The 288,358-nt window shown below is 46.1% G+C and overlaps 1 protein-coding gene and 1 pseudogene across 1 annotated transcript; both read right to left on the bottom strand.

Annotated features, from left to right (window-relative positions):
- Positions 1 to 6,967: 6,967 nt before the first annotated feature.
- Positions 6,968 to 7,086, bottom strand: LOC139275457 (5S ribosomal RNA; annotated as a pseudogene).
- A 153,915-nt stretch (positions 7,087 to 161,001) lies between these two features.
- ccdc82 (coiled-coil domain containing 82) lies at positions 161,002 to 283,700 on the bottom strand. Its single transcript, XM_070891942.1, has 8 exons — positions 283,592 to 283,700; positions 256,777 to 257,336; positions 237,895 to 238,072; positions 224,317 to 224,409; positions 220,518 to 220,642; positions 201,080 to 201,250; positions 187,391 to 187,576; positions 161,002 to 161,605 (listed from the first exon to the last, which is right to left on the bottom strand). The coding sequence occupies exons 2-8, from the start codon at positions 257,329 to 257,331 to the stop codon at positions 161,537 to 161,539; spliced, it is 1,377 nt and encodes a 458-aa protein (XP_070748043.1). The 5' UTR covers positions 257,332 to 257,336; positions 283,592 to 283,700; the 3' UTR covers positions 161,002 to 161,536.
- Between the last annotated feature and the right edge of the window lie 4,658 nt (positions 283,701 to 288,358).

Genomic DNA, 288,358 nt, shown 5'->3' with positions numbered 1-288,358 from the left:
GGGAGCTAGTCAATCTCTCATGAGCGTCCAACAATTTGAACAGCTGTGGCTGCACAAAAGCAACAGACCAAAACTCACAAGGATCGACACCAAACTAAGGACCTATACCAAAGAAATCATCCCAGTCCTTGGCAGCGCCATGCTCTCAGTCACACACAAAGGGACGGTGAACCGACTTCCCCTGTGGATTGTCCCCGGAGATCTCCCAGAAATATTGGGGAGAAGCTGGCTTGCAAAATTAAATTGGAAATGGGATGATGTTCACGCCATGTTGTCAGAGGAACGGACCTCCTGCTCAACAGTTCTAAGTCGTTTTGAACATCTCTTTCAGCCAGGTGTGGGCACATTCAAAGGGGCTAAAGTTAAAATCTACATCACACAGGATGCTAGACCGGTCCATCAAAAGGCTAGAGCTGTGCCTCATGTGATGAGGGAAAAGATTGAACACCAACTGGTCCGTCTTCTGTGGGAAGGCATTATCTCACCAGTGTAATTTAGCGACTGGGCAAGTCCCATCGTCCCCGTCATGAAGCCTGATGGATCCGTACGAATCTGTGGGGATTACAAGTCTACCATAAACAGAGTCTCCCTACAGGACCAATACCCGCAAGAACTGACCGAAGAGTCTAAGCTACTCACCACCATCAACACACATCGAGGCCTTTTTATGTACAATCGATGTCCATTCGGCATCAGGTCAGCAGCTGCTATATTCCAGCGCAACATGGAGAGTCTGCTCAAGTCCATCCCAGGGACGCTTGTGTTTCAAGATGACATACTCATCATGAGCAGGGACACCGACTCCCATCTCCGCAATTTGGAGGAAGTACTAAGTCGATTGGATCGGGTAGGCCTAAGAGTTAAGAAATCCAAGTGTCTGTTTCTCGCACCCAAGGTTGAATTTTTGGGCAGAAGGATTGCCGCTGATGGAATCTGCCCAACAGAATCCAAAACCAAAGCAATTCGTCTGGCACTCAGGCTCCGGAATATTTCGGAACTGCACGCCTTTCTCGGGCTACTCAATTACTTTGGAAACTTTATGCAGAACTTGAGCATGCTGCTGGAGCCTCTCCACGTGCTACTCAGAAAGGGGTGCGATTGGTTTTGGGGGGACGCCCAAGAACACGCCTTCAATAAGGCCGCAACCTTCTATGTTCCAACAGTGTTTTAGCTTTTTTTGACCCAGGTAAAAAGCTAGTTCTTACATGTGATACGTCAGCGTACGGGGTCGGGTGCATTTTACAGCATGTCAAATATGCAGGTAAATTACAACCCATTGCTTATGCCTCCAGGTCACTTTCGCGGGCGGAGCGCGGGTACGGTATGGTTGAGAAGGAGGTGCTCGCGTGCGTGTACGGTGTCAAAAAGATGCACCAATACCTTTTCGGGGTCAAGTTTGCATTAGAAACCGACCACACACCCTTCACGTCCCTGCTATCTGAGTGCAAGGCAATAAACGGCAATGCCTCGGCGGGTATTCAGCGGTGGGCACTCATGCTGGCGTCTTACGACTGCACAATAAGGCACAGACCAGGCACAGACAACTGTGCCGACGCGCTTAGCAGGCTACCCCTGGCGACCACGGAAGGGTCCGACGAACAGGACTGTGAGATGGTCATGGCAATCAATGCCTTTGAATCCACAGGTTCATCCATGATGGCTCGCCAAATCAGAGCCTGGACGACCAGCGACCCCACGTTTTCCTTGGTCAATAGATGTGTTTTAACTGGTGACTGGGCAGAGGCTCGCGATGCCTGCCCCAAGGAGATCAAACCTTTCCATAGGCGCATGCATGAACTATCACTACAGGCAGACTGCCTGATGTGGGGCAGCCAAGTAGTTATGCCCTTGCGAGGCAGAGAGGCGTTTGTCCGGGAGCTCCACCGCGAGCACCCAGGGATCGTCCTTATGAAGGCCATAGCCAGATCTCATGTCTGGTGGCCTGGTATTGACGCGGACTTGGAGCTCTGCGTCCGGCGATGCACCATTTGTGCCCAACTCAGTAATGCCCCCAGGGAGGCTCCGCTAAGCCCCTGGCCCTGGCCCACCAAACCGTGATCGCGGGTGCATGTAGACTATGCGGGCCCATTCATGGGCAAAGTGTGCCTCGTAGTCGTTGATGCATTTTCAAAGTGGATCGAGTGCACTATTTTAAACTCAAGCACCACCTCCACCACTGCGGAGAGCCTTAGAACCATGTTTGCAACGCACAGAATTCCTGACATATTGGTCAGTGATAATGGTCCGTGCTTCACCAGCGCAGAATTTCAAGATTTTGTAGTTGACCACGGCATAAATCACTTTAAGACGGCACCGTTCAAGCTGGCCTCCAATGGCTAGGCAGAGCGAGCAGTGCAAATCGTTAAACAAGGCATGCTAAAAATCCAAGGTCCCGTGCTGCAGAGCTGCCTGTCGCGACTGCTGCTAGCATACAGATCTCATCCGCATTCGTTGCCTGGGGTTCCCCCCGCGCAACTATTGATGAAACGGACCTTAAAGACTAGGCTCTCGTTAATCCTCCCAGACATGCATGAAATTGTTGAGGCAAAACGCTGGAAGCTAACTGAGTACTATGACCGAAATTCGAGGGGTAGGTAGAATGAGATAGGGGTCAAAGTGTTTGTGCTAAACTATGGCAGGGGTCCCAAATGGCTTTCAGAGACAGTAACAGGCAAGGAAGGAAACAGGCTACTGGTTGTACAAATGGACAATGGTCAAACCTGCCGGAGGCACGTAGACCAAGTAAAATGTAGATTCACCAACAACATTGCAGAACCAGAGGCAGACTACAATGTGGAACTCACACCACACCTGGTGGACAGACAGAGGGAACAACCTGAGGAAAGGGCAGTCTCAACAGACAGTCCAGGCGAGATACCAGCAATCATACTGAACGAAACAGACAGCCCAGGCGAGATACCTGCAATCACACCGAAAGAAAAACAGGCATCAAGGCAAACAACTGAACCACAACTAAGACGCTCCACGTGAGAGCGTAGACCACCTGAGAGACTGAATCTATAAAGACAATAAGACCTTGGGGGAGGGTGATGTCATGTATCTCACACTACTGTATATAACTGTATCTTACCATGCTATACATGACTGTTACTAGATATGACCTGTAACCACAAGCATACTTTACCACCAGGGGTGTACTTGCAGGAGACACTGCATACCTGTTCCACACAGGTATATAAAGGCAGGTCTCAGGCAAGTGTGGCACTCAAGAGCTGTGAAATAAAGGTGCAGGTCCAGAGTGACCTTGACTTCAGCATGTGCCTCGTGTAAGTCTGTACTGCAGGGTCAGGACTTTACAATGGAAGTACGCATTCCTGAGCAGCGGCTCCTGCAGGACAGTCGCCACTCCAGACGGTGGAGAGCTGCGCTTGACGGTGACTTTGTTCCAGACCCTGATGAGTTCCTGGTAAAAGACAGGCAGCTTCCACACGGCGGTCCTGATGCCCCCCAGGCTCACAATTAGGAGCTGCGTGTCATAATTGAGGCTGTACTGCTGGCGGAAGAAATACATTACCAGCGCATGCCACCAACAGCTCTACAACTCTTTTAGTTGGTTGCAGTCAAATGAACAAATTAAATCAAGAGCCCCGCTGATTAAAGGGGGAGCACACTACAAACATTTCTCAGCTGCTCTTTTTTTGTTTATTTCCTTTTTTTGTTTTTTGTGGGGTTGTTTTTTTTTAGGGCACTGAGAGGCAACTTATACTTGTGCCCCCTGACTCGGGGGACACTAAAACCGGCAATAAAAACAAATTAAACTTTAAAACATATAACATCAAATTAAAATTTGGTTGCCGGGGGTGACAATGCACTCCAGTCCCTCCTGCGCCCACATCTCACAGAAGGCCGCGAGCGTACCGGTGGACACCGCGTGCTCCATCTCCAGGGACACCCTGGCTCGGATGTACGCGTGGAAGAGAGGCAGGCAGTCGGGCTGAATGACCCCCTCGACCGTCCGCTGCCTTGACTGGCTGATGGCACCCTTGGCCGTGCCCAGGAGCAGTCCTATGAGGAGGCCCTCGGACCTACCCGCTCCCCTCCGCACAGGGTGCCCAAAGACCAGGAGTGTGGGACTGAAGTGCAACCAGAAATTGAGGAGCAGCCCCTTTAAATAATGGAATAGGGGCTGCAACCTCGTACATTCAATAAAAACGTGGAACATGGACTCTTCCAGACCACAGAAATTGCAGGCAGCGTGGGAGCCCGTGAACCAGCTTAAAAATTTATTGCACGGGACTGCTCCGTGCACCACCCTCCAGGCCAAGTCACCGATAAATAGTGGGAGGACTCCCGTGTAGAGTGCCCTCCATCGGGAACCCCCGCCACTCCAGACGGCAAGATGGTGCGCCATGGCTGTCCGGACGGCAGACGAGGATGGCAAAGTTGAGAGTGTGCAGGAACAGCCCGTACAGGAAACCCCTCCGCGCAGAACTGAAAGGCACGGAGGGGATTTCCCCGAGGCGGCTCAAGTTATGAGGCACCGGCTCCTGAGGGAGGTTTCGGTGCTTGGCGCCGATGAGGAATTCCGTCCGGACGGGGGTCAGTTCGGATGGCATCTCCCCACGTGCTTGAGCCTCCTCGACACACCTAACCAAGTCAGGGCCCAGAGCTCCAACAGCTCTACAACTCTTTTGGAGAAACCATAATTAATTAAATCAAGTGCCCCCCGATCTGGGGGACACTCCAAACACTTTTCACATGCCTTATTTTTTGATTTATTTGGGGGGTTTTTTGTGATTTTTGTGGGGGTTTTTTTTGGGCATTAAAACCATAATTTACAAGTGCCCCCTGTAAATGGGGAGGGGGACACTAAAACCCGGCAATTAAAACAAATTAAACTTTAAAATATATCAAATCAAATTGAAATTTGGTTGCCGGGGGTGATAATTCACTCCAGTCCCTCCGGCGCCCACCTCTCGCGGAAGGCCACGAGCGTACTGGTGGACACCGCGTGCTCCATCTCTAAGGACACCCTGGCCTGGATGTAGGCACGGAAGAGAGGCAGGCAGTCAGGCTGAACAACCCCCTCGACCGCCCGCTGCCTGGACTGGCTGATGGCACCCTTGGCCGTGCCCAGGAGCAGTCCTACGAGGAGGCCCTCGGACCTACCCGCACCCCTCCGCACAGGGTGCCCAAAAATCAGGAGTGTGGGACTAAAATGCAGCCAGAAATTGAGGAACAGCCCCTTTAAATAATGGAACAGGGGCTGCAACCTCGTGCATTCAATAAAAACATGGAACACGGACTCTTCCAGACCGCAGAAATTGCAGGCGGCCTGGGAGCCCGTGAAACGGCTTAAAAATTTATTGCACGGGACTGCTCCATGCACCACCCTCCAGGCCAAGTCCCTGATAAATAGTGGGAGGACTCCTGCGTAGAGTGCACTCCATCGGGGACCCCTGCCTCCTCCGGACAGCAAGATGGTACGCCATGGCGTGTCCGGACGGCAGACAAGGATGGCAAATTTGAGGGTGTGCAGGAGCAGCCCGTACAGGAAACCCCTCCGCGCAGAACTGAAAGGCACGGAGGGGATTTCCCCGAGTGGCTCAAGTTGTGAGGCGCCGGCTCCCGAGAGAGGTTTCGGGGCTTGGCGCCGATGAGGAATTCCGTCCGGACAGGGGGCAGTTCGGACGGGATCTCCCCACGTGCTTGAGTCTCCTCGACGCACCAAACCGAGTCAGGGCCCAGAGCTCCAACAGCTCTACAACTCTTTTGGGGGGAGCAAAATAAACGTTAGATCAAGTGCCCCCCGATCTGGGGGACACCCCAAACATTTCCCAAGGCCCTTTTTAAAAAAAAAAATTTCTGTAGTTTTTTTTAATGTTTTTTTTTGGCTCTAAAACCATCATTTACACGTGCCCCCTATAAAAGGGGAGGGGGACACAAAAAAAAAACCCGGCAATTAAAACAAATTAAACTTTAAAACATATAAAATCAAATTAAAATTTGGTTGCCAGGGGTGATAATGCACTCCAGTCCCTCTGGCGCCCACCTCACACGGAAGGCCACGAGCGTACCGGTGGACACCGCGTGCTCCATCTCTAGGGATGCGCTGGCCTGGATGTAAGCACAGAAGAGAGGCAGTCAGGCTGAACGACCCCCTCGACCGCTTGCTGCCTGGACTGGCTGATGGCACCCTTGGCCGTGCCCAGGAGCAGTCCTACGAGGAGGCCCTCGGACCTACCCGCTCCCCTCCGCACAGGGTGCCCAAAGATCAGGAGTGTGGGACTGAAGTGCAGTAAAAAATCGAGGAGCAGCCCCTTTAAATAATGGAACAGGAGCTGCAACCTCGTGCATTCGATAAAAACATGGAACATGGACTCTTCCAGACCGCAGAAATTGCAGGCGGCGTGGGAGCCTGTGAACCGGCTTAAAAATTTATTGCACGGGACTGCTCCATGCACCATCCTCCAGGCCAAGTCCCCGCTAAATAGTGGGAGGACTCCCGTGTAGAGTGCACTCCATTGGGGCTCCCCGCCTCCTGATGGTACGCCATGGCGTGTCCGGACGGCAGACGAGGATGGCAAGGTTGAGAGTGTGCAGGAGCAGCCCGTACAGGAAACCCCTCCACGCAGAACTGAAAGGCATGGAGGAGATTTCCCCGTGGCGGCTGAAGTTGTGAGGCGCCGGCTCCCGAGGAAGGTTCCGGGGTTTGGCGCCGATGAGGAATTCCGTCCGGACGGGGGTCAGTTCAGATGGGATCTCCCCACGTGCTTGAGCTTCCTCGACGCACCTAACGGAGTCAGGGCCCAGAGCTCTAACAACTCTACAACTCTTTTGGAGTAAACAAATAAACATTAGATCGAGTGCGCCCCGATCTGGGGGAAAAAGCCTACTGCACCTGGTATTCCTAGGCAGTCTCCCATCCAAGTACTAACCAGGCCTGAATCTGCTTAGTTTCCAAGATCAGACGAGATCGGATGTTTTCAGGCTAGTGTAACCGAAGGCCCTACTGCACCTGGTATTCACAGGCAGTCTCCCACCCAAGTACTAACCAGGACAGAATCTGCTTAGTTTCTGAGATCAGACGAGATCAGGTGTTTTCACACTTGTGTGGCCGTAGGCCGATTTAAAGTCCAGAGGGCTCACCATTACACCATTGAACCAACGATCAAATACTAACCAGGCCTGACTCAACTTAGCTTTCGAGATCAGACGAGATCGGATGTTTTCAGACTAGTGTGGCCGTAGACAATCCAACAGCTCTACAAACCTGTGAGCATACTCACAGGTGCATACATTAAGAGTGGATATTTCCGTTGTCTTTCTGCTTGAATGGCCTGTGTCATATATGTATGCTTGGTTTTACTAGCCACCAGGTGGCGCCACTGTCGGAGGTCATTGGACTGTGCGTACGTGTGTGCGGCCCAGATATAAAAGACCAGCCATCTTGTAATGTAATCACTTTGGGCCCTAATAAAGTAGAGCCAGGTTTGTACCTATTTGGAGTTTACAGTATTCAGTCTATTGAGTTATTGCATACACAACACTTGGCGATGAGGTAACAAGAACCTTTGCATGCAAAAATGAGCACAATTGAAATTCTGGAATGGAGAAGATTGGGCAGACTTTGTAGCCTGCTTGAACCAGTACTTCGTGGCCAACAAAATGGAGAAATAGGCAGACGCAGTTCGGCACCAGGTGGTCCTCCTCACGGTTTGCAGTCCGAAAATCTATGGACTCATAAAGAATCTCCTCTTGCCCTTAAGTCCAACGGACAAGGACTATGAAATATTGTGTGCTCTGGTACGTGACCATCTCAAACCAGATGAAGGCATCATCATCTCAAGATATCGATTCTATACTCACGTTCATTCTGAGGGCCAGGATGTATCCAAATTCGTTGCCGACCTAAGACGTCTAGCTGGACCGCGTAAGTTCGAAACTGCATTGGCAGACATGCTGCGGGACTTCTTTGCAATCGGCATCAACCATGAAGTGATCCCTGTGTAAGCTACTGGCGGCGGAGACGCTGGATTTGAGCAAGGCCATCACGATTGCCCAATCATGCATGACGACAGACAAAAGCTTAAAGCAGATATAATTGAAAAATCGGAACTCGGCAAGTACTGTAAACAAGATAGTATCATCGTTTGGCAGAGCTGCATATGGCAAGGCCTACCCAACTGTGAATGCAAAACCTGTGGCTGCTCAAAGTCCGCCAACGGGAATGAATCAGATATCACCGTGTTGGCATTGTGGGGGGAATCATCGGCATCATCAGTATCGGTTTAAACAGTATATTTGTAAAAGCTGTTCGAGAGTGGGGCATCTCCAGCGCAAGTGACCGCAACTGAGCAAGCATGCTGCGACACACCACGTGGAGGATGATAACCAGTCTAACGCGGATCCGGATGTGCAATCTGAGATACCGGGGGAGGAAGTGTATGGACTGTATTCATTCCTAACAAAGAGCCAACCAATAATGATTAATGTAAAACTTAATGGTGTGATGGTATCGATGGAATTGGACATGGGTGTGAGTCAATCAATAATGAGCCAGAGGACATTTGACAGGCTGTGGGATACTAAGGCTGTGAGGCCTAAGCTGAGTCCAGTCAATGCCAAGTTGCGTACGTACACTAAAGAACTCATAATGGTGAATGGCAGTGCAGTAATCAAGGTGTCGTATGATGGTGCGGTTCACGATTTACCATTATGGATTGTTCCAGGCAATGGTCCAACGCTGTTCGGCAGGAACTGGTCAGAAAAAATCAAATGGAATTAGAACGAGATCAAAGCATTTTCATCGGAGGAGGATACTGCATGTGCTCAAGTGCTGAGCAAGTTCCCCTCGCTGTTTGAACCAGGCATTGGTAATTTCACGGGAGCCAAGGCGCAGATCCACATGGATTCGGATGCAAGACCCATCCATCATAAAGCTCGGGCAGTTCCGTACATGATGAGGGAGAAGGTCAAAATCGAACTGGACAGACTCCAGTGTGAAGGGATCATATCACCGGTCGAATTTAACGAATGGGCCAGCCCCATTGTTCCTGTGTTGAAAAATGATGGCACTGTCAGAATTTGTGGAGACTACAAGGTTACGCTCAACCGAGTTTCGAAACAGGATCAATACCCGTTACCGAAGGCTGATAACCTGTTTGCAACGCTAGCCGGGGGGAAGTCATTCACAAAACTGGATCTGACATCGGCCTACATGACATAGGAGTTGGTCGACACATCGAAGAAACTTAGGTGCATCAACACTCATAAAGGACTGTTTATCTACAACAGGTGTCCTTTTGGAATTCGCTCGGCTGCAGCCATATTTCAGAGGAACATGGAGAGTCTACTAAAGTCCATACCCAGAACCGTTATGTTCCAAGATGACGTACTGGTCACAGGTTGTGACTCCACCGAACATCTGAACAACCTGGAAGAGGTTTTACATCGTCTGGACAAAGTGGGACTCAGACTGAAACGCTCAAAGTGCGTCTTCATGGCACCGGAAGTCGAATTCCTGGGAAAGAAAATTGCTGCTGACGGGATCAAGCCTATGGACTCGAAAACCAAGGCCATCAAAAGTGCACCCAAGCCTCAAAATGTGACGGAGCTGCATTCATTCCTTAGTCTACTCAACTACTTCGGTAATTTCTTACCTAGATTGAGCACCTTATTAGAGCCACTGCACATGCTGCTAAGAAAAGACGACAACTGGGTTTGGGGTGCGTCTCAAGATAGAGCTTTTGAGAAAGCTACTGATCTGCTTTGCTCTAATGAACTGCTGGTACATTATGATCCATGTAAGCATCTAGTATTGGTCTGTGATGCTTCATCATATGGAGTTGGTTGCTCCAACAAGCTAATGAGTCGGGCAAATTACAACTTGTTGCATATGCTTCAAAAAGTTTGTCAAAGGCGGAAAGAGCCTACAGAATGGTAGAGAAAGAAGTACTGTGTGTATGGGGTTAAAAAGATGCATCAGTACCTGTTTGGTCTTCGGTTTGAACTGGAAACAGAGCACAAGCCACTTATTTCATTGTTTTCAGAAAACAAAGGTATCAATACCAATGTATCATCCCACATTCAGAGGTGGGCGCTGACATTATCTGCCGATGATTATGTCATTCACCATAGACCTGGCACTGAGAATTGTGCCGATGCATTGAGCCGTCTGCCTTTGCCCACACCAGAGGTGGAAACGCCACAACCGGCAGACCTACTGTTAGTCATGTATGTTTTTGAAAGTGAAGGAACCCCTGCCACGGCCCAACAAGTTAAGACCTGGGTCAGCCAGGACCCGATATTATCGGTTGTGAAACGTTGTATCCTTAGTGGTGATTGGTCTGCCATACCCAAGCAAATGTGTGAGGAGACCAAACCTTACATCCGTCGCAAAGATGAATTATCCATTCAATCAGATTGCATACTGTGGGGTAATCGTGTTGTTATGCCCAAGAAAGGCACAGAGAAATTTGTGCATGATCTACATAGCACGCATCCTGGTATTGTCATGATGAAAGCCATTGCCAGGTTTCATGTATGGTGGCCTGGAATTGACTCTGATCGAGAATCATATGTGCATCAGCTTAGTAAAGCACCAGCGGGATCGCCGCTGAGTCTGTGGTTGTGGTCACCTAAACCATGATCCAGGATCCACATCGACTTTGCAGGTCCCTTCCGAAAGATGTTCTTAGTTGTGATGGATGCTTATTCCAAGTGGATAGAGTGTACAATCATGTCATCCAGTACATCCACAGCTACCATTGAGAGCCTTTGTGACATCGTTGTAAGCGACAATGAATCTTGCTTCACCAGTATGGAGTTTCAAGAGTTCATGAAACTCAATGGTATCAAACATGTGAGGTCAGCATCATTCAAACCCGCATCCAATGGACAAGCAGAGCGGCGGTCCAAACCATCAAGCAGAGTATGAAACGTGTAACTCAAGGTTCACTGCAAACTCACTTGTCACGCATATTGCTTAGTTACAGGATAAGACTCCATACGCTTACCGGGGTCTCCCCTCTGAACAATTGATGAAGAGAGGTCTCAAGACTAGGCTCTCTCTTGTCCACCCTGACTTGAATAATCATGTTGAATACTGATGTCAAAGTCAGCAAGGGTATCATGATCGTGTTACTGTGTCACGCGAAATTTCTATCAATAATCCCGTGTATGTACTGAATTATGGTCAAGGTCCCAAATGGATTGCCGGTACTGTTATGGACAAGGAGGGTAACAGAGTGTTTATCGTTAAGCTCAAGAATGGGCAGACATGCAGGAAACATGTCGATCAGATAAAGCTGCGGCACACGGATGAACCAGAACAGTCTGAGGAAGACACAATCAGTGACCAACCAACCTACCCTCAGTCATCAGAGGACTCCGCTGTCATCAATGAATCTGGACTTTCAATCTCTGACATGGTCAATGAATCTGGACTTTCAATCTCTGACACTGAGATGTTCAACTCGGGAGTGGAAAGCCCTGGACCGTTACTAATATCTTAAAGGGGGATATTGTCATGTATATATGCTTGGGTTTACTAGCTACCAGGTGGTGCCACTGTTGGAGATCATTGGGCTGTGCGCACGTGTGTGCGGCCCAGATATAAAAGGCCAGCCATCTTGTAATGTAATCACTTTGGGCCCTAATAAAATAGAGCCAGGATTGTACCTGTTCGGAGTTCACAGTATTCAGTCTATTGCGTTATTGTACACACAACAGCCTGCAACTGTTGAATACCTGGGTCTGCACTTACTAAGCTGCATCTTTCACAGTCCTAGTGAATTTGCTATCTTACAACTAGTGCTGCACAAGTTCCATGGCCTGCAAAAGATGGAAGTGATAAAGATCAGAGCCATGGCACTCAGAGCCATTCCATCTCCATCCGCATCACTTGAGAGACATTTTTTGAGAACAATTAGAACCCAGCTCTCCATGCTGGCATTTCATCTATAAGGTCTTCAGGTCAGTCCTTATTTTTTTCTACTTCCTTGCAGGAGATTGTTCCCTCCTTTGGGTCCCTCTGGCTGCTCCAACAGTTGAAGCCATTCTGAGAAAAAAATAGGAGTTCTCTGACTTCTGTCCACATTTCTGACATACAATCGAGCTGTTGGCACTATCAGTATTTACCTGCTGTTCCCTCTGTGTAACACTGCACTCGTCAGTCACTGAATGCTTTTAAAAACAACAGTAACAAACTTCCACTCTCTTCCTCCCCAGCACATTACACCAATTTTACACAGGAGTTGCTCTGCCTCAACATCAGTCACTATGCAAATGAGTTAACCATATGAATTGCAGCAGGGTCAACACTGCTAATTTCCCGAACCTCCCACCACCTACCTCCGTCATACAATTTTCAGGGAGGGGCAAAAAAAAAAGCAGGAAAAAAATTCTGGGATTTTCTTCTCCAAACTCTAAAGCAATCAAACACGCTCTAAGAGACTGCAGTAACTGAAATCAATGGGCCAGAATTTACTGTCAAAATAACGGTGAGGCTGATGGTGTTCGCTGTTATTTATATGTAAATGGTACAGCAACTTCAGGCGAGAAGCAGATGTGCAATCAAATGTGAATAATCAAAAGTTGCTGTCCGAGCTGTGCCGCTCCTACAATAGCTTCGCAAAATCAGCATCTCTATGTCTGCCTCACCATTGCTTTGCGTGGCAGATACAAACTAAACTTGCCATATATATTTATGGCTAGTAAGTAATAGCGTCAGTTCCCTTTTAATGGTGTGATAATTGTTAATTATAGACAATCAACCTCTCTGCCACTGAAGATTAATGATTACAAGTGTGGCGCGTCATTCCTTGAAGTTTTGAATTTTTCGGCAAGGATTTAAAAGGTTTCAACTTTTAACTTTTTCGGACTTTTTTTTTCTCTTAATCCAATGTTTCTTTCTTTCTACTTCTCTTTTGGTATCTGATTTAATATTGAATTCACCCCCTTTGATTCACTTTCCATCTCAGTCCGTACACAGTTTATTTCCCAATCCTTAAATCTCAATTGTTAAGGAGATACCCTGTTGCTCTGTTCACTCGTGTCCCAGATGCCCTGTTTCCATCGCTGTGCCGTTATCAGCTTTCACTTTCAGCAACTTTGTGGGCAACATTTTTGAGTTGAAGGGTGAGGGGGTATGTCTCACTAATGGCAGATGCCGCTAGATGCCCTGCTGCAGCAAATTCTGGTCCAATATCAACGGCTACCCCTCACCTACCTTCAATAACTGAAGGTGCCCTCGACTATCAGTAACTTATCTAGCTCCTTATTGAAGAATTTCAGTGAAACCACACTTATTGCAAGTTTTTATAAACTATTCCAGAGATTAATGATGCTCTGTGAAAAGAAAATCTTCCTGCCATCTAACCTGACCATATTTTGAGCTTTTACCCTGATCCACCGAGTTCTCCCAACATTATCGAGCTCAAATAACCTATGCACCTGAACAGAATCTATTCTCTTTATCATTTTAAAAACTTCAATCATATCACCTCAGACTACACTTCTCCAATGAAAAAAGCCCCAGTTCCTTGAGCTCATCCTGATAGCTAAGAGCCCTCAGTCCAGGAATCATTCTACTGGCTCTCATCTGGACTTGCTCAAGGGCCTCAATAACCCCCTCATGTAAAGGGACTATTTAGGTGCAACTATACTATGGCCTTGTATAAGATAAGTATAGTATTTCTAGTTATATATTGAACTTTCGTGACTATATACCATATCACTCTATTTGCTTTCCCTAAAGCCTGACAACACATTGTGTGAACCATCATTGTTTCGTCAACTACAACCTGCAGGCTTTCTCCTGTTCTGCAACCTTATCCTCCTGGGTAAGCCTACATAGTATACACATGCCTAGAATTACCCTTACCAAATGTATCACACTGGATTATCTACATTGAAGGCCATCTACTATACACAGAGCTATTCCTCAATGTACTGAGATCAGCCGGCAGTCTATTAATTTCACCTGCATGCCTAACCCCTGTATATATATTTGTGTCATCAACAAACTTAAGAATTGCTTCCTTGATGCCTTCAAACAAATCATTGATAAAGATGGTGAGGAGCGACTGTGGGATTCTGCTGGAGACTTGACCCCATACAGAACTGATTCCATTAATTACTACCCCCTTCCTCCATGAATGAAACCAATTCACTGTGCAGCATTTAATCTGCTCATCGATCCCATAGGATGATAATTTACTTGCCAGCTTTTGTGCCTCATTTTATCAAAAGATTTTTGGAAATCAGCAACAATCCTTCCAAGCCACTATCTCTCTGTGATACCATCAGCATTAATTCTGTAAGTAAAAACATCTTCCTGCTCCCCGTTCTCTGCCAGTGCCACTCTGAAATTTATTAGCAATTCTCCTCCTATTTGTCATCTGGTTTGCCACATTTCCACAGTGGCATTACTGCAATTGAGAACTCAACATGCACAAAACGACATCCTGCCACTTAGTGGTACCTCATTATAATTCATAGAAATATGCCATACATTTTTAAGATCAGAGCATTGGCAACTAAAGCATTGCATTTCTTCTGTAACATATAATTTATATCATATCAATATGGTGTTGCCTCCAGCAAATATTTTTCATCACCAAATTTCATTCTATTGATAGATTTTTAACTTTCCTTTGAAAATGAATTTGAAGACACTGTCCAATGTAATGCACATCACACTAACTAGACTAATTAACAGTTGCACTGCCTCCAACTACACTGGAATCAACCACATGGGAAAATAGAATTCCATTAAACCCAACATTTTTACCTGATTCTTTACCATATTAATTTTTAACATATGATAGTGTGTCACTCATGAATTATTCCGTCAGAAACTTCTGAGATATAAATCATATCCCTGAGTCTTTATAATGAATCCTATGTGTATGCTCAGTGTGTGTACATGTATATATAATGAGGCTATCCCGGGGCAGTAGACAATGAGGATTTTAAAGGAGATGTGAGAGGGGTGGAACAAGGTGAGGTGCTCAGAGGAAGAGTAACTACCAGATGGGGAGACTAAGATGTGATTTGATGATCACAGCAACACCAGCTTAATCCTTTGTATGATAGTATTGTGAATAGTAATTTCCAAGCTCCAATTGTTGGGTGCAATTAGAGGCACATCGATTGGTCTATGGCTTAGACTTCTCTATAAGCATTGCTAACATCATTATAATTGACATAAAGTAGGCACAATATGACCAGAGTATGGTACTAACAATTTTTAAAAAGCGTTTCAACAGTACAAGATATTAATCTGCAGAAATATTGAAAAGGTATCTGGTTTCAGGGAGGTGCCAATGAGTTGGAGCTAATGGTAAGATTCATTATACAGCTCGTAACCGGTTACAGCTATGCCATCATGGGAAGGTGCGAAGCAGAGACTGAAAGATCACCCCCAGAAGGGAAATGAAAACCATTTATCTCAGTCCCACTGCAGTGCACCTCCCAGTGCGAGATTCAGTATAGCATTTATCTCAATCCCACTGCAGTGCACCTCCCAGTGCGAGATTCAGTATAGCATTGCCAGAGATTCGAGAGCACATCTTGAGTGTATCCTTTTGGAAATGGACAGTAACATTTCAGAGAAAGAGGACACAGAAACACTTAAAACAACTTGTTGATACTATCAAGGTGCATGCATGGATAGTAGCCATTTGAAAAAAGGTACAAAAGAGCAACTAAAACCCATTGAACTATATCAATAAGGACAGAGTACCATCATGAGAAAAAGGGGAGAAAATTGGTGAGGGAAAGAAACTGAAGTGCTCTGGTGTGTTTTGTGAGGCCCTGGGTTCGGTTTCAAAAAATCTTGTTCCAGTATGTGTTCTGGATAGTGGTTATGAAACTCTTTAATTTCCTCCTGATTTGTTTTTGATATTTTAAAAACATACGAACAGGAATGACCTATTCTGCCATTCATGGCTGATCTGTATCTTAACTCCATCTACTCACCTTGATTCCGTAAGCCTTAATGCCCTTGCCTAACAAAAATCTATGGGCTAGAAATTCAGCAGGTTTGTGCCCGTTTTACCACCGTGGCAAGGCGGAAAAAGTGATTTTTTTTTTGGGAGCTAGACACGGCGCACAAAATTTAGCGTCCGGGTGGAAAATTCGACAGTGGTTTTGCGCCAGCAGTAAAAATGATCACCCGCCCGTTTTTTAAATCATTTTTATGATGTCAATCAGCGTGCAATGCTCCGCTATCGCCGTGGGCAGGAAATTCACCGATATCGCCATTTTTACCAAAACACGCCAGAAAAAAATCAAGTTCTACCTTCTCGGACCCACGATGCACCCAGCGCCAATGATGCCATCTTGAAAAACAGGCCAGAAGTTCAATGCATAAAAGGATTTGAAGGGAAGGCTGCGTTTTAAACATTGAGGTTTTTCTGAATTTATATTTTGTTTTTTAGTCTATTTAACGACTTTTCGGACATTTGAGGACATTTAAAAGAATGGGGGCTATAATATCTCAAATCTTATTATCTGAATGGTGGCAGATTAGGAAAAGGGGAGGTACAACGAGATCTGGGTGTCATGGTTCATCAGTCATTGGAAGTTGGCATGCAGGTACAGCAGGCAGTGAAGAAGGCAAATAGTATGTTGGCCTTCATAGCTAAGGGATTTGAGTATAGGAGCAGGGAGGTTTTACTAGCAGTTGTTCAGGGCCTTGGCGAGGCTTCACCTGGAATATTGTGTTCAGTTTTGGTCTCCTAATCTGAGGAAGGACATTCTTGCTATTGAGGGAGTGCAGCGAAGGTTCACAAGATTGATTCCCGGGATGGCTAGACTGACATATGAGAAGAGATTGGATCAACTGGGCCTTTATACATTGGAGTTTAAAAGAATGAGAGGGGATCTCATAGAAACATACAAGATTCTGACGGGACGGGACAGGTTAGATGCGGGTAGATTGTTCCCGATGTTGGGGAAGTCCAGAACCAGGGGACACAGTCTTAGGATCAGGGGTAGGCCATTTAGGACTGCGATGAGGAGAAACTTCTTCACTCAGAGAGTTGTTAGCCTGTGGAATTCCCTACCACAGAGAGTTGTTGATGCCAGTTCATTGGATATATTCAAGAGGGAGTTAGATATGGCCCTTACGGCTAAGGGAATCAAGGTGTATGGAGAGAAAGCAGGAAAGGGGTACTGAGGGAATGATCAGCCATGATCTTATTGAATGGTGGTGCAGGCTCGAAGGGTCGAATGGCCTACTCCTGCACCTTTCTATGTTTCTATGTTTCTCTGCCATTATTGCTGGCTGCTTTTTCTATGCAGCATCGAACTGGAGGAAGGCTTATTAAAGAGCATTTTGAGCGTAATCAAAGAGCTCGCAGACATATGGGGAGGAGGCCTTACCCTCCACGAGTTTACAGGGAACAGTGCTCATATGTGCAGCTGTCTGAGACACAGTGTGTTTGAAGGCTTTGCTTCCGAAAAGAGATGGTCACAGAGATATGCCAGCTGATAAAGGCAGACCTACAACCTACCAGCAGCATCAGGACTGTACTGTCCGTCGAGGTGAAGGTGACTGTGGCACTTGCCTTCTATGCCTCCAGCTCCTTTCAGGCATCAGCAGGGGACATATGCTGCATCTCGCAGTTCGTTACACATCGCTGCATTCACCAGGTGACTACTGCAATGTATGCACGCAGGATGGACTTTAGAAAGTTCCCAATGACCAGGGAGGCACAGAATGAGAGGGCTGTGGATTTTGCACAAATTGCTGATTTTCGCAAGTCAGGCTGCCATTGACTGTATGCACATCGCCCTGTGTGCACCTTTAGAGGAGCCAGAGGTTTACCGAAACCGAAAGGGATTCCACTCCCTGAATGTACCGATCATTTGCGACCATACTCAGTGCATCGTGGCAGTAAATGCCCAGTTTCCAGGAAGCATCCATGATGCTTTCATTTTCCATAAGAGCAGTGTCTCATACCTGTTTGAGCATCAGCCACAAGGCCAGAGCTGGATGTTGGGGGACAACGGTTACGGCCTCGCCACCTGGCTCATGACCTCCCTCCGGAACCCTCAGACTCAAGCCGAGCATCGCTATAATGACAGCCATATAGCCACATGTAATATCGTTGAAAAGACAATTCAATTGCTCAAGCAGTGGTTCCGATGCCTGGACCATTCTGGAGGCTCCCTACAATACTCCCCTCAGCAGGTCGCTGAGTTCACTGTGGTGTGCTGCATTCTACACAACTTAGCCATTATGAGGGGACAGGATTTGCCACTGGGGACTGCAGGACTACCTCAGGAGAGAGTGGAGGAGGAGGAGGACCATAAGGAGGATGAGGAGCCTGGTGATGTACCCATGCCACCACCCTCACCACAACCACACGGGAGGCCTTGTGGAGCTTTCGCCACTACAAAAGTCCTAAGTTAGCAGCTCATAAATCAATGCTTTGCTTGAACAGTGAAAGGCACATTTCACCATTGCCTGCCCACTCTATCCCACCATGTTGACTATTCCTATTCTTATTCTACAAATGAGACACTGCACAAGAATGGTTAAGGTGAACAATATTATTTATAAAACATTTGTAACTTTATGAAACATTTGTACATTCTTGAAACTTTGTAAACTTTAATTTTGAAACTTAAATACATTCTTAACTTTAACACAATTTGTAAAACTTTAAAAACTTTTATAAAATAATGAGAACAGAACAACTACAGCAAAACAGCAACAAAACAACAACAACCCCTGTACCGAACATCTTTTAACAGCGGTCACCTTTCATCCCTTGATCTTAACCATCCCCCTCGTTTCTTGCCCCTAACCCTACCCGGGTTGGGACCAAGATGGTGTGCAGCAAGGCGTGCAGAGCGCTGCTGTTGTTGGGGGAGAGACAATGGAGATGCCATTGGACCCCCTGGAGAAGCTCACGGTATGGAAGGCCCAGCTTCTGAGTCTGAAGGCTCTTGTTCAGCCTCACCACTCACAGGTGCTGTCAGTCTGGGTGGTATAATACTGGGGACTGCAGTGCCAAAAGTCGAGATCATCAATTGCCGCTGGGTATTGACAGCCTCGGTGTTTTCCCGGATCGCAGCAGCAATCTGCGACACTGCGGCGATGTTGCCAGAAATGTCACCCAGGGCCTGGAGGAGCTCTCGACCGAGTTCGACGCTCTTCCTTGACAGTCCCACCATGTCCAGGTGTGTGTCTGCCTGTCTTTCAGTAGACCAGCTTTGCCGACTCAACCTCTGAAGAGACGGCATACAGGGTTCAACCCTGGGGATGTGTTGGTGCACACGACTTGATCCTGCTGCCTCGGATGGGACAAAGTCTGTGAATGTGGCTTCCTCCGAGGAACTTGTGGCCTCAGCTAAAAGACATGCTGACTGCATCACCCTCCACCCCCAGCACCCCGTCCACCCTACCACCCTCTCCACCCTCTCCACCCCCACCACCCCCAGCATCCCCAGCACACCCTCCACACCCTCCACCCCCAGCACCCCCTCCACACCCTCCACCCCCAGCACCCCCTCCACACCCTCCACCCCCAGCACCGCCTCTACACCCTCCAATCCCTCCACCCCCAGCACCCCCTCCACCCACACTACCACCACCCACACCCCCGCAACAGCTTCATAATGGTGTTCCTCCCATGGGGGGGTCCTCAGAGCACCCCTCATCATCCACCTCGGCTGAGGTGGAGGCTTGCATAGGACGATCTGGCGCCTTAGAATCCTCATCTGAAAAATAGAAAACAAAATAGAAAATAGCAGTGGGAGGGGGGGGGGGGTGGTGGGCAGGGTGACATGAGTAAGGTCACATAGTGCAGGCTTATTTGAAGGACTACCACTACAGAATTATATGTCATCCACAGACACTACATCACATTACCCCAACCCTAGTCCACAGACACTGCATCACATTGCCCCAACCCAGCCCGGGGATGTTGCAGAACTTACCATCAGTTCGGAACATGGGCTCAGCATCCACATGGATAGTTGACCTCCCAGAGGCACCAATTAAACCAGCCACTCTCCCCTCCAGGTCTGTTAAGGGATGTGTTTGGGGCGAACCGTCGCTTGTGCGTCGCTGCCCGCGGTGATTGTGAGACAATTTTTCCTGCAAAAATGACAATAGGAATGGTTACCAGAGTACCCCTCTGCTCTTGTGGCACACACACATAGCCATCAAAGCACTTATACCATACGGTATGCATTTAATACAGCCGTCTGTTTAATGTCGTCAAGAGACGTAGTTGCACGTCGTTCATGAGGAAGACATCGACGTGCAGAAACAACTTTTAAGATGTCAAAAAGCAGTCTTAATAATGTGTAACGATTGTTCATGGCAAATAAAGTGCAACACTAAGCCTACCTATACCAACATGTGTCAGATTTACAATTTAAGTAATCAAAGAGTGTATGAATAAAAATATTATTTACTCTCACGACTCTGCAATGGTCATTCCACCTTTTCCTGCATTGTTGGTGGTCCCTGGGAATGTCATCAACTGAGTGGACCTCCTCAGCAACACAAGTCCAAAATCTCCTTACAACGGCGGGAGGCCCAGGGGGGGGGGGGGGGGGGGGTTGGGGGAGGGGGGGAGTTTACTTTGACCCCTCCTATTAAACTCCACCCATCTACTCTCAATTGCTGTTATCAGAGCCTCATTGGCATCAGAGCTAAATTTCCTGGCCCTCTGCCTACTATGATCACCCTGCTGCATCTTCACTTGTCTCTGAAAAATGGCAGATCGAGACCTGGGTGTACTGCGCATGTGCGGGCGCATCCAGATACCTGACCAGAATTGCGGGGGTAAAAATCAGAAGAAAAAATTGGCGGAAAAAAAATTGCGCATGCGCAGAAGGTTCGTTTTTTTTTTCAGATTGCTGAATTTAGCTCCAACACACAAATGTAGTTGTACAAGGTCAGATTTTACCATTACGGCTATCGCTGGTCACCATTTGCCGAATTTTGCAGCCACCAGCTATTGCGGTATTCCAGTGCTTAAAAAAAAAATCAAGAGCCGTGATTATTGCCTAAAAACCGGTCATATGCTAATTATGGAATTTCTAGCCCTATCTATTTTTAAATTTTCAATTGGCCTAGCCTCAACAACTTTTTGGGGGAGAGACTGAGAAAGCAGAAAGAAAGAAAGAAATCCTTGCATTTATATAGTGTGTTTCACGAACTCAGGACGTTCCAAAGTGCTTTACAGCCAATGAAGTATTTCTGAAATGTAGTAACTGTTGTAATATAGGAGACTAGCTATTGATTTATGAAACAAACTCAAATGTGTAAAGGTTATGAACCTTTGGTAAACAATTTTTGGCTTCATATAAACTCTGTGTGAATCTAACAACCATTTTCTTTTATAGATGAATTATTGTAGCATAGGTTAAAAGTTAAATCTAAGGAACAATCCATGATTAGTCCTTGGAGAGGTCGACAGATAAAACAATAGAATGAGGTTGAATGCTCCAGCTCAGTAGGAAGCAGAGGCAAAATCACATCAATTTTCAGAAGTCCATTAACTGTCAGCCAATCACAGAATGGCTGCTGTGACGATGTCATGACTCAAATGAGATGGTGGAAGGCAGCGGTACGGAATTTAAAACAGGAAAAGAACAAGAATAGGAACTAAGGAATAGGTCCTGGAAAATGAAATCTAATCCAAGCAGTCAAACATGCAAGTTACAAAAATACACTAGCCACAGGAAATAGTCTCAATCTGTAATAACAGTCAGCACATAATTAGTGTGCTTTGTACAGTAAACATGGTATTTTAGTATTATAAATACATTCACAATTGTGCTGACTGTAATCACAATATATTTTACTAATATTTGTTATTGCAATAATAGAGCAAAAGACCATAAATTTATAGTACGGTTGGAAATATGAGCCATTTAGTTGGAACGATGTGAAAAATATTTTAATTTGAAGAATTGAGTAGTCCAATGGTATAACATTCAGTAGAATGGAAAGGTACAGAAAAAGCATTTCTTTGTATGTGTGTATATGTGATATTCAATTCAAAGTGGTTAAAAAGGGCAAGTTGCCATCGGGAATACATTTTTGGGTGAATTTTTTGTGCTTTTTGAGGTGAAAAATATAATTGACACAAATGGAACAGCTTTCCACTCTGGATATCCCATGTCAGTCTTAGCACTCCCACATTAGATTAAAGGAGAATGTCCATCTAATAATTGTCTGTGAAAATCACCAAAGTGTCAGCCTTGACTCAGTGGGAGCACTTTTGCTTTTGAGTCAGAGGTTATGGATTTAAGCCTCAATTGAGCACATAATTTTGGGATAACATTTTGGAAATGCTGCATTATTAGAGGTGCCATCTTTCAGATAAGACATGGAACCAATGTCTTGTTCGGCCTCCTAGGTGAACATAAAAGACATTATTCAAAGAAGAGCAGTTCCTAACCAATATTTATCCATTACCTAATATAATGAAAAACAGATGAAGTGATCCTTTATCTCATTACTATTTATGGTACCTTACTTTGCGCAACTTGGCTGCCATGCTTATCTACAAAATAACACTTCAAAAATAATTCATTGGGTGTAAAGCACTTTACAACGCCCTAAAAGCAGGATCTTTCTATCACTCTCAGCAGAGTAACTCTTGCTATAGCAACATGAAAGTTCCATTTCCTCAAATGAAATGGTACTGTTTACTTACTGTATCATTAGGCCCCTGGTCAGTACTCCTTTCAAAAAACAAATGGTTATACAAGAAATTATGAATATTGCTATTTTTTAATTGTTCCTATTGCTGTTGTTTAATCAATGAGTTCTGATGACATCATCAGGGGATTGAATAGGAAGTGCCAGTGAGACCAGTAGTGTGAGAGAGCATAGGGGGTGATGCAGTTATTAACATAAATTGCTTCAGCAAGCTTGTCATTTAAATTGTTATGAAACAAATGAAAGACTTGCATTTATATAATGGCTTTCACATCCACCGGACGTTTGAAAGCGCTTTACAGCCAATGAAGTACTTTTTGAAGAGTAGTCACTGTTGTAATCGTCTTCTCGTCTTAAACGATAAGGGAATAAGGGATTATGGAGAGCAGGCAGGGAAGTGGACCTGAGTCCATGATTGGATCAGCCATGACCGTATTAAATGGCAGAGCAGGCTTGAGGGGCAGTATGGCCTACTCCTGGTATTATTTCTTATGTTCTTATGTAATGTAGGAAATGCAGCAGCCAATTTGCGCACAGCAAGCTCCCACAAACAGCAATGTGATAATGACCAGATAATCTGTTTTTGTTATGTTCATTGAGGAATAAATATTGGCTAAGACACTGGGCATAACTCCCCTGCCTTTGCCTTATGAACATATGAACACACAAAAGTGACAGAAAGGAAAAGACCCATTGGTCCCATATGGTTGTGGTGCATAGCGCACCAAAATACAAGTACATCCCATCTGCCTGGAGCCATTTATATAATTGAAGCCACTCAAAATATTAGACTAACTCTTTCAAGCACCTAATGATGTCATCAACACTCAATCTTAATGGTGCTTTTACATTATAAAACTGCAGCTAATGGAAAACACATGACACTCTTGCCATCAGCAGCACTTACAAATATATGGGGGCAATATTGTGCCTTTTAAAGCCCCATTAGCATCTCTGGCAGTGTGGCAATGGGACGGAATGAAATTTTTACCCGGGGAGGGGGAAGCTAACGCCTCCCGAGAAATTGCCTTGGAGGTTTGGAAGGCGCTGCGCCGAGCCCTGTGCTCAGTGTTCCATGCCGGCAGGCAACCGGCAATTACATCATCGCCGTGCACGCAGACCCCTTACTATCCTGTGTGGGAAATTGCCCCGCAGGCCGTGAGGTTGGCATGTTTAAAGGGGAGGCCTGCAGTGCCCTGGGTCGGCCCGACCATGATGTCCCTAGCATGGACCGGGCCGTCATTGCACAGCTCGGCACTCCATTTTGGGTGCTGGGTCGCGGCCCTCCCTTTTAATGGAAGAGAAGGGGCGTTGTAGTGAGGTAGCGCTACGCTGAGCTTCCACATAGCGCTCGACTCAGCGCCGTGCTATCGCCCTGGGAGCGCCCCTCAAAGGAAGTGGCGCACCGGAGACAGCAAGGTCCAATTCTGTGTTGGGGGCGGGACTTCCGGGCCAAACGATAAAAGTTCCGGCCCCGGAAGATTACCAGCCCCCAATCGGAACACAGGACAATTTCGCCCCCATAACCTTCTGGCTTAACTTGTTCTGGACAGACAACATTTCTGTCTTTGCCTGATATCTGACAAAGAATGGTGTCACTGGAAATGTAAATGGGGGAGAGCAGTGCTGGAAGGTCAGTGTAACACTGCTCTCCCAATACTCGAACAGCAAAGTAAAAGCGCCTACAAACAAATAGCATTTGAGGTGCCACAATGGCTCAGTGGATAAATGCACTGCAAAGTATGGGACTGAGCCCCCCAGTCAGTATCTTCAGGAGAGATGCGGGAATTGGACACTTCAAAAGTATATCATTGGCTGTCTTCTCCTTTCGTATGGTAGTAGCAAAATAAATCAAATCTCAATATCTAAGTTGGATATCCAGACCAAAGCTTCAGGTGTAACAGTATGATTACCTTGTAGGCTGCCTGCAAATTTCCTCGGAGGTTAGAGATTGCTGAAGGGCTTTGGCGACAGTCCAAAATGCCCTTCTAGATTTGAGACGAGTTAGTGGTAGGTTGTTCAAGACGGCCTGGATCGGCATGTCTTTGCTGGTGCAGTGGCTGTTTACTCTGAAGACTGCATAGTCACGGCATAGGTGTGGTGGTGGTGCGATGTTTGCACGCAATGGGCAGCCAAGGTGTTGGTGTCGATAAAAGGGTACCGATGATAATTCTCATGGTAGAATTCAGCTGGACATCAATGGATTTTGTTATGTATGTAAGCCTGTAAATACCATGTCTAACCACCAGAGGGCTTATCAACAGAAATCCCAAGGGATCCCACAAACCCTTGGGAGCACCTGTACAAAAGAAGGCCTCACGGGCTGAAGAGGCACTCTGAGATCTGTAATAAAGGACTACGGTCACACCTTACTTTGAGCTTGCAGTATCTGGTCTGACTCTTTATTCAAGACTTAACAACTGGCGACGAGATACAAATGACGAACCCCACTGCAACAATGCACAGAACCATGGGCATCCGGGAGAAATTTTCAGAGGGAGATGATTGAGAAACCTTCGTGGATCGACTCAACCAATACTTCGTGGCCAATGAGCTGGAAGGAGAAGTGAACGCTGCCAAACGAAGGGCGATCCTCCTCACCGTTTGCGGGGCACCAACCTATGGACTCATGAAAAATCTGCTCGCTCCAGTGAAACCCACAGACTAGTCGTACGATGAGTTGTGCACACTGGCCCGGGAGCATCTAAACCCAAAGGAAAGTGTTCTGATGGCGAGGTATCGGTTCTACGCATACAAGAGGTCTGAAGGCCAGGAAGTGGTGAGCTACGTCGCCAAGCTAAGGCGCCTTGCAGGACATTGCGAATTTGAAGGACACTTGGAGCACATGCTCAGGGATTTCTTTGTACTTGGCATTGGCCATGAAGTAATATTTCGCAAACTTTTGACTGTAGAGACCCCAACCTTGAGTAAAGCCATAGCAATAGCCCAAGCATTTAGCGCCACCAGTAACAATACCAAACAAATTTCTCAGTACACGAGTGCTGCTGCAAGTACTGTGAACAAAGTAACGTTGTTTTCGAATCGAAATGTACAGGGCAGGACTTACATGAAGATGACTCAGAGTCCACCATTAAGGGTGGTGAATACAAGGCCATTAACACCTTATTTGTGCTCCAGGGGTGATCATTGGTTCTATTCATGCCGCTTCAAAGGGTACGTTTACAAGGGCTGTGGAACAATTGGACACCTCCAACGTATGTGAAAGTGAGCTGCAAACCCTGCTAGTCCTGCAAACCACCATGTTGCAGAGGAGGACAGATCCACGGTGGATCACGACGAACCAGAGCCTCAGACCGAGGAGGCAGAGGTACATGGGGTGCACACATTTATCACAAAGTGTCCCCTGATAATGCTGAAGGTTGAATTAAATGAACTCCCGGTGTCCATGGAGTTGGAAACGGGCGCAAGACGGTCCATAATGACCAATAAGACTTTTGATAAATTGTGGTGCAGCAAGGCCTCAAGGCCAGTCCTCACTCCCATTCGTACTAAAGTGAGAACGTACACAAAGGAACTGATTCCCGTAATCGGCAGTGCTACCATAAAGGTCTACAATGGAGCAGTGCACGAGTTACCACTCTGGGTGGTACCGGATGATGGCCCCACGCTGTTCGGCAGGAACTGGCTGGGAAAGATATGCTGGAACTGGAATGACGTCCGAGTGTTTTCGTCCGTCGACGACACTGTTATGTATGGAGAAAGAGTCAGACTGAACACTGTGAGCTTAAAATAAAGTGTGACCTTAGTCTTTTATTGCAGGTCTTCAGAGTGCCTCTCCAAGCTGTGAGGCCTCCTTCAATACCTGTGCTTCCAAGGGATTATGGGATCCCCTGGGACTCCAGGGGATGAGCCCTCTGGTGGCTATACTGAGTAAATAAAAGTTTACATCTGTAACAACACTCCCCCACAAAGTCAAAAGTGTAACTATTTACACTGTGAGTTGATCTGGGGTTCTTCTTGCCCTGGTTGATTGTTTCGGTGTGAAAACTGGTGTTGTTGAATCATTTATTGGGCCCTCGCTGGGCTGCTGTGCAGCTGGCCTTGCTGGACTAACCTGGTCCTGCTAGGTTGCTGTGGATGATGGGTTCTGCTTCGTGGTCAACCGTGGTGCTGGTTGCCACTGGTGTGTATGTTGGGGGATCAAAAAAGTTAGGGTCAAGGTGGGTTGCTCAGGATAGTCGTTGAATCTGAGTTTGATTTGGTCCAAGTGTTTCCGGTGAATGAGTCCATTTGAAAGTTCGACCTGAAACAGCCTGCTCCCTTCTTTGGCCACGACAGTGCCAGGAAGCCACTTGGGACCTTGTCCATAATTTAATACAAATACAGAATCATTGATTTCAATCTCACGTGACACATTTGCGCTATCATGGTATGCACTTTGTTGAAGCCACCTGCTCTCTACCTGTTCATGTAGATCAGGGTGAACTAACGAGAACCTTGTCTTAAATGCTCTTTTCATGAGCAGTTCAGCAGGTGGGATCCCAGTGAGTGAGTGGGATCTCATGTGGTAGCTAAGCAGGACTCGAGATAGGCGAGTCTGCAGTGAACCTTCAGTTATCATCTTCAAGCCTTGCTTTGTGGTTTGCACTGCTCTCTCTGCCTGACCATTGGACGCTGGTTTAAACGGGGCAGATGTGACAAGTTTGATCCCGTTGCGGGTCATGAATTCTTTGAACTCAGCACTGGTAAAACATGGCCCATTGTCGCTCACCGGGACATCGGATAAATCGTGGGTGGCAAACATGACCCGCAGCTTTCAGTAGTGGCAGCGGACGTGTTAGCCGACATTATCTCACATTCAACCACTTGGAATACACATCTACAAACACAAGGAACATTTTGCCCAAGAACGGGCTTGCATAGTCGATGTGTACCCTAGACCACGGTTTGGAGGGCTAAGACCATAAACTTAGCGGCGCCTCCCTGGGTACATTGCTTAACCGCGATCATGTATTACATCTGTGAACGCAGGACTCTAAGTCCTCATCGATACCGGGCCACCACACGTGGGACTTGGCTATCGCTTTCATCATCACGATGCCTGGGTGGGTACTGTGGAGGTCACTGATGAAGGTGTCTTTGCCCTTCTTGGGGACCACTACTCAATTGCCCCACAGAAGGCAGTCTGCTTGTATAGACATTTCATCTTTGCACCGCTGGAACGGCTTTATCTCTTCCTGCATTTCCATTGGGACACTGGACCAGCTCCCATAGAGCATATAGCTTTTGACTGGAGATAATAAGGGGTCCTGGCTTGTCCAGGTGTTGATCTGCCAGGCAGTGACAGGTGATTGCTCACTCTCAAATGCTTCCATAACCATGGCTAGATCTACGGGCTGCACCATTTCCACCCCCGAGGTGGGCAATGGCAGCCTACTGAGAGCATCGGTGCAGTTTTCTGTGCCTGGCCTGTAGCGGATGGCATAGTTGTATGCAGACAACATGCACACCCATCTCTGGATGCGGGCTGATGCGTTGGTATTTATCCCTTTACTCTCGGAAAACTGGAATATAAGTGGCTTATGGTCGGTTTTTAATTCAAATTTTAGCCCAAATAGGTATTGATGCATTTTCTTTACCCCATCGACACACGCTAACGCTTCTTTCTCAATCATGCTGTAGGCTCTCTCAGCCTTAGACAGACTCCTGGATGCATAAGCAACCGGTTGCAGTTTCCCGAAATCATTAGCTTGTTGCAATACACACCCGGCACCATATGACGACGCATCACATGTTCGTACCAAACGCTTACATGGATCATACAACACAAGCAATTTGTTTGAGCATAACAATTTTCTCGCTTTTGCAAAGGCATTTTCTTGGCTTTTGCCCCAAACCCATTCGTCCCCTTTTCGTAGTAAGAAATGTAGTGGTTCTAACAGTGTGCTAAGACCCGGTAAGAAGTTACCAAAGTAGTTCAGGAGTCCCAGAAATGACCGCAGCTCCGTCATGTTCCGTGGCCTCGGTGCATTCTCGATTGCCTCCGTCTTCGTATTGCTGGGCCTGATGCCGTCCGCCGCAATCCTCCTTCCCAAGAACTCCGCTTCAGGCGCCAGGAAAATCAAACTTCGAGCATTTTAACCTGAGCCCCACGCGGTTGAGCCGACTAAGAATCTCCTCCAGATGCTGCAGATGCTCGACTGTGTTCCGACCTGTGACCAAGTTGTTGTCCTGGAAGACCACGGTGTGCGGGACCTACTTCAGTAGGCTTTCCATGTTTCTCTGGAATATCGCCACCACTGATCGGATTCCAAAGAGGCATCTGTTATAAACAAAAAGACCTTTGTGCGTGTTGATGCAGGTGAGGGCCTTCGATGATTCCTCCAGTTCCTGCGTCATGTAGGCTGAAGTCAGATCCAGCTTTGTCTTTCCTTCTGCCAACGTTGCAAAGAGGTCATCAGCCTTTGGCAGTTGGTATTGGTCCTGCAGGGAGAAACTATTGATAGTTACTTTGTAATCGTCACAGATTCTGATGGTACCGTCTCCCTTGAGGACTGGGATGATAGGATTGGCCCACTCGTTGAACTCGATCGGTGAAATGATGCCCTCTCGTTGCAGCCGGTCTAGCTCAATCTCTACACTTTCTCTCATTATGTACGGTACTGCTCTTGCCTTGTGATGGATGGATCGCGACCCCAGAGTTAGGTGGATCTGCACTTTTGCTCCTTGGAATTTCCCGATGACTGGTTCGAACAGCGAAGGAAATTTGTTTAAGACATGGGCACACAAAGTGTTGTCAGCGGGCGATAGCGCTTGGACGTCGTCCCAGTTCCAGCGTATCTTTCCCAGCCAGCTCCTGCCGAACAGCGTGGGACCATCATCCGGTACCACCCAGAGTGGTAGCTTGTGCACCGCTCCATCGTACGAGAGCTTTACGGTAACACTGCCGATTACAGGAATCGGTTATTTTGTTTAAGTTCTGAGTTTCTTGCGAACTGGAGTTAAGACTGGCCTTGAGGCCTTGTTGCACCACAGTCTTTCGAAAGTCTTTTTGCCCATGATGGACTGGCTCGCACCCGTGTCCAGCTCCATTGACACCGGGAGTCCATTTAGTTCAACATTCAACATTATTGGGGGACAATTCGTGGTGAATGTGTGCACCTCATGTACCTCTGCCTCCTCGGTCTGAGGCTCTGGTTCATCATGATCCTCCGTGGATCTGTCCTCCTCTACAACATGGTGGTTTGCAGGTTAAACAGGATTTGCAGCTCGCCTGCACACTTGTTGGAGGTGTCTCATTGTTCCACAGCCCTTGCAAACATACTCTTTGAATCGGCATGAATGGAAACGATTATCACCCCCACAGTGCCAACAAGGTGTTAATGGCCTTGCATTCATCACCCTTCATGGTGGACTCTGAGGCATCTGCGGACCTGCAGTTGCAGGTATGTGTGACCTGCCCTGTACGTTACGATTCGAAAACAACATCACTTTGTTCACAGTACTTGTAGCAGCACTTGTGTGCTGAGAGATTTGCTTCGTATTGTCACTGGTGGCAATAAACGCCTGGGCTATCGCTATGGCCTTACTCAAGGTTGTGGTCTCTAAAGTCAAAAGTTTGCGAAGTATGGTTTCGTGGCCAATGCCAAGTACGAAAAAGTCTCTTAGCATGTGCTCCAAATGTCCTTCAAATTCGCAATGTCCTGCAAGGCGTCTTAGCTCGGTGACATAACTCGTCATTTCCTGGCCTTCAGACCTTTTGTAGGCGTAGAACCAGTACCTCACCATCAGAACGCTTTCCTTCGGGTTCAAATGCTCTCGGACCAGTGTGCTCAAATCATCGTATGATTTCTCCGTGGGTTTCGCTGGAGTGAGCAGATTCTTCATGAGGCCATACGTTGGTGCCCCACAGACGGTGAGGAGGATCGGCCATCGTTTGGCAGCATTCTCTTCCTCATCTAGCTCGTTGGCCACAAAGTATTGGTCGAATCGCTCCACAAAAGTTTCCCAATTATCTCCCTCCGAGAATTTCTCCAGGATGCCCACTGTTCTCTGCATCTTTGGGTTCGCTATCTGTATCTCATCACCAGTTGTAGTGTATAGAGAAAGAGTCAGACTGAACACTGTGAGACTAAAGTAAAGTATGTCCTTAGTCTTTTATTGCATGTCTCCAGAGTGCCTCTCCACCCTGTGAAGCCTCCTTAAATACCTCTGCTCCCAAGGGATTATAATCCCTTGGGACTCCAGGGATAAGCCATATGGTGGCTGTACAGAGTAAATACAAGTTTATATATATAACAGACATCTCATGTGCCCAGGTCCTAAATAAGTTCCCCTCGCTGTTCGAAACAGGCGTCGGGAAGTTCCAAGGAGAAAAAGTGCAGATCCATTTGATTCCGGGGGCGTGACCCATCCATCACAAGGCAAGAGCGGTACCTTACATGATGAGAGAGAGGGTGGAGATCGAACTGGACAGGCTGCAATGAGAAGGCATCCTTTCAATCGAATTCAATGAGTGGGCCAGTCCGATTGTTCCAGTCCTCAAGGAAGACAGCACCGTCAGCATCTGTGGTGATTATAAAGTAACTATCAATCGTTTCTCACTGCAGGATCAATATCCGCTACCGAAGGCAGATGACCTATTTGCGACGCTGGTGGGAGGGAAAACGTTCACGAAGCTGGACTTGACCTCGGCCTACATGACGCAGGAGCTGGAGGAATCATCGGAAGGCCTCACCTGCATCAACACGCACAATGGTCTCTTCATTTACAACAGATGCCTGTTTGGGATTCGATCAGCCGTGGCAATATTCCAGAGGAACATAGAAAGCTTGCTGAAGTCGGTCCCGTGCACTGTGGTCTTCCAGGACGATATCTTGGTTACAGGTCGGGACACAGTCGAGCACCTGCAGAACCTGGAGGAGGGTTCTTAGTCGGCTCAATCGTGTGGGGTTCCGGCAAAAACACTCGAAGTGCATTTTCCTGGCGCCTGAAGTGGGGTTCCTGGGAAGAAGACTCACGGTGGACGGCATCTGGCCCACTGATTCGAAGACAGAGGCAATCAAGAACGCACCAAGACCACAGAACGTGACGGAGCTGCGGTCATTTCTAGGACTCCTGAACTATTTTTTCAACTTCTTACCGGGTCTTAGCACATTGTTAGAACCCCTGCACTCTTTACTGCGTAAAGGAAATGAATGGATATGGGATAAAAGCCAAGAAAATGTCTTTGAGAAAGCTAGGAAGCTGTTATGTTCAAACAAATTGCTTGTGCTGTACGATCCATGTAAACGTTTGGTACTAGCATGTGATGCGTCGTCATACAGGGTCGGGTGTGTATTGCAACAAGCTAATGAATTGGGAAATTGCAACCGGTTGCTTATGCATCCAGAAGTCTGTCTAAGGCTGAGAGGTCCTACAGTATGATCGAAAAAGAAGCGTAGTGTGTGTTTACGGGGTAAAGAAAATGCATCAATATCTGTTCGGACTCAAATCTGAATTGGAAACCAACCATAAGCCGCTTATATCCCTCTTTTCGAAAAGCAAGGGAATAAATACGAATGCATCGGCCCGCATCCAGAGATGGGTGCTCACGTTGTCACCTTGTATAACTGCGCCATCCGCCACAGGCCGGGCACAAAAAACTGTGACGATGCTCTCAGTAGGCTGCCATTGCCCACTACAGGGGTGGAGAAGGCACAGTCTGCAGATTTAATCATGGTAATGGAAGCATTCGAGAGTGAGCAATCACCTGTTACCGCCCAACAGATTAGAACCTGGACGAGCTAGGATCCCTTACTGTCCTTAGTAAAAAACTTTGTGCTCCACGGGAGTTGGTCTAGTGTCCCGTTAGAGATGCAGGAGGAAATAAAGTCGTACCAGCGGCGCCGAGATGAAATGTCTCTTCAGGCAGACTGCCTCCTATGGGGTAATCGGGTAGTGGTGCCAAAGAAGAGCAGGGACACTTCCATCAGTGATCTCCACAGCACCCACCCAGGCATCGTAATGATGAAAGCGATAGCCAGATCCCACGTGTGGTGGCCCGGTAGCGATGCAGACTTAGCGATGTCCACAAATGTAATACATGTTCACAGTTAAGCAATGAACCCAGGGAGGCGCCACTAGGTTTATGGTCCTGGCCCTCCAAACTGTGGTCCAGGGTCCATGTCGACTATGCAGTCCCATTCTTGGGAAAAATGTTCTTAGTGGTTGTAGATGCGTACTCCAAATGGATTGAATGTGTGATAATGTCGGCAAGCACGTCCGCTACCACCATTGAAAGCCTACGGGCCATGTTTTCCACACACGGCTTGCCTGATGCCCTTGTAAGTGACAATAGGCCGAGCTTTACCAGTGCCACGTTCAAGGAGTTCATGACCCGCAATGGAATCAAACATGTCACATCTGCCCCGTTTAAACCAGCGTCCAACGGTCAGGCAGAATGAGCAGTTCAAACAATCAAGCAGAGCTTGAAAAGGGTAACTGAAGGCTCACTGCAGACTCGCTTATCCCAAGTCCTGCTTAGTTACCGCACAAGACCCCACTCGCTCACTGGGGTCCCTCCCGCTGAACTGCTCATGAAAAGGGCACTTAAGACAAGGCTCTCGTTAGTCCACGCTGATCTACATGAACAGGTAGAGAGCAGGCGGCTTCAGCAGAATACATATCATGATCGCGCAAATGTTTCACGCGAAATTGAGAAAATTATCCTGTATTTGTGTTGAGCTATGGACAAGGTCCCAAGTGGCTTCCTGGCACTGTTTTGGCCAAAGAGGGGAGTAGGGTGTTTGTGGTCAAACGCTCAAATGGACTCACCTGCAGGAAACACATGGACCAAACCAAACTCAGATATACGGACTGTCCAGAGCAACCCACAATAGCCTCCACCTTTTTCGACCCTCCAACACACACACAAGTGGCAACTGACCCAGCAGTTGACCATGAAACAGAACCCATCACCTGCAGCCGCCCAGCAGGACTCACCACCCCCAGCAGCCCAGCAAGGCCAGCTGCGCAGCAGCCCAGCGAGGGCCCAACAAATGACTCACCAAAACCAGCATTTACACCAAGACAACCAATCAGGGAAAGGAAGGCCCCAGATTGACTTACACTATTGACTTTGGCGGAGGTGGGGGGAGTGTTGTTATGTATGTAAGCCTGTAAATACTATGTCTAACCACAAGAGGGCTTATCCCTGGGGGTCCCAAGGGATCCCACAATCCCTTGGGAGCACGTGTATATCAGAAGGCCTCATAGGCTGGAGAGGCACTCGGAGATCTGTATTAAAGGACTACGGTCACATCTTACTTTGAGCTTGCAGTATCTGATCTGACTCTTTATTCAAGACATAACAGATTTGACATGCGGACTTGATAGGCATGCCAGAGAACAGTATTCCGCTGTGGAGTATACCAGGGCAAGTGCTGCCATACTGAGGGTTTAAGCATCTGCTCCCCATGTGGATCCGGCAAGTTTCTGGATCAAGTTGACCCTATTCCTTAGTTTCTTCCCAAGGTTCTGGAGATATTGTCTATATGTCAGGCTGAGATCAAGCCAACTGCTAAATGGGAGTTTTTTTTGTTGGATGGTTTACCTCTGCACCGCAAAAGGAGACATTCAAAGTTTGGTTTGCTTAATTGGAGTTGAGGTGGAATGTCGAGGTGACGGTCTTTTGCAGGTTTGGCCGAAGTCGCCATTGGCGTAAGTAGGTTTCCATCCTCTGTAAATGACATAAGAACATAAGAAATAGGAGCCGGCGTAGGCCATTTAGCCCTTCGAGCCTGCTCCACCATTCACTTTGGAGGCAGTTCAGAGCAGGTTCACTAGGTTGATTCCGGCGATGAGGGGGTTGACTTATGAGGAAAGGTTGAGTAGGTTGGGTCTCTACTCATTGGAATTCAGAAGAATGAGAGGTGATCTTATCGAAACGTATAAGATTATGAGGAGGCTTGACAAGGTGGATGCAGAGAGGATGTTTCCACTGATGGGGGAGACGAGAACTAGAGGGGATAATCTTAGAATAAGGGCCCGCCCATTTAAAACTGAGGCGAGGAGAAATTTCTTCTCTCAGAGGGTTGTGGATCTGTGGAATTCTCTGCCTCAGAGAGCTGTGGAAGCCTGGACATTGAATAAATTTAAGACAGAAATAGACAGTCTCTTATACGATAAGGGAATAAGGGGTTATGGAGAGCGGGCAGGAAGTGGACCTGAGTCCATGATCGGATCAGCCATGATCGTATTAAATGGCAGAGCAGGCTCGAGGGGCCGTATGGCCTACTCCTGCTCTTATTTCCTATGTTCTTATGTTAATAAGATCATGGCTGATCTGATCATGGACTCAGCTCCACTTCCCTGCCCGCTTCCCATAACCCTTTATTCCCTTATCACTCAAAAATCTGTCTATCTCCACCTTAAATATATTCAATAACCCAGCCTCCACAGCTCTCTGGAGCAGAGAATTCCATAGATTTACAACCCTCTGAGAGAAGAAATTCCTCCTCATCTCAGTTTTGAATGGACGGCCCCTTATTCTGAGACTATGTCCCCTAGTTTTAATTTCCCCTATGAGTGGAAATATTCTCTCCGCATCCACCTTGTCGAGCCCCTTCATTATCTTATGTTTTGCTAAGATCACCTCTCGTTCTTCTGAATTCCAATGAGTACAGGCCCAATCTACTCAACTTATCTTCATAAGTCAACCCCATCATCTCAGGAATCAACCAAGTGAACCTTCTCTGAACAGTCTCCAATGCAAGTATATTCTTCCTTAAATACGGAAACCAAACTGTACACAGTACTCTAGGCTTGGCCTCACCAATACCATCTACATTTGTAGCAGGACTTCTCTGCTTTTATACTCTATCTCCCTGGCAATAAAGGCCAAAATTCCATTTGCCCTCCTGATTACTTGCTGTACCTGCATATTCACTTTTTGTGTTTCATGCACAAGGACCCCCAGGTCCCTCTGTATTGCATCACTTTGCAATTTTTCTCCATTTAAATTGTAATTTGCTTCTTTATTTTTTCTGTCAAAGTGCATAAACTCACATTTTCCCACATTATACTCCATCTGCCAAATTTTTGCCCACTCCTTTGCCTGTCTATATTCCTTTGCAGATTATTTGTGTCCTCCTCACAATTTGCTTTCCCACCCATCTTTGTACCATCAGCAAACTTGGCTGCATTACACTCAGCCCCTTCATCCAAGTCATTAATATGGATTGTAAATAGATCGGGCCCCAGCACTGATTCCTGCGGCACCCCACTAGTTACTGTTTCCCATCAGAAAATGACCTATTTATCCCAACTCTCTGTTTTCTGTTAGTTAGCCAATCCTCTATCCATGCTAATATATTACCCCCAACACCGTGAACATTTATCTTGTGCAGTAATCTTTTATGTGGCACCTATCGAATGCCTTCTGGAAATCCAAATACACCACATCCACTGGTTCCCCCGATCCACCCTGCTCGTTACATACTCAAAGAACTCCAACAAATTTGTCAAACAATATTTCCCTTTCATAAAATCATGCTGACTCTGCTTGATTAAATTATGCTTTTCCAAATGTCCTGCTACTGCTTCCTTAAAAATGGACTCCAGCATTTTCCCAACGACAGATGTTAGGCTAACTGGTCTGTAGTTTGTACGCTTTTGGTCCCAGTGCTTCTAAGAATTCTGGGTAAACACCATCTGGCCAGCAGCTTTTCCAGTTTTGGTTGTTGACAGGGCTGCGTTTAGTTCGTCCAAGGTGAATGGATCAGACATAGTTGACAATCTTGGTGCCACCATCAAGTTTTTTGGAAGTTGCCGCTTTACCTGGCGTTGAAATTCTTTGTCCTCCGGAGCATTTGATGTTTGTGTCAAATGGGATGCAATGGTGTCCGCTCTGATGGTCGTCCTGTGTTTATAGGCAGGGTTTGCATCGGCAATTTGACGGAGCAGGGCCCATGCTTTCCTGCTGGAGGAAGTGAAGTTAGTCTTCTCCACAAGGCTCCACCGCCTTTCACGTCTTGCTGACTCCAGCATTGCGGTAGCTGTGGCTGGGTTCTTGTTCAGCGAATACCCCTGGTAGAGAGCCTCACTTTCTTCTGTCCAACAAGGAATATATGTCTTTCTAAACCCACAATGTATACTGCATTTTGCGGCAGCTTTAATAATTCCTAAAAGTCTGTTGAAGGCTTTGGTAGTTGGTGGAATCCACCTGATGTCAACTGTTGGTGTCAACTGACCTTTGGAAGGTTTCCCAGTCTGCTTTTTTGAAGTTCCATCATGGTTCCGGTGTTAATGTAATGATGGGAATTCTCTGCCCAAGGAAGCAGTTGAGGCTAGCTCATTGAATGTATTCAAATCACAGATAGATAGATTTTTAACGAATAAGGGCGGGTAAGTGGAGCTGAGTCCACGGCCAGATCAGCTATGATCTTTTTGAATGGCGGAGCAGGCTCGAGGGGCTAGATGGCCTACTCCTGTTCCTAATTCTTATGTTCTTATGTTCTTATGTTCAATGCCAAAAAGGAGGAATTTAAGGGCCGAAATTGCCCCTTCCCTTACCACCTGTTACCACCGGAAATCAGCGGCCATGCTGCAGAGTGGAATGGCTGCCGATTTTTTATGGAATGGCTGCCATTTTGAAAATTCTGCTCCTGCGGTATCCTGGCAGTGACTCGCTCCCCCCACTACCGCTCCGCTGCTGCTGCTCCATCCTAAGTGCATTATCAGAGCATGCACCACCAATGTGCCCCTTCAAACGCGAAAGTCCACGCAGAAAATCTTGCTCCCGCCGCTCAGTGCCACCGACAGCTTTTTCTGCCGGTGCACTGTGCTAGAAGTGCTTGTAAAATGGTTGTGCGGCTGCCATTAAAGGGGAGAACCTACTGCCGCGGCCGTCATCTTATTTATTTTTGTCGGACGACTGCCATGTCGGGCCGACAATTATGCCCCCGGGTTCGGCCAGACCGCCAACAGGCAGCCTGGCACTCTGTTTTGGGTGCCAGGCCGCTGGCCCGGCCGAAACCCTCCCTGATGGCCCAGTGGACCTAACTTAAAGAATCACAGAGGCTCTCCCCTTTAAGTGAAGGCGAGAGACATGGTGACACGCCAGCATCATGACATCATCAGTGCTATGCTGATGAGTGACAGTGGCAGACACTCCGCCCCCCCACATCCACCCCTCTACTTACCGAACTTCTGCTCACTGCCACACTTCTGCTCCCATTATGACCGACTTATGGGCCGCTTGAAAAAAAAGCCAAAGTGCGGAATTTCGATCAAGAGGCCACCACATTTACCGCTGAGGTAAAAACAGTTTGGCAGGGGGCAATCTTGACGCCTTAGTCTCTAGTGAAGCCCACTGTATAATTACTTCTTCATTATAGTTGGCGTCTACATAGTCCCACATTGTGTGGTGGCTATTAAAATCTCCGAGATGGATGGATGGATGTTGACTAGGAAGGAGTAGTGGGTCAGGTCACTGTCCGAGTGGTGATTTGCAGACATTGGCAATTGTTAGCTTTCCTATGCAAATTGCTGTAATGAAAATTTCGGCAATACTGGTATGCTCAAGTTCAGTGAAGCTTTCAATGCCTTGTTTAACATAGCACGCCAGGCCATATTTGGGATGGCTATTGAAAGTGATTAGGTCAAAATATGTGATCCATCCTCTTGTGTCAAACTGGTGGATGTGTTCGATGTGTGTTGCTTGAATCACCAGAACATCGACGCTGTGTTTCTTCAGTAACCTTTCGAGGTATTCTCATTTTGAATGAGAGATGCTTTTGATGTTAAGTTGGCATGTTCAGATGGTTGGGCCTACTTCTTTGAAGAGGACCATTCGATTTGCTTAGTTTGCTGCGAGGTCAATTTAACAACAAGTTCGGTGTCTTGTGAGACGACATTAGTTGTGATCGAAGAGCTAAGATCATGTAACAGGATGGGCCGTGTGAAGGTTGTCATCATCCACCAAGTCATTGGTTGTAAAGTGCTTTGGGGCATCTTGATGTTGTGAAGGGCATTATATAAATCCAAACTCCTTGTTTCTCTTTTCTATGATAAATGAGGATTTCATTCATTTTTCTCCTGAAGGACCTCTTTATAGCATAGTAGGGTGAGTTAAAATTGTCATATCTTATATTTAACAGTACAGGAGCCAAGGCTGCTCTATAACTGGCCACTAGCAGGTGCAGCACAGCAGTGTCGGGTGACTCTGCTCTTTTAGTTTATTAATCTCTATTTAATTCTTTCCACTTTTATAACTTATAATCAATATGGGTGATAAATGGTATTCTGTTGTTTCACATGGACCATTTTTACCAATTCGTCAAAAACGTGAAATGCAATATGGGAAAACTTTTGCCTGGTGAATTTACTTTCTAATTTGCTAAGTTTCACCAATTAAACTCTGAAGTTTGAAAGTGATGTAAAGCATGCTGTTATTATTATAAATGTTTCCCTATTTTAAAATGTATTTTATTTCCCTTCTTTTCTGTCTTCCAGGAACTAGGAGGTGTGCAATAATGGCTTACAGTGACTTCCTCAATTAATTTTCCCCTCCTTTCTCACTGTGCAGAAATACCTAGCCTCTATTTTCTACTTTGCCAGATGGCACATCAGAATCTGCAACTTGCAATTTGGGGAATAACGAACAAAAAGCCACATCCTACCACTCTGCAATATTTGTTGAAAAAGAAAAGCAGTAAACCACCACATTATCTATGATTGGCAATGTTATACTCATAACAAATGGTCAGATTGAGTATTGTGTGTAATGAGCAAGTGTGACCTTAGCTCCTTTATTAAGGTTCCAGAGTGCAGGTACCTCATGGGTGGCCTGCTTATATACAGGTAGGCCATCTGGTGGACAGGTGTGATGCAAGTTACTTGGGGTTAAATACATAACATCACTCCCCCGTGAAGTCAACAATACACTTATTTACAAGCTGAGACGATCTGGGGCTTTGCGCTCCCTTGTCGATCGTTTTGGTACAAATGCTGGTGTGGATGGGTTGGTCAGTTCTTCACTGGGCTATTGGGCAGCCGGCCTAGCCGTGCTGCTGGGGATAATGAGTTCGGTTTCATGGTCAACTGTGATGTCAGTTGCCACTTGTGTGTGTTGGAGGGTCAAAGTTGGTGGTGTCCTCTTGAGGTTATTCGTAGCTGTTGGTGAACCGCAATTTGATTTGGTCCAAGTGTTTTCTGTGCATTTGTCTATTGGTCAGTTTGACCAGAAATACCCTACTCCTCTCTTTGGCTGTGACCATGCCAGCGAGCCATTTGGGACCATGTCCATAATTGAGCACAAACACAGGATTATTGATCTCAATATCGCTTGACAAATTTGCGTGGTCATGATACACTTTGTTGATGTTGTTTGTCCTCCACGTGATCATGTAGATCAGGGTGAACAAGAGAGAGCCTTGTTTTAAGCGCCCTTTTCATGAGCAGCTCAGCTGGGGGAATCCCGGTGAGTGAGTGGGGTTTGGTGCGGTAGCTGAGCAGTACACGGGACAACCAGATCTGCAGGAAGCCTTCTGACAGGAAGTTAGATATGGCCCTTACGGCTAAAGGGATCAAGGGGTATGGAGAGAAAGCAGGAAAGGGGTACTGAGGGAATGATCAGCCATGATCTTATCGAATGGTGGTGCAGGCTCGAAAGGCCAAATGGCCTACTCCTGCACCTATTTTCTATGTTTATATGTTTCTATGACATGCATTTCAAGCTTTGCTTGATGGTCTTAACTGCCCGTTCTGCCTGGCCATTGGATGCAGGCTTGAACGAGGCAGGTGTGACATGTTTGATCCCGTTGCAGGTCATGAATTCTTTGAATTCAGCACTGGTGAAGCACAGCCCACTGTCGCTGACTAGGACATCAAGCAAGCCGTGTGTGGCAAACATGTCTCGTAGGCTTTCAATGGTGGCCGTGCTTGTGCTTACAGACATTATTGCACATTCAATCCATTTTGAGTATGTATCTGCGACAACCAAAAATATTTTGTTTAGGAATGGGCCCACATAGTCTACATGGATCCTCGACTAAGGTTTGGATGGCCATGAGCACAAACTTAGCAGTGCCTCTCTGGGTGCATTGCTCAACTGAGAGCAAGTGTTGCAGTGGCGCACACATGACTCTAAATCTGAGTTGATGCCAAGCCACCACACATGGGATCTGGCTATGGCTTTCATCATTACGATGCCTGGGTGGGTGTTGTGCAGTTTGCAAATAAATGTGTCTCTGTCTTTCTTGGGCAAGACTACGCGATTGCCCCACAAATAACAGTCCGCCTGAAGGGACAGCTCATCTTTGCGTCTGTGGAACGGCTTAATCACTTCCTGCATCTCCACTGGGACACTGGACCAGCTCCCATGGAGGACACAGTTTTTAACCAAGGACAGTAAAGGATCCTGGCTGGTCCAGGTCCTGATCTGGTGGGCCATAACGGGGGATTTCTCGTTCTCAAACGCCTCCATGACCATGAGCAAGTCCACTAGATGTGCCATTTCCAACCCGGTGGTGGGCAATGGTAGCCGACTACGAGCATCAACCCGGTCTGTGGCGGATTACATAGTTGTATGCCGACAGCATGAGCGCCCATCTTTGGATGTGGGCAGAGGCATTGGTGTTAATCCTTTTGCTCTCCGAGAATAATGGTATGAGCGGCTTGTGATCAGTTTCAAGCTCGAACTTGAGGCCAAATAAGTACTGGTGCATTTTTTTTACAGTGTAAACACACGCCAGAGCCTCTTTTTCAACCATGCTGTAGGCTTTTTCGGCTTTGGACAAACTCCTGGATGCATATGCAACTGGTTGCAAAATTCCCGATTCATTCGCCTATTGTAACACACACACGACCTCGTATGATGACGCATCGCAAGCTAACACCAATTGTTTACATGGGTTATACAGAACAAGCAGTTTGTTAGAACACAATAAGTTTCTGGCTTTCTTAAAGGCAGCCTCTTGTGAATTCCCACATACCCAGTCGTCTCCCTCGCGCAGTAGCGCATGTAGGGGTTCTAACCCAGGGTAGGAAATTAACGAACTAGTTAAGGAGTCCCAGGAACGACCGCAGCTCCGTCACGTTCTGTGGTCTCAGCGCATTCTTGATGGCCTCTGTCTTGGCGTCAGTGGGTCTGATGCCATCTGCTGCGATTCTCCTTCCTAAGAATTCAACGTCCTGTGCCAGGAAAACACACTTCGAGCGATTCAACCTGAGCCCCACGCGATCCAACCGACTAAGAATCTCCTCCAGATTCTTCAAGTGCTCCAAGATGTCCCGACCTGTAACCAATATGTCGTCCTGGAAGACCACTGTGCAAGGAACCGACTTTAGCAGGCTCTCCATGTTCCGCTGGAAGATTGGATGCGACCGACCGAATCCCGAACGGGCACCGGTTGTAGATAAACAGACCTTTGTGCGTGTTGATGCAGGTGAGGCCTTTCGAAGACTCTTCCAGCTCCTGAGTCATGTAGGCCGAGGTCAGGTCCAGCTTGGTGAATGTCTTCCCTCTAGCCAGGGTCGCAAATAGGTCGTTAATCTTGGGTAGCGGGTATTGGTCCTGCAGTGAAAAACGGTTAATCGTTACTTTATAGTCCCCGCAAATTCTAACAGTACCATCCTCCTTGAATACCGGGACAATCGGACTGGCCCAGTCATTGAATTCCACCGGCGCGATGATGCCTTCACGTTGCAGCCTGTCCAGCTCGATTTCCACTTTTTCACGCATCATGTACAGTACCGCCCTTGCCTTGTGGTGGATGGGTCATGTACCGGGAACCAAATGGATCTGCACTTTTGCCCCCGAGAAGCTTCTAATGCCTGACTCGAATAACGAAGTGAACTTGCTTAGAACCTGGGTACATGCGGTATCATCGACGGACTAAAGAGCTCAGATGTTGTCCCAGTTCCAGCGGATTTTTCCCAGCCAGCTTCTGCCAAACAACATGGGGCCATCTCCTGGCACCATCCACAGTGGGAGTTTGTGTACTGCTCCATCACAGGAGACTTTGACTTCAGCATTGCCAATTACAGGGATTAGTTCCTTGGTGTAAGTCCTTAGTTTGGTGTGAATGGGGCTGAGCTTGGGCCTGTGTGCCTTTTTCCCCCACAGCCTGTCGAAGGCTGTTTTATTCATTATGGACTGAATTGTCCTCGTGTCCAGCTCCATAGACACTGGAGTACTGTTCAGTTCAACTTTCAACATTATTGGTGGGCATTTCGTCATGAACGTGTGTTCCCCATACACCTCTGCCTCCTCAGTATGAGTTTCCAATTCCGTCTGATCCACTGTGGATCGATCTTCCTCTGCACGTGGTGGTTTGCAGGATTTGCAGCTCGCCTGCACATTCGTTGGAGGTGTCCCATTGTTCTGCAGCCATTGCCCGCATAGTGCTTAAAGCGGCATTGCTGGGACTGATGATCACCCCCCAGCACCAACAGGGTGTTAACTGCCTTGCATTAACAGATGATGGCGGACTGTGGGTCAATTGAGGTCAGGCCACAGCAGCCGGCGTGTATGTTCTGCCTTGTACATTTCTACTCAAAACCGACGTTACTTTATGCACTGTACTGGCTGAAACTTCTTTGCTCTGCGAAATCTGCTTGGTGTTGTCGCTGGTGGACATAAATGCCTAGGCTATCGTTATGGCTTTATTCAGTTTCGGAGTTTCTACAGTCAACAGTTTGCGAAGGATTGTCTCATGTCCGATGCCCAGTACAAAAAAAGTCTCTGAGCATTTGTTCTAGGAATCCCTCAAACTTACAATGTCCTGCAAGGTACCTTAGTTTGGCGACGTAGCTCGCCACTTCCTGGTCCTCCAATCGTTGATACGTGTATGACCGATATCTCGCCATCAAGACAATTCCCTTAGGATTTAGGTTCTCCCGGACCAGCTTACACAGTTCTTCGTAGGATTTCTCTGTTGGTTTTGCCGGGGCCAGGAGATTCTTCATGAGGCCATAGGTTGTTGCCCCACAGACAGTTAGGAGGATCGCCCTTCATTTGGTTGTGTTCTCATCCCCTTCCAGCTCGTTGGCCACGAAGTATTGGTCGAGTCTCTCCACAATCGTCCCCCTCTGAGAACTTCTCCAGGATGCCGACTGTTCCTTGCATTTTCGCGCGTTTGTTTGTTACCTTGTCGCCAATTGTTACACTCATAATAAATGGTCAGACTGAGTACTGTGTGTAATGAGCAAGTGCGACCTTAGCTCCTTTATTAAGGTTGCAGAGTGCAGTTACCTCATGGGTGGCCTCCTTATATACTGTGCTCCCAAGAGATGCTGAGATCCCTTGGGACTTCAACAGGTATGTCCTCTGGTGGACAGGTGTGATGCAGGTTACAAGGGGTTAAATACATAACAGGCATATTAGCTGAATTAAACTGCATTGCATTATTAATTCACTGAATGAAAGATTGAACCACTCTGTACTCATAAGCAGTGGGGTGGTGCTGCGTATTGGATCACTAATACACAGTGCCACACAGTGGAAAGATTTGGGTTGAATTTCCCCACCAGTTCCTGCACACATACCATGCTGGAACAGTGTAAGAAAGCTTTTGTGTGGGGAAGGTTGGGTGGGATCTGTTTCTGCCTAAATTCCGCATTTAATCAGCTTCACTCGAGTTTTCTAACAATTCTGCCCGCATATGTTAAAGTGACAGCCAGTGGTGATGTACCTCTGAGTTTCCTGAAGCTGGACGACTGCTCTTCCTGGGGTAAGCTACACAAAGTTAAGTGAAGAACAACAGCAGTCAGGATCAGCTGTTCAAGGTGGAAGTGAGAAGTTCCTGAAATAGAGTGGAGTGGCTGGAGATCTTTAAATTCAGATTTCTACGGAGAGGAAATTATTTTTAAAGCAGTTTTTTTGTTGCCATTTTGCCTACAGACACCTGCAGTTACTTCGACTGCTTTTCACAAGCTCGGACCACTGGCAGATTTTCATGACCACCTAAAGCCCTTACCCACCATCTCGGGAGCAGGTATGGTATTCCCGATGGACACCTAACCTCGTGCTTCTTCTAGCTGCATTCTGAGGGCCAGGATCCCAAGAGGTGGTTGGCTGCTCCTGGTCCACAGGAGGCCCATAATGTTATGTATGTAAACCTATAAATACCATGTCTAACCACCAGAAGACTCATCCCCTGGAGTCCCAAGGGATCCCACAATCCCTTGGGAGCACCTGTATATAAGGAGGCCTCACAGGCTGGAGAGGCACTCTGAGATCTGTAATAAAGGACTACGGTCACACTTACTTTGAGCTCGTAGTATCTAGTCTGACTCTTTATTCAACACATAACAACTGGCGATGAGATACAAATGACGAACTCCACCGCAACAATGCAGAGAACCGTGAGCATCCTGGAGAAATTTTCGGAGGGAAATGATTGGGAAACCTTCGTGGAGCGACTCGACCAATACGAGCTGGAAGGAGAAGCGAATGCTGCCAAACAAAGGGCAGCAACATATGGCCTCATGAAAAATCTGCTAGTTCCAGCGAAACCCACAGACAAATCGTACAATGAGTTGTGCACACTGGTCCAGGAGCATCTAAACCCGAAGGAAAGCATTCTGACGGCGAGGTATCGGTTCTACACGTTCAAGAGGTCTGAAGGCCAGGAAGTGGTGAGCTACGTCGCCGAGCTAAGGCGCCTTACAGGACATTGCGAATTTGAAGGACACTTGGAGCACATGCTCAGGGACTTCTTTGTACTTGGTATTGGCCATTAAGTAATATTTTGCAAACTTTTGACTGTAGTGACCCCAACCTTGAGTAAAGCCATAGCAATAGCCCAGGCGCTTATCGCCACCAGTGACAATACCAAACAAAATTTTCAGTACACGAGTACTGCTGCAAGTACTGTGAACAAAGTTTTCGAATGGAAATGTACAGGGCAGGACTTACATGCCTGCACATCCGCAGATGACTCAGAGTCCATCATCAAGGATGGTGAATGCAAGGCCATTAACACCTTGTTGGCGCTGCGGGTTGATCATTGTTTCCATTCATGCCACTTCAAAGGATACGTTTGCAAGGGCTGTGGAACAATGGGACACTTCCAACGTATGTGCAGGCGAGCTGCAAACCATGCTAATCCTGCAAACTACCATGTTGCAGAGGAGGACAGATCCACGGTGGATCATGACGAACCAGAGCCTCAGACCGAGGAGGCAGAGGTATATGGGGTGCACACATTTACCACAAAGTGTCCCCCGATAATGCTGAAGGTTGAATTAAATGGACTCCCGGTATCCATGAAGCTAGACACGGGAGCAAGCCAGTCCATAATGAGCAAAAAGACTTTTGACAAGTTGTGGTGCAGCAAGGCCTCAAGGCCAGTCTTGACTCCCATTCGTACTAAACTGAGAAAGATAGAAATGAACTGATTCCCGTAATCGGCAGTGCTACCGTAAAGGTCTCCAACGATGGAGCGCTGCACGAGTTACCACTCTTTGGTGGTACCGGGCGATGGCCCTACACTGTTCGTTAGGAGCTGGCTGAGAAAGATATGCTGGAACTGGGACGGCATCCGAGCGCTTTCGTCCATCGACGACACCTCATGTGCCCAGGTCCTAAACAAGTTCCCCTCGCTGTTTGAACCAGGCATCGGGAAGTCCCAAGGAGCAAAAGTGCAGATCCATTTGATTCCGGGGGCGCGACCTATCCATCACAAGACTAGAGCGGTACCTTACATGATGAGAGAGAGGGTGGAGATTGAGCTGGACAGGCTGCAACAAGAGGGCATCATTTCACCAATCGAATTCAATGAGTGGGCCAGTCTGATTGTTCCAGTCCTCATGGGAGATGACACAGTCAGAATCTGTGATGATTACAAAGTAACTATCAATCGTTTCTCACTGCAGGATCAATATCCACTACTGAAGGCAGTTGACCTATTTGCGACGCTGGCTGGAAGGAAAACGTTCACAAATCTGGACTTGACCTTGGCCTACATGACACAGGAGCTGGAGGAATCATCGAAAGGCCTCACCTGCATCAATATGCACAAAGGTCTCTTCATTTACAACAGATGCCCGTTTGGGATTCGATCGGCCGCGGCGATATTTCAGAGTAACATGGAAAGCTTGCTGAAGTCAGTCCCACGCACCGAGGTCTTCCAGGACGACATCTTGGTTATAGGTCGGGGCACCGTCGAGCACCTGCAGAACCTGGAGGAGGTTCTTAGTCGACTTAATCATGTGGGGCTCAGGCTGGTGCCTGAAGTAGAGTTCCTGGGGAGAAGAATTGCGGCGGATGGCATCAGGCCCACCGATTCGAAGACAGTGGCAATCAAGAATGCATCGAGACCACAGAACGTGATGGAACTGCGGTCGTTTCTAGGACTCCTGAACCATTTTGGTAACGTCTTAGCACATTGTTAGAACCTCTGCACTCTTTACTACATAAAGGAGATGAATGGGTATGGGGTAAAAGCCAAGAAAATGCCTTTGAGAAAGCTAGGAAGCTATTATGTTCAAACAAATTGCTTGTGTTGTACGATCCATGTAAGCTTTTGGTACTAGCATGTGATGCATCGTCGTACGGGGTCGGGTGTGCATTGCAACAAGCTAATGAATTTGGGAAATTGCAACCGGTTGCTTATGCATCCAGAATTCGGTCTAAGGCCGAGAGGTCCTACAGTATGATTGAAAAAGAAGCGTTAGCATGTGTTTAAGGGTAAAGAAAATGCATCGATATCTGTTCGGGTGCAAATTTGAAGCCGCTTAAATCCCTCTTTTCGGAAAGCAAGGGGATAAATACGAATGCATCGGCCCGCATCCAGAGATGGGCGCTCACGTTGTCCGCATACAACTACGCCATCCGCCACAGGCCAGACACAGAAAACTGTGCCAATGCTCTCAGCAGGCTGCCATTGCCCACCACAGGGGTGGAGATGGCACAGCCTGCAGATTTAGTTATGGTAATGGAAGCATTCGAGAGTGAGCCATCACCTGCTACCGCCCGACAGATTAGAACCTGGACGAGCCAGGATCCCTTACTGTCCTTAGTAAAAAAAACTGTGTGCTGCATGGGAGTTGGTCTAGTGTCCCGTTAGAGATGCAGGATGAAATAAAGCCATACCAGTGGCGCAAAGATGAAATGTCTATACAGGCAAACTGTCTCCTATGGAGTAATCGGGTAGTGATGCCAAATAAGGGCAGGGACACTTTCAATAGTGATCTCCACAGCACCCACCCAGGCATTGTAATGATGAAAGCGATAGCCAGATCCCACGTGTGGTGGCCCGGTATCGATGCAGACTTAGAGTCCTGTGTGCACAAATGTAATACATGTTCACAGTTAAGCAATGCACCCAGGGAGGCGCCACTAGGTTTATGGTCCTGGCCCTCCAAACCGTCGGCAAGCACATCCACTGCCACTATTGAAAGCCTACGGTCCATGTTTGCCACGCGCGGCCTGCCTGATTGTCCTTGTAAGTGACAATGGGCCGTGCTTTACCAGTGCCGAGTTAAAGGAGTTCATAATCCGCAATGGGATCAAACATGTCACATCTGCCCTGTTTAAACCAGCGTCTAACGGTCAGGCAGAACGAGCAGTTCAAACAATCAAGCAGAGCTTGAAAAGGGTGACTGAAGGCTCACTGCAGACTCGCTTATCCCGAGTCCTGCTCAGTTACCGCACTCGCTCACTGGGATCCTTCCCGCTGAACTGCTCATGAAAAGGGCACTTAAGACAAGGCTCTCATTAGTCCACCCTGATCTAAATGAACAGGTAGAGAGCAGGCGGCTTCAACAGAATACATATCATGATCGCGCAAATGTTTCACGTGATACTTGAGATAAATACTCCTGTATTTGTGTTGAACTATGGACAAGGTCCCAAGTGGCTTCCTGGCACTGTTTTGGACAAAGACGGGAGTAGGGTGTTTGTGGTAAAACTCTCAAATGGATTCATCTGCAGAAAACACTTGGATCAAACCAAACTCAGATTTACGGACTATCCAGAACGACCCACAATAGATCCATCTTTTTTGACACTCCAACACACACACAAGTGGCAACCAACCCAGCAGTTGACTACGAAGCAGAACCCATCACCTGTCGCAGCCTAGCAGGACTCACCACCCCCAGCAGCCCAGCAAGGCCAGCTGCACAGCAGCCCAGCGAGGGCCCAACAAACGACTCACCAAAACCAGCATTTGCACCGAGACAATCAACCAGGGAAAGGAATGCCCCAGATCGACTCACATTGTAAATAGTTACCTATTGACTTTTGGGGGCGGGGGGGTGTTGTTATGTATGTAAACCTGTAAATACCATGTCTAACCATCAAAGGCTTATCCCCTGGAGTCCCAAGGAATCCCACAATCCCTTGGGAGCACATGTATGTAAGGAGTCCTCACGGGCTGGAGAGGCACTCTGAGACTTGTAATAAAGGACTACGCTCACACCTTACTTTGAGCTTGCAATATCTAGTCTAACTCTTTATTCAAGACATAACACATAACCTTTGTCTCATGTTAGCTTGCTCGTTGGCAACGGTGTTGATTCCCACATTCCACAGGTGCACTGCTGTGAGGGGCATGGCTTGAGACCTTGCATGTGCTTCTGTCCTGAGAGACGGCAGTAGCATGCAACTGCAACAGCAGGGTGGCTTGTCCTCATCATCCTCTTCATCATTGTCATCATCTTCCACCTTCTGTGTTGCCTGCAGATAAGATGGATCTCAGGAAAAGAGGGTATAAGCTAAGAATGGATGAGCATCAACCCCTTGGGATTGAGGAGACAGAGAAGAGGGAGGAAAGTTGTGTATGTGTGGTGCTTCACAGGGATGCCAGGGCGACAGTGTAGATATTGAGTCAGTAAGCTGGCAAAATTTGAGTGCCAATTTATCCTGCAATAAGATAGAGTAAATAAGGGTAAGGCTAGCAGCTGAGGAGTGTGTGCCAAATGGCATGGGGGAGATGAAGTAAGAGATGTAGGGGTAGGAGCTTGTTAAAGTTACAGCCACACGATATTCGAGTAGGATATTGAATGGGGTATGGTAACATAGTGGTTATGTTATGGGAATATTAATCTGAGGTCTGGACTATTGATCCAGAGGCATGAATTCAAATCCCACCATGGCAGCTGGGAAATTTAAAGTCAGCCAATTAAATAAATCTGGAATAAAAAGCTAGTATCAGAAATGGTGACCATGAAACTGCTGGATTGTCGTAAAAACCTGGTTCACTAACATCCAGTCTGGCCTATATGTGACTCCAGAAACACTACAATGTGGTACACACTTGATCAGCTCCGCTGGGCAGGCCACATTGTCCGCATGCCAGACACGAAACTCCCAAAGCAAGCGCTCTACTCGGAACTCCTTCGTGGCAAATGAGCCAAAGGTGGGCAGAGGAAACATTACAAGGACACCTTCAAAGCCTCCCTGATAAAGTGCAACACCCCCACCGACACTTGGGAGTCACTGGCCAAAGACCATCTTAAGTGGAGGAAGTGCATCCGGGAGGGCGCTGAGCACCTCGAGTCTCATTGCCGAGAGCATGCAGAAATCAAGCGCAGGCAGCAGAAAGAGCGAGCGGCAAACCTGTCCCTTACCCTCAACGACTATCTGTCCCACCTGTGACATGGACTGTGGCTCTCATATTGGACTTTTAAGCCACCTAAGGATTCATTTTAAAAGTGGAAGCAAGTCTTCCTCGATTCCAAGGTACTGCCTATGATGATGATGAATGTGATCTCACCACCACCTTCTCAAGGGCAATTAGGGATGGGCAATAAATGCTGCCTTGCCAGCGATGCCCACATCCTGTGAATGAATAAAAGGATCTGAGATGGACATTTGAAGCTCCAGGTAGGAACAGGTGGGAGTTTCATTATCATATTGAAAAGCCTTTGTGCTATTTTTGGCCCCAGTGCTGTGCTGGATGCGAAGTCTCCAGCACACCAGTGAAATCTGGTAGGGAACAATAACTTGGGCAGATCTGCTTGGGGAGGGAATTTAAAAGGCCCACACCATTTCAAAGTAAGTGCATTAGGCCTTTTATAATCCTTCTTGTAATATTTTTTGTTCCCAGGCTTTCATGAGGCTTAGTGTCAAGTGCAGTTATTTAGTTATTATTCCTGGAGCTCCCTTTATTGGCATCTATAATGTCTGTAAGCTTGTAATATTTGTAGCTCCACACTGTGGATGTCGACGTGTTGTGTACTGCAAGTGCAGGTTTAATAATAAACAGAACCGGCAGATTTCCAGAGACTTCTGAGAGAGCTGCCTGCCATGTTAGGAAGCTGTGTGTGCTGTGCTCTGTGAATATATCACATTTGGCGACGGAAGATAGGATTTTTCGGATGATTTAAAGCTAAAATTTTGTTGGTGAAGGATTCAGCCAGCCGACAGAGAGACTTTGGAAGTTTCTGTCTTTGGAAAAAGCTACAAAATCCGAGGTAAAATACAGCACATGGTGTGAACAGCTAGAGATTAAAATGGCAGGTGTATTGGGATATTTGGGAGAATATAGACACGACCGGGAACGTTTCAAAGCATATGTGGATCGGCTAGAAATGTATTTCATTGCAAATAACATAATTAAAGTTCCAGACTATGCATTCCAGAACCAGGCTGTGTTGGAACGTAAGAAAGCGATTTTCTTATCGGAGGCAGGTCCGGCATTATATGACACCCTTGTAAATCTGCTTGTGCCTGACAAGCCAAAGGACACAACACTTACAGAGATTTTAAGGAAGCTGGAGCAGCATTATAACCCCAAACCATTAGAAATTGCTGAAAGCTATCGTTTCGGGATTCGAAATCAAAAGGCTGATGAAAGTATCAGTGAGTACATCATGGCATTAAAAAAAGCTATCGATGCACTGTAATTTTGGAAACTTTCAAAACCGAACATTACGGGACTGTTTTGTTTGTGGGATGAAAAATGATGCGATCAGAAGGAAGTTACTGACGATGGATGACTTGACTTTTGAGATTGCTTGTCAGACAGCGAGGTCGATGGGCATGGCCGAACAATATTCCCGAGAATTAAATAATGATTACGGTCATGAGTCAACTGAGGTAAATCACCTGCAGGTTCAACGTAAAAGACGGTGGGGGCCCAAAGTCTCAGAAACTAGAAATTCTAGCAGAGTGTCGAAGTCGTGCGATAGGTACCTGGGACAACACATTGCTCAAAGTTGTCCACACGTGAAGGCAGAATGTTTCTTCTGCAGGAAGACTGGGCATCTTGCGAAGGCATGCCGACTGAAGGGTAAACCAGTTTTCAAAGCTATGAGTCCAGCATTCAAAGCTATGAGTAGAAATCCAAAGAGATTACATAGCATGGAAGAACAACAGGACGAGGAGATGTTAGAGTTACACATCATCAGGAGCACGCGGTTAACGGACAGCGATTCGGAAAGCATCAAAATCCACATAGATGTTGCGGGATTCAAGATACCAATGGAAATTGACACGGGTGAATCCGTGAGTGTAGTGCCGGAGTCACTATACTGCGACAAATTGCGTGATTTTCAACTGGAGAAATCCAAGATAGAGCTGCGAGGCTACTCGGGAGAGAAAATTCCTGTGGTAGGTCGTATCACCGTACCGGTGAAATATAAAGATCAATTTCAGAACTTGCCTCTAATAGTAGTGAAACGAGACAAGCCTGCCTTACCAGGAAGAAATTGGTTGAGTTCACTGAAGCTGGATTGGAGTAAGATTTTCTGTGTGGAAGTGAGATTTTCATCAATGGATGAGGTTATCAAGAAGTATCTGAAGGTGTTCTGTGAAATGGGCAGTCCGATCCAAGGCTTCAAGGCGAGTGTCAGGGTAGAGAAGGACGCTAGATCGGTTTACTACAAGCCACGTTCTGTACCATATGCAATCAAGGAGAAAGTTGAGCAAGAACTCAAAAGACTAGAGACTGAGAACATTATTTATAAGATAGATCGATGTAATTGGGCTACACCCATTGTTGTTGTACCTAAGTCCGATAGTAAGGTAAGATCATGTGGTGATTATAAAGTAACCGTAAACCAGGTTCTAGAGGGTAATGTCCCCAATACATTGCCGGATATAGAAGATTTGTTCACAACACTGACAGGTGGTCAGATCTTCTCAAAACTGGATCTTACGAATACCTACTTACAGCTTGAACTAGATGAGGAGTCCAAGTCATGTTTGACTATAAAAACTCATCTAGGCCTATATCAATTTAATAGGCTACCGTTTGGAGTGTCTTCCGCCCCTTCCAAATTCCAAGGGGTGATGAACCAGATTTTGCAAAATATTGAAAAGGTAGTATGTTATTTGGATGACATACTAATTTCAGCACCAAATAGGCAAATTCATAATAATATATTGAATGAAGTCCTCAAACGGCTAGAGAAGCACAGAGTACGAATGTCTGCTCATAAGTGTGAGTTATTTGAAAAGTCAGTCGAGTACTTAGGGTACAGAGTGGACAAAGATGGTTTACATCCAACCATGGAAAAATTGGATGCAATTAGAAATGCACCCACTCCCAGGAATGTCACTGAACTTAATTCATTCTTGGGTCTTTTGAACTATTATGGGAAGTTCCTACCAAATTTGGCTACAGTATTACATCCACTGAATGAACTTTTGAAAAAACAGGTCCATTGGAAGTGGTCAAAAGAATGCGATACAGCATTCAAGGAGTGTAAAAGCAAACTGGTAGAGAGCACCATGTTAGTTCACTATGACATATCTAAGGAGATTAAGCCAGCATGTAATGCCTCTCCATATGGAGTTGGTGCAGTAATCTTTCATGTATTAAGTAGTGGGGAGGAGAGACCAATTGCTTTTGCTTCACGCACTCTCAGTGCCAGTGAGAGTAATTATGCGCAAATTGAAAGGGAAGCTTTGGCATTAATTTTTGGGGTCAAGAAGTTTCACAAATACTTGTATGGTTGTAAGTTTACCATCGTTATGGACCATAAGCCCTTAACAGCAATCCTCCATCCAAAGTCTCCAGTTCCAACAATAGCTGCAGCCCGAATGCAGAGATGGGCTTTGATTTTGTCAGCATACACATATGATATTGAATACAGACGATCAGCTGATCACAGTAATGCTGATGCAATGTCTAGATTGCCTTCCCCATCACAAGTTACACCCGATAGGGAAGAAGTGTTTTATTTTTCATACATTGATGAACTGCCAGTCACAGCTGAAGAGATTGGTAGAGCAACCAAACATGACCCAGTGATGTCAAAGGTGTATGAGTATATTGCAAATGGATGGCCAAACCAGGTAAAAAACAAAGATACACATCCATTCTTCATTCGTTAGAATGAATTATCAGTCGATAAAGATTGCATGTGCGGTGCAAGAGTGGTTATACCAAATAAATTCAGGCCCAAATTATTAGGAGACCTTCATTACCTTCATTACCAGCACCTGGGAATGTGCTTGACCAAGAGTTTTGCATGCAGTTTTTTATGGTGGCCAGGTCTTGATAAAGATATAGAGTACATCGTGAGTCAGTGTACGACATGTCAATCGGTAAGCAAGCAACCACCATCAGTACCATTACAGCCATGGAAATGATCTCCCAGGGTGTGGCAAAGGTTACATATTGATTTTGCTGAGTTAGAAGGACAACAATTGTCCATTGTGATTGATAGCCATTCGAAGTGGGTTGAGGTGTTCCCAATGTGGAAAATAATAAGTAAAACATTGGACATTTTACGAAAATTATTTTCTTCATTTGGCCTCCCTGACGAAATTGTTTTGGATAATGGACCACAATTTCATTCAGAAGAATTTGCACAATTCACGAGTAAAAATGGTGTGAAACATACCAAGGTTCCACCATACCACCCTGCTTCGAATGGTGCAGCAGAGCGCACTGTACAAATTGTAAAACATGCCCTCGTAAAACAAATGTTAGATCCAAATCCAAGGAAATGACAGTTGTCATTGGATCACAAATTGGCTAATTTTTTGATTACATATCGAAATACTCCTCATATAACTACTGGTAGAACACCAGCAGAGTGTTTCTCAAACGACAGCCACGAACCAGATTCTCATTGTTAAAGCCAAATTTGGCACAGTCCGTAGAAGAGACACAATTAAGACAGAAAGAGAATCATGATAAAGATAGAGTAAAAGAGAGAAGTGTGAAATTAAATCAGAAGGTGAGAGTGAAGAACCATCACCATAAATGGGTAAAGTGGTTACCAGGAAGAGTGGTGAAGATATGTGGTCTTCGCACATATTTGGTAAAGATGTTTGATAATGGACAGGTTAGGTTTGTTCATATTGATCATATTTTACCGACAGACATGGAAGGAGCTGAAGGTGGGAATGATTCAATTATTTCTGACTCATCAGATAGTTTTGATATACCAGTAGCAAATCCTAAATCCAATGTACTGGAAACAAATCCAGGAGAGAATCAGAATGAAAGTCTGAGTCCGAGTCAGAAAAACAAAGAGCCTGAAGTTAGAGTGAGTTCAAATGAAAATTAAGGAAATTCTGTGGAGGGAAATGTTCCTCAGGATGAGCCTCAAATGAGTGTGAAATCGACACGATGTTTGGAAGGTTCTGTTCAAGAGCGAAGGTATCCCCTTCGAAACAAAAAACAAGTGGTAAAGTTAAATTTGTACATATGGAAAAAAATAAGTTTATATCCTGTGTTATATATAAACATAAAGGTTATGTATGATGGTTGTTATGATGGCTTCTTCATTAAGGAGGGAGAAGTGTAATATCTGTAAGCTTGTAATGTTTGTAGCTCCACACTGTCGATGTGGACGTATTGTGTACTGCAAGTGCAGGGTTAATAATAAACAGAACCGACAGATTTCTGGAGTCTTCCGAGAGAGCTGCCTGCCATGTTAGGAAGCTGTGTGTGCTCTGCTCTGTGAATATATCACAGCATCAGAGGATTTGCCACCAAGAATCCTTCAAGGTGATGTATTCAGAGCAAAAGAGGATCAGTGGAAGGTACCAGACAGGCCATACCTCCCAAGGAGTGCTCTGGGCTCTCCTTTCTATACCTGCACCTGCACTCCAACATCTACATGGAGAGGTAGGGAACACTACTTTGCTAGACCTTGGTGGATTCTCATCTTCCCAATGTTGGCTGCACCAGCAGACTCCCCAGTGGTATCAGAATGAGATGTGAATGCCTGTCTCACCCTTACACTGGTAGATTCTTCAGAAACATCCAAATCACCAGTGTGTCAAGTGCTTTGTATGGTGTTGCAGGAAAGGTCAGCTGTGGCCTGAAAAGTGCCTGCACCATCGAGGTGGGAGCACAGAGGAAAACCCTATTTGCAAGCATCTTGTGCAACACCACCTCAACATCAACAGCCATCAAAGGGGTTGTCAAATGCTGGACTTTATGCTCATTTGGCTGCAGGCTCGTGCCTACGCCAAAGGATGCTGTTCCTTTCATCCTGGCCTTCCATTTCTCAATCCCCAGCCCCATCAGCCTTAGGAAAGGTTACTGGTGGGATGAGACACATTTTAATGTTCTCCAGAAGTGATCTAATTTTTTATCCCCCTCTTGTAACAATATGCTTTAATTGTCCTCAACCTTTAAAATGTTCATCTTCTACCAGTGTAGAGCCAGCAGAATTTGCATGTCAAATTTTGATCATTATGCAAATAAGGTTAGACACAGCAATTACATGTTATTAGCACTTGTGATTCTGGTATGCCTTAAAGTAGTGCAAACTCGAACAGAACTGTTTTATACATAAAAGACAAAAATAGACCCCAGTGGCTCTTTGTGGGAAAAGGGAACTCAAAGGGTGTGCAAGGCAATAATTGGGGACAATTTTCACTTTTCGGCAGAGTACGGCGGCTGACTACCTGTCAAGTGAAAGAGGAGATTGCCCTATGAGCAGAGATTAAGTAGACTAGGTCTATATTCTCTAGAGTTGAGAAGAATGAAAGGTGATCTCATTGAAACACATAAAATTCTTAAGGGACTTAACAGGGTAGATGTTGGGAGGATGTTTTCTCTGTCTGGTGAATCAAGAACTCGGGGTCACAGTCGCAGAATAAGGGGTCAGCTATTTAGGACGGAGATGAGGAGCAATTTTTTCATTCAAAGTGTTGTGAATCTTTGGAATTCTCTACCTTAGAGAGCTGTGCTTCCTCAGTTGTTGATGTCCAGTTCTGGGCCCAGAAGAGGCAAGGGCCCAGGGGCAGCACAGGCCAGCCCACACTGCAATATGTGTGCGCACTAGCTCTGTGCAGCAGAGCTGGTCTCCAGTCATCCTTGCCACTGGACCAAGACCTAGCTCTGTCAAGCCTGTGTGGTGGCTGGTGTGCAACGGTCACCACATGTTAAAAAGATCCATGCACAGGCATCTTCCACTCTTCAACATGTAGTTCGGGATCTGGAATATTAGGTCCTTCATTGAAACACCTGTGAACTCATCCCTTTTTGGCATGGAAGCAAATCATCTTCGATATGAGGAACTTCCTATGATGATGTTTGATGAGGTCGATAGATTATTGGATACCAGGGGAATCAGGGGCTATGGGGATAGTGCGGGAAATTGGAGTTGAGGTAGAAGATCAGCCATGATTTTATTGAATGGCAGAGCAGTGTTGAAGGGCTGAATGGCCGACTCCTGCTCCTATTTCTTATATTCTTATGCATTCCAAGCCATTTTGGGTCTCATTTTTGCCGGCAAGCTGTATTTTCCAAATGGATATCCCAGTGCAGCTGTCCGCCTCTGGGCCGCCACAATAACAGGCAGCTTAGAGGCTGCGCCACTTTGCAAGTAGGTCCTGTGGTGGGGTAGGCAAATGTGGAATAGGATGAGCTCATGCCGGTGCCAACCTGTCGTATATCTGTGGAGCCAGGAGTAGTTCTTCTGTTCCTCTAGCTCCACAAAAGTATCACCGAGAAACTTTTATGGACTGTTTTTTGAGTGGCTGGCAGCAGTCCCTTTAAGCACCACTTGTTAGGCCCCTCAATGCCAAGACACATGGGCAGAGTGCATGTGGTCTATGTGTCCCTGAAAATTGATTTTGGGGTCCTAACTATGCCGTAGGACCTCGATTTTCATATCAGGAGGCCTACTGCCTGAAAGAGGTGGCTGCAAGCCACCTAAGGGAAAAACCCTTTAGAAAGGGTTTAACACTGCGACAAATGCAGCTGCAGTGTCGGAGATCATGGGATGATAAGTCTACCAACCCCATTTTAAGGCCATTTGCACAGAGTTATTACTAATTTGGCCAGTTGAAAACTGGCCTCTATGTTATTATTGCACAGGCTCTGGGTTCTCGTTGTGGAGAACCTTGGCGGTCTACTTACTAACTTTGGTAGCCATGGTGGAAGACCCAGAAACTCTGGGAGAAGAAGCTGACGCTGCATGTTCTTCATCAAAATGTAAAAAAAATTCATCAGCTATCATATCTCCTTGAACATCACTTCATGAGTAATTAGCGGCCGTGTCACACAGGAAGAGGCCGTTCAGACCCTTGAGTCTGTTCTGCCACTCAATTAGATCATGGCTGATCTGTATCTCAACTCCAGTTACCTACCTCGATACCTGTACCCAACATAAATATATTGATCATAGTCTTTGATAATTTCAATTGACCCAGCATCCACAGTCTCTTGGGAGAGTGAGTTCCAGATTAGGGAAGGCACTTAATGCATCGTGTGGGATTCGGTAGTTCAACTTCAGCCCACTGCACAATAGGATTCTTTTGTTGGGAACACTTAATTCATATTTGCTGTTCCAGTCTGCATCAGCTTACATTTACCCAAATTAAAATCAATCTGCCATTACCCAGCCCATTCAATTATTTCATCCAGATCTTTTCGAATGCTATCAATCTCTCTGAAAATAGAAGTAAATTATATCCAGTGCAGAGCCTTGTCCATTAATTTAGGTGTCTCAGAGGATAAAGGATCTCCAGAGAAGCACAGTAAACATTTACATGAGCTGCCAGGGTCATCTGTAAGCCATATGCAACTGTACATCTGTGATCAAACTATTGCAAATATAATGTTTAAAACCAGTAGAAAAGTGAATACAATGTACCACAGCACACTAATTATAAAATCCTTGCAAAATAAAAGGTTTAGTTTCTTATATTTGGGTCAGAAGTAAGGGATCTCACGATTGTTAAAGCAATTAATCGCAAGCAAGGGGGAAATATCCACTTCAAAACTTTGTTTTACTTTGTATGCATGTGAATGATAATAAATTAATGTTAGGAATTAGGGGCCCGAATTTGGTCAAACTCAAGTTCCGCCCGTTTTTCGGCGGTCTCTGGGTGATGCGTGATCTTTTATCACCCGGTACTGCTGGAGCCGAGTGGACAGGAGATTCATCCTGCTTTTCTCAGCGGTAGCAGGAGTGAAATGCAGTGGGCGGTGGCGGGCGGAGGAGGCCTTCTGACTCGGGAATCATTGGCCCCCCGAGAAGCACCGACAAGAAGTGTGGCGGGGCGGGGCGGTGGGGGGGAGTGAGAGAGAGACTGGGGGGGTGAGAGAGACTAATAAAATGTTTATTATAGTTCATTAATTATTAGACCATTTATTCGACCATTTATAAAATAAAATCACTCTAGTGAACACACACAATTTCCAGACTCAGTGGATATATTGCTATTCAAACTGCATTATTGGCTAACACTAGAAAATACTCCAATCCATTTAAAATACATCAAACTATGGAGAACTATAAAGAGCTGTGTAATATCAAACAAACCTGTCAGCTCTGTGTACATACCACCCACTTAAGATCCACTTAAAAGCACCTTCTCCAGGATGGTATGCATTACGGTGGTATGTCGGCAGTATGTCATGAAACTTTCACTTTTGGGCGGTATGCGGGTGCTTCTACATGGGCGGATGGTGTGCATACTGCCCGGCGTTCTGTCACTTATGAATCTTCCGCCGGGGGGGTTTGTCGGCAGAATGTACCTGTTTTTTGACGAAAGTTGTATTTTTCGGTGGTAAGCGGGCGGTATGTCGATGAATTTCAAGCCCTAGGTATTAGTGCTCTCGGTTTATAAGCAACATGTTCAATATAAGATTCATCCTTTAAGAGCTAGGCTAAGTTATTCATAATACAGTGCATGTTAGTCATTAGGTTAGATTTATTTGTGCAAAGTTCATTTTCATTTTCACAGTCTTTATAAGAGAGAAGCCCTTTAAGGTCTGTGATCACATAAAATAATCCGGTCTGTGAATGTAATTACTGGTTCATGTAATGAAAACTTCCCATATTTTGTTACTACATAAACATGAAGTTACATTAAGGCTGCCACTTTCTGCACCTAGAAAGCAATGCCCCACCAAAATCACTGAGTTGGCAATAAATCCAAACTGATTTCAGACAAATGTGCAGACTCCCAGCTCCTTTAAGCCGGCTGCCGGCTGCCAGAGAATGCAGAGAATGTGTGCTTGCACGCGCCCAGCAACATTCTCTAAACATCCCATCATAAAAATGTTTTAACAGTTTACAAATTAAAAATCCACTCATATAAAGTGTATTAAAGATCAGAGACCAGTGTGGGAGTCTTAACCTTTGCTTATATACTCTCAATGTTTTTGCTGAGTTGTTCGATGTGGTTTGGACATAAATTTCTATATCAGTCAATAAACTACTGTAGATGACAGTTTGTTTGAAAACTACCTACAAGTAAATTTTTTCCATTCTTAAAGTGCATAAGACTAATTCATTTTAGTTAGGATTTTCCTAGTAAACCGGGCTATAAATTACTATTATATAAATATATAAGTCCCAGTTTTAACTCGGGGTCGTAATCGGGCAGGTGGGGGCTGAACAGGCTGGGCACAAACCTTGGCAATGAGAGGCCTGGAAAGCGGCAGCTGACCAGCAGGCAGGAGTACAACATCGGGCAGTCGGGGACTGAAAGAAGAGTTCCTGGCATTTGAGTAATTAAATCGGGGTGGGGAGGGGAAGCCTGAGGCAGGGGAGGGTTAAACTTTCCTTTGTGTATCCTGCAAATTTTTCTTTTTTTTAAACTCTAACAACCTGAAGGAATATTTGTAATAGTTAATTGTCAGTGCCATAGGGGCTGATTGGCAGTAATTAACATTATCGAAAACACAGTGTCAGTTTCCACATGTACGCTGACGATACCCAGCACTATATCACTACCACGTCTCTCGACCCCTCCACCGTCTCTAAATTGTCAGACGGTTTGTCTGAGTTCTGGATGAGCAGAAATTTTCTCCAATTGAATATTGGGAAGACCGAAGCCATTGTTTTCGGTCCCCGCCACAAACTCCGTTCCCAGCCACTGACTCCATCCCTCTCCACAACTTCTATCTGAGGCTGAACCACACTATTCACAACCTTGGTGTCATATTTGACCCTGGCTTTCAACCACATATTCACAGCATAACTAAGCCTGCTTATTTCCACCTCCGTAACATTGCCCATCTCCGCCCTAGGCTCAGCTCATCCACTGCTGAAGCCCTCATCCATGCCTTTGTTACTGCTAGACTTGACTATTCCAACGCACTCCTGGCTGGCCTCCCTCATTCTACCTTACGTAAACTAGAGATGATCCAAAACTCGGCTACCCGGGTCCTAACTCGCACCAAGTCCCACTCACTGATCACCCCTGGGCTCGCTGCTCTACCTTGGCTCCCTGTTAAGAAACGCCTCAATTTCAAAATTCTCATCCTTGTTTTAAAATCCCTCCATGGCCGTGCCCCTCCCTATTTCTGTAATCTCCTTCAGCCCCACAACACTCCGAGATACCTGCGCTCCTCTAATTCTGCCTTATTGCGCTTTCCCTGATTATAATTGCTCAACCATTGGTGGCCTTGCCTTCTGTTGCCTAGGCCCTAAGCTCTGGAATTCCCTGCCTACACCTCTCTGCTTCTCTACCACTCTTTCCTTCTTCAAGATGCTTCTTAAAATCTACCTCTTTGACCAAGCTTTTGGTCACCAGCACTAATTTCTCCTTATGTGGCTTGGTGTCAAATTTTTTGTCTCAAATTACTCCTGTGAAGCACCTTGGGACGTTTCACTATGTTAAAGGTGCTATATATGTACAAATTGTTGTTGTTGTTCTTATCACATTGTTAAAGAGGTAATTAGACCTGCAATGACTTATCTTACCTTTCTGTGACGTGTTTACTTCGTACCTACAGTGCAAGTACAGGAGCCCTATGCTGCTCAATGCATTTAAGTGGGCAGTCAGACAACAAGATGCCGTTTTCGCAGAGTTAACGATAGAGTAGCACATCCCCGACAGCACCTTCTAGATTTCTATGTTTAAATGCGCATCTGCCCTCAACTGAAGTTGCTGTGGCATTTGTACTTTACTAACAGCAGGAGCTATTAGCCTCACTGTTATTTTGACAGCAATATTGCGGCCAATAATTCCACATAGGATCCTTAAATGTAATGTAGAAAGGAGGACTCTCTTTATGTTGTCCCAACAATGGGGTACGAACTCTTAGACTGCCAAGTTCTTCAGAACATGTTTATGTTTTTGGTAGATATTACAAATGGAGGAAATATTCACAAATGTACTCGTGATGATGCTAAACATAGCACCCAAAGGAATTCTTACCCCGATGTTCCCTAACTCAAACCTCAGAAGAGCATCCTTACTTATTTTTTGTTTCCTATACCAGGTATCCTATGACCTCTCTGGATGAGAGTATTAATTGGTTCCAAATTATGGGTAGTTTTGAGTTGTGAACTAACATTGAGATTGGGTACTCTCTGTACTCTCTGATTATGAGGAGGTTAAGGGTGATCTGATGGAGGTACTCCAAATAGTGAAGGGAATTAAAAAGTTAGATAGGAAATGAATACTCCATCTTACAGGGGAATTCAGAACAAGGGAACCTAATTTTAAAAAGAGAACTAAGCAAGTGAAAAGTTATTCCAGGGAGAAAACATACACAAAGGACTGTGCGTGACAGATTCTCACAGCAATTTGTGCAAAGAGATATTGCAGTACATCTGAAAAACATCTCAAAGATCACTGTAGTCTGTGATCCAGTATATAATCTCACCAAGCCAGAAGATATGCCTGCTGAATACAAGTTGCAGAAAGGAAGAGTCCAGGGTGGGGTCAAATCACTAAGATCTTTTCATACATGCCTATGCCACCCAATGTACAAATAGTCATATCCATGTGTGCTCAATAAAGTGGATTAATACTTTATCCCTATCATTGTCTTCTGCCCTGAAGCAACTTGCATGGATATTAATCCATTCTACATCTCCTATCTTACTCTGCTCAACCCAAGTGAACTCTCAGGACATAATTCAAATAAAATCCATCCATTTATTCTTCCAAATAACACAAGGTTTTTTGAATCTTATCACAATGCTTTTCCTTGTTGGGTGTCAGCGTGTTTCATGTTTTTCCTGGAATGGAGATAGTCCTGTACCTCATCATCATCATAGACGGTCCCTCAAAACGAGGATGACTTGCTTCCACGACAAAAAAGGATGAGTTCACAGGTGTTTCAATGAAGGACCTAATACTCCAGGTCCCGAACTACATACTGAAGGATGGAAGATGCCTGTGCGTGGATTTATTTAATGTGTGGTGGCCATTGCACACCAGAAACCACATGGGCTTGACAGAGCTGGGTCTTGGTCAAGTGGCAAGGGTTATCCAAGACGACTGGAGACCAGCTCTGCTGCACGGACCTAGTGCGCACACATATCGCAGTGTGGGCTGGCCCGTGCTGCCCCTGGGACCCTGGCCCTGAACTCACATCTCTCCTGGGCCCAGATCACATCCCTCCACAGTCTCTCACTGCTCCTGCTGTATCTGCCCACGCTCCAATGACCTACCTGGACCTGGACGTCACTCTTCACTGCAGTCGCCCTCCTGCACCAGCTCACGCTGCTCCTGAAGTGGCATGCCTCCACACTGCTCCCGAGCCGCCACACCTCCGCTCCTTTTATGGCCTCGACCTGCTGCAGTTGTTCTCACGCAGGTCGGGGCCTCCACGCTGCTCCCGGGTCGCCACACCTCCCCTCCTTTTATGGTCCCGACCTTTATATTGACAGAAGCAAACCTGGGAACTGCAACAAAGCCAGTGTCTTCTAATATTCCCTACATTACAACAGCGACTACACTTCAAAAAGAACCTCATTGGCTGTAAAGCACTTTGGGACTCCCGGTGGTCGTGAAAGGCGCCACAGAAATGCAAGTCCTTCCCTGTCCAACAGCACGAATACCCTTCCAGTGGCCTGTACCTACCTGTGCTGTGTCAGTGGTTGGCCCTGAAAATGCAAATACCACATGTAGTGTGACTGCCTGATCTTGCTCAGTATCTGGTACATCACAAGTCATTTGAGTGGTAGCTGCATGGGACAGTTCTGGCATTGAGTTGAGAGACAGATCCATCATTCGTACCATCTCCTGCCAGTCCCCACTGTTAGGAACTGATGCAGCTTGTTCAATGAGCTGTGTGGATGCAGACCATTGAACAGCAACAAAGTCGTCGAAGCCTTGTGTTATGCTTCTCTCAATCCAATTTTGCCGCATGTTAGAACAGCTGTATTTTGGTAATTGCTTATAGGCTGAGACATGGACATTCATTAGAGAAATGAGTTGAAGACCTCTGTCACAGGGAAGCTACTGCAGATGCTCCTCACGTGAGTACTCTCTTCGTAGTTTTCTGCAGTTAAATTGGGTGGTCAAGCATTACAATACAGATGTGACTAGTGGATTCCTCCATAGTCAGCCCAAGATTTGTAGGGTATTCGACACACACTCAAATAGAAATGCTCATGCTCAGGTGTGAGACCTTGTTTGTAGACAGGCCCCATGAGGTCCAACCACTGGGCTCAGCAGCTGAAAAGATGGCCCCGTGGCTCGTAGTTGTTTTATTCCACAGCTGTCACCTCTATCCTACTCACTCATGCTCTGTGGTTCAGCTACTGCTCCCTCCTGTAACTCATTAGTAGAAGCCCTGGAGTGAATATACCTGTGGTGGTGATTACCACTGTTCCAATGAGTGACACAGGGTGCTGTTAGGTTCTGGGGATAGGGTGAACATTAGATTCTATGGTAACCTCTTCACGGGCACCTCTTGGATTTGAAGAAAATATGAACGAATACTGACAGTGAGACAATACTGGAAAGAGAGTTTAAATGGCAAGATATTGTGTGTTGTACTGCTGTGGGGAGTCTATGCTTGTGTATTACTGAATCATTGAGTGAGTAAAGCCAGGGAAAAATAAGCAAATAGTTCTACTAGCTCTAAGCTGCATGGAAACCAAAAACCTTCCCTCCCCCACGCTCCATAGCCTCCAGCCTCAGAACTTATAGGACCTTTTCTCATAGTTGCAAGGTCCCCCTCTGTTCCAAAATTGTTCCCACCTGTTATGTGCAGCCCTTTCCTGTAAGCAGATACAAAATATACATTTGTTAGAATTTTGAAAAGCAAAGACCGTGTTATCTGAGTGTCTAACCTCACATGCCACCTTGTGTAAGCTCATGAATGTGCAGCATGCAAGTAGCTCGTAAGGGCAGGGTTCGAGTGTTTCTAACTTGCAATATTTCTGTGCAACTGTACAATCATTTTTCTTGCCAGTAACAAAGTGACCCTTGCAGCAACATGGGTTGTATGTTTACATGCCAAATAGCTGAAATGTTGCTTGAACGCCTTGCGTGCTGCCTCAGTGATGCAGAACCAAGGTGACAGTGAACTCCTGTTAGCATTCATCATAAGGCTATATACTAAAAGGTACTCTTACTGTGTCAATTTCCATGAATCCAGAAAATTCTTTCACATCTACACCCTCAACCTATTGACGTAGTGCTGACATACTAAGGTGCTACCTGGAAAACTTTAACATTTTCAAAGTGCAGCCCAGTTTTAATTGTGAACAGCAAGCCTTTAAGAAGTACCGACTGAGTGGATGTTTCTCCATCGCAAACAGTACACCAATCCATGCTAGGAGCATGCGATAATTATTAAAATGAGCTTACCTTGCAAAATGACTTGAGGTCAGCTGTATACGCTGCTTACATATCTTTTGCACTGCAACAGGACTGTATAATTGATCACATGGAGAAAGGGAAGGAAATTAGAATTAAAGATAGAGACCACAATTTGGATAACAACATAGAAAACAAGTAATATAGGGCACTTGGCTGTTCCTATGTTTTCTGTTCCTATGTTTTAAGTGTCAGCCATGGCTCAGTGTGTAGCACTCTTGCCTCTGTGTCAGAAGGTCATGGGTTCAAGTCTACTAGAGGGATCTGAGTACATAAATCTAGGCTGACACTCCAGTGCAGTGCTGAGGGAGCGCTGCACTGTTGGAGGTGCCATCTTTCGGATGAGACATTAAACTAAGGCCCCATCTACTCTCTCAGGTGATCGTGAAAGATCCCATGGCACTACTTCAAAGAAGAGCAGGGGAGTTATCCTGGCCAATATTTATCCCTCAATCAACATAACAAAAACAGATTATTTGGTCATCACAGCTTGCTGTGTCATGTTTCCTACATTACAGTAGTAACTACAGTTCAAAAAGTACTAAATTGGCCGTAAAATGCTTTGGGACATCCTGAGGTCGTGAAAGTCGCTATATAAATGCAAGTCTTTCTTTGGAAGCTAGATGAGACTTCCAGACTTATTTTATGTAGCATCTATACAGCTGATGCAAGGAGGGAAATTTTCATCCCACCAATGCAGGTTAGATTCATTGGGCCGGGTTTCGTGGTAAAAATAATGCTGAAGTTATCAGCGTTCACCATTATTATGGAGTAAATCGGACTGCAACCTACGCGACCGCACATGCGCAGTTTAACGAGGAGATCTGGAAGTTGCAGTCCGAGTTACGCTGCTCCTCCAGAAGCTGAACTATACCAGTATCTCGCCAAGAGATTCACCATTGAAACACATGGAATGGCGTAAAGTCGCGATACTTATTTGCTCGATACCCAATAAACGTACCAGAAAAATTTAGGGCTTGTCCATTCCAATGTGAGTACATTTTAACGGAGTCTCATTTCTTCAGTGTTTATTTATTGTTGGGGATTTAAAAAACATAAAAAATATAAATAAAATAATGTTTTGCTTTTTTCTTTCTGTCTCTTTTATCTCTTTCTCGTAATCTCATCTTTCTTTCCTTCATTTATTTTGCTTTCTGTACATGATTTTATATTCAATGAACTATTCTAACATACGCTTCCTGTCGCAGTAAGGATTCTTCAATTTGATTGGTTAAGGAGATACACAGTTTCTTGCCCCGTTCACACATGCCACGGATCCCCCATAGAGGGCGCCGTGCTTGATTTCTGATCACGGCAAGTTGCAGTGCCCATAGAGTCTGTGGGCAAGTGCAAGTGTAATGAATGGCTATCGTTCAACGCCAACCGTAAAATCCGGGCCTATTATTAGAAGTGAAACGAAAGTCACATAGAAATTGGACTTCGAATATTAGTTTACCGTGTGCATGTGATATTCTCTTGTCTGCTATTTTAATGACTGTGTTAACCCATTCAAAATTATCGGGGTCAGTCTGCAATCTGGGACCTCCAGAAGGAAGTGGTGCTCACAGGAATGGCTCTTTCCATCGATTATTATCTGTGTGCCCACGACTTCAGAAAATGCGCTCCATGCGAACACCTGGGAGCACTTAATTTTCAAAGAGAACTGTAAGATTGCACCAGATTTCTATATTTCTGATCTTATGATACCATCCACAAATTTTTAACTTATTCATATATCTTGTTTAAATTATGACTTCTGAGTTTGTCCAATTGCTGTTGTCATTGTTCTGGGCTCTTTCCTTGTTCCTCTTTTATTTGTGTTGTACATTATCAATCAGGGAAAGATATATGGGAACTGTCGGTGTTGTCCAACAATGCAGACAACATCGTAAGTATTATGCATCAGGTGATACTCTATGGGCCCAAAATTCATCAACATACCACCTACTACTGCCCGCTTAATGCCCGCTTACCGCCTAAAAATAAAAGTTTGGTCAAAAAACATGTACATACCGCCGACACACTGCTTGGTGGAAGATTCATCATTGACATACCGCCGAGCGGTATGCACAATGTCCGCCATGCAGAACCGCCCGCATACCACCCAAAAAGTGCATGTTTCATGACATACCGCCAGCATACCACCGGAGCTGCATACCATCTGGAAAAGGTGGTTTTACTCGATATTAAGTGGGGGGAATGAGCGCTAGTGCTCGGTGCTGCCATTTTGAAATCGGGAACAGTCAGTAAAAGCAAAAGCTCAGTATTTCTGAGGTGAACAGTGACTTTACAGTGCGATTTACAGTGAGAAAAATATTTTTATTGGTACTGAGTATATTATTAAGATAGAAGGCATTTGAGTTAATATTTTTTTCATTGAAAAATCATTTGAGTTTATCTCAGGCTATTTGAGGAGATTCTGGAGATTGAAATAGAATGGGGCCTGTACTATCTCAGCCTGTATTGCTGACTACCTGTCTAACGCAGGATCCAGATGGGAGAAGGTTTATTGAGCAGAATTATCAGGGTAATGGAGGAGGTCACAGACTCATGAGGAGGAGACCTTACCCCCAAAGGATTTTCAGTGAGAAGCGTTCATACTTGGACCTGACCAATCGACAGTGCGTTCGAAGGCTGGGCTTCCAAAAAGAGGTGATCAATGAGATTTTCCAGCTTATTAAGGCAGATCTGCAGCCCAGTACTACCAAAATTACTGCACTCTCTATCGAGATGAAGATGACTGCGGCACTTTCCTTTTATGCATGTGGCTCTTTTCAGGCATCAGCTGGGGACATATGCTGCATTTCTCAGTACGCTACTCATCAGTGCATTCGACAAGTAACTGAAGCACTGTATGCATGCCAGATGGAATTTATAAACTTCACAATGACCAGAGAGGCATAAAGTGAGAGGGTTTTGGAATTTGCACGCATTGCCAGTTTCCCCAAGCTGCAGGGTGCTGTTGACTGTACCCATATTGCCATGCAAGCACCATTACAGGAGGCAGAAGTGTACCAAAACTGTAAGGGATTCCACTCCCTCAATGTGCAGCTCGTCTGCGACCATACGCAGCGCATAATGGCAGTGAATGTCAACTTTCCAGGGAGCATCTATGATGTGCACATCTTGTGTGGGAGCACTAGTTTGACCTGTTCAAGTCTGAGTCACAAGGTAAATGCTGGATGCTGGGGGACAAAGGGTACAGCCTCGCCACCTGGCTCTTAACCCACCCCGCCCCTGCCGCAGAACCCTCAGACAGAAGCCGAGCAATGATATAAGAGCCATATAGTCACGTGTAATATTATCGAAAAGACAATTGGAGTGCTGAAGCAGCACTTTCGATGCTTGGACCACTCGGGAGGCAGGCTGCAATAACACCGTGAGCAAGTTGCTCAGTTCACAGTGGTGTGCTGCATGTTGCATAATTTAGCAATTATGCAGGGACAGGAATTGCCACAGGAGACTGTGGGATCACCTGAGGAGAGAGTGCAGGAGACGGAGCAGGAAGAAGAGGAAAGTGAGGGGGAGGAGGATGAGGAGGAGCTTCCAGATGAACCCATGGCACCCCCACCCACCGCCCAACACCATAGTGGAGGGCACGCCACTGGAAGGTATACCACTGCAAAATTGTTACATCAGCAGCTCATAAATGAACACTTTACTGGAATGTGGAGAGCTGCGTTTTGGGACCCTGATGACTGTTAATCCAAACGTTTGACACTGTACAAGAGTACTTAAATTCAATTGAAACGTTTATGTAAAAATGTAAAAAATATACAATTGTAAAACTTTGTAAAACTTATAACTATAACTTTGAGCAACTGTAACAACTTTATCAACTTGAAATAAACTTTAAAAAATCAAACTTCAACTATTTTAAATGAACAATGAACATTTGACTACAACAAAACACCCTTTATTGTCCTTTGACCTCGACCTTGACCGCGTGCTCCACCACCCTCGGGACTATTCCCCCCTTTCTTACTCTCACCCTTCCCTTTCCCACTGCCCCTGAGCCCGGACCTCTCCGTGGTGGTACCAAGCTGGCGTGCAGCACTGCACCCAGAGTGCTGTTGCTGTCGTTGGGAGTCAGACATTGCAGGCGCGATGAATGGGGCCTCAGGAGAAGCTCGTGATCCGGAAGACATGGTTTCAGAGCTGGAAGCTGCTGGCAGCTCTCCACCCTCAGGTGCTGTCGACCCGACTACTATAGCATGGGGAGATTCCGCACCATGTCCCGATCCCGTCGATTGCCGCATAGCATTGACAGAGTCGGCGGTTTGCTCCATCATGGTGATCAGATGTGACATATCCTCCGACTATCGTTCTGATAGTGCCGCGATGTTTGCGGCTATTGTAGCCATGGCCTTGAGCAGCTCTCGACCTATGTCAATGCTGGGCTGTGACAGATGCACCATGTCCTGATACGCGCCTATCTGTCTCGCAGCAACAGACCTTTTCTGCACCAACCTCTGTCACTGCGGCAAAGGTGCTGCAACACTGGGGATGCTTTGCTGCACACCGCTTGGTCCCGCAGAAGCAGAGGAGGTATGGGGGAATCCCAGGAATATAGAGTCGGTGGTGGAGGATGTTCCAGCTGGCCCATATGGAACTGGTGTATTCTCCTCCATCTCCAACCCCACCTCCACTTCCACTGGCTCCAGGATCAGCTGCTCTTCCTCTTTCTCTTCATTATCTCTGGCAGGGGTGAAGTCGGGAAAGGGCTGGGTGACGCCAGAGGTGGAGGCAGTGGGTCTCTCGTCTGATCTCTCTGTGGAGATCTGGTCTGAATCCTCCAAGTCTGGAAGTACAAAACCACATTTTAAAATGCTTTGCATCGGGGTGGGTCAGGGTTACATGAGTACATGAGCACAGTGACGTAGCGCAGTCTTACTTAAATGTCCACCACTGCCTCATTATTGTATTAGATGGACAATACATATAAATATGCATTGCGTTACATGCCCCCAGCATTGCTGTACATCACATGAGCCCAACAGTAAACTTATATTATATTACATGAGGCCAAGATTACATTTACAGTTTCATTACATGACATTACAGGACCGCAACACAGTCCAGAGATTGTATTGAACGGACTATCCTTCGTGGGTGGGTCAGCTCCAATGCCAGTGGTGGTACGGTTGCTATCCCCGACCAGCGACAGGGCACAGATCTCAATCTCCATCAATGGTTCTTGCGTTGGGGGCCTTCCCCCCGTACGTCGCTGAACCACTGCTATTGCAGATGTCTTCTTCTGCAGCAAGTAAAGTAAATGAAAGTAAAAATCTTCAATCCATTTAACATCTCAAATACACAGGGTTCACACACACACACACACACACACACAGACACACATCAAAGCACTGCGTTGATCCTCTTGTCATTGCCTGAAAGCACAAATACATCGCCGTAACCTTGGGATAATTAACATCATCCGTGTGACACGGAACCTACATTTACATGGCACATGGCACATGGCGAGGTGCATAAATAAAATCATTACTTACTCTTGCTACCCTCACCAGGTCGTTCCAGCTCTTACGACACCTTTCCCCGGTGCATACCATTGTACTTGTGGAGGACTCAGCCTCCCCGATCTCATCCTATATTCTGTTGTACTCCTTTGGGGGGAGCTTTCCACAACCACCCTTAGTTAAGTCGGAGTATCTCTCCCTAATATTCTCCAGCAGGGCAAGTAGCTTCGTCTCATCGAAGGCAGGCGCCCTTAACCTCCTGTCCTTTGCAATGTTCCTGCGCTTCGACTTCTTTTTCAGCATTTCCATTATATTTATATTTATTATATTTGTTATATGATTTTTGATTTATAAAATATGTATTATTATTGCTATTGTATAATTATTATTTGTTATTAATATTTTTTGACTGGAAGCTCTGATTAAACCAACAGACCGTCGAATATCTTGCTGCTCTTTCTCATTCTCTCTCCCTCGATGTCAACTCTCTGCGCATGCGTAGGTGACTCCTGACCTCCGAAATCGCAGGGAAAAAGCATCTGTGAAAAAAAAGCAAAAAAAAATTGCGCATGCGCAGTGCAGTGCCACACCATCCATCAACAAGAAAGTCGATCTTAATCAACTATAATACCGCCCACTGCACACTGTTCGCATATCGCTCGCATACTGCCGAAAGGAATTCCACCAAAGTAGCGCTCTTCGGTCTCGGCGGTTTTAAACGATGCACCACTGGAATACCACCGAGAAATGGGCGGACCTTACGTCGTGATGAATTTCAGGCCCTATGTATTACATACAGCCTGTCCCAAAAAAACTTGCTAAGATGCACTGTCATAGTTAATCCTCACATTCTTATGTTCACCTCACATGGTTGCCTACAATTAGTCAGACATCATTTTAAATTGTTTGATAAATTTTAAAGACTACGGGGCCGAAAATCTGCACGGCTTTGATCCTTCGCTACTGACACTGTAAGACTTCCCTTACTTAAAGGACCATCATTATCGCCAATCCTCGGATGATACAAAATGTGGCAGAGGCTAGTTGCTTTGGGTTAGGATGGCTGCCAGGCCATTCCTCCCCTTGAAAGAGAGTCCTCATATACCCCAGTAGCCCCTGTGAAATTCAAATTGTTATTTTTTCTCATGAGGCTCATCCCATGATTCAGGCCTTGTCCCCACTTGAGCCCATCGACTGGTTAAACCTCCTTTCACCTAGTGTACTAGCTGTTACTTATCCATCAGGCCAGGAATGACAAAGCTCCCAGTCTGGGAATCCCCTCCATCCACCGTCCACACCCCATCCGATGTGGATGACCTAGTTTTGGGAAAATAGAGGTTCTTCCCCAAACAAGGCCTTATGGAAAGTGACACAGATGGCCAGGAGCCTTGCACTCCTGCCAGACATAGGGAAAATGTGCACCAGAATAGAATCATAGGATGATACAGTACAGGAAGGCCACTTGACCCATCATGCCTGTGCCAGTTCTTTGAAAGAGCTATTCCATTAGTCCCACTCCCCCTGCTCTTTCCCCATAGCCCTGAAAATGTTTCCCCTTCAAGTATTTATCCAATTCCCTTTTGAAAGTTATTATTGAATCTGCTCCATCAACCTTTCAAACAATGCATTCCAGATCATAACACCTCACTGTGTAATAAAAATGTCTCCACAAACCTGGCGCACCTACGGTCTTTTTTGTGCGATTACCGCCGCTATTTTTGCGGTGGCCAGTCGAGCGATTTTCAGCGCTTTTTAAAAAATGGCATCCATCGGGAATGACCGGCAGGAATCAGGCGTTTGCAGCGGTGTGGGTGTGTTGATTATAGCGGAGTAACCACGGGGAAGTTCAGCCTTCTAATCATGTGCAACTAACGAGCCAGCTGCTCCCTGGCCTTCTTAAAGGGTTTGCAGCTCGGCCCAGAGGAACGAAGGAGTTGTGTTGAAGGATGGTTGGTGCTGCTGGACCAAGAGGGCAATGCGATTTTCCGATGCCGAGCTGGAGACCCTGATGCAGGCTGTCGAGGGAAGGAAGCAAGTCCTTTACCCAGATGCGGGGAGGTGTTTACCAATGCTTGGAGGAAGATTGGTGTGGAGGTCTCTGGGGCCTCCATTCATAACCACACTGCCATGCAGTGCAGAAAACAGCTAATGACATCATCCATCTGATGAAAGTGAGTACCTGCTCCACCAATTGCTGACCTTGCATCTGGGAGCCTCTTCTTCATCCTTCTCTTATTTCCCACCTTCACTGTAGTCACTGAAACAGCATTTCATTGTTGACGCCTCTGTACATATACGTGTGTGTTTTCGCAATGGAGGCTCCCTTTCATCTCACACTTACAGCTGCATGTCAGGGACACACACTTGTGCACTCATTTATGATGCGTCTTCACAGTGGTACTTACCAACCATTCTTTGTTTTGCCAAACTGTCTCACAATAGAATGCAGCAAAGGAGGACTGGTGGTGGCGAGCCCGATATCCAAATCCTCACACCCTTGGAGGCGAGGGTGGAGGCGCTCATCGCGAGACATGGTGCTTTCCCTGTGGCCACCGGCACTGCCGATGCCGATGTGGGTAAGTGAGGGCCCTCCTTTAATGCTATCTCTCCCTGAATGCTCCAGTGCCTACTGTGCCTTTCCCTCTGAAAGTCTGCTAGTTGCAGCCTCCATGCGGCAATCCCCCACTTCCCCCTCATGGCAGCCCTTGTGCCATTTATGCTTGTAGATCAGATGGCCCTTGTGGCCTGCGGTACTGGCAACGTTGATGTGGGCAGCATGGATAAGTGAGGCCGTCCTTGAATGTGCTCTCTACCTGAATGCCCCAGCGCCTACTGCGCCTTTCCTTCCAAAAGTGTGCTAGTTGCAGCCTCCATGCATCAATCCCCTACCTCCCGCTCATGGCAGCCCTTCTCCCATTAATGCTTGCAGATGAGAGACTGAGTGGCAGCACAGGACAGAGAGAGCCAGCACCTATCAGCCCAGTGCCAGGCCTCAATGACACTCTTGAGAACATACGCCCATTGACAGAATAGAGGACATTGAGGGTTCCAGCTTTGCTGATACCCTGGAATACAATCCATCTTTTGGGGACCTCAGTGATGAGGAAGAGGACACTGCTGGCACCCACACGTCACTGCTTCCACCCACACATGCAGTTCAGATACTGGGAGTGCACAGTCCAATCTAGTTCAGATAGTACAGGGGTCTGCACTGGGTGTTGCACCGGCAGGGGGGCTGCAGCTTGGTGACGGGGCTAGGAAAACTCAGGTGCCATATCTCCGGGGAGTGGTGGGGGGGGGGGTGGTGGGGGGGGGAGTGCGCACCGGTGGAGGAGGACTCAGTGGCTTATGAGAGAAGGGTGGAGGCCATGCATTCCCAGGTGGTGGGGGCACTGACAAGGGTGCCAGAGAGCCTGTCGGAAGTGATGAGGAGTGTGGAGGAGTTTGCCTCGTGCATAGTCGACAGCTCTGCGCACTCCATGGAGCCCATCATTACCCATCATCATCATTATCAAAGGCAGTCCCTCGGAATCGAGGAAGACTTGCTTTCACTCCTAAAGTGAGTCTTTTGGTGGCTGAACAGTCCAATACGAGATCCACAGACCCTGTCACAGGTGGGACAGACATTCGTCGGGGGAAGGCGAAGGGGTGGGACTGATTAGTCACACACTCCTTCCGCTGCCTGCACCTGACTTCTTCATGCTCGCGGCGTTGAGATTCGAAGAGCTCAGCGCCCTCGCAGATGCACTTTCTCCACCTAGGGCGGTCTTTGGTCAGGGACTCCCAGGTGTCAGTGGTGATAGAAACATAGAAACATAGAAAATAGGTGCAGGAGTAGGCCATTCGGCCCTTCTAGCCTGCACCGCCATTCAATGAGTTCATGGCTGAACATTCAACTTCAGTACCCCATTCCTGCTTTCTCGCCATACCCCTTGATCCCCCTAGTAGTAAGGACCTCATCTAACTCCTTTTTGAATATATTTAGTGAATTGGCCTCAACAACTTTCTGTGGTAGAGAATTCCACAGGTTCACCACTCTCTGGGTGAAGAAGTTCCTCCGCATCTCGGTCCTAAATGGCTTACCCCTTATCCTTAGACTGTGACCTCTGGTTCTGGACTTCCCCAACATTGGGAACATTCTTCCTGCATCTAACCTGTCTAAACCCGTCAGAATTTTAAACGTTTCCATGAGGTCCCCTCTCATTCTTCTGAACTCCAGTGAATACAAGCCCAGTTGATCCAATCTTTCTTGATAGGTCAGTCCCGCCATCCCGGGAATCAGTCTGGTGAACCTTCGCTGCACTCCCTCAATAGCAAGAATGTCCTTCCTCAGGTTAGGAGACCAAAACTGTACACAATACTCCAGGTGTGGCCTCACCAATGCCCTGTACAACTGTAGTAACACCTCCCTGTACTCAAATCCTCTTGCTATGAAGGCCAACATGTCGCACTTTACCAGGGAGGCTTTGAGGGTGTCCTTGTAACGTTTCCGCTGCCCACCTTTGGCTCGTTTGCCGTGAAGGAGCTCTGCATAGAGCAATTGCTTAGGGAGTCTCGTGTCTGGCATGCGAACTATGTGGCCTGCCCAGCGAAGTTGATCGAGTGTGGTCAATGCTTCAATGCTGGGGATGTTAGTCTGGGCAAGGACACTGATGTTGGTGCGCCTGTCCTCCCAGGGGATTTGCAGGATCTTGCGGAGACATCGTTGGTGGTATACCAGGTGTCTTCTGTACATCGTCCATGCCTCTGATCCATACAGGAGGGCGGATATTACTACAGCCCTGTACACCATGAGCTTGGTAGTAGATTTGAGGGCCTGGTCTTCGAAAACTCTTTTCCTCAGGCAGCCAAAGGCTGCACTGGTGCACTGAAGGTGACGTTGAATCTCCGCATCAATGTCTACCTTTGTTGATAAGAGGCTCCCGAGGTATGGGAAGTGGTCCACGTTGTCGAGGGCCGCGCCGTGAATCTTGATGACTGGGGGGCAGTGCTGTGCGGCGAGGACAGGCTGGTGGAGGACATTTGTCTTACGGATGTTAAGCGTAAGGCCCATGCTTTCACATGCCTCGGTGAATACATTGACTATATCCTGGAGTTCAGCCTCAGAATGTGCGCAGACGCAGGTGTCATCAGCGTACTGCAGCTTAACGACAGAGGTTTGGGTGATCTTGGACCTGGCCTGGAGGCGGCGTAGGTTAAACAGCTTCCCACTGGTTCTGTAGTTTAGTTCCACTCCAGCGGGGAGCTTGTTGACTGTGAGGTGGAGCATGGCAACGAGGAAGATTGAGAAGAGAGTTGGAGCGATGGTGCAGCCCTGTTTGACCCTGTTCCGGACGTGGATTGGGTCTGTAATGGAACCGCTGGTAAGAATCACGGCCTGCATGTCATCGTGGAGCAGACGAAGGATGTTGACAAACTTTTGGAGGCATCCAAAATGGAGGAGGACGCTCCATAGGCCCTCACGGTTGACAGTGTCAAAGGCCTTTGTAAGATCGAAAAAGGCCATGTATAAGGGCTGGCGCTGCTCCCTGCATTTTTCCTGCAGCTGTTGCGCTGCAAAGATCATGTCCGTTGTGCCCCGTAGGTGACGAAATCCGCACTGTGATTCCGGGAGACGCTCCTCAGCCACAGGGAGAAGACGGTTGAGGAGAACTCTAGCGACAACTTTCCCAGTGGCTGATAGCAGGGAGATTCCCCTGTAGTTGCCGCAGTCAGATTTGTCCCCTTTTTAAAGATGGTCACGATCACTGCATCTCTGATTATCTCCCGGCATGCTCTCCTCACTCCAAATGAGAGAGATGAGGTCATGTATCCGCGCCAACAGCGCCTCTCCGCCATACTTTAGCGCCTCAGCAGGAATTCCATCCACACCCGTAGCCTTGTTATTCTTGAGCTGTTTTATGGCTTTGCCTACCTCATGCAGCATTGGGGTTTCACTGAGGTGGTGGCAGGTCGCATGCTGCGGGATGGAGTTGAGAACACTCGAGTCAAAGGCAGAGTCTCGATTGAGGAGATCTTCAAAGTGCTCCTTCCAGCGGGCCCTGACAGCCTCGGTGTCCTTAATGAGTGTTTCCCCGTTCTTGGCCAGGAGTGGGGTGGGGCCTTGGGAGTTTGGACCATAGGTGGCCTTGACTGCAGTGAAGAATCCTCGCATATTGTGGCTGTCGGCCAGTTGTTGTATCTCCTGTGCTTTCTCCATCCACCACCTGTTCTTTAGGTCCCGAGTTTTTTGTTGGACCTCAGCCTTGAGCCGTCTGTAACGTTGCTTTACAGCTCCGAGTTGGATTGTTGCTTGAGGCTCAGAAATGCTCTGCGCTTACGATCTATTAGTTCTTGAATCTCCTGATCATTTTCATCAAACTAGCCCTAGTGTTTTCTGGTTGAGTAACCAAGTGTCTCTTCACAGACACTGGTTATGGAGACCTGGAGGGCAGACCAAGCGCTGTGGGCATTCAGCATCTCAGGGTCATCAAGGCAAGTCAGGTTAGCTGTGAGGCGCTGGCTGTATAGGGCTCTCTTAGCTGAATCTTTAAGTGCCCCTGCATTAACTTTTTTGCGGCATTGCTTCTGCTGTCCCCTCTGCTTTGGGGCTATGTTTATATCAATGATGGATCGGATTAGGCGTTGGTCCGTCCAGCAGTCGTCAGCTCTCCTTGCGATCCCTGGCTCGGATGATGACATAGTCGAGCATGTGCGAGTGTTTGGAGCAAGGGTGTTGCCACGATGCCTTGTATTTGTCCCTCTGGTGGAACAGGGTGTTGGTGATGAGGAATTCGTCATCATTACCAGTGTGCAGGCGATGGTGGACTCCCAGATTGTCCGTGCGGATCCAGCTGTAATGCTGCAACCTGCAGGTGATACGGCAGCTGAAACAGGCGTGAGGGAATGAGCGCATCGGTGCTGGTTTGGAGAAGGTGGCGGTGGCCCCGGAACCGCAGAATACTCTTATGCACTCTGGGCAACAGGCGACGGAGCATCAAACTGCTGCCATGTCGGGTGGCATTGAGACTCTGGCTGCTCTCATGCAGTCTCAGCTCGATGCTATTCGCCACCTCAGTGTTGCCTTCGTGGCTGGATCCACTATGGGGGACCTTCCGGTCTTGTGCCACAGCACCGACCTGACCTCCTTCAGATTGATGGTGATGGAAATGTGCTGCCTCTGGTGTGTGACTCAGGCTCCTCGGATCAGGATACGGATGATGTGCTCTCTCAGGATCGCAGCATTCCCGGCCCCAGACCTGTTACTCCGACAGTGCCTCCACGCATCGCCTCGCTTGAGCCAAGTCAGACTAAACCCTCCCAGGAGGGTGTGGCCAGCCTGCAGCCGGCCCTTCCAGGCCCAAAGCTGTTCAATGGCATCCTTGAAGGACATCTGCAACTTCCATACAGGAAGCACAGTAGCCTTTCCAGATCCATGAGGCAGCCACAGCGGAGACACTTAGGCACAGTAGTAGATTAGAGAGGTTATAAAGAAATGCACAAGGGTGAGAAATGATGTTGTTGTGTAAGATTTTTGGACTTATTTTTGTTCTATTGGCCTTTTGCACTGATTTGGATTACATGATAAATCGTTATTTTTTCCACCTATCTCTGGGCATTTGAGAGTGGGCATTTATGTCTGAAGGCACTTATTGTGATGGCCATGGAAAATAGAAGCTGGAGGGTCATGTGGGGATGAAATTATCTGAATCAAGCAGCAATCAGACGTCTCTGCACCTCCCTTGCAGGGTTGCGATGGCAACGACGTCTCCTGAGTGGGTGGTGACAGGGATCCTGGCCCTCCTCCTCCTCCTCCTGCGCCTCCTCAACAGGTGGTACTGCTGGCTCGACCTCCAGCGGTTGGCCCCTCATGAGAGCCAGGTTGTGCAGCATGCAGCATGCAACATGAATATGGAGACCCGATCAGGAAAGTACTGCAAAGCGTCACCAGAGCGGTCCAGGCAACGGAACGTCTGTTTGATTATCCCGATGCAGTGCTCGATGATGCACCTGGTGCCAGAATGAGTGTCGTAGGCATGCTCGGCAGCAATCCTGGGTACCTGGCATCAACTGCCAGGATCCTACACTGGTGGTTGCACACCAGCTGCACATTCAGGGAGTGAAATCCCTTTCTGTTCATTAAGAGTTTGGGATGGTTCAGTGGCGCCCTCAGGCCAATGTGTGTGCAGTCGATGGCACCCTGCACCCTGGGGAACCCTGCAATCCTGACACATCCGGCCTGCTGCTCCACCTGCTCATCGGAAAGGAGATCTATTGGACTCTTCTCCTATACAGAGCATCAGTCACCTGCCGGATGGAGCGATAGGTGGAGAATTCGGAAATGTTGGATATGTCTGCAGTGGCAGACTAAAACGAGCCCGTTGCATAACAGTTCAGAGTTATGGTGACCTTGGTCTCAATGGTGAGAGCTGTCCTCAGCCGCGTGTGAGGCTGCAAATCTGACTTCAGGACGTTGCACAGCTCCTTCACTTTGTCCTTTCTAAATCGCTGCCTTCGCAAACATTGCTCATCACTGAGCTCCAGGAATGAAAACTGACGTCGATACATCCTTTGATGGTAGGGCCTCCTTCCCCCAGGTCTGTGCTGGGCCCCTGCAATGGCACCTATTCCTGGTGATGTTCGAGAGCCTCTGTCGGCTGCTGCTGGCAAGACTCCTGGCCCAGTATATGGTGCGGGGGGTCAGCGTACCTTACCCTCCTCCTCACACCATCTCCTTCCTGGCCACCCTTTATAGGTGGAGGTCTGCGGCCTTCTGCAGGCCCACCTCCGTTGGGCAGCCATGGCTGCTGCTTCTGTACCCATTGTTGATGATGCCGCCTTCTTGTGCGTGCTGCCCTTCCTCTCGCAATGTGCAGAAGGTGTTGCCTTGCCAACACTGAGCCCATTCTGTCTGCAGCCTCGACCCTTACAAGCAGGCCTCTGTGTAGTAGAGAATGAGGCCCATAGGTCACGGCTATTCAATGAGAGTGAAAAAAACTGTTGTCAACTCTCAAAAAGTTCTCAAAAGCCCACTGCAGGTTTTCCAAATACCAATAAAGTTTGCTCACAAAATACCTGATCGCACCAAACGTCCTTTCTCCTCCTATGGCACTCTCGAGCAGCCTGGCAAAATGTACCGATCCAAAAAGCTGGTGGGGGCACTGTCACAAAAAAAGTTTTTTTTATACTGAATATAGGTAGCGTGGCCGTGCAGCAGCGGTGCACACTTTAAAGACATCATCATGGCCGCAAGACCAATACCGCAACGGAAGTCAGTGGTTTGGGGTGGAAGTGTACACTGCCTCCCTAATTCCCACACTTAATATGGGTCGCAGCGGCCAATCTACTGGAATGCCACTCGATTTCGCCGTATGGCCGCCGCAAATTCGTGGTAATGGCCCTTATACGGACCATGAATTTCGGCCCCACAGTACCTAGGCTGACACTCCAGTGCACTGCTGAGGGAGTGCTGCACTGTTGGAGGTGCCGTCTTTCAGATGAGACCTTAAACCAAGCTCTTTCAGGTGGACGTAAAAGATCCCATGGCACTATTTCGAAGATGAGCAGGGGAGTTATCCCTGGTGTCCTGGCCAATATTTATCCCTCAATCAACATAACAAAAAGTTTATCTGGTCGTTGTCACATTGCTGTTTGTGAGAGCTTGCTGTGCACAAACTGGCTGCTGCATTTCCACATGACAAAAGTGACTATACTTCAAATGTACTTCATTGGCTGCAAAGCATTTTGAGATGTCCCGTAGTTGTAAAAGGCGCTATATAAATGAAAGTCTTTTTTTAGTGATAGAGTTGGCCAAGGCCATTGAGCGATTACAGAAAAGGACATGGATTTTGAATTTAATGTGCTAGGAAACTAGAAGCCAGTATAAATCGGTGAGGACAGGGGGTGTTGGGTGAATGGAACATAATCCAGAGTAGGGCAGGTGTGACAGAATTTGTAGTTTGTGGACAGTGGAATTTTCAAGACCATCAAGGAAGTATTGGTGCAATCAGTCCTGGAAGTGATGAAGGGATATATAAAGTCTTTGACATTGGAGGGGAACAATTAGTGGCAGAGGTGAGCATGTTGTGGAATAAGTAATCTTGGTGATGGATAGGATGTGGGTTTTAAAGCTCAGTTCAAGATCAAACGGAATTCCAAGATCATGATTGGCCTGGTTCAAACTAAGAGTGTGACTGGAAGAGAGGATAAGGAATAGAATCAATGGCAAGGGAGCAGATTTCCTGCTGAGCACTGAAGACAATGGCACAGGAAATCCAATAGAGCCAGTCAAGGGAGGTGGTGGAGAGGTAGAGTTAGGTGTCATCAGCATACATTTAAAAGCTGACCCCGTGCCTACAAATGATGTCACTGCAGGGCAGCATGGAAAGAAGAAAGAGGAGAGAGCTGAGAATAGATATTTGCAAACCCCAGAGGTGACAGTGCAGGAGGGGTAGTGGGAGTGGGGAGTGGGGAGGGGGGCGGGGGAATCTATTGCTGCAGATACATTCAGATAGAATGGATCCATGCAACAAATCTATCCATGGAGATGGACAACAGAGCGAGGCATAGAAGGACGATAATGTAGTTAACTACAGCGAAAGCTGGAGAAAACTTTAGTGGAAATAAATCATGATGGTAACAGTCAAAGAGGATGATATTCATGACTTTCATCAGAACTATTTTGCTGCTGTGAGAAGGGTGAAAGCCAGACTGGAGGGATTCAAACATGGAATTATGGAAGAGATGGGCTTGGAGATGGAATGTAATAATATGTTCGATGATGTTAGAGATGAAAGTTGAGGTCTAGTGCAAAAGGTACACAAAAAAAATGAGAAGAAATTACATATAAATGTGACAAAAATCAGAAATTACACATTAAATGTAAGAGGCAATAACATTCAGTGCAATTAACAGGGTGACAATCTTAACTATGAACCATCTTTGACCTCAATATCATGATTGTAATTCAGGTTTGGAAGCTGTCAGACCTGTCAGCAGAGACTCCACCAAGGTAGGCGCCACTGTGTTGTTAATGGAACGAATCAATCTGTCCATGTTGGACAGAATGGTCTCCATGCTCTAAGCAAAGCTTTGACACAAGTTGGAGCTTGATTCCTTCATGCACTGTTCTATTGTGCACAAGCTCACTGGTAGACTGCCCAGCGCACCTAGCATTTCCTGGTGTAGGCCCATCAGCCTTCTTCGGTAGCCTAGGCCCTTGAAATCAACATCGATGTCATCTGCTGTAGAGCGAGTATGTGAGCTCGCCTTTCGGGCATTTCGGGTTACCAACATGGCTGTGTGAGGTGATTGATGTCAGAAGACTGAATTCTTCTAATACATGTGTCACTCAGATTGGTCAATAGAAGTGAAGAGTTTTCTTTGCTAATTAATGAACTATAAGATTGTGTTTTTGACAATAAAGTTCAGTATTCAGTCCTATCTTTACTTAGTTTAATTTTAATTATTTTAATATTATTCTAGTAGCCCTTAGAGTAGGTGCAGGAACTCTTTTTCTCGGAAATGTAGATGGGTTTCTCTGTAAAATCAGAAAGTGCATCTCCGTCAGGGAGAGCGAGAAAGGTTCCAGAAGTTAACAATGTCAAGCTATACTAGCCAAATATAGACAGATCACCGAAATGCACAAGTTTCACCAATATCAAGGGAGGTATGATTTCAGCCAACTGGTCCAAATATAGTTACCAGCATACAAACATAGAAAATATGTGCAGGAGTAGGCCATTCGGCCCTTCGAGCCTGCAGCGCCATTCAATATGATCATGGCTGATCATTCCCTCAGTACCCCTTTTCTCTCCATACCCCTTGATCTCTTTAGCCGTAAGGGCCATATCTAACTCCTTCTTGAATATATCCAATGAACTGGCATCAACAACTCTCTGCGGCAGGGAATTTCACAGGTTAACAACTCTCTGAGTGAAGAAGTTTCTCCTCATCTCAGTCCTAAATGGCCTACCTCTTATCCGAAGACTATGTGCTCTGGTTCTGGACTTCCCCAACATCGGGAACATTCTTCCCGCATCTAACCTGTCCAGTCCCGTCAGAATCTTATACATTTCTATGAGATCCCTTCTCATCCTTCTAAACTCCTGTGAATAAAGGCCCAGTTGATCCAGTCTCTCCTCATATGACAGTCCAGTCATCCCTGGAACCAGTCTGGTGAACCTTCGCTGCACTCCCTCAATAGCAAGAACGTCCTTCCTCAGATTAGGAGATGAAAACTGAACACAATATTCCAGGTGAGGCCTCACTAAGGCCCTGTACAACTGCAGTACAAATCCCCTAGCTATGAAGGCCAACATACCATTTGCCTTCTTCACCGCCTGCTGTACCTGCATGCCAGCTTTCAATGACTGATGAAACATGACACCCAGGTCTCGATGCCCCTCCCCTTTTCCTAATCTGCCGCCATTCAGATAATATTCTGCCTTCGTGTTTTTGTCCCCAAAATGGATAACCTCACATTTATCCACGTTATACCGCATCTGCCATGCATTTGCCCACTCACCTAACCTATCCAAGTCAACCTGCAGCCTCTTAGCGTCGTCCTCACAGCTCACACCGCCACCCAGTTTAGTGTCATCTGCAAACTTGGAGATATTACACTCAATTCCTTCATCTAAATCGTTAATGTATATTGTAAAGAGCTGGGATCCCAGCACTGAGCCCTGCGGCACTCCACTAGTCACTGCCTGCCATTCTAAAAAGGACCCGTTTATCTGACTCTCTGCTTCCTGTCTGCCAACCAGTTCTCTATCCACGTCAGTACATTACCCCGAATACCATGCGCATTGATTTTGCACATCAATCTCTTGTGCGGGACCTTGTCAAAAGCCTTTTGAAAGTCCAAATACACCACATCCACTGGTTCTCCCTTGTCCACTCTGCTAGTTACATCCTCAAAAAATTCCAGAAGATTCATCAAGCATGATTTCCCTTTCATAAATCCATGCTGACTTGGACCAATCCTGTCACTGCTTTCCAAATGCATTGCTATTTCATACTTAATGATTGAGTCCAATATTTTCCCCACTACTGATGTCAGGCTAACCGGTCTATAATTACCCGTTTTCTCTCTCCCTCCCTTTTTTAAAAGTGGTGTTACATTAGCTACTCTCCAGTCCATAGGAATTGATCCAGAATTGATCGACTGTTGGAAAATGATCACCAATGCATCCACTATTTCGAGGGCCACTTCCTTAAGTACTCTGGGATGCAGATTATCAAGCCCCAGGGATTTATCGGCATTCAATTCCATCAATTTCCCTAACACAATTTCCTGCCTAATAAGGATATCCTTCAGTTCCTCCTTCTCACTAGACCCACTGTCCCCTAGTATATTCGGAAGTTATTTGTGTCTTCATTCGTGAAGACAAAACCAAAGTATTTGTTCAATTGTTCTGCCATTTCTGTGTTTCCCATTATAAATTCACCTTATTCCGACTGCAAGGGACCGATGTTTGTCTTCACTAATCTTTTTCTCTTTACATATTTATAGAAACTTTTGCAGTCACTTTTTATATTCCCTGCAAGCTTACTCTCATACTCTATTTTCCCCCTCTGAATTAAACCCTTAGTCCTCCTCTGTTGAATTCTAAATTTCTCCCAGTCCTCAGGTTTGTTGCTTTTTCTAGTCAATTTATGTGCCTCTTCCTTGGATTTAAAACTATCCTTAATTTCCCTTGTTAGCCACGGTTGAGCCACCTTCCCCGTTTTATTTTTACTCCAGACAGGGATGTACAATTGCTGAAGTTCATCCATGTGATCTTTAAATGTTTGCCATTGCTTATCCACCGTCAACCCTTTAAGTATCCTTTGCCAGTCTATTCTAACCAATTCACGCCTCATACCGTCGAAGTTACCTTTCCTTAAGTTCAGGACCCTAGTTTCCGAATTAACTTTGTCACTCTCCATCTTAATAAGAAATTCTACCATATTATGGTCACTCTTCCCCAAGGGGCCTCGCAAAACAAGATTGCTAATTAGTCCCTTCTCATTACACATCACCCAGTCTAGGATGACCAGCTCTCTGGTTGGTTCCTCGACATATTGGTCGAGAAAACCATCCCTAATACACTCCAGGAAATCTTCCTCCACCGCATTGCTACCAGTTTGGTTAGCCTAATCAATATGTAGATTAAAGTCGCCCATGATAACTGCTGTACCTTTATTGCACACATCCCTTATTTTTTGCTTGACGCTGTCCCTAACCTCACGACTACTGTTTGGTGGTCTGTACACAAAGCGTTTTCTGCCCTTTGGTATTCTGCAGCTCCACCCATACCGATTCCACATCATCCAGGCTAATGTCCCTCCTCACTATTGCATTAATTTCCTCTTTAACCAGCAACGCCACCGCGCCTCCTTTTCCTCTCTGCGTATCCTTCCTAAATGTTGAATACCCCTGGATGTTGAGCTCCCAGCCTTGGTCACCCTGGAGCCATGTCTCCGTGATGCCAATTACGTCATACCCGTTAACTGCTGTCTGCGCAGTTAATTCATGCACCTTATTCCGAATACTCCTCGCATTGAGGCACAGAACCTTCAGACTTGTCTTTTTAGAATTTTGCTGTAATGTAGCCTTTTTTGTTTTTTTCCTTGGGTTTCTCTGCCCTCCACTTTTACTATTCTCCTTTCTATCTTTTGCTTCTGCCTCCATTTTATTTCCCTCTGTCTCCCTGCATAGGTTCCCATCCGCCTGCCATGTTAGTTAGAAACATAGAAACATAGAAAATAGATGCAGGAGTAGGCCATTCGGCCCTTCTAGCCTGCACCGCCATTCAATGAGTTCATGGCTGAACATGCAACTTCAGTACCCCATTCCTGCTTTCTCGCCATACCCCTTGATCCCCCGAGTAGTAAGGACTTCATCTAACTCCCTTTTGAATATATTTAGTGAATTGGCCTCAACTACTTTCTGTGGTAGAGAATTCCACAGGTTCACCACTCTCTGGGTGAAGAAGTTTCTCCTCATCTCGGTCCTAAATGGCTTACCCCTTATCCTTAGACTGTGACCCCTGGTTCTGGACTTCCCCAACATTGGGAACATTCTTCCTGCATCTAACCTGTCTGAACCCATCAGAATTTTAAATGTTTCTATGAGGTCCCCTCTCATTCTTCTGAACTCCAGTGAATACAAGCCCAGTTGATCCAGTCTGTCTTGATAGGTCAGTCCCGCCATCCCGGGAATCAGTCTGGTGAACCTTCGCTGCACTCCCTCAATAGCAAAAATGTCCTTCCTCAAGTTAGGAGACCAAAACTGGACACAATACTCCACGTGTGGCCTCACCAATGCCCTGTACAACTGTAGCAACACCTCCCTGCCCCTGTACTCAAATCCCCTTGCTATGAAGGCCAACATGCCATTTGCTTTCTTAACCGCCTGCTGTACCTGCATGCCAACCTTCAATGACTGATGTACCATGACACCCAGGTCTCGTTGCACCTCCCCTTTTCCTAATTTGTCACCATTCAGATAATAGTCTGTCTCTCTGTTTTTACCACCAAAGTGGATAACCTCACATTTATCCACATTATACTTCATCTGCCATGCATTTGCCCACTCACCTAACCTATCCAAGTCACTCTGCAGCCTCAGAGCATTCTCCTCGCAGCTCACACTGCCACCCAACTTAGTGTCATCTGCAAATTTGGAGATACTACATTTAATCCCCTCGTCTAAATCATTAATGTACAGTGTAAACAATCCCATGTGCTTTAACTTTGCACATTAATCTCTTGTGTGGGACCTTGTCGAAAGCCTTCTGAATATCCAAATATACCACATCAACTGGTTCTCCCTTGTCCACTCTACTGGAAAGATCCTCAAAAAATTCCAGAAGATTTGTCAAGCATGATTTCCCTTTCACAAATCCATGCTGACTTGGACCTATCATGTCACCTCTTTCCAAATGCGCTGCTATGACATCCTTAATAATTGATTCCATCATTTTACCCACTACTGAGGTCAGGCTGACCGGTCTATAATTCCCTGTTTTCTCTCTCCCTCCTTTTTTTAAAAGTGGGGTTACATTGGCTACCCTCCACTCGATAGGAACTGATCTAGAGTCAATGGAATGTTGGAAAATGACTGTCAATGCATCCGCTATTTCCAAGGCCACCTCCTTAAGTACTCTGGGATGCAGTCCATCAGGCCCTGGGGATTTATCGGCCTTCAATCCCATCAATTTCCCCAACACAATTTTCCGACTAATAAGGATTTCCTTCAGTTCCTCCTCCTTACTAGACCCTCTGACCCCTTTTATATCCGGAAGGTTGTTTGTGTCCTCCTTAGTGAATACCGAATCAAAGTACCTGTTCAATTGGTCTGCCATTTCTTTGTTCCCCGTTATGACTTCCCCTGATTCTGACTGCAGGGGACCTACGTTTGTCTTTACTAACCTTTTTCTCTTTACATATCTATAGAAACTTTTGCAATCCGTCTTAATGTTCCCTGCAAGCTTCTTCTCGTACTCCATTTTCCCTGCCCTAATCAAACCCTTTGTCCTCCTCTGCTGAGTTCTAAATTTCTCCCAGTCCCGGGTTCGCTGCTATTTCTGGCCAATTTGTATGCCACTTCCTTGGCTTCAATACTATCCCTGATTTCCCTTGATAGCCACGGTTGAGCCACCTTCCCTTTTTTATTTTTACGCCAGACAGGAATGTACAATTGTTGTAGTTCATCCATGCGGTCTCTAAATGCCTGCCATTGCCCATCCACAGTCAACCCCTTAAGTATCATTCGCCAATCAATCCTAGCCGATTCACGCCTCATACCTTCAAAGTTACCCTTCTTTAAGTTCTGGACCATGGTCTCTGAATTAACTGTTTCATTCTCCATCCTAATGCAGAATTCCACCATATTATGGTCACTCTTCCCCAAGGGGCCTCACACAACGAGATTGCTAATTAATCCTCTCTCATTACACAACACCCAGTCTAAGATGGCCTCCCCCCTAGTTGGTTCCTCGACATATTGGTCTAGAAAACCATCCCTTATGCACTCCAGGAAATCCTCCTCCACCGTATTGCTTCCAGTTTAACTCCTCCCCAACAGCATTAGCAAACACTCCCTCTAGGACATCAGTTCCGGTCCTGCCCAGGTGCAGACCGTCCGGTTTGTACTGGTCCCACCTCCCCCAGAACCGGTTCCAATGTCCCAGGAATTTGAATCCCTCCCTTTTGCACCACTCCTCACGCCACATTTTCATCTGAGCTATCCTGTGATTCCTACTCTGACGAGCACGTGGCACTGGTAGCAATCCTGAGATTACTACTTTTGAGGTCCTATTTTTTAATTTAGCTCCTAGCTCCCTAAATTCGTCTCATAGGACTTCATCCTGTTTTTTTACCTATATCGTTGGTACCTATATGCACCACAACAACTGGCTGTTCACCCTCCCTTTTCAGAATGTCCTGTACCTACTCCGAGACATCCTTGACCCTTGCACCAGAGAGGCAACATGCCAGCCTGGAGTCTCGGTTGCGGCCGCAGAAACACCTATCTATTCCCATTACAATAGAATCCCCTATCACTATAGCTCTCCCACTCTTTTTCCTGCCCTCCTGTGCAGCAGAGCCACCCACGGTGCCATGAACTTGGCTGCTGCTGCTCCCCGCTGCTGAGTCATCCCCTTCAACAGTACCCAAAGCGGTGTATCTGGTTTGCAGGGGGATGACCGCAGGGGACCCCTGCATTACCTTCCTTGCACTGCTCTTCCTTTAGTCACCCATTTACTATTTGGCTGTGTACCCTTTACCTGCGGTAAGACCAACTCGCTAAACGTGCTATTCACGTCATCCTCAGCATCCTAGATGCTCCAGAGTTCATCCACCTGCAGCTCCAGTGCCACAATGCGGCCCGTCAGGAGCTGCAGGCGGATACACTTCCCGCACATATTGTCGTCAGGGACACCAGAAGCATCCCTGACTTCCCACATAATACAGGAAGAGCATAACATGTGTCCGAGCTGTCCTGCCATGACTTAACCCCTAGATAAACTTAATTTGGCAACAATAATGCTAAATGTTACTTACTGATAAAGAAAAGCTACTCACCAATCACCAGCCAATCACTTACCCCCTTGGCTGTGACATCACCTTTCGATTTCTTTCTTCTTCTTTTTTGCCTTCTCTCCCTGCTGCAGCTGCACCGGCTGGGCCTTTTGTAGGCCGCTCGCCTCACGAACTCCCGCCTCCCGATTGCCGCCACTCTCCTCGAACTGTTGGGCCTTTTGTAGGCCGCTCGCCTCACGAACTCCCGTCTCCCGCCACTCTCCTCGAACTGTTGGGCCTTTTGTAGGCTGCTCGCCTCACGAACTCCCGCCTCCCGCCACTCTCCTCGAACTGTTGGGCCTGTTGTAGGCCGCTCGCCTCCTGACTGCTGCCGCTCTCCTCGAACTGTTGGGCTTTTTGTAGGCCGCTCGCCTCCCGACTGCTGCCGCTCTCCTCGAACTGTTGGGCCTGTTGTAGGCCGCTTGCCTCACTAACTCCCGCCTCCCGACTGCTGCCGCTCTCCTCGAACTGTTGGGCCTTTTGTAAGCCGCTCGCCTCATGAGCTCCCATCTCCCGACTGCCGACATTCACAGTATGCCCATAAGATCTAGGAAGAACAGATATCTGATCTACAAATGAAGGTTCATCAGTCTTCATCTCAGAAAGCTAACACCATCCTCCCAGAGGATAGCAAGGCAACCAGTTCATCCATGTCAGCTCATAAGGATGTGGTCATACAAGTTCTGGAAATATAGTTCGCTACAAGCAGATAGTCTTTAATCTATTTAATAGACTGGCTTTCCAATGCAGGCAATTTGTCAGCTATCAAAAGAAGTCAAATTCTAAAGTAACCTCACCAATTTATATCAATCTCAGACACTGATCGCAACTGTAAATTTATAATCAGCAACCAGTTATTGCTGAATTACTCTTTGTAATCTTTATTATTTAGTTTGTCAATTAAGCCTATCTACTAATTATTTGCATTCTCAATGTTTACAGTTATGTGCTACTAACTGTGGGCCCAAGTTTCAGGCTGTGCCTAAAACGACGCAGCCCCGACCTGGACGCCCGTTTATCGCGCCACAAAGTGCGCCTAAAAAATACTTACCTATTCTCTGGCTCCCTGCAGGTCCACTGGAGCTGGGCGCGGCGCAGCACGAGCTGAGGGGGGCGGAGCCAGGTCCCTGCACTGAAAACAGTGCCAGGACCTCTGCACAGGCGCGCTACAGTGGGCGCGCACGTGCAGTAGCTCCAGGCGCCCAAAACTGTGTGGGAGGGGCCTGAAGCACGCAGCCCCTGGCTGAATGGCCTCACTGGGACTGCGTGGATCAGGCTGCACCTCCCATGCCCAGCTCCTGCTTGCTCCCAACTGGTCCCGACCCAACTCCACCCCCCCCCGCCCCCGGACACAACCCCCGCTCCCCCCACCACCACCTCCACGCCCCCGGACCCGACCCGACCCGACCCGACCCCGGACCACCCCCCTCCCCCCCCCCTGGACCCGACCCGACCCGAACAGACTCCCACTTCCGCCCCCCGCCCCCGGATCCGACCCCCCCCCGGACCCGACCCGACTCGATCCCCGCTCCCCCACCAGCCCCCCTCCCGCCCCCGGACCCGACCCGACTCGACTCCCGCTCCCTCCCCCCTGCCCCCGGATCCGACTCGACCCCGGACCCGACCCGCCCCCGACCCGCGCACCCACCCCCCCACCCCCGGACCGGACCCGACCAGACCCGACTCGACCCCTGCTCCCCCCCCCCCGCCCCCGGACCCGACCCGACTCAACTCCCGCTCCCTCCCCCCTGCCCCCGGATCCGACTCGACCCCGGACCCGACCCGCCCCCGACCTGTGCTGCCTCCCCCCCACCCCCGGACCGGACCCGACCAGACCCGACTCGACCCCCACTCTCCCACCTCCCCCCCTGCCCCCGGACCCGACCCGACTCGACTCCCGCTCCCTCCCCCCCCACCCCCGGATCTGATCCGCCCCCGACCCGCACTCTCCCACCTCACCCCCGGACCGGACCCGACCCGACTCGACCCCCACTCCCCCACCTCCCCCCCGCCCCGCCCCCGGACCCGACCCGACTCGACTCCTGCTCCCTTCCCTCCGCCCCCGGATCCGACTCGACCCCGGACCCGACCCGGCCCCGACCCGCGCTCCCCCCCCCCATCCCCGGACCCGACCCGACTTGACCCCCGCTCCCCCCACCTGACCCGAACAGACTGCCACTTCCCCCAACCCCGCCCCCAGACCTGACCCGACCCGCGCTCTCCCCACCCCGGACCCGACCCGCGCTCCCCCACCCCCCCGGACCCGACCCGCGCTCCCCCCGGACCCGACCCGAACAGACTCCCACTCCTGCTCCTCGCCCCCGGATCTGACCCCCCTGCCCCCAGACCGGACATGACCCGCGCTCCCCCACTGCCCCCGGACCGGACCCGACCCGAACAGACTCCCACTCTCGCCCGCCCCTGGACCCGACCCGACCCCCAGCCACCTACCTTTAAATCAAGTCTTGGGCCTCCCTCTCCTCTCTCCCCTCCCTCACTCCCTCCTCCTCCTCCTCCCCTCCACTCCCTTCTCTCCCTCCTCTCCCTTCCTTCTCCCCCTCCCTCTCTCCTCCTCCTCCCTTCTCTCCCTCCCCTCTCTCCCTTCTCCCCCGCCCTCCCTTCGCTCCCTCCCCTCCCTCCCTTCTCCCCCGCCCTCCCTTCGCCCCCTCCTTTCCTTCTCTCCCTTCTTCCCTCCCCCCTCCCTTCTCCCCCTCCTCTCCTTCTCCCCTTCCTCTCCCGCCCCCCTCCTCCCCTCCCCTCTTCCCCTCCACTCTCCACCCACCTCCTCCCTCTCCCCCCCTCCCCCCCGCCCCCACCTCGCTGTCAGAAACACAGACACCGACAGACAGAGAGTGAGAGAGACACACACAGACAGACAGAGGGATAGAGACACTGACAGAGACACACTGGGAGGGGGGGCCCGTCCCAGCACGCTGTTGGAGGACTCCCGGTGCTGCAGTCGGTAAGTAGAAAATGTTTTATTTTTTTATATTTAATTTTTTTCATTTTTTATTCATTTTTTTGATTGATTTATTGATGATGGCTCTTTATTTGTAAAACTGAAGTGTTTCATGTTTGTAAACTTCCCTTTAAACCCGCCCCCCCCCCCCCATTCCCTACGCCTGATTTGTAACCTGCGCCTGATTTTCTAAGTGTAGGCAAGGTTTTTCTGAGCATACAAAAATCTACACTTACTCCATTCTAAGTTAGTTTGGAGTAAGTTTTCACTGCCTAAACTTTCAAAACGGGTGTAAGTGGCCGGACACACCCCCTTTAAAAAAAAAATCTGTTCCAAACTGAAACTGTTCTAACTGACTAGCACTGGAGCAAACTAAATGCCGAGAATTGCAATTTCTAAGATACTCCATTCTAAATCAGCTGCTCCAAAAAAACAGGAGCAACTCAGGCCGAAACTTGGCCCCAGAGATTCTAAGTTGGATAAACAATTGTTAGTTCATGACTTTCCGTCTGACTTCTTTGATAATTGGCAAGTAAGTGTTCACTTGTTCACTCATTATCTTGTGCATATCCTGAGGGGAAGTTGGTAGTGTAAATCCTAATATAATCTAAACAGGTTGGCATAAACCAGTTTGGCGAGCAGAATGGGCGAATTCAACGTCCATAATATTGCCAAGTGTTACTTTCTGCACAGATTTAACGCTGAGATTCAATATTAACACCCGCCCACTTTTTTTTGTCGTAAAGAGCATATTTACCGAAACTATCGGCCATGAGATCGCCCAGCGTCAATTTCACCACCTCGCACACATATCGCCCACAATATTGCTCGCCCAAAAATCCGCCCACAAAAAGTGGAACTAACTGGAACTAATCACATGTCGCATACTTTAAAAGGCTGCTGTGCTTCAACCTCGGCGGAGTTCGGATGTACTCTGCAGGTCGTTGGTGTTGATGTGAACATCTGTAAAAACATCTTGACCATACAGTGACCAATTGGAATTGAAGAGGTGTGTTTGTCAGGATATTCCTTGTTTGTGACCAATCGGTGGAAAACAGAGAGCTACTGCAATGGGCCAGTCCTTTCTCACCCTCTCTTGGTGACCAAATACTTGCAGCAGACTCGACATCGCCGAAGGAATGCTCCACTGCATTATGTGCCCAATGAACGAAGTGACAGACAGATGAGGAGGACCAGATGTTACAACCCCGCAAGTACAAGGAGAAGCATTCTTACCTCGACTTGCCCGATACCACCTGCCTTCGGAGACTATGCTTCCACACAATGGTTATCACTGAGGTATGCCAGCTGATAAGTGCAGATTTGCAGCCTGCCAGCACCATCAGTATTACACTGTCCGTCGAGGTCAAAGTCACCGCGGCACTGTCATTCTACACTTTGGGTTCTTTCAGGTTACAGCTGGAGACATTTGCGGTCTGTCTCAGCATGCCACACATTGCTGCATTAGACAGGTCACTGAAGCCCTGTACGCACGTAGAGGGGACTTGATCGTCTTCCCTATGACCAGGGAGGCACAGCCTGAGAGTGTTATACCTTTAGATGCTCTGCTAATGACTCCACGAGGCAACGTGTTGTACTTGAACTGTAGTGACTTGATAACTCCAGAGTGAGGATCACACCTGGTGGCTTGCCTTTTATACTAGGCCTGGCACACCTGTACAGGTAACCTACAAGTCTCCCACTGAGGTGCCTTCTGGTGGCATACCTCGTAATAGTAACCATGTAGGATACATAATATCACTCTCCCCCAAGCCTTTAGTGCAAATCCCCTTCATGCATTGACTGTACTCTGGGCTTAGCTCTATCTGGTTGACCCTTGGAGGGTCATTTCCATCTTGGGTGAGTAGGTGGTGTTTCATTGGCAGTAGAGGTGCTGGTGGTTTCTGTTTGTGCGTCCATGACCACGCCATTCTCTCCTCCCCTCTCAAATATAGATTATGCCGTTGGCTCATTACATTTATATGCATTCAAGTCCAGAAAAAAAATTTGCATTTACATTACCTTAGTGGTACAGTTGTGAGGCAAGTACATTTGACTGGTGAGGTACATACTTGATATATGCTTTGAATCAGTACTGGTGTGTGAGGACAAACTAGTTCCAGAACTGATGGGTGGTGTCCAGGTGGTCTGGAGGTGGCGCGGTGCGGTGCCCAGTACTGGCGTTGGGAACCCGGTTGGCTCAAGTTGCCTGCACTCGAGGCCTTTGCCCTTGCTCCTAGCGTCGAGCAGGTTCACAGATGCCTGTGACCTCCCTGTCCTTTTCTTGCGCTCCGGGTCGCTGTTGCTCCCTGAGGAGCAGTCGTCTGGCAGTGTACAGGGAACTGCTGACTCGCTTGCCTGGGCGTTATTTGGTTTGGGATCCTGGCTGGTCCCGGTCCCATTTGGGAGAACCATTGCGGGTGACCCTTCATTCCCGGGTGTAGCCTTGGTGGCGATGGGGTCTGGGGGCTGCGCCTCCGCGGTTTGCTCTTTCAGGCTCGTGGCGGTTGGTGCCATCGGGTGCCTGAAAGGTGGAGCCGATCAGGGGCAGGGTATTGATACCGGTGCCGTTGCCCTCCTGAGATCACTTGCTCTTCGGCTTGTATGTATGGGTTGCTTGTGGGCACACTCCATGGTACATAACTCTGGTCCTAGGGATGCAGGCTACTACATTGGGTAGCTCGCTGGACCTGTGTGCTCTCGATGGGTGTCTGCCCGCTGCATTGACTGTATGCAGTTGAAATCCTACATCGCACAACGTTTCATTACTCATAGTAAATAACCTATAGCTCCGATTGCAATTGCGCGACTTTTCTTTGCTTATTGCATGTACACAGCTCTGATCATCAATTGCACATTTTACATCTAACACAGTTGCTCTTACATTGATTGAGAGTGTGGAACTGTCCCTTTGAGTGTGCTGAGTTATAGGCCTCCTTTAAGAGAGCCTTGCTAACTTTATCCCAATCCTCTTCTCCGTTGGTACCACGTGTTGCTCCATCAGCGCTGCACCTCGTGGTCTGGCCGCCGCCATCTTTTTCTTCAGCGCCTCACCTTGTGGCGCCATCTTTCCTCCATCCACAATGTTGACTGCTGTGATCCTCTTCTCCCCGGGTTCTGCCACTGAAGCTGGGAAGTCGCCTTTGGATCTGATTTTCTTCCTCTGGAGTCCTGCCACTGAAGCCTGGAAGGTGCGTTCGGGTCGTCTCAGCTGGGCCATCTCCACGCAGTCGTGTTGAGCGGTCTGTGCCTCGGGTGCTGTGCTGGTCTGCTCTCTGGTGCCGGATCCAACCTCAGGTGAGGGCTTGCTTTGCCTCTGAGCGCGGAGGATGTCGATCGCTGGAGGGATGAAATCTTCCCAACTCCAATGGATCTTCTCCATCCACCTTCTTCCGAGTAGCGTTGGTCCATCACCTGCACAGGGGTAACCTGTGCATCATGCCATCATGGAGTACCTTTACATCCGCGCTACCAATAACTGGGATAAGTTCATCGGTGTAGGTGCGCAGCTTTGCCTGAACTGGGACCAACTTGGGTCATTCAGCTTGATTGTCCCATAGCCTCTCAAAGGCTTCTTGATTCATTACTGACTGCTCGCCCCCGTGTCCACTTCCATGAAGACTGGATAGCCATTTATCTCGACTTCCATCCTCAACGGGGAACACTCAGTGGTGCAGGTAAACATGCTATATACCTCATCGTGGGGCTGAGCTGCCTCTCTGACTATCATTTCATAATCCGCGCTGGATTCATGGCCATCTGCAGACTCTTCATCAATATAGTGAGTCATATTTCTTTTACACATTCGCTGGAGGTGGCCCTTTGTGCTGCAGCCTTTACACACAGTCTTTAAAGTGTCACTGGTGAGCCCTGTGATTCCCTCCGCAACGCCAGCATGGAGCTACTTGGTTAGCCCCCCCTCAGCGGACTCTGAGTTAAGGGACTCGGGGGGCCTGTTCTGTCTTCCCTGAGAAGGCTCATGTTCTGCAGTCCAGCCTTAAAAGGCGCCACTCTGTGCACAGTACTTGCCAGGTTTGAGTCCTGAGGATGAGTCATCTGCCTAGTGCCACAGGTCGAGGTACTGAATGCCTGGCTCACGGAGATGGCCTTCTGAGTGTGACTGTAGTATCCACAGACAGTAGCTTATGAAGAATGCCCTCATGGCCAATTCCAATGACAAAAATATCCCGCAGCGCTTCGGTGAGGTGGTTGCCGAAATCACACGGTGCTGCCAGCCTCCTGAGGTCTGCAGCATATTTCGCGATTTCCTGGTCTTCGGGCCGTCGGTGGGTGTAAAACCGGTGTCTGGCTGTGAGGATGCTCTCCTTGGGCTTGAGTTGTTCTTGGATCAGCGTTACAAGCTCCTCCTATGTCTTGGTTGTTGTCTTTGCTGGTGCCAGCAAGTCCTTAACGAGGCCATAGACAGTGGGCCCACAACTGGTTAGCAGGATAGCTCTGCGTTTATCAGCCAGGGTGGCCGGATTGCCGCCTGCCAGGTCGTTTGCTGTGAAGAAATGGTCGAGCCTCTCCACAAAGACATCCCAATCATCACCTTTGGCGAACTGCTGCAATGTACCAAGAGTAGCCATTTTTGCATGAAGGTCCGTAATCTTGTCGCCAATTGTTATGTCTTTAGATGCTCTGATAATGACTCCTCGAGGCAACGTGTTGTACTTGAACTGTAATGACCTTAGTCCTTTATTGATAACTCCAGAGTGAGGATCACACCTGATGGCCTGCCTTTTATACTAGGCCTGGCACACCTGTACAGATAACCTACAAGTCTCCCACTGAGGTGCCCCTTGGTGGCACACCTAGTAATAGTACAAGCAATAACCATGTAGGATACATGACAGAGAGGGCTCTAGGATTCTTCAGAATTGCAAACTTCCCCAAGATGCAGGGAGCAATAGACTGTACGCACATCGCGATGCGGGCACCTTTTCAGGATGCAGAGATTTTCAGGAACCGCAAAGGATTCCACTCCCTGAATGTCCAACTGGTTGTCGACCACCAGCAAATTATACTGGCAGTGAATGCTCAATTTCCAGACAGCATTGATGATGCTCACATCCTGCGTGAGAGCACTGTATCTGACTTTTTAACAATGAGCCACAAGGTCAATGCTGGATGCTTGGTGACAAAGGATATGGCCTCGCCACCTGGCTGATGACCCCCCTTGCATGACACCCACAATGAGGCCGAGAGGCGATACAACGAGAGCTACAGAGCCACTCGCAATATTGTGGAGAAAGCCATTGGAGTGCTTAAATAGCGCTTTTGATGCCTGGACCACTCAGGAGGTGAGCTCCAACACCACCCTGAGCAGGTAGCTTAATTAATGGTACACAACTTGGCTATCAGGAGGGGACAAGAATTGCCGGATGCGTCTGACAGTCCACCTCACCAGAGAGAGGAAGAGGAGGACAAGGAGGCGGATGCTGACATTGGCCCAGACAATCAGGCTGACGCTGAAGCCATGCCCCCGCCCCCCTGTAGACCGCATGAAAGGGTCCGTGGTGGCATGATAGCTGCAAGAGCCTTACATCAGGTGCTCATCAATGATTGCTTTGCCTGAAAGAACGTTGGTGTTATTTACAAGGCTGACACACTGCTGTGTGTGCAGATGATACATCAACGGTGGGCATCACCTTGGTGACAGTTAAAGTTTACGTTGATTGAAGTTAAGTGTAATTATACCCTTTGATGTTAAGGAATCACCAGTGAGTAATGGTGCAGCTATCTGAGCCAATGTGCTACAAGGTTTTGTTCAATAAAACACATTTAAGCCGAACATTGGTCTGAAATCATCAGTATTTCTGTAAAAAACAACCTTCCCCCCCGCCCCCCACACTCCCGCTTCTCCTCCCCACTTTAACTTTTCCCCTCCTGACTCCAAGCCACCTGGCCGAGGAGGTCCTCAGGCAATGCTTCATTGGGGCCCGGGGGGTGCGGTGGTGACAGCCGAAGCGTTGCTTGGATGGATATGGGAGAGGACGGTCCCGAGATGGGAAAGTGCTCTGAGCCAGAAGCAAGATGTTCCGCTGGCCCTCATGTGTGCTTGGCAAAGGGGGTGCGGCACCTTGGGGTGCAGTGCCACGCTCCGGGACCACTGGGAGCCCTCTGCCGTCAGTGTTCCTGGCTACCAGCTTCAGGGCCTTCTCCATCCTTCCATGTTATATCTTATTTGTTGGACAAAAACTCGATGCCAACTATGTTCTTGGTGCTTAGTTGGCTTTTTGCTGCTGGTGAATCTCCATCGTGCCTCCCACAACAGCCAAACAAGCACACACCACAGCCACACACGTTTTCAGTGCCTCTGAGTTCCCTTTCTCTCTGTCTCCTCTTCCGCGCATGTCATGATGACCCTTGACCTCCTGAAATGTGGGAATCGAGCGTTGCCATGCCGTTGCTAAGGATGGCCACACTTTACGACAGAAGGCCAAAAGAATTTAACGCTACCGCCCATTTGATATCCCTCGCGGTAACGGCCATTTTCAAAAATGTAAACTAGGTGTTTTGAGAATGGGCGAGAAGCTGGCGATCTGAAAACCCTTTTTAACGCCCACGCCAGAAATAACGCCCATTTTTTGGCAATAAGCACAAAAGTAGAGGTTCTAGCCCTGGGTGATTAACTCCTATAGGATACCCCGATAGTGCAAGCACCATCGGAGCAGGCCGGGGAGCGGAAGGAGCAACGTGATGGCCTGGCTCAGCCGTCCGAGTGGCCCCCGGCCTGCGAGCACCATTGGAGCAGGCTAGGGAGCAGAAGGACCACTCCAGGGAGCAGCACGTGCTGGAGCAGGAGAACAACGGCAGTGAAGAGGGACGTCAACAAGATCCAGGTCAGTGATTGGAGCGTGGGCAGGTACAGGAGGAGCGGCGAGGTCAGGGTGAAGGAGCGGCGACAGATTGCAGAGGGATGTGATCGGGGCCCAGGAGAGGCACGAGTTCGGGGCCCAGAAGAGGCGAGGGGCCAGGGGCAGCACAGACCTGCCCACACTGTGATATGTCTGTGCACTAGGTCCGTGCAGCAGAGCTGGTCTCCAGTCATCTTGGTTAATCCTTGCTATTGGACCAAGACCTAGCTCTGTCAAGCCCATGTGGTGGCTGGTGTGCAACGGCCACCCACGTTAAAAAAATCCACGCACAGGCATCTTCCACCCTTCAACATTTAGTTCTGGACCTGGAATTTTAGGTCCTTCATTGAAACACCTGTGAACTTTTTGACGTGGAAACAAGTCATCCTCGATTCAAGGGACTGCCTATGATGATGACGAACCCCAGACAGTTTCTTGACAAGGAGTTAAGGTGAAGAAGTTAAGTATTTGTTTGGTGCCCTTGATGCATACTCTTGTCAGGTTATCAAAATCGGTAATCATCTGGAGTGCAAAGATAACAACTCCCTGCATCTCTGGTCCACTACCAACTGTCTTCTTCAACCCCCTCTCCCAGTACCCTCCACCTTCAACTCCAACAACAGGTGCGAGGAGCTCATGGACTACTTTATCTCTAAGATGGGACCATCCATTCAGCTGCCTGTGCCACATCCTTCCCTTCCCCTAGCTCACTGGGCTAAACTTCACCCAAAGTTCCCAAATGCCCGAGCCCTGAACTTGTTACTTTCTCTAGTTTCACTCCGATCTCCCCCTCATGGCCTCTCTGAGCTCATCTTGTCCATGAGACCAACCTCTTGCTCTCTCAACTCTATTCCTACTAAACTGCTGATCATCCAACTTTCCTTCCCAGATCCCATGCTAGCTGATATTTTTAACAGATACCTCTCTGGTACTGTCCCCTTCCCTTTCAAATTTGCTGTCATCACCCCCTCCTCATAAACCTAACTTGACCCTTTTCCTTGCAAACTCTCCTGCAGCTCCATGTTTGAACATCTCCAATCAGGTTTCCGCCCCTGCCACAGCATTGAAATGACATAGAAACATAGAAAAATAGGTGCAGGAGTAGGCCATTTGGCACTTTGAGCCTGCACCGCCATTCAATAAGATCAAGGCTGATCATTCCTTCAGTATCTCTTTCCTGCTTTCTCTCCATATCCTTTGATCCCCTGAACCGTAAGAGCCATATCTAACTCCCTCTTGAATGCATCCAGTGAACTGGCATCAACAACTCTCTGCGGCAGGGAATTCCACAGGTTAACAACTCTCTGAGTGAAGAAGTTTCTCCTCATCTCATTCCTAAATGGCCTACTCCTTAGCCTAAGACTATGTCCCCTGGTTCTGGACTTCCCCAACATCGGGAACATTCCACCAGCATCTAACCTGTCCAGAATCTTATAAGTTTCTATGAGGTCCCCTCTCATCCTTCTAAACTCCAGTGAATAAAGGCCCAGTTGATCCAGTCTCTCCTCATATGACAGCCCAGCCATCCCTGGAATCAGTCTGGTGAACCTTCGCTGCACTCCCTCAATAGCAAGAATGCCCTTCCTCAGACTAGGAGACAAAAATTGAACACAATATTCCAGGTGAGGCCTCACTAAGGCCCTGTACAACTGCAGTAAGACCTCACTGCTTCTATATTCAAATCCCCTAGCTATGAAGGCCAACATATCATTTGCCTTCTTCACCGCCTGCTATACCTGCATGGCCACTTTCAGTGACTGATGAACCATGACACCCAGGTCTTGTTGCACCTCCCCTTTTCCTAGTCTGCCGCCATTCAGATAATATTCTGCCTTCGTGTTTCTGCCCTCAAAAAGGATAACCTCACATTTATCCACATTATACTGCATCTGCCATGCATTTGCCCACTCACTTAACCTGTCCAAGTCACCCTGCAGCCTCTTAGCGTCCTCCTCACAGCTCACACAGCCACCCAGTTTAGTGTCATCTGCAAACTTGGAGATATTACACTCTATTCCTTCATCCAAATCGTTAATGTATATTGTAAATAACTGGGGTCCTAGCACTGAGCCCTGCGGCACTCCACTAGTCACTGCCTGCCATTCTGAAAAGGACCCATTTATCCTGACTCGCTGCTTCCTGTCTGCCAACCAGTTCCCTATCCACGTCAGTATATTACCCCCAATACATGTGCTTTGACTTTGCACACCAATCTCTTGTGCGGGACCTTGTCAAAAGCCTTCTGAAAGTCCAAATACACCACATCCGCTGGTTCTCCCTTGTCCACTCTGCTAGTTACATCCTCAAAAAATTCCAGAGATTCGTCAAGCATGATTTCCCTTTCATAAATCCATGCTGACATGATCCGATCCTGTCACCGCTTTCCAAATGCGCTGCTATTTCGTCCTTCATGATCGATTCCAACATTTTCCCCACTACTGATGTCAAGCTAACCGGTTTCTCTCTTAATTACCCGCTTTCTCTTTCACTCCTTTTTTAAAAAGTGGTGTTACATTAGCTACCCTCCAGTCCATGGGAACTAATCCAGAGTCGATAGACTCTTGGAAATGACCATCAATGCATCCACTATTTCTAGGGCCATTTCCTTGAGCACTCTGGGATGCAGACTATCAGGCCCCGGGGATTTATCAGCCTTCAATCCCATCAATTTCCCTAACACAATTTCCCGCCTAATAAGGATATCCTTCAGTTCCTCCTTCTCACTAGACCCACTGTCCCCTAGTAGCTTCGGAAGGTTATTTGTATCTTTCTTCGTGAAGACAGAACCGAAGTATTGGTTCAATTGGTCTGCCATTTCTTTGTTGCCCATTATAATTTCACCTGAATCCGACTGCAAGAGACCTACGTTTGTCTTTACTAATATTTTTCTCTTCACATATTTATAGAAGCTTTTGCAGTCAGTTTTTATGTTCCCTGCAAGCTTCCGCTCGTACTCTATTTTCCCCCTCTTAATTAAACCCTTAGTCCTCATCTGTTGAATTCTAAATTTCTCCCAGTCCTCAGGTTTGTTGCTTTTTCTAGCCAAATTATATGTCTCTTCCTTGGCTTTAACACTATCCTTAATTTCCTTTGTTAGCCGTGGTTGAGCCACCTTCCCATTTTTATTTTTACTCCAGACAGGGATGTACATTTGCTGAAGTTCATCCATGTGATCTTTAAATATTTGCCATTGCTTATCCAACGTAAACCCTTTTTGTAATCTTTGCCAGTCTATTCTAACCAATTCACGCCTCATACCATCGAAGTTACCTTTCCTTAAGTTCAGGACCCTAGTTTCCAAATTAACTTTGTCACTCTCCACCTTAATAAGGAATTCTACCATATTATGGTCACTTTTCCCCAAGGGGCCTCGCACAACAAGATTGCTAATTAGTCCCTTCTCATTACACAATACCCAGTCTAGGATGGCCAGCTCCCATGTTGGTTCCTCGACATATTGGTCTCGAAAACCATCCCTAATACACTCCAGGAAATCCTCCTCCACTGCATTTCTACCAGTTAGGTTTGCCCAATCAATGTGTAGATTAAAGTCGCCCATGATTACCGTTGTACCTTTATTGCACACATCCCTTATTTCTTGCTTGATGCTGTCCCCAACCTCACTACTACTATTTGGTGGTCTATACATAACACCCACTAGCGTTTTCAGCCCTTTGGTATTCCGCAGCTCCACCCATACCGATTCCACATCATCCAGGCTAATGTCCTTCCTTACAATTGCATTGATTTCCTCTTTAACCAGCAACGCCACCCCGCCTCCTTTTCCTTTCTGTCTATCCTTCCTAAATGCTGAATACCCTTGGATGTTGAGTTCCCAGCCTTGGTCACCCTGGAGCCATGTCTCCGTGATGCCAATCACATCATATCGTTAACTGCTATCTGCGCAGTTAATTCATCCACCTTATTCCGAATACTCCTCGCATTGAGACACAGAGCCTTCAGGCTTGTTTTTTTTAACACACTTTGCCCCTTTAGAATTTTGCTGTAATGTGGCCCTTTTTGTTTTTTGCTTTGGGTTTCTCTGCCCTCCACTTTTACTATTCTCCTTTCTATATTTTGCTTCTGCCTCCTTTTTATTTCCCTCTGTCTCCCTGCATAGGTTCCCATCCCCCTGCCAGATTAGTTTAACTCCTCCCCAACAGCAGTAGCAAACACTCCCCCTAGGATATTGGTTCCGGTCCTGCCCAGGTGCAGACCGTCCGGTTTGTACTGGTCCCACATCCCCCAGAACCGGTTCCAATGTCCCAGGAATTTGAATCGCTTCCTTCTGCACCACTCCTCAAGCCACGTATTCAGCTGAGCTATCCTGCGATTCCTACTCTGGTTAGCACATGGCACTGGTAGCAATCCTCAGATTACTACTTTTGAGGTCCTACTTTTTCATTTAGCTTCTAGCTCCCTAAATTCGCCTTGTAGGACCTCGTCCCGTTTTTTATCTATGTCATTGGTACCTATATGCACCACGACAACTGGCTGCTCACCCTCTCTTTTCAGAATGTCCTGCACCCGCTCCGGGACATCCTTAACCCTTGCACCAGGGAGGCAACATACCATCCTGGAGTCTCAGTTGCGGCCGCAGAAACGCCTATCTATTCCCCTTACAATTGAATCTCCTATCACTATCGCTCTCCCACTCTTTTTCCTGCCCTCCTGTGCAGCAGAGCCACCCTTTTTGAAGTATCAAATGATATCCTATATGACTGTGATTGTGCACTCACTCTCCTCATCCTTAACCTATCTGCAGCCTTTGACACGGTTGACCATACTATCCTCCTCCAACACCTCTCCTCCTCCAACGCCTCTCCTCCATCGTCCAGCGGAATGGGACTGCTGCCATTCTGGTTCCATTCTTATTTATCCAGTCATAGCCAGAGTATCTCCTGCTGTGGCTTCTCTTCCCACTCCCACACTGTTATCTCTGGAGCCCCTCAAGGATCTACCCTTGTCCCCTTCTATTTTTTATCTACATGCTGCCTCTCAGTAACGTCATCTGAAAGCACAACATCAGACTCCACACGCATGCTACTGACACCCAACTCTACCACCTCTCTCGATCCCTCCACTGCATCTGATTTGTCACACTACTTGTCCAACATCCAGTATTGGATGGGACAAAATTTCCTCCAATTAAATATTGGGAAGACCGAGGCCATTGTCTTCCGCCCACGCCACAAACTCAGTTTCCTAGCCACTGATTGCATCCACCTCCCTGGCCACTGCCTTGAGGCTGAACCAGACCATTTGCAACTGTGGCATCCTATTTGACCCTGAGCTGAGCTTCTGACCCCATAACTTCTCCATCACAAAGACTGCCTACTTCCGTAATTATGCCATTATCCTCCCCTGCCTCAACACATCTGCTGCTGAAACCATTATCCGTGCTTTCATTCCCTCCAGACTTGACTATTCTAATGCTCTCCTGGCCTAGTTCCCATCTTCTACCCTCCATAAACTTGAGCTCATCCTAAACTCTGCTGGCTATATCCTAATTCGCACCAAGTCCTGGTCACACATCGTCATCATCATCATTATCATAGGCAGCCCCTTGGAATCGAGGAAGACTTGCTTCCACTCCTGAAGTGAGTTCTTTGGTGGCTGAACAGTCCAATATGAGAAGCACAGTCCCTGTCACAGGTGGGACAGATAGTTATTGAGGGAAGTGGTGGGTGGGACTAGTTTGTCGCACGCTCTTTCCGCTGTCTGCGATTGATTTCTGCATGCTCTCGGCGATGAGACGTGAGGTGTTCAGCGCCCTCTCGGATGCACTTCCTCCACTTAGGGCGGTCTTGGGCCAGGGACTCCCAGGTGTCAGTGGGGATGTCGCAGTTTATCAGGGAGGCTTTGAGGGTGTCCTTGTAACGTTTCCTCTGTCCACCTTTGGCTCGTTTGCCGTGAAGGAGCTCCGAGTAGAGCACTTGCTTTGGGAGTCTCATGTCTGGCATGCAGACTATGTGGCCTGCCCAGCAGAGCTGATCGAGTGTGGTCAGCGTTTCAATGCTGGGGATGTTAGCCTGAATGAGGATGCTAATGTTGGGGCACCTGTCCTCCCAGGGGATGCTCACTAACCTACACTGGCTCCCAGTCCAGAAACATCTCAATTTTAAAATTTTCATCCTTTTGTTCAAATTCCTCCATGGCCTCGCCCTTCCTAACTCTGCAATCCTCCAATTCTGGCCTCTTGTGCATCCCCAAATTCCTTCACCCCTCCATTGGTGTCTGTGCCTGGAATTCTAGATTCCAAAGCTCTAATTCCCTCACTAAACCTCTCAACATCTCTACCTCTCTCTCCTCCTTTAAGATGTTCCTTGAAACCTACCTCTTTGTCCAAGTTTTTGGTCACTTGTCCTAATATGTCCTTCTGTGGCTCAGTATCAAATTTTGTCTGATAAAGCTCCTGTGCCTTGGGGCATTTTATTACATTAAAGGTACTATATAAATGCTAGTTGTTGCTGTTGTTATTGTTCTTACAAGTAACAGGAGTATAACGTTTTTATATCCCTTTTACATTACTAAGGTACTTCTAATGGAAGTGGCTCAACAATTGTACCAGTTTCTGTTGTGCTGAATCCACAGTATTTGTACTGTGGAGCAGAGTTAGTAACAAAGGGAATGTAAATGGTGAGAAAGCTGCTATTGTGATAATGGAAGTGTGGAATTAATTTTCTCCAAGGTACAGGCTAGTAATGCTGAAAGTTATGTGCCACAGACATGCTATTTATGTCTGCCACAAGCAACACTTTTGGTCAAAGGTAGTGAATGAAAACCTTGTTCAACAAGTATGCTGCTGTTTTCAGGAGCAAGATATGTCAGATCATGTATACTGTTGATTTACTAACAACAGCATTCCGAAGGATGGAAAAAACCCTACACTATACAGTCAGCATTACAAGGCTTATTTTAAAAAGATATTCAGTGCTCAGTGAAAGGACATTATAAAAACACAAGGAAATCCAATGAGATAAGGCCATTAAGTCCACACCATCTAGAAACCACGTATGATTATTCTGCTATGGAATTCCCTTCCACACTACCTCAGATCCTCTGCTTCATGGAGCACTAATTTCCTTGGAAAGCAAAAAAGTCATGTACTCTATTTTAAATATTTCTATGATCCTTATTCCACTTCTCAATAGATATCGATCTAGCACCTTTTAATGGTGCCAATTGACTCCAGATCAAGTATCTTCTCTAGGAGTTGTGCCTAGAAGGACTTTGGAGATTAGGAATGGAATCGTTAAAAAACCAAGAATAGCTGAAGATTGCAACAGCAGGCTGGGGGAGCAGCAGATAAATAGAAAAGTGTTTGCCTCAGTGAGTTGTTTATCAGGTAGCTGTAATTGATTGATTATGTGTGATTTTATGGCACTTTTATGGGACCTCGCTGTCAAACTGCTGCCACGTGCCTTTCCCAATGTCGGGTCTTCCAACCCTGAGCAGAGATTACACGCAGCGGTGGGGGACGCAATTCAGGTCATTATGACTTTGTTAACAGACCATTATGAACTATTTTGAGCTCACCTTCAGAGTTTACCAGGTTGCCCACGGGATCTACGCTGCTCGGGGATTACGTCAGGTAAGCAGGTCGGGAGTTGAATAGCCAAGAATCATCTCATTACTTGACAGCTGAAAATGTGTTATAAAAGCTCCCATCTCACAACTGTTCACTTTCCAAACTCAGGAGCTGTTGCTTACTGCACTTGGAAGACAGATAGAACTTTATGCAGGTTGCAGGTGTTTGGAGTAAAAACTCGATCCCATGTCACCTCATTGGAAGAACTCTCTCACCATTGACAGAATGCTTGTCAACTGTACTTCACCTGCCATCTATTCCATCAACATGGGTTTCCTTTATGCAGTCTCACCTTGGTCCTCAGAATCCGATCACGATCAGCCCCAGCAGCACCAGGAACACCAACAGCACCAACAATACTAACCGTCTCCGCAATCATTTTATGCTGCACAGGACAGAGGGTATTGTTAGTTGGTATGATTGCACCAGGATGAGGGTAAGTGTGAGGGGTGGGTAGTGAGATGGGGTAGTGATAATGTAGATAGTGAGGGATGGGTGAAGGTACAAGGTAAGTTGGTGTGCATAAGAATGTGCAAGAGTAGGGTAGGGAAGGCAGAGTGATGGAGATGTGATGAGTGGCAGAGCAGGATGATGTTGAGTATGGTTTTGCAGTAACATTTCATGAACTACTGAGATCATTGAAAGGTTTGCTCCACTGCAGCCTGGTCCTCCTGACAACATCCCTGCTTGTATCCTCCTGTACAATGTGCAACCAGGCTGCATTGGTCTCCTGGGGAGGTCTCTTCCGCCCATTGAAAGGGAAGAGGACCTTTCTGCGAGCTATGACTCCCTCCATAAGCATATGGAAGGAGTCATGGGAGAGCCTGGGTGCAGCCGTGCACCTCTGTGCAGTGCTCGTCAGTTTTGCAGCACCTCAATGCTGTAGAACACTGACAGCACAATTGCAAAACTAATTTGCGCATGATCCCTTTAAGGAAACTGGCTGATGATGCATAATCAAATGATGTCATCAGACCCGCTGCCTTCAATTGACCGGCAAACGCGCTGGGCGGGCTTAACAAGCCCAATCAGGGGAAAATCATTTTGGACAGCGGGCTGGAGCCAGCAGCGAGGCCGGGACCCACCACCCACCTCACATGCCATGAACCCGCTGAGGTTGGTAAAATTCAGCCCTATGTCTTCAAGTGGAAGACTTGGCAGAGGCAGCCAAAGAAAGGAGCAGTGAAATGCAAGGAGGCAGAAAAGAATCTGTTCATTCACAGGATGGGGGCATCGCTGGCAAGGCCAGCATTTATTGCCCATCCCTAATTGCCCTTGAGATGGCAGTGGTGAGCCTCCTTCTTGAACCACTGCAATCCTTGTGGTGATGGTATTCCCACAGTACTGTTAAGGAGGGAGTTCCAGGATTTTGACCCAACAACGATGAAGGAACGGTGATATATTCCCCAGTCAGGATGGTGTTTGACTTGGAGGTGATGGTGTTCCCATGCCCCTGCTGCCCTTATCCTTCTAGGTGGTAGTGGCTGCGGGTTTGGGAAGTTCTGTCGAAGAAGCCTTGGCGAGTTGCAGCAGTGCATCATGTAGAGGTACAGTAGCATAGTGATTATGTTACTGGACTAGTAATCCAGAGGCCTGGATGAATAATTCGGATACGTGGGTTCAAATCCCACAAGGGTAGCCGGAGAATTTAAATTCAGTTAATTAAATAAATCTGGAATAATAAAGCTAGTATCAGTAATAGTGACCATGAAACTACTGGATTGTTGTAAAAACCCATCTGGTTCACTAATGTCTTTTAGGGAAGGAGATCTGCTGCCCTTACCTGGTCTGGCCGATATGTGGCACCAGACCCACAGCAATGTGGTTGACTCTTAACTGCCCTCTGAAATGGCCTAGCAAGCCACTCAGTTGTCACCACCACCTTCTCGAGGCAATGAGGGACGGGCAATAAATATTGGCCTTATCAGCGTCGCCCACAACCCAGGAACATCAAAAAAAAGATGGTTGCACACTGCAGTCACAGTGCTCCAATGGTGGAGAGAGTGACTGTTTAAGGCGGTAGATGGGGTGTCAATCAAGCGGGCTGCTTTAGAGAGTGGTTTCAATGAGACCAACCTTCAGACACTCCTGGCTGAAATATATCAGAGAAGTGTCTAGTATGCCACATGGAGGGAGGTGGCATTTGCACTGAGAGTCACCTCTCTCAACCCAGGACTGTTAAGGACTTGGGAAATCCAATGCTATCCTCCCTACTCTCAAGGAACATAGAAAGTAGGTGCAGGAGTAGGCCATTCGGCCCTTCGAGCCTGCACCACCATTCAATATGATCATGGCTGATCATGCAACTTCAGTACCCCATTCCTGCTTTCTCTCCATAGCCCTTGATCCCTTTAGCCATAAGGGCCACATCTAACTCCCTTTTGAATATATCTATCGATAACTTTCTGTGGTAGAGAATTCCACAGGTTCACAATTCTCTGAGTGAAGAAGTTTCTCCTCATCTCGGTCCGAAATGGCTTACCCCTTATCCTTAGACTGTGACCCCTGGTTCTAGACTTCCCCAACATCGGGAACATTCTTGCTGTATTTAACCTGTCCAATCCCATCAGAATTTTATATGTTTCTATGAGATCCCCTCTCATTCTTCTAATTTCCAGTGATTATAAGCCTAGTCGATCCAGTCTTTCTTCAAATGTCAGTCCTGCCATCCCGGGAATCAGTCGGATGAACCTTCGCTGCACTCCCTCAATAGCAAGAATGTCCTTCCGCAGATTAGGAGACCAAAACTGTACACAATATTCCAGGTGAGGCTTCACCAAGGCCCTGTACAACTGCAGTAAGACCTCCCTGCTCCTATACTCAATTCCTCTCGCTATGAAGGCCAACATGCCATTTGCCTTCTTCACCGCCTGCTGTACCTGCATGCCAACTTTCAATGACTGATGTACCATGACACCCACGTCCCCTTTTCCTAATCTATCACCATTCAGATAATATTCTGCCTTCTTGTTTTTTCCACCGAAGTAGATAACCTCACATTTATCTACATTATACTGCATCTGCCATGCATTTGCCCACTCACCTAACCTGTCCAAGTCACCCTGCAGCCTCTTAGCTTCCTCCTCACAGCTTACACTGCCACCCAGCTTAGTGTCATCATAAACGCTAATGAGCTTCCAGCAGTATCAATAACGACACATGGAAGATCCCAGGCTGTGATAGAAACTAAAGCACAGGCATTACAGGGTGGAAACTTGGTGGAAACTGGGCCTGTCCCAGAATCCTCCTCCAATAATGCTGGTATGTTCATCATCAGCCACAAGCTTGGCAAAAATGGTGAGTAAATTCAGAGTTGTATTATCTAAACATGTACTTTTCCTGTACATTACAGATTTGTTTCCAGCATTTATTTGGTAATTTTCTTAAAAACCTTGGACCAAAGTGTCTGAACAGCTCAATATTTTTGTCGTACCTTTCTGATGCTTACCACCTGTGTGTATAAAGAAAATAAACAGGAAAAGTCAACTATCCTGATTTGGACAAACTGGTACCAGTATCCTGCTGTCAAACACCTTTCACTTTTACATCACTGACAGCTTTATAACCTCAGCAAGTTGAGCCACCTCTATTGCAAGAGTCACATCATGGAAAGAAAAGTAAAAATAGACATCATTAAAAAAAAAACCTACACCGTATGTTAGCAGTCAGTGATTTAGCATGTTTGAAACAATAATTCAATTTTGCGACTCTGCTAGTTCTCAGGCTTTGCTTTCACAGATTGAGATTGTCAGAAATATTCAGTTACAATCTTAGAGGTCATTGCCAGCTATCTAGCATTCTATACAAATTATATTATATTATATTGCATAAACTGCAGTGAGCTTTCCTTTATCGCTGACAGAGAAAGCTTTGGTTTTCAAATTTTTCATTTCTGACAAAATATATTTATGAATTCAATATTACTGGCATTAATTATAAACCAGAATCACTCTGATGATTATGTGGGGAATACAGAGTAGCTCTTAAATTTAGCAATTAGGGATATTATTCCATTTTCCCTTGCTGCCAAACATCATTTTGCTTGAAAGAATTAGGTGTACAGTATAAAAACATAGCACAACTCTTTCACCAATGAGACCTTGTAGGGAAAATGCCCATAAAACCCCTGAAATTTTTTCTCAAAATGGAGTTTTAACTTAAACATGTTCAAAATTGAGTCCCGAGTTACAGTGACTGCAGGGAAATAGCTGGGAAATTAAAACCATGTAAGTTTCTAAAGCAAGTGTATATAAACAACACATTCCTTCCTAGAGATAGATGCATTTTGAAGGCCCAGGCCCAGAGATAGTTTGTCAGTGGGTTATAAATATGTCATGCCTTATCTGGTCTTTTGTAGGATTTTTTGTGATAGAAAAGATTGAGGAGCTAGGGAGTAAACCACCCTGATCGGTCAATTGAATAGAGTAGGGATTTTCTTTGAATTTAAGGGTATAAGAGGGTGCTTGGTACACCTCTCAGCAAATTCTCTTTCTTTAGAAAAGATTATTTCTGTTTTGTGAGATTTAAATGCTCTTTGACCTCTCTAGTCTTCTCCTGTAGTACTCTTTACCTAACAGATGTAAAAGGGTACCATTACAAGTACAAAATATATCCAGGACAGGGAGCAAGAACTTATAGAATTCAAATTATACGGCTATAGAAATAAGGGTGTCACTTAATTCTACAAGTGGTAATGAAGGTGAGAGTTAGGCCAGCTAGCTCAGATACAGTCACTTGTGTATAAAGTGAATTAAGTCGGACCAGAGGATCCATCTGGAATACATCACCCTGCCACCAAAGAGGGCTCATCACCTCAATGTTCCAGAAGCTCATAAGGATGAGGTTATATAAGCTCTGGAAACAATGCTAACCAACAGCACATAGGGACTAGATCTTCCATTATTGTGCAGATCGCCCAAAAATGGGCGTTATTTCCAGCATTGGCGTTTATTATGGGATTTGAGATCGCCGGATTATCGCACATTTTCAAACCCCCTAGTTTCCACTTTATAAAATGGGCGTTAGCGGTATTTTTTTTTCTTCTCTTGTAAAATGTCGGCGTCCATAGCAACGCCATAGCAACGGTCTTTTCCCACGTTTTAGGTGGTGAGGGGTCATCAATACATGCGCAGAAGAGAGAGAGAGAAAGAGAGAGAGAGCAGAGAGGAAGATAAAGCTTGTGTGGGTTGCGTAGGTGTTTGTGGTTTGTTTGGCTGTTGTGGGAGTTTGGAATGATTTTTATGAGCAGTAATCATAAAAATAGCACTATTTAATTTTGTGAGACAGAAATATTTGTCACAAGAAAAAATAAAATGGAAGGCATGGAGGAGGCGAGAGAGCATGATGTGGAGGTGGAGGAGGCTGGTGAGGGTAGTGAGGTTGGAGAGGAATTGGAGATAGGAGGACGAAAAAGAGCGAGGAGATTCTCGGACGAGGCAAATGCTGCCCTCCTGCAGGAGGTGGAGTCACGTTGGGGTCAATTGATCCGGGGTGGGGTTAGGGTGTTTTTTTAGAGTTATACTTATGAATGAATACAAATGTTATCACTACATTTTTTTAATTTAACATAACATTGTTGCGCATTTTCTCAGATAGCTGTAATGCTAAACACTGGTGATTCCTTAACATGAAAGGTGATAATTCAATGTCACTTGAATCAACTTTAACGTTAACTGTCACCAAGGTAATGCACACCATTCATGTATGAGCTGCAGACACAGCAATCTTGCAGCTTTGTAAATACCACCGTTATTTCAAGCAAAGCACGCATTTATGAGCTGCTGACGTAAGAGTCTTGCAGCTATGTTGCCACCGTGGGCCCTTTCTTGCAGTCTACAGGGAAGTGGGGTTTTGTCTTCACCATCAGCCTGATTGTCTGCCCTGAGGTCATCATCCATCTCCTTGTCCTCCTCTTCCTCTCTCTCCTGAGGTGGACCGGCAGTCTCTTCTGGCAATTCTTGTCCCCTCCTGATAGCCAAGTTGTTCAGCATGCAGCACACCACCACAAATTGAGCTACCTGCTCAGGGTGGTATTGTAACTCGCCTCCTGAGTGGTCCAGGCATCTAAAGCACTGCTTAAGCACTCCAATGGTCTTCTCGACGATATTGCGTGTGGCTATATGGCTCTCGTATTGCTTCTTGGTTTCTGTCTGGGTGTTACGCAGGGGGGCCATCAGCCAGGTGGCGAGGCCATATCCTTTGTCACCAAACATCCAACATTGGCCTTGTGGCTAACTGGTAAACAGGTCAGAGACAGTGCTCTCATGCAGGATGTGAGCATCATGGATGCTGCCTGGAAATTTGGCAGTTACTGACATTATAATTTGCTTGTGGTCAACAATGAGTTGCACATTCAGGGAGTGGAATCCCTTTCGGTTCCGAAAAACCTCTGCATCCTGAAAAGGTGCCCACATGGCGATGTGCATACAGTCTATTGCTCCCTGCAACATGGGGAAGTTTGCTATTCTGGAGAATCCCAGAGCCCTCTCAGTCTGTGCCTTCCTGGTCATAGGGAAGCTGATAAAGTCCCTCCCCTGTACATAAAGGGCTGCAGTCATCTGTCGAATGCAGCAATGTGTGGCATGCTGAGATATAGTACAAATGTCACCAGCTGAGGCCTGAAAGGAACCCGATGCATAGAAGGAAAGTGCCGCAGTTACTTTGACCTCAACGGACAGTGCGGTCCTGATGGTGCTGGTAGGCTGCAGATCTCTCCTAATGAGCTGGCATATCTCACTGATGACCTCTTTCCGGAAGCGCAGTCTCCTAAGGCACGTGTTATCGGACAAGTTCAGGTAAGACCGCTTCTCTCTGTAAGTGCGTCAGGTGTAAGTTCTCGTCCTCCTCAGTCTGCCACCTCTTTAATTGGGCACATAATGCTCCTCAATATACCTTCTGCCATCTCTAGTCTGCAGCATGTACGTAGTCATCAAGACAGGCTGAGAAATTACAGTCCCCATTACAATAACAATCAGTATTATACCTATTGTTCACAAACAATAAATTTACCTACTAAAACACCTAAAATAAATTCAATTTGTCCACAGTATGATAAGATGTTTGTTCAGATTTTCAAATCACTTTAAAATAACTCCAGATTACATCAAAACTCCCCAGAAGTTAAAGCAGCCTTTTATATGAAAAATCCTCCGATTTACAAAATGGCACCCATACCGCTGGGTTAAGATCAGGTGAGAGCAACTTTTTTTCAGCGTTTTTTTCAGCGAGCGCTATTTTCGGTGATATGTGGGCGAGATGCCGAAAGTAAAGCTCGGCAATATTATGGGTGTTAGTTTCGGCTATTTTGACCTTTACGGCAAAAAAATAATGGGTGGGCAGTATTATTAATTCTCGGCGTTAACTAAATGTCAAAATTAATGCTGGGCGATGAGTGAGCGATAAATGGGCGTTAGTTTCCATTTTTTTGTGAAATGGGCGATATCTGGCCGTTATAACTCATCTCAGCGTTAAAATGGAAGTTAAGTGGGCAGTAGCGATGCAAAACTAATGTTAAGTCTAGCCTGTAGACTTTAATCTATCCAATGGTCTGGCAATCTAATGCTGCTAACTTGTTAGTGATCTATGGAGTTTAATCCTAGATTAATCTCAGGCATAATTTCAAACTATAATGTAATGGTCAGCAAGCCAATGAATGCTGAATTATGGTGATGCACTAACAGGAGGTGCAAATGCATTAAATTTTGCCCCATTAGTGTTTAAGTTTAAGAAAGAAAGGAATTGCATTTATATAGCACCTTTCACAACCTTAGGACGTCCCAAAGCACTTTACAGCCAATAAAGTAATTTTGAAGTGTAATGACTGTTATAATGTAGAAACCGCAACAGCCAATTTGCACACAGCAAGTTCTCACAAACAGCAATGAAATAAGATGTTGGTTTAGGGTTATATGTTGCCCATGACACCAGGGGAACTCCCTTGCTACTCTTCGAATAGTGTTGTGGGAACTTTTACGTCCACTTGAGAGGGCAGGTGGAGCCTCAGTTTCATGTTCCATCAGGAAATTTACACCTCCGACAGTGCAATGCCCCCTCAGGACGGCACTGAAGTGCTAGCCTAGATTATGTGCTCGAGTCTGTGGTGTGGGACTTGAACACACATACTTCTGTCGCAAGGCAAGAGTGATACCAAACTGACACCTTAAGTTTAAATAGTGATAATTATGATTTTAAAGTCAATTGTAATTATTACCGCATAATTTTACTGCATGATTTGCTGTCTGGCCTCTTCTTTGATGATTTGGTAAGAAAGGGTTAATTCATTCACTCAGCGGCGTATTCTAATTAGAGTTGGTAAGGTAAACTCAAATTCAATCTGAACTGCGTGATGCAAGACATTTCCATGAGCCAAATTTAGGCATCATTCACTCCGAGACTAAAGCTGACCAGTAAAACCCAGATAATTCCGTAGTAAGGAATTAAGGTGAATGGGTTAGGAATTCATCTGGTTCCTCAACATATATTTGTCGGGATACCAAAACCCAGTGTTCTTACAAGCGAAGTTCATCATTGGGTCAGGCTGTTAAGATGAAAATCTCTTCTCTGGTGGCTATGGGGTTCTCCCGTGAAAGTAGTTTGAATAGTCTTTCCAGTGGACACAAAATCCATAACATAAAATTGTCTAAACTCAGCATTAATTGGCATTAAGTTATCAATCTCATTTAGAAACCATAGGATGGCTAATGTAGAGGCACAGTTCTGAGGTTGGGTTCATGGCACAGTGTGGGGGCAGATTACAGCTTTATGCTACCTCTAGAAATTTCTAGAACTGCCTTGAGAGCGCTTGATGCTAAACCTACATACAAAAAGTAGGAAAGTGTTTAATTCATCTGAAATGATAGCCTACACCTCAAGGGTATCAAGGGTCATGGAGCAAAGATGGGTAAATAGAGTTGAGGTACAGATCATCCATAATCTAATTGAATGGCAAATCGGGGTACGGTAGCATAGTGGTTATGTTACTGGACTAGTAATCCCAAGATCTCTGGACTAATGATCTGGGGACATGAATTCAAATCCCACCACAGCAGATTGGGAATTTAAGTTCAATTAATTAAATAAACCTGGAATAAAAAGTTAGTATCAGTAATGGTGACCATGAAACTACCAGATTGTTGTAAAATCCCATCTGGTTCACTAATGTTCTTTAGGGAAGGAAATCTTCTGTCCTTAAAACAATTCCAGACCCACAGCAATGTTTTTGACTCTTAACTGGACTCTGAAATGGCCTAGCAAGCCACTCAGTTGTACCAAACCGCTACAAAGAAGTATACAAAGTGTGATATTTCCAGAGAGCACACAGCACTCACAGCTTTTAAGATGGCAGAAACTTCCAGAAGTCTCCTTCTTGTCAGGTAACCTGGTTTCTTTATTATAAACAGCACTGGCTGCAATAACACAGGAGTCCACAGTGTGGAGCTAGACATTACACTTCTCCCTCCCTAATGAAGAAATTATTATAACAAATAATCATCATACATAACTTGCATGATTTTATATATAACAAAAGATATGGACTTATTTTGCCATATTTACAAATCAAGCTTAACCACTCGTTTTCTGTTTCGAAGAGGATACCTTCACTCTCAAACAGAACCTTCCAAACATGGTGTTGAATTTAAACTCATTCGAGGCTGATCCTAAGGAAAGTTTTCCTCCAAGGGATGCCCTTGATTTCCATTTGAACTCTCTCGAACTTCAGACTGTTTGTTTTCCTGACTCGGACTCAGACTTAAATTCTGACTTTCTTTTTGATTTCTTTCCAGTACATTGGATGTAGGATATGCTACTGGTGTATCAAAACTCTCTGATGAGACAGAAATAATTGAATCACTCCCACCTTCAACTACTTCCACGTACAGTAGGTAAAACATGATCAATGTGAACAAACCTAACCTGTCCATGATCAAACATCTTGACCAAATATGTGCGAGGACCACATATCTTCACCACTCTTCCTAGTAACCACTTTACCCATTTATGGTGATGGTTCTTCACTCTCACCTTCTGATTTAATTTCCCACTTCTCTCTTTTACTCTACCTCTATCATGATTCTCTTTCTGTTTTAATTGTGTCTCTTCTACAGACTGTGCCAAGTTTGGTTTTAACAACGAGAATCTGGTTCGTGGCTGTCGTTTGAGAAACAACTCTGCTGGTGTTCTACCAGTAGTTGTGTGAGGAGTATTACGATACGTAATTAGGAAATTAGCCAATTTGTGGTCCAATGACAACTGTTGTTTCTTTGGATTTGAATCCAACATCTGTTTGATGAGGGCGCGCTTTACAATTTGTACAGTGCGCTCTGCTGCACCATTTGAAGCAGGGTGGTATGGTGGAACCTTGGTATGTTTCACACCATTTTTGCTCATGAACTGTGCAAATTCTTCTGAATGAAATTGTGGTCTGTAAGGGATAAATTGTAAGGTTGCAAATAGGGGGTCAGAATTATGCTGAAGGTAGCGAACTTATAAAGTGTCTATGTATGTAACACTTGCTTGTATAGGTATAGCACACTTATATACATTAAACTATAGCTTAACCTTAGTAACACTTAAACAGCCAAAGTCAGCAGTTTGTTTAAAAGCCCCTGAGGAAGAGATAAAGAAGCCAGTACAAACCACCCTAGGCGTCGGATAGACTGGGATAGAGGGCAAAAATGGAACAAAACAATGATGAGAGATGGACAGTTGCATGTACCACTCAGAGCCGGTCGGATAAGAGTCGACAAATTAATGTAACTTTGCTGATAACAATAGACCTATCGATGATCTTATAGGAGGATAGCTCCTCTCCGAAACCTGTATAAATTATGCTTGAAAACTCTTGTATTTTGGAGGTTCCACAACCGAACTTTCCCTTGCAATTGCTCGTACTAAAAGCCGGTTGAACCTGGGATTTTGTGTGCTCACTTCCGTGGTCATTATACAACAGGAGAAGGATGAGGTGTCGATTAACTATATCAGTTAGTCCACCTTGAGGGAGAGAAGCCTTATTTTACCCCAACAGACAGGCAGGTGTTGATTAACTATATCAATTAGTCCACCTTGAAGGAGAGAAGCCTCCTTTTTACCCCTACATTTGGCATCACGAACAGGATGCAGACCCTCTGACCTGGATGATAAGACAGCTGAACCGCAGTGAGTATGTTTTGTACCACCTGCAGCTGCAGCATTGACGGGGAAGGAGGTAATCTGTATAAAGAATTAGAAGGGATAATCTGTAGAACAAGTTATAGCGAACTACGGAAGGACAAAAACCAAGGGTGAGATAGTGTGTTGCCTGAAAAGGAAGGAACACAACCGAAGGGGGAGAGGACCCCAGCGATCGTTAGAGGAAAAAGAAATGTGACACGGTAATAACACGGAGAAGCTGGTATTGATCGTGTGCAGCGCAAACAAGAAGGAATACAACCTAAAAAGTGGGGTGGGACCTCAGGATCCTAGGAAAACTGGCCAGTGGGATAAAATGCTAGCTGAGAATAATGGAAAATGAATACAAAGAAAAATGCCAGAAAAACACATTGAATTTACAAAGGACGGCGTGTTTTTATCAAAAGATAAAAATGCGACCTTGAAAAAAGCTGCAGCTCCTAGAAAGAGAAACAAAGATGTTTAGGAAAATGGACTGGAGATTCATCAAAATACAAAACCTAATTTGAAGAAAGGAGATTTAAATTGGCTGTGAAAAAGATATTGGTTTGAATATAAAAACTTATGAGTTAAACCCGACACAGAAGTTTTGTGCTGAGAAAGAGAAACAAAGATGTTTAACTATGGACTAGAGGAAGGTCATAAAAAAAAAAATTAAGTTCGGATTCAAAAGGGGAAACAAAAATCTAAGTTATGCGAACTCAGCAAAGGAAGGAAAAAAACTAGGAATTAGAGAATTCTTTAAAAAGTTGGAACCGGCACGTAAGTTTAGATTTTGTGCCGAGAGAAATAAAACACAAGATTTGCTCAGTAAACGGGACCGTAAAAATGAAATGCTGGAATGTATATAGCTTGTGAGAAAATTGGATTTCAGTAAACAAAATAGCTATTAAAAATGTATGGTCTTGTTTTAAATCAATGAAAAAAATCTTTGGCAAGTATTTGAATTGGAAGTTTAGAGAAATTGGAGTTTAATCTAAAATGCTGTCTTTCCCGATGAGAAGGTTTTATTACGACAACTTTACTAATGATTTCTGCTGTTTTAACGGATTCCTAATTTCTAAGCAAGTTTTGAAAGCACAAAGACTTGGGAAAGAAATTTTCGGATGATTACGCGAAATCACGTAATGACGTCAGGCCTTCTTACAAACCTGTAAAGGAGTTAACCCTTTCCATTGACAGCTGTTTTATACTGGACATTATTAATTTGGATTTCTTAATAAAAGAAAGAAGACTCACCTGATAGACAGACGAAATGGTGGGATAGTCAGAATAAAAATAAAATGAAGAAAGCCTCTGTAATAATACTCGCCTGCTACAGAGGACAGATAGATACTCAAACAAAACAAATTCAAGAGTTAGAAGCTAAGATAAATAAGCTGGAAGAGATAAAGACAGGACCAGACGGATAGTACAGTGCACAGCCATAGCACCATCACCTACGGTAATAGAGCCAATGTACCCCACGGTGGGTAAGTTTAGTCTACAAACCCAACCTAACAGTCAACCAGACAGGGATAACAAGTGCGGAGTAGAGTGGCCCCCGGCACATGATAATGGCTATTTATCAGCGGCACCAATAGGCACTACCACCATTCCCACCAACGGACGTAGAGCAGCCCAAATTACCATACAGGAGGTACCCCTCAGCCCACAGGAGGTACCCCTCAGCCCACAGGAGAAACAAATTCTATTGAATGAGTTACCAACCCCTAAAGCAAATAGTAGGAATATAGAATTCTGGCAAAAGGTGCAAGAACTGCTAGATGCCCATAACCTAACCTGAGCAGAAATTGATAATCTGGTAAAAGGCAAAACGGTTCTGATAAATTGGCACAAAGCAACACCAGAGGTACAAGATGGCAAAATAAGGGGAGAGCGGATCTAGCAAAAATGCAAAGATTGGAATTCCTCAAATACGGGATGGAAGTATGCTGGGGACCAATTAGAACCAATTGGAATAGAATACTGAAAGTGACTGAAAAGGCAGGCAAAAGGGAAGGGGAGTACGGGAAACGAAAGTGGATTGAATACAAAGTCCACTCTGGGGCTGATGACCCCGACAAAAATGATGCAGCATTCTTGAAAATGTTTAAAGATGAACTAGCAGAGGCACATCAAAAGATAATTAAGTTAGGATTTAAGATAGGAGATGATTACGATGACAACTTTGGAATGGGCAGAACATGTCGAGAAGTTAAGGTTAGAACAAAGGTTAGCAAAAATAGCAGCAACAGCGGTAGCAGCAGAGATGAAGGAGGAGAAGACACACCCCCGCACAGCTTCCCTGATATGTTTTAACTGCAATCAGGGAGGCCACTGCAGTAGGGATTGCCCGCAGAAAAGGAAAGGTTACGGAAATTCTAAAGGGAAATGTCACAATTGTGGTAAACTTGGACATTTGGCCAAAGATTGCTGGAGTACGGGAGGAGCCGCGGGAAGGCGAGGCCCCCAACAGGCAAAGAAGGGAACACCATTAACCAGGAAAGAGCTGATGGACATGCTCAGACAGGTACCAGCACCACTGCTACCACCGCCCCAACCTGAGGCACCCTCTAGTGAGGATATCATCAATATGCTCCAATTAGCCAGTACACACGAGGGGTTGCCGGCCCCCGGCGGAGGTATAGAATGGCAGCTAGGGGATCCAAGGATGTTTATTAGTGCAGTGTACGGGGGCCAGCACTGCGATATGCTAATAGACACAGGAGCGTCCGTTTCCATAACCAACTTAAATTTGCCCCTGACTACCAGACCAGAATTGGCCCTTTCACGTCTATACCTACCATAGTAACGATCATTATAACGCCTTAATGACTCAATTACATGGGGACAGGCATAGACCAGTGGCATATTACTCAGGTAGGCCGCAACCCGTTGCCACAGGACTGTCCAGGTGCGTTGCTGCCCTAGACTGTGCGGCTTGGGCCATCAGAGTTAGCGAGCCAATAATAATGTCAGGACGCATTATTCTACATACCCAGCATACCTTAGTAGAATTACTTAACAGTGGAAGGCTAAAAACGGTATCCGATGCACGAAGGGCAAGGTGGGAAGCAATGCTCTTACCCCGCAATGGGATGGTAACAATAATAAAAGACAACTGTAACAACCCTGCAGGGTGGATCATTACGGAGGGAGAGGAGCATCAGTGTAGCCCAACAGGAGAAGACGAGGGAAGTAGTCAGGCAAGTGAAACCCCGCTTGAGGAGGCAGACATGGATCTATATGTAGATGGGTCTCGGCGCTATATCAATGGGACACCACGGACGGGATGGGCCATGGTAGATAGCAGCGGACAGGTCAAAGGGGAAGGACGGTTAGCAGGGTGTCTATCAGCTCAAGTGGCTGAATTAGTGGCTCTCACTAAGGCTCTGAGGCTGGCTAAGGTTTAAAGAGTAAACATCTATATAGACAGTCAATATGCTTTCAATGTGCTTTTGGAGTAGTGCATGATTATATGATAGCCTGGAGCAGACGGGGATACATGACCCTAGGAGGATGACCAATTAAACATGAGGCGATTGTTAAACACCTAGTGGAAGCCTCCCTCTTACCCAGGAGTGTGCGATAAGGTCAAAACGCACATAAACATTAATAATTAGTATCAACAGGGGAATGCATGGGCAGACGAAGCTACCAAGCGGGTGGCGGAGACAGGTACACAGGCCGGAGAAGCCCACGTCGGAAGTAAACATGCTTAAGGTACAGGGAGAAGTCACTCCACAGGAAAAGGAGGGGTGGAAGCAAAGAGGGGCCCAACAAGGGACCGACGGGATATGGAAGAAATAATGGGAATGTGGTGGCCCCGGAATGCATCCAGGGGAGCCTATACAGGTAGAACCAACATGATAAGCTCGATGTCCAGATGCTGGTGGTGGAAGGGAATGGGTAGAAAGATAGAGGACCACTGTAGAAGGTGCGTGACATGTGCAAAATACAACTCAGGGGGGAAAGTAAAGGTCAGAATGGGACATCAGCTCCGACTGAAAGGATCCTGGGAAAACTTGGAGATTGATTTTACTGGACTATTACCCAGCAATAAAGGGGAGACATACTGCCTAGTTATAATAGGCCAGTTTATGAAGTGGGTAGAGGCTTTCACCACTAGAAATTGTTCTGCAGAAACCGTGGCCAGGATCCTAGCAGAAGAAATAATACCCCGATGGGGAATGCCACTACAGCTGGACTTAGATCAGGGTACATACTTCACAGGGAAGGCGATGAAACAGGCCTGCACATTTCTAGGGATCAGGCAAAAATATTCCATATCAAAGAGACTGGAAAGGGATGGGTAGACAGGATACCCAGAGTACTAAAGAAGCTCAAGGCAACCCTTAGTCGGACGACAGGACTGATACCCTTTGAACTAAAAAAAAGACAGGATACAGAAATTTGTAATTGAACTCTGTAAGCAGTTACATGATTTAAAGACACAGGCTAAAGATTAGCAAATCAAGGACTGACAGAACAACACTAAGGAACAGAAGGTCCAAACACCCCAAAATAGGCAGTCAGGTGATTACCCCAGAGAGGTCCAGGCTGGCACCCAAATGGACCGGACCCTATCAGGTAATAATGGTAAGTTATGGTAGTTATAAGGGGTATCGGCAAGCGGAAATACCGGACCCAGTTAAAAGAGCATGGTCATTTACTAACCGGTAACGACCGGGAAATATTGTTTTTCGCAGGACTCTAATGCTCGTGGAAACAAGGTGGGGTTACGCAGCCTCATATCGAGGACAAAAGATTGAGGGATGGCAAGCCCTGTATTATAGGGACTCGGGCGACATTAGTTAAAGAATCAAAAATACTGATGGTGATGGACGAAGCAACAGTAGACTTAAATAATGGGCATAAAACGTCACAAGGAAACAAAACAACATTGGTGATGGGCCAGTAATACGGGACCAATAATTAGTGGGATTAAGACTGCAGTGTGTTTTATAATCAGGAGGGACAAAGATACTGCACCCGGGGGAAGGGGATGCCGATTTCATTCAACATCTATGAATGGTGGTGGAGGGATATTTCCCGAGATAGACCCACCAACACGGCCCCACCCACTACTTTAGCAACAGTGAGCACTACCAGGGCCCCGACCACCACACCCCCAGCGCCACCAATGTGTCCAACTATGAACGTTGGGGCAAAAGGGGGATTGATAAAGCAGACCAAGGATAAGATACACTTTGGGATACGTCAGCGAATAATTACTGTATTCCTACGTTTAAACGCTACAAGCCTGTATAGAAATCTGACCCTGCGAGACTTGAAGGCCCTGAATCAAAAACCACGAAGGTTAATGTGGAAAGAGGGTCAGGTAAAAAAACAGGACCGGGGAAAAAAGAGGGATACTAGAAATGGTAAGTGGCGGGATACACGGCAGGATATGCGGCGGGAGTTGTGACGGTAAACACTATAGGCCTACACACGAGAGATGATCGAGTTAATGCCCTAACATGAACCTTACAGGGATTGCTGGAAAGGGATGAGGATAATGAAAAGATACAGGCACAACTGGGTAATGGCGCAGAAAGGGAATTATTACAAGTGGCCCAGACATTGCGAGACCACGCCAGAACTATAAATAAATAGAGCAGAACGAAACTTAAGTAAAACCATACAGACAGAACTAGTATGTACAGGATATGGAGCATGGAAGCTCAATGGAATACAACATAACCTAGAGCAGCTTCAGAATGGAAAGGTGCCAGATTGGATAACACTTGATGTACTTACCAACTGGACCTTGGACAAAAACATGACTCATGCCTGCGAGGTGCAGAGAAACAGCCATGCTTAGGTCCCAAAGGCCAGATGTGTAACCGAACATTTAAATATAATAGGTTTTGTATTATCCATACCACAATATGATGTGACAAAGCAAAATCCTCTATATCAAACAAACAATGTAGAAATAAGAAATCAAACTTGCGTGTGGTACCATGACAAACCAGAAATGTAACTGAAGAGAACAACAGTACTAAGAGTCTCAGCATAGATGATGTGGTGTATGTAGCACACAAATCACTGATTCCACACGGTCTGGTGTAAATCTAACTGCTGTGACCTTCGTCCTTTATTGTTCAGCTCCAGAGTGCCTCTCAGGTGTGGTGGTCAGCCTTTTATAGCGCCTGTTGCAGGCACTTCCAGGTTTCCCACCACAGCGCCCTCTGTGGTGTGGCATTGTGCTTACATTACATTTAAGGTACCAGGATGATACACACATCAATACATAATATCACACTTCCCCCCCACCAGGACGCAGGACGACGATACACACATCAATACATAACATCACACTTGTCCAACGGAAGGCAGGTAGGCATAGACAATGCGTTAGTATGGTACATGTTATCTGGTACATTAACTAGTTATTGACTGGTAACGGATCCCTGATTTCCTTGTTAGCCCTTATCATTAATTGTACGTCATATCCATTATTTTACACAAATACAGTGGCCATTCAGCATTAAAAAATTAATTCTTGTTATAAATTTGCCATCTCACATTAACGTAGCTCATTTTAGACTCGCTCTGCCTTACAGAAGTCCTTTGTGCGGACCACCTCATGGTAAGGCCCTTTTAAGACTCCCGGGTGCATTTCCTTTTTAAGGCGCCATCTTTGATGCAGGAGGATTCCACGAGGCTTCTTCTTGGGCGCCGCCATCTTTGATGCTCTGCTGCTCTGGACACGATGCCGCTGCCATCTTGCTCTCCGCCGCTCCGGATGCCCTCCGCCGTCGCAGCCTCCACTCCCCTCCACTGCCACCTGACTTGCCGCCTCTCCTGCGGCCTTCGTCGTCTCTTCTCCGGCGGCCACCATAGCCGCCTCCCCTGCGGCTGTCGTGGCCTCTCCAGCCACCACACTTGCTGCCTCCCCCGCGGCCTCCCCTGCGGCCGCTGTGGCTGCCGACCTCCAACTGCTGCCGCCGCCCGACTCATGACCGCCAACCTCCAGCTGCTGCCACCGCCCGACTCTCCCTCTGCGTGGGCCCCTCCGATCCGCCGGCCATCCTGGATCCCTCGCACCCCGCCGGCTCACCACCCCCCCCACTAGGCCCCTCTCTGCAGGGCTGCTTGCCTGTGGGGGCTGAGACTGCAGGATCTCTGTGTGAGGTCCGGGCCTGGGACTTGCCTGTGGGTGGATTGAGGCTGCAGCTCCAGCTCGGTCGGCGCTGCTCTCTGGGGACCCGGGGCACGGCAGCACCCCGGGGAGCAGCAGCCTGTGGAGTGATGAAGTCTTCCCAGCTCCCACGGATCGTCCCCTTCCACTTCCGGCTGAGGAGTGTCGGCCCATCGCCTGCAATGACCCACAGAGGTAAACCGTGCGTCTCGTCCCCATGGGATACCTGCACCATCGCTTTGCCAAGGACAGGTATTAGTTCCCTGGTGTAGGTACACAACTTCGCCGTGACCGGGACCAGCTTGGGTTGTGCAGCTGGGTTAATCCACAGTTTATCAAAAGTTCTCCGACTCATCAACGACGGACCCGAGCCCGTGTCCACTTCCATACTCACAGGGACTTCGTTGATTTTTACTTCCCTTATCACTGGGGGCGAATCGTCGGTACACGTGTACAGTCCCAACACCTCATCATCTTCTGCCTGCCCCTCGCTGGATGATGGATCATCCCCCATCTCCTCAGCCACATGGTGAGTCTGATTTCTTTTACACATACGCTGAAGGTGGCCTTTAACGTGGCAGATATTGCACGTATACTCCGCAAACCTGCACCGGTGAGCCCCATGGCTTCCTCCACAACGCCAGCATGGTGCTGCTTAATTGGCCCCCCTCAGCGGACACTGAGTTCCAGGACCCCGAGGTCCGTGCTCTCTGCCCCGGGCAGAGCCACGTTCTGCAGTTTTGTCCGTGGTGGGTGCTATCCTGTGGACAGTGCCTGCCGGGTTCAAGACTGTGTGGATTATTTGCTTGGTGCTGCAAGTCGAGGTCATATGTGCCCGGCTGATGGTGATGGCCTTTGTCAGAGTGACTGTGGGTTCCGTGGCTAACAGCTTGTGAAGGAGGCCCTCGTGACCAATCCCCATAACGAAAACGTCCCGCAAAGCCTCGTCAAGGTGCGCGCCAAAATCATACAGCGCCGCGAGTCACCTGAGGTCCGCAGCATATTTGGTGATATCCTGGCCCTCAGGTCTGCAGTGATGGTAAAATTTGTATCTGGCTGTGAGGATGCTCTCCTTCAGTTTCAACTGGTCACGAATGAGTTCAGTCAACTCCTCGTATGACTTGTCCCTGGCGTTCCCGGGTGCCAGCAAATCCCTGACGAGACAGTAAATTCATCTCCACAACTGGAGAGCAATATCGCCTTATGCTTATCTCTCATTGCGTCCGTGTCCTCCGTCAGGTCTTTTGCTGTGAAGTAGTACTTGAGCCTTTCCGTGAAGGCCTCCCAATCATTGCCCACGGTAAAATCCTTTAGCGAGCCCAGAGTAGCCATGGTTGCATGGAGTTCGTCTGCTTCCTAGTCGCCAATGTGGTGAATGTAGCACACAAATCACTGACTCCACACGGTCTGGTGTAAGTCTAACTGCTGTGACCTTCGTCCTTTATTGTTCAGCTCCAGAGTGCCTCTCAGGTGTGGTGGTCAGCCTTTTATAGCGCCTGTTGCAGGCACTTCCAGGTTTCCCACCACAGCGCCCTCTGTGGTGTAGCATTGTGCTTACATTACATTTAAGGTACCAGGACGATACACACATCAATACATAACAGATGATTGTTATAAAAATAACCAAGTTGCTTTATGTCGAGGTCCACTACAAATGATCAAAGATGACTGTGGATATAACCAAGTGGACGGTTGAACCTTGAGTATCACCCCCCGAACACAGGACTACTAAATTATCGCTGTTCCATGAGGAAATTATGTGTGAGCACCACGGCAATTGAAAAGAAGAAAGGAACTCCTCATGCACCATTATGGAGATTGACTTCTGCTTTGCGAGACAGATATAAACGGGTTTATTAGAACCCTTGAGTTAAAGAAGGAAAGATCGATGGGACAATGATGGACATTACCTGAGGAGTTTATGCAAAGGCCATCGGGCCGCAAGGAAAACCAATACTCGAACTGAAAGAGGAACAAACTCAACTGAATTGGACACCTTTCTACAACATAGAGGATACCCCAGGCGGAGCAGAAATTCGGCAGAATAGAGAAGATCCCAAGAAGACTAAAAGTGGAAGAAAGATCGAAGAAACAGAGGATAACCCAGGCGGGGCATAATCCGGACACCGAGAAAATGTTGGCTAAAAAGGACATATACACGAACTATGCTGGACTCAATGTACTGGTTGTAGTGCAAGGGAACTCATCTTGCTAGTATTATCCTGTAAAAAGGTGTAACCGACGTAAGGGCCGTCCCTAACCCGTACTATAGTTAAAACACTGAATAAAGGGAAATCGGACAGTCCAGCAGAAAGGACTTACTTAGTATAACCTTGATGGGAAAGCCAACAGGTAGATCCTGCAGCTCGGGAAGTAGCGCTACCCAAGCGAAAGGACAACTCTGGAAGCTAACCCATGAAGTATTAATTGGGAAATGGCCTATCTTGGGCATATAGCCAAGGGCCATTAGGGGGGAATTGTAAGGGATAAATTGTGAGGTTGCAAATAGGGGGTCAGAATTATGCTGAAGGTAGCGAACTTATAAAATGCCTATGTAACACTTGCTTGTATAGGTATAGCACACTTATATACATTAAACTATAGCTTAACCTTAGTAACACTTAAACAGCCAAAGCAGTTTGTTTAAAAGTCCCCGAGGAAGAGATAAAGAAGCCAGTACAAACCACCCTAGGCGTCGGATAGAGGGCAAAATGGAACAAAACAATGATGAGAGATGGACAGTTGCATGTACCACTCAGAGCCCGTCGGATAACAGTCGACAAATTAATGTAACTTTGCTGATAACAATAGACCTATCGATGATTTTGTAGGAGGATAGCTCCTCTCCGAAACGTGTATAAATTATGTTGAAAACTCTTGTACTTCGGAGGTTCCACGACTGAACTTTCCCTTGCAATTGCTCGTAATAAAAGCCGGTTGAACCTGGGATTTCGTGTGTTCACTTCCGTGGTCGTTATACAACAGGAGAAGGATGAGGTGTCGATTAACTATATCAGTTAGTCCAACCTGAAGGAGAGAAGTCTCCTTTTTACCCCTACATGGTCCATTATCAGAAACAATTTCTTCTGGGAGGCCAAATGAAGAAAATAATCTTCGTAAAATGTCTAATGTTTTACTTGTTATATTCCACATTGGAAACACCTCGACCCACTTCGAATGGCAATCAATCACAATGAACAATTGTTGTCCTTCTAGCTCAGCAAAATTGATGTGTAGCCTTTGCCACATCCTGGGAGGCCATTTCTGTAGTGTATGAAGAAAGAGTCAGAATGAACACTGTGAACTCAAAGTAAAGTGTGACCTTAGTCTTTTATTGCAGGTCTCCAGAGTGCCTCTCCAACCTGTGAAGCCTCCTTAAATACCTGTGCTCCCAAGGGATTATGGGATTCTTTGGGACTCCAGGGGATGAGTCCTCTGATGGCTGTACAGAGTAAATACAAGCTTACATATATAACAACACTCCCCCCTACCCCGCCCCAAGTCAATAGTGTAACTATTTATAATGTGAGTCGATCTGGGGCCCTTCTTGCCCTGGTTGATCGTCTTGGTGTGAAAGCTGGTATTGTTGAATCATTTATTGGGCCCTCGCTGGGCTGCTGTGCAGCTGGACTTGCTGGGCTGCCTGGTGTGTTGGGCTCTGCTGGGCTGCTGTGGATGATGGATTCTGCTTCGTGGTCAACCGTGGTGCCGGTTGTCACTGGTGTGTATGTAGGTGGATCAAAAAAGTTAGGGTCCAAGGTGGGTTGCTCAGCATAGTCTGTGAATCTAAGTTTGATTTGGTCCAAGTGTTTCCGGTGAATGAGTCCATTTGAAAATTTAACCCGAAACACCCGGCTGCCCTCTTTGGCCATGACAGTGCCGCGAAGCCACTTGAGACCTTGTCCATAATTTAATATAAATACAGGATCATTGATTTCATGACACATTTGCGCTATCATGATATGCACTTTGTTGAAGCCGCCTGCTCTTTACCTGTTCATGTAGATCAGGGTGAACTGACGAGAGCCTTGTCTTAAGTGCTCTTTTCATGAGCAGTTTAGCAGCTGGGATCCCAGTGAGTGAGTGAGTGGGGTCTCATGCGGTAGCTAAGCAGGACTCGGGATAGGCGAGTCTGCAGTGAGCCTTCAGTTACCCTCTTCAAGCCTTGCTTGATGGTTTGCACTGCTCTCTCTGCCTGACCATTGGACACTGGTTTAAACGGGGCAGATGTGACATGTTTGATCCCATTATGGGTCATGAATTCTTTGAACTCAGCACTGGTAAAACATGGCCCATTGTCGCTCACCAGGACATCGGGTAAGCCGTGAGTGGCTAACATGGCCCGCAGGCTTTCAGTAGTGGCAGCGGACGTGCTAGCCGACATTATCTCACATTCAATCCACTTGGAATGCGTGTCTACAATCACAAGGAACATTTTTCCCAAGAAAGGGCCTGCATAGTCGACGTGTACCCTAGACCACGGTTTGGAGGGCCAAGACCATAAACTTAACGGCGCCTCCCTGGGTACATTGCTTAATTGTGAGCATGTATTACGACTCTAAGTCGGCATTAATACCGGGCCACCACACGTGAGATCTGGCTAGCGCTTTCATCATTACGATGCCTGGATGGGTACTGTGGAGGTCATTGATGAAGGTGTCTCTGTAAATTCCTGGATTCTTTTACCTCAATCTGGTTCAGTAAAATTACTGAGTCGAATACCTCTTGTGCTTTGAACAAAGCAGTCTTTATTATACTGGCCAGTAAAACCTATCAGACAGAAGATATACCCTCTGGATAGAGCGTACACACTCCCTACGGATAGGTGAAGTTACATCGTAAAGCGTTAACAGTTATACAGTTTTGAAATCAGATAACAAAATACAAATGGATTGACAGTCTAACTCAGCCACTCATTAGTCAATCTATATGAGATGTTTTTTATGAAAGCTCAAGCATTGCCTCTAAATGTTTCAATCTAGTGGTGTGACTATTAACTGAGACCTTGCAATTCTGCAGATTTATTTTATGTTACAATTAGATGTTATTGGCAGGAGTAGTGACTTGAAACCTTGAGACAGACTGTTAGCTATGCTGATGTTGCACTATTTGCAATCTGACATTCTCCCAGCTATTCTTCCATGGCTTATACATTTTCATATATCCCGTTTACTTTACTGTCCTTAATTCCATATATTCCGTTCAGATATCCACATCCCTCCTTTTATCATTCTCTGATAATATTTAGGATCATTCTAGGAGTATTGCATTCATCCGTTCGCACTCCCTTTCCAGAATCATATTATTGTTGAGTAGTTCTCTAGTTTGTTGGATCATAACCCGGGGTTGTCATCATTACTTTACAGCAGAGGTTAAGGCAACCAACAATCAAACAGCAGGTAATTATTATTACGATGAGAACAATTGCCCCATGTATTAGATAGGATCTCCAAGATCCACCCAGAAACCAATCAAACCTGCTAAGTTCTTTTGCTGGTGTGGATAACTTCTTCACCTCCCTCCTTATGTGATCGGCAAGGTGGGTTATGTTTTCTGAACTATCAGGAATGTAAGTGCAACATTCAGATCCTATCAGGGCACACGTTCCCCCTTTCTCAGCTAACAGGTAATCGAGGGCCATTCGGTTTTGTAATGCTACGGTCCTTATCGCTACCATTTCAGCTGTGATGCCCTCCAGAGCCTCAGCAGTGCGGTTAGCTACCTGTTCCAATATCGTTTCTTTGAATCCATCTAACAGTCTCAGTTAGGGTCAGTGGAACGGTGCGCAAAGGAATTCCCCCTTTGGAATGTATAGGGATATGTGAACACACCCAGCATCTAGTGAAGTGCCCTTTTTCCGCATAAACGTAAGATATATACAAAAAGGTGTTTACATGGAGCTCTCGCCTTTGTCTTCCTTCCCGTGCGCCAAAACTGTCATATATCAACACTATTATGCAGACAGTGGCATACAGACACAGTCTCATCTTATAAATAGTCCAATTATTTAGCTGATAAAAAGAGTTCTGTTTTCCCGTTTCCCTTCTTCAGGTCTCCGTCAGTGTATTTGGCTGTCTTACGGGTAAAAGTTCAAACTGATCCTCCTTCAACTGCCTTGTTCAGCTATGGGGAAGAGGAGATATGGAACAGAAACAGGAATTAGACTAACCAGCAAAATTTGTTTAAATGGTGATGAGCTTGCAGTGATGCAGGTGAACCCAGGCACTTTTCCCCTCAACCTTGGCTGCAGTGGGGGTAGTGAGTGACACCTAAAAAGGCCCCTCCCATTGTGGCTCTAATCCCTTCCGAATCCAAACTTCCCTGGTGCCACGAGGGACAATTCGGGTAAAACTGGGAGGTCGAGGTGAGCATCTTGAACCTGGTTGTGAACTAGTCGCAGAGCCTGAGTCAGAGAAAGAACATAGGTGGTCATCAGTCTAGCTGAGATCTCATATCTAGGAACAATTTCCCTCATTAACACCTTAACAACAGTCTGAGTCTTATTGTCCAGGTTAGGGTAGGCTTCAATCCATCTGCTAAACACATCTACTATCACTAACACATATTTGTAACACTGAACTTTTTGCAACTCAATGTAGTCCAACTGAAATGTCTCAAAGGGACCTTCGGGTAGGGGCGTTTTACCCCAATCACAGGGGACTCCCTTCCCTGGATTATGTTGCTGGCCAACCAGGCAACGACTACTGATGTTCTGGGTGAGCGCCTGGAGTCTAGGGTGCCACCAAGTAGCCAAAAGTGTGTCACTCGTGGTCCTTGCTCCACAATGAGTAGCAAAATGCATACATTCAATAAATCATAGAGCCAACTTGTCAGACATGCAAGTCTGTTCCGCGGGAGTGGTCCAGAGTTTAGAAACATTGTCATAAGTACATGCATAATATTTCCACAACAGTTTATCTTTTTCAGGAGCGTCCTCCTGTGCTTTTATAACATCTTGGATGGTTGGCATTGGTTTTTCCGAGGCTAACTTATCCTTCGCAGGATTTTTAGTCTGACTCATAATTTTGGGCACTACCATCTGTTGGTCACGAGAGGCCTGTTTGGCCTCTTGGTCAGGAAACGATTCCCTATATCAACCAGAGAATTTCCGGTAGTATGGGCGGTACATTTGACAATGGCAATGCGTTTGGGGAACATGAGGGCTTGCAACAAATCAGATACTAACTGTTTATGAGATATCTCATTCCCCTGTGAGGTTAGGAATCCCCTATTTTTCCATAATTGTCCGAAATCATGGGCCACCCCAAAGGCATACCTAGAGTCGGTATAGATATTGACTTTGAGATCTTTGGCCAAGATACAGGCTTGGGTGAGGGCGAATAGTTCAGCTTGTTGAGCAGAATAGGCGGTTTCAAAAGCGGCAGATTCCAAGACCTGATTCTCCTGGTTTACTATGGCGTATCCTGAGATTCGTGTATCTTCTGGATTAATAGAAGTACTTCCGTCAACATACATAAACAATCATGACTGGGTTCTTCCTCATCTTGGGTTGGCTCAGTAAGAATACAGTCTGGATCTTCCATTGGTACATCAACTAAATCTTCCCTGACTGATGTGGCCTCTTAAATTAAAGATAAGCAATCATGACTGGGTTCTTCCTCATCTTGGGGTGGCTCAGTAAGGAAACAGGCCGGATTAATTGCAGTACAGTGCCGAAAGGTCAGTTTAGGATTGCCTGTGATTTCAGTGGGTTCTGTCAGATAGAGGGCCAGTCCACATTGCCCTGCACTGGGATCTCAATCGGATCAATGGGAGTATAACCCACTTGGGAGGGGTTCTCTGCCCACACATGAGGATCCACATAGTCAGGTATGCCGGAGCCAGTATGATGCTGTAGAGTCCTTAAGACCTTCTCAGGGTCCCCATGAAATTGGACTGTTCGGCCATGTTTTACGATTTGCACATCCCGGCTGGTAGGGTCAGCCTCATCTGGCCTTGCGTACCATAACTCCCAAATCTTTAGCATGGTGAGGGGCTAATACTTCACGAGCAATATGCGGTGCCATTGTTAGGGGCTGTTTCCACAGATTCTTATCCACTTCCACAAAATCTGCCTCTCTTTCCAGTCCAGTCACTCTAGCCCTTAATAGAATTCCCTTCACTTCCCCTTCGTGATCCTGATAAAAGTTCTGCAGGTCCTGATTCTTTCCACTGGGATCGTATGCTAGGGTCACGTGATAGGGTGCCTGCGGCAGGTCCAGAGACCACCACTGAGGGGTTCTAGTGGTATAATACTGCCGCTTAAGGGTTTCCTGTTTTACAATAATCCCATCATCTCCACACTCCAAATGCAACTGGAATTTGCAGAGGAGGTCTCTAGCCATCAAGTTACAGTCCAGATTGGTTGTGATAACAAATCGATGTTCCACCGATTCTTCCTGGTAATCCATTTTAACCGGTTCTGACACTGGGAATGTCGAGATTTGTCCCAGGAATCCTGAAAGTTCCTGTGTTTCAGTAGAGGCAGGGAGTTTAAGCTTTGATTGTACAGAAGACATGAAGGCTCCCGTATCTATCAAAAAGGGTTGCCACTCATTCAGAATGGGTTCGTCGTCCGGGGAGGATCCCTGCACAATCAAGCTGCGTAGTCAATCGGGGGACAATTGACCAAAGGGGTTGTTCTGGGAGAAGTTAGTGTAAGATCCTCCTCTCCCCCCTTGCCCCCCTCCTCTTCCTCCTCTTCCTTTTCCATGCTGACGGTAGAGGCAATTTTTATTCCAATGTCCTTCCTGCCCACAATTAAAACAGTCAATTCCTCTTACCCAATCCCGGCCTCTTCCCATACCATGCCGGGGACAATAGGGAGGTTTATTAGCAGGGCTCGGGCCGTTTGGTTGTTTAGTATAACCGTATCCTTGCTTATCCATCCAATCCTGTATGCAACACTACGGTTCTATTGATCCTTCCTCCCGAGATGGCTCTTCCTTTCTAGTCATGTATTCAGTCTTGACCCGGGTTGGGGGCGCACCTCCCCCCTCCCCTTTCTTTTCTTGCCAATAATATCTAACTGTCCTCTCCATCTGTCCGGATAGCGTGAGCAATCAAATAGTTGTTTGAAGATCACAGACATCTATAGAGAGGTGGTCTGCAGCTTGTTGTGCATCAGGGTTTGGCATTGGTCTGACAGGGAATTGGTGTCGGGACTTTGGGATCTTGGAAATCATTTCTAGGCCGGAGGATGTTTCAGAGCTGTCTGACTGCTTGACAGTTCTGCGTCTCGATCGGCGGGGGTGTTTGCTATGTCTTTCACAACTTGGACTGGTAGATTGACTAGAAGATTTACGGGACTGTTTGTGATGTCGAGATATAGTTCTGCCCTTTCGAGTGTGAGATCTGGTCCTTTCAGCTATATTGCTTATAAACTGGGGATCCGAATCGCTATCAGAGGATGAGGAGTCAGTTCGGGTTTGTTGCTTTGGTGGTATGGGGTTATTTTTAACTCCTCTTTTTACCGGAGTGTTAGGTGGAGGGTGTTGGGAAGAGGACTGAAGCAAGAGGCCAGGGGGTGCGGGAGGTGCCGTTGGGCGCTGAGTCAGTGGCCACTCATCAATTTCATCATCAGCCTCGGTTAACACAATGCCAGCCATTTTAACTCGTAGTTGATCAATACCTTTCTCAGAGGTCCCAGAGGATCTCTTAGCAAGTTTCTCGTGCGCACATTCTTTCTTTAAGACGTCTACAGTTTTAACATGTGTTCCCTCTGTCAATGAAAGTCCTAATTTAATAGCATTTGTTTGCCAACTTGACAGAAGTGATGCATCTTTTAATTTCTGACAATAATGTCGCCAGGTTGCAATTAAATTTTTATCCCCTTTTCCTCGTCCCCTTCTCCAAATTAATCCCTGTGCTTTTTTTTACTACCTCTACACTTCTAGTGCTACCTAGAGGCCACTGGTCATCCCCTAATAATTTGTTCAGTGCTCCTGATAATTTTCTAAAGTCTTCAGCTCTTTCAAGGAATTCCTCACATAGCTTTTGTAGTGGACTATCCGCATCCGTGGTTTTATCTAACTGATTACCCATTTTCACGCTGCCCCTCGTATTACCGTGTCATTACGCGTTCGTGTCGTCGTGCAATTTAAACAAACTTAAAAATAGACACAGACTTTACAGAAACTAACACTGACTTTAACTAACTCCAAATAAACAAACTTTACTAATGCTAACACTGACCTGCGTCGCCGCGTGGTTCGTGTCGCCGCGCGATACTTAAAACTCCCACGTCGCCCCGCAGTTCACGTCGCCGCACAATCCGCGTTGCCTCGCAGTTCACGTCGCCACGCAATCCGCGTCGACCCGTGGCTCACGTCGCCGCGTGAGTTAAGATACTTAAAACTTTAAAAGATAAACAAGGACTTCTAACACTTACCCGCGTCGCTGCGCGGTTCGCGTCGCCGCGCGATTTCAATACAAGATAGACAAAGACTTCTAACACTTACCCGCGTCACCACGTGGTTCGCGTCACCGTGCGATTTAAATACTTAAAACTCTAAACACTTAAGACTTACAAAGACTTACTGACACTAGCACTGACTTTCGCGATTCGCGTTGCTGCGCCTCTGCGTCACTACGCGTCGGCATCACTGCGCGTCTACGTCACTGCGCATTTACGTCACTGTGCGTTCGCTTCACTGCGCATTCGCTTCCCTGCACGTTCGCTTTGGCCCTTCTCCTCTCGGCTGCACGCTCGCGCTGCTGCGTGTTTCGCGTTGTTTGTGCGTCTGCGCCGCTGCGCGTTCGCGTCGGCCCTACCTTCCGAGTTGCTGCGGGGTTTTTAAAAAAAAATTCAATCAGAGCCTAGAAGGGCCAAGTGATATACAAGGTCGACATCGTACCTGAGTTGAACACCTATCCTCTATTTAAATCCCCATTTTATTCCCTGTGAGCCTAATTTTCTAATTTTGATTTCTTATGAGCCTTAATTAATTTATTTTAGTCTCCAAATTTCCCTATCCTTTCACGTTACTGCGCAGTTTAAATTCAATCAGAGCCTAGACGGGCCAAGTGATATACAAGGTCGACGTCGTACCTGAGTTGAACACCTATTTCTAATTTAAATCCCCATTTTATTCCCTGTGAGCCTAATTTTCTAAATTTGATTCCTTATGAGCCTTAATTAATTTCTTTTAGTCTCCAAATTTCCCTATCCTTTCGCGTTACTGCGCAGTTTAAATTCAATCAGTCAATGAAAGCCCTAATTTAATGGAGTTTTTCTGCCAACTGGACAGGAGTGATTTATTTTTTTACTGCAGTGGAATTTTTTTCATAATTTAAAATCTCAGAACATTTTTTTCTTTCAGCACCTATTTAGTACGTTACTTTTTTTCCATGACTAGAGAGAAGTCTGGCACGTAGGCTGCGGACTGCTTTTCGTTATCTCAATTGTTCCAGCCTCAAGGTCGTGTTATTTAATATAATTTTTTTTTAAATCCTTTTGAATCCATCTCAGTTGTTTTGCTGTGCCTTCTCTGAATGTTTTCTTTCAACAAGTTTTTCTTTTTTTTTAACCACCGGGACCATGTAATTTTTTTCTTTTTTTTTAACAAACCTATCCTTTGTGCATTTCCTGGCTCCGTAACTTATCATCCGAATATACGTAATTCAATAAGGTTCACACTCTTAAACTTCCCACATACAGGACAACACTACGAAGGGTTAAAACAAACTTTCATTCTGTTTGAGATAAAACAAACCACAATTTTTACAGTAAAAATCACAGAAGCATTTCTCATTTAAACAGACATTCACAAGAGTCTCTTTTCTTTCCTATTAATTTTTGGATCCATGATTAATCATCTATCCCTATTTAGCTCTAACTATAACCTATCTTTCCAAGTCGCCGCTTGGTTTGCGTCATCGCGCAATTTCCCTATCTCTATCCCTATTCTAAGTTTGAAAGGTATTCACCAGATTGTCCTGGATCTCGTTCAGACACTACCTGAGAACCAGCGAGTGGCTAAACTTTCCTCAGACTTTTGAAACCGGGGGAAACTGGAGCAGTATTGAAATCATACTCACTCCAGTGGCCACTTTCCCCTCGTCTCGTCCAAGGCTAGTCTGGCTCTTAATTCGCAAGTTTTCAGCAGTCGTCCGTTGAGATCCCACTTCTGACACCAAATGTAAATTCCCGGATTCTTTTACCTCAATCTGGTTCAGTAAAATTACTGAGTCGAATACCTCTTGTGCTTTGAACAAAGCAGTCTTTATTATACTGGCCAGTAAGACCTATCAGACAGAAGATATACCCTCTGGATAGAGCGTACACACTCCCTACGGATAGGTGAAGTTACATCGTAAAGCGTTAACAGTTATACAGTTTTGAAATCAGATAACAAAATACAATTAGATTGACATTCTAACTCAGCCACTCATTAGTCAATCTATATGAGATGTTTTTTATGGAAGCTCAAGCATTGCCTCTAAATGTTTCAATCTAGTGGTGTGACTATTAACTGAGACCTTGCAATTCTGCAGATTTATTTTATGTTACAATTAGATGTTATTGGCAGGAGTAGTGACTTGAAACCTTGAGACAGACTGTTAGCTATGCTGATGTTGCACTATTTGCAATCTGACATTCTCCCAGCTATTCTTCCATGGCTTATACATTTTCATATATCCCGTTTACTTTACTGTCCTTAATTCCATATATTCCGTTCAGATATCCACATCTCTGCCCTTCTTTGGAACCACTACATGATTGCCCCACAGAAGGCAGTCTGCCTGTATAGATATTTCATCTTTGCGCCACTGGAACGGCTTTATCTCTTCAGTTCAGTTTTGGTCTCCTAATCTGAGGAAGGACGTTCTTATAATTGAGGGAGTGCAGCGAAGGTTCACCAGACTGATTCCCGGGATGGCTGGATTGACATATGAGGAGAGACTAGATCAACTGTGCCTTTATACACTGGAGTTGAGAAGAATGAGAGAGGATCTCATAGAAACGTAAAAGATTCTGACGGGACTGGACAGGTTCGATGTGGAAAGAATGTTCCCGATGTTGGGAAAGTCCAGAACCAGGGGACACAGTCTTAGGATAAGGGGTAGACCATTTAGGACTGAGCTGAGGAGAAACTTCTTCACTCAGAGAGTTGTTAACCTGTGGAATTCCCTGCCGCAGAGAATTGTTGATGCCAATTCATTGGATATATTCAAGAGGGAGTTAGATATGGCCCTTATGGCTAAAGGGATCAAGGGGTATGGAGAGAAAGCAGGAAAGGGGTACTAAGGGAATGATCAGCCATGATCTTATTGAATGGTGGTGCAAGCTCGAAGGGCCGAATGGCCTAGTCCTGCACCTGTTTTCTATATTTCTATGTTAAGACTGGCCTTGAGGCCTTGTTGCACCACAACCTTTCAAAAGTCTTTTTGCCCATGATGGACTGGCTCGCGCCCGTGTCCAGCTCCATTAACACTGGGAGTCCATTTAGTTCAACATTCAGCAATATCGGGGGACAATTCGTGGTGAATGTGTGCATCCCATGTACCTCTGCCTCCTCAATCTGAGCTTCTGGTTCATCGTGATCCTCCGTCGATCTGTCCTCATCTGCAACATGGTAGTTTGCAGGTTTAACAGGCTTTGCAGCTCACCTGCACACTCGTTGGAGGTATCCCATTGTTCCACAGCCCTTGGAAACATACTCTTTGAATCAGCATGAATGGAAACGATGATCACCCCCGCAGCGCCAACAAGGTGTAAATGGCCTTGCATTCATCTCCCTTGATGGTGGACTCTGAGACATCTGCGGACATGCAGTTGCAGGTATGTGTGACCTGCCCTGTATGTTACAATTCGAAAAATTCATCTCTTTGTTCACAGTACTTGTAGCAGCACTTGTGTGCTGAGAGATTTGCTTTGTCGTGGCAATGAATGCCTGGGCTATCGCTATGGCCTTACTCAAGGTGTCTCTACAGTCACAAGTTTGCGAAGTATGGTTTCGTGGCCAATGCCAAGTACGAGAAAGTCTCTGAGTATGTGCTCCAAATGTCCTTCAAATTCGCAATGTCCTGCAATGCATCTTAGCTCGACAACATAACTCGCCACTTCCTGGCCTTCAGACCTTTTGTAAGTGTAGAACCGGTACCTCGCCATCAGAACACTTTCCTTCGGGTTCAAATGCTCTCAGGCCAGTGTGCACAAATCGTCGTATGATTTCTCCGTGGGTTTCGCTGGAGTGAGCAGATTCTTCATGAGGCTATATGTTGGTGCCCCACAGACGGTGAGGAGGATCGCCCTTCATTTGGCAGCACTCTTTTCCCCATCTAGCTTGTTGGCCATGAAGTATTGGTCGAGTCGCTCCACAAAAGTTTCTCAATCATCACCCTCCGAGAATTTCTCCAGGATACCCACTGTTCTCTGCGTCTTTGGGTTTGTTATCTGTATCTCGTCGCCAGTTGTAGTGTATGGAGAAAGAGTCAGACTGAACACTGTGAGCTCAAAGTAAAGTGTGACCGTAGTCTTTTATTGCAGGTCTCCAGAGTGCCTCTCCAACCTGTGAAGCCTCCTTAAATACCTCTGCTCCCAAGGGATCATGGGATCCTTTGGAACTCCAGGGGATGAGCCCTCTGGTGGCTGTACAGAGTAAATACAAGCTTTCATATATCACAATTTCTATGGCTGTAATGGTACTGATGGTGGTTGCTTGCTTACTGATTGATATGTCGTACACTGACTGATGATGTACTCTATATCTTTATCAAGACATGGCCACCATAAGTAACTGTTTGCCAAACTCTTGGTCAAGCACATTCCCAGGTGCTGGTCATGGAGGTCTCCTAATAATTTGGACCTGAATCGATTTGGTGTAACCAATCTTGCACCCCACATGATACAATCTTTATCGACTGATAATTCATTCCTACGAATGAAGAATGGATGATTATCTTTGTCTGTTACCCGGTTTGGCCATCCATTTGCAATATAATCATACACCTTTGACATAATGTTTGGTTGCTCTACCAATCTCCTCAGCTGTGACTCGTAGTTCATCAATGTATGAAAAATAGAACACTTCTTCCCTATTGGGTGTAACTTGTGATGGGGAAAGCAGTCTAGACATAGCATCAGCATTACTGTGATCAGCTGATCGTCTGTATTCAATATCATATGTATATGCTGTCAAAATCAAAGCCCATCTCTGCATTCAGGCTGCAGCTAATGTTGGAATTGGGGACTTTGGATGGAGGATTGCTGTCGGGGACTTATGGTCCGTAACGATGGTAAACTTATGACCATACAAGTATTTGTGGAACTTGTTGACACCAAAAATTAATGCCAAAGCTTCCCTTTCGATTTGCGCATAATTACGCTCACTGGCACTGAGAGTGCGTGATGCAAAAGCCATTGGTCTCTCCTCCCCACTACGTAATACATGAGAGATCACTGCCCCAACTCGATATGGAGAGGCATCACATGCTAGCTTGATTTCCTTAGATATGTCATAGTGAACTAACATGGTGCTCTCCACCAATTTGCTTTTACACTCTTTGAATGCTGCGTCGCATTCTTCTGACCACTTCCAATGGACCTGCTTTTTTAATAGTTCATTCAGTGGATGTAATACTGTAGCCAAATTTGGTAGGAATTTCCCATAATAGTTCAAAAGACCCCAAAATGATTGAAGTTCAGTGACATTCTTGGGAGTGGGTGCATTTCTGATTGCATCCAGCTTTCCCTTGGTTGGATGTAAACCATCTTTGTCTACTCTGTACCCCAAGTACTCCACTGAGTTTTTAAATAATTTACACTTGCGAGCAGACACTTGTACTCTGTGCTTTTCTAGCGGTTTGAGGACTTCATTCAATATGTTATTATGAATTTGCTTATTTGGTGCTGAAATTACTATGTCATCTAAATAACATACAACCCCTTCAATACCTTGCAAAATCTGGTTCATCACCCCTTGGAATATGGCAGAGGCAGAAGTCACTTCAAATGGTAGCCTATTAAATTGATATAGGCCTAGATTTATAATCAAGCATGACTTGGACTCCTCATCTAGTTCAAGCTGCAAATAGTCATTCATAAGATCCAACTTTGAGAAGATCTGATCACCTGTCAGTGTTGTGAACAAATCTTCTACATTTGGCAATGTACTGGGGACATTACCCTCTCGAACCTGGTTTACGGTTACTTTATAATCACCACACAATCTTACCTTACCATCGGACTTCGGTACAACAACAGTGGGTATAGCGCAATTACATCGATCTATCTTAGAAATAATGTTCTCATTCTCTAATCTTTTGAGTTCTTGCTCAACTTACTCCTTGAATGCATAGGGTACGGAATGTGGCTTGCAGTAAACCGAACTAGCGTCCTTCTGTACCCTGACACTCACTTTGAAGCCTTGTTTCTGTTTGAAACTGCCTGTTTCACAGAACACCTTCGGATAATTCTTGATTACATCATCCATTGATGCAAATCTCGTTTCAACACGAAAAATCTCACTCCAATCCAGCTTCAGTGATCCCAACCAATTTCTTCCAAGTAAGGCAGGCATGTCTCCTGCCACTACTATTAGAGGCAAGCTCTGAAATTGATCCTTGAATTTCACCGGTTCGGTGATATGATTTACCACAGGAATGTTCTCTCCCGAGTAGCCTCGCAGTTCTACCTTGGATTTCTACCATGGGAAATCACGCAATTTTTCAAGGTATAGCGACTCTGGTATTACACTCACGGATGCACCAGTATCGATTTCCATGGGTATCTTGATTCCTGCAACATCTTTGTGGATTATGATGCTTTTCGAATCGCTGTCTGTTAACCTCATGCTCCTGATGACATTTAGTTCTAGCATCTCCTCATCCTGTTGTTTTTTTTCCATGCTACGTAGTCTCTGAGGATTTCTACTCATAGCTTTGAAAGCTGGTTTACTCTTTAGTCGGTATGCCTTCGCACGATGCCCAGTTTTCCTGCAGAAGAAACACTCTGCCTTCATATATGGACAACTTTGAGCAATGTGTTGTCCCAGGCACTGATAGCAGGACTTCAATGCTGTTACCATTTCCAGTTTCTGAGACTTTAGGGCCCAACTACCTTTTACTTTGAACCTGCAGGTGATTCACCTCGGTTGTCTGACGACTGAAAATAGTATGAAATTCTCGGGAATATTGGTTGGCCATGCTCATTGACATAGCTGTCTGACACGCTAAATCAAAAGTCAAGTTAGACGTCGTCAATAACTTTCTTCTGATTGCATAATCTTTTATCCCACAAACAAAGCGGTCACACAATGCTTGGTCCTGAAAGTTTCCGAAATTACAGTGAATAGATCACTTTTTTAATGCTACAATGTACTCACTGATATTTTCTTCGGTTAACTGATCTCGTATTCCGAAACAATAACTTTCAGCAATTTCCAAGGGCACGGGGCTGTAGTGCTGTCTGCTTCAGAGTTGTGTCCTTTGGCTTGTCAGGCACAAGCAAATTTATCAGGGTTTCATACACCTCGGGCCGTGCCTCAGTTAAGAAAATAGCCCTTTTTCATTCCAACATCACCCGGTTCTGGTTTTCATCATTGGGGACTTCGATTATATTATTTGTGGTGAAAAACATATCTAGCCGATCCACATATGCTCTGAAACTTTCACGGGCATGTTGAAACTTCTCCAAAATGCCCTATTACCCCCATAGGCGCGGCCATCAGGACTCTGGCAGTTCAAACAAGTGTGTTGTAATTTACCTCGGATTTGTTGCTGTTAATCAAAATAGAGAAGTTCTCAAAATCTCTGTCGGCTGGCTGAATCCTCCACCAACAAAAATTGCAGCTTTGATTTATCCGCTTAATCGTCGTCGCCATTGTGATATTTCCAGAGAGCACACAGCACACACAGCTTTTAAGATGGCAGACACTTCCAGAAATCTCCTTCTTGTCAGGTGACCTGGTTTCTTTATTATAAACACTGGCTGCAGTAACACAGGAGTCCAAAATGTGGAGCTACAGACATTACACAAAGAATAAAAGCAGACGGACCACCCGGCATCGATCTAGGCACTGGACCCGACCTAGTCCTCCTCATTAACATCTGGGGACTTTTGCCAAAATTGGGAGAGCTGTCCCACAGACTAGTCAAGCAACAGCCTGACAGTCATACTCACAGTTTACCGTGAGGAACCGCTTCTCGCAGAAAGTGTGGAGCAGAGCCGAGTTGGTTTGTTCTCTCTCTGATGTACCCGAATGCTGTAATGATCTTGTAATATTATTTGGTATGCACTAGCTGCTTTTCTTCTTTCCTGAAGGCAGTGGCTATACAGTTCCGTAGGTACTGTAGCTCTCGCATACCTCATCCAAGACACTGATTCGGCAGGCTCTACAAGCATGGGAGAACCAAAACCCAGCCTGATTTTTGTCATCATGCATACATTTTCCAGCAGGAGTCACTGGTAGCAATCAAAATGAGAAACCTTGATTTTCCCCTCCCATTGTACACCATGGCCAAATGCAGCACCCTGCTGCTGTCCTGACTGAAATCAGGGATTGAGCCTGGAACCTCCCTGTTTTGTCCAGCTCAGTACTACACCACAAAGGGAATTTACTCACTAAATAATTGGGAGGGCCTACCATGAGGTCTGACTAACTGCAAATTCTGAAATTCCATACAGCTGGACTCAAAATTGTTTGACTGGTCATAAATATGTTGAGCTAAATTTCCCCCGCGGGCATTCTGACTGCAGTTAAGTTTTGGGGTGTTACATTGCAGTGTTTGGGTTTGGCATTACCAACCACTCCCATGAGTGAACCTTGCATCCTCTCCAATCTAGCATATGCCTTGTTTTGCCCAATATCTAGGTAAATCATAGTGAGACTCAGGGATCAAACAGTATGCTGGCTTACTGGAATGCATCACATGCCATCACATGATTCTCCTTGTCTATAGTTGGTGGATTGAATTTACACTCGATCAGATCAAAAATCAGACTATAAACCAACAGATAATTTAAATAACATTTATATGACGGGTAAATGAGCAGCATTTAATACGAAAGAGTCATTTACAATGTTTTTCTATTTTTCCTGATGTATACCAAAAGAATTAAAGGTACCAGTGTACATTGAACCTTGCAAATGGATGTTGACTTCTAATGTGATGAAATTGTACCAATGAGGCAAAGTAGCTCAAACCTTCTGCAAACTGTAGACTGATGAGCTAAGCACCAGTAGCCCAACATAAACCTGTAATTGCACCCCCTGGCCACAGAATTGTTCATCAAAAAGGAGCACAGCCAATCATTGACCCTGCACATTCTCATATCTTAGACACAGTTGTCAATTAAAACCATTGTCTCCACGCTGACTTGATTCTATGATCTGTGTTGGATGGTTTGCAACTGTCAGCTCCAGAACCTATGAAAGCATGATAGAACAAAAGGCATTAACAAACTGGCACATTTAAATACAATTGTCATTCTTTTCAGTTATATATATTTGTCCCCCAGTTTGAAATATCTGTGATAGTTGGAGCTTACCAATTTGTCTATTCAGCCATCAAAAGATATTATACGATACAGTATATACAGCCCAATACCTCCTTGTTGAATTCTACATTAGCCTATTAAAACCACCTTATGGGCCCAAGTTTCCGCCCTCTGTAAGAACGGCGCATCTCCATAAAGTGCGCCGATTTTCTGGAATAAAAAGGGCACCTAAAACTTACCTTGTCATTCTCCAGTCTCCTCAGGACGTCTTTGTGCTCGACGTGGCGCAGCACAAGGGGTCGGGGGCGGAGCCAGGTTCAGGCGCAGAAAACAGTGCCGGGACCTCTGCACATGCGCGCTAGAGTGTGCGCGCATGTGCAGTAGCTCCTCGCCCCCGAGGCTGCGTGGGAGGGGCCCGAAGCACGCCGTCCCAATCCTGACCGAATGGGCTCCCCGGGTGAAAATCGGGATTCAGGCCTCCCTCCCTTTTGTTCAGCTCCCGCGCCCCCCCTCCCTCCCTCCCATTCAGCTCCCACAACCCCCTCTCCCCCTCCCGTTCAGCTCCCGCTCACCCCCTCCCTCCCGTTCAGCTCCCGCCCCCCCTCCCTCCTGTTCAGCCATTCCCCCTCCTCCCCCCTCCTCTCCCCCCCTCCAGGTCCTCGGCGGGGCCCACTCGCCCGGCATCTTGCTGGAGGCGGGCCCCGCCAGAAGTCTTTGGCAGTGGCCCGGCATCGGCGTCAGCGATGGGGCCCGCCTGGCATCTTGCTGGGGGCAGGCCCCATCTCATTGTCTCGGTCATCGTTGGGGCCTGTTCACCCCTCCCCCTCACCCTCCGCTCCTCTCCCCCTCCTCTCCTCCCCCCCTCCTCCCCTCTCCTCTTCTCCCTCCCCCTCCCCTCTTCCCCCTCCTCTTCTCCCTCCCCCTCCCCTCTTCCCCCTCCTCTCCTCTCCCCCCTCCTCTCCTCTCCCCCCTCCCCTCCTCTCCCCCCTCCCCCCTCCTCCCCTCTCCTCTTCTCCCTCCCCCTCCCCTCTTCCCCCTCCTCTCCTCTCCCCCCTCCTCTCCTCTCCCCCCTCCCCTCCTCTCCCCCCTCCCCTCCTCTCCCCCCTCCTCTCCTCTCCCCTCTCCCCCTCCTCTCCTCTCCCCCCTCCTCCCTCCTCTCCTCTCCCCCCTCCTCTCCTCTCCCCCCTCTTCTCCTCTCCTCCCGCCCCCTCCTCTCCTCTCCTCCTCTCCTCCCTCCCCCTCCTCTCCTCCTCTCCTCCCTCCCACTCCTCTCCTCACCCCCCTCCCCCTCCTCTCCTCACCCCCCTCCTCTCCTCTCCTCCTCTCTCCCCCCTCCCTTCCCCTCCTCTCCTTTCCTCCCTCCCCCTCCTCTCCTCTCCCCCCCTCCTCTCCCTCTCTTCCTCCTCCTCTCCCTCCCTCCTCTCCTTCCCTTTCCCCTCCATCCCTCTCCTCTCCTTCCCGCCTCTCCTTCCCTTCCCCCTCCCTCCCTGCCTCTCCTTCCCTTCCCCCACCCTCCCCCTCCTCTCCCTCCCTCCTCTCCTTCCCTCCCCCTGCTCTCTCCCCCCCTCCCTCCACCTCCTCTCCTTCCCTCCCCCCTGCTCTCTCCCCCCCCTCCCTCCTCTCCTTCCCTTCCCCCCTCCCCCTTCTCTCCTTCCCTCCCCCCTGCTCTCTCCCCCCTCCCTTCCTCCTTCTCTCCCTCCCCTCCCCTTCCTCTCCCCCTCCCTTCCTCCTCTCCCCCTCCATCCCTCCCCCCTCCCTCCCTCCCCCTCTCCTCTCCCCCCCTTTCCTTCCCCCTCCTCCCCTTCCCCCTCCTCTCCCTCCCTCCTCCCCTTCCCCCTCCTCTCCTTCCCTTCCCATCCTCTCCCTCCCTTCCCCATCCTCTCCCTCCCTTCCCCCTCCTCTCCCTCCCTTCCCCCTCCTCTCTCCCTCCCTTCTCCTCCTCTCCCTCCCTGTTCTCCCCCCCTCCCTCCCTTCCCCCTCCTCTCTCCCTCCCTTCGCCTCCTCTCCCTCCCTGTTCTCCCCCCCTCCCTCCTCCTCTACTTCCCTCCCCCCTCCCTCCTCCTCCTCCTTTCCCAGCTCTCTCCCTCCCGCTCCCTCACCCCCTCCCCCCTCCTCCTCCTTTCCCAGCTCTCTCCCTCCCCGCTCCCTCACCCCCTCTCCCCTCCCCCCCCTCGCTGTTAGAAACACAGAGAGACACTGACACTGACAGAGAGACACTGAGAGAGAGAGACACTGAGAGGCAGAGAGAGAGAGACACTGGGGGGTGGGGCCATCCCAGCACGCTGTTGGAGGGCTCCCGGTGCTGCAGTCGGTGAATAGAAACTTAATTTTTTATTTATGATTGATTTTTTAATTTTTTTTAAAAATTGATTTATTGGTTGATTTATTGATTTATCATTTATTATTGATGATGGCTCTTTATTTGTAAAAGTGAAGTGTTTAATGTTTGCAACCCCCCCTCCCCCCACCCCCTGCCCATCTCTTATTCCTTACGCCTGATTTCTAAGTGTAAGCAAGGTTTTTCTGAGCATACAAAAATCTACACTTACTCCATTCTAAGTTAGTTTGGAGTAAGTTTTCGCTGCCTAAACTTGCAAAACAGGCGTAAGTGGCTGGACATGCCCCCTTTTGAAAAAAAAAATCTGATCTAAAATGTAACTATTCTAACTCGCTAGAACTGGAGCAAACTAAATGCCGAGAATCGTAATTTCTAAGATGCGCCATTCTAAACTAGTTTTTCCAAAAAAAATAGGAGCAACTCAGGCCGAAACTTGAGTCCATCAACAGGAACCAGTCACAGGCTTACTAAAGACCTCCTATTGAATAAAAAGCAAAATACTGCCAATGCTGGAAATCTGTAACAGAAACAAAAAATGCTGGAAATACTCAACAGGTCAAGCAGCATGTGGAGAGAACAAGTTAACATTTTGAGTATTAGAACTTTGTCAGAACTATTAATCCTTCCTCACCGATAACCATTCAGGCAATCTGTCTGCATTGTCATCCATTTGCATGGCAATAATCAGACCTGATCTATGCATATCTCTGCCTTACACTTAGATGCTAATATTAGCCAGACTGTAATGTAAACTCCTTCCTTCTTGCAGAAAACAATCGCCAGCAATTGCTGAGCTTAACCCTGGGGGTTTAGAAATTCCAATCAATAATCTAATAAAAACCAAAGTACATTTTGTCACAGTAGTTGAGAAGTGAGGCTAAGAGATTTGGATGCTGGCAAAGCCCAACCAAGTTCTATGGCCTTCTTCTTAAACTAGACAGTACAAGGAGCACAAAAGTGACAATTCCCTCAGATATTTTTCCTTCACCCATTCCCCTACTAAAGCGAAGCATTTGTTTCTCTACTTAGAATCTTACCACAGTAATATAGTTGAGATCAGGAATTTAGTTGAGTTTAAACCTGCATTCCTTCAATCTGTGTTTTCATTTATAAGAATCGTTATAACTATTTATGTTCTTAGGAATGTAGGAACAGGAGTAAGCCCAGTCATCCACTCAAGCCTTTTTTTTATTTGTTTATGGGATGTGGGTGTCACTGGCAAAGCCAGCATTTATTGTCCATCCCTAATTGCCTTTGAGAAGATGGTGCTGAGCTGCCTTCTTGAACTGCTGTAGTCGATGTGGTGAAGATACTCCCATAATGCTGTTAGGCAGGGAGTTCTAGGATATTGATCCAGCGATGAAGGAAATGGCAAAATATTTCCAAGTCAGGTTAATGTGCAACTTGGAGGTGATGACGTTCCCATGTCCCTGCTGCCCTTGTCCTTCTAGGTGGTAGAGGTCGCGGGTTTGGGAAGTGCTGCCGAAGAAGCCGTGGCGAGTTGCAGCAGTACATCTTGTAGATGGTGCACACTGCAGCCACAGTGCGCTGGTGGCGGAGGGAGTGAATGTTTAAGATGCTGGATGGGGTGCCAATCAAGCGGGCTGCTTTGTCCTGGATAGTGTCGAGCTTCTTGATTGCTGTTGGAACTGCACGCAGGCAAGTAGAGAGTATTCCATCACGCTCCTGACTTATGCTTGTAGATGGTAGAAAGGCTTTGGGGAGTCAGGAGGTGAGACACTCGCTATAGAATATCAAGCCTCGGACCTGCTATTGTAGCCACAGTATTTATGTGGCTGGTCCAATTATGTTTCTGGTCAATGGTGACCCCCTAGGATGTTGATGGTGGGGGATTCGGCGATGATAATGCCATTGAATGACAAGGGGTGGTGGTTCGAAATTTCTTGTTGGAGATAGACATTGCCTGGCACTTCTGTGGTGTGACTGTTACTTGCTACTTATCAGCCCAAGCCTGAATGTCGTCCAGGTCTTGCTGCATGTGGGCACAGAATGCTTCATTATCTGAGGAGTTGCGACTGGAACTGAACACTATGCAATCATCTGCGAACATCCCCACTTCTGACCTTATGATGGAGGGAAGGTCATTGAAGAAGCAGCTGATGATGGTTGGGCCTAGGACACTACCCTGAGGAACTCCTGCAGTGATGTCCTGGGGTAAAATGATTGGCCTACAAAAACCACCACCATTTTCCTTTGTGCTAGGTATGACTCCAGACAGTGGAGAATTTTCCCCCACCATTTTCCTTTGTGCTAGGTATGACTCCAGACAGTGGAGAATTTTCCCCTTATTCCCATTGACTTCAATTTTACTCGGGCTCCTTGAGGCCACATTCGGTCGAATGCTGCTTTGATGTCAAGGGCAGTCTTTCTCATTGAACCTCTGGAATTCAACACTTTTGTCCATGTTTGGACCAAGGCTGTAATATGGTTTGGAGCCAGTTGCTCTGGCGGAAGCAAACTGAGCATCGGTGCAGAAGGAATATAATGGGGTATAAATTTGTCTTAGGTGATAGTGTAAAATGGACATGAGCAAATCAGTAGCCCTCGAGTTCAAAGGAAAAGAAAATTGGGCAAAGTGCAAAACCGATTGCCGATTCGCTATCGTTTGTTTTGCCCTATCGCCCAAGACAGATTTTTAACCCTAATACTTGCTTTATTATCTGTTAAAATACATTTCAACAAACAATTCCTTAAACTTCACACTGATTTATTGTATTAAAAAGTTAATGTCTGAATTAAACTCCATTGAACTGAAAACGTCTGACAATAAAATTGTTCAACACATTCAAGAAAATGACATGAAAAGGAATCTGCAATGTGGTCCACCACCTTATCTCAGAATTTTTCGTATAGAGTTTATAATAAGAACATAAGAAATAAGAACAGGAGTAGGCCATAAGGTACCTCGAGCCTGCTCTGCCATTTAATATCATGGCTAATCTGATCATGGACTCGGCTCCACTTCCCTGCCCACTCCCCATAACCCATTACTCCCTTATCGCTCAAAAAATCTGTCTATCTCCGCCTTAAATATATTCAATGATCCAGCCTCCGCAGCTCTCTGGGGCAGAGAATTCTACAGATTTACAACCCTCTGAGAGAAGAAATTCCTCCTCATCTCAGTTTTAAATGGGCGGCCCCATATTCTGAGACTCTGGGGCTAGAACCTCCACTTTTGTTTCGACGATATTTCCGGTGTGGGCGGTAAAAAAAGGGTTTCGGACTGCTGGCTTCTCGCCCATTCTCAAACCACCTAGTCTCCACTTTTGTTAACGCAGGCGATATAAAATGGGAGGTAGCATTAAATTTTTTTGACCTTCTGACGTAAAGTGTGGCCGTCCTTAGCAACAGCATGGCAACGCTCAATTCCCGTGATTCTGGAGGTTAAGGGTCACCATGACATGCGCAGAAGAGGAGACAGAGAGGGAGCTCAGGGGCACTGAAAGCGTGGCTGGGTGTGGTGTCGTTGCTTTGGGAGGAAGGAGGGAGACTTTAGAGCTTCACAGCAAATAGGCAAACAAAAAGTAGCTGTTACCAGCCACATATTTGACCGTATTTGGCCTATAATGGAGAGAGAGGAGGAGGCATCACAGCACGCTGTGGAGACTGACGCTGGAGAGAGCAGTGATGTGGGAGAGGAGCACATTGGAGGCCGCAGAAGAGCCAGGAGGTTCTCGGACGAGGCAAATGCCTCCTTCCTGCAGGAGATCGAGTTACGCTGGGGTGATTTGACACAGGGAGGGCGTGGGAAGCCCACCCCAAAGGCATACCAGAGGACAAGGACCGAGATAGCAGAGGTGGTCTCGTTGGCGACCAACGAGGTGCATGAGGGAAACCAATGCTGCAAATGATGGAACGACCTTCTGGGATCTGCAAGAGTAAATATTACATTGATTTACATGTACTTATGTATTTATATAATTTGATTTGTAACAGTCATGAGTGACTATCAGCAGATGTGAGGTTTTGCATTTTTACTGGGAATGTTTTACTGAAAGCCTGCGGTCACGGTGTACGTCTTTAGATAAAGAATGAGTATCAGAATAATCATGATTACGTCTGTCGGTTATGTGTTGTATCAGTCTCTGTGACAGTACCTAGCAATGATATCATGCAATGACCACATGCCATGTCGTCCTGTCACCTTTTACAGAAGAAGCTATCAATGATGAGGTCCGTGCAGAGATGGGGGGGCCACCAGTCCCCAGCGACATCACTGAGATGGAGGAGTGGGTGATCACTCTCATGGGGAAGCACCCCCGGACAGCAAGCATATCCTTCCTTAAATACGGAGACTAAAACTGCATGCAGTACTCTAGGTGTGGCCTCACCAATCCCCTGTAGAGTTATAGCAGGACTTCTCTGCTTTTATACTCCATTCCCCTTGCAATAAAGGCCAACATTCCATTTGCCTTCCTGATTACTTGCTGTACCTACATATTAACTTTTTGTGTTTCATGCACAATGGCCCCCAGGTCCCTCTGTACTGCAGCACTTTGCAATTTTTCTCCATTTAAATAATAATTTGCTTTTCTATTTTTTCTGCGAAAGTGGATAACCTCACATTTTCCCACGTGAGTCTCCATCTGCCAAATTTTTGCCCACTCACTTAACCTGTCTAAATCCCTTTGCAGATTTTTTGCAGATAATAACTGTGAAATAAAACAAAATGTAACTAAATATTTATTTACAAGAATGTGTTTCTATTAGTTTTAAAGAATACTTACTTTGTTGTGGGAAGGGGTGCTTTCGAAATTCTGCAAGTTCTTTTCAATCAAATGTGTAAATCTTATCCTCCTCTGTTACATGGGTATTTCTTGCACCCATGAGTGTCCCATCAGGACCACTGTGGCAGTACAGTCTCCATCTCTCACTGAGACAAGATGTACAAGACTGTCTGCCGCAAAGGTAGGAGAACGCCAATATCATTCACTTTTATTCAGCATCAAGCTTGTTGCTAAAATTGAGGAGCATGGACTCACATTGTTCCTGCAGCTTTTTTAAGTGCCGTAGAGATCTGAAAATGAGTGTAGGAAAAGGATAATGTCCAGAGTGATCTGAATATGTGGGACAGCTAGTGGTGCAAGGCAATCCAAAATTACAAAGTCCAGATAGCTTTCAACCCAATTTTTGCTAAAGCAGCTGGTAGTTACTCAGGGAATACAACATTTCTGAGCCCTCAACAAATTGTCACTGGGATTTCAGTAAAGTGCAATTGTGCGCATGTGAAATTTTCAGATTATGGCCATCGTTGATTTTGCCCTTCCAAACTCAGATTGACTGGAAACTATTTTGAACCGTACAACACAAGGGTGAAATCCTGTTGGTTACATATTTGTCACTGATTAGTTGTAGTGATGTGAGCAATTTAAATGATGAATTCAATGTGTCAGAAGAGTATGACACAATACAGTGTATTAGCTTAAGTGCATTTCTCCTGTAACATATTGCTGAGGTGTCAAAGAAGTGGCCATGCACCATATGTAGTCCGTTATGCTCTGGCTATCAGTCCCAAAAAGCCCCAGTGACACATTTTCTATTTGTACTTTTATTTTGTATGCTGATGAGCTTGCCTGTATAAATTTGAAGATCCAATCAGAAACAAGCATACTCATCATCATAGGTAGTCCCTCAGTATCGAGGAAGACTTGCTTCCACTCTTAACATGAGTTCTTAGGTGGCTGTACTGTCCAATACGAGAACCACAGTCTCTGTCACAGGTGGGGCAGACAGATAGTCATTGAGGGAAGGGGTAGGTGGGATTGGTTTGTCGCACCCTCTTTCCGCTGCCTGCACTTGATTTCTGCACACTCTCAGCGACGAGACTCGAGGTGCTCAGTGCCCTCCCGGATGCGCTTCCTCCACATAGGGCGGTCTTTGGCCAGGGTCTCCCAGGTGTCAGTGGGGATGTTGCACTTTATCAGGGAGACTTTGAGGGTGTCCTTGTATCGTTTCCACTGCCCACTATTATGTCTGTAATGTACTTATGAATGACTCAAACTGTAGTGACCTTGGTCCTTTACTCATAACTCCAGATGAGGCAGCCGCATGGTGGCTCCCATTTTATACAACTCCTGCCGCCAGGACAGGAAACCCTGGTCTCCACCAGTTGCACCCTCTAGTGGTGCCAGCATGTATATACACAGTGTAAACCTTATTGATACTACATCAGGTGAACAAGTCTCCATCTTATGCAACCATACAGTGACTGCACAGAGAGATCTAAAGTCTGCATATATAACACCCACCTTTGGCTCATTTGCCGTGAAGGAGTTCCGAGTAGAGCGCTTGCTTTGGGAGTCTCGTGTCTGGCATGCTAACTATGTGGCCTGCCCAGCGGAGCTGATCAAGTGTGGTCAGTGCTTCGATACTGGGGATGTTGGCCTGGTCGAAGATGCTAATGTTGGTCCGTCTGTCCTCCCAGGGGATTTGTAGGATCTTGCAGAGACATCATTGGTGGTATTTCTCCAGCGACTTGAGTTGTCTACTGTACATAGAAACATAGAAATTTACAGCTCAGAAGAAGGCCATTTCAGCCCATTGTGTCCACGCCGGCCGAAATGGCCTTCTTCTGCGCTTAGTCAGCAGCCCTAAAGGTTACATATAAACCTATGAACAATGATGGAAAGGCAAAGAGCACCCAGCCCAACCAGTCCGCCTCACACAACTGCGACACTTCTTATACTAAAACATTCTACACTCCACCCTAACTGGAGCCATGTGATCTCCTGGGAGAGGCAAAAACCAGATAAAAACCCAGGCCAATTTAGGGAGAAAAAATCTGGGAAAATTCCTCTTGACCCATCCAGGCAATCAAAACTAGTCCAGGAGATCATGCTGGCCGTATTCTATTCCCTACAGTACTTACCATTATATCTGCGCCGTCCATCAAAAGGTCATCCAGTCTAATCCCAATTACCAGCTCTAGGTTTGTAACCCTGCAGGTTACAGCACTTTAAGTGCCCATCCAACCATCTCTTAAAAGTGGTGAGGGTTTCTGCATCCACCACTCTTCCAGGCAATGAGTTCCAGATCCCCACAACCCTCTGCATAAAGCGCGCCCCCTCAAATCTCCTCTAAACCTTCCACCAACCATCTTAAAACTATGCCCCCTCGTTATAGACCCCTCCACCAATGGAAATAGGCCCTTACTATCTACTATGTCCAGGCCCCTCAATATTTTGTACACCTCAATGAGGTCTCCTCTCCACCTCCTCTGTTCCAATGAGAACAAACCCAGCCTATGGTACATGGTCCATGTTTCTGAGCTATACAGGAGGGCAGGTATTACTACAGCCCTGTAAACCATCAGCTTCGTGGCAGTTTTGAGGGACTGGTCTTCAAACACTCTTTTCCTCAGGTGGCCGAAGGCTGCACTGGCGCACTGGACGCGGTGTTGGATCTCGTCGTCAATGCCTGCTCTTGTTGATGGAAGGCTCCCGAGATATTGGAAGTGGTCCACATTGTCCAGGGCAGTGCCATGGATCTTGATGACGGGGAGACAGTGCTGTGTGGTAAGGATAGGCTGGTGGAGGACCTTAGTCTTGCTGATGTTTAGCGTAAGGCCCATGCTTTCGTACGCCTCAGTAAATACTTTGACTATGTCATGGAGTTCAGTCTCTGTATGCGTGCATACTAAACAACCTACAACAGCATGAAAATGCATTTAGAGGATGTTGTTCAATGTGCACAAATACAATATTCAAAATCAAGGTAGTAAAGATAGGAAACAGCTACCAGTCCAGAAAGGAAACCGTATAATGGAGCAACGTATTGCTAATTTGTATACTATGACACAAATATTTGCAAAAAACCCCCCCACAAATAATCGTAAATTACTTAGAAATGATTCCAGTAAGAGAAAAATGACAAAAGTGTACGAAGTAACATAAAATGCTATTTTGCAATTTTTAACAACAAAATAATCAGTTTTCTTATAATAAAGTTTCATAAGTATTCCTTGAATTCAGCATTTTGTATTAAAGAGAGTCAAGTGGTCCACCACAATAAAAAGTTTCAACACCTCCACAGTTTTTGCTCCAGTACACTAAATAATCCTTGCAACAGACTTCAGGACAGTGGCAAACTGGTGAAATGGTCAGACACACAGCAGTTGAAATTTAACGCAGAGAAGTATTAAGTGCTGCCTTTTGGTGGGAAGAATGAGGAAAGGCAATATGAACTAAATGAGATAATTTTCTTTCGGGGGGGTGGGGGGTGCAGGAATGGAGAGACCTGGGGGTATATGTACACATCTTTGAAGGTGGCAGGACAAGTTGAGAAGGCTGTTGGGGGTAGCGTGGGGAACCTTGGCTTTATGGGTGGAGGCGTGGAGTACAGGACCGGGGAAGTTATACTAAACGTTTGTGAAACACTGGTTGGGCCTCGGCTGGAGTGTCATGTTCAGTTCTGGGCCCCGCACTTTGGGAGGGGGGGCGATGTCGGGGCTTTGGAGAGGGTGCAGCGAAGATTTGCTAGAGTGGTACCGGGGATGAGGGACTTTGATTGTGTGGAGGGTCTGGAGAGGCTGGGAAGTTTTCTTTGGAGCGGAGAGGGTTGGGGGTGATTTTATTGAGGTGTTCGGAATCGTGAGTGATTTTGGGGAGAGGCTGTTTGCAATGGCAGAGGGTTGACCAGAGGACACAGGTTTGAGGTGATTGGCAAAAGCAGAGATGAGGGGAAAAAAAATACGCACGGGTAGTTGTGATCTGGAATGCACTGCCTGAAAGGTTGCTGGAAGCAGATTTGATAGTAACTTTCAAAAGGGAATTGGATAATTACTTGAAGAGGAAAAAAATTACAGAGCTATGAGGAAGGAACAGGGGAGTGTGACTAATTGTATAGCTCTACCAAAGAGCTGGCACAGGCATGATGAGCCGAATAGCCTCCTTCTGTGCTGTATCATTCTATGATTAAATTTATCCTTCTTGAGTATATTAAGAGTAATAGAATAACTAAAGAAAGGGTAGGGCATATTAAAGATCTTGGGCTAGATTCTCCTATCATTTTCAGCGGGTTCTCGGTGATTTTCTCGATGGTACAGCTGTTTTTCCGCCCAGCGAAAGTTTCCTCCTTAGTTTTTTTAATGGTATAGCCTACATCTGAACACGCTCACCAGGTCCAAACTGCCTTTGTGCAATGCCGAGAAAAATCGTAAGTTTGGCCTCAACTGCCGACGTCCAGATCACCGAGGAAACTGCCCTGTAAAAGCTGCTTAAACAGGGCGGTAGGTGAGTACTCTGCAAAGAAAGGTAAGTTAAAGGTTCATTATTTTTTTAAATTTTAAAATGGCGATTAGGTATAAAAGTGTCTTGGGAATGTTTTTCATGGTTTTTTTTTGAATTTTTAAAAAACATTTCCCCCCCCTCCCTAGGCCCAACCGCAGCCTCAGACTAAATTTTAAATACTTACCGTCCAGTCCAGGAAGAAACGCCCATTTTACTTAGTTTCCCCTTAAGCGCCGTGTAAACCGGCAACAATAAAGGTGCAAAGCCCATTTTCTCGCCGGGCAATTAGTTTTAATTAGTTTAAACATAAAAGTGGAAATTCTCGCCAGCATTACTCACCAAACGTTAACGGTTTTTCTGAGCGGGCAATCAGGCATTGAGGGGCTCATAGGAAAGTCTAGCCCCTTAAGGGTAATCTGTGTGTGGAGGCAGGAGACGTTGGTCAGGTTCTTAATGAATACTTTGCGTCTGTTTTCACAAAGGAGAGGGGCGAAGCAGACATTGCTATCAGGGAGGAGGAGTGTGAAATATTGGATGAAATAAACATAGTGAGAGGGGAAGTATTAAGGGGTTTAGAAGCTTTGAAAGTGGATAAATCTCCAGGCCCGGATGAAATGTATCCCAGGGTGTTAAGCGAAGCAAAAGAGGAAATAGCAGAGGCTCTGGCCATTATTTTCCAATCCTCTCTGGCTTCAGGTGTGATGCCAGAGGACTGGAGGACTGCTAATGTGGAATCTTTGTTTAAAAAGGGAGAAAGGGATAGACCGAGTAATTACAGGCCAGTCAGCCTATCCTCGGTGGTGGGAAAATTATTGGAGGGACAGGACAAATCTTTATTTAGAATGACACGGATTAATCAAGGATAGTCAGCAAAGATTTGTTAAGGGAAAGTCGTGTACAACAAACTTGATTGAATTTTTTGAGGAGGTTACAAGGAGGGTAGATGACGATAGTGCGTTTGATGTCGTGTATATGGATTTTAGCGAGGCTTTTGATAAGGTTCCACATGGCAGACTGATCATGAAAGTAAAAGCCCATGGGATCCAGGGCAGTGGCAAGTTGGATCCAAAGTTGGCTCAGAGGCAGTAAGCAGAGGGTAATGGTTGATGGGTGTTTTTGTGACTGGAAGGCTTTTTCTAGCGGGGTTCTGCAGGGCTCAGTACTGGGTCCCTTGCTTTTTGTGGTGTACATCAATGACCTAGACTTGAATATAGCAGGTATGATTAAGAAGTTTGCAGATGGCTGCGTGGTTGATAATGAAGAAGCTGTAGACTGCAGGAAGATATCAATAAACTGGTCAGGTGGGCAGAACAGTGGCAAATAGAATTAAATCCGGAGAAGTGTGAGGTAATGCATTGGGGAGGGCTAACAAGGAAAGGGAATACACATTAAATGGTAGGACACTGAGAAGTGTAGAGAAACAAAGGGACCTTGGAGTGCAGGTCCACAGATCCTTGAAGGTAGCAGGCCAAATAAATAAGGTGTTAAGACAGCATACAGAATGCTTGCCTTTATTAGCCGAGGCATAGAATACAAGAGCAGGGGGCAGGGGGGGGGGGGGGGTTATGCTTGAACTGTATAAAACACTAGTTAGACCACAGCTAGAGTACTGCTTGCAGTTATGGTTACCAAAGTACAGGAAAGATGTGATTGCACTGGAAAGGGTGCAGTCGAGATTTACAAGAATGTTGCCTGGACTGGAGAATTTTGGCTATGAGAAAAGATTGCAGATGCTGGGTCTGTTTTCTTTGGAACAGAGGAGGCTGAGAGGAGACCTGGTTAAGGTGTATAAAATTATGAGGGGCCTAGATAAAGTGGATAGAAAGGACCTATTTCCCTTAGCAGAGGGGTCAACAACCAGGGGGCATAAATTTAAAGTAATTGGTAGAAGGTTTAGAGGGGATTTGAGGGGAAATTTCTTCACCCAGAGGGCTGTGGTGGTCTGGACCTCACTGCCTAAAAGAGTGGTGGAGGCAGAAATCTTCACCACATTTAAAAAGTACTTGGATGTGCACGTGAAGTGTTGTAAACTACAGGGCTACGAACCAAGAGCTAGAAAGTGTGATTAGGCTGGATAGCTCTTTGTTGGCCTCCTTCCGTGCTGTAACTTCTATGCTATGAATCTATGATTTATTCCTTCAAGTGTCCTGGGGATATTCATGATTCAATTTTTTTTTATTTTTTTAAGTACAATAAGTTTGCAAGTGTCTTCAGACAAAAGTGCCAAGTGGATGATCCAATTCAACCTCCTTCTGACGCCCCCACCATCATAGATACCAGTGTCCAGCCAATTCTGGTCATTCCATGTGACCTTCAGAAAGGCTGAATGGACAGGACATGGCAAAGACAATGAACCCTGACAATATCTCAGTAGTGGTGCTGAAGACGGGTTCCACTAGCCAATCTGTTCCAGTACAGCTATGACATTGGTATCTATCCAACATTATGGAAGATTATCTAGGTATGTCTGATCCACAAAAAACAGGACAAATCTAATCTGGCCCATTATCACACTATCAGTCTTCTTCCTGTTATGTTCAGAATAACTCCACAAGACTATATTGTAAGCTCAAACTGTTGTGACCTTGGTCTCTTTAATGTAACTCCAGAGTGAGGCAGCAGCATGGTAGACTGGCTTTTATACCTGCTTGCCCAGGGTGTGCAGGTGACCCATGGGTCTCCCACAGGTGCGCCCCCTGGTGGCAAGTCTTCCACATTGGTAATGTTTACATACATAACATCATTCCTCCGCAAAGTCTTATGTACAAGTTATTTACAAGTTGAGGCGATCCGGGGCTCTATGTTCCCGGGTTGATCGCCTGAGTTGAAGTCCTGGCATGGGTGAATTGGTCGGATCATTGCTGCACTGTGGTGTGGCTGGTCTGATCGGACTGTCGGACATGGTGGGTTCATCCTCGTGGTTGACCGCGAGGTCGATTGCTGGTTGGGTGTGTGTAGGTGGATCATTGATGGTAATGTCCTCTTCAAACTGTTCTTGGTTGTCAGTGAACTGCAGTTTGGTCTGATCCAAGTGCTTTCTGCACGTTTGTCCATTCAAAAGTTTGACAACAAACACTTTATTCCCCTCCTTGGCTAACACAGTGCCAGCAACCCATTTGGGACCATGACTGTAATTAAGAACAAACACAGGGGCATTAACCTCAACGTCACGTGATACAGCCGCACGATTGTGGTACATGTTATGCCGGTGATGCCTGGTTTCTACATGATCATTGAAATCCGGGTGGACTAAGGAGAGGCTGGTTTTGAGTGCTCTCTTCATTAACAATTCTGCAGGGGGAACCCCGGTAAGCGAGTGCGGTCGCTGAGCAGAATCTGAGATAACCGGGTCTGCAGGGAACCGTTGGCTACGCATTTCAAGCTCTTCTTGATGGTTTGGACTTTCCATTCCACTTGACCATTGGATGCGGGCTTAAACGGTGCAGATTTGACATGCATGATGCCATTGCGGGTCATAAACTCGTTGAAAGTTCGTGATCTGTTACTAGTCGCCAATTGTTATATTCAGAATAACTTCACATGACTGTATATTGTAAGCTCAAACTGTTGTGACCTTGGTCTCTTTAATGTAACTCCAGAGTGAGGAAGCAGCATGGTAGACTGCCTTTTATACCTACTTGCCCAGGGTGTGCAGGTGATCCTTGGGTCTCCCACAGGTGCGCCCCCTGGTGGCAAGTCTTAGACATTGGTAATGTTTACATACATAACACTCCCAATCATCAATAATTGATGAGAAGAGTCATCAACAGTGCTTTCAAGCGACATTTACTCACCAAAAATATGCTCACTGATGCTCAATGCAGGTAAAGCCAAAATCACTCAGCTCCAGATGTTATTGCAGCTTTGATACAGCAAAACTGAGGTCAAAGGAAAAATTCTCCAGTGGCTGGAGTCATACCTGACATAAAGGGATAATTGTGCTGGCCAGAGACCAAACATCATAGCCCCCGGATATTGCTACAGGAGCTCTTCACGGAAGAGTCCTCAGCCTAACCACCTTCAGTTATTTCATCAACAACCTACTCTGTTATAAGGTCAGGCATGGAGCTGATTTCACAGTGTTCGGATCCATTTGTAATTTCTCCAATAATGGTGCAGCCTATGCCAGCCTTAGCTGGACCTCGATAATATGCAGGCTTCGTAACATTCGCACCACAAAGGTACCCGGCAATGACCATCCTGAATAAAAGAAAGCCCAGTCATCTCACCTGATTGAGTTTCCACCATTGCCAAATTCTGCTCCCCCTTCAAAATCTTGGGGTAACCATTACCCACAAGCTTAACTTGACCGGCCACACCATCACCTTCACTACAACTGCAGGGTAGAGGTTGGGTACACTGCAATGATTAGCTCATCTCCTGATCAACAATGGTTCTTCTTCATCTACAAGGTATATGTCAGGAGTATGATAGAAAATATATCACTCGCCAGGATGGGCGCAGCTGTGACAACACTCAAGAAGCTTAACACCATCCCAGACAGAACAGGGCTTGTTTGGCGCCCAGCCACTGAGCTCAATATTCACCACCTGCATCCCATGTGCATTATGGTTGCAGTATACACTGCCGCAACTCACCAAGGTTAATTCAAGAGATCCTCCCTGCAGCTTCTACCACTTAGAAGGATGAGCAGCTTTGTCATGGAAACACCAACCTCCAAGTCCCTCTGAAGGTTACACACCATCTCGACTTGGACATTTAATCACCATTCTTTCACTGTCTCTGGGTCAAAATCCTTGAATTCCCCACCTTAGCAGCACTGTGGGAGGACCATCATCACAAGGACTGCTGCTGTTCGAAGAGAAGGCCCACCACTGCCTTCTCAGCGCAACTAGGTATGGGCAACAAATGTATCATTGTCAGGCCATCCACATTCTGAGAACAGCACGGGATCGATGAGCTGAATGGCCTCCTTCTGTGCTGTAACCATTCTATGATTCTGTGAAATAAAAAATATTCACAATAGTGGTCATTTACATCCCCCTCTTTAGAAATCCCTGCACCATTCTATGACTAAGAAGGCAATTTTCAATTTTCTGCCCAAACTCTGGAAAGTACAGGACACAGTTTGACTTGTCCACAAAATATTTCTGTACCAGTGGAGAAATATCATCCACTCCACATCTCTCTCCATTAACACAGCTGCCTCCAAAATAAGCAACTATCATAAAAACTGGTATGTATGTCAGACTTTATACAGTTTATGATTCACAAATGTGAGAGAAGGTCAGAGTTTAGTGCAAACAATTTTGGGTTGCTCACTGATTATGATTTTTATATTAACCTATGAGGTATGCCTCAGTAATTTCAAACTATTAACATGAAAGAGCTGATTGTCAAAATAGATTCTGTTTTTGAGGAGCATACAGCATTCCATCTCAATTCTCTTCAATCTTTGTATAGTCAAATTAAAGCAGTTTATGGTCTATATTTTCATATTAAAAAAACACATATTACAATAAAAGCGGGCAGCTTGGAATCACTAGGAGGAGGGTGCCTGCTTCATAACCAGGCAGTCATGAAGTTATGACCCACAGTTGACCTTTAATACTGGCCAGTCACAGAGTAGCTTTTTGGGTCGTGATGGAGCAGCCTGCGGCTCAGATCGTTCCAAACTCCAAAATAGAGAGCAAAGGGGGCGTTAGAATGTACAGTTTATAAAATACAATGGCATCCTTCTTGTTTTCTTCCTTCTGACTGCCTTTTAGTGGCTTATACAAGAAGCTTCTCTTCACAGAAGTAGTCAGCGTCACTGAGAAATGTTTCAAGATGCATATATTGCTGCAGGGCAAGAAAAAAAAATAAAAGCTTTGTTAATATATGCTTTAAATTAGAGTAGAGGAAAGAACATGACTAATAAAGCAGATCGTTGCATACAGAGTGTTGCCTGCCCTGGTTAGCTTCACTGAACAACTAAGCAACTAATTGGTCGAGGAACAAATAGTGCATCAACAGTATTAAGTTACAACCTGCTAGCACAGCCATAGTTGCTAGTCAGAAAGACATGTTAGCAACACACACAAATGGAACCAATTACACAGTCCTGGCTAAAACAGTCAGTACCTATTTAACATTACCACGGGGGCTGGGTTTAGGCCAGAACATTTCAGTCATTGCCTGGATTCAACAACAGACTTTATCTGCTTGTTTGGCTTAATCACAAAGGTGACTGCTTCCTGCAGATTTTCTTGACAAAGGTACACCACAGACGTCAGGGAGAACCCGAGTCATGCAGAAACTGAGGTAGTGAGTGGACAAACATGTGGGAAGTGGTACAAACCAATCACATCACTGCATAATACAAAGTACTACCCTGCTTACGCTAAATTATTGAGCTGAGAAAAGGCATTTCATTTTTTGGAGTGGATATAAAGAGGAGCTTCTGTATTTTCACCCAGCCAAGAGGGCAAGCAGGTGACAGACTGCAAATCTTCCAGCAATACCACACTTAAACAGCTGTTAAGGAAATGCTCAAGATGGCCTAGGGTGATTGGATCACGGATTTCCCCTCATTCCTTGTGGGGAAGCGTCTGGCCTCAACTTGGCATATTTCCTGATGGCAAGATTGAAATTAGAAACTCATCACATGATGAACTGTAAGTCAAACCCACATCCGATCAGTCTCTGGCATAAGGTGGCAGAGCTCTAACATACTAAATACTTTCCTGGTATTAAGACTCACTAAGGATCAGGTGTCAGAGTGAATTAGTATATTGTTTGTTTGGCTCGGAGTCCTTTGCTGCAAAGTTCCCTGATAACCTAGGGATAAAGCCCCCACTCACTGTAGCACCAAGCCGTATTGACCAGAAGGTCTCATGTTTGAATTCCAGTCTCTGTTGAGTTACTTGAACTCAGCCAGGACAAAAGTTGAGGGCTCAATAATTTCCCATCACCAGTCGAGCTAGGAATGCACTCCTGGCTGGTCTCCCACATTCTATCCTATGTAAACTTGAGGTCATCCAAAACTCGGCTGCCTGTGTCTTAACTCGCACCAAGTCCCATTCACCCATCATCCCTGTGCTCGCTGACTACATTGGCTTCCGGTTAAGCAACGCCTCAAAGATTTTCAAAATTCTCAGCCTTGTTTTCAAATCCCTCCATGGCCTAATTTCTCCCTATCTCTGTAATCTCCTCCAGCCCCACAAACCCCACCCCCCTCCCCGAGATATCTGTGATCCTCTAATTCTGCCCTCTTGAGCAACCCTGATTATAAATCATTCAACCATTGGTGGTCATGCCTTCTGTTGCCGAGGCCCGAAGCTCTGTCTAAACCTCTCTGTCTATCTATCTCTCTTTCCTCCTTGAAGACGCTCCTTAAAACCTATCTCTTTGACTAAGCTTTTGGTCATCTGCCCTAATTTCTCTTTATGTGGCTTGGTGTCAAATTTTTTGTCATAATACTCATGTGAAGCCCCTTGGGACGTTTTATTACATTAAAGGTGCTATATAAATACAAGTTGCTGTTGTTGTAGGAAGGGGGAAAAGATCAGCATGGGTTCTCATTCCTGATACTATTTATTGACCTCTCTGGAAGTGCATATGTGGACACTGGATAATTATGATATTCCCGATGGAATAATCTGCCAACACTCACTGTCTCAGAATAGGCACTTGGGCAGGCTATCAGAGAATGGTCAGTGCTCTGTACTCCAGCAGGATCTGGGAGAGAAAATGCTCTTTTGTATGCTGGCTTTCAGGGTTCTAAATGAAATCAGATCAGGCAGCCCTAGTTCCTAGTGTACATTTGTCATAAAGCAGCTCAGAATTCAGCACAAATTGAAACTAAGTCACTTAGAGGCCAGAAGATGGTTGATGTGGCAAATGGAAAATTTGCACTGGTTCAGGGGCATAACTGTGACTCCAGACTAGTCCAGAGCTGCAGGATCCTGGGAAACGATGTTACCAGCCACTGCCAAATCTGGATTCTCAATCCACAGCATGGTTTCCAAGGTTACACAACTCAGGCTAGCTGGGAGTCATGGGGTAAGCGATTCAGTGATCCACACAATGAGGTTGATTACACAGGACATAACAAAAGGAAATGCCTAACTTTATTTACAAGAGAAATCTATTAATCAAGCAACAGTGAAAAAGAATGGATCATAGAAGCACAGTTCTAGAAACTGGATAAGGCCCAGAAATGCGCATGGGCATCGCGCAGCGCTATGTGCCCGCGCCCGTTCAAAGCGGTGCAGGCAGCACACAAAATTCCTGCTGCCTGCTCATTATGATTGCGGCACTGATCTCAGCGCTAAACTCACTGCTGATTGGTTTAGCGCTGAACAGGGGGTCACAATATCAGGTGCAGTCTACTGGCTGATAAAATTTGGCCTAGGCTGTCTGCATTATTTAAAGGGGAGGTGCTTTGTTGCAGAAGCACCTCATTGTCATTGTGGACAGAAGCCATGGCATAAGTCAAGGGAAAGGGCGAGGAGATATTTGGATGGAGCAATGGAGGTCTTGGTTCTGGGGGTACAAAGACACCATCCAGTCCTCTACCCACAGGGGGTTAAGAAGCCTTCAAGGCAGAGCAGTAGAAAGTTGTGCGAAGAGATTTCACAAGCCATCACTGCAACAAGTGTTGCCCCAGAATCTGGATCCAGTGCCGCAAAAAGTTTAAGGACCTCACACAAGTGGTCAATAATATCTTCAAATGCCATATTTCACCCTCTGCAGCACAAGCCTCACCACACCCCCATCACTCATCTACCACCAATCTCTAGCAATTACCACTGATACTGCTCCAAACTGGAAGGATCCGGTGGCGAAAAATTTGAGGGCCACGATGACCTTGAGGGCCAGTAAGAGAGCCGTCGTCACCCTGCTCTGAGGCTGCAAGTCTGGTTGCAGGAGATGGCAGAGTTCCATGACCACCTCCTTGGTGAAGTGCACCCTCCTAATACACTGCTCCTGACTTAGGTGCAGGTAGGAAAAGTGCTTCCTGAAGACCCTAGGTGGGTAAGACCTCTTGGTGAGAGCCATCTTACCCCTCCTCCTCATTCTGTGAGCATTTTGACCTCTTCTTCTCTGTCTCCACTCCATCTCCGAGTCATACACAAGTGCATGCAAGTATTAATCAATATTAATCATAAAATAGTAGGCGCTTGCAACAACAGTAATGCAATAATTGTGGGGGACTTTAACATTCATATAGACTGGACAAATGAAATTGCCAAAGATAGTCAGGATGACGAGTTCCTGGAATGCATTCAGGACAATTTCCTAGAACAATACGTCATGGAACCAACCAGGGAACAGGCTATTTTAGATCTTGTATTGTGTAATGAGACAGGGTTAATTAGCAATCTCATAGTAAAAGATCCTCTGGGGCAGAGTGATCATAATACATTAGAATTTCACATTACGTTTGAGAGTGACTTGCCCAAGTCCGAAGCGAAAATCTTAAACTTAAATAAAGCCAATTACTAATGGCTAAGGTAGATTTGAAAAATAGATTAAAAGGTATGGCAGCAGATAAGCAGTGGCTAACATTTAAAGAAATATTTCATAATTCTCAACAAAGATACATTCCATTGAGAAACAAAAACTTCACAGGAAAAGTGATCCATCTATGGCTAACTAAAGAAGTTAAGGATAGCATTAGATTGAAAGAAGAAGCTTATAATGTTGCGAAGAATTGTAGTAAGCCTGAGGATTGGGAGAGTTTCAGAAACCAGCAAAGGGTGACCAAAAAATTGATAAAAAGGGAAAAAATAGACTGAGAGAAAACTAGGAAGAAATATAGGGCCCAAGTTTCGGGCCGCGCCGACCTGGACGCCCGTTTTTCGTGCCAGAAAGTGTGCCTAAAAAAAACTTACCTATTCTCCGGCTCCCTGCAGGTCCTCTGCAGCTGGGCGTGGCGCAGCACGAGCTGTAGGGGGCAGAGCCAGGTCCCTGCGCTGAAAACAGTGCCGGGACCTCTGCTCATGCGCGCTACAGTGGGCGCGCATATGCAGTAGCTCCAGGCGCCCAAAACTGTGGGAGGGGCCCGAAGCACGCAGCCCCTAGCCTTGGCCGAATGGCCTCACTGCGGCTGCGTGGATAAGGCTCCTCCCACCCGACCCGACCCCTGCTCCCCCCCCCGCCGGCGACCCGACCTCCGCTCCCCCCTCCGGACCTCCGCGTCTCTCTCTCTCTCCCCCCCCCCCCGGACCTCCACGACTCCCCCCCGGACCCCCTCGACTTTCCCCCCCCCCCCCCGGACCTGCGTGACCACCCCCTCCCCGGACCTGCGCGACTCTCCCCCCCACACCTCCGCGACTCTCCTCCCCCCGGACCTCCGCGACCACCCCCCCCCCCCACCCCCGCGAGACCCAACGCCACTTACCTGTAAATCCAGCCCGAAGTCTTGGGCCCGGCCGTTCAGCCTCCTTCTCTCCCTTCCCCTCCCCCCCCTCTCTCCTTCCTTCCCTCCCTCCCTCCTCTCTCCTTCCCTCCCTCCCTCCTCTCTCCTTCCCTCCTCTCTCCTTCCCTCCTCTCTCCTTCCCTCCCTCCCTTCTCTCACCTTCCCTCCCTCCCTCCTCCCCTCCCTCCTCTCTCCTTCCCTCCATCCTCTCTCCCTTCTCCCCCTCTCCCCCCCTTCTCCTCCCCCTCCCTCCCACCCCCTCCCCACTTCTCCCCCACCCCTCTACCCCCACCCCACCCCCTCTACCCCCACCCTCCACCCCCCTCTACCCCCACTCCCTCTACCCCCACCCCCCACTACCCCTTCTCCCCCTCCCCTCGCTGTCAGAAACACAGACACTGACAGACAGAGAGTGAGAGAGACACACACAGACAGAGAGAGATAGAGACACTGACAGAGACACACTGGGGGGCAGGGGGGGGGGGGGGGCGTCCCAGCACGCTGTTGGAGGACTCCCGGTGCTGCAGTCGGTAAGTAGAAAATGTTTTATTTATTGATTTTTTAATTTTTTTTATTTTTTATTAATTTATTGGTTGATTTATAGATGTATTTATCATTTATTATTGATGATGGCTCTTTATTTGTAAAACTGAAGTGTTTAATGTTTGTAAACTTCCCTTTAAACCTCCCCCCCCACCATTCCCTACGCCTGATTTGTAACCTACGCCTGATTTTCTAAAGTGTAGACAAGGTTTTTTCAAACGTACAAAAATCTTCACTTACTCCATTCTAAGTTAGTTTGGAGTAAGTTTTCACTGCCTAAACTTTGAAAACAGGCATAAGTGGCCGGACACGCCATCTTTTGAAAAAAAAATTCTGTTCCAAAGTGAAACTGTTCTAACTGACTAGAACTGGAGCAAACTAAATGCCGAGAATTCAAATTTCTAAGATACTCCATTCGAAACCAGTTGCTCCAAAAAAACAGGAGCAACTCAGGCCAAAACTTGGCCCCTTAAAAACAGATTGTAAGAGTTTTTACAAGTATGTAAAAAGGAAGAGAGCAGCAAAAGTAAACATTGATCTCTTAAGAGACTGAGACAGGAGAAATTATTATGGGGAATAAGGAAATTGCAGAAACGTTAAATAAATATTTTGTATCTGTCTTCACAGTAGAAGTCGCAAAAAGCCCTAAAATTGTGGGGAACCAAGGGTCTAATGAGGATGAGGAACTTAATGTAATTAATCTAAGTAAAGAAAAAGTACTTGAGAAACTAATGGGACTAAAAGCCGACAAATCCCCTGGATAGGACGGCCTAAAGGGTGAATAAAGGGGAACCAATGGATGTGGTGTATTTGGACTTTCAGAAGGCATTTGACAAGGTGCTACATAAATAGATTACTGCACAAGATAAAAGTTCACAGGGTTGGAAGTAATATATTAGCACAGATAGAGGATTGGCTAACGAACAGAAAATAGATGGTTCATTCTCAGGTTGGCAATCAGTAACTAGTGGGGTGCCGCAGGGATCAGTGCTGGTACCCCAACTATTTACAATCTATATTAATGACTTGGAAGAAGGGACTGAGTGTAATGTAGCCAAGTTTGCTGATGATACAAAGATGGGAAGAAAAGCAATGTGTGAGGAGGACAGAGAAAATCTGCAAAAGGACATAGACAGGCTAAGTGAGCGGACAAAAATTTGGCAGATGAAGTATAATGTTGGAAAGTGTGAGGTCATGGACTTTGGCAGAAAAAAATCAAAGAGCAAGTTATTATTTAAGCGGAGAAAGATTGCAAAGTGCTGCAATACAGTGGGACCTGGGGGTACTAGTGCATGAAACACAAAAGGTTAGTATGCATGTACAGCAAGTGATCAGGAAGGCCAATGGAAACTTGGCCTTTATTGCAAAGGGGATGGAGTATAAAAGCAGGGAAGTCTTGCTACAGCTATACAGGGTATTGGTGAGGCCATACCTGGTAAACTGCGTGCAGTTTTGGTTTACATATTTACGAAAGGATATACTTGCTTTGGAAGCAGTTCAAAGAAGGTCCACTAGGTTGATTCCAGAGATGAGGGGGTTGACCTTTGAGGAAAGGTTGAGTAGGTTGGGCCTCTACTCATTGAAATACAGAAGGTTGAGAGGAGATCTTATCGAAACGTATAAGATTATGAGGGGTCTTGACAAGGTGGATGCAGAGAAAATGTTTCCTCTGATGGGGGGGACTTGGACTAGGGGGCATAATCTTAGAATAAGGGGCCGCTCATTTAAAACTGAGACAAGGAGAAATTTCTTTTCTCAGAGGGTTATAAATCTGTGGAATTCGTTGCCTCAGCTGGGACATTGAATAAATATAAGAAAGAGATGGGCAGTTTCTTAACCGATAAGGGAATAAGGGGTTATGGGGAGCGGGCAGGGAAGTGGACCCGAGTCCATGACTGGATCAGCCAAGATCATATAAAATGGCGGAGTAGGCTCGAGGGGCCGTATGGCCTACTTCTGCTCCTATTTCTTATGTTCTTATGGAAATCCTAGCGTTCTAAAAGAGGTGGCTGCAGAGATAGTGCATGCATTGGTTTTTATCTTTCAAAATTCCCTTGCTTCTACAATGGTCCCAGTGGATTGGAAGGTAGCAAATGTAATGCCGCTATTCAAGAAAAGAGGGAAAGAAAACAGGGATCTACAGGCTAGTTAGCCTGATATCAGTTGTAGGGAAAATGCTGGAATCCATTGTTAACAAAGTTGTATCAGGGCATTTAGAAAATCATAACATGATTTGGCAGAGTCAACATGGTTTTATGAAAGGGAAATCGTGTTTGACAAATTTATTAGAGTTTTTTGAGGATGTATCTAGCAGGGTAGATAAAGGGGAACCAGTGGATGTAGTTTATTTGGATTTCCAAAAGGCATTCGATAAGATGCCACATAAAAGATTATTACGCAAGGTAAGGGCTCATGGGATTGGAGGTAACGTATTAGCATGGATAGAGGATTGGTTAACAGACAGAAAACAGAGAGTAGGGATAAATGGGTCTTTTTCAGGTTGGCAAGCTGTAACTAGTGGGTTGCCGCAAGGAGCAGTGCTGGGGCCTCAGCTATTTACAATCTATATTAATGACCAAGATGAAAGGACCAAGTGTAATGTATCCAGGTTTGCTGATGATACAAAGCTAGGCGGAACAGTAAGGTGTGAGGAGAACACAAAGGGATATAGATAGACTAAGTGAGTGGGCAGTAAGGTGGCAGATGGAGTATAATGCAGGGAAATGTGAGGTTATTCATTTTGGTAGGAATAGAAAAACAGAATATTTTTAAATGGTGAGAAACTTTTAAGTATTGGTGTTCAGAAAGATTTGGGTGTCCTTGTGCAAGAAACACAGAAAGCTAACATGCAGGTACAGCAAGCAATAAGGAAGGCAAATGGCTTGTTGTCTTTATTGCAAGGGGATTGGAGTATAAGAGTAAGTGGGCCCAAAATTGCCCCCTTTTTAAAGAGTCATTGCCGCTGAGAGGTGGTGACGGTGCGGAGAGCACTCGCCGCTCAGTTGCCGCCGAGTCGCCAGCAATTGCGACATTGCCCTCATTTTTTGGGGGGCGGTGGATGTTTCTGCCTCGCTGGTGTTCTCACCCCGTCAACCCCTTACTGGCCAGCGGCGACCCCCTGTTTGCCCCACATGGCAATTGCCCTGCAGGAAATTGCCCCGCGGTAAATTGCCCGACGGGAGCGGATCGGCCGCCGCTTGGTGTACCCAACAGCTTTCCCCTGCAGGAAGCTGCCTGTGGCTAGACAGCGCATCTGCCCTCAAAGGGTAGGATGCACTGCAGTGGCCGCCATTTTATTTTAATTGTTGGTCAACTCGCAGCCCGGCACCCACTCTTGGGTGTCGAATCGCTGGCCCAGCCGAAACCCTCCCTGGTGGCCCAGTGGGTGCCACTAACATGGCTGCAGACTTCGCAGCGGCCCACCCCTTTAACTGAAGGGGAGGAACATTGCTACACTTCAGCGGTGCTGATGTCATCAGCGCGGTGCTGATGACACATACCGACGTCCGCCTTGCTCCCCATTCACTTCTGCCCCACCCAACCCGACTTCACCGCCCGAAACAAAAAAAAGTACAAAGAGCTGAATTTCGCTCTACTCTCTGCCCCATGGGCAGAGAAAGATCTTCAAGATCGGTGAGTGCACCCCCGTTCGATCGGAGGTTAATTTTGGCCCCAGGAATTCTTGCTACAGGGTCTTGGTAAGACCACACCTGGAATACTGTGAAGTTTTGGTCTCCTTATCTAAGGAAGGATATACTGGCCTTGGACGTGCTGCACGGAGGTTCACTAAATTGATTCTTGGAATGAAAGGGCTGTCTTATGATGAGAGATTGTGTAGAATGGGCCTATACTCTCTGGAGTTTAGAAGAATGAGAGGTGATCTCATTGAAACATACAGGATTCTGAAGGGGACTGACAGGGTAGATGCTGAGAGGTTGTTTCCCTGGCTGGAGTGTCTAGAACTAGGGGGCACAGTCTCAGGATAAAGGGTAGGTCATTTAAGTAACCCGGGGAGCAGTGCTGTGTGGCGGGGGCAGGTTGGTAGAGGATCTTTGTCTTATGGATGTTTAGAGTAAGGCCCATGCTCTCGTACGGCTCGGTGAAGGCTTGGAGTTTGGCCTCCGAGTGTGCGCAGAGGCCAGCGTCGTCTGCGTACTATAGTTCGATGATGGAGGATGGGATGACCTTGGATCTGGCCTGGAGGCGGCGGAGTTTGAACAGATTCCCGTTTGTCCTGTAATTTAGTTCCACTCCAGCGGGGAGTTTGCTGAGGGTGAGATGGAGCACTGTAGCAAGGAAGATGAAGAAGAGCATTGGTGCGATGAAATAGCCTTGCTTGACCCCGGTCCAAACATGGAATGGGTCTGTGATGGATCCCACCTGTTTGCTGCCTCTGGGGAGCCTACTGTCAACAAGGGCAGACATCGATGACGAGGTCCAACATTGCCTTCAGTGTGCCAGCACAGCCTTCGGTTGCCTGAGGGAGAGAGTGTTTGAAGACCAGGACCTCAAACCTGGCACCAAGCCCATGGTCTACAGAGCAGTGGTGATACTCGTCCTTCTATATGGCTCAGAGACACGGACTATGTACATCACCTCAAAACACTGGCGAAGTACCACCAACGCTGCCTCCGCAAGATTCTGCAAATTCACTGGCTAGATAGACGCACCAACATCTGTGTTCTCGCTCAGGCCAACATCCCCAGCATCGAAGCACTGACCACACTTGATCAACTCCGCTAGACGGACCACATCATCCACATGCCTGACACGAGACTCCCAAAACAAGCGCTCTACTCGGAGCACTGACACCGCAAGCGAGCCCCAGGTGGTCAGAGGAAATGCTTCAAGGATACCATTAAAGCCTCCTTGAAAAAATATAACACCCCACCGACACCTGGGAATCCCTGGCCCAAGACCGTCCAAAGTGGAAGAAAAGCATCTGGGAAGGCGCTGAACACCTTGAGTCTCTTCACTGAGAGCAAGCTGAAGCCAAGCGTTTACAGCGGAAGGAGCGCGTGGCAACCCAGGCACCCCACCCACCTGTTCCTTCATCCACCGTCTGCCCCACCTGTGACAGAGACTGTAGGTCCTGCATTGGACTCTTCAGTCACCTGAGAACTCATTTCTAGTGTGGAAGCAAGTCATCCTCAACTCCTAGGGACTGCCCATGATGATGATGAGGCCATTTAAGACAGAGATGAGGAGGAATTTCTTCACTCAGAGGGTTGTGAATCTTTGGAATTCTCTGCCCCAGAGGGCTGTGGATGCTGAGCCTCTGAATATATTCAAGGCTGAGAGACATTTTTGGATTCATGGGGAATCAAGGGATATGGAAATCAGGCGGGAAAGTGGAGTTTTGGTCGATGATCAGCCATGATTTTATTGAATGGCTGAATAGGCTCGAGGAGCCGAATGGCTTACTCCTGCTCCTATTTCTTATGTTCTTATGTTCTAAAGCCCCCATGACTGGGAACAAGTGGTGTGAGCAGAACCCCTTAAATCAGAAGCAAGTCATTCTCCACTTGCAGCAACACTCCGTCATCTCATCAACTTTAAACAACTCTACAAAGCTTCAAACAGTTGCACAATCTTACACAGAGGCAGTATTAATGAAAAAGCAAGTCAGCTGCAAGTTATTGATGATCCCTTTAAATAGCACTGGTGGGTGATCCTTCCTGCTGCTGAACACATGGTCAGCTGATCGTGATTAGAAGAGGGCGTTAAATGGAGCAGTGACATCCAAAACGTCAGATCATGCAGCAAATCAGCGTTGCACACTCATTGACGTCACAATCTGCCTCATCTAAATATCTGCAGCAAGCACAGGTAATGGCAGCGACACCGACTTGCCTAAAATGATGGCTGTCGCAGGACCTGGCGGAAACGGACGAAAGCAAGGTGCCCGCCATTTTTCTTTCCAAACCGGCCTGAATGGTTGGAGCTGAAGGCTTCAATTTTGCGGCCACAATTTCATAAAAATAGATCCGCTGCAGTGCATAACTTTAGTTGAATATGAATAATCTGATTTCATCTAATCTCAACTACCTCTGTTTCTTTCAGATATTTTGATTTGCTAAACATGTATATTGAATATATTACCTGTTAACAACTACAGATGCAACTCAAAAATATATCACTGTAAATATATTAGACATCAATTATAGTATGGTAGACAGATTGTATACATTATGTCAAAACATGTTGGTTTGCTATTCTTAAATTTAGTTTTAACCAAAATAAATGACAAACGCTTGGGTTTAGCATACACCCATATTTAAAATATCTTGCACCGTCTAGTCTTTCTAGATCTGGGCTGGCACCTTAGTTGTTTGGATATCTGGAACAGTGATGCAGGAGTCTCATTTCCACAGTGACGTACTGTACTGGGGGAATTCTCATTTGTGGGATTTCTGCTTCCATGATTTTTACAGCAGTTTGGGTTCCAGCTGTTGGGAGCATTGGTGTCTGTGTCTCAACAGACATACTTCAATTCTGGATGTGCAAGTTAGATTTATGGAGAAACTTTTGGTTGCATTGATAAGATGCTCTACCATCAGTTCTGACGTAGTATGATCTGTGTGTGTCTGGTGTCCAGTAAGATCTGTAGATTTCCTGTTTCTCTGGATTTTTTTCTCTTGCAACATCGCTGGTTCTTTTGCTTGTGATTTCTGGTTTTCCTTACACACTGCACTGCACACTACTGCCCGCATCCTAACACGCACCACATCCCGTTCACCCATCACCCCTGTGCTCACTGACCTACATTGGCTCCTCGATTTTAAAATTCTCGTCCTGGTTTTCAAATCCCTCTATGGCCTCACCCCTCCCTACCTCTGTAACCTCCTCCAGCCCCACAACTCTCCGAGATCTCTATGTTGCTCCAATTTTGACCTCCTGCACATCCCAAATTTTAATCACTTTACCATTGATGGCCGTACCTTCAGCTGACTAGGCCCTAAACTCTGGAGTTCCCTCCCTAAACCTCTTTTGCCTCTCCTCCTGTAAGATGCTTCTCTTTGACCAAGCTTTGACCTGTCCTAATATCTCCTTATGTGGATCGGTGTCAAATTTTATTTGAATATGTTCCTGTGAAGTGCCTTGGGACGTTTAACTACGTTAAAGGCGCGATATAAATGCAAGTTGTTGTTGTTGTTTTTGTGCAATCGTCTAAATGTCTCTGGTCCTACCTGACCTGCAGACTACACCTCTAGCCTTTCTTTTGCATATTGCCATGCCAAGATGTTTTGCATGTATTTTCTGGATGGTTTATGGTCTCATGAACTTTGTTATAACAATGCTTTCACCTTTGAAGATAATAGCATTTTCTACAGCTAGTTCACTTTGGAAATGCCAACATTTCTTGATACCAACACAAACACCGATCTTGGCTTTTAGCCAATTAGTATGTTTGTGAATTTCTGACAACAAAACAGGCTAATATGCAGTTAATTTATTGCTTTCCTGATCAAGTATTACTTGACAGTATCCTGACTTGGCATTAAGCATGGACAAAGCTCATGCATCAATACGTTGATGTGTAATGTTGTTAATTTGCAATGTTCCCTCATAATCATTGTTGGCTTTTAAATCCTTGGGATTGATGCATATCTGAATCTGATTAAATGTTTGTTACTCGCCACCTTTTTCATTACACTTATTTTCTCCACATGTCCAAATTCTTTCTTCATTTTACCATCTAATACTGGGGGTTAATCTCGCAGTTGATTAAACTACTGGTGGAAGTTCTATATTAACTTCATTTTATAACCAGCTCACATGCAACCAAAACTATCAGTCACATCATTGTACTCTTGAGTTTGGTTATAGGTGGAGTATTAGTAATTTGGACCACCTCAACATTTCTTGCGACCAGGCCTAATTCCACACAAGCTTTCTTACCAAGAATTGCTTTAATGTCATGACTTATTACTTGGAATTTTGAAACATATTTTCCTTCTATGAGTGACTATCAGTTTTTCTTTTGGTCCATCTAGCCATACTTTGCTTCTGGTGATTGATTCTAGTTTAATAGGCAACACACGCTATCTAACCTTGCCCTTCAGCTGCATTTTGTTGCATTGCTCCCATGTTATGACCTTGACTTGTGTACCAATGTCAGTTTAAAGTTGATTTTAAACTGACATTGCTGATCATGATGTATTTAGCTCAATAGTCATTATCTTCCATTGCTACTATTTTCAGCAGACTAATACACAGTTCTTTCAGTTTTTTCTTCTTGATCATAATTTTCTAGATCATGTATCATATTCTTTAAGTCTGAATATCCTTTGCTTGAACATACATTTTTTAAGGGGTATAGAGTTGTAGCAGGCAAAGAGCAGACAGATAGATGGTCAAGAATGGAGATACTGAAGGTAGTGAATTGATCTGACACGTAAAATAGTCTGGATTGAGAGGGCTTATCAGTATTAGGAGGGTCTGAGTAATCGATGAAGTTCCTCTACCTTACGGTATGGATTATAATTGCCTATTGTATGTAACACTTGCCTATGTATGTAAAGCACACTTATAACACAATTAAGCCTGATGGTTAATGAACCATCCTTAACCTTAGTAACACATAACAAAGACAGTAGGTTAGCAGTTAAGATACACAACATTTTGACTAGAGTCTCTGGGGAAGAGATAATAAAGCCAGTGTTTGGAAACAGAGTTACTTCAGGCGCCATGGGGACTAAGGCAACGTTCACATCACTGAACAAACACAATTAACATATGATGGGAGATGGACAGTTGGGAAACACCACTCAGAGACAGTCTGATAAAAGACGACAAATCAATGTAACTTCGCTGATAAGCAGTAAACCAACCGGTGCTTTTGTGGGAGAGGCACACACTTCGGTTTGTTGTATAATTGTGGGTGAGAACCATTGTTCTGGGAAGGTTCACGTTTGAACTTTTCCCTTGCATGTGCTCGAATAAACTAGTTGAACCGAAGGTTTCGTTTGATTGATTCCGTGGTCGTTATACGGGCGGGGGTGTCGATTCCTTATATCAGGGAGTCCACCTTGAAGGAGAGAAGTCTTCTTTTAATCCCTACACATTTGCAAAATGTCTGTTTTCCCAATTGTGGTATTTAGCATTTACAGCGAAGCAGTTGCTGGACTCAGAATATTTTGGCACAGAAACAAATCTGTGCTGGTATTTTTCTTCCCATGAGCTATCTTGTCCTATCCCACTCTCCTGTTTGCTCCCCATACCTGATAATATTCCTCTATTACAGAGTTTTTACCTTGCTGCAGAAACAGAACAAATGTGGGAGAGGTGCATGAGAGAGACAATCAGCTTTTACTGTGTAGTTCTTTGTTAATATGTCAGTCTTGTGCCCTTGCACTTATCCCTGTGAGACATCTGTATCAAGAGATTTACTGGAAAGGCCAAATTTATCGCTTGTGCCTTTCTTACTGCTGGTTTGAGTTATATTCCACGATCTTGGGAGTCATTACCATTCCTGATGCATGTGAAGCATTGTATCATATGTGGCAGAATCACTTACACTTCATAAAAAATGTTACAAATAGTGAGCAAACAGGAGAAAGTAATGAACATCTTCCTCACTGTGAGATGATAAGCCAGTGGTGCGCAAAATACAGCCCACGGGCCACATCCGGCACGCCAATTCATTCTATCCAGTCCGCTGGATGGGACAGAAATAGAACGTGAGAGGGAGCTCGAGCTGCACATTCATCTATCCACTTTCACTTCTCATAGGTCAGAGACAGACCCGAACTGCAGCCAAGGAAAAAATGTAGTAATACTTCATTCAAATTAATAATTCGCAAAAGCGATTCTCCCTGATCTGATCTTAAAAGGATCTCTTCCATAATAATGGGCCACAATGGTAGACGCCTGTACCCAGAATGCACTGCGTATCGAATATGTCCTATGCATTTTACAGTGGAGTCATGGCTGCTCATCTCCACAAATCTTTTACAGGAGAAAGTGACCGGCGCTGCATCTTTCCTCTCCCGGTATCCAGAGTACGATGGCAGGGAAATTCTCATCTGGTACCAATTGGGACGGCATTAGTAATCCTTGCAGAGGACATTGATGCTGACACAGGCTCTAAAAAGGGTACAGTTCTATTTCACAGAGACCAGAACTTTTATCTTTGATTCATTTCTAAGCAGTATTGAATATATTTTATGTATGTAAGATAGCATCTGACTACTATCTGAATTTCTGTTTATGCAATGTTTATGTTTACGCAATGTTCCTTCTAATTTTTTTCACCCGCGGTCCCTTTAAATTTACTGCGTGGCCAACCACTGTGCAGCTGCGCATGCGTAGTATCTCTTCCAGCGGCAGGAGCTGGGGATCGGCCTGCGCAGGGCCGCATGATTGGTGGAATATTGGTGGGCGGCCCTAATCAGCTCACCAAAACTTGTTAAGTGGCCCTTCAGTCCACATAATTGCCCATCCCTGTGATAAGCCCTTGTTTCAAGCAACTTGCATTTATAAAAATTGACAGGTCTTCCAAATGACAGGTATTCGTAGGCGCACTATATGAAACCTCTTTTAGCATAGCTGCTCTCCTGGGCAGACATGGATTCTCCACAGTGGTCATAGAAATTTACAGCACGGAAGGCGGCCATTTTGGCCCATCGTGTCCACGCCAGCCGACCAAGAGCTATACAGCCTAATCCCACTTTCCAGCTCTTGTTTCATAGCCTGTAGGATACGGCACTTTAAGTGCACATCCAAGTATTTTTTAAATGTGGTGAGGGTTTCTGCCTTTACCACCCTTTTAGGCAGTGAGTTCCAGACTCTCAATACCCTCTGGTGAATAAATTTCCCCTCATATCTCTAAACCTCCACCCAATTACTTTAAATCTATGTCCCCTGGTTGTTGACCCCTCTGCCAAGGGAAACAGGTCCTTCCTATCCACTCTATCCAGACCCCTCATAATTTTATACACCTCAACCAGGTTTCCCCTCAGCCTCCTCTGTTCCAAAGAAAACAGACCCAGCATCTCCAATCTTTCCTCATAGCCAGAATTCTCCAGTCCAGACAACAGTCTTGTAAATCTCCTCTGCACCCTTTCCAGTGCAATCATATATTTCCTGTAATGTGGTGACCAGAACTGCACACAGTACTCCAGCTGCAGCCTAATACAGTTCAAGCATAACTCCTTGCTCTTGTATTCCATGCGTCGACTAATAAAGGCAAGTATTCTGTATGCCGCCTTAACCACCTTATCAACCTGGCCTGCTACCTTTCGGGATCTGTGGACCTGCACTCCAAGGTCCCTTTGTTCTTCTACACTTTTCAGTGTCATAGCATTTAATGTGTATTTCCTTGCCTTGTTAGACCTCCTCAAATGCATTACCTCACACTTATCCGGATTGAATTCCATTTGCCACTGTTCTACACACCTGACCAGTACCTTGATATCTTCCTGCAATCCGCAGTTTTCTTCTTCATTATCAACCACACAGCCTATTTTAGTATCATCTGCAAACTTCTTAATTATATCCCTAACATTCAAGTCCAAGGGCCAGAAGCTTCACTTTTTTTGCATGCTTAACAGCCACTTAACTCCCATTTTACCGCTGAAATTACGTATAACGCCCATATGTCGCCCATTTTGGCACAAAACGGAAATTGGCGGGCATTTTTCAGAAACTTATCGCCGAGCGTTACTTTCCCCATGTGCTTAACGGCGGGAAAAAATATTACCACCCTCCCACTTTTTTTGGGCGGAATCATCAGAATGGGTGAAACCAACGCCCATAATATCGCCCAGCGTTACTTTCTGCACGGATTTAACGCCGAGATTCAATATTACCGCCTGCCCATTTTTTTTTGTCGTAAAGAACATATTTACCAAAACTAGCGGCCATAAGATCGCCCAGCTTCAATTTAACCACCTCGCACACAATATCGCTCCCCAAAAAAATGCCCAGAAATAGTGGAACTAATCGTAGCGTTATGGTCACCATGTTCTAGATCACATGTCGCATCCTTTAAAATGCTGCTGTGCTTCAACCTCAGCGGAGTTCGGATGTACTCTGCAGGTTGTTGGAGTTGATGTGAACATCTGTAAAAACATCTTGACCATACTGTGATCGATTGGAATTGAATAGGTATCTTTGTCGGGACATTCCTTGTTTGTGACCAATCGGTGGAAAACAGAGAGCTACTGCAATGGGGCCTGTCCTTTCTCACCCTCTCTTGGTGACCAATTACATGCAGCAGACTCGACATCGCCGAAGGAATGCTCCACTGCATTATGTGCCCAATGTAAGACGTGATAGACAGATGAGAAGGACCAGACGTTACACCCCCTGCAAGTACAGGAAGCATTCTTACCTCGACTTGCCCGACATCACCTGCCTTCGGAGACTGCACTTCCAGAAAGAGGTTATCACTGAGGTATGCCAGCTGATACGGGCAGATCTTCAGCCTACCAGCACCATCAGCACTGCACTGTCTGTCGAGGTCAAAGTCACTGCAGCACTGCCGTTCTACGCCTCGGGTTCTTTTCAGGCCACAGCTGGAGACATTTGCGGACTTTCTCAGCATGCCACACATTGCTACATTAGACAGGTCACTGAAGCCCTGTACGCATGCAGGAGGGACTTGATCAGCTTCCATATGACCAGGGAGGCACAGAGTGAGAGGGCTCTAGAATCTTCCAGAATTGCAAACTTCCCCAAGGTGCAGGGAGCAATAGACTGTACGCACATCGCGATGCGGGCATCTTCTCAAGATGCTGAGGTTTTCAGGAACCACAAGGGGCTCCACTCCCTTAATGTCCAACTCGTTGTCGACCACCTGCAAATTATACTGGCAGTGAATACTCAATTTCCGGGCAGCATCCATGATGCTCACATCCTGCATGAGAGCACTGTCTCTGACTTGTTTAACAATGAGCTACAAGGTCAATGCTGGATGCTTGGTGACAAAGGATATGGCCTCGCCACCTGGCTGATGACCCCCCTGCGTGACACCCACACCGAAGCCGAGAGGCGATACAATGAGAGCCACAGAGCAACTCGCAATATAGTGGAGAAAACCATTGGAGTGCTGAAGCAGCACTTTAGATGCCTGGACCACTCAGGAGGCGAGCTCCAATACCACCCTGAGCAGGTGTTTTGAGAATGGGCAAGAAGCCGACGATCTGAAAACCCTTTTTTAACACCCACACCGGAAATAACTCCCATTTTTGGACGATAAGCACAAAAGTGGAGGTTCTAGCCCCAAGTCATTGATATCTTCCACAAAAAGCAAGGGACCCAGCACTGAGCCCTGCAGAACCCCAGTGGATACAGCCGTCCAGTCACAAAAACATCCATCAAACATTACCCTTTGCTTCCTACCTCTGAGCCAATTTTGGATCCAACTTGCCACTTTGCCCTGGATCCCATGATGGCAGATCAAACCTCAGGTGGCAGGTAGGTTTAATCTGAGCTCAGTGATGTATTGAACAGAAGCAAATTCATACACAACTCTGTATTCACACTGGTCAATCGGAGATGCAGAGTGTTATATGGCCATTCCATCTCACTCTTATCCAACATGCAACCATTCGGCTCTAGTGATTGGCTCTTTCCTAAGTGGTGGGCATTCTGACAACGTCAGAAGCGAGTTCGAACCTGTATAATCCAAGATTTTTACGATAACAATATGCAACCTTTTTCACAGACTGTTCAATATTGTACACCAATTTAACTATTAAGAACGAAAGAACTTGCATTTATATCGAACCTTTCACATCCTCAGGATATTCAAAGTGCTTCACAGCCAATTAATTATTTTTGTTGCTTTGTAGGCAAATGCAGTAGCCAACTTGCACATAGCAAGGCTCCAAAAACTGCAATGTTTTGGTGTTATTGGCTGAAAGATGAACCTTAGCCAAGACATTAGGAAAACACCCGGCTGTAAGTTGGTAATGGGATCTTTTAAGTCTTTCTCTACAAGCAGACAGGATCTCGGTTTAACGTCGCATCTGAAAGACGACACCTCCGACAATACAGAACTTCTTCAAAGAGTTTGGATAATTACCAGCCTTGGCTCAGTGGTAGCACTCTAGCCTCTGAGTCAGAAGGTTGTGGGTTTAAGGATGACTCCAGAGACTTGCACATATAATCTAGGCTGGCACTGCAGTGCAGTACTGAGGGATTGTTGCACTGTCGGAGGTGCCATTTTTTGGATGAGATGTTAAACCGAGGCTCGGTCTTCCCTCTCAGGTGGACGTAAAAGATCCCATGGCACTATTCAAAATGAGCGAGCAGGGGCGTTCTCCCAGTGTCCTGGATCAATATTTATTCAACCAGTATCACTAAAAACAGATTATCTGGTCATTATCTCATTATTGTTTGTGGGATCTTGTTGTGTGCAAATTGACTGCCACATTTCCTACATTACAGCAGTGACTACACTTCAAAAGTACTTAATTGGCTGTGAAGAACTTTGGGATACCTGGAGGTCATGAAAGGTTAATGCAAGTTCTTTCATTGAAATTTTTCTCAAACCTAGACCATGGCACACAGATATGTACCTAATTGTTATTAACTCAGCTAATTACACTGATAAGTAAATATTCTGTGTGACACGGCACTGAGGAATACAGACCAGAAAGGTTCCCAAGTTTGATTTTGAGTTTATGTTGAATTAGCTGACTCATCAATTTCCTTGTGCTAGGCAGGGGAAAACTGTAAGAGCTCTCTGAATCGTTACTCATTGACCCCTCCTGACAGTGCTGACATGAACATTAGAGCTTGGCTTTGATGCACCAGCTGGCATTCACTGTTAAGTTCAGATATGAAGAATAGTTGCTTGGGTGACTGAAGCCTGTGGATGCAAATCGAGCTTGAGTCCAGCATAAATCACTGCTTTTAGGAGAGGTGGGAAGGAAGATAAATAAAGAAATACAGAGGCTGATTTTAACTTTGGATAGATGGTGTGACTGCATCGCCTGCCCAACGTCTTCGGCGAGAAGCTGGAGCCATTTTCATGGCCAGGCCCCATTTGGATAATGCGGACGAACTGTGAGCACCAAACTAGGCAGATTGTGGGTCGGCTGGGGGGTGGGGGGGTGGGGCATGAATTCTGGTGGCCTTTCTACAGAGCCAAGCTACAAGTTTCATGTTAGGGAGTGAGGGTCAGCAGCCAGCCAGACAATTTTTGTAGGGCCACAAGAAGCCTTCATGAACAAAGCTTTTACCTATTTGTTCCCAGAGCGATCTGCAGTGGTTCCTTTAAAGACACTGGTTAGGACGCTCACTCCCCATTGGTACGTTAAAATTTCAACAGGGTCCTACAACTAGCATACGACTCCAATTTGTATATTAAAAGGAGATTTCCACCTGAAGCAGGCATGTTGGAAATAGCTGCGGCTGTATTGGGAGTGGCCAGTAGCTGCTGTACTGCCATTTTCAGACTGCTATTGTCCCATTCTTGCTGGGCAGAGGCCCTGTAAATCAGCCCCATAGTTTCTTGGGGCTCTCACCAGGACAATATTTCACCTCTATTTGGTGACTGAATAAATAGCAAAGTTACAAGGAATTCCAGATCGTTAATGGTCTAATGTTAAATATTCTCAGTATCTATATGTCACAAAGATGGTTCAAAGATATCAGGGTTATGGCACTAACCAAATGTGAAGAGAAAGAACACACTCTTCTACAATAGCTGTGGTAGTTATTCAAAACGCCCTTTTTAGAAATTCATAAATATCATTCCTCATGCGAATTCTCGAGGTTTATTCTGTTAATTTGGGTTGCAGCTCATCAATCTCTGCCCTTGAAGGGATACTTTACAGACTTGATTCTCAAGCTAGCTAAATGATATATAATGACAGTTGTCTTAGAGGTTATTTATTCTCCTATGAAGGCACGCAGTTTTTATTCCCCCCATTGCTAGCCATCAAGAACAAGCAACTTTTAATGGGTCCTTCCTGGTCAGTATGGTTTAGTAGCATACCGTTTTGTGTCTTTAGCTGTGGCTCAGTGGGTAGAACACTCGCCTCTGAGTCAGAAGGTTGTGGGTTTAAGTCCCACTCCAGGAACTTGAGCACATAAATCTAGGCAGATGCTCCAGTGCAGTGCTGAGGGAGTGCTGCACTGTCAGAGGTGCTGTCTTTCAGATGCAACGTTAAACTGAGGTCCCTGTCTGTCCTCTCGAGTGGACGTAAAAGATCCTATGGCAATATTTCGAAGAAGAGCAGGGGAGTTATCCCCGGTGCCCTGGCCAATATTTATTCCTCAATCAACATAATGAAAAACAGATTATCTAGTCATTATCACATTGCTGTTTGTGGGAGATTGCTGTACACAAATTGGCTGCTGCGCTTCCCACATTACAACAGTGACTACTCCAAAGGTACTTAATTGGCTGTAAAGCACTTTGAGACGTTCTGTCATCGTGAAAGGCGCTATATAAATGCAAGTCTTTCTTTTTCATCCACTGAGGTATTGGAGAAACTTCAGTTTCTATGGGTTTAGAGGGTCTTTTTACAATATTCACAGTACATCTTTATCCAGTGAGTATGCAACTGGCAGCTCTCATCCAACTGCCAGGAGGTGCCAAGGACTGCCACTGGAGATTCGCCATTTGATTCTCCTTTCCTCTACAGATAGATGCTCGGTGCCACACCAAAATGTATGAGATCAGGAACTCAATGGGGCAAAGTCTTGAACCTGTATTTACACCACCGCATGACAACAAGTTATGCGGCTCCAATGCTGCTTGTGAATAGTTACTTTTGAATAAATTGGTTCGGGTTTTCCACGTCTGCACTTGCCAGCCCACGGTTTTCTGCCCATTAAAGTTAATGGATGGAAGATCACAGGCTGACTAGCACAGAAATGGAAAACCCTAGCCATGACATTCAAGTGTAAATCAGAGAAACAGCTTGGGCCTTACAAACTGGACACTGCTACTGAAAAACCTTAAAACTCCAGACTTTATTCTCAACACACATAACCTGAATAAACATTTCATTTTTTTGGTAAAATAAAGATATACTTTGCTGTTCAAGGGAAAATGCTCAACTTACACGGCATTTGTAAAAGGAAAACGAGAAACAGTCAAACAAGTTGGAAGTCAGACTGAAACATGTTAGACAGTAGAATGGAACGTGCTTATTACCAGACCTCTCTTCATAATCCGTTTAACTCTCTGACCCTCAGGTAAAGATCTTCAAAACCTTTGGAGTAACACCTGTGAATAATCGTTTCATTGCTGACAGTGATTAGTACTGTTTGAAGGTGATTTCTCATGGGTTCAGCTGGTACCAAGCTTTTTGAACACACATCATTTTTCTTGATCCACTGTCCTACAATGCTCAACTGTAATTTGGGCAGTGTGAACAACTGGCTTTTTAAATTTAAGTTGTTTAAAGGTCATGCTAATTGATTACAGTGTTTGGCAGACCTTGCACAACAAATGATTTAAACAGTTTGGCAACCTGGTGAATCACATTTTCTTATTTTAACAAGATATTTATTGCTGATACCAAATTAAATATTATGGATTATCATTGTAAAAGCACAATTTTCCAAGCCTATGTCCCTGTTTGATTCATGTTTAGAATATTCTGGGTTCTGACTCCTCAACATATATAAATCTTTAAATTATATTTTGGCTTTACCAAAGTGGCAATTCCCTAATTAGTCTTAACCTTTTAATCTATTTTCAGGTCTGCACCTACCTAAATATTACTTAAGCCTCGTTCTCACCTGAAACCACCAATCATTACCAATTGTAAAACCTTTCTGCGCCTTCTGTAAATGTATTTTCTCAATTCACTTTAAATGTAGTTTGAATTGTCTGAGTTTCTTCACTCAATCAGAATGATGTACATTAACAAGCACAATGGTACCTGTCCGTATACCATGCTGTGCTATAGAAAGAGGTCAAGAGCAACCTCTTTAAAACTGATAGGCATGGTTCAGTGTTTCTTTTTTGAAAAATGGGTAATTAAATATATAAGATTCAAAGCATAACTTTACGGATGTTAGCGACGTGAGTGTATACTCCTCCCTTCCTCTAATATAGTCTGAGTAAGATTACCATGTTATTGTTCAAATTATTGGCAGGTGTGCAAGGCATTGACAGGTGCATTAAGTTTATTGTTAGTATCAGTTCTAAACCCCAATGCTTGTGAGTGTCGTGGCTCCAATTGACAAAGGCAACAAAGACAAAAGAAAAAAAACAGCCACAAAAGGAGTCAACAAACCACAGGTGCAACCATGTCATTTTAGGGAATTCTGAGCAGATCCAGCTCCTCAAACAGCTCCCCCCCACCCACCCCGCATTGCAAAAGTTGTTGCATCATACACTAAACCTACAAAATACAAGCATTGGCAATGTACTGGCCACATTTCCACCTTCGATTTTAAATAATTAAATTAGCAGCCCCAAATGCACTGCAGTTATCATTTCACCCATTAGATTATGATACTCCCATTTAAACTGCCCTGCGAGACACCTTGCAGTGGCAATTCTGCCTCTTGAAACAAAATGAGAAGAGAAAACCCTGATGCACAAGAGAAATTCAAATACGTGGCACAGTTCCAACAAATGACAATACTGAGGGCTAAGCACAGGGAAGGAGGAAGCCTAACTGAATTGTGGAAGTTGTGTCTTTTAAGATAACTAAAAGTGATATTAGCTACATTTTATATCATTTACATGGCCTGGGAGCTGTGGGACAACAGCTGTTGGATTAGCAATGCTGCCAGTGTTTAAAAAAAACTTTTCACTATTTTTCCGAACAATGCATGTATTTATTGCATTGGTTGTTATTGTCCACACAGTGCTTGCAGCAATATATGTTGATTTAAATAAAAGGCCTACAAACAACTTCAGCTGTGCCTTGCTACCTTCCAGTGAGTTTCCAAGCTAACAAAACGGATGTTTTTGCAGTTTTCTTTCCCCCTCCTACTTCTCACTGGCTGCACAGAAGTTGCACAGCCTTACTATTTAAGCTGTTTTTATTTACGCAAAACCGATGTTAGTGTTAAATTATAATAACATAAGAAATAGGAACAGGAGTAGGCCATATGGCCCCTCGAGTCTGCTCTGCCATTCAATATCATGGCTGATCTGATCATGGACTCAGATCCACTTCCCTGCCTGCTCCCCATAACCCCTTATCCCCTTGTCATTTAGGAAACTATTTCTGTCTTAAATTTATTCAATGTCCCAGCTTCCACAGCTCTCTAAGGCAGCGAATTCCACAGATTTACAACCCTCCGAGAAGAAATTTCTCCTCATCTCAGTTTTAAATGGGTGGTCCCTTATTCTAAGATCATGCCCCATCCTCTCTGCATCCACCTTGTCAAGCCCCCTCATAATCTTATACATTTCGATAAGATCACCTCTCATTCTTCTGAATTCCAATGAGTAGAGGCTCAACCTACTCAACCTTTCCTCATAAGTCAACCCCCTCATCCCCAGAATCAACCTAGTGAACCTTCTCTAAACTGCCTCCAAAGCAAGTATATCCTTTCGTAAATATGGAAACCAAAATTGCACGCAGTATTCCAGGTGTGGCCTCACCAATACCCTGTATTGCTGTAGCAAGACTTCCCTGCTTTTATACTCCAGCCCTTTGCAGTAAAGGCCAAGGTTTCATTGGCCTTCCTGATCACTTGCTGTACCTGCATACTATCCTTGTGTTTCATGCACAAGTACCCCCAGGTCCTGCTGTACTGCAGCACTTTGCAATCTTTCTCCATTTAAATAATAACCTGCTCTTTGGCAGAAAAAAAATCGAAGTGCATAACCTCAAACTTTTCAACATTATACTCCATCTGCCAAATTTTTGCCCACTCACTTAGCCTGTCTATGTCCTTTTGCAGATTTTTTGTGTCCTCCTCACACACTGCTTTTCCTCCCATCTTTGTATCGTCAGCAAACTTGGCTACGTTACACTCAGTCCCTTCTTTCAAGTCGTTAATATAGATTGTAAATAGTTGGGGTCCCAGCACTGATCCCTGTGGCACCCCACTAGTTACTGATTGCCAATCAGAAATTGAGGCCCCATGTGTCCTATCAGATTGAAGTAAAAGATCCCATGGCACTATTTTGAAGAAGAGCAAGGGAGCTGTGGCCAACAGTTGTCCTTCAACCAACATCACAATAAATAGATTATCTGGTCATTATCACATTGCTTTTTGAGGGATATGGCTGTGCACAAAATGGCCACTGCCTTTCCTACATTACAACAGTGACTACTCGTCACAAGTACTTCATTGGCTGTAAAGCACTTTGGGAAGTCGTGAAAGGTGCTATGTAATTGCAAGTTCTTTCTTTCTTTAATGCTGCCAGCTCCTGATGCTTGGGTTTTGCACAGTCAGTATACTTGCTGGATTTGTCATGGTTGCCCACCAGGAAGAAATGATAGAAAAAATGGGTCTTGTAGCTAGCGCCTTCAGTCACCCAAAGTAAAAGCAGCTTTAGATGTGTTTTAGCGTGCATGCACAGAGCTCAGACTTCCCTAAATTCACAGTAATGACTCCCTATCCAGATCACGGTGAAAACAAAGCTAGACGAGACCCCTTGATTCAGTGTAAAAGTGGCATCAGTCTCACTGGCTTTTTGCAGCATTCTAGTTGGAATGACATGCTACTGATCGTGGAGTACACTCCAGATACGCGGTGGAGTAAATTAACAACATGCCACATTTAATGGAAAGATTTACCTCTTCGATCCAGGTTTGTTCTTCCAGGCGCTCGTAGATCCGATTGACAGTGTCTTTCACGTTTTCATCCTGAGTATCATCACTCTGCACTATGGAACAGCACTTTTGATACAGGTGGTATTTAAAATGCTTCAGATGGTGGTACACTTCTGTCCTCTCTGCACACACTCTGCCAACTAGCATCACCTAGAATGATGTAAAAGAAAGACGTTGATGAATTGAGCACATATAGAGAACACAGCATTTCAATACGAGTTCATCTAATTGTAAATCAGAGAGAGTTTCAGCAACAGCAGCCCTTTCAAAATTAAAGTATAGCAAGGAATTATTTGATTAAATTGTTTTGATTTTTTTTAATTCTGTTGTTTTCTTAAATGTTTTTGTTTAAATAGTAAGCACTAGATCTTCCAATGGCTATTTTAATAAAGGGAGTTTGCAACTGATCAATACAGACAAGCAGGTTCCGGGTTTGATACTTGATCTGCAAGGAATTCGATGACCTCAGTATCCCTGGGCTTGAGAACAAAACATCAGCCTTTCCTCATCCTTTGCAAGTGACCCCAGCTGGACAACATTTCCAAGTGGATGTTGGGTGAAGACTTGATTTTATGTTTTAAAGTTTATTTGTTTTAATTGCCGGTGTTTTTAGTGTCCCCCTCCCCTTTTATAGGGGGCACTTGAAAAAATATGATTTTAGTGCCCAAAACCCCCCCCCCCCCCCCCAAAAAACCAAAAAATTAAGAAAACACACAAAAAAGGGCCTCGAAAAATGTTTGGAGTGTCCCCCAGATCGGGGGGCACTTGATTTAATTTATTATGTTTTCCCCAAAAGAGTTGTTGGGTGAAGACAAAAAAAAAGTTAAAAAAAAACCCCAAAAAATAAAAAAGGGCAGTTGAAAAATGTTTGGAGTGTCCCCCAGATTGGAGGGCACTTGACTTAACTGTTTTGTTTTCCAACCAAAAGAGTTGTTGGGTGAAGACAGCAGTGAACTCTGCGGTGATGCCCCGAGTAGAATAGCCTGCTAACACTCACTGTCTAGGTTCACACAATAAAAATGGCCTTTTGGGTGATGTAAATAGAGAGGTGCTTGATATCTGTGGAACTATTGCACAGGATAAGCCAGCATGTTTGGTCGGGGGGGGGGGGGGGGTGGAGAATTAATCAAGCTGACATCATTCAAGTAGTAGCCTGAAGGATTTATCAGTTCCTACAGGGAGCTGAATTAATATCAGCTGACACCACACTAACATAGAGCAATTTAGGTTCAGCTGTGTGTATGCTAATTCAGTTCCTTCAGATTGCTGTGCAGGGTGTATAACCGGTCCAGATTCAGTCTAGACAATACAGTTTCAGGAGTGGCCCAAAAGTGTCATTTGTGAACACTGGTCAGAAAGAAAACTCCAATGCTAGATTTTTAAAACAGTATCTGTGCAGCTGCAATGTGGTCCAATCAAGCATTCCTGAAGTGAGGATGTATCTCCCATGTACAAAACAGTCCCATTTCGCACATGCAGAATCTGTCTGTCTCATACATTTTTAAAATGTCTACTTTGGTTTTAAGTTAGGCAAAAGGTGTAAAAACAAGGATTATAATACAATGTGTAAATTTTTACTTTAACATGGTCATCATACTACTAGGTTCAGTTAACTCCTCCAAGGCATTCCTCCTGATATGAGCACTCAATGTTTCAACAAAAATAGAACATTTAAAAAAAAGGAAATGGGAGGGGCAAAATACTGGCAAATTTGATCCTAATTGCTCTTAACCTGTTGGATTTTAAAGAGATTCTGATGGTGAGACGGCAGTTTCAGCAAAAGTGAATTTGCCAAGGTACTACAGCGCCATCTGATGGAATCTTATAGGCACAACTACTTGGAGTTTTCACTCTATCTTTACTTTCACAGCAGTGTTGTATTAATATTTTCATGGCCCAGTGGGGGTAATATTTCTACTGGTAAAACAAGGATTAAAATACAATATGTACATTTTTACTTTAACATGCTGTATATGGTAAGATTCAAATGATTTTTAACACCAACTGAACATCTTCAACATAGGCAGTCCCTCGAAATCGAGGAAGATTTGCTTCCACTCTAAAAGTGAGTTCTCAGATGACTAAGTCCAATACGGGAATTACAGTCTCTGTCACAGGTGGGACAGACAGTGGTTGAAGGAAAGGGTGGGTGGGACTGGTTTGGCGCACGCTCCTTCCGCTGTCTGCGCTTGTTTTCTGCATGCTCTCGGCGACGAACACCAACTGAACACTTTACTGGTGACTTGGCTCGAGGATCATTTCACTCATGTTAAGGTGGTTCCTCACACTCATTAGAAAGAAATATTCTTGCGTAGGCTCTGCATAGTAACTTCAATATTTCCACCGAATTGTTTCAGATTTGCATGCAATGTTTGCTGGATCACCTTCACAGCCCAAATTGCATTTTTTGGACAAAACATCAAAAGCTGCAACAGAAACTGTTAACTTTTAAGATTTGTGAACATTTAACTATATAGTCCCATTGAATTAATTGCTCTGAGGCATAAAACTGGAAGGTTCTAGAGGGGCGATTTAGACCCTGCCTGCCCAGGAACGGGTCGGGTAGTAAAAATTGCTGCAGAGTGCCGACTGCTCTGTTTCGGATACAGTCCCAATGGCCGCCATTTTTACAACACAGTTTTCAGAGTCGACCGAGGCGCCCACCAGAAACTGGCGGGGGCATCATGAATACATGAAAATCAGTCTACTATGACGCAATTAGGACTCCGATATTCCTTTAACTCAAAACGCAAAGGTCCTGCCCAATGGCCAACCTGCCAGTAAAACCTAGTGGGATTGATCTCTCAAATCCATGGAAGCAACACAGATATAATCAATGCCATGACACGACCATGATGATTATTGAGCAAAAGAAAAAAAATAAAGACTTGCATTAAATAATAGCACCTTTTACGACCTCAGGATGACCCAAAGCACTTTATAACCAATGAAGTACATTTGAAGTGTAGTCACAGTTGTAATGCAGGAACTATGGCAGTCAATTTGCACACAGCAAGCTCCCATGATGAAATAAATTACCAGATAATCTGTTTTACGTGTTGGTTGAGGGATAAATGGTGACCAGGGCACTGGGAGAACACCACTACTCTTAAGGAATCATTGACGTCTACTCAGGCAGGCAGACTCAGTTTAACGTCTCATCTGAAAATCTGATCACCTCTAACACTGCAGCACTCCTAACAATGAGTCACAACTAACACATAATATGGCGCTTCATAAGGCTATCTGGACAGGTTTAGGGACTCCCTACAGAGAGGTCTGCATTTGGATGAAGCTGAGCATCAGTAATAGAGCTCATTGGATGAGAAAGCTCGGGGGAAGGTGAGGAAGCAGCTGAAGAAGGGTCACCTCAATGCCTTGCAGCAAGAGATGTAAGGGATAAGTTAACTTCTCAGCAATTCCACTGACTTGCTCATTCCCCTCCCCTGAAAACTTACAGAAAGTCCTTTTGCATCAACTGTCCTGGATACCTCCTGCACCACTCCCTTAATCCTGCAGTAAAGATCATTGAAACCATTCAGCCAACTTCTGCATCAATGCCATACTGGCCATGCAGAGTCACTGTCAAACTGCTGCTGTCAAACCACACTGCAAATGGGAATTAGTACACATCAAATTACCAAATGTGATGAATTTAATTCCCAACACAATAATTTAATCCATGTATTTCTCACCCAAATGTCAAGCCATGGTGCCTTTCTTGTAAGAAGGTTTCCTAACTCTAGCACTGCTACGAGGTGCTCCCCCCAGTGATCTTCGCAGAGCTGGGGGAAAAGCTGTTGTTGCTCATGTCAGGCCCCTTGAAATGCTCGTGGCCGATGACTTCTAGGTGCTTGAGCCTGTGAGGGCCCAGCTGCAGCTGGCTTCGCCTCGGCTGCTGCAGGGCAGTCTGGCCCAGCTGACTTGCTGGCACCATGGTGGGTATTCGTGCAGTGGAGGCCGAATGTGCAGACATGCTGACATGCTGAGAGAGATCAACACACACTGCTCTCATTGCACCATTGCCACCTTCGTGGGGCTGAGGATCATCAATTCCACTGATCTATGGGAGAGCAGACTGATACCATGAAAGCCTCTATCTATTTGATCCACCGATCTGTCTAAGGTGATCATCTGTCCCTTCAAGGTGAAGTCCAGAGCCTGCATGACAGCTGTTTGAGTTCTGACTGCAGCAGCAAAGGTTGGTGACACTGGCTCCCTTTGTGAGGGACTGCATGGTCCCCTCCCATCCCCCTCCCGCCTTACCACTTACCTAACTGCCTGGGATGGAAGTGTAGCGGTTATGCTACTGGACTAATAATCTGGTCCTCGGCTGCGGCCTCCTGCCTGTGATCTTCCACCCCTGCCTGCCGGCCGGGTAGTACATTTGGTTGGGCTCGTCAGGACTGCGATGGAAGTTATGGTGATGAGGCCCAGCCGTTAAAATCGGCCGAGCCTCCACATCCCCAGATGCGCCACCAAATTCTGGGCTCGCACAGACCGTGCTCGCCCTCCCTTTAAAACCACGGCCTTTGTGTTCGTGAATGAAACTCACATACAAGTTACTTTACAGGTTAAACCTGGTCCAGCTTTAAAAATGCGAACACAGTTAGCAAAGTGTAGCGATTTTATTATTATTGTACCCAAGGAGATACAAGTTAGGGTTTTGCAAATTCTGCATAAGTGCTGTATTGAACTTCTGTAACCCACTGATTTATATTGTTAATAAATCCGATTTGTAGTATGGCCTAAGTTGCACATTGAGAACAGAAGAATAAACACGAACCAAAGTCTAGAAGAACACAAGAGGGCTCATGTGAATTTTGTAAGATAATTAAAGTAACAAGGGTTTGAGCAATGCTGCATTATCAGATAAAGTCATACTGGGGTTTGTAGGAAACAAGTGATCTCTTATGGGGCTGATCTTTGGTGCTGTAATGTATTTGCTTCATGGGTTCTTTGCTTAAGAATTCATAGCAACACATTGCTATTAAGAATTAGCTGGTGTATTAACAAAGGTTTACCAATCACACTACACATTACAAGTTCATCCACGAAGCTCAAAATGCATACCTCATCGTGGATGACCGAGACCCAACTGACTGGGGTTTTATTGAGCCTTGTAAAAATCTCGTGACTGGCTAAACCATTCACAATGCAACAGCTCTAAACTATTTTTGTATTACTTTAAATCAAGCACCCCCTTTTTTAAGGGCACCAAAACCCACAAATTAACAATTATACATTAAAGGGAACTTTGCCAAATTAAATAAAAAATTCTATTCCCGGGGGTGATGATGCACTCCAGTCTCTCTGGTACCCACCTTTCGCGGAAGGCCGCGAGCATACCAGTGGACACCGCGTGCTCCATCTCCAGGGACACCCTGGCACGAAGGTAGCTGCTGAAGATAGGCAGGCAGTCGGGCTGAATGACCCCCTCGTCCGCCCGCTGCCTGGACCGGTTAATGGCCACCTTGGCCAGGCCCAGAAGCAGTCCTACGAGGAGGCCCTCGGACCTACCCGCTCCCCTCCGCACAGGGTGCCCAAAGATCAGGAGCGTGGGATTGAAGTGCAGTAAGAAATCGAGGAGCAGCCCCTTTGAATAATGGAACAGGGACTGCAACCTCACACATTCAATAAAAACATGGAACACGGACTCTTCCAGACCGCAGAAATTGCAGGCGGCCTGGGAGCCCGTGAACCGGCTTAAAAATTTATTGCACGGGACTGCTCCTTACACCAGCCTCCAGGCCAAGTCCCCGATAAATAGGGGGACGACTCCCGCATAGAGTGCACTCCATTGGGCAATAGCACTACAACTCTTTTAGGGAGTACAAAATAAACATTAGATCGAGTGCCCACCGATCTGGGGGACACTCCAGACACTTATAACTGCCCGCTTTTTTTTTGTGGTTTTTTTTTTGTGTTTTTTTGTGTTTTTTTTTCTTTTGTGATTTATTTTTGGGGCATTAAAATCATATAATTTACAAGTGCCCCCTATAAAAGGGGAGGGGCACACTAAAAACCCGGCAATTAAAACAAATTAAATTTTAAAACATAAAATCAAATTAAAATTTGGTTGCCGGGGGTGATGATGCACTCCAGTCCCTCCGGCGCCCACCTCTCGCGGAAGGCCGCGAGCGTACCGGTGGACACCGCATGCTCTATCTCTAAGGACACCCTGGCCCGGATGTAGGCGCGGAAGAGAGGCAGGCAGTCAGGCTGAACGACCCCCTCGACCGCCCGCTGCCTGGACCGGCTGATGGCACCCTTGGCCGTGCCCAGGAGCAGTCCTACGAGGAGGCCCTCGGACCTACCCACTCCCCTCCGCACAGGGTGCCCAAAGATCAGGAGTGTGGGATTGAAGTGCAGTAAAAAATCGAGGAGCAGCCCCTTTAAATAATGGAACAGGAGCTGCAACCTCACACATTCAATAAAAACATGGAACATGGACTCTTCTAGACCGCAGAAATTGCAGGCGGCCTGGGAGCCCGTGAAACGGCTTAAAAATTTATTGCACGGGACTGCTCTGTGCACAAGCCTCCAGGCCAAGTCCCCGATAAATAGAGGGACGACTCCCGCATAGAGTGCACTCCATTGGGCAATAGCACTACAACTCTTTTAGAGGAGACAAAATAAAACATTTAAATCAAGTACCCCCCAATCTGGGGGGGCCACTCCAAACATTTTCCAATGCCCTTTTTTTTGTTGTATTTTTGTAGTTTTTTCTTTGGGCATTAAAATCGTATATTTTACAAGTGCCCCCTATAAAAGGGGAGGGGGACACTAAAACCCGGCAATTAAAACAAATTAAACTTTAAAACATATAAATTCAAATTAAAATTTGGTTGCCGGGGGTGATAATTCACTCCAGCCCCTCTGGCGCCCACCTCTCACGGAAGGCCGCGAGCGTACCGGTGGACACCGCGTGCTCCATCTCTAAGGACACCCTGGCCCGGATGTATGCACGGAAGAGAGGCATGCAGTCAGGCTGAACCACCCCCTCGACCGCCCGCTGCCTGGACCGGCTGATGGCACCCTTGGCCGTGCCCAGGAGCAGTCCTACGAGGAGGCCCTCGGACCTACCCGCTCCCCTCCGCACAGGGTGCCCAAAGATCAGGGGTGTGGGATTGAAGTGCAGTGAGAAATCGAGGAGCAGCCCCTTTAAATAATGGAACAGGAGCTGCAACCTCACACATTCAATAAAAACATGGAACACGGACTCTTCCAGACCACAGAAATTGCAGGCGGCCTGGGAGCCCGTGAACTGGCTTAAAAATTTATTGCACGGGACTGCTCCGTGCACCATCCTCCAGGCCAAGTCCCCGATAAATAGGGGGACAACTCCCGTGTAGAGTGCACTCCATTGGGCAATAGCACTACAAACCTGTGAGCATACTCACAGGTGTATACATTACAGGTTCTGAGCACAAGAGAAATATCTGATGAAGCCCAAGACCGATCTGCCTGTTCCAATGGCTGGGATGGAGATTAAAGGTCCCCTGGTACTATTTGAAGAACAGGGAGTTTCTTGCCATTCTGGCCAACATTTATCGCTCAACCAACTGAATAAAAACAGATTTAAGGGCCATTTATATCATTGCTGTTTGTGGGCCCCTGTGAGTGTAAAATGGTCACCACATCTGCTAACATAACAATTCTCTGCATTTCCAAGTAATTCATCGCATGTCAAGTGTTTGGAGACTTTCCGGAGAGTTCTGATAAAGCATTATAAATGGAAGTCTTGTTTTCTTTCTTTTGGACCAGACTCAGCTTACTGTCTTGAAGCTGAAAGGCAGGGGAGAAAAGTCTCCAGGGAAAGGAAAATTATAGTCCTGTCAGGGAGATAAAAATTAGTGTAACAGACCCCCTACATACCACTAAATGTCAGGGTGAACTCCCTGAGTGGAATGTACTTTTGTTGATCTCGTTGTATGGGAAGGTATTTTCTCCTCTTTCACCTCCTTAGTTCTTTTTGCGCCACAGTATATCCTTGATGGAAAGGACAGGCTAGAGACCTGCTCCCCTGCAGATATCAACACTATTCTGTAGGCTTGGAGACATGAGTGGCCAAAGTAACTTGCTCACTGTTGTTTCCTGTGAGAAAGCACCCTGGCTCAACACCATGCACAGTTGCAGTCATTGGGCCGGATTTTCGGCATTCGAGGTTTTTCAGCGAAAACGGTAGCGATACATGAAAATTACTGTTTTCGCTGTGCTACCGTTTTTAGGCCGAAGGGTCTTCGGTAAGGGAGGCATTCCATGATTATTCGTGGTGCAAAACATGAGTTTCGGAAACTTTAGTTGGAGGTTGTTTGCCTTGGGAGGGGGAACAAAAATTCCCTAAGTAATCACTGCAAAAAAATAAAAAAATAAAAACTTTAACTTACCTTTTTTGCAGGTTTTCTTACTTGCCGCTGCTGGCAGGGCTGCACTGACAGGTTTGACCTGTCGCTATTCTGGGCGCGGTGTAGGGGTCAGGAGAGTGCTGAAACTCGATCGCAAACACAATCGGAGTCATTTCCTGTCGGCGCACCTCTCCCCAGCGGTACTTGGAAGCGCCGCCGCAAACAGGTACCGAGGATCCCGCTCGGGCATTGCGACCGGGTTTTCACCTCCGAGGGTCAAATCATAGCAAAAACCCGGTCGCAAACCTCTTGAAAATCCAGCCCAAGGACTTACTGTACTGAAATCACAAATGTGAACATGTGACCTCCTGGTCTGTAGCATAGCATGTCAGTGCTTCACTTCATTGCAACACGATATCAACTATCCACTCACCATTTCTATCTTGTTACATTTAAAGCAGGAATTAAATGTCAATTAAGAGCTGAAATAATTCAACATTAAAGTTATTTATTGTTGTGGAGCTTGCAGAGCTTTCAATCCAAGTCTATGGGTTAAATGTCCCCTTCTTGCAGGTTCGACTTATTATATAACAGTCGGCAGAAAGGGCTGGAAAATCATTCACCCCCCCCCCCCACCCCACACACACACACTTTTATTCTGTTTTGGCATTTTGGGGGAGAATTTTGGCCAGTTAGTGCCCGCTGGGAGCTTTAACGGGGTGCTCAGACAGTAGCACCGTGGTGGGGCAAATCCCGCGCTGCATGGCACCATTTCACCATGCTCGCTGGGCACCTGATCTGCAATCTTCAGTAGCGCCCACCACCTTACTGCCACATGGCGACAATGCCAGGGGGCTGAGGCGTGAACCAGTCAGTTGGTGGCTGGCGGGGAAGCGCCCCAGCTGTCAAGGAACTTCTGTTCCAAAGGTCAGTTATGAGTGGCAGAGAGCACTGGATGTATCTGCAGCTAAATAAAGCCTGCTTAGTCCCCGGAGTGTTGCGAGCCGTCAAAGGACTTTCATCACACAGCATATTTCCGTTCTGCACTCCCCGAATCATTGGGGGCTGGTGTACAGACTCCAGTGACCCTCCCCTTCGTCAATGCTCATTCCCGATTACACAACACCTCATTTTCATTACCACTCGGAGCCTAATGGCGTACTTACCTACGCCATTAGTGCCTGATTTAGCGCTCCCCTGCATTCTTTGAGCACTGAGACTGAATTTAGCGGGCAGCAAGATTGATTAGCACTTGGTGCTAAACTTCCAGCTTCTCAAAAGTTAGCGCCCTAACAAGGGCGATATCGAATTTCTAGCCGCATTGAATTATCTTTTCTGTTTAGCAAATTCAGGTGCGATTTGAAATTGAGATGTGCGGTTAAAGAGAAAAAGTGTCAGGAGCACTTTTTGTTCAAAGTACTGCTCATTTCGACAGAAAAAAAATAATGGTCCAGGCAAACTTTGCAAGAATTATTTAATAGGGGCTATGATGCTATAGTCAGTTTCTAGCTTGCTTTCATTTATAACACTCCTATATACTCAGAGTGGTTAGAATGTGGAACACGCGACCATAAAGAATGGTTGAGCTGATGAATATAGATGTATTTAAAGGGATTCTAGATAAGTACATGAGGGAGAAAGGAACAGAAGGATATGTTGATAGGGTGACATGAGGTAAGGTAGGAGGAGGCTCCTGTGGAGCATAAACACCGGCATGGACCAGTTGGACCGAATGGCCTGTTTCTGTGGTGTAAATACTCAAAGTTTTTCTTTCATGCTCCTCTGAACACCTCAATTGTTCACATCTTATCATAGTCCTTCACTGGTAACTCCTTTAAAAATACATTTTATGGGTATTACTTTATTTTCTCCACAATGCTACCACCACCCAATTCTGTTACAATTAAGGTACGGATTAGCAATAGGCTGAGACAATCAATTGTTTTCACCGCTAGAGCTGAAGCTTAATGGGGGAGCTGACAGATTATGAAAGGTAATGCGAAAGTAAATGGTGTAATGGTAACGAGAGGATGCAAATTTAAACTAAACACCAAAAAAATTAAAGAGGTTAGAAACAAATCCTTTGCATAGAAAATGATTAGAATATGGAATTTCTTGTCACAAAGCAGAATCCATAAATTGCTTTTAAAAGGAAATTAGATGGTTGAGTAGAAGAATATTAAATGGGGCAGGTTTAGACTTGGTGGCTTATGTGGGGAAAGATACTGGCACAAATTTGTTGTGCCAAAATAGCCTGTTTCAGTGCTGTAACATTCTATGATTCTGTGAGTATTAATTGGTTAATATTTCCCTTTTAAATGAAACTAAATCCACAAAAATGACTGACTTCAATGGAAATAAAAAGCAGTAGAGATATAAAATGGGCTGCTGATTCGCTATTACCCATTTTACACCATTGCACAAGTCAAGATTAGCCCTAAACACCTTTTTCTGTGTAAGATAGCAGTTTTTATGTACTTCCTCCAATCTTGTGCATTACGTTTGCTGCTCATTGAGGGGATCAGGGATAGTTTTCTAGACCAATATGTCAAAGAACCAACTAGAGGGCTGGCCATCCTAGACTGGGTGATGTGTAATGAGAAAGGACTAATTAACAATCTTGTTGTGCAAGGCCCTTTGGGGAAGAGTGACCATAATATGGTAGAATTCTTTATTAAGATGGAGAGTGATACAGTTAATTCAGAGACGAGGGTCCTGAACTTAAGAAAAGGTAACCTCGATGGTATGAGACGTGAATTGGCTAGAATAGACTGGCAAATGATACTTAAAGGGTTGACAGTGGATAGGCAATGGCAAACATTTAAAGATCACATGGATGAACTTCAACAATTGTACATCCCGGTCTGGAGTAAAAATAAAACGGGGAAAATGGCTAACAAGGGAAATTAAGGATAGTGTTAAATCCAAGGAAGAGACATATAAATTGGCCAGATAAAGCAGCAAACCTGAGGACTGGGAGAAATTTAGAATTCAGCAGAGAAGGACAAAGGGTTTAATTAGGAGGGGGAAAATAGAGTATGAAAGGAAGCTTGCTGGGAACATAAAAACTGAATGCAAAAGCTTCTATAGATATGTGAAGAGAAAAAGATTAGTGAAGACAAACGTAGGTCCCTTGCAGTCAGAATCAGATGAATTTATAATGGGGAACAAAGAAATGGCAGACCAATTGAACAAATGCTTTGGTTCTGTCTTCACGAAGGAAGACATAAATAACCTTCCGGAAATACTAGGGGACCGAGGGTCTAGTGAGAAGGAGGAACTGAAGAAAATCCTTATTTGTCAGGAAATTGTGTTCGGGAAATTGATGGGATTGAAGGCCGATAAATCCCCGGGGCCTGATAGTCTGCATCCCAGAGTACTTAAGGAAGTGGCCCTAGAAATAGTGGATGCATTGGTGATCATTTTCCAGCAGTCTATCGACTCTGAATCAGTTCCTATGGATTGGAGGGTAGCTAATGTAACACCACTTTTTAAGAAAGGAGTGAGAGAGAAAACGGGGAATTGTAGACCGGTTAGCTTGACATCAGTAGTGGGGAAAATGTTGGAATCAATTATTAAAGATGAAATAGCAGCGCATTTGGAAAGCAGCGACAGGATCAGTCCAAGTCAGCATGGATTTATGAAAGGGAAATCATGCTTGACAAATCTTCTAGAATTTTTTGAGGATGTAACTAGTAGAATGGACAAGGGAGAACCAGTGGATGTGGTGTATTTGGACTTTCAAAAGGCTTTTGACAAGGTCCCACACAAGAGATTGGCGTGCAAAATTAAAGCACATGGTATTGGAGGTAATGTATTGACGTGGATTGAGAACTGGTTGGCAGACAGGAAGCAGAGAGTCGGGATAAATGGGTCCTTTTCAGATTGGCAGGCAATGACTAGTGGGGTGCCGCAGAGCTCAGTGCTGGGACCCCAGCTATTTACAATATACATCAATGATTCAGATGAAGGAATTGAGTGTAATATCTCCAAGTTTGCAGATGACACTAAGCTGGGTGGCGGTGTGAGCTGTGAGGAGGATGCTAAGAGGCTGCAGGGTGACTTGGACAGGTTAGGTGAGTGGGCAAATGCATGGCAGATGCAGTATAATGTAGATAAATGTGAGGTTATCCACTTTGGTCGCAAAAACAAGAATGCAGAATATTATCTGAATGGTGGCAGATTAGGAAAAGAGGAGGTGCAACGAAACCTGGGTGTCATGGTACATCTGTCATTGAAAGTTGGAATATTGTGTTCAATTTTGATCTCCTAATCTGAGGAAGGGTGTTCTTGCTATTGAGGGAGTGCAGCAAAGGTTCACCAGTCTGATTCCCGGGATGGCAGGACTGACATATGAGGAGAGACTGGATCGATTGGGCCTGTATTCACTGAGGTTTAGAATGGTGAGAGGGGATCTCATAGAAACATATCAAATTCCGACGGGACTGGACAGGTTAGATGCAGGAAGAATGTTCCCGATGTTGGGGAAGTCCAGAACCAGGGGACACAGTCTAAGGATAAGGGGTTAGCCATTTAGGACTGAGATGAGGAAGAAACTTCTTCACTCAGAGAGTTGTTAACCTGTGGAATTCTCTACCGCAGAGAGTTGTTGATGCCAGTTTGTTGGATATATTCAAGAGAGAGTTAAATATGGCCCTTACGGCTAAAGGGATCAAGGGGCATGGAGAGAAAGCGGGAAAGGGGTACTGAGGTGAATGATCAGCCATGATCTTATTGAGTGGTGGTACAGGCTTGAAGGGCCGAATGGCCTGCTCCTGCACCTATTTTCTATGTTTCTATGATCAAATGCAGATTTAGTGACTGCTTTGCCAAACAGCTCTGTTTTGTTCAGAAGCATAATCCTGACCTCTATGGGGCTCACCAATTCCACCCTTTTTCTACTCTCAGGCTACCATTCCTGAAGATGGAAAGGTTGGATTATCAGTGCTCCAGGGTTCCAACTTTTGCCTGCTGTCCAGCAACCCGTGCAGTCGATGTATGTGTGGACATTGGCCGAGCTCTGATGCTGCTTGATTACTATATTAGCATATGTTTCAAATCACAGCACATCAACTACAAAACTAAAAATTACTCAGCAGAAGGAGATGGCCATTTCCCTGAACTTGCCAACTATTCATGGGTTCATATGAGGGAATTTACAAAAAAATGATAAGTAGTTGATGTGCCTAAATACAATCATAAATGACAGTATACAGAATTTGCAAGACTTTCAGAGATGTGATAGCTTCCTTAACAACACAACTTTGTCGGTCTCATGCTCTCTCACTGTGTCTCTTTGGTTTACCTGCTTGTCATTTGACATGAAGCTGTCTTGTTCCAAACTCTTTCCATCATATAGCTGCCCTGATAGGGTAACTGTAAATCTACAGGTGCGTTGCAACTCGCAGGCCTGACATGGTAATTTGAAACCTGGATGTTCTTTCATATGCAGATTAGGATAACAATCTACCCGTTCCTATAAAAATAAGAGGAAAAAAACATAAATAGGTGCAATTCAACATTATCTTAAGCAACAAATAAAATAAGCTGTAAAAGCACATGAATCATACTAGGGAACCCTTACATTCTGTACAATGGCTACGGGAATATATCATGCGCTGGCATGTGAATCTTCTCTCTTTAAAAACAGACTGAATATGCATTCTTATCAAACTGAAACTCAGGCTCTGAATCAACAAAGGGTTTTATTTAAATAAGACAACTGAATGGAATTTGCTGGAGCAGGGCAGCTCGTGGTGTGCCCAGTTAAACGTTTTCCTGCACCCTACAGGTTAAATATTTTTGCCCTGTACGTTGCTGGAAGTGCGAGCTGATAACGGCACGGCGAGGGCAACAGGGCATCTTGGACCTTAGTAGATGCCGATGTATTTCCTTAACCAATGGGCTGGATTTTGCTGTAACAATAATGGTGAGGCTAACAGCGCTCACTGTTATTTACGTGCAAATCTATCAGCAACTTCCAATGACCACACATGCGCAGTTAAACGCGGAAATCCATAAGTTGCTGTCCGAGATACCCTGCTCCTCCAAAAGAAGTGTAAAACGGCATCTTGCTCATCATCCAATACATTGAATGACATGAAGTTGCTGCACTGACCTCATAGATACGGACTAAACTTGCCAAAAATTTTAGAGCTTGCCTATTCCAGTTTAAGTACGCCCTTAACAGCGTGGTAAGTCTTAATTACTGCCAAATAACCTCTCTGGCAGTGAAAATTAACTTTTACAAGTGTGCAGTTTAATACCATCATCGATTAATTATTGTTTGAGATATAAAAATTGGAACAATGGCCTCCAACTGCCTGTGGTGATGAGGATGCTGCTGTTCTGGTCGCTCTCTTCAGTCTGCTCCTACTCTCCGCTGTGCATCAGGATGTATTTGTTCTTATTTGTACCTGTTGGAAAGGTTTCAACTGCTGATCCACCAGCACACGCATGTGGGGGAGGGTCTATTCCAGTGACAGTAGTAAGAGTACTTCAATTGGTCTTAGCACCTCTGGCTAGGGAGGGGGTGCAGGAAGTAGCCAGTTCCTAATCGCTGTCCAGTGACCCCTTCTGGAAAATGAGCTAGTACATTAGGAGGGGAAGGACAGGATCATCTGGCTCAGTTAGACCCCCTGCCCCCACCTCCTTCTCCCTCATCATTTAAAGAAAGAGCTGACACTCCCTGACTGGGTTCACACACTGAAGATTATTGACCATTTGAGCAAAGTACGAGAGGGCAGCCTGTGTCCACAGCCTATACCTTCAGGATATGAGGGAATGGGATAAGAGGGGAAAAGAGGGCTCTAACCCTTTGAAGCCATGTGTATCCAGGGGAAGCTTTCAGAGTGCCGGGCTCCGACCACTCGCTGCAGCTCAGCAAAGCCAAGAGTGAGTAGTCAATGCCCGTGACCCTTCCTCCCTCCATTTCCATCTCCTGCGTAGTCATCCTCCACTCCGAGGGACTGCCGAAGGAAAATAAATTGGGAAGGAACACGTGGTTCCCACCACGTCACAACTGGCGGGCATGGCAGGAGATTCATTGTATTGTAGATCATTGCTGCAATGTACAGGTGTAAATACCTAGAAACGTTTTTAGATGAGTTTGGGTGTTCGGAGTTGCATGCGAGAGAGGAGTACTGGTGTTAACGTGCGTGCAGAGGCCCGACCCGGCATTCAGCGCGGTGATCCGACCTGCAAGGACCATCAGCAGGTTGGGGCCTTCAAAGGAGCACCGTGCAGAGGCATACCACTTCAAGGTACAGCGTGTGCTGGTGCAGTAGAGCGACGGCCGCGAAGAGGGCGACTGGATTGGATGTCACCATAATCCAGGTCAGTGGTTGGAGCGTGGGAAGGTACAGCAGGAGCGGCGAGGAGCGGCGAGGTCGGGGCGCAGGAGCGGCGAGAGATTGTGGAGCGACGTGATCGGGGCCCAGGAGAGGCGTGAGTTTGGGACCCAGAAGAGGTGAGGACCCAGGGACAGCACAGGCCAGCCCACACTGCGATATGTGTGCACACTCGGTCCATGCAGCAGAGCTGGCCTCCAGTCATCTTGGATAACCTTTGCCACTGGACCAAGACCTAGCTCTGTCAAGCCCGTGTGATGGCTGGTGTGCAACGGCCACCACACGTAAAAAAAATGCACGCACAGGTATCTTGCATCCTTCAACATGTAGTTCGGGACCTGGAATATTAGGTCCTTCATTGAAACACCTGTGAACTCATCCCTTTTTGTCGTGGAAGCAAGTCATCCTCGATACGAGGGACCGTCAATGATGATTTGTTCTTCAGCTTCTCTTCTTCATTCTGACTCTTTCATCTCTCTCTCTCTGAATACAATCTTTCTTTCCCTCACTTTATTTCACTTTCTGTACCTGATTTGACATTGAATTCATTATTCTGACTGACACTTCCTGGTTCAGACTCTCTGCTTCTCGTTAACACACAGGTCCCAGATGTCCTATAAAGGGTGCTGTGATGTTTGGCTGACAGGAATTGCCATGCAAAAGCCTATCAGAAAGTGTAAGTGTAACCTCATGACAATCTGAGATTTAGGGATTCAGAAATAAACAAAGGAAGGACTGAGGAGGAGCATGAATTAGAATGGGTGAATTCAATGCCAAATCAGGTAGAGAAAGATAAATAGAGAGAGGGAAAGAAAGATTGGATTAAGAGATTGAGAAAAAATGATAGAAAGAAAAGAAATGTAAACATTTAAAATTTGACATTTTTAAAATTGCCAACAACAATTCACTACCTGAAGGAATGAGACTCCACAGTTTAAAGTGTTCACTTTCTGGGTCAGAGAAGTTGATGGGCAATCATTAACAATGATCACCTCAGTAAAATGATACTTGCACTATGAGGGGTCAAGTTTCGGGCCACGCCTAGAACGGCGCAGCCCCGACATCGACGCCCGTTTTTCGCGCCCAAAAGCGCGACAAAAACTTACATTGGAATTCTCGGCCTCCCTGCAGGTCCCTCGGAGCTCGGCGCGGTGCGCAGAGATCAGCAGGGGGGGCGGAGCAACAGCGTCGCGCTGATTCTGGAAGTGCGTGAGGGGGGGGGGGGGGCTAACTTAGATCCGAGGATGTCATGCTGACAGCCCTGCGCGTGCATTGGCACTCGGCCATTTTTAAAGGAACTTGAAGAAAAGTGCTGATTTGTTTCGTGGACCTCTGGAAAGGCTTGGGATTGAATTTTGGTGATTTTTTGTGTCTGAAGGAGTGCTTTTAGCAGCACTGTTGAAGAAATCATCTGCTGAAATCAGTGAGTGCTGCTTTTTGCTGCTAAGCTTCCAGAACAGGTGCTGCATTGATGCATGCAAAATAAGGACTGTGTGTTTTGAATAATAAGTGTCAAGTCAATACAGCAATGGAACAACGTCCACCAAGAATAAATAATTTCTTGCATGAGTAAGTGGAGATATTAGTCAACGTCATTGAGCAGAGATGGCAGGAGCTAGATACCAGCAACAGAGGTCGCATAAAAGTGCCACCTAAAGAAATGAAGAAACGCTGGAACCAAGTTGCAGAAGATTACTGCGCAGTGGTGCATACCAGGAGATCTGGAAGCCAGTGTAAAAAGAAATGGCACGACCTTGGTCAAGTAGTTAGTGTAAGTAATATTTTCATTTTTTAATGTAATCGTAATTGTAATGTGACTATCTATATGTCCCACCTTGCAGAAAGACGCACTCTGTAAAATGTTATATTTTATTCTTTGCAGAAGAAATTGGCCCACAACAAAAGGGAAGCAACTCGAACAGGAGGAGGCACGCCCAATCTGTATCCACTGACACCCTTGGAACAAAGGGTAGCTGCTATGATGAGTCATACATGGAGAAAGGCAATCAGTGCAGCACAAGCTGTGCCCGCACGCGAGGAAGAGGGTAAGTCCTGAAAATGCATCGTGGCCCTTCAAATCAACCTGCTGCCTGGCCTGCTATGTGTGAGAGTACTCATGCCACCCATCCTGCCCCCTCCTTTGCTGTTAAACATTTGACTGTTCTGATATATTTTGCAGAACATGATGATGATGATGTCAACCCTGAAGATCCTGAAGATTCAGAACAAGAACCAGTAGAACCAGATGCGGACAATCCAGACTGGATGCTGGCGGCGATGACTGAAATGTCTACAGGGGAGAGCTTCCAAATTAATGTTTATGAGCCTATATTAAGGGGCAACAGAGTTTCAACCCTTTGCATAGGTTCTGGTTCCACCTTCCACGGTTTTGAACACGATGTTGTGGGTCCCAGTGGTGCTGCTGGTGTAATGCAGCAGTTTACAGCCAGTGCACCACCGTCCGAGCCTGCACCTCCCACTCGCATTGGTTCTGGTTCCACCTTCCGTGGTTTTGATTCCGAAGTTGCGGGTCCCAGTGGTGCTGCTGATATAATGGAGCAGTTTACACCCATTCACCCACCATCCCAGCCCATGGCTCGCACCCGAATGGTGTCGTCTGGAACACCGAGCGCCCCACCGTCCCAGCACGGCCTCCCACTTTAGTACTGCCATCTGGAACACCAAGCATCCCACCGTCCCAGCACGGCCTCCCACTTTAGTACTGCCATCTGGAACACCAAGCATCCCACCGTCCCAGCCCGCGCCTCTCTCTCTAGTACTGCCATCTGGAACACAGAGCGTCCCACTGTCCCAGCCCGCGCCTCCCAGTGTAGTGGTGCCATTTGGAACACCGAGCGTCCCACCGTCCCAGCCCGCGCCTCCCAGTGTAGTGGTGCCGTGAGGCAAACCCAGGCAGAGGAAAAGGAGATTGGAGAAACGCTTTCCTGAGATGCAGCGTGCAACAGATGTGGCTTAGGTTGTGGCATTGGGTATGGAGACCAATGAGCTTACCCGATCACTAATCGGTAGCGTCAGTGCAGTGGGTGAAGAGGTGATTGTCCTGACGGGAGAAGTAGCAGTAATGACATGGAAAATTAGGGAGGGAATGTCCGAGTGTGTGCAATCGACAGCACAGGCCGTCAGGGAGGGCATGCAAGTGACGGCACAGGCCCTCATGGAGATAGCTGCTGCAATAAGGGCACACAGCCTGGCCAATCAAATGACACCCCCATGATGAAGAAGTGAACATTCACTGAGATGTGGATGAGAGATGGTTGCAGCCTTTCTTTGCTGCTTTTGTTCTTGTTCTTGATGTAGCTGTAGTAGCGTTTTTCAAATTGAAATTGTTTTGTAAGTTTTGTAACTTTACAACTTGTAAGTGATCTTAGGGTTTTAAGTGATCTTATCGTGTAAATGCTCTCACATTTTGTAACTTATTTAATTTTACACCTAAAATGTGATCTTGAAGTTTAAGTGATCTTAAGTGTGTAAGATTTTTCACATTGAAATTGTTTTGTAACTTTTGTAACTTTACAAGTTTATAAGTGATCTTCAAGAGTCATATTAAAAAGTAAAGTTTGATACAACAAATATTTTATTACAGTGACGTTAACTTTTCAATAAAATATTTTTTCATTAAAACTGAATCATGTTCCATTAACACAACACAACGTAGGAACAACTCCAAAAAATAAACATGTCCATGCGGAACAGTTGTCGCAGAGCCCTCAGGCATCAGTAATTGAAGCATTCACGGATGAGCTGCTGGCGCAGGGCTCGAGCAATCGTTAAAGGAACACGATGGACGGCCCTCCTCCGACCTCGTGCTCCGGCATCAGGCACTTGCATGCTTTCCTGTTCGTTGTTATCATCCTCATCCTGCTCTTCCAAATTACTATCATCAAGCACTGGCCCCTCACGTGGGTCTTCTGGTTCCACTACCAGCTCCTGCTGCCTCATGATGGATAAGTTATGGAGCATGCAGCACACAACAGTGAAGTGACCGACAATCTGAGGAGAGTATTGCAAGTGGCCTCTGGAATGGTCTAGGCATTGGAAACGCTGTTTCAATATGCCAATGGTCCTCTTAATGATGCTGCGTGTCGCAATGTGCGCCATGTTGCATTAACGGTCAGCTTCCGTCCATGTCATGTGTAAGGGCGTCATGAGCCAGGTGGCCAGGCTGCACCCTTTGTCTCCCAGTAGCCAGCTCTGCCCTTCTGGCTGCTGCTCAAACATGTCAGGTATAACGCTGTCGTGTAGGATGAACGCATCATGAGTGCTGCCAGGGTATCTCGCATCGACTGATATGATGCGCTGCTTGTCGTCACACACGAGCTGCACATTGATAGAGTGGAAACCTTTTCTATTCCTGCTGCTCAGAATCCTTCACAGGTGCTCGCAAGGCGATGTGGGTACAATCATTGCAGCCCTGTACCTTTGGGAAGCCAGTAATCCTGAAGAAGCCCACAGCCCTGTCATGGATCGCTTGTGCGGTCATTGGGAACTTGATGAAGTCACTCCTCCACACATACAGTGCAGCCGTGACCTGGTAAACGTAGGCATGTATTGCACATTGAGAGATGGCGCACACATCTCCAGTTGTAGCCTGAAACGATCCCGAGGCATAGAAGGCAAGTGCAGCTGTTACCTTCACTTCAACAGACAATGCAGTAGGTGTTCTGCTTCTGGGCTACAAATCTGCTCTCAGCATATCACAGATCTCAACGACAACTTCTCTGCGGAAATGCAGCCTTTTGACACAATCAGCCTCCCTCATGTCCAGGTACGAGCACCTGGCTCGATATTGCCGATGTGGGTAAGGTCTCCTGCCCATCAGCCTACGGGTTATGACGTTCCTGGTGCGGTGAGCTCTAATCAATTCTCTCCTATGCAGTGAATTGCTGGTGAATCATTGCATAATCCGTGGTGTTGATAATGCAGCACCCATACTTGAATTACAAATTTAACTTTTAAACTGGCTGGCTGGCTGGCTGGCTGGCTCTCCCTCCTGGTACTTTGCACGCCTACCCTGTCTCCTGGCTGAATGGCCTGCAGCCTATAAAAATAAATTCACAGCTGTGGAGGCTGCTTCATTGCCTCTGTGTGTGGCCCCAACCGTGTCCCTCTCCTGTCCCCTGGCCGAATGGCCTCAGCCTCCTCCACAGCTTGAAGGCTGCTTGCTGTCTCTTCGGCTGCCGGCGAGCCACTGACGCTGCCCCTGTCTCCTACATGAAAAGCCTGCCTGAAGTACCGCAGCTCGAAGGCTGCTGCTGCTTCACACAGGTAGGAATATTCAATATTTTTTATTTGCTTTATTTATAATTTTTTATTCAGGATGGCTCTTTATTTGTATAAGTGAGACTGTTGAATGCTTGTAAAATTTAATTACTTCCCTTCCCCCCCCCTCCCCCGCCACCCCTCGTTCCCTATGCCTGATTTGTAACCTATGCCTGATTTCTAAAGTGTAGGCAAGGTTTTTCTGAGCATACAAAAATCTACACTTACTCCATTCTAAGTTAGTTTGGAGTAAGTTTTTACTACTTAAACTTGCAAAACAGGCGGTAAGTGGCCAGACACGTCCCCTTTTGAAAAAAAAAATCTGTTCTAAAATGAAACTGTTCTAACTGACTAGAACTGGAGCAAACTAAATGCCGAGATTTGCAATTTCTAAGATACTCCATTCTAAACTAGTTGCTCCAAAAAAATAGGAGCAACTCAGGCCGAAACTTGACCCCTGAATAACTAGACTTCAGTTTCTGTGGTGCGTTTAATGATCAATTAATGTCCAAATGCAGCAAGTTCATGAAACTCGCGGGGAGGTTATGGGCGAGCTGCCATTTTTGCAAGGTTAACGGCAGAGTGGCGCAAATCGTCCGGCGACTTGTGGCAATTCGCAATTCACAGAGTATCGAGTCCTCGCCACAAGTTGCTGGCAGATTTGCACATTAATAACGGCGTGTGTCGTTCAGATGCCATTATTTTTTCAGCAATTTCCATTCCAATAAATCACACATTCCACTACCCTCTTTGATACATAAAATAATAAATATGCCACTGACTCCCTGTCTAAATATTTACTTGCAATACTTTCAATTGGCCTCCACATGGCTTAATAACTCAGCTCTTCGGCTCTTGGTTGCAAAACTGGACTGCATATAGAGCAACACAAGTGACCCAATATAATCCATAAATCCGAGATCTCTGGCCACTGAGCTGTTCTTCAGAACAGACTACATCCATCTGATAACCCAGTTGCCTTCTCAATGGTTCTGACAGATATCAATCAAACTCATACCCAAAGCTGATGCCAAGGTGGCATGGGAACATGCCTGCAGCTTTTTTGCAAGAAAAGGCAGTTGATGACTGCATTTCTCATAATTACATTAAACAAGCATTCATTCTTATTGAATGGATAGCTAATCTTCAACAAAAGTGAAGATATTTTTGATTAAGCGACTTACCTATAAAAAGGGGGTATACCAAAAATACTTAGGAACTCATCTGCTCAGGTAGGCCTCTTAAACTAAGGGCTAGCCTCTTAAACTAAGGGCTAGACTTTCCACTTTCAGGCTAAGACCGAAAAAAATGGGCCTTGTTCCAGCGATGCGGGACCTATCGCCCGTGCTGATCGCCGGCCCATTTATTTTTTGCGATTTTCCACTCGGCCTTAGCCCAGCGATGTTAAATGGGCGATGTCATTTCTCGGCGATCTCCTGATCGCCCAAAGAAAACAGAAGTGAATGAAAAAAAAACTTCCCTAGCAATGCATTACTGCGCATGTGCAGGTTAATTTTTTTTTCAGGTTGATACTTCTTCTCGCGTTTTGAGAGGTCAAGGGTCTTCACACATGCTCAGAAGCTCTGGGTGGGTCTGGGAGAGAGAGAGAGAGAGAGGAGAAAGGAAGCAGGTCAGAAAGTCTTATCCAAATTACAGATAAATTTAAAGAATGGAGGGAGGTGCAGGAAAAAGAAGGGCCAAACCCTTCAGCGAAGAGGCAAATGAGGCCCTCGTAAATGCTGTCAGCTCCAGGTGGGAGGATTTGACACGGGGTGGGCAGGGGAAACCTCCACCCCGTGCATATCGAAAAAATTGGTCCGAAATAGCCGACGTAGTCACATCGGCCTCCAATGAAACGCGCACACCAGTCCAGTGCCGCAAACAGTGGAACAGTCTACTGGCAGCTGCGAGAGTAGCTGAAATTTATATTTATGTATTATTTAATGATCTAAATAGTAACTAGAATCTGCAATGTTATTGGGTTACATTTAAACATAACTAAATTTTACACAACCCAGCATAAAGTTAAATGTTCACTTGCTCACTTGTTATCATTACTTAACTGTTCCCTTTCCATTCTTTCTGAAATGGTCACTTGTTGTCATGACTGAAATGGTCACTTGTTGGCATGACTGAAATGGTCACTTGTTATCATCACTGAAATGGTCACTTGTCATCACTGAAATGGTCACTTGTTGTCATCACTGAAATGGTCACTTGTCATCACTGAGATGGTCATTTGTTGTCATGACTGAAATGGTCACTTGATGTTATGACTGAAATGGTCAAATGTTATCATAACTGAAATGGTCACTTGTTATCATTACTTAAATGGCCGCTTGTTCTGTAAAATGTTCATTTCTTCTTCTTGTAACGTTTTGGGGGTTTTGAGGGAAGGGTAGGTTGGAGCGGGAGGTGGGGGATTGGAGGGAAGGTGTTGTTCAATAGTTCTTTGTTAATAAAAAAAAATTTCTACAACTTTTGAACCTTCTCTCTTACTTATATAAGTTTTATAACGTACAGTTCTTCATGAAGATTTGTTTGTTTATTCTGTTTCCCCACGGAATATCATTAAATAACTTCACTATGTAAAAGCTATTTAATAAATAATTCCAATATATGCATAAATAAGGTGATAATACCTATTTATATTCCCTGTCCTAAATTTCTGAGTACAATTTGCATCAATTTTACTCTCTAAATAACTCAGAAAAATTCTCCACCCTTCCTCAGAGGCTAAAAATGGCTTCCATAGTGCCCGTTTCCCTCTCTAAGGCCCTGAAAAAGCAACTATTTTTGAGCACTCTTTTGGGCCTTGCATTGGCCCAGCGAAGTGCATGCTAAGTGCTGAAACTTGGGATGGGCCTTGTGTGGACGATCATTTAGGCGATCATCTCAGCGATCAAAGTGGAAACTTGGGGGCCTATTTTTCCGGCGATATTTTGGGCCTAGTTTCCACTTTTGCTCAAAATGGGCGATAGAGGTCCATTTTGAGCCATAGATGGGCCTTAGATGGGCGATGTGAAGTGGAAAGTCTAGCCCTTTGTTTTTACAATTCCTTTTGAGAGGGGATGGAATGTACAATATTACATACACTTGGCTGCAATTTGCATTGTGCATAGTTGAATCCACTGTGTTGCCCTCCATTTTAGAGGGATTTCCCTTGCAAATTGTCTACTTCAATATTTTTGGTTTCTACTGGCTTTGATATTGCACTTTACAAAGAGGTGAGGATGAGTATTCTTCTGAGGGTTCAGAACATGCTGGTCACAACGTCAAGGAAGCTTTTCCCATAGTAATAAAGGTTACCACAACATGAAGCTTTCATGACGTTGAATCCTTCCAAGTTGCTCCAGGATGCATCTGTCACATCAGGCAGTCTGCAGTGCACTCGTGTGAGGGAAGAGATAACTGCAACAGGCAACACTTTCAACACTTTTCCTGTGGAAGTAGCCATCAGCTGGTCAGGTTGATCAATTTTCAATGGCAAAGAGCTACACATATTACCCATATGAGCATCAAGGCAATTAATATTATCCCCAAGGCCATCATTAAGGAAAAGGGTTTGCATTTAATTAATGTCCGAGTGTCATTTCACCACAGAAATATGCACGAGTGGCTGTGATCCAGACAACAGCTGTGATGTGTTCATTATATGGCTCACATTTTTTGAAGGGGAAAGAACACTGTGTGGATGGCTCTTGGGAGACAATGACAACAATTATATTTATATAGGATCTAAACTATATCACTGAGGCATACAAAATGGCACCAAGCCAGAGATGGGAATAATAGGATGGGTGACGAAAAGCTTGGCCAAAGATGTAGGTTTTAAGGAAGATCTTTGAGGAGAATATGGAAGTGAAGAGGTGGAAAGGCTTAGGCAAGAAATTCTAGAGTGTGGGACCTAGGCAGTTGCAGGCACGACCACCAATGTTCAGACATGGAGGGATGCTCAAGAGGCTGAATCAGAGGAAACGAGAGTTCAGGGTGGGATTGTCCTGCTGGAGAAGATTATAGAGATAGGGAGGAGCGAGGTTGTGTAGTGATTTTCCCCAGCAAGCAATTGACTGTGATCAGTGTTAATTATTAGCCCTGAGGCTAATATGATTCAGAATAAAAATACAGGTTTCAGTCCAGAGAGACTTGGTTGCATTTGGAAATTATCAAACGGTTTATACAAGGAAAAGTGGGGGTGAAAAACCTGAACTGCAGCATAGTTGTGGTAGAATAACACAGACAACACAATATAACACATTATAAAGAGCTGTGGCAAAATAGATCTCAGCTTTATTGTCGCCCTAACATTGAAATATAAAATTTAAATACATTGAGTTTTAGATGGATTCTGTCCCTTAATATCTGAATTCAAGTTAGGAACATAAGAACAGGAGTAGGTCATTTAGCCCCTTCGCAATACAATTAGTTCATGGCTGATCTTTATCTTAACTCCATTTACCTGCCTTGGTTACATAACCCTTACTGCCCTTACCTGACAAAAATCTATCAACCTTATTTTTGAAATTTACAATTGATCTAGCCTCAACAGCTTTTGGGAAGTAGATTTCCAGATTTCCACACCCTTTGTGTGAAGAAGTGATTCCTGATATCACTCCTAAACGGCCTAACTCTAATTTTAAGGTTATGCCCCTTGTTCTGGACTCCCCACCCAGAGAAAACAGATTCTCTCTCTATCTCCCCTATCTTAAATACCTCAATTACATCACCTCTTAATCTTCAATACTCAAGGGAATCCAAGCCTAGTCTATACAACCTGCCCTCATAATTTAACCCTTTTGGACCCGGTATCATTCTGCTCCAACGCTCTGAATATAGACAAACAAATAACCTCCGTTATATAAAATAAAAACAGAAAATGCTGGAAACACTCAGCAGGTCAGACAACATATGTGGTGAGAGAAACAGGTGGTGGCAGCAAAATACAAAGGATAAGGACTGTGATAAACTGGAGGGCAGGAGTGATAATTGACAAAAAGCATTATGCTGTGAGGCAACAGGGGGTGATAATGAGACAAGTAAATAAACAAAAGATGGTCCCGAGGAGGTGTAAATGGTTATAGCAGAGATGGAGGAAAGAATGGAAAATCTGGCAGAGAGAAGGCGGCTCCCATGGGAATGTGGCAAAGAGATTTAGACCCCAGGGGTGCATGCCGGTCATGTACTGATGGGGGAATCCTCACCCCGTGCACCAACCCACACTGCCTCTACTCCTGGTGCTGCTGTCTGAGAAAATGGTTCAGACCTAAAGTTGTTGAACTCAAAGTTAAGGCCAGAAGGCTGGAAAAGGCCTAATCGAAAGATGAAGTGGTGTTCCTCGACCTTGCATTGAGCTTTATTGGAACATGGTAGGAGGCCAAAGGACTGAGAGGGTTGAGAGGTCAGAGCAGGAAAGGGATGGAGAATTAAAGTGGGAAGTGACCGGCAGCTCGGGGTCATGCTTGCGGACTGAACGGAGGTGTTCAGCAAAGCCAATCTGCATTTGGTCTCCCCAGTGTATAGGAGACCACATCGTGAGATGCGAATACAGTATACTAATTTGGAAGAAGTACAAGTAAATCGCTGTTTCACCCAGAAGGAGTGTTTGGAGCCCTGGACAGTGGAAAGGGAGGAGGTGAAAGTGCAGGTATTGCATCTCCTGTGCTCGTATGGGAAAGTTCCAGTGGAAGGATAGCAAATGTTGGGGGTAATGGAAGAGTGTACCGGGTACCACAGAGGAAATAGTCCCTTCGAAATGCTGAAAGAGGAAGGGAAGATGTGTTTAGTGGTGGGATCATGTTAGAGGTGGTGGAAATGGTGGAGGATGAGCCATTGAACGTGGAGGCTGGTGGAGTGGAAGGTGAGGACAAGGGAAACCCTACCATGGTTCTGGGAGGGAGCGGAAGGGGTGAGAATGGAAGTGCGGTGGAGGGGAATAGTCAGCTGAGGAAAACAAAGACATTTCGAATGCAATGGTGTGGAAGGCGCCATTGTCAGAACAAATGCGATAGAGACAGAGAAATTGAGAGAATGGAATAGAGTCCTTACAGGAAGTGAGGTGGAAGGAAGTATAATCAAGGTAGCTGTGGGAGTCAGTGGGCTTATAGTAGACATTGGTGGATAGCCTATCCCCAGAAATGAGATGGAGAAGTCAAGGAAGGGAAGGAAAATACCAGAGATGAAGGTGAGGGAAGGGTGAAAATTAGAAGCAAAGTTGATGACATTTTCCAGTTTGGCGCAAGAGCAGGGAGTGGCACCAACAGTCATCAATGTACTGGAAAAAGAGTTCGGGGAGTGGTCCTGAATAGGACTGGAACAAAGAATGTTCCACATATCCCACAAAAAGGCAGGTATAGCCAGGAGTCATATGAGTTCCCATGACACCTTTTATTTGGAAGCAGTGAGTAGAGTTAAAGGAAAAGTTGTTCAATGTTCAACCTCCATGATGTAACCTTGTTATATTTGTTGAGTGCACTAAGATTTCACAATGTAGCTATTCCTTATGTGCCACAGAATTGTGAGAGAATTGAAAGACAGGGGTATATTTTCTTGCACAGTTTAAGAAAAATGGCACAAAATTCGGATCCGTAGCGCCCGTTTTATGGGCGCAATGTGTGCCCTTAGAGGTCCAAAATGGCAACCAAGGCGCTGGCGCATACTTGTAGGGTGAATCATGCCGGATGCCATATTGGTGAGGGTGTTAGCGCGCGTGCAGTAAACGTCCGCCAGAAGTGTGCAGAACAGGCAGATCATGACATCAATCAGCGTGCAATGCTGATTTGATGCTAGCACTGCCATTTTGGAGCTCAATACTACAGCTAATGCCCTCTATTAACCTCGCACAGCTGAGCACGCGGTCAGGAAAAAAATAAAGTGATCATCGACTACTTACAGGTTAATTGGTTGATTTCTTCTGGCAGTTGGTACGATTCTACAAATGATTGGTGCTTTCTATAGTTGTTTAAAGTTGCCAAAGTCTACAGGGAAATGTGTGGCAGATGCTGATGGACTTTATCTTGAGCACAAACCAGCTCCTGCTGCTAGACATGTGTGTAGTAGTAGATTCCCCTTGGAATACAGCATGACTAGGAGAATGAACAGGGGCACGCAGAGCTGCTGGAAGAGGGAGGAGGGGAGAAGTGCTCTCAACGGGAGGCCATGTCCGCCCAGGGTGTTGCAATTCTCCTATCTGAACCAGTATCCTGGCAGCAGTCATGATACCTTCATTCTTCGGCAATTCAGCCATCACGGCAAACCAAATGATGGCTACTGGGCGACAAGGGCTATCCGTTGATGACATGCCTCATGACCTCGGTGCACAACCCATGCACACGTGTGTAGCATGCATTTAATGAAAGCCATGCTGCCACATGAAATATGATCGAGCAGACAATTAGCATGCTGAAACAACACTTCTGTTGCCTGGACCGCTCTTGAGGAGCCCTGCAGTACTTGGCAGAGTGTCCAAGATTCGTGGTGGTCTGCTACATGCTGCACAATCTCGCCATCATGAAGACGCAGCCCTTGCCACCAGCTATATATGGTGAGCAGCTGAGGAGGACGAGGAAGAAGAGGAAGGGTCGAGGCAACCTAGACAGCACCTTTCTGCTCGGGCTGTCCGTGAAGAACTCATTCGAGTGCGATACCAGTAACCGCAACCCCAATTCCCCATTCACCAACATTCACAAACCGTACTTTCCCTCTGTCACTGACCATCAAAGCGTCCGCTTGTTCACAATGCAGAAATAAAAGCTTCCACAAAATAAACATTTCCAACTAAGGTTATAAATAAAATCATGGCATACTGCATACAAATGTAAACTTTGTGTGTTCCCTTAGTGCCTGTCTTCCATGTGCCTTTGCCTGTCCTAGTGCTCCTATGCAGTGCTACACCAGTGGCTGCAGCTTGGCTGGTGGAAGGCTGCTACCTTTCAGTGGGGAAACTGCAGATGGCCTTGGAGGATGACCTCGAGCAGCTCTGGGCCTAGAAGGCTCGACCGCGGACTGCACCATCTCAGGATAAGGGATCGGCCATTTAAGTCTGAGGTGAGGAGGAATTTCTTCCTTCAGAGGATTGTGAATCTTTGGAATTATCTACCCCAAAGGGCTGCAGATGGTCAGTGGTTCAGTATATTCAAGACTGAGATAGATAGATTTTGGACTCTAAGGGAATCAAGGGATATGGGATTGGGCGGGAAAGTGGAGTTGAGGTCGAAGATCAGCCATGATCTTATTGCATGGAGGAGCAGGCTCGAGGGGCCGTATGACCTACTCCTGCACTTAATTCTTATGTTCATCTCGGCATGGGCAGCAGCAGTCTGGGCTGACTGGCTGACAGGCAAAAGCAAGGGCACTTGTGGAGTGACAGTGGTGGGAGGACGAATACTATCATCCTGAGAGAGGCCAGCAGGTTCATGCTCCATGGAGCCACTGCCGCTCTCCCTCGGCGGCACCCCAGCAATCCTGATAATCTGTTGCAGGACAGATTGCTGGACTGCTGTGGCACCCTGCAAGCCCCTATAAAACACTTGAATCCAGGGCCATGAAGACAGCAGTCTGAGCTTCCACTGCAGCACTCAAGACGTTGGGTGGCTGCCTGCTTGTGCTGCAATGGAAGCTGAGATATCGGCCATCAGACGCCCATCATGGTTGGGTCCATAGTGTGCTAATGGAGTTGGCCACCCCTTCCATGCTGGAAAGGATGTGCCCCAAGTTCTGAGCAAAGCCCTATGCCAAGTGGGTGCCGGACTCCTCCATGCTCCTTGACATTGCTCTCAGGATATCTGACAGACCTGCCAATGCACCTGCCATTGTGCGTATCTATCAGTCTCTTCTGTACACCATCCCATCGAAGTTCTCAGCTGAGTCCTCTGCAACAGTGACCACTGGCAAGTTGGCACCTCCGCTATCCTTGCCCCCTGCCCTGGTTGCAGGCTACTCGTGCCTGGTGTTTCACCACATCCAGAACCTGCCTTTTTATGCTATTCTCTAAATTGTACACTGTATCGGTATCTGAGCTGGTGGCTGGGAGTGTAAAATCGAGTGACGGTGTGTCTTCATCATCATTGCCTGTTGCTTTTCCACCACTGCATGGTCAGGTTACAGTTCTTGGATATCTGAAAGGAGACAGGCTCAAGAGTATGGCTGTGGTGTTGGGAGGTGGATGGAAAGTAATAGGTGCATGCTTACACCATCTGTAGATTGAAAATCAGAAGAGATTGTGGGATGAGGGGGAAGTAGGATGTGAGAAGGAGAATTAGGTATGAGCATACCAACTTGCATGATTTCAACAATGGCCGTTCCAATAACCAGCACCATCTCCTCAATGGGTGTTAAGATATGCAGGTGCGCCTGTCCACCACCGATTAGCTCCTGCTGCCTCCAGTTGTGTGCCACCTTGTCCTGCAAGAGAGGGAAGTGTGTCAGTGAGTGATGTGCAATCTGTTTGGGTGATTGTGGCTGTCATGGTTGAATAATTGGCAGTGGGTGCAAGTTGTGAGATGTGGGTGTAAGGCTTGCAGCAGTGCTAAGTGTGTGAGGGTGAGGAGAAGCTATGATGTTGGGTATAAGTCTTGATTGATAGAGATTGTTGATAAGTGAATGATGGGGGTGTGGTGCATTGCGCAATGTGTGAGGCTAGTGGTGCAGTTGGTAGGATATGGCATTTGAAAATGCATTCACTGACCTTGACCAGTTACACGAGGTCATTGAACTTCTTGCGGCACTGCATCCAGGTCTTCAGGGCTTGACTCCTGGCATTGACCACCACGGCTATCTGCTCCCACTGCCTTCTGAGCGTGTGCCTGGAGCAATGTTCCCTTTAAGCTGTGTGACTGTGCAGCCGGCTCACCGGCTTTTAAATAGGACCAACCGCATGTGCACGATATTTTGAATGGGCCGCACAGCCCCTTAAAGGGGCCAAGCAACCAAAAAAAATTAAAGGGAACATTGGTCTGGAGGGCGTCCTGCCCCCCCTGCGGATAAGGCACATTTCTCCTCTTTTCCACCTCCTCCACCAAGGCCTCCAGTACAGCGTCTGAAAATCTTGGAGCCCGCTCTCTACCATGTTGTGGAATTCCATGTTTTCCAGGTCAGATTCAGTTGTAGAACGACTTGCAACACTTGCTCCAGCCACAATGCACCTCCCTTTTAAGAGGTGCAGGCCGGCTTTAAGCAGTATAGGCTAGCTTTAACCGGTGCTCGCCTCTCACGATTTTGGGCTCCATCCCTGCTGATGCATGCAACCTATCAACAATGCTGTTAGCATTCACTGAAGTCATGAAAATGAGTAGGCAGCTCAAAGTTGGCACCCTGACTTCATTACATTGAACGGGCACGGGTTAGCACCAGGCATTGCAATCACTGCACGCTTTTCCGGGAGATATCGAATTTCGCCCCCAAACACTTTTACTAAACTATAATAAATAGATAGATTTGTTTTTAAAAAATCCATAACTTTATACACACAGAAAAATATATTCAATTATGTTCTCCGGGTCCTACAATTATGCAGTGGATTTCAAACCTTTCTGTGTGAAGATCCACTATAGATATCAACACTGTCCCAGAGCTCTCACTCCCAAACTTCTGAAAGACAGTTAGTTATCTAAAGTAAAACAATGCTACTGGCACAGAAAACGTTTTTAAATTAGTATCCAGCAACAGAAATCATATGTAAACTGGTCAATAAATGCATAAAAATATAGACTACAGAATTCTTGAGATACTCTGTTGTTCACCTGACCCTCAGGAGCCATAGATACAAGTTTAAAAATCTTTGAATACTATCAATACTATCTGTGGGTTGCTAAGCAACAGAACAACCAGCTAATTCTATTGATGATACTTGTTCTTTCCATTGAGAGGGGTGATCTGGTCGCAACTGTCAATACATCTCATAGTCCTAACGTCCCAATCAGTTGGTCAGGAGTGATATAATGATTTATAAATAACATATTTCATTGGCGACTCATTTTGATAACTGCCACAGTGAACCAGAACTTGTGAATTGAAATTATGACAAACCCTGGCTATAACACTGGTTTGGGGAATGGTTAGAGGAAGCACATTAGAGAGAAAATTCCACCCTCCCACACTCCATTTTTGTCTCCTTGGGGTCGAAATTCAGGTGCACTAGAAAGCTGGCGCACCTATGATTTTTGAAGTGGTACTCCCCACTGGAATTCCTGGTACAGTGAGTAGATCCATTTTCAGGACTTTGAATTTTTTTCAAAGTCCTACAGGAAATGGATCATAATGGGGCAGGTCTTAGATTCAAAGCTAGGCTGACTGGCTGAAAATGGGTTGGTTGGGGCCTCCGCCATTGTCAATCAGCGGTGGAGTCGTGATGATGTCACAGCGCATGTGCATCACCACGGTCTCTCCCCTCCGTTAAAGGGGAGAGATTCGATCATTTTTTAAACTTTGGCCACTGGGTCACCAGGGAGGGTTTTGGCCGGGCCAGCAGCCTGGCACCCAAGCCGAACCCGGGGGCAGTATTTTGCCGGCCGATCGGCAAATCGGCCAACAAAAATGTTTGCATTGCGGCCATGGCAGTGAGCCCTCCCCTTTAAGGGCAGTCGCACTGCCGGCTGCACTCAGTGCGGAGATGCTGCACCGGCAGAAAAACCTGCCAGGGGCACCGCGCGGCGGGGATCAAGGAATTTAGCTGAAAATGGCTGGTAAATATTGTTTTATTCCTTTAAGTTGGTGGTGCAACTACTTGGGCGGAATGAGGCCCAGGCCGAAAAATCCCCGACCTGAATTTAGTTCGGGTCAGCCTGTTCATCCCAAAGCAGCGGCCATTCGACTTTTAGGAATGGCCGTCCCAAACGGGCCTTAACGGGTCTCTTTGAGACCCTGAATTTTGGCCCCCTTGTCTCTTCTTTCTCTAAGGCAACAACTCTCACTATACTACAGTTGCATGCTTACTGGCATAACCTTCCAATACCTCACCCAGTGGTTTGTCTTCATGTGTGAGCCTCAACAATGTGTGTCAGTAGGCTATTTGAGCAGGGAGACAGGCTGAGGTGGGGGATTTTGCATCACGTATGAGCCCAATCCTGTCCTCACCTGATAGCCAGAAAAACACAAAGGAATTATATTCTTGAAGCCTACCTGGTAGCGGTTTTTCCATCGACTTGTTGTCCTTAAGTTTACAAGACGCATTTGAATACAACGGTCATCAAAATGATTCAGTGATTTCAGGATTTCTTGTGCATATTTCTTCTTCCTGCTTCCTTCTGTTGGAACACACAGTAAAGAGAAAAGTAATATCATTTGGCTTCCAGATAGTTTTACAATACAACTTTAGGTGATAAAATCTGAGATACCAGAGCCAGGCAAAGTCTGTAGTCCCCCAATTCACAGTTGGTTATTGACCAGCGAGTCTGAGTTTTGAGAAGTTTCAGATATAAAATGGCCTCAGGCTGTAGAAGGGAGGCACATACAAGTCACAGACCTGGAGGGGTAAATATGTCACCTGAAATTGGGATTATTCCCTTTCAGTACCAGATAACTCTGCAAGCCAATGCCCCAACAGGGTGGTATTGGTTGGGCAAGCTAGAAAATTTACCAATTAGGAAGCTGCATGCTTTAAAGAAAGTTATTTTTGGGATTTGGGTGACAGCTGGCAAGGCCACACTAAATGCCCATTTCTAGTTGCTCAGAAAAGATAATGATGGTGGGCCTGTTCCTTGACCTGATGCGCTTCTTGTGCTGATGGTGCTCCCATGATGGTGTTAAGAAATTAATTTCAAGGCTTTGATCCAGTGACGATGAAAGAATGGCAGTATACATTCATGTCAGGATGGTATATAACTTGAAAGAAAACTTGGATGTGTTGATGTTCCCATAACCTTGTTGCTTTTAATTAACTCAGCAGTATCCCTAAACTTTGGCACTTGCCAACCTGCACCTAAGCTCTTTGGATTTGGATAATTGAGATGTGTGCTTATGGGACAGCACTTCATCCTGGGAGGAAACGGAAATATTGGGCCTGAAATTCTGATTGAAGTCTTCCCGTGGGCAAACGAGTGAAACAGGGGAAAAAAGATGCGCATTTACCTGTTGCTGCTGCGCCCATTCGAACTTCCAAGTCTGAGGCCTCTCGTGACTGCGCGTCGCAGCGCGTGCACATGGGGACATGCGCAGGCCGGGATCTGGTGACAGCAGCCAATCAGGTTAGTATATTTTCCTCATTTGTAGTAATAGGAGTTCTGTAAGTCCGGAACTCCTATGGCTATGAAGGAAAACCGCCCCCCCAAACATCCAAAACACAATAAAAAATAGAAAATAAACTACATATTTAACATTCATTTAAATTAAAGTTCTTATAAAAATATATTTTCCTGACTTTTTAAAACGTTTTTTTTAATTAAGCCTTAAAATAAACGTAGTGGGGAGGGTTTTTAACAATAAAATGTGTTTGTATCACTTTATTTTTAAATGTGTATTTTTAAACACTTGCGCCTGTAAAAGTAGGCTATACGCCTGCTTTTTCAGGCGCAAGGTTTTAAAGGACATTTGCAGGGCAAGATATTGGTAAATAATGGAATTCTTGCCCTGCAAGTGTCCTCGCTCCCGATCTGCGGATGATCTGTCAAGCCAGAAACCTGACAGATCGGAAAAGCCGGTTTTCAGTGCATGCGCGTTGCGCGCTGAAACCCGGCTTTTCCGATGCCTTCCCGGGTCCGTAGAAACTTGGTACGGACCCGGGACATCGGAATTTCAGGGCCTTTACCTGCATAGATTTCTCAGTAACACAAAAGCAAAATACTGCAGATGCTGGCAAGCTGAAATAAAAGCAGAACATGCTGGAAATACTCAGCCGGTTAGGCAACATCTGTGTGGAGAGAAACAGAATTAATGTTTCAGATCGTTGACCTTTCACCATGAAAGTTCACCAACCTGAAACATTAACTCTGTTTATTTCTCCTCAGAAGCTTTCTGACCTGCTGAATGTTTCCAGCATTTCTTGTTTTTATTTTAAATTTCTCAGTAGCTTGGTTTGTAGGTCAATGATAATGATGGGTTTCCCTGTTACTTGGCTGACCAAAGTACATACACTGAAGTAAAGTGGGGAATGATGGGGACAGCCAAACAATGTAATCTATTCTATTCATCACATTTTGTATTTAATTAAAACTATTTCCAACAGCTGTCAGGAATGCAACATTTGTTGGCACAGCTGTGCCTTGTACCTGCCTCCTTTCTACAGCTTTAAAAACTTCAGATTTCAATTTGTTCAGAATGCAGCATGTTAGTAAAATACATCACGTTGATACCATGTATATGTAATATTCTGAACAAAAAGAGCAAACAGGTTCACGCTATTAATACACTCCATGTCAACAGAGCTGCCAACATGAGTAAAATGTTCGAAGAGAGAATCAGAAGCAAAACGAATGAGACAAATTGCAAACCCATTTAAACAAATAGAACGGTGTTTATTTTTGACAACGAGATACAGTAAAATTCTCTAAAATGTTAAACCACAATGAGAGACTAATAGGTCTGCATGTAAGATCAAGATGGTGGACAACTTTATGGGGATGGACAGTTTTTTTTAAAATAAGTAATGTGAAAAATGAAAGCTTTATCAATTAAACTGTATTTCAGTAATCTATAGAATAACCTTATAATTAAAAAGAAAAGAAAATATAGGGGTCAAGAAAGAAACCGCAGAATAAGTTTTTTATAAGTAAATAAAACATGATCTTTGACCCTCCACTAGCATGCAACGAAATATGTTGTGGTTTAATAGACAACAATCAATGTATGAACTCTCTGGGGCCGAAATTCAGCTCCCCAAAAAGGCCACTTGCGGCCAGAAAGCGACGGCCAGACGGCGGAGTTGAGCGGCCGCCGACTTCCGGTCCAATGGCCGCCACAAGCGAAGTTCACCCGGGGATTTTTCCAACGGTCCCCATTTCTGCTCCGCTGCTGCCGACTGTCCTAAGTGCATCATCAAAGGACGCACCGCCGATCTCCTGCACCTCCATCATACATGCCACGAAATTTAGGTCCACAAATCTATGAGCTGCAGCACGATGCCCCCGACAGCTTTTTCTGTCGGTGCACCTTGCTTTCACTCTGTGAGCCATGGTAGCGCAGCGGCCCTTCAAGGAGAGGGCGCACTGCCACGGCCTATATGGTTTTTTTTGTCGGCCGACTGCCAGGTCGGACCGACTAGTAAGACCCTGGGTTCAGCCGGGCCACCAACAGGCAGCTTGGCATCCCCGCTTGGGTGCCAGGTCCCTGGCCCGGCCGAAACCCTCCCTGGTGGCCCAGTGGATCGAAGTTTCTAAATGCTGAAGGCTCTCCCCTTTAACATTTCTGGAGCGGAAGGTGCGACCCCTTTCGGGCGAAGGTAAATTTCGGCCCCTCTAGTTTTTAAATGGTTGATAATGAAATGTTTTAAAAATCACTTCACATCTAGTAAACATCAGTCCCAAAGGGTTGCCTTTAAGCACCTGCTCCTCCTTTTCTATTTTGTAACCAATTATCCATCAGTTCTTTTCCTCAGTTTTCTCTTTTGCCTCCTCTTCTCTTAAAGCTGTTGACTTATTCCGAGGAACAGTAAACTGGCACTGGCACCTTCTGGTGGTCATTCCTTATACATGAACCTGGACAGTACTGTTAGTAGGCTATTCAATTATGGAGGCATCACACGTGAGTCTGGTTCTGTCCTTACCCAGTACTACATAGCATTCCTTAAGCAATTTGCACTGAGTCCAAATCTACTGTTGCATTATTCCACAGTATATGCTACAGCTAATATCGTCTAATTCAGCACACAATGGGAATCGAACTGGGGACCTTCCTAGTCTGTATGGCTCAGTTCCATATTGGGACAGTACCTTTACTCATTGAACTATTGGGAAGCTCCCACTTCCCTTTATACAGCTATACTCACCATACAAGGATTTGAGGAAATTTCCATCAAATGCATTGATCAGCAAAGCTTTAACAACTCTTCTGAAGTGGGAGTAGAGATCGTGGAGGAGCACTGTAGGTATAAATAGAAAGATAAATTTACATAGGTCTTTAATCTTACTTAAATACTGGTAGGTTTCCTGTGGCATTGTTCATGGTGTGTTAGTGGTTTTACAAGAAGGCGGCTGTTATGCCAAGTAGTATTAGCAGGGACTCTTGCACACCAACATTAGAGGTGTCTCTGGGATGTGGAAGCACTGGGAACAGGCCCAAGTTCTGGCAGTACTGGGTAGGGCCTCAGGGATTAGCAGTAAACTGAGGTGGTGTGGGGTGTGGACAGTCGTTGCAGTTCTAGTAACAATGGGGCAGGTCCTGGGATCTGGGGGAGTTGGAGAGGAAGGTCTCAGGGTCTAGAAGCATTAGGGTAGTTCTGGAATTGGGTAGAATGTGGTCTAGGCATTTGTGAACACTGAGAGAGAGTCCTGGGATCTGGGGTATGTGGGAGAAGTCTGGGGAGCAGGGTCCTGGAGTCCAGTGAGAGAGGGCAAGGGGCTTTGGTGCATGGGGGGGGAGGGAGGGGCAGGGAGTCTCGGGATATGACTGAAGCATAAGCCAACAGTTTTATGATGGAGGGGACCAGGAGAATGGAACCCAAACTGGCCCCTTTCGAACCATCAGATCTCAATTTCCTTTGTGTTCCCATCCATCAACCTCTTCCCCAGCCTGTTTACACCCACATAATTTAACCCATCTTGTTTTTAAGTTACTGCCTTGAAGCACTGAGGCTTAAATGTTCTGCTTTTTAATGGATGGAAAAGCACATAAGAATATTTTCTATTTCGATGCTCCTGACATGTTGATAATGCATATTTGGAAAATGAGCACCCTCAAAAACATCTTTTGTGATTCAATTAGTTCAGGATACAATGATGACAATGGAATTAGTTGTATCATTAGATTGGGTTTTCCCATTATAAGTTTGTACATAGTAATTTTCAATGTTAAATGTTGACATAAAAAGTATGACTCAAAATTGTGACAAGGTAGTAAGATTTTTGGACAGGAAGTGTGTGCTATATTTTTAATATAATAGCCCAGAATTTGCGGTGAGTAATAACAGTGAACGAACAGCACTTGCTGTTATTACCCCTTTGAAACTGACCGCAACTTCAGGATATAGCACATATGTATCTAAACGCAGAACTCCTAAAGTTGCGATCAGTCATTCACTACTGTAAGAAATCGTGGATTGGAAGAAATAATAGTCTGTTACTGTTCCCTAGCTCAGCAGTTTGCTTAAGTTGAGAACACAGAAGGATTCCAGTCATGTCAGGAAAAGAGTTGTACAGAGAGCTGAGTTGCGAGGTCAGAGAGAGATAAACAGGCCTTCAAGGTCTAGCTATGGTGATACAGGATTTAGCAAGGAGCCTTAAAGATAAACAAGCTGTCGCTTGAAAGGGCAACAAGACATTCAGACAGAGATAAAGAAGCAAATGACCCCTGTGATTGAACAATGGAATGGGTAAAAAATGATTGATGCAAGGTGTCCACCAGCCCACTGAAATAAGGTATAAAAACGGGCACCCGAGAGAACCAGGCAGACTGAGGGGAGAGTTTTCTCGAGGTGGATCTCATGTGGGCTTCGGCCTAACACCTTGGGGTCAAACTCAAACCTCTGAGGTGGACCCCCATGCTGGTTTCAGCCTAACACCTCCACCAGCTTGGGATCTGTTCAGAGACAACGTTCTGCCTCAACGTCCATCTGTTCCTTTCCGAGGCCGTAGATCGTTCTCATCTGTCATGGGTTTTATGTCTACTATATCTATCTTAATCACGTGTTGTATCTGATTATGCTTATAACTGCCACTCTTTAATAAAATGCCTTACAATGCTTAGACTCTTAGGGTAATGTGTGTGTGACCTGTGATCTAAATCTTCCACTGCTCCGACACTGGCTGCACTCTGACCCCTGCCGCCCCCCTCCCCCTCCCCCTCCCCCGCCACCGGCAATCAATTTAATCCGTGAAAGCAGGGAAACTGATGAAAAATTCAGCTCTTTTTTTAAATACCCATTAAAAGTTAGACCCTTTTGGATTAGGTGTAATTGGGGTTTTAAGAGTATTGACTGCTAAACACAGGTTATGGCCCTGAAAAACCAATTGTGGATTATCACATTTATCCATTTTGATAAAAATTAACATTTTTAAGAAACTTAAAAAAAAAAGTTTGTTCAGATTTATTTCAGGTTTGCCTTTTTCCCATGTGAGAGCCCCAATCTTTGTTTTGCTCTCTCTGATATTTTTAAAAAGGCAGATTCAAATGAGCTTACTCACTTCCTTGTTCGCTACCTGTAAGAATTCTGCATTTTGATTGACTGTTTAGACAGCTTATTGACATTAGGGATTTCCCATTAACTTGCGTTTATTTCAATTACGCATCGGAAAAGCTGAACGTCTTGTCAGAGAGATCGCAAAATCTTTGTGGGAAACTTACTTCGGGACCAGCGGCGAATGATTTTGCTTCGTCGCTAACCACAAATTACGGCCCAATATATGAATGCTAGGCCATGTCTGGAGAAGCTTGAAACTAATAGGCTATACATTATTACATCTTATGGGGCCCAATTTGGCCGCTGCCCATTTCTCGGTGGCCCCAGGGCGGCACTTACCTCTTTGCCAACCGCTGCCGCCAGGTCCTGGCGGGAGCCACTTTCGGCTCCGTTGTGTGGGCGGCAGCGTCAGAGGCAGTTGCCAGGCCAGATTGGGAGTGAGCGGCCGGCTTCATCAGTGCGTGGCAGTTGGAGGCCTCTCCACTCGGAGATCTTCGGAGGGCCTCCGATGCGCATGCGCGAGACATCGCGATTTCTTTTGTGTAGTTTTTGTCTTCCGACATGTCGTCATTTCGGGGTCGTTTGAGGCTGATTGCTGTACTGCACATGTGCATAAAGGCACACCACTTTATTCCACCTGTGAGTGTGAGAGGAGAGAGGAGAGTGTTGGCATTTGATAGGAGAGAATTGGAGGTTAGAGAGGACAGAGTTGGAGGTTGGAGAGGGGAGAGTTGGAAGTTGCAGAGGGGGCAGTGGGAGAAATTGAGACACACAAACTGTTGAGCAGCCATTCGTTTCATCATTGACGATGAGTAACCAGAAATCAGCAATGAAGACTGGCAAAACCAGGCCCAGAGCTCCATGGTTTAATGAGGAGGAATTGGAGGAGCTCGTGACGGAGGTGGAGTGCAGGTACAAAGACCTCACCCGCGATGGTCGTGGCAAGCCTCCATCATCCCAATACTGATGCATTTGGAGGGAGATCGGTGAGATCATGAGCGCAATGGGCAACATTGAGCGGGATGGGGACCAATGCCGGAAATGTTGGAACAATTTGCTGGCGGCAACAAATTTATTCGCCCCCTCCTGTCCAACGGCAAAAAGGTTATGCACCAGATATGTGTGTGTTTGGAGTGTGTGTGGGGGGCATCAGCAAAGGGGCTAAAGGCTGCAACATTTCTTTGCACAGAAGAAAAAAGCATCCAAGGCAGCAAGCCTGAGAGCGACGGGAGGGGGAACAGCAGAGGTGGTCGAATTGAGCAGGCTGGAGGAGTGTGCGTTGGCATTGGTGGGTGCCTGCCGCCATGCAACCCCAAATATTAATGCAGATAAAGAGCCACAGCATGGTGAGGTTATGTTAATCTGTGGTCTGAGCAACACTCATGGCATGAAAGGTTATGCAATGTTAAGGCACTCGCGGTTTACCGCACACTTTGTTGGCCATTATTGTTATGCCCATGTAGAGATGGAACTACTTGGTGGCAGAAGTAAGATGGCACGGCTGACATTTCAGCTTGCCCAGCAGACCCCTCCCCCCAGCCCACTCCACAGACTGAAATGTCATCCTCTACTTGCAGATGTTGACTCGGACAGCACGCATCAAGGCACATCATCGACCTTTGGCCTTCAGAGAAGCCGACAAACCCGATCGTCTCCCATGCCGACGTCGCTCCCAGCTCAAGACAGCGGATCCCTCCTCCACCCCATCCTCCCAGATCACCCATTTCCATGGCTCCCACCTCTGCTACCCTGAGCCATGAAGAAGAGGAAAGAGAGGAGGGAGAAGGGCCCATCTTTGAGCCCTTGAACTCCAGGAGCAGGAACAGGATGACAGCAGCCTCCTGCCATGTGAGCCAGGTGTCAGCAGAATCCTGGCGTTGGCCTCCGTGCTCCTGGGGTTTGGAACGGACTCCACATTGACAAGCTCAACCAAGCACAGAGGCCGTGGCGTGAAGGCAAGCAAGGCGCCAAAACCCGCCAGGAGCGAGCAACCACCTGAGGATTCACCACGGCTCTCTGCGATTCTGGAGATGGATCAGCTATCACGGACAAGCGTGCAGATAGATCGCGATATGCTCCAGACCATGACTGGGACAGCTGCCAGCATGGCCACCTTCACCAAACAGCATGATGACAAGATGGACCGGCTCATCACTGAGTTGGAGCGCACAACTGAGACCGTTGAGGCTTCTGGACGCGCAGTTCAAGCCCCTGACCCCACAACCTCAAGGCAGACAGGTCCAGAGGAGCAGGAGATCCCGGCGCCTTCGGTCACACCTCCTGCCTTCTCACCTAGATGCACACGTCTGCAGACATCCCGCTGCCTTCCTGCACAACCTCGTGGCACAACCTCATCAACCAGAGGCAGAGAGGGGCAGGGAAGTGGGACGCCGTGGTATAGGTTGGTCGAGGAAGAGGAGCTTAGGCATCGCTTCAGGGGATGCGGGGGAGGGGGGGGGAGGGAAGAGAGGTGGTAGAGGAGTGGGTATTGGTGGTGTAAATGTAATAATGTTATGTAATCTTGTTATTGTGCACTTGTAAATCCACTCACATTGTTGACCCTCTCTTGGTGAGTGTCTGATTTTAACATCATGTGTGGTGCCTTGTGAGAAACACACATCTGTCCCTCAGGTCATCTGCTTTATCAGGAATATCTTCCCATCCACATATGACTGCACTGCATAATGGGTACGGTCATCAAGCCATCGCAACACGCTTTATGTGCTGTGAGCGTTATTCGACGTGTCAGATTAATTAGTTCTCTCAGAATAGACTTATGTCTTTCACCACAACAAGGCATGCTGGGTACCGGTCTTTTGTGATGAATCAGAACAGATTTTATGAAGTAGTTTCCTTGCAGCACAAAGAAAGACACATTAACGAGGCGATAGTGGCAGTCTAGTCGTTGAAACCTCAATGGTAGGCCACTAAGTCACTGCGGCGCTTGTCTCTTGCTGTGTTCTATTGATCGTAGTCCTTCCTCAGTTTGGTCTGTAATCGTGCTGCCCCTAAAGTCGAATAGCTGTAACTTTATACTCTTTTCCTCCCATACAAATGTTGTCAAGAGTCTGCAGCTGTCTCAGGCTTACAATAGATCATTCTAACCCTAACCCTCTCACCCTCTATGTGACAGGTAGTGCTTCCTTGAGAACTTCTTGAAGGATTGTGTCACAGAATTAATTAATCAGCTTGGATGGGCAAAATGTGACTTTTCACTTATTCATAATTATTTTGCCTTCGCCTTTGGGCTTCTCAATGAAGGTCTTTCAGCAAGGTCAAAGAAAAATGTTTCCATCAGCCTAGACACATTTCAGTCGCTTTTATCACATCCAAATTAAACCTGACCATCAGCAATAAAGTAAAGCAACATCCACCTCACGTTTTCCAGCAGTCCCACTCATGATGGCCCAGCATCTGTACCATAGCCGCGATGTGCAGCGCTGCAGCACTCGGAGCCCTTCTCCCTGCCACCCGACACACAGCCAGGTCAGACCTGCTTTTTGCGAGCGGTCCTTCAGGCGGGCGGCAGGTTGATCTGAGGCCAACATCCCTCACCAAAATGGCCGATTTTCAGCATCCGGCATGGGCAGGCGGCAGAAGGCTTTCGACAAGGTCCCACACAAGAGATTAATGTGCAAAGTTAAAGCACATGGGATTGGGGGTAGTGTGCTGACATGGATTGAGAACTGGTTGTCAGACAGGAAGCAAAGAGTAGGAGTAAAGGTTAGATGAGTGGGCAAATGCATGGCAGATGAAGTATAATGTGGATAAATGTGAGGTTATCCACTTTGGTGGTAAAAACAGAGAGACAGACTATTATCTGAATGGTGACAGATTAGGAAAAGGAGAGGTGCAACGAGACCTGGGTGTCATGGTTCATCAGTCATTGAAGGTTGGCATGCAGGTATAGCAGGCGGTTAAGAAAACAAATGGCATGTTGGCCTTTATAGCGAGGGGATTTGAGTACAGCGGCAGGGAGGTGTTGCTACAGTTGTACAGAGCCTTGGTGAAACCACACCTGGAGTATTGTGTACATTTTTGGCCTCCTAACTTGAGGAAGGACATTCTTGCTATTGAGGGAGTGCAGCGAAGGTTCACCAGACTGATTCCCGGGATGGTGGGACTGACCTATCAAGAAAGACTGGATCAACTGATCTTGTATTCACTGGAGTTCAGAAGAATGAGAGGGGACCTCATCGAAACGTTTAAAATTCTGACGGGTTTAGACAGGTTAGATGCAGGAAGAATGTTCCCAATGTTGGGGAAGTCCAGAACCAGGGGACACAGTCTAAGGATAAGGGGTAAGTCATTTAGGACCGAGATGAGGAGAACCTTCTTCACCCAGAGAGTGGTGAACCTGTGGAATTCTCTATCACAGAAAGTTGTTGAGGCCAATTCACTAAGTATATTCAAAAGGGAGTTAGATGAAGTCCTTACTACTAGGGGGATCAAGGGTTATGGCGAGAAAGCAGGAATGGGGTACTGAAGTTGCATGTTCAGCCATGAACTCATTGAATGGTGGTGCAGGCTAGAAGGGCCGAATGGCCGACTCCTGCACCTATTTTCTATGTTTCTATGAAGTCACGCCAGCGATCCCTCCACGACCAATCTCGCGCCGAGTGGAACCTGGACAGCAGATGGGCGGTTCCGGATGAATCGCCCAGAAAATATACATTTCCAGCGGATCCTCGGCAGCTGTGGGCGCAACCTGCACCAAATTCAGCCCCTATGTTAGCTGTATTTCTCAGAACTGTGGAAGTATAATTATTCAGTACTGGGAGCCGCGATTTTACTTACAAGGCGGGCTCAGTGCGGCCGAAGTAAGTGGTGGACTGCGACCCTGCTCCCGCTTCCACTGCGCTCTGATTTTACGTTGTTGGGGCTTGTTAAGCCCGCCCTGCGAGGTTCCCAGCCAAGTAACAGAAAGCAGGTCTGATGACATCATCTGATGACGTGTCAAGAATCGGTTTCTTTAAAAGGGACCATTACCAACTTTTTTTGGACAGTTGTTCTGTCAGTGTTCTACAGCATTGAGGTGCTGCAAACACTGACAAGCACTGCTAAAAGTTGCATGGCTGCATTCAAGCTCTCCCATGACTCCCTCCAGATGCTTATGGAGGGAGTCACAGCATGCAAGGAGGTTCTCTTTCCTGCCAATGGGCAGAAGAGACCTCCACAGGACACCAATGTAGCCTGCTTGCACATTGCACAGGAGGGCACAAGCAGGGATGTTGTCAGAAGGATCTGGGTGCAATGGCGCAAACCTTTCAATGATCTCAGTAGAGTTACTGCAAGGCCACATTCAACCTCATCCTGCTGTGCCACTCATCACATCCCCATCACTCTGCCTTCCCTACCCTACCCTGCACATCCTTACTCACACCAACTTACCTTGCACCTCCACCTATCCCTTTCTCTCTCTCTCTATCTACAGTATCACTGCCCCATCTCAAGAGCCACCCCTCACACTCACCCTTGTTCAATAATAACAACTAAAAACACACAAGGGTGGGCACTTGGGTATTTGAGCCAATGTTCATGTAGAGTTTCTGCTAATCTGTTGTCAAGCATTGAAATCTTTATTTTGAACACTTTGTGTTTTTGGACAGATTTGTGTGCACCTTTGGAAGTGGTTTAGTGAGTTGTAGTGCATGGTCAGACATAAGGGTTCCTGCACAATGGTGATGAATGTGAAAGGAATGACTTGGGCATTGCAAAGAAAGACTTGGATTTATATAGCGCCTTTCATGACCACCAGACGTTTCAAAGCGCTTTACAGCCAATGAAGTACTTTTGGAGTGTAGTCACCGTTATAATGTAGGAATGCTTTATGGTGCTGGTGTGGGGTGGTGCCAACCTGGCGCATCATGTGGCAACCAGGGTGCACAGCATCATGTGAAGTAAATGTGGCCATGGTGAGGCCATCCCTGACCTCCCAGACAGCAATGTGGTTAGGTGCTGATACCCCATGTCTTGTGAAACATCAGGTGATTGCAGAGAAGGTTGGTGTTGTTGGTGATGCTGGTATGTTTAGTGATGGTGTTGGGGCTGAACGTGGTGGGACCATGAGGACCAAAGTGAGATTTTTTTCAAGGGCACCGATGTTACTGGAATAGATGGCAGATGAGGTTCAGATGACAGAAGCAATCTGTCAATGGTGAGAGAGCTTGCTCCAAGGAGGTGACAGTGGATAGAGAGTTCACTGCAAATACTTCCAAACTGCATACAGCTCAAAAGTTTCTTCCAAATCCTGAAGACTTCAGCTTCTGACATTGGAAAGTAAACAGCTGTGAAATGGTAGCTTTTATTCCACTTCTGCAGCTCTCAACTAGCCAAAGCAATGGAAAATCACTGAGACCCCGACTCTACTTACCTGCTGTGAAACCTGAAGGATGGCAAACTTGTTGAAAACTTGGTAAAATGGAAAGTGGCTGGGTAAAATCCTTTTAAATCCTTTTAAATTACCTCTTAAGCATCTTATTTTACTGGCCCGCTGCTTGCTGTCGGGTCTGCGATCCGCACACAGACCCAACAGTTGCGAAACTGACATGGAGGCGGGATCAGAGCGGACTTCCATCCCACTGTCAATCAGAGCCAGTTTGACAGCGGGCCTGTCTCCAAACTTGCACGGGCAGGGTTGGGAAGATTTCGGCCGGGGACTGGGTCTACTTTCTCTATCGAAATATACATATAACAGATAGTGTTCCAACGGCAATAACACTTCATTAATCCTTGAGATCTTAGACAAGTGAAGATCAGGCTCTTTTTTCTCGGTAAACAGCTATAGTCCAAGGGGATCGCCTTAGCTGACCAGATTGTAGTATGTTGGCTTCACTTTCGTCGATCAAACAGAGCATTTACAATAGGATTATTTTCAGATTTAAATATAAAACTTTTGGAGAAAATGCAAAAAACATGTTAACGTAAATAATTAATTATCGATTTAATTTTTTAAACATTTGTTTTATGATTTGCAATTTTCTCCCTTGCTATCCTATTCTGAAGGCTCCTCCTGAGGTATGGTTCCCTGATTTTCAGTCATCAACTGGAACCTTGCTCATGGTCATCTTTCGTGAGCTTTAACAGTGAGTGTTGGTAGTAGAGCTGTAGATGGCAATCTGAAGTTTCTACAGACAATAACCGAGTCAACCTGTGCCATCCGCACCCCACCCCCCCCCCCCACCCTCTCCAATCAACATGTGGAGGCATGTTATTCTGCAGGGATTTATTTAAATGATAATATTAAATTCAGGTTAAAGTAAATTGAAACATAAAGATAGGATTTACGAAAAATTTAGCTATCAAACTTTAATAAGATAGAATTTCATAGAAACAATAAAAATCTTGGTGGGGCAATTTTCGTCAAATACTTTAGGCGCTAAAGAGAAACTCCGAGGTGGCCAAGATGGGGTCTTAAGCTGCAAAGCCAGTTCAGCTTATGTTTAGCGCAAGACGCCACCTTGGTAAAGGAGTCGAAGCCAACACTAGGAATGACTGCCTGGATGCAGGTTAAACAGCTGATTACCATTAAAAATGCCTACCAGCGCTCATTAAAGAGGCTGCATGCCATTTTGGTGGTTAGCACTTCAAAACCCTTTCCTAACAGCGACCAGCTGTTTGGGACCTCAAAATGCTGGAGAAGTACCACCAGCGCTGTCTCCGCAAGATCCTACAAATCCATTGGCAGAATAGACACACCAACATCAGTGTTCTCGCTCAGGCTAACATCCCCAGCATCGAAGCATTGACCATGCTCGATCAGCTCCGTTGGCTGGGTCATATCATCCGTATGCCCGACATGAGACTCCCAAAGCAAGCGCTCCATGTGGAGCTTCGACACAGCAAGCGATCCCCAGGTGAGCAGAGGAAATGCTTCAAGGACACCCTTAAAGCCTCCTTGATAAAGTGCAACATCTCACTGACTCCTGGGAATCCCTGGCCCACGATTGTCCAAAGTGGAGGAAGAGCATCTGGGAAGGCGCGGAGCACCTCGAGTCCTATTGCCGAGAACATGCAAAAACCAAGCATAGACAGCAGAAAGAGTGTGCGTCAACCCAGGCTCCCCACCCACCCTTTCCTTCAACCACTGTCTGCCCCCCTGTGACAGAGACTGCAGGACCCGCACTGGACTCCTCAGTCACCTGAGAACTCACTTTTAGAGTGGAAGCAAGTTATCCACGACTCCGAGGGGCTGCCTATGATGATGATGATGGGACATTTTGTCAAGATTTTACCAACACTCGAGCAATATTTATTCCATAAATTCTCTGAGGACTTCACCTAAAAAGAGTAAGTGCTGTGCTACTCCATCTTATTGGACACCTAATAGGCATCAACAGGAGAAAGGGAGTGCTTGGTCATGGGCATCTTGCTTGGGTCCCCCTTGGTCTGGATGAGGAATGGGAGGAGGAGATGAGGCTCGGCAGAGCTGCACCAGAGCTGCTGCAGGAGAGAGGGACAGGAGGGCAAGATGGCATCCTTGCTCCCTCCGCCCTGTGGGTATAGGACATCCCTCCTCCTCGAGGACCTCCAGTGCTGCAGTAGCTTGTTGTAGCTGATGGCTTTTGCAAGGTGTGCAAAACCGAAACAGCTGCAGTTAAACACAAGATGGAGGTTAAAGAAGAGGCTTCTATTTAAATAGGCGGCCCCCTTCTGGCAGCTATCTGCCCGCCCCATCCTGCCTCCCATCCTGGCTCCGTTAAAACCAGAAATGGATGGGTCGGAGGCAGATTCAGGGTTATGCTGTTGCCACCTGCAAAACAAAAAATTACTCCATACCCAGTTCTTTTATCGTAATAAAGTCAAATATAATAAAATCAAAAACTAGTCACAAATTAACAAATTGTACATCCCTGTCTGGCGTAAAAATAAAACGGGGAAGGTGGCTCAACCGTGGCTAACAAGGGAAATTAGGGATAGTGTTAAATCCAAGGAAGAGGCATATAAATTGGCCAGGAAAAGCAGCAAACCTGAGGACTGGGAGAAATTTAGAATTCAGCAGAGGAGGACAAAGGGTTTAATTAGGAGAGGGAAAATAGAGTATGAGAGTAAGCTTGCAGGGAACATAATAACTGACTGCAAAAACTTCTATAGATATGTGAAGAGAAAACGATTAGTGAAGACAAACGTAGGTCCCTTGCAGTCAGAATCAGGTGAATTTATAATGGGGAATAAAGAAATGGCAGACCAATTGAACAAAGACTTTGGTTCTATCTTCTAAGGAAGATACAAATAACCTTCTGGAATTACTAGGGGACCGAGGGTCTGGCAAGAAGGAGGAACTGAAGGAAATCCTCATTAGTCAGGAAATTGTGTCAGGGAAATTGATGTGATTGAAGGCCGATAAATCCCCAGGGCCTGATCGTCTGCATCCCAGAGTACTTAAGGAAGTGGCCCTAGAAATAGTGGACGCATTGGTGATCATTTTCCAACATTCTATAGACTCTGGATCAGTTCCTATCGATTGGAGGGTAACTAATGTAAACCCACTTTTTTAAAAAAGGGAGAGAGAAAACAGGGAATTATAGACCGGTTAGCCTGACATCGGTCATGGGGAAAATGTTGGAATCAATTATTAAAGATGTAATAGCAGCGCATTTGGAAAGCAGTAACAGGATCGGTCCAAGTCAGCATGGATTTATGAAAGGGAAATCATGCTTGAAAAATCTTCTAGAATTTTTTGAGGATGTAACTAGTATAGCGTGGACAAGGGAGAACCAGTGGATATGGTGTATTTGGACGTTCAAAAGGCTTTTGTCAAGGTCCCACACAAGAGATTCATGTGCAAAATTAAAGCACATGGTATTGGTGGTAATGTATTGACGTGGATAGAGAACTAGTTGGCAGACAGGAAGCAAAGAGTAGGAATAAACGGGTCCTTTTCAGAATGGCAGGCAGTGACTAGTGGGGTATCGCAAGGTTCAGTGCTGGGCCCCCAGCTATTTACAATATACATTAATGGTTTGGACGAAGGAATTGAATGTAATATCTCCAAGTTTGCAGATGACACTAAGCTGGGAGTCAGTGTGAGTTATGAGGAGGATGCTAAGAGGCTGCAAGGTGACTTGGACAGGTTAGGTGAGTGGGCAAATGCATGGCAGATGCAGTATAATGTAGATAAATGTGAGGTTATCCACTTTGATGGCAAAAACAGGAAGACAGAATATTATCTGAATGGTGACAGATCAGGAAAAGGGGAGGTGCAATGAGACCTGGGTGTCATGGTACATCAGTCATTGAAGTTTGGCATGCAGGTACAGCAAGTGGTGAAGATGGCAAATGGCATGCTAGCCTTCATAGCGAGAGGATTTGAGTATAGGAGCAGGGAGGTCTTACTGCAGTTGCACAGGGCCTTGGGTGAGGCCACACCTTGTATATTGTGTACAGTTTTGGTCTCCTAATCTGAGGAAGGACATTCTTGCTATTGAGGGAGTGCAGTGAAGGTTCACCAGACTGATTCCCGGGGATGGCAGGACTGACATATGAAGAAAGACTGGATCGACTAGGCTTATATTCACTGGAATTTAGAAGAATGAGAGGGGATCTCATAGAAACATATAAAATTCTGACCGGATTGGATAGGTTAGAAACATAGAAACATAGAAAGTAGGTGCAGGAGTGGGCCATTCGACCCTTTGAGCCTGCACCACCATTCAATATGATCATGGCTGATCATGATCATATTGAATGGTGGTGCAGGCTCGAAGCAGGAAGAATGTTCCCAATGTTGGGGAAGTCCAGAACCAGGGGTCACAGTCTAAGGATAAAGGGTAAGCCATTTAGGACCAAGATGAGGAGAAACTTCTTCACTCAGAGAATTGTGAACCTGTGGAATTCTCTACCACAGAAAGTTGTTGAGGCCAGTTCGTTAGAGAAATTCAAAAAGGAGTTAGATGTGGCCCTTATGGCTAAAGGGATCAAAGGGTATGGAGAGAAAGCAGGAATGGGATACTGAAGTTGCATGATCAGCCATGATCATATTGAATGGTGGTGCAGGCTCGAAGGGCCGAAAGGCCTACTCCTGCACCTATTTTCTATGTTTCTGTTTCTAAATCTTTAATTTTTTCCTCCAAAACTGCAAATAATGATACATGGATTTAAACTTCAATTAAGGCTTGCAATTGATCAATCTTGTAGTCATCTTGAATTAATGACAATTGTGCCTTGCCTTCTGATTATACTAAGTTAGTATGAGCAACCTTGTGAAAGTAGAAGCCCACTATTACTTACGGTTTGGAAGATGCTTTGCCAGAAGAGACTTTGATGGTTCAGATTGTCCTGATGTGGTCACATGGGGTTCTTTTTCATCAAACACAATGAAGTCTTTTAAACTGTCATTTTCCCACTCTGTATCAGAGATGTTTTCCTCTTGGAAGAGAGAAGATGGCCCAGACATTTCATCTGACTCCTATGAGCAGATACAGATAGATATCACAATATCTTGAAAATCAAAAGGATGAACAAGTTCATGCCATTTACACTATAATTCCATTCCTAAACAAATCTGCCTTGTCATTCTACCTAATTAATTTGGTATCTTGAAGGATGTTACTGAGTACAGATAAAACCACCGTGATAAATAGCTGTGAAATATCTTCCTGGCTCCAAAGGAAGTCAAGCAGAACTCAGGCTACTAATCTAACATTACAAACTATAGTATTCAGCCTGATCAACTGTATTCACAGAGAACATAAGAACCAAAGAATTAGGAGCAGGAGTAGGCCATATGGCCCCTCAAGCCTGCTCTGCCATTCAATGATCATGGCTTATCTTCAACCTCAACTCCACTTTCCTGCCCTATCCTCAGACAGTAGACACCTCAAGTCGCTGGAGATATATCATCAATGATGTCTCCGCAATATCCTACAAATCCGCTGGAAGGACAGGCGTCCTCGTCCAGGCCAACATCCCCAGCATTGAAACACCGACCACACTTGATCAGCTCCGCTGGGCAGGCCACATAGTTTGCATGCCAGACACAAGACTCCCAAAGTAAGTGCTCTATTCGGAGCTCCTTCACGGTAAACGAGCCAAAGGTGGGCAGCGGAAACATTAGAAGGATACCCTCAAAGCCTCCCTGATAAAGTGCGACATCCCCACTGACACCTAAGAGTCCCTGGCCAAAGACCGCCCTAAATAGAGAAAGTGCATCCGGAAGGACGCTGAGCACTTCGAGTCTCAATTGCGAGAGCGTGCAGAAATCAAGCACAGGCAGCGGAAAGAGCGTGCGGCAAACCAGTCCTGCCCACCCCTTCCCTCAACGACTATCTGTCCCACCTGTGACAGAGTCTGTGGCTCTCATATTAGACTGTTCAGCCACCTAAAAACTCACTTCAGGAGTGGAAGCAAGTCTTCCTCGATTCCAAGGGACTGCCTATGATGATGATTATTCCTCTGGCATCCAAAATTCTATCTATCTCAGCCTTGAATATACTCAACGACTGAGCATCCACAGTTCTTTGGAGCAGAGAATTCCAAAGATTCACAACCATATGATTGAAGAAATTCCTCCTCATCTCTATCTTAAATGGCCTACCCTTTATCCTGAGACTATGGCCCCTAGTTCTACACTCTCCAGCCAGGAAAAGCATCTCTCAGCATCTATCCTGTCAATCCCACTCATAATCTTACGTTTCAATGAGATCACCTCTCGTTCTTCAAAACTCCAGAGAGTACAGATCCAATCTTCTCAGTCTCATAGAACAACCCTCTCATCCCAGGAATCAAACTAGCGAACCTTTGTTGCACCGTCTCTAAGGCAAGTAGATCCTTCCTTAGATAAGGAAATCAAAACTGTGCACAGTACTCCAGGTGTGGTCTCACCATGGTCCTGTACAATTGCAGCAAGACTTATTTACTCCTGTAGTCAAACCCTTTAGCAATAAAGACTAGCATGCCATTTGCCTTCCTTATTGCTTGCTGTATCTCTCTGTGTTTCTTATACTAGGACAGCTAGATCTCTCTAAACACCAACATTTAATAGTTTCTCAGCATTTAAAAAATATTCTGCTTTTCTATTCTTCCCAGCAAAGTGAATAACCTCATATTTCCCCACATTTTACTTCATCTGCCACTTCATTGCCCACTCACTTAACCTGTCTATATCCCTTTGCAGGTTCTTTGCGTCCTCCTCACAGCTCACTTTGTATTGTCAGCAAACTTGGATGCATTGCACTAGGTCCCTTCATCTACATCATTAATAAAGATTGTAAATAGCTGAGGCCCAAGTACTAATCCATGCGGCACCCCACTAGTTACAGCCTGCCAATCTGAAAATGAGCCATTTATCCCTACTCTCTGTTTTCTGTCCATTAACCAATCCTCTATCCATACGATTGCATTACCCCCAACCCCATGTACCTACATTAATGACTTGGATAAAGGGGCCGAGTGTAATGTAGCCAAGTTTGCTGATGATACAAAAATGGCTGGGAAAGCAAATTGTGAGGACATAAAAAATCTGCAAAGGGATAGAGACAGACTAAGTGAGTGGGCAAAAATTTGGCAGATGGAGTACAATGTGGGAAAATGTGAGGTGATCCACTTTGGCAGAAAAAATAGAAAACAAATTATTATTTAAATGCAATTTCCTAAAATTGCAATTTTAGAAAAATTGCAAACTGCTGCAGTACAGAGAGACCTGGGTGTCCTTGTGCACAAAACACACAAAAAGTGAGTATGCAGGTACAGCAAGTAATCAGGAAGGCAAATAGAATGTTGGCCTTTATTGCAAGGGGGATAGAGTATAGAAGCAGAGAAGTCCTGCTACAACTGTAAAAGGTATTGGTGAGGCCACACATTGAGTACTGCGTACAGTTTTGGTCTCCGTATTTAAGGATATAATTGCATTCGAGGCTGTTCAGAGAATGTTTACTAAGTTGATTCTGGAGAGGAGAGGGTTGATTTATGAAGATAGGTTGAGTAGGTTGGGTCTATACTCATGGGAGTTCAGAAGAATGAGAGATGATCTTATCGAAACATATAAGATAATGAGGGGGCTCGACAAGGTGGATGGAGAGAGGATATTTTCACTCATAAGGGCTCAGATGGTTGTAAATCTGTGGAATTCACTGCCCCAGAGAGCTGTGGAGGCTGGGTCACTGAATATATTTAAGGCGGAGATAGACAGATTTTTGAGCGATAAGGGAGTAAAGGGTTATGGGGAGCGGGCAGGAAAGTGAGCTGAGTCCATGATCAGATCAGCCATGATCTTATTAAATGGCGGAGCTTGAGGGGTCAAATGGCCTACTCCTCCTCCTCCTATTTCTTAGGTTCTTATATGTGCCCTTATGTAACAACCTTTTATGTGGCATCTTATCGAATGCCTTTTGGAAATTCAAATATACTACATCCACTGGTTCCCCTTTATCTACCCTGCGAGTTACATCTTCAAAAGACTCTAATAAATCTGTCAAACATGATTTCCCTTTCATAAAACTATGCTGACTCTACCTAATCATATAATGATTTTCTAAGTGCGCTGTTACAACTTCCTTAATAATGGATTCCAGCATTTTCCCGGCGACCGATGTCAGGCTAACTGGCCGGGAGTTCCCTGTATTCTCTCTCCCTCCTTTCTTGAATAATGGGGTTACATTTGTCATGTATGTAACCTTTATGTAACAACACTGCAATACTATATGTACGTAAGAAATGCACACCTTGACCACAGGGGGTGAACTTGTGGGAGACACTCCTCACCTGGTCAGTGACCCAGCCTCCACAGCTCTCTGGGGCAGAGAATTCCACAGATTTACAACAATTTCATTGAGAGGCTCCAGCAGAGTTTTGTCACGAAGGACTGGCTGGGAGACGCAGCGGCCGACAAGCGAAGGGCTCATCTGCTGACCAGCTGTGGACCTTAGACTTACGCGCTCATGAAAGACCTGCTAGCACCCGAGAAGCCGGCGGACAAAACCTTTTAAGAGCTCAGCAAACTAATCGGTGAGCACCTCAAACCGGCGAGCAGCGTACACATGGCCCGACACAGATTCTACACCCACCGACGTCGGGAAGGACAGAGCATACCGGATTTCGTTGCAGAACTACGTCCCTTGGCCAGCCTCTGTAAGTTCATAGACGCCTGCAGGGGGAGATGTTAAGGGATTTCTTTATTGAGGGCATCGGTCATGCTGGGATTTTCAGAAAGCTAATTGAAACCAAGGACTTGACCTTGGAAGCGGCGGCGTTGATGGCTCAGACTTTTATGGCGGTGGAGGAGGAAACCAAGATAATATACGCGTGCAATTCTGCCTCCAACGTGGCAATGGATCAGGGAGTCAATATCATAAATGCAACACAGAGCCCCGCAGGCAGGCAAGAGCAGTTCGACACACCTCAGGCAGCAATAGACCCAAGAGTAAGTCTCCAACAGAGACAATGGCAGACTCAACGGACATTTACGCCCCCCCAGTGGACAATGCGGCCCGGGATGGGGCCATTGACACCCACTAACAGGGTGCTCAAGAGCAGTCAAAGGGACAATCAGAGAGAAATGCCTTGTCACAACAATGGGAATCTCAGTTCATGCTGGAGGTGTGGGGGCAGACATGCTGCCAGGACTTGCAGGTTTCAACAGTTCATCTGCAGAAATTGTAACCTCAGTGGCCATTTAGCCAGAATGTGCAAAAAGCCTGTAACCAGGCTAATATACGAGGCAGATGAACCAGATGAGGGGTCTGCGAGGCAGGGTGATGCTTGGGCAAATCAATGGACGCTGAAGTTCAGCGGGTTAATGTGGCAAACATTCACAGCTCATATACCAAAACGCCACCCATGATGATGAAAGTCCTATTAAACAACATCCCTGTACACATGGAGCTGGACACGGGGGCCAGCCAGTCACTCATGAGTGTTCAACAATTCAAAAAGCTGTGGCCACACAAAGCCAGCAGATCCAAACTAGAACGCATTGAGACGCAATTACGGACGTACACCAAAGAAATAATTCCAGTACTAGGCAGTGCAATGTTGGCGGTCACACACAATGGATCGGTGAACCGGCTGCCGCTCTGGATTGTCCCGGGCAATGGTCCCGCACTGTTGGGGTTGAGCTGGTTAGCTGAGATGAACTGGAAATGGGGGGAATGTGCACGCCATGTCATCTGCGGAGCGAAGTTCATGCTCACAGGTCCTACAGCAATTTGAGTCACTATTTCAATCTGGTGTCGGGACGTTCAAAGGTACCAAAGTAGTGATATGCATCACCCCGGACGCCAGATCAGTGCACCACAAAGCCAGAACTGTGCTGTATGTGATGCAGGAGAAAATTGAGAGCGAATTGGATCGGTTGCTGAGAGAGGGCATCATCTCGCCCGTTGAATTCAGCGACTGGGTGAGCCCCATCGTTCCCGTCCCAAAAGCGGATGGCTCGGTCAGGATCTGTGGCGACTACAAGGCCACTATCAATTGGGTGTCCCTATAAGACCAATACCCGCTCCCGAGAGCGGAGGACCTTTTTGCCACACTGGCAGGCGGCAAGCTGTTCACCAAGTTGGACCCCACTTCAGCCTACATGACCCAAGAACTGGCCAACGAATCTAAACTACTGACTAGCATCACCAGGCACAAGGGACTGTTTGTTTACAATAGGTGTCCGTTTGGCATTCGATCAGCGGCCGTGATTTTTCAAAGAAACATGGAAAGCTTGCTGAAATCCATTCCCGGAACAATCGTATTTCAAGGCGACATCCTCATCATCGGTCGTGACACCGAGGAACACCTCCACAACCTGGAGGTGGTGCTACGCCGACTGGGCCGGGTAGGCCTGCGACTCAAGAAGTCTAAGTGTGTGTTTTTGGCTCCCGAGGTCGAGTTTCTGAGCAGGAGGGTTGCTGCAGACGGGATTCGGCCTACCGACTCCAAAACAGAGGTGATTCGACGAGCTCCCAGGCCCTGCAACACATCGGACTTGCGTTCATTTCTGGGACTCTTGAACTATTTCGGGAACTTTCTGCCAAAATTAAGCACATTGTTGGAGCCGTTACACGTGCTCCTGCGTAAGGGTTGCGATTGGTTTTGGGGCGACTGTCAGGAATGGGCTTTCAATCGGGCATGGAACCTACTTTGTTCAAATAAGTTGTTGACCCTGTACAACCCCCGTAAGAAATTGGTTCTGACATGTGATGCATCGTCCTATGGGGTTGGGTGCGTGTTGCAGCAGGGTAACGCTGAGTGCCAACTACAGCCTGTGTCTTATGCCTCCGGGTTGCTCTCTCAAGCTGAACGGGGATATGGGATGGTTGAGAAGGAAGCACTCGCATGTGTCTGTGGGGTGAAAAAGATGCATCAGTAACTTTTTGGCAGGAGGTTCGAATTAGAAACGGACCACAAGCCGTTAACATCCCTGCTGTCAGACAGCAAGGCTGTCAATGCCAATGCATCAGCTCGCATACAGCGATAGGCTCTCACGCTCGCTGCGTATGATTACACCATCCGGCACCGGCCCGGCACCGAAAACTGCGCTGACGCGCTCAGCAGGCTTCCACTGGCCACCACTGAGGGGGCACCGGAGCAAAGCGCTGAGATGATCATGGCTGTCGATGCCTTTAACAGCGCAGCCTCCCCCATCACAGCCCGACAGATCAAAATCTGGACCAACAGAGATCCCCTCCTATCCTTGATTAAGAAATGTGTCCTGACTGGGGATTGGGCGCCCGCACATGGAGCATGCCCTGAGGAGGTCAGGCCGTTTCACAGACGGATGGATGAGCTCTCCATCCAAGCCGACTGCCTACTATGGAGCAGCCGGGTAGTCATGTCCCAGAGGGGCAGGGAAGCATTCATCAGAGAATTCCACAGCGAGCACCCAGGCATCGTGCTGATGAAGGCCATTGCCCGGTCACAGGTACGGTGGCCGGGAATTGATTCAGACCTGGAACACTGTGTTCGCAGGTGCACGACGTGTGTCCAGCTAGGTAATGCCCCCAGGGAGGCCCCGCTCAGCCCGTGGCCCTGGCCCACCAGGCCATAGTCACATATTCACGTAGACTACGTGGGCCCGTTCATGGGAAAAATGTTTCTCATTGTGGTTGATGTGTACTCGAAATGGATCGAGTGCATCATTTTGAATTCGTACACGACATCCACCACCGTGGAGAGTCTGCACGCGGTCTTTGTGACCCACGGCTTGCCGGACATCCTTGTTAGCGATAATGGTCCATGTTTCACAAATTACGAATTCCGGGAGTTCATGTCGGGTAATGGCACTAACCATGTCAGGACAGCACCGTTCAAGCCGGCCTCCAATGGCCAGGTGGAACGTGCGGTCCAAATCATAAAACAAGGCATGCTCCGGATTCAAGGACCCTCCCTTCAATGCTGGCCTATAGGTCCCGACCGCACTCGCTCACGGGGGTCCCGCCCGCGGAGCTACTCATGAAACAAACACTCAAAACTCGGCTGTCCCTCATTCGTCCAGTCCTGTCCGACATTATGAGGGCAAGCACCAGTCCCAAAATGAATACCATGACCGAAATTCAAGGCGGACATGTATAGAAATTGATGACCCCGTCACGCTTTGAGGCCCAAATGGCTTGAGGGTACTGTAATAGACAAAGAGGGGAATAGGGTCATAGTGGCTAAACTTAACAATGGGCAGATATGCCGCAAGCATCTGGACCAAGTAAAAAAAAGGTTCAGCATGGACACCGAGGAGCCTGAGGAAGATCATGAGATGGTATTCACACCACCGCCAGTGAATGAGCAACAAGAACAATCAGCAGCATGCACAGTCCCTGCGGCCAGCCCGGACAGGCCGGAATCACCACAGGGTACAGACACGCATACCAAGGCTCAACAACCAGAGCCCCAACTGCGGCGTTCCATGAGAGAGCGCAGACCGCCCGAGATACTTAACCTATGATCCCAATAAGATGTTGAGGGGGCGGTGATGTCATGTATGTAACCTTTATGTAACAACACTGCAATACTGTATATACGTAAGAAATGCACACCTTGACCACAGGGGGTGAACTTGTGGGAGACACTCCTCACCTGGTCATCCAGGTAAATAAAGGGAGGTCCCACACAGGGTCATCACTTCTTGGTCCTGTGAATAAAGGTTCAGGTCACAGATGGATTTGTGGCATTGTGTAAGGACTTTACAACATTTGCTACCTTCCAATCCACTGGGGCGGTTCTAGAATCTCGAGAACTCTGGAAAATCACAACCAATGCACCTACCATCTCCACAGCCACCTCTTTTAAAACCCTAGAATGTACGCCATCAGGTCCAGGGGATTTGTCAGCTTTTAGTCCCATTAATTTCTCAAGTACTTTTTCTCTACTGATTTTAATTAGTTTAATTTCCTCACTCTCATTAGCCCCTTGATTCCCACGATTTTTAATATACTTTTTGTGTCTTCTACTGTGAACACAGATATAAAATATTTGTTTCAATTGTCTGCCATTTCCTTGTTCTACAATATAATTTTGCCTGTCTCAGCCTCTAAGGGATCAACACTTGCTTTTGCTGCTCTTCATTTTTACATATGCTCTCAGTAGCACATGACTGATCCTGTTCAACAGTATATTTGATGATCTCTGGCTACGTATCATCAGCCATGACTGTAGAGGATAGCCTTGATCTCCCATAAGCCACCCACAGATTTACCTTTCTGGGTCAAAGTGGACTGCTGTCAAATAAATACATTGTGGTGACTCACAGAAAAGTGAGCATTTACTTCAATAATGCAGTTTTGCTGGGCACAAATGAGCTGCAGATTGAAAGAGTGGACAGAGGAAGGGTGTCACTGGGCATGGGGATTTAACCTGACTCCATGATCCATGGTCCTTCAGGGAGCCTACCACTGTGTAAAAATTACATAGTGGTAGGATCCCTGAAGGACCATGGACCATGTCATACTGCTGCTGTCTGTGCAGAAGGAGATGAAATTATTTATTCCAGCCAACAATGCATCCCTTACTTGCTTAATGCATCTGTTCAGCTGTTTGCCGAATGCTGCAGATGGCCGCCAAACTGGAATGACCCCATGGCATAAAAATTAGGGACAGCTACGACCTTAACTGTCAAAGTCAGAGTGGTGCCTGTGCAGGTCCACTTTGGAAAGCAAGACCTCCACAGGCCCTGATCATAGGTCAAATGGCTGTATGCTGTGGTACGAAATTACCAGCGGATTGGTGTCAAGTGCCTCCAGTGCAGCTTCATTCACCTGCCATCCATACAATGGTCCTGCTCTTCTTCCAAGAACCAAAGATTGAGGAGCATTCCGAATGCTCTATGTAAAATGGAGGAAGAGGATAGGGGAAATGGAAGTCACTCAACTAAAGGCACAAAGGCAGATGGCAACAGAGAAGCCCCAAAAAGAAATATATGTGACTGAGAAATACACTTTAAGTTACATTTGTATTTAGTTGAATATAGGCTCTATAAATTCTCTTCTCATTCTGGAATGCAAAGATAATCCCCGGCTACTATTCTCTACTGCTAACCGTCTTCTTAAACCCCTGTCCCCTGTCTCCACCACACTCACTGTTGTGTATGAATAAAGAGTCTGACTGGATACTGTGAGCTCTAAGTAAAGTGTGACCATAGTCTTTTATTGCAGGTCTCCAAAGTGCCTCTCCAGTCTGTGAGGCTTCCTTAAGTACCTGTGCTCCCAAGGGATTGTGGGATCCCTTGGGACTCCAGGGGATGAGCCCTCTGGTGGCTGTACAAGGTATATACAAGTTTACATATATAACACTCCACCGCCACCCCCGCCCCAAAAGTCAACAGTGTAACTATTTACAAGGTCAGTCGATCTGGGGCCTTTCTTTCCTTGGTTGATTGTCTCGGTGCAAATGCTGGTTTTGGTGAATCGTTTGTTGGGCCCTCGCTGGGCTGCTGTGCAGCTGGCCTTGCTGGGCTGCCTGGTGTGGTGAGTCCTGCTAGGCTGCTGCGGGTGATGGGTTCTGCTTCGTGTCCAACTGCAGTGTCGGTTGACATTGGTGTGTATGTTGCGGGGGGAGGGGGGGGGGGGGATCAAAGAAGGTAGGGTCCAAAGTGGGTTGCTCAAGATATTCCGTGAATCTGAGTTTGATTTGGTCCAAGTGTTTCCGGTGAATGAGTCCATTTGAAAGTTTGACCCAAAACACCACAATGGTGCCGAGAAGCCACTTGGAACCTTGTCCATAATTCAATACAGATACAGGGTCATTGATTTCAATTTCGCGTGACACATTTGCGCTATCATGATATGCACTTTGTTGAAGCCGCCTGCTCTCTACCTGTTCATGTAGATCAGGGTGAACGAACAAGAGCCTTGTCTTGAGTGCCCTTTTCATGAGCAGTTCAGCAGGTGGAATCCCAGTGAGCGAGTGGGATCTCGTGCGGTAGCTAAACAGGACTCGGGATAGGCGAGACTGCAGTGAGCCTTCAGTTACCCTCTTCAAACCCTGCTTGATGGTTTGTGCTGCTCTCTCTGTCTGACCATTGGGCTCTGGTTTGAATGGGGCAGATGTAACATGTTTAATCCCATTACGGGTCATGAACTCTTTGAACTCAGCACTGGTAAAACATGGCCTGTTGTCATTCACAAGGACATCAGGTAGTCTGTGCATGACAAAAATGGCCCGCAGGCTTTCAGTGGTGGCAGCGGATGTGCTTGCCGACGTTATCTCACATTAAATCCATTTGGAGTACACATCTCCAACCACAAGGAACATTTTACCCCAAAATAGGCCTGCATAGTCGACATGGACCCTGGACCACGATTTGGAGGGCCAAGACTATGGCCCCAAGATTCGTCCCGCGGCGAAAACGGCGCACCTCCGAGCTGGGCGCCTGTTTTTCACGCCGAAAACTGCGCTTAAAAAAAACTCCAAGATGTCTGCTTGGCGCGGCACGCTCTTCGCAGCAGGGAGCGGAGCCTAACACTCGCGCCGATTTTCTAAGTAGCAGGGGGCGGGTACAATTTAAATTAGCCTTCGTGGTACCGGCAACCCTGCGCGTGCACGTTGGAGCGTGCGCACATGCGCAGTCTCAAACAAACATTGGCACTTGGCCATTTTTAAAAGGACTGCAGAAAAAGTGAAGATTTGTTTCTTGGACCCCTGCAAAGGCTTGTAATTTAATTTTTTTGATATTTCTGTGTGTGAGGGAGTGCTTTTAGCAGCACTGTTGAATAAATCACCTGCTGAAATCAGTGAGTTCAGCTTTTCACTGCTAAACTTGCAGAACTGGTGCTGCATTGGTGCATGCAAATTAAGCACTGTGTGTTTGGAGAAATAAGAGCGCCTGGTTTGATATTGTCGATGTGGGTAGGGTCTCCTGCCCATCAACCTACGGGCTACGACGTTCCTGGTGCGGTGAGCTCTAATCAATTCTCTCCTATGCAGTGAATTGATGGCAAACCATTGCATAATACGTGGTGTTGACAATGCAGCACCCATTCTGCAAATTTAAATATAAAACTGTCGATGTGGCTGCCTCTCCCTGTCCAAATGGCCTCAGTCCCCCTCATAGCTCGAAGGCTGCTGCTGTATCTTCGGCTGCCGTCGAGCCACTGACGCCGCCCCTAAAGCGTGGCCGAATGGCCTCAAGCACCATAAAGAGCTGCGTGTGTCAGGTGTTAATTCTTCGGCTGCCGGCCAGCCACTGACGCCGCTGCTATCCCATGGCCGAATGGCCTCAAGTCCGTCCGGGTGTTGCTTCTTCGCGGCCAGCCACGAAGAGAATGAAGGCCTGCCTCAAGCACCGCAGCTCAGCTCGAAGCTTGCTGCCGCTGCCGTCGAGACACTGACGCCACACCCCCGCCTGTCTCCAACATGAAAGGCCTGCCTGAAGCACAGCAGCTCAAAGGCTGCTGCTATTTCACACAGGTAGGAACATGGTTTATTTAATCTTTTCTTTGCTTATAAATTTTTATTCAGGTTGGATTTATTTGTATAATATTTGTATAAGTATAACTAAGGATTGATTGTAGAATTTAATGACTTCCCTCCCCCCCGCCTCCCCCCCCCACCTCGTTCCCTACGCCTAATTTGTAACCTACGCTTGATTTTCTAAAGTGTAGACAAGGTTTTTTCGAGCGTACAAAAATCTTCACTTACTCCATTCTAAGTTAGTTTGGAGTAAGTTTTCACTGACGAAACTTTGAAAACAGGCGTAAGTGGCCAGACACGCCCCCTTTTGAAAATAAAATTCTGTTCCAAAGTGAAACTGTTCTAACTGACTAGAACTGGAGCAAACTAAATGGTGAGAATTCCGATTTCTAAGATACTCCGTTCTACACCAGTTGCTCCTAAAAATCAGGAGCAAATTATGGCAAAACTTGGGGCCTATAAACTTAGTGGCACCTCCCTGGGTGCATTGATTAACTGCAAGCATGTATTACATCTGTGAACGCAGGACTCTAAGTCCGCATCGATACTGGACCACCACACGTGGGATCTGGCTATCGCTTTCATCATTACGATGCCTGGGTGGGTACTGTGGAGTTCACTGATGAAAGTGTCTCTGCCCTTCTTGGGGACCACTACCCGATTGCCCCACAGAAGGCAGTCTGCCTGTATAGACATTTCATCTTTGCGCCGCTGGTGCGGCTTTATCTCTTCCTGCATTTCCACTGGGATACTGGATCAGCTCCCGTGAGGCACACAATTTTTTACTAGGGACAGTAAGGGGTCCTGGTTCATCCAGGTTCTAACCTGTCGGGCTGTGACGGGTGATTGCTCACTCTCGAATGCTTCCATAACCATGACTAAATCTGTGGACTGCGCCATTTCCACCCCCTGGTGGGCAACGGCAGCCTACTGAGAGCATCGGCAGTTTTCTGTGCCTGGCCTGTGACAGATGGCGTAGTTGTATGCGGACAATGTGAACGTCCATCTCTGGAAGAGGGGCGATGTATTCATATTTATCCCCTTACTCTCGGAAAACAGGTATATTAGTGGCTTATCAGTTTCCAATTCAAATTTTAGCCCAAACAGATATTGATGCATTTTCTTTACCCCATAGACACACGCTAATGCTTCTTTTTCAATCATGCTGTAGGCTCTCTCAGCCTTAGACAGACTTCTGGATGCATAAGCAACCGGTTGCAATTTCCCAGAATCATTAGCTTGTTGCAATACACACCCGATGCCATACGACAACGCATCACATGCTAGTACCAAATGCTTACATTTATCATACAACACAAGCAATTTGTTTGAGCATAACAATTTTCTAGCTTTTACAAAGGCATTTTCTTGTCTTGTGCCCCATACCCATTCGTCCCTTTTATGCAGTAAGACATGCAGTGGTTCTAACAGTGCGGAGACCTGGTAAGAAGTTACCAAAGTAGTTCAGGAGTCCCAGAAACGACCGCAGCTCGGTCACATTCTGTGGCCTCGTTGAGTTCTCGATTGCCTCCATCTTCGAATCGGTGGGCCTGATGCCGTCCGCCACGATTCCACTCCCCAGGAACTCCACTTCAGGCACCAGGAAAATGCACTTCGAGCATTTCAACCTGAGCCCCATGCAGTTGAGTCGACTAAGAACCTCCTCCAGGTTCTGCAGATGCTCGACTGTGTCCCGACCTGTAACCAAGACGTCGTCCTGGAAGACCACTGTGCCCAGAACCGACTTCAGTAAGCTTTCCATGTTTCTCTGGGATATCGCCGCAGCTGATCGAATTCCAAACAGGCATCTGTTAAAAATGAAGAGACCTTTGTGCGTGTTGATGCAGGTGAGGGCATTCAATGATTCCTCCAGCTCCTGTGTCATTTAAGCCGTGGTCAAGTTCGTGCACGTCTTTCCTCCCGCCAGCGTTGCAAAGAGGTCGTCGGCCTTTGTTAGTGGGTATTGGTCCTGCAGGGAGAAACGATTGATAGTTACTTTGTAATCACCGCAGATTCTGACGGTGCCGTCTCCTTTGAGGACTGGAACAATCGGACTGGCCCACTCATTGAATTCGATCGGCGAAATGATGCCCTCTCTTTGCAGCCAGTCTAGCTCGATCTCTACCCTTTCTCTCATCATGTACGGTACTGCTCTCGCCTTGTGATGGATGGGTCGCGCTCCCGGAATTAGGTGGATCTGCACTTTTGCTTCTTGGAACTTCCCGGTGCCTGGTTCGAACAGCGAAGGGAACTTGTTTAAGACCTAGGCACACGAAGCATCGGCACCGGACGAGAGCGCTCGGACGTCGTCCCAGTTCCAGCGTATCTTTCCCAGCCAGCTCCTGCCGAACAGCGTAGGACCATCGCCCGGTACCACCCAGAGTGGTAGCTTATGCACCGCTCCATCACAGGAGACCTTGACAGTAGCACTGCCGATTATGGGAATCAGTTCCTTTGTGTAAGTTCTCAGTTTTGTGCAAATGGGAGTCAAGACTGGCCTTGAGGCCTTGCTGCACCACAATTTTTCAAAAGTCTTTTTGCTCATAATGGACTGGCTCGTGCCGTGTCCAGCTCCATTGACACCAGGAGTCCATTTAGTTCAACCTTCAGCATTATCAGGAGACACTTTGTGTTAAATGTGTGCACCCCATATATCTCTGCCTCCTCGGTCTGAGGCTCTGGTTCGTCGTGATCCACCGTGAATCTGTCCTCCTCTGTAACATGGTGATTTGCAGGATTAACAGGATTTGCAGCTCGCCTGCACATACATTGGAGGTGTCCCATTGTTCCACAGCCCTTACAAACGTACCTTTTGAAGCGACATGAATGGAAACGATGATCACCCCTGCAGCGCCAACAAGATGTTAATGGTCTTGCATTCATCACCCTTGATGGTGGACTCTGAGACATCTGCGGACGTGCAGCTGCAGGTATGTAGGGCCTGCCATGTACGTTGCGATTTGAAAACAACATCACTTTGTTCACAGTACTTGTAGCAGCACTCGTGTGCTGAGAGATTTGCTTCGTATTGTCACTGGTGGCAATGAACGCCTAGGCTATCGCTATGGCCTTACTCAAGGTAGAGGTCTCTACAGTCAAAAGTTTGCGAAGTATCACTTCATGACCAATGCCAAGTACGAAAAAGTCTCTGAGCATGTGCTCCAAATGTCCTTCAAATTCGCAATGCCCTGCAAGGTGTTTTAGCTCGGCAACATAACTCACCACTTCCTGGTCTTCACACCTTTTGTAGGTGTAGAATTGGTACCTCGCCATCAGAATGCTTTCCTTCGGGTTCAGATGCTCCCGGACTAGTGTGCACAAATTATCGTATGATTTCTCTGTGGGTTTCGCTGGAGCAAACAGATTTTTCATGAGGCCATACTTTGGTGCCCCGGAGACATTGAGGAGAATCGCCCTTCGTTTGGCAGCATTCGCTTCTCCTTCCAGCTCATTAACCACGAAGTATTGGTCGAGTCGCTCCATGAAGGTTTCCCAATCATCTCCCTCCGAGAATTTCTCCAGAATGTCCACTGTTCTCTGCATCGTTGGGTTCGTCATCTGTATCTCATCGCCAGTTGTTGTGAATGGATAAAGAGTCTGACTGGATACTGTGAGCTCAAAGTAAAGTGTGATCTTAGTCTTTTATTGCAGGTCTCCAGAGTGCCTCGCCAGCCTGTGAGGCCTCCTTAAGTACCTGTGCTCCCAAGGGATTGTGGGATCCCTTGGGACTCCAGGGGATGAGCCCTCTGGTGGCTGTACAGAGTTTCTACAAGTTTACATATATAACACTCACCTCCAACAACAAGTGCAAAGAGCTCATGGATCTCTTTGTTCAAAGATTCAGATTATCTGATCAGCTGCTTCTGTCACTTCTCTTCCTTCCTCTGGCCCATTGAGCCAAACTTCCTCTGAGATCACCCCCTGCCCTAGCCCTGAACTCACATCTTTCTTCAGTTTCTCTAAGATCTCTCCTCTTGACCTCTCCACGCTCATCTTGTCCATGAGACCCACTTCCTGCTTCCTTGACCCTACTCCCACTAAACTGCTGACCATGCAACTTTCTTTTCTGGTTACCATGTTAGCCGACATTGTTAATGTTTTTTTTTCCTCCGGTATTATTCTCCTCTCCTTCAAATCTGCCGTCATCACCCCTCTCTTTAAAAAAAAACAACTCTTGACCCCACTGTGCTTGCAAGCTGCTGCCCCATCTCCAACCTCCCATTCCTCTCCAAAGTTCTTGAACGTCTTGGCGCCTCCCAAATCCGTTCCCATCTTTCCCGGAACTCCATGTTTGAATCCCTTCAATCTGGTATCTGCCCTTGCCACAGAACCAAAACAGCTCTCATCAAAATCACAAATGATATCCTTTGTGACTGTGACAAAGATAAATTATCCCTCCTTGTCCTTCTCGACCTGTCTGCAGCGTTTGACACAGTTGACCACTCCATCCTCCTCCAATGCCTCTCCACCCCCATCGTCCAACTAGGTGGGACTGCACTCGCCTGGTTCTATTCTTATCTATCTAATCGTAGCCAGGAAATCACCTGCAATGGCTTCTCTTCCCTCTCCCACATCGTTACCTCTGGTGTCCCCAAGGATCTATCCTTGGCCCCCTCCTATTTCTCATCTGCCCCTTGGCAACATCATCTGTAAACACGGTGTTAATTTCCACATGTACACTGACGATATCCAGCTCTACCTCACCACCACTTCTCTCGACCCCTCCACGGTCTCTAAATTGTCAGACTGCTTGTCCGACATCCAGCACTGGATCAGCGGAAATTTTCTCCAATTAAATATTGGGAAGACCAAAGCCATTGTCTTTGGTCCCCGCCACAAACTGCGTTCCCTAGCCACTGACTCCATCCCTCTCCCTAGCATCTGTCTGAGGCTGAACCAAATTGTTCACAACCTTGGTGTCATATTTGACCCTGAAATGAGCCTCTGGTCACATATCCACGGCATAACTAAAAACGTCTATTTCCACCTCGATAACATTGCCTGTCTCCGCCCCTGCCTCAGCTCATCAGCTGCTGAAACCCTCATCCATGCCTTTGTTACCTCTAGACTTGACTACTCCAACGCATTCCTGGCTGGCTTGCCTCATTCTACCCTACGTAAATTTGAGGTCATTAAAAATTTGGCAGCACATGTCCCAACTCGCACCACGTCCCGTTCACCCATCGCCCCTGTACTCACTGACCGACAGTGGCTTCCAGTTAAACAATGCTTCGAGTTCAAAATTCTCATCCTTGTTTACAAATCCCTTCATGGCCTCGCCCCTCCCTATCTCTGTGATCTCCTTGAGCCCCACAACCCCCCGAAATATCTGTGCTCCTCAAATTCTGCCCTCTTGAGTATCCCTGATTATAACTGCTCAACCATCGGTGGCTGTGTCTTCAGCTGCTTAGGCCCTAAGCTCTGGAACTCCCTGCCTAAACCTTTCCACCTCTCCACCTCTCTTTCCTCCTTTGCAACGCTCCTTGAAACCTACCTCTTTGACCAAGCTTTTGGTCATCTGCCGTAATTTCTTCTTATGTGGCTCGGTGTCAATTTTTTTTTTCTTATAACACTCCTGTGAAGTGCCTTGCAACGTTTTACTACGTTAAAGGAACTATATAAATACAAGTTGTTGTTGTGTTGCCTTCTCCATGCACCTGGCAACTATGAGTGTCTGTATAAAATGGGCACGAGTATGAGTCAATGCAAATCAGCAGAAATAATGGAAAATATGTTGTATGATGTCATCACATCATTAACACCTCATTTGCATTCATCCACCCCAAAATGGGCAGATTTATTTTCCAAACATTTGTTCGAAGGATGTGTGCAACCTTGGCAATGCTGCATTTATTGCCCATCCCTAATTAGCCCATGAAAGTGGGCTTCTTTTCGAGAAAGAATATCAATAAGAAGAAAAAGATGTCATTACAACACTATACTAAGAAACAGTTACGTGTCTTTGTAGACTCCCTGATGGGCTGTCTCTTTCCAGTGGACTCCTATGAGTATCTGATCCCCAATTGCAGTGTTTGTGGCTGAAAAAGCTAATGAAGTGCCTGGTTTACTTTATTTACGTTCTTTATTTTACAAAACTCTTGTGAAATTATTGTTTTTATAAATGTAGGAAATTTGAGGACATTTTCTAAAGTATTCAGAGTACTGTAAAATTTGGTGTATAATCACCCATTTAAAGCATTTTTTGTGACCGGCAATCTAAAGAGACGTAGTTACAATTGTCATACCTTTACAGTCAAGCTTTTGCCATTAATTACCCAAGGTAAAAGCCATGGGTAAGACACTTATACTGATGAAGAAATATACATTGCAGTTAATTCGGAAAAACTATGTCATGAAGTTTAGCTACAGTGCAATGAACTAAAAGAAAGTTTTGAAAGGTATGCCATCAAACTGTCTGATTTATCTTTTTCTTTAACATCAGCATCTAGCATTCACATAGCACTTTTAATGTAAAGAATGTCCCAAAGGCAATTCACAGATACTGAGCCAGAGGAGAAGATATTAGGAGGGGTGAGCAACAGCTTGGTTGAAGAGATGGGTTTTCAGGACCGTTTAGAAAGGAAGAGGTGATGGGATTTAAGAAGGAAATTCCAGAGATCAGAAACCAGAACAACGAAGGTTCTACCGTCAATGGTAAGAGCAAAGGATGGTGCATACGTGGCCAAAGGCAAAGGAAGATTATTCAGAGAGGCATATAGCACTATATGAGATGGTGGCAATGGGAGATTTAGCAATGACAATGCAGATTTTAAACTTGGGGTTAGGAAGTCCGTGTAAGTCAGCAAGAACAGGGTGATCGGTGAGTGCGACTTATTTGCACAACAGGATATGCGCGGCGAAGCTTTGGACAAGTTAGAGTTTATAAAGGATGGAGAATAGAAGACCAGCAAGGAATGTACTGGAGTAAAAACAGAAAATGCTGGAAATACTCAGCAAGTCAGGCAGCATCTATGGAGAGAGAAAGAGTTAACATTTCAGGTCGATGACCAATGTATTGGAGTAGTTGAGTCTGGAGATAATGAAGGCACCTATGATGATTTTGGTGGCAGTCAGGGGCAGAGGTAGGGCTGGGGCGGCAATGCTACGCAGATGAAAGCATATGATCTTTGTATGGAGAAGATATGGGGTCTGAAGGACAGCTTGGGTTAAACAGAACTTCAAGGCTGTCTGGTTCAGCCTGAAACAGTGGTGAGGAGGAATGGAAACTGTGACAAAAGAACAAAGTTTTTCATGTATTTTGTTTATAAATTATTGAAGCACACAAACCTCAAATAACTCATAGCCATCAGTGCAGTGGGACCTTTTCTTCTTTGACAATCGTTTAAGCTCCAACTGTCGTTTCCTCTTTCGAGCAATTGTTAGTTGTTTCTCTGTTTGAAAGACCTCTTCATTTTTTACATAGCAATTAGTGGCAGAAGTTGTCTCCTCCCCACTGCCTTCTTCCTCATCCTGTATAAAAATACGGCGTGAAATGCCTTTTATCTTCCTTAATGGTTTGCTATAAATCTCACTATCTGAACTGCTGTCACTGTCTGTGAATTTGTTACTCAAATATAAATGTTTCCTTGGAATAACATTATCCTCATCTGAGCTCTCTGTTGTTTTATTGGCTGGTTTCTGCTCTTCTTCATCAACTGAGGTACTGCTCCTTGGCTCTTCATCATCACCCTCCTCACACAAAGATTCCTCTTCCTCGTCTGTGTCACACAAACAAGAAACTGAGTACATCCTAGTGCGCCTTCGGTCAATGCGTGATTTAGGTAAACCTTGTGTTGTTCTGGTTCTTGCCCTTGTTTTGTAGATAGTGATTGCAGTTGCCATTGTTTCTGATTAAGAAGCAAAGATGAAAGGTATGAAATTAAAAAACATTAATATAAAGCTTATAATATCTATTATTATATACTATATGTCTATCATCTGTGTGCACTTCCTATTGCATAACATCACACTTATCCTGACACACTTTGTCAGCTGTGGCTCAGCGGATAGCACATCTGCCTCTGAGTCGGAAGGTTATGGGTTCAAGTCCCACTCCAAGGACTTGAACACAAAATCTAGGCTGAGACTCCAGGTGCTGTCTTTTGGATGAGATGTTTAAACCGAGGTCCCGCCTGCTCTCTCAGGTGGACGTGAAGAGCAGGGGAGTTATCCCCGATGTCCTAACCAATATTTATCCCTCAATCAGCATCACTAAAACAGATGACCTGTTATTATAGGATCATACATAGAATGGTTACAGCATAGAAGGAGGCCATTCGGCCTGTCGAGCCTGTACCAGCTCACTGCAAGAGCACTTCAGCTAGGCCCACTCACCCGCCCTTTTTCCGTAGCCCTGCAATTTCTTTTCCTTCAGTTACTTATCCAATTCCCTTTTGAAAGCCACGATTAAATCTCCCTTCACCACCCTTTCAGGCAGTGCATTCCAGATCATAGCTGCGTAAAAAAGGTTTATCCTCATGTCGCCTCTGGTTCTTCTGACAATCACCTTAAATCTGTGTCCTCTGGTTCTCGACCCTTGCGCCAATGGGAACAGTTTTTCTCCAGAACCTTCGTGATTTTGAACACCACTATCAAATCTCGTCTCAACCTCTGCTCTGAGGAGATCAACCCCAGCTTCTCCAGTCGATCCACGTAACTGAAGTCCCTCATCCCTGGAACCATCCTTATAAATCTTTTCTGCACCCTTTCTAAGGCCTTCACATCCTTCCTAAAGCGCAGTGCCCAGAATTGGACATAATATTTCAGTTGAGGCCGAACCAGTGTTTTATAAAGCTTCAACATAACTTCCTTGCTTTTGTACTCTATGCCTCTATTTGTAAAGCCCAGGATCCCATATACTTTATGAACCGCTTTCTCAACCTGCCCTGTGACCTTCAACAATTTGTGCACATGTACCCCCAGGTCTCTCTATTCATGCACCCCCTGTAGAATTGTGCCTTTTAGTTTATATTGCCTCTCCTTGGTCTTCATTCTAAAAGGTATCACTCAGCACTTTTCTGCATTAAATTTTATCTGCCACGTGTCCGCCCATTCCACCAGCCTGTCTATATCCTCATGATGTCTATCATTATCCTCCTCACTGTTCACTATACTTCCAAGTTTTGTGTCATCTGCAAATTTTAAAATTGTGCCCTGTACACCCAAGTCCAAGTCATTAATATATAGCCAAGAAAAGCAGTGGGTCTAGTACCGATCCCTGGGGAACACCACTGTGTACCTTCCTCCAGTCCGAAAAACAATCGTTCACCACTACTCTCTGTTTTCCGTCATTTAGCCAATTTCGTATCCATGCTGCCACTGTCCCTTTTATTCCATGGGATTCAACTTTGCTGGCAAGCCTGTTATGTGGCACTTTGTTGAACGTCATTTAGAAGTCCATGTACACCACATCAACCACATTGCCCTCATCAACCCTCTCTGTTACCTCATCAAAAAACTCAATCAAGTTAGTTAAACGCGATTTGACTTTAACAAATCCGTGCTGGCTTTCCTCAATTAATTCACCCTTGTCCAAGTGACTGTTAATTTTGCCCCTGATTATCGTTTTAAAAGCTTCCCTACTACCGAGGTTAAACTGACTGGCCTGCAGTTGCTGGGTTTATCCTTACACCCTTCTTTGAACAAGGGTGTAACATTTCCAATTCTCCAGTCTTCTAGCAGCACCTCTGTATCTAAGGAGGATTGGAAGATTATGGCCAGTACCCCTGCAATTTCCACCTTTACTTCCCTCAGCATCCTAGGATGCATCCCATCTGGTCCTGGTGGCTTATCTACTATAAGTACAGCCAGCCTTTCTAATACTTCCTCCTTATCAATTTTTATCCCATCCAGTGTCTCAACTACCTCCTCTTTCACTATGACTTTGGCAACATCTTCTTCCTTGGTAAAGTGCCTCATTTAGTGCCTCAGCCATGCCCTCTGTCTCCATGCGTAGGTCACCTATTTGGTCCCTAATCGGCCCCACCCCTCCTCTTATTACCCATTTACATTTAGTTTCCTAGAGAAGACTTTTGGATTTCCTTTTATGTTAGCTGCCAATCTATTCTCATACTCTCTCTTTTCCCCTCTTATTTTCTTTTTCACTTCCCCTCTGAACTTTTTATATTCAGCCTGTTCTCACTTGTATTCTCAACCTGACATCTGTCATACATATCATATTGCTGCAGTACAGAGGAACCTGGGGATCCTTGTGCATGAAACACAAAAAGTTAGTATGCAGGTACAGCAAGTAATCAGGAAGGCAAATGGAATGTTGGCCTTTATTGCAAGGGGGATGGAGTATAAAAGCAGAGCAGTCCTGCTACAACTGTACAGGGTATTGGAGAAGCCACACCTTGAGTACTGCGTACAGTTTTGGTCTCTGTATTTAAGGAAGGATATACTTGCATTGGAGGCTGTTCAGAGAAAGTTCACTAGATTGATTCTGGAGATAAGGGGGTTGATTTATGAAGATAGGTTGAGTAGGTTGGGTCTATACTCATTGGAGTTCAGAAGAATGAGAGGTGATCTTATCGAAACATGTAAGATAATGAGGGGGCTCGACAAGGTAGATGCAGAGAGGATATTTCCACTCATAGGGAAAACTAAAACTAGGGGGCATAGTCTCAGAATAAAGGGCCGCCCATTTAAAACTGAGAGGAGGAATTTCTTCTCTCAGAAGGTTGTAAATCTGTGGAATTCTCTGTCCCAGAGAGCTGTGGAGGCTGGGTCACTGAATATATTTAAGGCGGAGATAGACAGATTTTGGAGCGATAAGGGAATAAAGGGTTATGGGGAGCGAGCAGGGAAGTGGAGCTGAGTCGATGATCAGATCAGCCAAGATCTTATTGAATGGCGGAGCAGGCTTGCAAGGTCAAATGGCCTGCTCTTGCTCCTATCTCTTATGTTCTTGTGGGAGCGTACTGTGTGCAAATTGGTACCGCGTTTCCTACATTACAACAGTACTTTAAAAAGTACTTCATTAGCTGTAAAGCACTTTGGGATGTCCGGTCATCGTGAACGGTGCTATATAAATCCAAGTCTTTCTTTCTTATTTCTTATTCGTTCATATGATGTGGGTGTTGCTGGCAAGGCCAGCATTTATTGCCCATCTCTAATTGCCCTTGAGAAGATGGTGGTGAGCCATTATTAGCCCAAAATAAAACAGCAGCAAAAAATTGTAGTAGTACAGAAGGCACAGATGGAAAGTAACTAGAATACTGCCAATGAGAAACTACTAAAGACTTATACAGAAAAAAATGGTCCCAAATGATCAATCAGAAGAAGGTAGCAATAAAATAAGAGATGAACTATATTTCACAATTATAAACTTAACTATAAATTTTCATTTTGTGTCTTTGAATACCTTCTTTAATGTTTTTATATGTAGGCCTCTTGCAAAAGCCTGGACTCAGACTTATGGACATTTTCCTGCTCCTCCCTACCTGAGTGCTGGACAGGAGCAATGCATCTGTAGTGTACAGCCCCTGTCCAGGAACAGGGACTCTTGTGCTGGGCATTAACATGGCCTGGGAGAAAACCTGGTACAGACTCATTCCCTGCCAGGGCCAAGAAGGGGTAGGAAATGTCAACAGGTAGGTGCAGACCTCTGAGATGCAGGCCTTCTATCAAGGTCAGGAGTCAGAAATCCCTGATTACTTCAAAACTTCTGGGAGGGGAGGAACAAACAGACTACTTAATAACAACTTATTTAGTGCCTTTAATGTAGGGAAATGTCCCAGTGCACCTCTCAGGAGCATAACCAGACAAAAATTGTCACTGAGTCAAAGAAGGAGAAATTAGATGGGGTAACGAAAAGCTTAGTCAAAGAGGCAACTTTAAAAGAAGGTCAAGGGAGGAGAGAGGATACAATTAAACAACTAATGGGAGGAGGAGGTTCCATGAATATCCCCATACTCAATGATGGCGGAGCCCAGCACGCAAGTGCAAAAGACAAGGCTGAAGCGTTTGCAACCATCTTCAGCCAGAAGTGCTGAGTGGATGATCCATATCGGCCTCCTCCTGATGTCCCCACTATCACAGAAGCCAGAGTTCAGCCAATTCGATTCACTCCACATGATATCAAGAAATAGCTGAGCGCACTGGATACAGCAAAGGCTATGGATCCTAACAACATCCCAGCTGTTGTGCTGAAGACTTGTGCTCCAGAACTAGCCAACCTCTAGCTACAACACTGACATCTACCGACAACGTGCAAAATTGCCCAGGTATGTCCTGTCCACAAAAACCAGGACAAATCCAATCCGGCACTTTCCGCCCCATCAGTCTACTCTCAATGGAAGGTGTCGTCGACAGTGCTATCAAGTGGCGCTTACTCACCAATACCTGCTCACCGATGCTCAGTTTGGGTTCTGCCAGAACCACTCGGCTCTAGACTTCATTACAGCCTTGGTCCAAACATCGACAAAAGAACTGAATTCCAGAGGTGGTGAGAGTGACTGCCCTTGACATCAAGGCAACATTTGACCGAGTGTGGCATCAAGGAGCCTGGTAAGATTGAAGTTAATGGAATCCGGGAAAAATCTCCACTGGCTCGAGTCATACCTAGCAAAAAGGAAGATAGTTGTGGTTGTTGTAGGTCAATCATCTGAACCACAGGACATCGCTGCTGGAGTTCCTAAGGGCAGTGTCCTAGGCCCAACCATCTTCAGCTGCTTCATCAATGACCTTCCCTCCATCATATGGTCAGAAGTGGGGATGTTCGCTGATGATTGCACACCGTTCAGTTCCGTTCGCAACTCCTCAGATAATACAGCAGTCAGGCAGCAAGACCGAGACACCATTCAGGCTTGGGCTGATAAGTGGCAAGTAACATTCGCATCACACAAGTGCCAGGTAATGACCATCTCCAACAAGCGAGAGTCTAACCACTACCCCTTGACATTCAATGGCACTACCATCACTGAATCCCCCACCATCAACATCCTGGGGGTCACCGTTGATCAGAAACTTAACTGGACTGGCCACATAAATACCGTAGCAGCAAGCGCAGGTCAGAGGCTGTGTATTCTGTGGCGAGTGTCTCATCTCCTGACTCCCAAAAGCCTTTCCACCATCTACAAGGCAAAGGTCAGGAGTGAGATGGAATACTCTCCACTTGCCTGGATGAGTGCAGCTCCAACAACACTCAAGAAGCTCCACACGAAAGCAGCTCGCTTGATGGGAACCCCATCCACCACATTAACCATTCACTCCCTCCACCACCGGTGTACCGTGGCTGCAGTACCATCTACAAGATGCATTGCAGCAACTTGCCACGGCTTCTTCGGCAGCACCTCACAAACCCGCAACCTCTACCACCTAGAAGGACAAAGGCAGCAAGCTCATGGCAACACGATCACCTGCAAGCTCCTCTCCAAGTCACACACCATCCTGACTTGGAAATATATCACTGTTCCTTCATCGTCGCTGTGTCAAAATCCTGGAACTCCTCCCTAACAACACTGTGGCAGTTCCTTCACCACAAGGACTGCTATGGTTTAAGAAGGTGGCTCACCACCATCTTCTCAAGACCAATTAGGGATGGGCAATAAATGCTGGCCTTGCCAGCAATGCCCACACCTCGGAATAAATTTTTAAAAAGATGGAGGAGAGGCAGAGGTTTAGGGAAAAATTCTAGAACTTAGCAATGGTGGAGCGAAGGGAGTGGTGGATGTACCAAGAGGCCTGAATTGGTGTCATGTATGTACCTTTGGGATCACTAGCCACTCGATGGCGCCATTGTTGGATGCCATTGGGCTGCATTAACGTGTGTGCAGCCCAAGTATACAAGGCCAGCCATTTTGTATATTAGTCACTTTGGGTCTTAATAAAGCAGAGCCAAAGTCATACCTCTTGGAGTTAAACAGTACTCAGTCTAACAGTTACTGCATACACATTTGGCGACGAGGCAACAAGAACCTTTGCAAAAATGGGCACAATTGGATTGTTGGAGCGATTCGTGGAAGGAGAAGATTGGGCAGACATTGTGAGCCATTTGAGCCAGTTCTTCGTGGCCAACAAAATGGAGGAGGTCGGCGACACAGATCGGCGCTGGGCGGTGTTCCTCACAGTTTGTGGTCCAAAAATTTATGATCTGATAAAGAATCTACTCCTGCCTATGAGTCCAACAGAGAAGACGTATGAAGAATTGTGTACACTGGTACAGGACCACCTTAAGCTTGACGAAGGCATCATAGAAACATAGCAACATAGGGCCCAAGTTTCGGCCTCAGTTGCTCCTGATTTTTTGGAGCAACTGGTGTAGAACGGAGTATCTTAGAAATTCAAATTCTCGGCATTTAGTTTGCTCCAGTTCTAGTCAGTTAGAACAGTTTCACTTTGGAACAGAATTTTTTTTTAAAAAGGGGGCGTGTCCGGCCACTTACGCCTGTTTTCAAAGTTTCGGCAGTGAAAACTTACTCCAAACTAACTTAAAATGGAGTAAGTGAAGATTTTTGTACGTTCGAAAAAACCTTGTCCACACTTTAGAAAATCAGGCATAGGTTACAAATCAGATGTAGGGAATGGTGGCGGGGGGGGGGGGGGGCGGTTTAAAGGGAAGTTTACAAACATTAAACACTTCAGTTTTACAAATAAAGAGCCATCATCAATAATAAATGATAAAAACATCAATAAATCAACCAATAAATCAATCAAAAAAAATTAACAAAAAATATTTTTTTTTAAAAATCAATAAATAAAACATTTTCTACTTACCGACTGCAGCACCGGGAGCCCTCCAACAGCGTGCTGGGACGGCCCCCCCCAGTGTGTCTCTGTCAGTGTCTCTATCTGTCTGTCTGTCTGTCTGTGTGTCTCTCACTCTCTGTCTGTCAGTGTCTGTGTTTCTAACAGCGAGGGGAGGGGGGCAGAGAAGTGGGGGGGAGGAGAAGGGGGGGGCGGAGGCTGAACGGGTCGGGCCCAAGACTTCGGGGAGGGCCCGTCCCCAGCACCAGATTTACAGGTAGGTGGCGTTGGGTCGGGTCGGGTTCGGGGTCGGGAGCACAGGTCGGGTCGGGGGGAGTGTGGATCGGGGTCGGGAGCGCGATCGGGTCGTGTCCGGGGGTGGGGGGGGGGGTGGGCGGTCAGGAGCACGGATCGGGTCGGGGGGAGAGCAGATCGGGGTCGGAAGCACGAGTCAGGTCGGGGGGGGGGGGGGGGGAGAGGGAGGTCGGGTTGGTTCAGGTGGGGGGGTGAGGGAGGGAGCGCGGGTCGGGTAGGGTCGAGGGGGTGGGGCAGAGGGAGGTCGGGTCGGTTCGGTTTGGGGGGGGAGCAGAGGGAGGTCGGGTCGGTTCGTGTCGGGGGTGGGGGGAGGGAAGTCAGGTTGCGTCGGGTCCAGTCCAGGTGGGGGGGGCGGGGGGGAGGTGGGGGGAGGGAGCGCGGGTCGGGTCAGGGGGGTGGTGTGAGGGAGGTCAGTTCGGTTCGGGTCGGGGGGGGGGGGGCGCAGAGGGAGGGAGAGAGGGAGAGGGAAGTCAGGTTAGGTGGCGGGGGGGTGGGGGAGAGCGCAGGGCCGGGTCCAGTCCGGGGGGTCGGGTTGGGTCCGGGGGCGGGGGGTGGGGGGCGGGAAGCGGGAGTCGAGTCGGGACGGGAGGAAGCAGGAGCCGGGCGTGGGAGGCAGCCTGATCCACGCAGCCCCAGTGAGGCCATTCGGCCAGGGCTAGGGGCTGCGTGCTTCGGGCCCCTCCCACACAGTTTTGGGCGCCTGGAGCTACTGCACATGCGCGCCCACTGTAGTGCGCACGTGCAGAGGTCCTGGCACTGTTTTCAGCGCAGGGACCTAGCTCCGCCCCCTACAGCTCATGCTGCGCCGCGCCCGGCTCCAGAAGACCTGCAGGGAGCCGGAGAATCTGTAAGTTTTTTTTAGGCGCACTTTGTGGCGCAAAAAACGGGCGTCCAGGTCGGGGCTGCGCTGTTCTAGGCGCGGCCCGAAACTCGGGCCCATAGAAAATAGGTGCAGGAGTAGGCCATTTGGCTCTTCGAACCTGCACCACCATTCAATAAGATCATGGCTGATCATTCCCTCAGTACCCCTTTCCTGCTTTTTCTCCATAACCCTTGGTCCATCCAGCCGAAAGGGCCTTATCTAACTCGCTCTTGAATATATCCAATGAAACGGCATCAACAACTCTCTGCGGCAGGAAATTCCACAGGTTAACAACTCTCTGAGTGAAGAAGTTTCTCCTCATCTCCGTCCTAAATGGCCTACCCCTTATCCTTAGACTGTGTCCCATGGTTCTGGACTTCCCCAACAACGGGAACATTCTTCCCGTATCTAACGTGTCCAGTCCCATCAGAATCTTATATGTTTCTATGAGATCCCCTCTCATCCTTCTAAACTCCAGTGTATAAAGGCCCAGTTGATCCAGTCCCTCCTCCCAGGAATCAGTCTGGTGAACCTTCGCTGCACTCCCTCAATAGCAAGAACGTCCTTCCTCAGATTAGGAGACCAAAACTGAACACAATATTCCAGGTGAGGCCTCACCAAAGCCCTGTACAACTGCAGTAAGACCTCCTTGCTCCTATACTCAAATTCTCTAACTATGAAGGCCAACATACCATTTGCCTTCTTTACCGCCTGCTGGATCTGCATGCGAACTTTCAATGACTGATGAACCATGACACCCAGGTCTCGTTGTACCTCCCCTTTTCCTAATCTGCCGCCATTCAGATAATATTCTACCTTCATGTTTTTGCCCCCAAAGTGGATAACCTCACATTTATCCACATTATACTGCATCTGCCATGCATTTGCCCACTCACCAAACCTGTCCATGTCACCCTGCAGCCTCTTAGCATCCTCCTCACAGTTCACACTGCCACCCAGTTTAGTGTCATCTGCAAACTTGGAGATATTACACTCAATTCCTTCATCTAAATCATTAATGTATATTATAAAGAGCTGGGGTCCCAGAACTGAGCCCTGCGGCACTCCACTAGTCACTGTCTGCAATTCTGAAAAGGACCCGTTTAACCCGACTCTCTGCTTCCTGTCTGCCAACTAGTTCTCTATCCATGTCAGTACATTACCCCCAATACCATGTGTTTTGATTTTGCACATCAATCTCTTGTGTGGGACCTTGTCAAAAGCCTTTTGAAAGTCCAAATACACCACATCCATTGGTTCTCCCTTGTCCACTCTACTAGTTACATCCTCAAAAAATTCCAGAAGATTTGACAAGCAAGATTTCCCTTTCATAAATCCATGCTGACTTGGACCGATCCTGTCACTGCTTTCCAGATGCGCTGCTATTTCATCTTTAATAATTGATTCCAACATTTTCCCCACTACTGATGTCAGGCTAACTGGTCTATAATTACCCGTTTTCTCTCTCCCTCCCTTTTTAAAAAGTGGTGTTACATTAGCTACCCTCCAGTCCATAGGAACTGATCCAGAGTCGATAGACTGTTGGAAAATGATCACCAATGCATCCACGATTTCTATGCCCACTTCCTTAAGTACTCTGGGATGCAGATTATCAGGCCGCGGGGATTTATCGGCCTTCAATCCCATCAATTTCCCTAACACAATTTCCTGCCTAATAAGGATATCCTTCAGTTCCTCCTTCTCACTAGACCCTCGGTCCCCTAGTACTTCCGGAAGGTTATTTGCGTCTTCCTTCGTGAAGACAGAACCAAAGCATTTGTTCAATTGGTCTGCCATTTCTTTGTTCCCCATTATAAATTCATCTGACTCCGACTGCAAGGGACCTAAGTTTGTCGTTACTAATCTTTTTCTCTTCACATATCTATAAAAGCTTTTGGAGTCAGTTTTTATGTTCCCGGCAAGCTTCCTCTCGTACTCTATTTTCCCCCCTCCTAATTAAACCCTTTGTCCTCCTCTGCTGAATTCTAAATTTCTCCCAGTCCTCAGCTTTGCTGCTTTTTCTGGCCAATTTATATGCCTCTTCCTTAGATTTAACACTATCCTTAATTTCCCTTGTTAGCCATGGTTGAGCCACCTGCCCCGTTTTATTTTTACACCAGACAGATATGTACAATTGTCGAAGTTCATCCATGTGATCTTTAAATGTTTGCCATTGCCTGTCCACCGTCAACCCTTTAAGTATCATTTGTCAGTCAATTCTAGCCAATTTACACCTCATACCATCGAAGTTACCTTTCCTTAAGTTCATGACCCTAGTTTCTGAATTATGTGTCACTCTCCATCTTAATAAAGAATTCTACCATATTATAGGCACTCTTCCCCAAGGGGCCTCGCACAACAAGATTGTTAATTAGTCCTTTCTCATTACACATCACCCAGTCTAGGATGGCCAGCTCTCTAGTTGGTTCCTCGACATATTGGACTAGAAAACCATCCCTAATACACTCCTGGAAATCCTCCTCCACCACATTGCTACCAGTTTGGTGAGCCCAATCAATATGTAGATTAAAGTCACCCATGATAACTGCTGTACCTTTATTGCACGCATCCCTTATTTCTTGTTTGATGCTGCCCCCAACCTTACTACTACTGTTTGGTGGTCTGTACACAACTCCCACTAGCGTTTTCTGCCCTTTGGTATTCCGCAGCTCCACCCATACCAATTCCACATCATCCAAGCTAATGTCCTTCCTTACTATTGCATTAATTTCCTCTTTAACCAGCAATGCCACCCCACCTCCTTTTCCTTTCTGTCTATCCTTCCTAAATGTTGAATACCCCTGGATGTTGAGTTCCCAGCCTTGGCCACCCTGGAGCCATGTCTCTGCGATGCCAATTACATCATAACCATTAACTGCTATCATCATCTCGAGATACAGATTTTACACGCACGTTCACTCAGAGGGCCAGTATGCGGCAGAATTCGTTGCCGACCTGAGACGTCTAGCGGGACCGTGTAAGTTCGGGGCTGTGTTGGCAGACATGCTGTGGGACTTCTTTGTAATCAGCATCAACCACAAGGTGATCCTGTGTAAACTACTGGCGGTGGAGACGTTGGACTTGAACAGGGCCATCACGATCGCTCAGTCATGCATGACGATGGACAGAAGTCTAAAGCAGATATCAGTGAAAATTGAAACTCGGCAAGTACTGTAAATATGATTGGTTCGGCGTTCGGCATAGCGACACAGGGCAGGGCCTACCCGACTGCGTACACGAAATCTTTGGCTGCCCAAAGTCAGCCAGCGGGAATGTATCCGATTTCTCCGTGTTGACGTTGTGGGGGAAATCATCGGCACCAGCAGTACCGATTTAAGCAATATAGTTGCAAAGGCTGAAAGTGGGGCATCTCTAGCGCAAGTGTCCGCAGATGAACAAGCATGCTGCGACACACCATGTGGAGGATGATGGTCAGACTAGCGCGGATCTGGATACGCAATCCGAGAAACCAGAGGAGGAAGTGTATGGACTGTACTCGTTCCTAACTAAGGGCAAACCGATAATGATCAACATGAAATTTAATCGGGTGCCAGTATCGATGGAACTGGACACGGGGGCGAGTCAATCGATAACGAGCCAGAGGGCATTCGACAAGCTGTGGGATACTAAGGCTGTGAGGCCCAGTCAATGCGAAGTTGCGTACACCAAAGAACTCATAACGGTGATTGGCAGTGCCACAATTAAAGTGTCGTATGATGGTACGGTTCACAAGTACCGCTATGGATTGTCCCAGGCAATGGCCCAACACTGTTCGGCAGGAACTTGCTTGAAAAAATCCGATGCGATTGGAACGACATCAAGGCCTTGTCGTCGGAGAAAGATACATGTGCCCAAGTATTGAGCAAGTTCCCTCGCTGTTCGAACCAGGCATCGGCAACTTCACAGGAGCCAAGGTGCAGATCCACGTGGACTCAGATGCAAGACCCGTCCATCATAAAGCTCGGGCAGTTCCATATATGATGAGGGAGAAGGTCGAAATCGAACTGGCCAGACTCCAGCGTGAAGGGATCATATCACCAGTTGAATATAATGAATAGGCCAGCTCCATTGTTCCTGTGCTGAAAAATGATGGCACAGTCAGAATCTGTGGAGACTGCAAGGCTACGATCAACAGGGTTTCGAAACAGGATCAGTACCCGTTACTGAAGGCTGATGACTTGTTTGCAACGCTAGCCGGGGGGGGGGGGGAAAGTCATTCATCAAACTGGACTTGACATCGGCCTACATGACACAGGAGCTGGTCGAGACGTCGAAGAGACTTACGTGCATTAACACACATAAAGGACTGTTTATTTACCACAGGTGCCCTTTTGGAATTCGCTCGGCTGCAGCAATATTTCAGAGGAACATGGAGAGTCTACTGAAATCCGTTCCCAGAACCGTCGTGTTCCAAGATGACATCCTGATCACAGGTCGTGACGCCGAGGAACATCTGAATAACCTGGAAGAGGTTCTACATCGTCTGGACAAAGTGAAACTCAGACTGAAACGCTTGAAGTGCGTCTTCATGGCACCAGAGGTTAAATTCCTGGGGAGAAAAATTGCTGCTGATCGCATCAGGCCCACGGTCGCGAAAACCAAAGCCATCGAGAATGCACCCAAGCCACAGAATGTGACGGAGCTGCGTTCGTTCCTGGGTCTACTCAACTACTTCGGTAACTTCTTACCTAAACTGAGCACCTTATTAGAACCACTACACATGCTGCTAAGAAAAGGCGACAACTGGGTGTGGGGTGCGTCTCAAGACAGAGCTTTTGAGAAAGCCACTAATCTGCTTTGCTCTAACAAGCTGCTGGTACATTATGGCCCATGTAAACATTTAGTATTGGCCTGTGATGCTTCGTTATATGGAATTGGTTGCATACTCCAACAAGCTAATGAGTCGGGTAAACTTCAACCAGTCGCATATGCTTCAAAAAGTTTGTCTAAAGCGGAAAGAGCCTACAGCGTGGTAGAGAAAGAAGTACTAGCCTGCATGTATGGGGTTAAAAAGACGCATCAGTACTTGTTTGGTCTTCGATTTGAACTGGAGATAGATCACAAGCCGCTCATTTCACTGTTCTCTGAAAACAAAGGTATCACTACTTCAAATGCAAATTTCTCTCTCCCTTTCTTGGGCATAACCACACGATTGCCCCACAGTATACAATCCGACTGAACAGATAGTTTGTCTTTGCGACGAATGTAAGGTTTGGTCTCCTCGCACATTTGCTTGGATATGGCAGACCAATCACCTTTGAGGATGCAACTCTTCACCACCGATAAAATCGGGTCCTGGCTGGTCCAGGTCTTAACTTGTTGAGCCGTGACAGGGATTCCTTCACCCTCAAAAGCATCCATAGCTAACAATAGGTCCGCTGGTTGTGGCTTCATCCCGCATCCAGAGGTGGGCGCTGACATTAACCGCTTATGATTATGTCATTTGCCATAGACCTGGCACTGAGAATTGTGCCGATGCTTTGAGCTGTCTGCCGTTGCCCACACCGGAGGTGGAAATGCCACAACCAGCGGACCTATTGTTAGCTATGGATGCTTTTGAGGGTGAAGGAATCCCTGTCACGGCTCAACAAGTTAAGACCTGGACCAGCCAGGACCCGATTTTATCGGTGGTGAAGAGTTGCATCCTCAAAGGTGATTGGTCTGCCATATCCAAGCAAATGTGCAAGGAGACCAAACCTTACATTCGTCGCAAAGACAAACTATCTGTTCAGTCGGATTGTATACTGTGGGGCAATCGTGTGGTTATGCCCAAGAAAGGGAGAGAGAAATTTGTACGTGAGCTACATAGCACACATCCCGGCATTGTAATGAAAGCCATCGCCAGGTCTCATGTATGGTGGCCGGGAATTGACTCTGAGCTGAAATCATGTGTGCATCAGTGCAACACTTGCATGCAGCTCAGCAAAGCACCAGCAGAATTGCCACTGAGTCTGTGGTCATGGCCGTACAAATCATGGTCCAGGATCCACATAGACTTTGCAGGTCCCTTCCTGGTAAAGATGTTTTTAGTTGTGGTGGATGCATATTCGAAGTGGATAGAGTGTATAATCATGTCATCCAGCACATCCACAGCTACCATTGAGAATCTCAGTGTCATGTTCACGACACACGGTCTGCTTGACATTGTTGTTAGCGACAACGGATCGTGCTTCACCAGTCAGGAGTTTCAAGAGTTCATGAAACTCAATGGTATCAAACATGTAAGGTCAGTACCGTCAAAACCTGCATCTAATGGGCAAGCAGAACGTGCTGTCCAAATCATAAAGCAGAGTATGAAGCGAGTAACTCAAGGGTCACTGCAGACCCACCTGTCATGCATACTGCTGAGTTACAGGACAAGACCACACATGCTTACCGGGGTCTCGCCTGCTGAACTAATGATGAAGAGAGGTCTTAAGACCAAGCTATCTTTTGTACACCCTGACTTGAATAATCATGTTGAATATAGAAGACAAAGTCAGCAAGGGTATCACGATCGTGCAGCTGTGTCAAGCGATATTTCTGTAAATGATCCTGTATATATGTTCTGAATTATGGTCAGGGTCCCAAGTGGATCGCTGGTACTTTCATGGCCAAGGAGGGCAACAGAGTATTTATTGTCAAGCTCAAAAATGGGCAAACATGCAGGAAACATATGGATCAGACAAAGCTGCGGCACACAGATGAAGCGGAACAGTTGGAGGAAGAAACAATCGACGACCAATCAACCTACCCCCAGTCATCAGAGGACTCAGTGGTCATCAGTGAATCGGGACTTTCAATCACTGACATGTTCCATGAAAATGGACCTTTTATCCCTGACATGACCATTGCCACTCCCACCAGGTCAGCCACCCAGCCACCAGTCACAACAGACTCTGAACACTCACCTAAGGCTGGAGTTGAACTGAGACGATCAACCCGGGAGCATAAAACACCGGACAATTTCAATTTGTAAAAGACTATGTTAATATGTCAGAGAGGGGTATTGTCATGTATGTACTTTTGGGATCACTAGCCACTAGATGGCGTCACTGTTGGAGGCCACTGGGCTGCACCCACATGTGTGCAGCCCAAGTATAAAAGGCCAGCCATTTTGTATATTAGTCACTTTGGGCCTTAATAAAGCAGAGCCAAGGTCATACCACTTGGAGTTAAACAGTACTCAGTCTAACAGTTATTGCATACACAACAGTTGGAGTATCGCAGAGTTCTTAGAGGGTTGTAGTTCTGGTGGTGTTGGTTAAGGAATAAATGTTGACCAGGACATTGGTATAACTCTGCTGTTCTTCAAATAGTGTCATAGGATCTTTTGTGCCTACTTGAACAGGCAGATTGGGCCTCGCTTTAAATTCTCATCTGAAACACAGTACTCTCTCAATGCTGCACTGAAATGTCAGCCTAGATTACGGGCTGAAATCCTGGAATGGGGTCAGGACTCAGAGGCAACAGTGCTTTAATTGATCCAAGCTTGAACTTGGAAGCTGAGAATAAACACACCCGCATCTTGTGCATTTGTCCACTAAGCCTGTGCCTGCTATTGATGCAGACCCAGCTTGGCCTCCCCAGGAAATTCTCAGGTAACGTGTAAAAGGCAGCGATCCAGCAAAATAGGTTTCAACCCCCTATCTTGACCTTGTGCCAAGGGTGATCCCCGGGGATCAAGGGTCAGGAAAATTGACTCTTTTCTTTGCCCAGAGCATTGACTCTGTTACTTTAAGGCAGATCCTGCAATCGGGACAGTGTGCCAATTTTCCAGTATGCTTTAGTGGAATTTTGTCAGCCAATTCATACAATGCTTTTCTTCAGCCTCTAATAGTATTTATTTGGTTATTTTTCAAAATGGTTTGAAGAAATGCAAGAGCACAAATCTCAAAAGCTTTTTTCAGCCCATTTCCTACATAGTATATTTAAAAAGATAGACAAGGGAAAGGAGATGGGGTAGCTCTGTTAATAATGGAAAGCAGCTAATGTAACGCCTCTGTTTAAAAAAGGGGGCAGACAAAAGGCAGGTAACTATAGGCCGGTTAGTTTAACATCTGTAGTGGGGAAAATGCTTGAAGCTATCATTAAGGAAGAAATAGTGGGACATCGAGATAGGAATAGTGCAATCAAGCAGACGCAACATGGATTCATGAAGGGGAAATCATGTTTAACTAATTTACTGGAATTCTTTGAGGATATAACGAGAATGGTAGATAGAGGTGTACCGATGAATGTGGTGTATTTAGATTTCCAAAAGGCATTCGATAAGGTGCCACACAAAAGGTTACTGCAGAAGATAAAGGTACGCGGAGTCAGAGGAAATGTATTAGCATGGATAGAGAATTGGCTGGCTAACAGAAAGCAGAGAGTCGGGATAAATGGGCCCTTTTTGGGTTGGAAATCGGTGGCTAGTGGGGTGCCACAGGGATCGGTGCTGGGACCACAACTGTTTACAATATACATAGATGACCTGGAAGAGGGGACAGAGTGTAGTGCAACAAAATTTGTAGATGACACAAAGATTAGTGGGAAAGCGGGTTGTGTAGAGGACACAGAGAGGCTGCAAAGAGATTTAGATAGGTTAAGCGAATGGGCTAAGGTTTGGCAGATGGAATACAACGTCGGAAAATGTGAGGTCATCCACCTTGGGGAAAAAAAAACAGTAAAAGGGATTATTATTTGAATGGGGAGAAATTACAACATGCTGCGATGCAGAGGGACCTAAAAGTCCTTGTGTATGAATCCCAAAAAGTTAGTTTGCAGGTGCAGCAGGTAATCAGGAAGGCGAATGGAATGTTGGCCTTCATTGCGAGAGGGATGGAGTACAAAAGCAGGGAGGTCCTGCTGCAACTGTACAGGGTATTGGTGAGGCTGCACCTGGAGTACTGCGTGCAGTTTTGGTCATCTTACTTAAGGAAGGATATACGAGCTTTGGAGGGGGTACAGAGACGATTCACTAGGCTGATTCCGGAGATGAGGAGGTTACCTTATGATGATAGATTGAGTAGACTGGGTCTTTACTCATTGGAGTTCAGAAGGATGAGGGGTGATCTTATAGAAACATTTAAAATAATGAAAGGGATAGACAAGATAGAGGCAGAGAGGTTGTTTCCACTGGTCAGGTAGATTAGAACTAGGGGGAACAGCCTCAAAATACAGGGGAGCCAATTTAAAACCGAGTTGAGAAGGAATTTCTTCTCCCAGAGGGTTGTGAATCTGTGGAATTCTCTGCCCAAGGAAGCAGTTGAGGCTAGCTCATTGAATGTATTCAAATCACAGATAGATAGATTTTAACCAATAAGGGAATTAAGGGTTATGGGGAGCGGGCGGGTAAGTGGAGCTGAGTCCACGGCCAGATCAGCCATGATCTTGTTGAATGGCGGAGCAAGCTCGAGTGGCTAGATGTCCTACTCTTGTTCCTAATTCTTATGTTCTTATGTAACAGTCAACAATAAAGCTAATTGAATTGAAAAAAGATCAATTGCAATGAGATAAACTAGCCCACGTAAATCGGACTGAAAAATTAATAGGGAAGACAATGTACAAGCAATGGGGAACATTCAAATAGAAATTGATTTGGATACCGACTAGACATATTCCCACAGGAAGCAAAAGGCGGTGCAGCAAAAATCAGAGTAAACAATATAAAATTAAAATGAGAAAAAAGAGGCAAAGCTAGGACTAATAATACAAAAGAAAATCAAGTAGAAAATAGAAAACATAGAGGGGAATCAAAAGACATAAAATATAAAAGATTAGTTAAAGAAATGTAGAGCTGATTTGAGAGGAAATAGGAAATCCTCCTTTGAACATCTCAACATATTCCACCCCTCTCACCTTTCATTGAAAATTCTCATTCTCTACCGCCAACCCAAGTACAATAAATTGTTATCACCGAGATATCTTCATTGCTTTCCTCCCTCAGCCTCCACACCGAGCGAATTCTCATCCTCGATGATTTCAAACTCCATCTCAATTCATCATGTTCTCTCTCCTCTGAGTTCACTACCCTCCTGTCCTCCCTTAATCTCTCCCTCCATGTGAACTCCCCAACCTATATTCACGGCCACCCCCTTGACCTTGCCATCTCTCGTGGCCTCGCTATTTCTACCGTATCAATTGCAGATAAGGCCATCTCTAACCATTTCCTTGTATCGCTCTCCACCCACATTCTCCCTCCCACCCCCCACCCAACCCTACTTCCTTCTGCGTCCGCCCCTGGAAAAAACTCTTTCCAAACTCTCTTACAACTGCACTTATCAACTCCAAACTGTCCAGCCTTTGGCCCTCCATTCAACATGACATGTCTGCATCCACCGATCTGCTCAACCACACACTCATCACCGCCTCTGATGCCCTCGTCCCTATTAAAAGCATTACTCTCGCTCACCCTGGCCATTCCACCTGCTACGGCCCTCATCTTCCCTCCCTCAAGTACAAGGGGCACATACTTGAACGGACAACTGCTTTAGCCATTCACCGCCAGGTCTGGCTGGACCACATAAAGCATTATCAATCCTACTCATGTCTGCAAAAACTGCTCACTATTCCAGGATCATTCTGGAATGCAAAGAGAACACCCAGCTACTATTCTCTACTGTTAACCATCTTCTTAAACCTCTCTCACATATCTCCACCACAATCACCTCCAACTAGTGCGACACAACATGGACTTCTTTGTCTCAAAGATTGAAACCATCTGATCTGCTGCCTCTGCCACTTCCCTTCCTTTCCCGAGCCCACAAGGCCAAAATTTCTCTGAGGTGCCCCCCTGCCCTTGCCCTAAAGTCGCACCTTTCTCCAGTTTCTCTCTAATCTCCCCTCTTGACCTCTCCATGCTCATCTTGTCCATGAGACCCTATTCCTATAAACTGCTGACGGTTATCTCTCCTCAGGTACTGTTTCCCTCTCCTTCAAATCTGCCATCATCACCCCGCTCTTCAAAAAACCAACATTGACCCTGTGCTTGCAAGCTATCGCCTCATCGCTAACCTCCCATTCCTCTCCGAAGTCCTTGAACATGCTGTTGCCTCCAAAATCCACACCCATCTTTCCCGGAACTGCATGTTTGAATCCTTTCAATCTGGTTCCCGCCCCTGCCACAGTACCGAAACGGCTCTCATCAGTCACAAATGACATTATTTTTGACTGTGACAAAGGTAAACTATCCCTCCTCATCCTTCTCGATCTGTCTGCAGCCTTTGACATGGTTGACCACTCCATCCTCCTCCAACACCTCTCCACCATCGTCCAGCTGGGTGGGACTGCACTCGCCTGCTTCCATTCTTATCTATCTAATCATAGACAAAAAAATCATCTGCAATGGCTTCTCTTCCCACCCCCGCATCGTTACCTCTCGTGGCCCCCAAGGATCTATCCTTGGCCCCATCCTATATGCTGCCCCTTGGCGACATCATCCGAAAACATGGCATCAGTTTCCACATGTACGCTGACGACACCTAGCTCTACCTTAACACCACTTCTCTCGACTCCTCCTCAGTCTCTAAATTGTCAGACTGCTTGTCCGACATCCAGTATTGGATAAGCAAAAAATGTCTCCAATTAATATTGGGCCATTGTCTTTGGATCCTGCCATAAACTGCATTCCCTCGCCACCGACTCCATCCCTCTCCTTAGCATCTGTCTGAGGCTGAACCAAACTATTCGCAAATTGGTGTCATATTTGACCCTGAAATGAGCTGCCGACCATATATCCGCGGCATAACTGAAACCGTCTCTTTCCACCTCGGCAACATTGCCTGTCTCCACCCTTGCCTCAGCTCATCTGCTGCTGAAACCCTCATCCATGCTTTTGTTACCTCTAGACTGGACTACTTCAACGCACTCCCTACATAAACTTGAGGTCATCGCACCAAGTCCCGCTCACCCATCACCCCTGTGATCGCTGACCTACATTGGCTCCTGGTTAAACAATACAAGTTATAAATACAAGTAGTTGTTGTTCTAGAGCATGAAGGAATGCGGCAATAATACTTAAAGGGTTGACGGTGGATAGGCAATGGCAGACATTTAAAGATCACATGGATGAACTTCAACAATTGTACATTCATGTCTGGAGTAAAAATAAAACGGGGAAGGTGGCTCAACCGTGGCTAACAAGGGAAATTAAGGATAGTATTAAATCCAAGGAAGAGGAATATAAATTGGACAGAAAAAGCAGCAAACCTGAGGACTGGGAGAATTTTGTAATACAGCAGCAGGACAAAGGGTTTAATTAGGAGGGGAAAATAGATATGAGAGGAAGCTTGCTGGGAACATAAAAACTGACTGCAAAAGCTTCGATAGATATGTGAAGAGAAAAAGATCAGTGAAAACAAACATAGGTCCCTTGCAGTCAGATTCAGGTGAATTTATAATGGGGAACAAAGAAATGGCAGACCAGTTGAACAAATACTTTGGTTCTGTTTTCACGAAGGAAGACACAAATAACCTTCCGGAAATACTATTGGGACCGAGGGTCTAGTGAGAAGGAGGAACTGAAGGATATCATTATAAAGCAGGAAATTGTGTTAGGGAAATTGATGGGATTGAAGCCCAATAAATCCCCGGGTTCCTGATAGTCTGCATCCCAGAATACTTAAGGAAGTGGCCATAGAAATCGTGGATGCATTGGTGATCATTTTCCAACAGTCTGTCAACCGTGGATCAGTTCCTATGGACTGGAGGGTAGCTAATGTAACACCATTGTTTAAAAGAGGGAGAGAGAAAACAGGTAATTATAGACTGGTTAGCCTGACATCAGTAGTGGGGAAAATGTTGGCATCAATTATTAAAGGTGAAATAGCAGCGCATTTGGAAAGCAGTGACAGGATCGGTCCAAGTCAGCATGGATTTATGAAAGGGAAATCATGCTTGACAAATCTTCTGGAATTTTTTGAGGATGTAACTAGTAGAGTGGACAAGGGAGAAGCAGTGGATGTGGTGTATTTGGACTTTCAAAAGACTTTTGACAAGGTCCCACACAAAAGATTGGTGTGCAAAATCAAAGCACATGGTATTGGGGGTAATGTACTAACGTGGATAGAGAACTAGTTGGCAGACAGGAAGCAGAGCGTCGGGATAAACGGGTCCTTTTCAAAATGGCAGGCAGTGACAAGTGGAGTGCCGCAGGGCTCAGTGCTGGGACCCCAGCTCTTTACAATATACATTAATGATTTAGACAAAGGAATTGAGTGTAATATCTCCAAGTTTGCAGATGACACTAAGATGGGTGGTGGTGTGAGCTGTGAGGAGGACGCTAAAAGGCTGCAGGGTGACTTGGACAGGTTAGGTGAGTGGGCCAATGCATGGCAGATGCAGATAAATGTGAGGTTATCCACTTTGGGGGCAAAAACACGAAGGCAGAATATTATCTGAATGGCGGCAGATTAGGAAAGGGGGAGGTGCAACGAGACCTGGGTGTCATGGTTCATCAGTCATTGAAAGTTATCATACAGATCCAGCAGGCGGTGAAGAAGGCAAATGGTATGTTGGCCTTCATAGCTAGGGGATTTGAGCATAGGAGCAGGGAGGTCTAACTGCAGTTGTACAGGGCCTTGGTGAGGCCTCACCTGGAATATTGTGTTCAGTTTTGGTCTCTTAATCTGAGGAAGGACGTTCTTGCTATTGAGGGAGTGCAGCGAAGGTTCACCAGACTGATTCCCAGGATGGCTGGACTGACATATGAGGAGAGACTAGATCAACTGGGCCTTTATAAAGATGAGAGGGGATCTCATAGAAACTTATAAGATTCTGACGGGACTGGACAGGTTAGATGCGGGAAGAATGTTCCCAATGATGGGGATGTCCAGAACCAGGAGACATAGTCTTAGGATAAGGGGTAGGCCATTTAGGACTGAGATGAGGAGAAACTTCTTCTCTCAGAGAGTTATCAACCTGTGGAATTCTCTACCGTAGAGAGTTGTTGATGCCAATTCATTGGATATATTCAAGAGGGAGTTAGATATGGCCCTTACGGGTTAAAGGGATCAAGGGGTATGGAGAGAAAGCAGGAAAGCGGTACTGAGGGAATGATCAGCCATGATCTTATTGAATGGTGGTGCAGACTCAAAGGGCCGAATGGCCTACTCCTGCACCTATTTTCTATGTTTCTATGTTTCTATAAGTACTGCATATTAGTTTTCACAGAAAAGTGTGCTGGTGAGAATGAAAAACAAGGTAGAGCAATTTGATAAAATAACTATCGTTGAGTAATACTGAATAAATTTAATAACTCAAAGTGGTAAAGGTACTGGGCCCTGAAGACTAGAGGATTGCCAACACCTCTGTTCAACAAGGGAGAAAGGTGTACATGAGGTAACTACAAAGTAGTGAGCCTAACATCAGCCATAGATAACCAACTAGAGGTCATACTATGGAATACAAATATTATTCACCAGGAAAGATATGGGTTAGTTATGGACAACCAGCTCGAATTTGCAAACAATACAAAAATAGGGGCCATAATTAACTGTGAAGATGACATCAGGAAGATGACTTAAGCAACTTCAAGAGAACACAGACAGCTTAGCAGATGAGGCAGACAGATGTCAGATGAATTTCAATGCAGAGCAATTGGGTCGATATATTTGGGGATGAACGATAAGAAGAGGAAATATAAATTAAATGGTAAAACTCATAATAGCTTTTTAAAAGGAAGTGGGTAAATTTGTTTTTAAGCCTACAGGAAAAGAGTAGAGTAATGGAACCAAGTGGATAACTCGTTCAGAGAGCTGACATTCACAATGGGCAGAATGGTCTCCTTCTGTGCTGTAAAATTCTAAAATTGTAAAACAGACAAGTTTTCTGTTTTGTGAGAGAAACTTTGCTTTTGATTCTTATGTTCCCTACCTCATCAATACTGATGTGCTGCTTTTAAAAATTTTCAGCCAATCAATAAATGGTGACATCGAAATACTGATGCCAAATGTTAACACCTTTTTAAATGTTGACATATAAATATTGCTCAAAAATTGTGACATAGGAAGCAAGGTTAATATGTACAGGAAGTGTGTGCTATACACAAGACTTTTAATATATCATGCATCTATATTCTAGCAGATTTCCCACTGAGTTGGAGCAGATGTTACTTTATAATAATAAGGGGTGTAACCAAATTGTGACTCAGAAAGTATGACAGGAAGCAAGTGTGATACTTACACAAAGTATGCTACATGTACTAGATGAGCAGAAATTTCATTCTAAATATAGGAAAGACTGAAATTTTTGTCTTCGGTCCCCGCCACAAACTCTGTTCCCTCGCCACCAACTCCATTCCTCTCCCTGGCTACTAACTAAGGTTAAACTAGACTTTTGGTGTCCTATTTGACCTTGAGATGAGTTTCCAACCCCATATCCTCTCCATCACAAAGAGTGCCTACTGCCACCTCCGTAACATTGCCCGTCTCCACCTCTGCCTCAGCTCATCTAATACTGAAACCCTCATCCATACCTTTGTTATCTCTAGACTCGACTATTCCAATGCTTTCATGGCTGGCCTCCCTTGCACTTTCCGTAAATTTGAGCTCATCCAAAACTCTGCTGCCTGTATCTTAACTCTTCTACATTCCTCCCCGTCCGGCAACACCTCGATTTTAAATCCTTATTTTCAAATCTCTCCATAGCCTTTTCTCTCCATTTCTCTGCTACCTCCTCCAGCCCTACAACTCTCAGAGATCTCTATGCTCCTCCAATTTTGGCCTCTTGCATATTCTGGTGGCCAACTCTGGTTGGAGGCATTCTCGAAGGTTTTGATCACCTGTCCTAATACCTCTTTATGTGGCTCCGTGTCAAATTTTATTTGATAATGCTCCTGTTTAAATTAAAGATGCTATATAAATGCAAATTATTGTTGTTGTCAGTGAATTACACAAATGGTACAGTTAATGTCATGAACTGCAAGCCTGTATTTTTGTTCATAGATATTGCTGTAAAAAAAAAAATTATATATTGCCCTTGAGAAGATGGTGGTGAGCCGCTTTCTTGAACCTCTACCATCGTGCAGTAAAGGTACTCCCATAGTGCTGTTAGGGAGTTCCAGGATTTTGACCCAGCGACGATGAAGGAACGACGATGTCAGGATGGTGCGTGACTTGGAGGGGAACTTGGAGGTGATAGTGTTCCCACGAGTCTGCTACCATTGTTCTTCTAGGTGGTAGAGGTCACGGGTTTGGGAGTTGCTGCAGTGCATCTTGTAGATGGTAAACACTGTAGCCACGGTGTGCCAGTGGTGAATGGGGTGCCCATCAAGCGAGTTGCTTTGTCCTGGATGGTACCGAGCTTCTTATGTGTTGTTGGAGCCACATAAGGAGATATTAGGACAGGTGATCAAACCTCTGGAAATGCCTCCAACCAGAGTTGGCAACCAGAATGTGCAAGAGCAAGTGGAGAGCATTCCGTCACACTCCTTACTTGTGCCTTATAGATGGTGAAAAGGCTTCGGGCAGTCAAGAGGTGAGACACTCGCCGCAGAATACCCAGCCTCTGACTGTAGCAACAGTCCAGTTATATTCTCATTATTGTTGTTTTTCATAGCTGTTTTGCACTAGTGGGCAGTTACGAGTCAACCACATTTCTGTGGGTCTGGAGTTACACATAGGCCAGATCAGATAAGGACAGCAGATGGGATTTTACGTCAATGCGTCAGTTTCATGGTCACCATTACTGATACTAGCTTTTCACTCCAGATTTATTTAATTAAATTCCCCAGCTATCATAGAAACATAGAAAATAGGTGCAGGAGTAGCCCATTCGGCCCTTTGAGCCTGCACCACCATTCAATATGATCATGGCTGATCATGCAACTTCAGTACCCCATTCCTGCTTTCTCTCCATAGCCCTTGATCCCTTTAGCCGTAAGGGCCACATCTAACTCCCTTTTGAATATATTTAACGAACTGGCCTCAATAACTTTCTGTGGTAGAGAATTCCACAGGTTCACAATTCTCTGAGTGAAGAAGTTTCTCCTCATCTCCGTCCTAAATGGCTTACCCTTTATCCTTAGACTGTGACCCCTGGTTCTGGACTTCCCCAACATCGGGAACATTCTTCCTGCATCTAACCTGTCCAATCCGGTCAGAATTTTCTATGTTTCTATGAGATCCCCTCTCATTCTTCTAAATTCCAGTGAATATAAGCCTAGTCGATCCAGTCTTTCTTCATATGTCAGTCCTGCCATCCCCGGGAATCAGTCTAGTGAACCTTTGCTGCACTCCCTCAATAGCAAGAATGTCCTTCCTCAGATTAGGAGACCAAAACTGTACACAATATTCAAGGTGTGGTCTCACCAAGGCCCTGTACAACTGCAGTAAGACCTCCTTGCTCCTATATTCAAATCCTCTCGCTATGAAGGCCAGCATGCCATTTGCTTTCTTCACCACCTGCTGTACCTGCATGCCAACTTTCAGTGACTGATGTACCATGACATCCAGGTCTCATTGCACCACCGCTTTTCCTAATCTGTCACCATTCAGATAATATTCTGTCTTCTTGTTTTTGCCACCAAAGTGAATAACCTCACATTTATCCATATTATTCTGCATCTGCCATGAATTTGCCCATTCACCTAACCTGTCCAAGTCACCCTGCAGCCTCTTAGCATCGTCCTCACAGCTCACACTGCCACCCAGCTTAGTGTCATCTGCAAACTTGGAGATATTAAATTCCTTCGTCTAAATCATGTTGGGATTTTAACTCGCGTCTCTTGATCAATAGTTCAGGCCTCTGGATTACTAGTCCAGCAACATAACCACTATGCTACCGTTTTATTTTGTTTCAAAGTAATAACTATGACATCAAGTTGACAGTGTAATTGCTGTATGATATGGACTCTCATTGGCGATCAGATTTTGGTACACATTTCCCTTGTCATGTAAGCCTTCTGTTAACCAGCTGACGTGCCGAACATTCACAGAATGATTGGGTAGCGAGCTTTGCATTATCAAAGTGGCACAAGCCGAGGACTGCAAGGTTGATTTGCATGTCAATCACCCTGCCAACATGACGTCACAAGCGCTATGTAGCCACTCTGGCCCTGGGCTGGGATTGGTTGGAAAGAGCGGCACAGGAAGCGCCTGGAGCTGTGGCTTCAGAGACTTGCAGTGCAACGTATTCTCCAATCCTTAACACAAACCTTCAATTAAATCACTTTTTTCAAAAAAGGACATGTGGGATGATTTTCTTTAAAACTGCTACTTTTTATAAGCGTAATTGATTCACGAGTATTTACGAACTGTACGTAAATCTTGAACTCACCAGACAAATGCTTTCCTGCTTTGTTCCTTCAATGCCTCCTTAGATTTTATTAAAGAGGGCTTTGCCTGGGGGTCCTTGCTCCTGAGCAAACAACAATGGCGTTTTCGCTTCCGCACTTTTTTTTGAGAGCTGCGGGACGTTTGTGTTGTCATGGGTTCAAACACGCCCACTTTGTTTTCTGATTCAAAGACGGTAGTTATACAATAAAATGAAAGTACCGAGTGGCGATTACCAACTGAAGTCGCCTCTGAAATGGAAGCAACATCGGCAAAATGCCCATTGGTAACTTTCAGTGTAAAAATGAAAATAAAATCGTTTGGCACCAATTGATTCCGTGGTATTTCAAGGTATTGCAGCTCTACACTTGCATGAGAATAAATAAAACCGACTCCACCTATATCTTTGCGATCGTTTCATATAACTTGAGTAAATGTGGGAAAATGGAGGAAGAAACGATTTTTAAAATGTTAATTACTTTTAAAACACTAATGCTGGCACTTGCAGCACCCCAAAAAATGTTTTGTGAAAGTACATATTTAGTCAGTAACAAATAGCTGTATTTTCACTTTTTTTCCAAAACAAAGTAGTGATTCTTCTGCCTTTAATTCTTTTCAACACATACGTTTTTTTTTGGCTACTGACATATTTCATTTCCACAGAGCCTGGTAGTTATTCACATGTTATACATATAGCCTTACAGAAATATCCAAATGGTTGCACAAAGTGATTCCCAGCTGACAGCACACATTGTCTTTTCAGTTACCTCCAGTAATATTCTGCAATTTCGAATGTAATTGCTAATTAACATTGTAATTCACCCTGTTAATTAGCAATGCTTTGCTCTGTGATGTCCGTGTAATTAGCTACTTATTTTGGGGAACTCAGTTGACTGCAATTTACTTAATAAAATATTAAGTTAGATGGCAGTCATCAAAGCTCCAAATTGTGAAGAACAGTTAGTCACAGATATCCTAAGGAGCCTTCAGCCGAACTCTCTCCAGGACAAGTGCTCATTCTGTCATGTATTCAACTGTGATTGTAACCCATGTATAAACTGACCTAAGTTGTGCACCATGAGAACATTGACCACTAGGTGGTGAACTTGTGGGAGACACTCCTAACCTGGACTTTCAGGTATCCACCCACCTTCATCACTTCAGTGCTGGCTAATAAAGATTACTGTTCACAGAGTGACCTTCTGTCAAGTATGAGCCTCGTGTGCATTTATACTGTATAGTAAGGATGTATTATTGGCAACGAGCATGGCCACTAGCAGCACAGACGAGAGGTACTGTGTTGGTGATGATTGGGACGATTTTATTGAGACGACAGCAAAGTTTTGTCACTAAGGAATGGCTGGGACAGGATTTGGCTGACAAACACAGGGCTCATCTCCTGGCGGTTTGTGAATCCAGGACGTACTTCCTGATGAAGGACCTTCTAGTGCCAGAGAAGCTGGCGGACAAGACTTTTGAAGAGCTCAGTAAGTTGATCGGGGAACACTTTAAACCGGTGAGCAGCATGCACATGACGAGACACCAGTTTTACACGCACCGGCGGTGAGAAGGGCAAAGCGTTTCAGACTTCGTGACAGACCTCCGGCGACTGGCGAGCCTATGCAAGTTCCCAGATGCATGCAGAGCGGAGATGCTGCGAGACTTTTTTATTGAGGGCATCGGGCACGCTGGGATTTTCAGGAAACTGATTGAGACCAAAGACTTGACCCTGGAAACGGCGGCTTTGATGGCCCAGACATTCATCTCAAGGGAGGAAGAGACCAGAATGATTGACATCAATCTTGGTTTAAATGTAGCAAATGGACAGGGAGTCAACATTGTTAACGCAGCACACAGTTCTCCAGGCAGACAGGGGCAATCGGACATGCCCGAGCATGTAGTTGAACCCAAAGGGTGAATTCAACAGAGACAATGGCTAGCTGAACGGCGATTCATGCCATCGCAAGGGACAATGCGGCCAGTAATGGGGCCATCAACACCTGTCAATGGTGTGCTTAAGGACAGTTACAGAGACAGAGACGATCGACTGGTAATGGACCTTTTGTTTCCAACAATGGCTCATGTTGGAGGTGTGGAGGCAAACACACAGCCAGAGCTTGCAGGTATCAGCAATATACCTGCAGAAACTGCAATGTCAGCAGTCACTTGGCGCGTATGTGCAGAAAGCCTGCAGCCAGGTTGATGTACGAGGAGGACGGGTCCAATGTAAGCCCTACGAGGCCAAATGGACACTGGGGGAAATCGCTGGAAGCTGAAGTTCAGCGAGTTCATGTGGAGCACATATACAGTTCATACACCAGGACGCCACCGATAATGATGAAAGTGCTCCTCAATGGCATCCCAGTATCAATGGAGCTAAACACGGGAGCCAGCCAGTCCCTGATGAGTATCGACAAGTTGTGGGTGTCCAAGGCCAGGAGGCCAAAATTATTGCCAATTGACGCACAGCTACGGACATATACAAAGGAGATCATTCCAGTGCTAGGCAGCGCCACGGTAGTTGTGACCCACAAAGATTCGGAGAACAGGTTGGCACTCTGGATTGTCCCGGGGGATGGTCCCGCACTGCTGGGGAGGAGTTGGCTTGCTGTCATGAACTGGAAATGGGGCGATGTCAATGCAATTTCTTCTGTGGGGCGAATATCATGCTCACAGGTCCTGGACAAATTTGACTCACTATTTCAACCCGGCATTGGCACTTTCATGGGGACCAAGGTAATGATTCACATAAACCCGGACGCCGGGCCAGTACATCACAAGGCCAGAGCGGTGCCGTACGTGATATGGGAAAAGATAGAAGGCGAATTGGACCGCCTGCTGAGGGAAGGCATCATCTCGCCAGTCGAATTCAGTGACTGGGCGAGCCCGATTGTGCCGGTGCTCAAGGCGGATAGGTCGGTCAGGCTATGTGGTGATTACAAGGCCATCATCAATCGGGTGTCACTCCAAGACCAGTACCCACTACCGAGAGCGGAGGACCTCTTTGCGACACTATCCGGTGACAAAATCTTTTCAAAATTGGACCTGACCTCAGCTTACATGACCCAGGAGCTGGCGAGTGAGTCGAAGAAGCTGACCACCATCACGACACACAAGGGGTTGTTTGAGTACAACAGATGTCTGTTTGGGATTCGCTCGGCCGTTACGATCTTTCAATAAAATATGGAAAGCCTCCTCAAGTCAATTCCAAGGACAGTGGTTTTTCAAGATGACATCCTCATTACGGGTTATGATACTGAAGAACACCTCCACAACCTGGAGGAGGTGCTACGCAGACTGGACCAGGTAGGTCTGCGACTGAAAAAGGTGAAGTGCGTCTTCCAAGGTCCAGAGGTAGAATTCCTGGGGATGAGGGTAGCAGCAGACGGGCTCAGACCTACGGTGTCCAAAACAGAAGCGATCCAGAGAGCACCCAGACCCCGTAACATGACAGAGCTGCGTTCGTTCCTGGAGCTCCTGAACCATTTTGGTAACTTTCTTCCCAAATTGAGCATGTTGTTAGAGCCGCTACACATGCTCCACGCAAAGGTCATGAATGGGTCTGAGGGGACAGCCAGGAAAGGGCTTTTGATAGAGCACAAAATTTGTTATGCTCCAACAATCTGTTAATGCTATATGACCCATGTAAGAAACTCGTTTTAACGTGCGATGCGTCGTCCTATGGGGTCGGCTGTGTGTTGCAGCATGTTAATGCCAAGGGTCAGTTACAGCCAGTAGCTTATGCCTCCAGAAGTCTGTCCCAGGCAGAACGGGGCTACGGAATGGTAGAAAAGGAAGCGCTAGCATGTGTATAAATGCTGTAAAAGAAATGCACCAGTTTGGCAGGAAATTCGAGCTGGAGACAGATCACCAACCCCTAACGTCCCTTTTGGCCGACAACAAGGCCATAAGTGCAAATGCATCGGCCCGCATACAGAGATGGGCACTCACGTTAGCCGCCTATGACGACACAATTTGGCACAGACCAGGCACTGAAACTGCGCCAATGCACTCGGCAGGCTCCCACTAGGCACCACCGAGGGGGCAACCGAGCAAGATGCTGAGATGGTCATGGCTGTTGAAGCTTTCGAAAGCGAAGGTTCACCCGTGACAGTCCGTCAGATCAAAGTCTGGACAAAAAGAGACCTGCTTCTGTCTTTAGTCAAGAAATGTGTCCTGACTGGGGACTGGGCAGCCACGTACGGGCATGCCCTGAGGAATTCAAACCATTTCACAGGCACAGGATGAACTCTCGATTCAGGCCGATTGCCTACTATGGAGAAACCGTCATGCCCCAGATGGGCAGAGAGATGTTCATCAGAGAACTCCACAATGAGCACCCGGGCATTGTCATGATGAAGGCAATTGCCAGGTCGCACGTTTGGTGGCCAGGGATAGATGCAGACCTGGAACTTTGTGTTTGCAGGTGCAACACGTGTGCTCAGCTGGGCAATGTGCCCAGGGAAGCCCCCGTTAGCCTCTGGTCCTGGCCCGCCAAGCCATGGTCACGCATCCATGTGGACTACGCAGGTCCTTTCATGGGAAAAAGGTTTTTGATTGTCGTAGATGCCGACTCCAAATGGATCGAGTGTGACATTCTCAATTCAAGCACATCCTCTGCCATGGTAGAAAGTCTACGGGCAATGTTCGCCGCCCATGGTCTACCGGACATCTTGGTCAGCGACAATGGCCCGTGCTTTCCAGCATTGAATTCCAGGACTTCATGGCAGGAAATGGTATCAACCATGTCAGAACGGCACCGTTCAAACGG

Source organism: Pristiophorus japonicus, chromosome 10 (genome assembly GCF_044704955.1).
Source record: "Pristiophorus japonicus isolate sPriJap1 chromosome 10, sPriJap1.hap1, whole genome shotgun sequence".
In the NCBI taxonomy this organism is placed as follows: domain Eukaryota; kingdom Metazoa; phylum Chordata; class Chondrichthyes; family Pristiophoridae; genus Pristiophorus; species Pristiophorus japonicus.
This window is presented reverse-complemented; position numbering and strand designations above follow the sequence as displayed.

Excerpts from the sequence above, each read along its gene's own strand:
- ccdc82 (XM_070891942.1), bottom strand. The coding sequence starts at position 257,331 with ATGGCAACTGCAATCACTATCTACAAAACAAGGGCAAGAACCAGAACA. Across the intron at positions 238,073-256,776 it reads ATGGCTATGAGTTATTTGAG|GAGTCAGATGAAATGTCTGG; the intron begins GTTTGTGTGCTT and ends ATCTGCTCATAG. Across the intron at positions 187,577-201,079 it reads TCATGTCAAATGACAAGCAG|GTGATGCTAGTTGGCAGAGT; the intron begins GTAAACCAAAGA and ends ACATCATTCTAG.